General features: G+C 34.8%; 6 protein-coding genes and 2 long non-coding RNA genes across 11 annotated transcripts in view; 4 read left to right on the top strand and 4 right to left on the bottom strand.

The window, feature by feature from the left end:
- The first annotated feature begins 9,303 nt into the window (after positions 1-9,303).
- Urod (uroporphyrinogen decarboxylase) lies at positions 9,304-10,706 on the top strand. The gene has a single exon (XM_069847223.1). The coding sequence runs from the start codon at positions 9,519-9,521 to the stop codon at positions 10,575-10,577; it is 1,059 nt and encodes a 352-aa protein (XP_069703324.1). The 5' UTR covers positions 9,304-9,518; the 3' UTR covers positions 10,578-10,706.
- Positions 10,707-13,930: 3,224 nt separating this feature from the next.
- LOC138714931 (ribosome biogenesis protein BRX1 homolog) lies at positions 13,931-23,305 on the bottom strand. Its single transcript, XM_069847220.1, has 7 exons — positions 23,169-23,305; positions 22,827-23,008; positions 21,935-22,090; positions 20,590-20,710; positions 19,628-19,752; positions 17,782-18,012; positions 13,931-14,345 (listed from the first exon to the last, which is right to left on the bottom strand). Exons 2-7 carry the CDS (start codon positions 22,944-22,946, stop codon positions 13,971-13,973), a joined length of 1,128 nt encoding a protein of 375 aa, XP_069703321.1. The 5' UTR covers positions 22,947-23,008; positions 23,169-23,305; the 3' UTR covers positions 13,931-13,970.
- A 20-nt stretch (positions 23,306-23,325) lies between these two features.
- Positions 23,326-37,097, top strand: LOC138714930 (E3 ubiquitin-protein ligase Hakai-like). 4 transcript variants are annotated; one of them, XM_069847217.1, is made up of 6 exons: positions 23,326-23,568; positions 24,069-24,080; positions 26,054-26,141; positions 26,620-26,807; positions 28,184-28,372; positions 34,456-37,097. In XM_069847217.1, exons 1-6 carry the CDS (start codon positions 23,488-23,490, stop codon positions 35,239-35,241), a joined length of 1,344 nt encoding a protein of 447 aa, XP_069703318.1. In that variant the 5' UTR covers positions 23,326-23,487; the 3' UTR covers positions 35,242-37,097. The 4 variants fall into 4 exon arrangements, with proteins under 4 accessions (XP_069703318.1, XP_069703317.1, XP_069703320.1 ...); XM_069847216.1 differs by having other exon boundaries at positions 26,054-26,147; XM_069847219.1 differs by lacking the exon at positions 24,069-24,080.
- Positions 37,098-41,696: 4,599 nt separating this feature from the next.
- Positions 41,697-49,359, bottom strand: LOC138714932 (transmembrane protein 115). The gene is made up of 3 exons (XM_069847221.1): positions 48,505-49,359; positions 46,047-46,223; positions 41,697-43,111 (listed from the first exon to the last, which is right to left on the bottom strand). The coding sequence occupies exons 1-3, from the start codon at positions 49,209-49,211 to the stop codon at positions 42,880-42,882; spliced, it is 1,116 nt and encodes a 371-aa protein (XP_069703322.1). The 5' UTR covers positions 49,212-49,359; the 3' UTR covers positions 41,697-42,879.
- A 16-nt stretch (positions 49,360-49,375) lies between these two features.
- Positions 49,376-124,871, top strand: ca (claret). The gene is made up of 30 exons (XM_069848769.1): positions 49,376-49,526; positions 49,951-50,164; positions 55,757-55,899; positions 57,713-58,065; positions 59,986-60,130; positions 61,586-61,753; positions 64,770-64,990; positions 67,511-67,678; positions 69,564-69,892; positions 71,315-71,492; positions 72,657-72,862; positions 74,556-74,776; positions 75,110-75,237; positions 75,581-75,730; positions 78,376-78,525; positions 88,720-88,846; positions 89,221-89,345; positions 91,728-91,882; positions 94,104-94,200; positions 95,712-95,900; positions 96,864-97,703; positions 100,491-100,601; positions 107,138-107,254; positions 108,518-108,679; positions 109,728-109,904; positions 112,941-113,117; positions 115,610-115,762; positions 117,598-119,691; positions 124,261-124,492; positions 124,801-124,871. The coding sequence occupies exons 2-30, from the start codon at positions 50,028-50,030 to the stop codon at positions 124,869-124,871; spliced, it is 7,524 nt and encodes a 2,507-aa protein (XP_069704870.1). The 5' UTR covers positions 49,376-49,526; positions 49,951-50,027.
- Positions 124,872-154,025: 29,154 nt separating this feature from the next.
- LOC138714929 (uncharacterized) lies at positions 154,026-171,813 on the top strand. The gene is made up of 5 exons (XR_011336121.1): positions 154,026-154,239; positions 156,025-156,325; positions 159,768-159,954; positions 166,739-166,834; positions 171,625-171,813. It is a non-coding gene; the product is annotated as an uncharacterized lncRNA (long non-coding RNA).
- A 1,085-nt stretch (positions 171,814-172,898) lies between these two features.
- LOC138714928 (uncharacterized) lies at positions 172,899-190,979 on the bottom strand. The gene is made up of 8 exons (XR_011336120.1): positions 190,607-190,979; positions 187,771-187,872; positions 187,452-187,614; positions 185,980-186,087; positions 184,715-184,875; positions 184,391-184,496; positions 180,928-181,065; positions 172,899-174,963 (listed from the first exon to the last, which is right to left on the bottom strand). It is a non-coding gene; the product is annotated as an uncharacterized lncRNA (long non-coding RNA).
- Positions 190,980-206,741: 15,762 nt separating this feature from the next.
- Positions 206,742-248,833, bottom strand: part of LOC138714927 (uncharacterized) — a 285,934-nt gene continuing 243,842 nt past the window's right edge. The window contains exons 2-5 of the mRNA XM_069847214.1: positions 235,718-235,825; positions 233,274-233,438; positions 216,370-216,467; positions 206,742-208,807 (exon numbers count right to left, since the gene is read on the bottom strand). Coding sequence (XP_069703315.1) covers positions 208,349-208,807; positions 216,370-216,467; positions 233,274-233,438; positions 235,718-235,825 — 830 coding nt within the window. The 3' untranslated portion in view covers positions 206,742-208,348. The remainder of the gene's footprint in view (positions 208,808-216,369; positions 216,468-233,273; positions 233,439-235,717; positions 235,826-248,833) is intronic.

The raw sequence follows: 248,833 nt of genomic DNA, 5'->3' as shown, positions 1-248,833 counted from the left end.
AAATATTAATTGTTTAATCATAAATATTAAAATATTATAGGATCACATCCATGAGTCGTCATTATTATTATTATTATTATTATTATTATTATTATTATTATTATTATTATTATTATAGTTTATTTTTGTATTTTGCTTTGTTTCTTTATGATTTTTAAAATAACATATTTTACTTTTAATTGAGGGGCTTACAGGTAAACTAGGCTAAGTGACATTTGGATGATTCTGGGATATTCAAGTTTGAAGTTTAAAATGTACTGGTATACTGTATTATAAACTCCAAACATTCTTTAAAAATAATCTCTTCTAACCATGTAATAGGACATGGTGCATGCTTCTCAACATACCTTGAATGAGTAATTACATTATTGTTTTACAGTACATTTTGTACTGTTATTTTACATAGACTTAATATTTACAATTGGCTTTTAAGGAACCCAGAGGTTTGTTGCCGCCCTCACATAAGCCCACCATCGGTCCCTATCCTGAGCAAGATTAATCCAGTCTCTACTATCATATCCCACCTCCCTCAAATCCATTTTTATATTATCCTCCCATCTACGTCTCGGCTTCCCCAAAGGTCTTTTTCCCTCTGGCCTTCCAACTAACATCTATATGCATTTCTGAATTCGCCCATACGTGCTACATGCCCTGCTCATCTCAAACATCTGAATTTAATATTCCTAAATGTCAGGTGAAGAATATAATGCATGCAGTATTTTACTTAGACTACTTTGAAATAAATTTTTATATTAAGAAAACTAGTCTAAGTTATAGATCATATTTTATTCCATAGAAAATCAGTTTTCTGTAAGAAATTTCATAGTACAGATGATAATAATAATAATAATAATAATAATAATAATAATAATAATAATAATAATAATAAAGAAACTTACTCTATTATTTTTAATACGACATTAATACTTAACAATTTTTTAATTATCAGGGGATCATTAATCATTATTTTATTTTTTAAATATTTTTAATAATAATCAGTATTTTTGCTTAACAATGTACTAATCATCAGGGAAACATTGTCATTATATTTAATTATAACAGTATACTAGCTTTTTACTTTACAATATCCTGATCATCAGGACAACATTAATGATTATTTTATTACAAGAACATATTTAACAATATTCAGTATTTTTCTTTCTTAACCATATCCTAATTAAATATCTAACACATCAGGTCGTTTTACTTTCGCCTTGATATTGGTGATACTGATTTTTTCTTACTTCTGGTTAATTAGGCTTCATGGGGCATTGAACTGTAAACAAAATTTCTGTTGCACAAGAACATTAATCATGAAGATCATCATCATTATCAGTTTGTAACAATATGAAATAATCATCTTTTTCATTGTCTACAGCCTTTCTTTTGGTGGTGTTTATGTTCTTCCTGCTTTTGGTTGGTTCGGCTTCATGAGGCATTGTTCTGTAAAAGTCATTGTAGTTCGTGGAACATGAGGAAGAAGCTCTTGAAGATTATTTCATTTTTCATACTTTAATTTTAGTGGTTCACTGTAAAAGGGCTTCAATTTTACATTCATTATGGGTCTCCCTATTCATGATTTCCTTAGCCAAACATAATAAAAATCTATGTCTTCATCGAGAGTGTACTTGAAGTACAGAGTAAGTGGATTTTTCGCTCTGATCCATTTAATGTTTCTCCATTTTATTAAAATAGTCTGGTCATCCTTCTTTAGCTTATTGAAGTCTTTCATTACAGTGTCCATATCTGTGACTGAAATAAAATCCTCCTTTCTCATATTATTTGACTCACAAGGGAAGGGTTTTGTCTCGAACAGGAATTTTTGGTTAAAAATTTGTACAGACGCTTACCTCACAATGGTGATGAAGACCGTAAAAGCATTCATTTGTGTAACTCTCCGTTTCGTTGGTATTGGTCAATACACTTCTTTAAAAATGTACATGAGGATTCTCTATAAAATGCATGAAACAGCATGGAGCAGAGCAATAAGCACAACACGCAGAAGCAACACCTGAACGATCTTCTGAACCACACTCCAGTGCTGAAAAATCAAATGCCACCTGAATTACATTTTTGAAGTCCGAGACTTGTTCACGATTCATGTAACCAGCCAGGAATACTGAAGCATAGGGCGGTATAATGGAGCAGACAACTGGTTATGAATAACAGAGTGCATTTTCATTATAAACACACGGTTTCCCAAGTTAAGTTCTGGATTCTTAGCAAGAGTCCATATATAATCTGTTATCCTGCGAGCATATATTTTGTATTGTCTAAGGAAATAGATATTCAGAGGCTGGATATATTTAGTTGTTTTAGGTGGAATGATCATACATTCCATGTCCTAGCCTTGGAATGATTCATTTATTAAGGTTGCGTCCTTGTGCGCATTCAATTACTTACGCAACAGTATATACTTTTGATTAGCTGCAATATTTTCAGACAGAAGGTTGGAAAAAAATGTTCTTAAATGAGCTTTAGGTATTTTACCACTCGCACTAGCTTCTAGGCTAGGCTAGGCTTACGGGTAAGGTGTCCCATCCCCTTAACTTGTGCAGTGCTCTCCCCACCCCTCAACTTGTACAGTGCTGTAACAGACAAACCACACATTACACAAACGAATGCTTTTGGGAGCTTTACAGAGATGTAAAGATGGGCCTGTATACAAATTTTGGATACGAAATTCCTGTTCGAGCCGAAATCCTTCCCTTGTCAGTAGTAACCTACTCGTGCTCTTTGTGCTAGTGCTCTCTTCACTGCACATGAGGAGTATGCAAGAGCAGATTGTTTCAGTGCCTCATTCTTTTACTCTCCTTTCCAATTTCATGTCTCAATTCGTTGAGTGTACAAGATCATGATTTTTTTTTTTGTGGGTGCGTGGATGATTTATTTATATTTGTATATATTTATTACAGACTGCAACTTAACCCAGATATGTCTGTTAACCAGTTCTCAAAAAATTCATACAAACAAAGCATGAAATCTACGAAAATATAACACTATAATAATAAAAATACACTTATCAGAATCTAGACTATACTTCTTTTGGTGAATCCATAGTTTTGAAAATCTTTCATCATACAATGTTACCACAGACTCTAGCTTGTATCTGTCTGCAGACAAGCTTGCACCTAGATTGGTTTTCCTCAAACAATAAACTGCTTCTTTGAAAGTGGTTCAAATATTTCTGCTAGATAGATGCACTAAACAATGAAATTATGTCTTGGCTATTTTTGTGTCGATATATTAGGAGATCTAGTTTCAGAATATGCAGCTAACTCAATTTCATTAAAAAAATATCACTTAGCCTAGTTTACCTCTAAGCCCTTCAATTATAACTTTTGGTCACATTGTTAATGATTTACATAATATTAATATAAAGATCTGATTGCAGTATAAATACGCACTTGATTAAGTTTCATCTCAAGAATTTTTATTTGAAAGATTTTGAGTATTTTTTTCTTTATGTGCTTTATCATTCCTATTATTTTACTTACGTGTAAAACACAAGTTTTAGAGTAATTCAGGTCACTAACGTTTTATTTGATTTATGTTTTTAATACAAAAAGTTTGTGTACGGTAATAATATCTTCCTTGGAGAATATGAATCTATGATATATAGAGTGTATATTTTTTTTTTAAATTGTAGCCCCTACATAATCCATGCTTCATAAACACAATACTGGTAACATAAATCTGCTCAAGTTACAATATACAAAAAGCAAAACTGCCTTAAACAGACGAATTGTAAACAACCATTATTCCAATGGTCCTAGTTTTATAATCATTCTATTCACCATAACACAAAATCATATCCATATATCATTGATAAAGGAGTTCATATTGCAAAGTGGTTAAAATATATTAAATTCTTAATTTCTAAATTCGTAGTTCTCTATTAAATATTATTTACATGGAAATATCATCTTACATTCTACACTTATCAGGAAATTGTATGAATTTTTAGACTTTATCATAAATATTCCCTGAGAAACTCGTAATGATATGTATAGTTAATTATGAAAACTGTGCAAATGATAAATTGCATATAAGTTCATTTCATCTTGTATACTGTAGACAATAGTGAGAAGAATTTAATTCTACAGAAATGTCTGACTGATAGATTTGTAAAATGTAATGTTAGGACTTGGAGTTTTATTACATCTTGTAAATTGTGATTTGTCACATCTGAATCTTGAAGTAGTGTACTATAATGGTGGATTGGATTTCACAAGATGAGAATTTGAAAAAAGTTTTTTATATGCAAGAAGTACGAGCTGCTGTTTCCCTTTTTTCAATATATGAAACATTCATTTGACACTACCATGTAATATGAGAACATGTTTTCCCAATATGCATAAAATAGGGTTTTATTTGTAATTGTCAATCTGCAGTCACTAAATACAGATTGAAAGCCATAGTACAAAATATTATTGCAAAAAAAAAAAAAAAAAAAGTATCTTCTTTTTCCAACATTTTGAAGTTATTTCATAATACATAATAAAACAATTTCTTGGTACCTGTATGGAACATAGAATTATGTATATTTGAATGAAAAATTTACATTTTTACCAAAAAAAAAATGTTTCATTTGATAGGTAGGACAAAACATTGTATTAGCACTTCACTTATATATTTGTGGCAGTTCAAATACCTTTCCTATTGCAAATATATTTCAATCGGCCTATATGAAATGACTTGGAAAGAACTTTTCTTATGAAGTATACTGGATTGTGAAATCATCCTAAAAAAGAATGATTTCCAATTATTGTGCGTTAAGTGTTCTAGGCAATCTTATTATGTTACACCTGTGCACCTGGCACATGATTTTTGTTGTTAGTACTGAACATTGAGTAAATACCAAAAGTGTATTATTAATATTCATCTAACAACCATTGAAATTAGTTTCATGAAACGAATATATTACAAATTTGAAACTTTTAGTTCTATAATTCTTTCGTAATCAGCGTTATAAAAAAGTGCTACTCATTCTCTACGTTATGGAAATATGTTGTTCATTTTGCAGCATAGGACCTCTTATGAGAATGCCTTTCCACGATTTCTCAATGTGATGCTATATGGGCTTTTCAGTTGACGCAGATCTACCCACATACCATCCTTGTTAATTGATTATTATTATTAACGTTCTACCCCTTTTCTTCACTATCATCTTGTCTAATTCTTATCATCTATTTGTACCCCATTGTTTTGTGTTAATATATTCATTTACTAAGTATTTCCCATTTAGCAAATCAAGCTTTCAGGTATAACTCCCTGTAAAGTTGATTTGAATAATTTCGAGGGAAAAATTGTTCCGGGGCCGGGCATCGAACCCGGGACCTTTGGTTTAACGTACCAACGCTCTACCAACTGAGCTACCCGGGAACTCTACCAGACACCGGTCCAATTTTTCCCTCTATATCCACAGACCTCAAAGTTGGCTCACAACCGTCAAGCAACCAACGTTGAGTACACACTAACTCTGTGTGACTTAAATTGTGGTTTTCTGTTAACGAACAGTGACGTGTATTATGCAAATCAAGCTTTCAAGTATAACTCCCTGTAAAGTTGATTTGAATAATTTCGAGGGAAAAATTGTTCCGGAGCCGGGCAGCTCATTTGGTAGAGCGTTGGTACGTTAAACCAAAGGTCCCGGGTTCGATGCCCGGCCCCGGAACAATTTTTCCCTCGAAATTATTCAAATCAACTTTACAGGGAGTTATACCTGAAAGCTTGATTTGCATAATACACGTCACTGTTCGTTAACAGAAAACCACAATTTAAGTCACACAGAGTTAGTGTGTACTCAACGTTGGTTGCTTGACGGTTGTCAGCCCACTTTGAGGTCTGTGGATATAGAGGGAAAAATTGGACCGGTGTCTGGTAGAGTTCCCGGGTAGCTCAGTTGGTAGAGCGTTGGTACGTTAAACCAAAGGTCCCGGATTCGATGCCCGGCCCCGGAACAATTTTTCCCTCGAAATTATTCTATTTCCCATTTAATTCCTAACCTTCCGTTCTAAATGCATTGCTATCTATCCTTCCCCACCTATGGTGTGGGTGGCGCAGTTGGTAGAGTGCTGGCCTTCTGTGCCCGAGGTTGCAGGTTCGATCCCGGCCTAAGTCGATAGCATTTAAGTGTGCTTAAATGTGACAGGCTCATGTCAGCAGATTTACTGGCATATAAAAGTACTCCTGTCGGACAAAATTGAAGGTTATTTTGTGTCTAGATGCTGTACATGGATGCATAAGGTAAATGAGCATCATGTAGCATTTGAAAAATGCGTAAGTCTGTGATTGAATTGAACTTTTGGAGATGAATAAGGTCACATTTCTTTATGTAGTTTTTTTTTTTTCAAAATGTCAGACGCACCATAAACAAAATAAATTGTACACGATGTGATATTATATCATGTAGATAATATTCATTTAATGCTGATAGTAATTCTTTCTAGTTGTTTGGTTTGCATTCAGTTGTTATTGTCGAATGTTAACATAATTTGTAAGACCATATAAATGTGAACCTGTTGTTTGGTTGCTTTCATATTACGTGAATGACCTATAAAAATTACTAAGAGAATAAGCTAATTATATAATCCTAATTAGTTTGTAGTGAAAGATTTACTGACCAATTTGGCTAAGAGGAAAATGCCTTGAGTAATTTTGGAAATGAACTCTATGTTGTTATATTGATGCATATTAATTGAATATTGCATGTACATATCGAAATATTTGTAAGAGAAGTTTTGTTTATTACAATTGCAACATGATAACTTGTATAGAGTTCCTGTATGCTTGTGCTGAATGTAAAGGAATGATTATTTGTAAGAAAGTTATTCTGTTTTTTTATTTGTGCAAGCATTGGATAAGTTTACAGAACTCTTCTCACTTTCTGTTGAATCTTCATCCTGAAAGGCTGTCTTTTTATCAGGCACACATGAGATCATATTTATAAAGTTTCTAGCAGTATCCTTGAATTTGTAAAACTATTCCAAGTATTCCTTTTCTCCTGTCTCCCAAAAATTTCTTCTACCATGGAAATGATATTAAGTAGTGACTTTAAATGTTCTGCGTTAAGAGTTATCACACAGTTATTTACATTAATTGTGCTCTTATCAAAAATTAATTAATTAATTTACAAACAAGAATCAAGCAAATTCTTATCTGCAGAAGAAAACATAACCATCTATTGGCATTTTAACAATTATTTATGTTAGAAAAAAGTACACACACACAGATGGGTAACTTTTTGGTAATAATAATATATTCAAAGTGCCTGAAATACAGTGTGTCCACCATGAACCTCCAGCATTTTAAACACATACAGTTAAAGGAAGAAAATGTATAAAATAATACTATTCATGGAAATGACTGTAAAACTCACAAAGTTTTCAGTTCAGTACACTTGAAGATAGCGTCTCCTGTAGCATGGAGCATATTTACTGTAACAATGTGTATGACATTTCCTATGCACTCTTTCAAATCTTCTATACTATTAACTCTTGTAGCATACACTTTATCTCTGATATTGTATTCCCACAAGAAGAACGTGGAGGCCAAGGAATAGATCATCACTTCTGATCCAGCGATTTGATTCTTGCTTTGGTCGGTTGTCTGGTTTTATTTCCTGAGAAATCTGTACGTTGTAGGCATGAAAATGTAATTGTATGTGAAGAATTTTGTGTACCATTGACCTTTTCATTCCAAGTTCTCTCACTATTGACTTCTTTGAACTTCTATCAAGTGATTTCCGCATACACTATTTTCAATAGTCTCTTCCTGGATAATGGGGCATAAAAAAATCCCAAAAATCGTTAACTAACTCTCCACCCGTAGATACATCAATTAGTCTCACATTTAATGAACACTGGGATTTTTGCGTGATATCTAGTATCGTCAATTTGAATGAGAATTCACTTCGTGTTATTGATTCAACAGTTCTCTCAGTGGACAAGGAATGGCAAAACTGATGTATTGTTAACAGGAAGAGACAACACATCTTTAAATTCCCTCGATTTACAAAAGATGAACTTTCGTCATGCCCAGGTAGTTCTTGTTTTGATAAAAAAAAAAAAAAAACAGCATCAGTTACTATGCATAAAACCAATCTGTTCAACCCAACATTTTCATTATATTGAGCAATATGTGGACATGTGTCCTCTTTAAGGGCGTCATAAATTGTATTCCGACTTAATTTTGGACTGCAGAATATGCTGATATTGTGTATGTGCGATGGAAGTTCCTTACGTGCCATCGCTGAATATGAACAACACTTTCCAAACAGAAGAGTACCATATCGAAGAGTATTTACTGTCAATGGGGTTGGATGAAAGACTTGGTATACCAAAGGGAGGTGAAAACGAGAGAGGCACTAATCGACCGTATTTTGGATGCTGCACGCCGCATAAAGAACAGCCATGTGCAACTCTCTCAAGCGATGAGCGCGATTCACGCCCGAGCGCAACAGTGCATTGAAGCAGAAGGAGGTACCTTTGAAAATGTGCAAAAACATCTAGAATATTAGGTATGTATGCATACGTGAATATTAACTTTAAATTTGCCCTTTATCTGTCTCTAAATGCGAGTTAGTACAATGGAATGCCAGAAGTTTTTGTGAAATCAAAGACCCATAATCTCCGTAACTGAAAAGGACCTATATTCATATGAACTTTTTGACTCAGAATGACTTCAGAATTCACATCCCAAATTTCTTACCTTTCCTCGTGAATCACTCTGTATTATTAAACGGATTTATTCATAATTAAAATCATCTTTAGTGAATAGGTAATAACTCAGTAAACTAAATATCTGTACCGGTACTTAAGTGCCTAACTATGATTTGGCCCATACTTTTCTTTCAATACTTTTGTATTTACAATCTCACATTATAGGGGCTGGAAGTGACAGCGAAGGGTGAGCTAGTAGGGGAAAAGTGGAAGTGGTGATGGGCGTAGCTTCTACGTTCTAGTCATTGCCACAGTATAGAGAACTTACTGTGGTCATTGCGATTTCCCAGGTCCTTGACTATAGGTTTGCCTAGCGCCGCCACTGGTTTTTCTGTTGTGATTTCCATTACTGATTACTTGAAGCATTACGACAGTGAGAATCTATTTCCGTTGTAATTTTTATTATCCAGAACATTACTAACGCCACAGAAAATTAATATCTTTACAATATCTATTTTCTCATATCCATTGTTGGTATATTGAATTTCATTTTTAGATGTTGGCGAATCTTGGTACACAGAACTTAAAAACAAAATATAACGCATTCATCAACTTCGATTGTAACCAACAGGTGGCACAGCTGTCGTTGCTAATTGCAGTCAGCGTGTTGTCTGTAGGTGACAGGATGACATAGGAATTTTTGTTATCCGGAATGTTTCAAATTGAAAACTTTTAAGGATAACCTGATATTTCTATCTGTCATTGAAGTTGACTTAAGTTAAAATAAAACAGTGTGCAGGAGAACGAGTAGGGTTTATAGTATACTATTTATATACAACTATTGAAGAGTACAGAATGAAGTTTCCAGTTTTAAAAAATGATCGACTTTTACGTGCTGCTAGGGGAGAGGACGTTGACAAAGTTCCAATTTGGATAATGCGGCAGGCAGGAAGATATCTTCCAGAATTTCGGGAGTTACGCTCAAAATACGACTTCTTTACAATATGTCAAACTCCAGAACTTGCTGCTGAGGTATCGCTCCAGCCAATTCGACGATTTGACCTCGATGCTTGTATCATATTCTCAGATATTCTTGTAATTCCGCAAGCTCTCGGAATGACTGTAGAAATGCGACCTGGAGTGGGACCTGTATTGCCGGATCCTCTTGTCACACCAGAAGACATCAGTAAGCTTGAAGCATCAGCCAATATTCCGCAAAAGTTAGGTTATGTGGCAGAAGCAATCACATTAACCCGTCACAAACTTGATGGCAAAGTCCCTCTTCTCGGCTTCTCGGGCGCTCCATGGACGTTAATGGGTTACATGATTGAAGGTGGTGGTTCAAAAACATTATCGAAAGCAAAGTTTTGGTTATATCAATATCCTGATGCCTCGAGAAAGTTATTGAAGATACTTACCGATTCAATTGTTAATTATCTTGTGATGCAGGCATGCGCTGGTGCACAGCTGCTGCAAGTATTTGAGTCTAATGCCGAATATTTGGGTCCAGAGTTGTTCAAAGAATTTGCATTGCCTTGTATTCAGGATATTTTATCTCGTGTAAAAGAAGGGGTAAAGTCAAAAGGATTACAAGACATTCCTATGACAATATTTGCAAAAGGTGCTCATTACGCTTTACCAGAGATAGCAAAATGTGGTTATGATGTTATTGGACTTGACTGGACTATTGATCCTGAAGAGGCAAGATTGAAGGTTGGTTCTGATGTGACATTACAAGGAAATCTTGATCCGTGTGCGCTGTATGCATCAGGAGCAGACATTATTGAAAGAGCAAAAACAATGGTGAAAAAGTTCGGTAAGAAGTGCTATATAGCTAATCTTGGTCATGGAATTTATCCAGACATGGACCCTGATCATGTTGCAGTGTTAATAAAAGCAATCCATGAAATGTAAAGTAGTAAATCTTCAGGTATGAATTTGTAGACCTATGTATACACACATCAGGATTTTCAAATTGAAAGTGTAATGGTGTCACAAAAGTTACAATAAATGCATTACAAAATTTTATTTGGAACAGTGATAGTGGTATTTTTTATTACATACTCCTGTTTTGCATTGTGGCAAACATTTTTCAAAATTATATCCTATATTTTTACTTACATATTTGGAATTTGTATTAAATTTTGTGTGAAAAGGAACATTTTACAGGTCTATAGGACCATGTGATTGTGTTAATTTACAGCGTTTTGAATATTTTAGATGCATATTTTTTAAGTATTTACCTGACAATAACTAATCAAACTATAATAAAAATCACTAGTCCATACAAAATATTCTCGAAATGAGAAGGATTCACGACCAAACAGTGTCTCAATCTATCACGAAAAAATACTACTGTTTCTCATAGAGGATTGATGTGTTGCATTGCATTAGTAATGCTTTCCTTCAGGTCTTCAACAATATGGAAGACATCGGCGTAGATCAGTCAGTTAAGGTCGGGTTCGATACCTGGTCGGGTTTTTTTTTAGAGGTTTTCCCCAAATCATAAAGCAAATGTCAGGTAATCTGTGGCGAATCCGCGGCCTCATCTCGTCAAATATGTCTCGCTATCACCTATCCCATCGACGCTAAATAACCTCGTAGTTTATACAGGGTCATTAAATAGACCAACCAAGGAAAAAAAATAATTGATTCATCCCAGTACACTCTGGTCTTCAATATGAAGAAATCCAGTGGGTTCAGGTAGGGTGATTTAGCCGAACTGTAATTTCCTTTGTGCAACCCTCGTAAATATCTATCACACACCTGTGGAGTAACGGTTACCGTGTCTGGCTGCAAAACCAGGTGGCCCGGGTTCGATTCCCAGTCGGGGCAAGTTACCTGTTTGAGGTTTTTTCTGGGGCTTTCCCTCAACCCAATATGAGCAAATGCTGGGTAACTTTCGGTGCTGGACCCCGGACTCATTTCACCGGCATTATCACCATCTCATTCAGGCGCTAGATAACCAAAGATGTTGATAAAGCGTCATAAAATAACCTACTGAAATAAAAAATAAAAATCTATCACTCCTAACTGATGAAGTTTATTTGCCTTGGCCTGTTAGCATATGTTATCGGTTATTCATCTGTGTGAATGTTAACAATCTGTTTGATCCTTCTCATTACTTCACTCTTGTTATTAATTATTTGTACGTAATATTTTGCCGAACCTCTCTCAAACAAAGAAATTAATTTACATAATTGTAATTGGAGAACGCTGTGTTTGCAGTGAAAGAGCTGTCCTTGGGCAGAACACTAAATGAATGAATTATTATCTCCAATTGAAAACTTGTTCAAACAAAAAATTTAATGTTAATATACTGTAATAACTGAAAATAATCCTGGGCGTGATAGCCCATAGAGGACCAAGACCAACCAATTGACTGCTGACCTTACGTCCACAGGCCTTACTAGAGGTGAACGATCATCCAACCAGATGTTATAACCAGATTTTGCTGCTTACCATAGTTTCTCAAATTCATCACAATGCTAGATGGGGCACCAGTTCCATACACTGGCTGAAATTCCACGAGAAAATTTCTTCCTCCATGAGGACCCGATCTACTTATTTAACTACATAATTTCATTATTTATCACTTCACTGTAAAAAAAACCAGAAAAGGGGGGGGGGACAATTTTAAGTAAATCGCAATTTTGTAGGAAAAATTATATTTCATGTTCATCAATGGTCGACAATCTGTGGTCTGTGGAACCAAGGTGCCTTTTCAAACTGTATTTTAACTAGTAAACTTAACTTAATCACGTTTTCTGATTTTTATCAGCTTGCTGGAAAATTTTTCTTTATTTCAGACTTTTACAACACAGAGCTTAACAGAAGTGAGTTCACCTGAGGATTCTCTTGTCTTGCAAATCTTTCATACTATTCGGATAGTTTTAGTTTTTAAAATTCTAATCTTCAGGATTCAATTTTAACTGTAACTGAAGCAACGATAAAAAATTTAAACTTGTAGTCTTGTTATCAACTGATTCATCTCCCAACTTAAGTGACTTTCTAGCAACACATGATGAACTCTCATCAAATAACTTTAGAAGTACAAAAAAAAAAATAAATCAAATAATAATCTTAATTGATTCTCATTAAAATTAGGGTAATAATATTCTTTCTGCAATGGAAAAGTCTCTTCTTCGTGACAAATGGTAGTCTCCCCATCAAAAAGAATGGAGGCTGTTAGAACTATCAGAATTATCTTCTGATTCGAGCATGAAAATCGTGTTTCCTACAAAATCTCTGTTGCACCACCTACACAAGGTGGAAGTAATATAACTGTGCAGATTTTAACAACTTTTTCCTTGGATAGAGTAGTACATCAAAACATTCTAATTCTGAAACGTCAACTATATTATTAATATGTGCAATATCGTGGTCAGTTTTCCTTTTTCTAATTACAAATCTCTCTAATGCATTCATTTTTGCAGTTAGATTTTAACTACTTAATGTCGTGTTTCTTTAAAATCTGGCATCCAGAATTTACAATAATGAAAAGGGGATATTAATTTTTATACATCTTGATTACACAACTTTTAACACTACATCACTTCGGAATATGTAGTTTACTGCTTTCGTGTGTTCAATACTATAATTAATTTTTAGATGATATACATTCCTACAAGGGTAAAGTCGCACTGCTGAGGCACACAACTTTCTTACTTAACGACTTTCTATCTCAGCAATCCTCAAGCAACAATGGAAACTACAGTCTGTCAAAAAAGTTGTGTGAATTATGTACTGGGTAAATAAAGTAATTTAAGCTGGAAACGAGAGCTCAGCTGCAGCATGACATGCCGGTATTATTACTTTAATGGGTTATTTTTAAATAGAATACCAGTATGAAATTTCGTAAAGAAAAGTGCCAGTATGAAATTTGCTGGTGCAGAGAAGTGCCGGTATGGTATACCGGCCCATTTTGGGTAACACAGGTTCGAATACTAGCAGGTCCAACTGGAATTTGTGGTGGACAAAGACAGAATTTGATGATAGGTTTTTGCAGGGTACTCCTGTTTGCCCTACCAGCATTCCACAATTGCTCCATTAATCATCCTAAGGTATTACCTAGTTCACCTCCTATGATGCAGCAGTGGCAATGTCTTTCTGGCGGCCGAAAGAACTACAAGCTTCAACGTGTTGCCCAGTAAATGGAGACACTTGGGTGAATGACAGAAGTCAAGTGCCTGCCATTAGTTAAAAAAAATCATTATTAATATCTATCAGTATGCTTAAGAAGTTACGGAATGGTTTAAAATTGTAACTTTTAGTGTACTATATTTTTTTTTATTTACTTTTGCAACTTTATACTGCAAGTGATACATTTTTCTTGTTAAACACTTTCTTTTTTAAATCATTTTTCTTCTTGAACTTTTTGTTCTTTTTGCTTACACCCTTCAAATTTTCTTTCTGTTCCTTCTTCTTTTTCTCGTTCTGGAGTACTTGTTTCTTCAGCTTTGTTTTCTTTGATCTTTTAGGACTTTGTACAGTTGGTTCCAATGTGGAGCCCAGCATCTGAGTTTCTATCTCATTTGCCTTTTCCAGAGGGTCACCCGAGAAAATTTCATCAAGAGCATTTAACTGATAAGATTTTTTTGGTTTTGAAGCTTCATAAGCCATCTTTTTCTCCAAACGATTTTCATACTTGTTAGCAGCTGCTTTCTTGATCTGGCGACGATACTGTAAAAAAATAAGATCATTAATAATTTTTTATCATGTTCATTCTTTACATAACTGTTTTTTATGATGTTGCACAAATAAGAAAAAAGGAACCGACATATTTTTTCTTCTAATTTTAGACTTTTACAACAATTCAACGAGTTTTTCTAATTAATTTTTTTTATTCAAGCCTTACTATCAAGGATCTTCCAACATTTTAGGGCACCTTACTCAACTAAAAAAGTTACTCCTCCCAAAACCATTGAGCAGTGATTCCAATGACTTTACGCACTTTAGTTACCATATCTCTATTTCTCTGAAGATGAGCACCAGCAAGCAGCTCCAAGTTAAGGAAACAGCTCAACACATATTATACAACTGCAGCTTAGCTTGCTTATTTGGGTATATAAGTGTAAAACCCTCTCAGACTCATTACTGGTGGAATCAAAACAACTCCAATAGATTCTATGAGATTCCTCACTAATATTAACAGCATCAAAATGACAATAGAAGAAAAAGCACTGATTCAATATGAAAAACTTATTAGATTACCAGGAAACAATTGGCATTCATACAGTCCTCTCTGTAGATTGAAAACTCAAAAAAGTTTCGTATCCATTGTTCAAGAATTAAAAAAAAAATCAATATCCCGAATTTAAAAGAAAACCTACAAATTAAACCAAACCCTTTAACTCTATTAAATATAGAATATAATCTAAATTTAACAGAAGAAATACTAAAATCAGAAGTAAACACAAATACTAAAACAATTGTCTTTAGAGACAATTAATATTAGGTACCCTCCACAAAACTGGCTTCATTTATACACCGACGGATCCTTGATCTCCAGAGAACAAGGTGCAGGTGTTACGTGCTGTCTCTTCTCACTTTATAGATGTCTTGGGTATGGAACAACAAGCTTTGATAGAGAAATCATTGCAATAAGTGAAAGTCTCAGGAATCTTCTATGCCACATCAATAAATTTAAAAATGCAGTTATATTGTCAGACTCCAAAGCAGCTATTCTATCAATTGTCTCTAAACACACACTTTCATCTCAAACAGCAGAAATAACTAAAATGCTCTCTCAATTAATATCACTCAATAAAAGAATTGTATTCCAATGGATACTATCCCACTGTGGAATCCTGGGAAATGAGAATGCGGATGTTTTAGCAAAGAAGGGCAGCACTGCTACTTACAGACCTGTTACTAAATCTACGTATTACTCTGTGAAAAGATTTATTAAATCTACATACTTAGACTTCAACAAACAAAATTTGATAACACAATCTCAAGGGAAAAAATGGAACTCTCTGCATCAAAATCCACAGTTAATTCCCGATTTACCACGAAAATCGTCTGTAGCTGCATTTAGATTGGCAACAGGCCATGATTGTTTGGCCAAACACCCGCATAGAATTGGAATATATCAGTCCCCTAACTGCCCATTGTACAACTCAAACCAAGAAACGGATTCGGAACACCTCAAAATCTGTGCTTCAGTGGCTGGTCATGATAATATCTTTGAAAAATATTGGAGTGCAAGAGGTCAAATGACTTTATTGTCAAACGCCTGGCATTAGAAAACAACAACATAAGTGTAAAACCGAATTCTGTTATCTAGCATTTATTCCATGATATGTCTACTTGTTAAGGATACAGAGAATAATGGGATGATGCTTGACTGAAAATAGAGTATATACACAAAAGTGAATAGCCTGCAGTGCATCTATTGCTGTAAAATATATGTTTCCAAGGAGGGAAGAAAATGTGTATCATAATCGTGATAAATATTTTTTTCATCGTATGTCACATAAGAATTCAATTATTTATCCTATCACCAATACTATTCCTGTCTATTTACTTGAACCACCATAAAGACATATACATAGCATATCATTTACCGTGCACCCAAATAAGATGATAAATACTTTATTCTTCTAATGCATACAAAAGGCATTTTTATATTTTCAAAAGTAAGGTATCTGACTTCATTGATAAACTGTATGGTTTAAGTAGATGTAATCAGTTTTGCACACACTCACGCATTATATGATTATTTGCATATTGTAATCACTTGTAATATTTTTCCATTTATAATTAGATTATAAGTATAAAGTAATACTTGCGAAGTCACCAACAGGGAAAGTTGTAAACAGTGTAGTATGGATGGGCATTCATTCATATGTACAAAAGTCTTAACAGTCTTCTTATCTTAGTAAGTGGCATGTGAAGAGAAACTTTTAGAAAAAGCCAATTACAAATGCTCCTCTATAGCTTTTAAACTATTTATGGCAAGATGTGAATATGGATTAAAACAGTACATTTATAATGTTGTCTACAGAAACATAACATTTTTTAAAGGAAAATAGAATTTTACTTTGCTCTATTTCTGTTATGGTTGGTGTTTTACTAATTTGAAGTAATTTGTATAGCTATTTTTCAATTCTAAAGTGTCTGTCTAAAGTTTTAAAATGAGGAATAATTATGTAAGTAGTAATTTCTGTGAAGCAATAGGTTTTAGAGACATACAATATGGCCTATTCTATACTGTTTCATTTGTCACTTCATCTTATAATATATAAGAAAATATTTGAGAAAAAAAATTAATGAAGTTAATTTTGAATAATTCGCTTTGGTGTTATTTATTTCAAATAGAAATTTGTTAATTATTTAATTAACAATGATTATATAAAGTGGTCCAAAAGTTACTACCCGCTTCAACAATTGAGAACTTGAAAGCAGCCACTGAAAAGGCTTCTGAAGAAATTGATTCAGATCAGATACTACTGTGCAGAAAAATACGTTCAAGTGTCTTAGATCATCTTTAGCTATCAAAACAGAAGAAAAACAACTACAAATAATGAGTAATGATTTCTGGCCCACCTGTATTTCATGAGCATCACTCCTAGATAAATTTACTCGTAAATATGAGCCCATCCAATATTTTACATGAAATTGCTGTACACAGATAGAATACCAATAGTCACTTTCGATATTAGGGATGATGTAAATGTGAATTTCAGTGAAAATCTCAAAATCGATTCAAATATCAAACTCTATATCTCAAGTGCAAAAAAAAATCTCTCTCTCTCTCTCTCATATTTATCTCAAGTAACTGGTCACCTAAGATGTTATTAGTATAAGACAGTGATCATACTTTTGAGCTGGTTGGCAAAGCCAGATATTTCTTAACAGAAATATTTGATTTGAAAGACAGCAAGATGAAACCTATCCAAATTCGCACTGAACTCAAATTATATATATTAGCCATTAATGGTGCAGCTCTTCAAACATTAGAGATCTAAAATATTGCAACTGAGTGGAAGTATAAACAAACAGGCTTTACAATCGCATAACAGGTAATATACTAAGGAATGTGTACAGAATTCAGTTCAAATACTATGGCTGACAAAATGTGCTTATAAAGTAATAATAAGATTGGAAATATTACCAGTGCTGGTGATATATAATGGGAATTTTCCCATAGTGTCTCTCCTTGGAAACTGCCATCAAATATTTTGATTGGATTCAATACAAATCTTGGTCCAATTTCTGCCAATGCACCATCCTCTGAGAGAATCTGATAGTTCCTAAACCAGATGCGATTGTCTACCACTGAGAAGGTCATCACATGATCTATGAATGGCTGGCTTTTGGGATGATGATATGGTGTCCCAAAAATCTGAAAATACATCATAAAATAAATAATGTTTTGTTTTTTCTTGTTATTTGCTAAACATATCTCAGAAACAATGATTTTTCATACCTACAGAACCCACTATTGGCTCATCAAATATGGGATTAATAATAATAATAATAATAATAATAATAATAATAATAATAATAATAATAATAACACGGCTGTTTATGTAACAAAAAAAAACGTATGCAGTAAATCTTTTTCAGCATGTTTGCAAATGAAATCATAAAAAAACAGACTGTTGCATTTAATGTGCCATCCTTTCCACTGCAGAAGACACTCACAAGTGGCTGAAATTGTTTTAATAAGATTCTGTTTGCAGTTGGCAGATACAGGAGCTGCCTCTGACTTTGTTCTTTTCTTTGAACTACATCATCTTTTAATATTGCCATGCACATGTTTCTTTCTTAATTGATTATTTAAGAACAAAGTATCAACTTCGCAGCTATTTAGCATTAGTGGAATTCGTGATAACGAGATAGTATTTAATTAGATATTCTGAGGATTTGCCATTAAGCTTGATTACCTAATGTTCATTGTAGATTTTGAGAAATCCCGAAAAAAAAAAACCAACCATGTAATCAACCGCAGCAGGATTCGAACCCATATTCAAGTACAGCCTCAGAGCACAAGTCTAGCTTGCTAACCCCCTGAGCTATGGTGGTCTACATGCACGTAGTGCAGAGATAAAAACCAATTACTGTATTTTAAAAAATTTCTGAAATACACTGAAGTATAAAAAAATTCTTCTTCCTTATTTTAATTAAGTTGAAATTTACTAATTTAAATAAAAGATTTTAACCTAACAATTCACAATTCATTTATTTCAGAATGATTATAGAGTACAACGTAAATGGTAACCTACATTTTGGCAGCCTAAGTAGTTCATGCACATTCTCAAAATCCAAGCTCTATTCAACAGCAAAAAAGTGGAGATGTGTGGACATGTTGGAAAGAAGAGATTAAATTTGGCAGTCAGGTAGGGAAGCTACGCAAACACAGAGTTATTTTACGATGCTTTATCAACCGCTATGGTTATCTAGTGATAATGCCAGCAAAATGAGTCCAGGATCCAGTGACGAAAGTTACCCAGCATTTGCTCTCAGTGGATTGAGGAAAAACCCAGGGGGGAAAAAAAAAACCTCAACCAGGTAACTTGTCCCAACCAGAATTTTAACTCAGGTCCACTCATTTTGCAGTCAGACATTCTGTTATTCCACAGCAATGGACTGAATGGCTGTTTATTACTTGTATACTCGTATATTATGTCTTACAACATACTGAGCATCATCAGAAAAAGAGTCGTCACAAACAAGAAATGCGAAACCTATACCAAACTATAATGTTTGAAGAATAGGTTCAATATACATCTAGATTATAGATGTAGGCTGCCAGTTTCTTCTTCTTTTTTTTTTTTTTTTTCTGAGAGGGAAAGTGGAGGAATGATTTTAAAATGGCCCTCCTGCAGCAAACATATTTCAATATGAACAGTGGTATAAACTTATAGTAACATAATATGTTCAACATATTATCCACTTCACCTAATTATAAATATTTAAAAGTTTTTATGTCTACTATAAAATTGTATAAAAGTTACCTGCACAAAGAGTTCCTTGAGGAGACTGTAATGAGGACTGGAGTTGAAGTGCTCATCAAAGGACAGCAATGGTCTTGAACCTTTCAAACAATTACCTGTCAGTTTAAGCTCGGCCATTGTGTAAACTGAAACAAAAAAAAAAAAAAAAAAGCACATAATTCATTACATTCAAGATCTAATTCTTACTCCCCAGCACTACACAACGTCAGTGGCTCCTATTTACTGTCCTTAGCCCAATGGAATTGTATTTAAATTTCCTATGTTCTTTTTTAAATGTCCAGATTGAGGATGAATGTGCAATGTGCTGTAAAAAATTGATAAAAATAATAACTACGCAAGATCTTAATGCAGAATTTGTCAGAGGCTATGCCAAAAAATATATATTTATTCATTAAGATGTCAGATGTTCTGATGTGATAAATCTCGCGCGACCATAGCAGTTTGTCAAGTGAGATAATTGGGTTAAAATTACATGTTAAAATTACATTTCTATCGATTTCAATGAATGTTTGTCGATTTAGTTGAGTTTTCAAATTCCAGTAACAAAGAAAAAAGTTCCAATGTCCAATAATTTGTATTTTACATTCACCTGGAGTACATTTGGATCTCATGTCATTTATAAATCATAAAATTTGTAATTTCTATTTTATTTTTAAATGAAAAACTGCAGCCTAAATACAGAAATATGTTTACTGGCTTCACAAATGTAATGTTCATTATAATAATTTTACTTCTTACATGATTCTGCCCTAAAATTCCAATACTTAGAATTAGATCTATGATGTGAACTTTTCATGCAAACTATTTTTACTATTTCAGCCTCAATGTGATCAGTGGCTAGAGCACTTGACTTATAATCCTGTGGACCTGGGTTCTTCATGGTACATTAACAACAGTAGAAGATGATGATTATTATTATGATGATGATGATGATGATAATAATAATAATAATAATAAATTACCACTTTCCACTAGAAATTTAGCTGACGGACCATTGGGAACATTGGCAACCCACATATATAAGTCTCGCTTAAGTCTTCCTTCAAAGAGAACACACTTGTTACAATTCTTCATTTCACACATCTGCAATAGAGCAGAACAGCATTAATAACGAAATAAAATTCTACTTAAATATGGAAGGATGAAAAATGTAGGCCTAATACTATCTAACTACAAAAATATTACTAGAACTCTGTAATATTTTAGAAATTTATAATATTAGCAAGACTTTTTTATTTGTGTAAAAATGAAGCAAAGATGACATGTAGAATTCAACCACACACAGTTCGTCATTTCATCTAACAATTATGTAGGCCTAAACCTTTATTATATAATGAGATCATTTATAAGTCTTAATTTTGTAATACTATTCATCAAATCAGAAATTTAAATCATTTCATAGAGCATCATTCTGTCAAACGGTACTTGGTTAAACGAGCGTTGAGCGGATTCCGCCGATTTTGGAATAGACACCGACGCACTTAGGTTAGGTTAGGTTAGGTTAGGTTAGTTTAGGCTTTTATTATCCCGTCAAGATGAAGGTGAAAGCGATTGAGTGTGATTTTTTGTTTTCTATGTTGGCAGTTCAAGTACGTCGGTGTCTATTCCAAAATCGGTGGAATCCGCTCAACGCTCGTTTCACCCGGTACTTTTCTATGTTATAACTATAAGCGATTTTATTTTCTTAAAAGTACTCCGTGGCGCTACAGCCCGTGGATGGCCTAGACCGACCAACTTAAAAGTACTTAATGTATTACAGAAGAATATAAAATAAATTCAAAAAAGCTTACAGGTACTTTTAAACAAAATAGTTAAATGAAAAAGCAAAGAAAAAAAAACGATAGGCTAAATAGGAAAATTCAGAGAAAAATAGGGATGATAGTTCCAAAATAGAATTAAATTATGAACACTGAGTTTCCTACATTTTGTTATTTTTAATGTCAAAATATTTTCCCAAAACAAGTGGACAACTGCAACTATTTTTATTAAAAAATGTATCCACTTACTTGTTCTACTATTTATGTTATAAAAGATATGGATGAAACTTTAATGTTAGAATGTGATTTTATGTCGATCTGGGTGGCGCAATCGGTATAGTGCTGGCCTTCTGTGCCCAAGTTGCGGGTTCGATCCCGGCCCAGGTCGATGGCATTTAAGTGTGCGTCAGTAGATTTACTGGCATGTAAAAGAATTCCTGGGGAACAAAATTCTGGCACAACGGCGACTCTGATGTAGGCCTAACCTCGGCATTTGCGAGCGTCGTTAAATAAAATATAATTTACAATATGATTTTATCAAATCTCTTACTTCATTGATGACAAATAAGCTATCTTTACGTTCCATCTTGCTCTCTGGCTTGGAATGTGGCATTAAAGATCGTAAGTCTTGCATTAAATGACGATCCCTGTGCGAAATTCCTCTTGAAGCGAATATGAGAACTCTTTGCTTATTTATCCATTTTTCCTGTAATGTATAAACACACCTATAAAGTAAATTATTAACACTGTTTCATATCTAGAAAAATACTCATCTAAGAAATAGATTATAATATATTGAGGTCATTAATTTAAAAGAGAATTGCATCTGCTGTTCTAGTAATGAAAACATAAAACTTAGTAGTGTCGACGAAAACTGTTACTAAACCAACTTGGAGTTTCGTCTACGTCTTTTCAAATTAAAACTTTTCTAACTTGTTACACTCGGTAATATTTATCCCATAGGCCTACATTAAATCAATATAATCATCATTATACATTTTTTCCATATTACAATACATGGTTAATACAAAACTGAAAATGAATAATAAGCACAGGAACGCCATTTTTTGTAATACTTTATAGTCGCTCGGATAACCTAAAAAATGAAAGAGAACAGTTGCAGTGAGCCACTGTAATGTGTACTTAATCTGTTTACACACAAATGTGGTTCACGTAAAATATTAATTCTTATTCCATTTGTACTGCATGTTCCCTGGACAATAAATACAATACTAATGCAATAAAAATTAGTATTTTACCAGGAAGATCTATATGAGTTATCCGAGTAATTTTACAAAGTGTTACGAAATGGCTTTTTGTGTTATCACTTACCAAACTGAAAAAAAGTCACCAAGTATTTCTTTAGAATTACAATATTAGGCATGCATTACATGACACGCCACATGTAGGTTATACACGACAATAATTTTATTAGCCTATACCTTTTTCGGAACAGGTTCATCGGAGAAACGAATCTTAGGTGGCACTTCAGAGTCAGAATCTGGATCATCTGTATTTGTTACTTCTTTCAATTTACGTTTCATTCCTTTAGACTTCCCCATTTCTATTAATATTCTTCGTATCTTCGCTAGCACACGTGTTCATTCACCACCATCATCAACAACTGAAACAAGAAACATCGCGTACACAAGATAGCCAACGAAATTTACGTTATATCCCTAGAATCAATTAAAAATATATCCACAGATACGAGAAAATCCCCGTTGAAATGAAATACAAATAATCATTCAACGCCGTTAATCATTACACAATACAGAAATTACCTCTCATCGTAACTCCACAATTTATTATACGTATCTTCTTATCGTGCTAACCGGCTGACAGCATCATAACCAAATAATCCACATATATATTCTGTCCTGATTCTGTTCGTGCGTACTGACATTACAGAAAAATGTCTCGCATACATTTGGCGACACTGGTCGATTCGTGAATGCTTTGAAGTGATGGCTATAATATGGTATTACTAGTTCTACCTTTATTGTTGATTATTGAAGCAATTAAATTGAGAGGATTTAAGTGTGCTTGAATTGTGTGTTCTGTATTCGTGCATCTTGAACGTTTTATGACATTGGCTCAGAAATGAGAGGCCGAGGTCGAGGTCGTGCACGCAGCCGTGGGAGAGGAAGAGGATCCCGGGGTCGAGGAAAGAAAGCAGTGAAGGTACTAAGAACTGCTTTCCTCTGGGACTTCATTTATTAGAATTTGATAAGTATCTTGATTACGTAGTTACATATGGCCAACCACTTACAGAATAAATCTTAAGAGTTTCGCTCGATGCTCTCTTAACTATATAGAATAACATTAAACCTAACTTTACCAAGTTACCGCAGTATTAAACAATTCTATGCATTGTAGATAGGGTATTTCATGATATCACTATCTATTAGGCAGCTGTATTGAGCTACGTAATATAGATAATAACCCAGAATTTTAGTAGCTTACAATACCTAGGTACTTAGGATTTTTCACTGTCATACTTTTTGATATTATCAATCCTGCTACGTTTGTTTGGAGACTTGAATGTAGGCTATGTAGGATTTCTGTACGATAGATAGATAGTCAGTGATAGGGCTGCTACCTTAAAACCCTTCTGAACAGGCCTGTATGGCATTTCTTCCATATGAGATGAAATGGTTATACCGCCATAACTCTGTCCCCAGAACCACGGGAAGGTGAGGATGAGCGGCGGAGATGAAGTTCATGAGGAGAACCGCAGGTTGTTCTCTTCTCGAACATCGAAGGAATGTTGACATCATGAAAGACCTCACCATGAATCCAATTGTCAAGTACATTCAACAATACTGTGCAAATGGAAATCAGACTAGAACGGATGTCTCCAAGCAGGATATCTAAACAGATCCTGTTCTATGCACCACGAGGTTACAGGAATTTGGGACATCCTATGAAGCTTTGGCAGGAGACCGTAATGGATTCACTAGAGTCTAATACTTGATCTGCAAATGATGACACTTTTTATAGTCCTTGATTGTTATTATTATTATTATTATTATTATTATTATTATTATTATTATTATTATTATTATTAAGGGCTAAAGTGCAGAATCCATGGTGTTACATAATATCATTTTTGGTGTAAAATAACTAGAGAAACAAATTATAGAAGCAAAAACAAAACTAAAAATTCGGCGAATAAAGATGAATAGGCTAGCCTAAATTATTTTCCCAGGACCAAAAAATTGTACATTCTCCTGGGAAAAAAAAGACAGCGAATGGAAGGCGAGAAGTTTACCTGTGTATCGCCTCTGCCCTGCACTTTTGCGAAAAATATCGATTTGTGCACATATCTAAAATTTATAATTTATTTCATGAGCTACCTGTAATCAAGATTTATGGGAAAATTGGGTAGATTCACATTGTAAGATTTTGAAGAGCTGTTGTTACTGAATTCTTATGGTCAAATCTTAAACAACAATTTCTTTAGGCTACTTGTTAGATATTTTAGCTATATTATATATTTTGTCTTAGTCCTGCACCATAGCCTCATGGTCTAAGCTCTAAGGTGTCATGTCTTGGACTATTATTACAGAATGATTGGCAGTTCGAGTTCAAATCTCGGCCAGTGTTTGGCACCAGTGTCCACTCAGTGTCATGATGAATTTGATTGTCTATAGTAAGTAGCAATATACGGCTCTACAAACCAGCTATGGCTGGGGAGGAAGGGGGGGAGGAATCGTCGTCCTAACTACGTGTTACCCCGTACTGGTTGAATGATCGCTCACCTCTGCTGAGGCAAGTGAATATGAGGGCAGCAATTAGCTGGTCGTCCTTGATCCTCCATGGGCTGTCACTCCCAGAATTAATTATATATTTCTATTTATTTATTTTGTTTCAAGATCCCTCATATTAGAGGCCTATCTAATATTTGCCATTGTTTAATTCCACTTTTATTTCAAACATGAAAACGTCATTTTATGATGACCTAATGTTGAATTAAAGCATAATGGGATAGTCCTCCTTTATTTCTGCAATGGTATGTTTCACAGTTTTTTTTTTTTTTTTACTTTCCATTTTAGGGTGATATTATACACTATAAAATAAATTAGGTACCGGTAACAGTTACAGTAGAATAATGATAATCAGTATTTAACTACAGATTAATACTAAATGTAGTGCTTAACTTGAAAGACAAACTGTCAATTATCGTAAGTTATGGTTCAGGGAGAAAGTGAGATACTTTGGTCAAGTAGTGCCTACGATTTTATGCATTTATCACTTATGAGAAAATCAACATGCCTTTAGTGTCTGTGATGTCGCAAAAATATTCTGAAGTGGAAGTTATGGTTCAGGGAGAAAGTGAGATACTTTGGTCAAGTAGTGCCTACGATTTTATGCATTTATCACTTATGGGAAAATCAACATGCCTTTAGTGTCTGTGATGTCGCAAAAATATTCTGAAGTGGAAGCATTTTTCCCCACAGCAAAGAAAATATTACAATTCAGGCAGAATAAGAAAAGACAAAAGTTTTCATTTATGTTCTGGTTGTCTTAATTCTTTGGCCAGACGACTTAAATTATGACATGCAAATATAAATTGGACAGTTTTTTTCTTTTCTTTATTACCATCAATTTATATGTTTATCTAATGTAATTTAATATAATATATATTTTCTTTTACTCATTTTAGGTTATCGAGAGTGATGAGGAAGAGGTTCCATTACAGACTGGAGAAGAAGTTCCAGAAACTAATGATGAGAACCAACAACCTCCAAAAAGTAATTGTTAGTTCGAATGGATTTTATTTTCACATTTATTTAGTTTAATAATTTTTAATAACTTTCTGTGAGCAGTTACCTTCTCATTATACGAACCATAACAAATATATTTCGAATTTTCAAACACTCTAAAGTGTATTTGGAGATTGTGATAGAAATGCACTTTTCAAGGACATCTGATACTTAAAAAATGGTGTCATGAAAGATCATCTTACTTTATTTGTATGGACTTAAAGTAGAAAAAGGTTTGTTAGCCTTATATTATTGCATTCAGAAAGCATATTTAGGCAAATGGTCTGAAGATAGCTCAGTGCAGCTGAAAATGTTAATCATCAACATGTAAAATAACACTATTGTGTAATCTAATATACTGTAAATGATAAACTCAGATGGCCATCAATAAATTATTATACATAATCGTAATGGCTTATCGAAACATTCAATATGTCAATAAAAATAATTTGTTATATTTTTATAGTTGATTTGGAGGCAGATATATCTCAGTTGGAAGCCCCGACCTTCACAACAATTAACCGTGGTCCCCCTGAACCTATGCTTCGCCTCCGTTGGGATCATCGAGTGAATCTTATAGGAGAAAAAGTTCTGAATCCTATGATACATTGTTGTGATAAATGCATGAAGCCAATATTGATTTATGGAAGAATGGTATGTGTCTTTTCATAATCTATTCGAACTAATATTAGTGTTGGACAAGATATATTAAAATTTTTTCTTCTCAGACTGCAAGATAATTGTGTATTGTTGCCATTTAAGAACAGATGTACGAAGGGGGTCCAGGAAATAACGACCGTTCGCACATACCCGCTGCGCAGCTGACTCCCCTTCCTTGTTTGAAGGTCAACTGGCTTCCTTAACATGTGTTCTCATAATGTTGTGAGTACTGGTTGCAACAAGTCGCCGTTGTGCATTTTGTGTACTTCAATGTAAGGTGAGGCTGCACCTGAAGACTAAAGTGAACGACAGAATCTTGCAAGACAGGCGCACATCACTCGACGAATTGCATATTGCCTTTCCTGACATTTCTCGTTCTTTCCTTGGTGAAATTGTGTCGCAACATCTTGGCTACCACAAAATCTGTGCACGATGGGTTCCACGGCAACTGAGTGACCAACACAAAACTCAGAGAATGGCCTCAGCATTGACATTCTTGATGCGATATCACACAGATGGAGACGCCTTTCTTGATCAAATTGTGACTGGTGATGAGACCTGGGTGTCTCACAACACCCCAGAGACCAAGCGCCAATCACGTCAGTGGCATCATCCCTCATCACCCAAGAAACCGAGAAAATTCAAACAGACTCTCTCAACACAAAAAGTCATGGCTACTGTCTTTTGGGATTGCAAAGGTGTTCTTTTGCTGGATTTCATGCCAAAAGGCACTACGATCAATGCAAATCGTTATTGTGAGACTTTACGAAAACTATGGCGAGCCATCCAAAACAAGAGGCGAGGAATGCTTTCGAGAGGAGTTGTGCTTCTTCACGACAACGCCCGCCCGCACACTGCTGGATCAATTCGGTTGGGAAATCTTTTATTATCCGCCCTATAGTCCAGACCTTGCTCCTAGCGATTTTCACCTTTTCACTAAGCTGAAAGACTTTCTGGGTGGTACGCGTTTTGGAAGTGATGAAGAGTTGAAGAAGACAGTGAACACTTGGCTTAATGAACTGGCGGCAGAGGAGTATAACACGGGAATTCTAAAGCTAGTGAAAAGATACGACAAATGTTTAAATATAGGTGTTGATTATGTAGAGAAGTAAAGAAAGCTTCAGTTATCTAACAGACTTTGTTTTTTTCAAATAAATATATATATTTTTTTTAATTATTACAACAAAACGGTCGTTATTTCCTGGATCCCCCTCGTATGTTGTTATTTTGTTTAGTAAACTGGAATATTTATCTTTTGGCAATGTGCAATTCCTTAATTAACAAATTTAAAAAATGAGTAAATTCAGTTACTGAAAGAATTCAAGAGATTTAGTCAATCAGCTTTCACGGGCTTTGCATTTGTGTTGCAGATTCCTTGTAAGCATGTTTTCTGTTTATCTTGTGCAAAAAGAGAAGACAAAGTGTGCCCCCGTTGCTTGGAGAAAGTAACGAGAGTGGAACAGACTGGACTAGGCACTGTGTTTATGTGTACACATGGTGGGACGAGGTATGGCAATGCTGGGTGCAGGAGGACATACTTATCACAGAGAGACCTGCAGGTGATTAAGATATAGTTAGCATGTATTGTGCCTAAAATTAGATTAGATTGAAGTAGACTAAATTAGAGTACACTAAACTGTACTAAGACTATACATTTTACTCTTGAGAATATCACTCTCTGGAAGAACATGTCTTGCAGTCTCTTCTTTCTACTTGCAAATTCAACAGCTTGATAACTGTATATATCTTTTTAACAATGCTGTAATTACAAATGTTCTCTGGCAATGTCCAGATTTTTATGTGGCTTCTCTTCGTTTGGATAAGAGCTCTGTACAGAAGTGGTGGTGGGTGACAGTTCTACACTGCTCAAAACAATTAGAGAAACACTTTTTACATCACATAGACTATGATGTCTATTGAAAATTACATTTGTTTCATGCTGCCTCTGTAGTCTTCAAAATGCAATTTACAGTCAGGAAATCGTGTACAAAAGTTGTCAGTTTGTGGTTGTATTGAACTGAACACACCCAGTGAGACATCTCAATGAAAGACAAGCAGTGCAGGCTGTCACCGTGATCTAGGAGATCTAGAAATCTCGAGTTGCCATTGATCTACATGTCTCCCTTTCAGTCTTTCAGAGACAGGAGGTAAGTACACAAAGCAGGTAGGTGCATAATAACCCCGAATCAAGACCAATATGCACTTCTCTCCACCTTGCATAAGTGTACTGCCAACAGGACCTCAGAAGGGCAGTGGCAGTCATAGTATCTGATCAGGTCATGAGGAACAGGTTTAGAGAATGGGATGTAAGACTCTGATACTAGAAATAGGTGTCTGTAGAGTAATGGCAAAATCAAAGGCCGTGGTGTAATTGAACCCAGGTTCGAACCTGAGATCAGCTAATTTTTAATCCCATAATATTTTATTTTGTACATTATTTTAGATGCGTTATTTTATTTTAACGTGAAATAAAGGGGATTTTATTACGTAAATAATATATCCATAATGCGCACTAGCACAGTTATTTAGTAGTCTATGGTTATATTATTATTATTATCATCGTCATTCTATATTCTATTGTGACATATTTTTATAATTAAGCCTATACACTGTCCGTGACGGTGTAGGGAATTGGTGGCCCAACAGTCGTCCTTAGCAATGTTACTGATGCGCATATGAAGTGCTGCTAACTTGCGTTTGCAGCGCCACTAATGCACCACTAAAAGTGACCTCGTCTGAAGTGACACTTAGGCTGGTATTCATAGTCGACACTTTATATCACCACTTTGCAAAGTGACACTTTTGACGAAAGTGGCTCTTTCATATTAGTGATATTCATAGGCGATTGAAGAAGTGCACTTCACAAAGTGTCACTTTACGCCAGCAAAGTGTAGAGTTACAATTTGGTTGGTAATAGAAGTCCCACAATGCCTTTCAAAACAAGTGAACAAACAATAACAAATTAATGATGTATAACCTACAAATTACAATGTTTGTGATTTGAATTGGGAGCCTATTGATTGCGCGAGGAAGAAAATATATATTTAAAGTTGTTTTATTTCAGTTTCTAGTTTTTGTTGCCGATAGTTTAGATTATTTCAGTCAGTTCAGATGTATAACATTTTATTAAATAGTTAGTGATACTGCTGGTGAAATTAGGTTAGGTTTTGTACAGTACATAACTGATCCATTAATTTATATAGTTAGATTAGGTTCTGTACATATCTTTTTCATTGATTTATGTCGCTAAGTTAGATTTTGTATGTATCCGTTCCACTGATTTATACAGTTCGGTTAGATTTTGTAGCCTACATATCTTTTATTAGTTTATATAGTTAGGTTAAGTTGGACTGAGTAGGTTAAGTTTTGTGTGTGTGTGTGTCTATATATATATATATATATATATATAAAATCAAATTTATATCGTTAGGTATCTGCTTCATTGATATATCGTGTTATTTCCGTTATTTTCATTTTTGTCTATTTTGTGAATAGAAGTAAAAAAAGAATGAGATAAACACATTACTACTGCTGTTATTATTATTATTATTATTACTACTACTATTTTCTCTCTCTCGTTTCCATTATTGCCTGCTCTTCAGGAATATTTTGAATGCCAAATGTTTCTACAATGCAAAACAAAATAGGCCTAATAGTATGAGATCTCTTTTCATGGCGAGGTTATGACTGCATATGAACTAGAGACAGTAGATGTATTGCTTACCGGCGTGAAAATATATATTACCGGTATCAAAACAGTAATGATTATATCAACATCAAGATAAATCTTATCTCAAAATACAGGTAGTCAACAAAAATCAAAATCATTTTAAACCCAATATAATTATGGAATCTGCTTAGAAGGCAGGCACGTGAGGTCTCTCAATGCTAATTTAAGATAATTATGCCTACATTAGATTGAAGTTAGTTTAATATTATTTAAGTTAAAAAATTCGTTTCAGTAATAAAAAATAGGTTATATAGGCATAGGCCTATCTACCTACATATCACTTCATCGAATTGAGGTTATAAATATACGAATGTTACTACAGAAATACCTGAACTATAATATTATATATATTAATGTATGGTACATATCTGTAGCATAGAATTTTAATGCAGTCAATAACTGTATTATTGGAGGCACTGGCAAACGTCTATTATTCGTTTTTGTCAACCAGTCATCGAAAATATAAGCAATCTCAATCAGTTTCTTTATCAAATCGGAACCTTTTTTTTTTAATTCTATATCATTATAAAATTCCACGGGATTGTCTTTAGGCCTATCTCTAATTTGTACATTGTCCACTAATTGTGCCATCTCTTCCGCACGTTCTAATAATTCGACAACTTCCAAGACGTCTGCCATTTTTATACAAAGTGCCACATTCGGCTCAAAGTGTGGTCGGAACTACACTTTCATCCAAAGTGTTCCTTTGCACCAAAGTGTCGACTGTGCAACGGAAAAGTGATACTTTGCGTCTTCCAAAGGACACTTTAATCGAAAGTGTCGACTATGAATACCAGCCTTAGAGTTTCTAAATACTGTAGCATTGAATTGATTTAGTTTCTTATTTTTTTTATTTTAATTTCTCTCCTCTCCTATCCCCTCCCCTCCTCTCTTCTTCTCTCGTCTGCTCTCTTTTGGTGTGTTCGAATTATCTGAAATTTCGGATTAGCAGGGTTCTGCTGTACTTTTATATTATACTGTGAGCATTTCAAACGAAATCAGGCTATTTTCAAGTACACAATCTATTACATTGTTAGTGTTGTCTCCTTTCTCATTTCACCAAAGCTCTATGTAATCCTTTTACTGAAAGGAGCAGTCCGCGATAAAATTAAGTTGGCTTTAATCAAACACATTTTTCAATCTAAGTAGAATGTAATTTACCGCATGTCAATGCGAGGCATGGTTCTTGAGTTACTGACTCCGCACAAATACTTATGACGTCACAGCCACTGAACTGGTGTGATAGCGTAGTAGGCCGAGAACATCCCGAGTGCAGCACTTTGTATTAAATAATCTTCTCGCGCCGTAATACATGCGAACAGAATTTCGGACTTAGTTGTGATTGAGTGAAGTTATATTTTGCTTTTCATTTAATCATAAAACAGCACATACCAACGTTGTGGTTTTATGTAGGGCTATTTTCTTTTATATGAACGACTTTGAACTACAGTAGACTAAACAGAAAAAATTGTATCGTAATACAGTGGTGTTGTGATTTTTCGTGTTCAGAGGGAAGAACAAAAGCAGAACGTGGAGAAGGGGTATCATTTCATGTATTTCCAAGCAAAGAAAAGTCACCGCAAATATTTAAAACATGGGCGAAGAAAATCAACAGAAAAGATTTTATACCATCGAAAACTGCTGTTGTGTGTTTTAATCATTTCCGTGAAATTAATTTTGAAGAATCGTGTCTATTAAAAAGACGTTTAATGAAAGACAATAGAACTTCTATGAAAATGAAGAAAACTGCTGTCCCTTATTTTTGAAAGGAGAATCTCCCCAAGACAGTTCTAATACTAAGAGCTCCTCTGCTTATAAATGAAAAAAGATCATCGAAGAAGTAATAGCAAGTTGCAGTGATGCACCTATTGACGTATGTGTAGTTCTCGATGAGGCTGAAAATTCACAGAAACTTAATATAAATAAAGCTGTGCAGTGTGAGATAGGGTGCGAGACGCTAAGAAATATGTGTGATGAATCAGATGTGAGTGAGCCATAAACTGACTTAGGCAGATCTTTTCAAATAGAAGAAGAAACTTCAAATTCTAATTCATCAGGTATAAGATACAAATTGTTTGAAAATTTTTAAAAAACTTTACAACTATATTTCATCGGCAAGACAACATTTTATAAAATAATTTCAATATTCGTAGAACCAACAGTAGGTGTAGTTATTTTCACATTCATGAAAAACTTATCAATTCCCTAAAGGATAAAAACGTGCGAATCGCGGTGATGACCAATTTGACTCACCTGGTTATAGTGCAAAATATGTGACTTACAGTGTAATGGACCTCGATTCAGATAATCTTACAGACTTCATAGTTCTGCAAAAAGGCCTAATTGAGGCAATCTTGAAAAAGCAGCATGCGAAAAAAGCTCTAGATCGCCTAAAAGAAAAAATGAACATTACCCTCTCTCTGTCAGACTGCAATAGAGGAATTAGGAAATTCATGAGGACCAAATATGAATGGTGGACCATCAATTTGACATTTGGCACATTGCAAAAAGCTTATCTAAAAACCTTAAAGCCACTGCGAAAAGCATATGAGAAAATACAAATGTGGAAAGACAGCATCATAAATCACTCATGGTGGTTATGTGCTACATGTGAAGGTGATCCTGACGACTTAGAAGACAGATTCATTTCTGTATTAAATCATGTTTGTAATATACACGAACAGAGACATATAACAAATGTGCACACATTCACCCATTCAATAGCGAGAGGGAATGGATCGAACCTGGACCCAACGATTACAATGCTCTGAAAAATGTTGTATGCAACCATGCCCTTTAAAAGACTTAAAGCAGACTAATCAGTTTTGTCACACCAGCAAACTTGAATCATATCATAACGAGAGATTGGTTTACATTCCTAAGAGAAAACATTTTCCATATGATGGAATAGTAACAAGAACTAAGATTGTGATAGTGGGCCATAATTACAACGTGAAAAGAGATGTAACTGGTTCCAGACTCCAGTACCCTAAAGTCACTAAACGATGGGTAGAAAAGAAAACATACAGCAGGAAGGAAAACGCTTGGAGAGAAGATATACAGAGAAATGTGTTGGAAGTAGCTCGTGGTTATCAACTACTGCAATTCGATGATGCACATGTTTTAGAGTTCTCTCAAACATAGCCCCGGTGCCTAAACTGTGTGACTCAACAACTATGGTGCAATATAATAATATAAACAATGTAATAATTTATTGCTGATGTGAGATAAATATGTATCTGTAGTCCCTTCATAACGAATATTTCACGTCTCACATACATTCACTCACTCAGTGAAGACGTTGACTTAGGTTATAATTGATCAAAATATTAAACCTTTTTAGTTCGAACCCTTATCAGACCCAAGTCGTTCTAATCACAGAATGGAACAGAATGCATTGTACACGGGATTTAGAGTGGGATAGAGTTTGGGTAAATTATTATTATTATTATTATTATTATTATTATTATTATTATTATTATTATTATTATTATTACTACTATTACAGTATATGCATGTGATAGGTCCTAAGTGAGTTAATAATAACTGACTGTAACATATTAATATATATTTACTCGTTCTACATCACTGTATGTCAAACGGAACTACAATGCAGTCTTATGAAGCGATCAGTGGTTATGACGTCAGAGCTTGCAGTAAGACCTTTAATATTTCACAAACTAAAAGGCGTAGAGAGATGAGACAAATGCCGTTAATCTAAGGATTACTTAGGTAAACATCCTATAATATAATCAAAATTTCTAATTTTATCGCGGACTGCTCCTTGAATGAATAACCTCTTTGGTTTAAGGGAATTGTTAAGTGAGTACTTCATCACTACTTTTTACAGGATATATGTTACATTTTGTAGAGTTTAGCTAACTGCTTTATGTGATGATGAATAAATTGCAGGCTCATATTAATCACCGCCATACAGCTGTGCCAGTGCAGTCCATAGGGGACAATGCTCAGTTCCCTCTCGTTGTAACTGGAGGAAACACAAAGCCACCAACTCAGCAGGATGCCATGATGGTAGAAACATCGACGACGAACAAAATGGTCGCACCAAATCCTCAGAGGATGAAGCAGCCTCACATGGTCCCACAGCCATCAGTGGGCGATCCAAGACTCCAACACACAGCTCTGGTTCCAGTCTCGAACTCTGGTGCTGTCATGGATCACCATCGTCGTGGTCCTCCACAGCCATCCCCCCCTCCGCCACCACCTCCCCCATTTGCTCCTCATCCACATCGTCCTCCGATGATTGTTTCAGGATACCCAACCCCTCAGCAGACTCCTCAATCGAATCCGCCCCCAAATATGAGAACAAATTTAATTACTGTTCCAATTCAGGATAACAGTACTAGTGTCTTGGTGGACCATGCTCCCCCACACCCTTCTGCTGGCTATCACCACTACACACAAGCTCCTCCTCCTCCTCAATATACCCCATATGGCGTGCCTCCCCCGGTTGTGGGTCCACCACAGCCACAGACTGGATACTACCAAGCACCTCCAGGTGCAGTAGTGGCATATCAGGGTGCACAAGTGCCGCAGTATGGGGCGCAAGGAGTGCCCCCAAATCCCACCCCTCCAGGGAGGGCTCCACAGTATCAGGATCCTGTCGGACAGCAATATGGAGCTCCACCCCCACAACAGTGGCAACATGGACCTAATAATCCACCATTTTACAGATAGGGTGGTATATGTTGTTTGAAAGCTACTGCAATCTCCAGACATGTTTAATATATTGAATACATTCGAAGTTGCAACAGAATATTTAATGAGACTAAGATTTACGCTAAACTTGGTAGTACAATACTAGATACATTTTAATTTTATACGAAAGGTAGAAAAGATACCTGCATTGCTTTTTATGAAAAGTGAAGGAGATACTGTAATGCTTAAATATTTTCTCCCATTATTTTAACATCTGGTTTTGCATTTCGATAAAGCAAACATGCTTCTTGACATTGTAATTGTTTATTATATGCAGATATTACTGTTACAATTCTGGTTATTTCCTGATTTTCTTTTAGACACAAATCTTTTGTGTTTACTAACAATATGGGAAAACAAGGATACAAAATACTGATTGCAATAAAAACAAAAGCAGTTTAGAATATCAAATAGTCATTTTATTCTGTTTTCTAGCATAATACCGAGAAATTTTTCACAAATATGACTTGCTGTCTCTACTGTAGTCCCGTCGCTCTAATTTCCGGCAGCCAATCATGTTGCAGGTTGGCTATATTTAAACGTATGCATCTTGTGATTCGATGATGAAGATGTTATGCATTTCCTAAGGCTCGATAAATACTTAATATAATCGCCCACCATTTTGGCTCTTTCGTTGGTGTTTGCAGAAAGCACATGAGGACATTATTTGCCACAATAATTTTTGCTGAATTACAGTGCGTTTGATTTATTATCATAGGAGCTACGACATGATAATGTTTAACGGTGTGGCAAATAGATTCCTTGTCTGGTAGCTCAGCAACGTAAGAGCGAAAATGGCGAATGATACTACATACCTAGACTTTATGGAGCCTTCACTTCCTAAGACGTAAGCAAAGAGGAAGAGTCACGCCGGGAATAACAGTGTTTCCCCTTTAAAGGAGTATTATGGCTCAGAGCACTGAATTTTTCAACACTTTGATTTCTTAAAATGGTGAAGCAGCTTTCAAAGGCTAACGTCTAATTCAGTATTAATTTCCTCTAAGTTTTCTTTAGTTCAGACACGCCATTTTCATTTTCTAATACAAGACTGGTCACAAAATTTTTCTGATAACTGCATCCTGCCAGAAACTGGAGAATTTTCTGTGTTACTTCCTCAGCAGAAATGGCCCGTTGAATGTCTCGAAAAAAAACTCGTTCTATATTGTATGTATGTATATATTTAATGCTCAATCATTCGGTTTCTGGCAGACCAGTACAAAGTCTCCATAGAGGGGACTAATTGAATTAGTTCAGTCTTGTTGGTATCAATATTGTCATACTTTGTTAAAGCTGACAAATGAGAAATGCTGAGAGAAATACCTTCATCACAAACACATTTCTGAAATCCCAGTGCGTTCCTGAAGAACTTTCGTGTATTTATTCATCTGTTTCAGTATTTCAGAATTTTACAATTTCAGTTATGTAAGAGCATTTTTATATTTTTATGAAGTTATGAAACACAAAAGAGAAATTTTATGAGAATTGTATGCCTAATTTCAGTAAAAATGAGTACAAGAATTAATTTAATGAAAACTATATTTTCAACATATTAATGATACTTGACCTACAAAGTGTTACTGGTAATGAAGCTTCAGGCATATCTCTGGATCATCATTAATGTTTTACTTCTGGCAGGAAATTTTGGCGGATTCTGGAGATAGTGCAGTAGCATTTTCTGCTTTTATTGTTTATTTTATTACATTCAGGTTGTATATTATTAATATAAAAGAGAACATTGTATTTGTAAAGACTTGAAGTCTGATATATATTACAAAGTGTACAACACGATCTTGAAAAGAAATGAAATCAAATAAATGTAAATTATTTGAAATGCATTTCCTATTTTGTTATTGTATCAATGGTCTTCTTGCTGACATACAATAAAATATGTGTCCATTTTTCAGAAGTGTATTTTTATTTGTTACATCTGCGAAAAAAAAAATAGGAATTGTTTTATATCTTGTGCAGTTGTTTATTTCACTATATCAAGAGTTCTCCATAATCTATGGAACTTATGTTCCCATTTCCAGTATGTAATTTGACTTGTGCATTGCCCTGCATCCCGAAAATTTTCTGAATTAAATAGGTCATGGGACCAATTAGTTTGGCTTAGTGGGGTTCTGTATTATATGTAAAAATCAGTGTTCTCTAATAGTTCGATATGTGACAACCAGGTTTATGTAAAATTAACTACTGTTGTAAATTGTAAATTTTCATCAGGCAAAGGGTCATTACAGTTAATGATGGGTGTTCTCACTCATTGCAATATTAATGTGAAAAAGTGCATTATTAGTACAACTGATGTGCCAGGAAATATGCAAGGATAGTACAAAGATTTTTATGCTTGGTTTACAAGAGAATCCCCATGTCAGATTCATGTTCAGAGTTATGCACGTCTTAAAGCTTGTCTACATGCTGATAATAGCAGTGCTTCACTCTTTGCATTGTTCAATGCCATTGCCATGTTTCTCCAGGATTCAATTCTTTAATCCATAAAAGAAGTCTGTATTTGGACATTATGATCCTTCATGCTGTTGAAATAATGCAAAATCAAAACCAGATGCTCGAGTAAAGACAAAATCATACATCTGGCTCTTTTGAAATATGAAATGATTCTTACAGTTCAACTTTTCCTGCGCATTTTCTAATTAGCAATTTCACTATCTTAACATATTTACTAGTTACAAAATTTTAAAAGGCTGTGTAAACCACTACACTTGTAACAAAGCTGCACTATATTGTGAGTTCGGTAACGTATGAGGAAGTTTTCAGTGAAAGTAGCTGTGGACTGGGAAAACGGTATCAATGCCAGCATTGCATAAGGTTGGAAAATCAGCTACTAAGATTTTTCGTATTTCCAAAAAGCTTAATATAAGATGTTCATCTACTGAACTGTCAAGTGCTGCCTCGGCTTGAAACCTTATGGGTGGAAGATGGGTAATTTTCTAACTGCATAGATGAAACAGCAGCAAAGAGAGAAAATGAAAACAGCTTTTTCAATTGTTATGTTTTATTTAACGACGTTCGCAACTGCCGAGGTTATATCAGCATCGCAGGTGTGCTGGAATTTTGTCCCGCAGGAGTTCTTTTACGTGCCAGTAAATCTACAGACATGAGCCTGTCGCATTTAAGCACACTTAAATGCCATCGACCTGGCCCGGGATCGAACCCGCAACCTCGGGCATAGAAGGCCAGCGCTATAGCAACTGAGCCAACCAGGCCGACAGCTTCTTCAATGAAGTACAATTGAGCACAGAAAAATCCTGTTCAGTGACGAGAAAATGATCACCACTGAAGAGATTTCAACTGTCAGAATGACCGAGTGCATGCTTCCAGTAGCAAAGGAGCAAACGAAATGGTTCCCAAGATCTAGAGGAACCATCATCCAACTTCGTTCATGGTTTAGTGGGGGATGAGCTATGATGATTTCACTAAACTTTATTTATCCGAGAAAGGAGTCAAACATACGCCATTGTACCAGGAGATGGTATGGAGTCAACGGTGAAGGACTTAGAGTACATATTGTTTAGGAACGAATAACGGAGCTTACAGCAGGACTCTGTATCAATCTATAAGGCAAAGTCTGTATAGGAATGGCTTCAGACACTTCATATATTCTGCTGATTGATCATGTAGCAGCTCTGACCTCAATCCCTTGGACTGTAACCTGCGATCTGTGCTTGAGTACATGGTTCACAAAGAGAACACACCTCAATATCAACAGACTGAAGCTTCTTGGAGGCAATTTTCATATGAATACTCAGCTTACTGCCACAGATGAGTGACCAATAAGACTTGGCATGTGAAGGCCAAAGTTGGTTATTCTGAAACGGATTAGTACAGTGTGTGTAAAAATAGTCTATTTACCACATATTTCAAAAAGAATAAAACTACCTAAACACATTTTCTTTCATTTCACTAAAGCTTTGTAACAATATTTGAGGCCAGACTATGTAATAATGCTTTAAGTGCTTTTACTGCTGATCCTCTCGGTATAATACTGTGATTGCATAATTCTGTGGTATATTGAAACCACAGCTACTTCCTGTGGAATTATCACAAACGTGGATCATATTTATAGAATAGCTTTTGAAGTAATATAGAGCACCATGTTGTAACAAAATATCTATTCCTAAATGTATGATGAAAATTCAGTCTATTTCATTTTGCATGCAACTTTCAAATTTCTGAGTTGTAATAAATATATAGAATTATTTCAATGCAATCTGTTTGCAAAAGTAACTAAGGTACTTGTTAAGTTTCTCAGTTAATTTTGATTTTGAGGTAAATGCAACACTATTTTTTCTTTTCTTCTCAATTTTTCCAATCAACATTACAATTTTATTTTACTCTGCTGTGTTTGATGTTCTTATGGCACGTCTTGTGCATGAAGATGATAATGAAATGGAATGACAGAAGAAAACGGAATACCTCACAAAATCTTGCCAAAAATCTGCCTTTCCACCAATAATTTCACTTAGGCTCACTGGTATTTGAATCTTGACCTGACATGGAAAGCTGACATTCTAGCTGTACAACAATGGTGGCCTTATAGAACTATACATAGAAAATATGAGCACTTTATACGTTATTTTTATTGCTTAATATGTGAGCCCAGTAGCAATGTTGCCACCAATTTCACACTGTCTCATATAAGTCTTCTTAACTATGTTCCAATAGAAAGAATTGGTTATTATTTTTGGGTTGTCATTTGTCAGAAAAGTCTGTTCCACTTCATTCCAAAAGAATGTACTGTAGTGTTTCTGTTTTCTATGAATTACAGACCTTGTATGTTGAGTTGTTTATGTTGAAGTTACAATGTGTCCAATCCTAGCTCTTGCTCCTAAAGTCTGGGTTCTCCAGTTGAAGAGGTGGATTCCGAACTAGCCTAAGTCCAAATGACAAATTATGAGAAAGATGACAAAATAAAACTGACGCCCTTGATCCGTTTGAAAAAACATATGCAGACACTAAGTCAAGACTTATGAGAATCTGTTAAATAAACTTACAGCGTTTTATATATATATATATATATATATATATATATAGGCTTGAAAAGGATAAATTACGACGTGAATAAGAATAAAGAAAGTTGAAATCTTAAAAATTTGACTTAGGACATTTTGGAATCCATCTCTTCAATTCTGTTTACTAAATAACAAAGTTACTTTGGAATATAGTTATAATAACCACCTTCATGTGTTAAAATGAAAACTAAGTTTATAAATTACCTAATTGACTAGTTTCGGCTTTGTGTCAGACATCTTCAGAACTAGTGAGGTCCTTGTTTCTGCGGTTTCTTTAGTTTTTTTGTTGGGGGTGCGTTTGTGTTCGGTAATGTGTAGAGTGTGTATCCTGAAATTTAATTGTGTATTGAGAAAATGTGTGTGTGTTTTTTTTCGTACTGTTCTAGTGTGTTTAATTTCTCGTTTTTCGGTTGGATGTGTAGAATTTCCATGTGTTTCTTGAAGAAAGGACTTCACTCGTTCTGAGGATGACTTACATGAAGCCGAAACTAGTCAACTAGGTAATTCACAACTTCGTTTTCATTTTAACACATAACTATATTCCTAAGTGATATAAAGTGTGTAATCAAGATGTATAGCTTTATGTTGCTCGGTTAAATAGTGCTGATCCTTTTTTTAGATTTTTGCTACACATCTATCCAAAGTTGGACAAGGCTGTCTTTGATCTACTTAGAGAACAGCTTAATGACACATGCAATGCACGAATGAGTCAAGAGTGGAAATTTCCTTAGTTATGCTGACTACAGTCTCATTACTATTATTATTTATATCTAATTTTTATTGTTTATAGCTATGAAAAACATTTTCATTTTCTAAAATGTTTTATTAAAACATCTTTCCTTTCAACCATACAAATTCCCTTCCAAAATTTTCAATCCTGAAGCTATTAAAGCGTTAATCTTCAGTTCTGTATAAACGTAAGTGGTATGAACTTGTTTAAAACATACTAATTATTCTAAGAAAACAAAGTCTTATATTAAAATTTTATTAGAACCTGATATTTTTACAAGCAAGATAGCCTATTGCAATTTCATATTTTTTAAATATATCTGGATCAAATTTCTTGTATTTATAAAACTGATATTTATGCCTTAATATCGGTTCAATTTTTATATTTATGTCTGTACGTTAAAATAGACTTATAAAATGAGAATATACGTAATAATATTTACTGTCACCCATCTGAATAAAAAATTTACAACTATAATTTCTCTCTCCCCTCTCTCTTTCACACTCATACACACAATGTGAGTTCTATCATTCATATCGTTTATTTCCACTTCCATAAAATAATAAACATATTTGGTATTCATGACTATGTTCATATATATATCTCTATGTGCAAACTGGACTATTAATAGTTAGTTCAGCTAGTGAATTGGGAGACAATAAATTACCAATACAAAAAAGATTTTATATTATTTTAATCTTCAACCATTAGTTTACGCACATGGTCATAAGATCAACAGAAAGAGCAGATGTGCACCTGACCCTACCATATCAACAATTAGTTAATTTGCTTATACAGTACTCTGATAAAACACATATCACACCATAAACCTTTCCTATATAACAATAGCCATTCTAAATGCACGTCATTTTCCATCAAATTTTTCCACAATAAAAAGTTCTGCCATAAAAGTTTGTGCTCGATTGATGCATGTATTTCTATACAGCATTTGTATATCAACATAGATAACTATACATACAGATCAATAGTTTGGAATCTTCGGTGAATAAGCTTCTCCAAAATTCCTCATCCTCAAATGTGAGGTTGTTAAACTTAAAAAAATAAATAACAAATATCTTTTTAATACAGCTTCAAGCAATATTAACAAGCCAACGGTCACTCTTATAATTAATATGAATAAATCAGAGCACGTGCACCTTGCAAAGTAACACCACATAACAATGTGAAGTTCGAATTTTACCGACTTGTTTAAGATCACTTCTGCAGAATAAACGGGAAGAAAACTTTTGACATTGAATTCACGGTACAATAGTTTAACATTGCAGTTATATAACTTAACATTACTTTCTTTTTAAAAGTACTTTGTAAAAAGAAAAATTACAAGACAGCTTTACACCTATAACATACGAAACTCTGTATATTTGTGAACAAAAATTACATATTTTGTACGTATATGTACAAAATCTATACATCACGGTTTTATTTTTTATGAATAAAGAAGTACAATTATTAAGTCATAATGACATGCGTGGTGAATAAATGCCACTTTTAAATGCTGCTATTATTAAGATACATAATGAGGTTGCAGTACCAGTAATATTAAAAGCAGCATAAAGAATTGTGACCTTTTACTGATAGAAAAATTACGTTTTCCTATGTGAATTTTAAGATACAGTCTGCACCAGAAGCATTTGTTTGTTCGCTTAATTTAAACACCATAAAGTAAATAAATATGTAATCATATAATACTTCGAGAAACAGTTAATGTCTTCACCAATTTGTGGAACAATTTGATGGGTGAATGACTTAATAAGATATTACATAATACAATACATAATTCATTCTCTCTTTCTCTCACTGACAAGGAGGTTCAACAATCTGTGTCCCACTTTTTCATCATCACGTTTTTGCCAACTCAGTCTCCACAGTCACCTTCTTTTCTGCCGGAGGTGGTGAGGTAACTGTAGGTTTTGCTGGTGTTTCTTCTGAGGGCATTGTGATCGCCACTGCTTGGCTCGCTGATTGTCCCCCTGTAACTTTGCTTCGATCTTGCTCCCATGCAACTGTGGGGGTTGTGGACTGGGGTTCCACTTTACTGAGTCGTTCACTCAGAGCCTTCAGCGCAATTTGTCTGTAAAAATATGAACAAACAAGCTTCATACAGGTACGGTCACACGTCGCTACTTTTGCAGCGATGCAGTACAAAAAACTGCGCAACTCTCGTACTGCGACGTGTGAACAACAGTGCAACCCGATAAGTAGCGGCTGCAGAACCTGCTGCTTGCTACTTTTTTATGCTGCGTGCAGCTCAAAAGTAGCGACGTGTGAACAGGGTTCTCAGGATTGCAGCCGCAGCATTTTTGATATCGGTTTTGTTGAAACTTTTGCTGTGGTTGCGACCAGTGTTGCCACCCATATGTGCCAATGATACTTTTATTGTTTGGATGTATTTTAATGTTAGATGTGATGAAAATAAATTATTTGTAACAGTTATTAAATGCACAACACAGTCTGAGCATATTTGCCGACGATATAATTCATTTTTTTTATTTTCTGTAGCGTAGTTTCAAACAGGAGGGTTGCCAACATTAATTATGTGAATATGTTGTTGGTTATCATTTAAGTATATAGGCGTTTTAAAAGGCTTTATAGTAAAAATAATGCCAATTTCTGAATTCTAGTTAGGGCAGAAAAGCAAATAATAGGTAAGTAAGCTTTCGCATGAGTTTCTTAATAATGCGAACATAACCACAAAATGTATATTGAGAAGTCAACACGGAGATGGAAACCTGCACCATGACTGTGGCTGCAAAAGTAGTGCTTTGTGTGTGAACAGACTCGCAACCTCCAGTTGCAACTTTTGTTGCACTCGGGTTGCGCAGCACGAAAAGTAGCATGCAGCGCGCTACTTTTGGCTTACGTGTGAACACGACACGCAACTTTTGCAGCTGCAGTACAAAAGTTGTGCAGCAAAAGTGGCGACGTGTGACCATACCTTAATGCTGTAAAAGTAACATGTTCCACAGGTACCACAGAATTATCTCTCAATGACGGAGAAATAATCAGAGGGAAAGTTCTTAACTAAAGACACCAGACTTCAGAAAATGTAATTCCAGGCGAGGTTTGTCTCTCTTTTGGCATGTCTTGTATTAGTTTTAGCATCAACAAATGTTGGACAGAGGACAGTATTGTCTGGATGATTAAAAAGTTGTCATATTATCAGTGTATTATATAGTCATGTGAAAATGAGATAAATATTCAACAATGAGTTCTTGTAAAAAATTAATAAAATTAAAGAATTTTCATGAAGAATTTGTTACAGAAAATTCATAGTAGTTCATGAATGAAACCCTGGAAGGTTCTCTACGAATTTTAAATACCAGGATAAGGTATGCAATCATGCTTACAAGATTATTTCATCCAAATTTTTTAATACATAATAAATTAAGAAAGATACATTACGTTAGAATTCATTTTTTTTTTTACCGTAGTGATGAAAGGTAATTTATTATGCAAGATAATGCCTATTCTCATATCACCAACTGTTCAATGAGAGCAACTCAAGCTTTAATTAAGTTAAGGATGAGAATCTTCATTACATAAAGAACAGGGATGATACTCTTATCACTTCATGGGAAAAACTCCTAAATGTTTACTGTAAACAACATGTATAACGAAAAACGTGCGTTATAATTTATTGACACTGCTAGGGAACAGCCATGAGAGGCAGCGGTCAGTGGCATTTGTAAAGAATTTGGTGTTTATCATAAATTGTGTGGTTACAGTAGCAGATTTTCGAGCTGAAATTCTCGATTTAAACTCTGGTGAGTCAAACTGAAATTTGTAGGGAGAAACTCGGTTTCGAGCCAGGTCTTTTCAGTAATTAATTATTCCACTATTTCTCCATTAAGTCGCAATCATCACTGATCCAAGAAGCAAAGGGAAACTACTGCAGCAAATTATCTTCGTACCAAGAAAATTTGATGGAATTTTTATAATGAACGTTTCATAAAACAAGTTCCTGTAAGAAACTCTATAGAGTTGATACCAATACCCAAGTCTTCAGAAACAGTGTAATGAGGTAAGTGAAGAAATAACACAAATGTAACACTTTATAATTTCAATTTTTGAATTGTTCAGCAAGAAATTGAGCTAACTAGGCCTAATACAAGAAATTAAGCTAAGTTTAACTTGTACAGTCAATTTTTAAGATTTTATTCATCTGCAAGACAATAAAGATATCTTTTTCGAGTAGTGCGAAACTTAATACTAGTGGTATACAGAAGGAGTCTCACTTTTTAAATAGGTCAATCGCTCAACTTAATAACTAAACAGTAACACAACTATGTGTAAATGAGAGGTCAATAATGGGAGAACTATTTACAATCACATTAAGTGCTGACTGTGTCCCTCCTCTTTGTTACACATATGTGCACATTTCACCATGTTATCTGATATACGCCTCAACTACCTGTGTTGATACTGTTTATTTCGGTCATGCTGATCTTTCAGCTGTACTGAATGGTTTGTGGTCTGGTTATTGTAGACTCATTCAAATATGTGTAAATTTCATTACCCACGACCATTCGAGTCTTTTAAATTCGTTACTAATTGCTTAAATTACAATAGTTACTTTAATTACTGGCAGACAACCTGAGTGAAGGCTGGTTCACAATAAACCGGGAATGGAAATGACAATGGTTTATTGTGAACTAGCCTTTAACGTTAATTATTCAGTAATCACTCTTTCATAATGCAGCTTCATATAATACATTTATTTTTCTCTCTATGTCATTGTATATCTTAGAACTCCTGGGCGGAGGGGGGGGGGGAGAATTTCATTAAGACATGTTCAGATTCTCATCTGATTTTACTTCTAATTTTCAAATATGAATCTTATATGTTTGTTAATGAAGTGTAATTAAAGGTGCAAGACTAATTCAAGTGTGGGCGATCCTAGTCAAAGTATTTTTTATAGATATGCCATGTTCTGGAAACTCAGAAACCACAGTCAATCAAACAACAAAATACAGTGTAGATTTTTCAACATAAAAGTAATATTGCACCTTCTCCTTTCCATATCGTGTGGATCAATGCCTGGTAAGCTGATGGTAATTCCTGATGGCGCTGCTGCCATATCAAACTTGCGCACTGTACGACGACAAATACCAACTCGAACCAGAAAGCCATGGACTGTATTGCCCAGAACTGCAATGGGAGGCTGAAGAACATTAGGGAAGAAACTGAAACAAGAGTTAACGCATTTAATTCTCAGTCTATATGTTACAAGACTGATCTGCACTAAATTTATCCTTCCATACAGTCTAAGGTTATCTAAATTTGTAAGTATAGCTTAGTCAGAGTGCAAATTAAGACTTCTGATGAGAGGGGGATAGAATCCTAGATCGAGAATACCATACATAAAATTATTATTATCCTCATTCGATATGGCTCAATGCTTGGTCGCACTGAGTTGCTTGTCTTGCATCTTGATCATAATAATAATTATAACAATGAGGAGGCTTGAGATAAGATGTGTAATTCCTAAGTTATTGATTGTCAGCTTGCCGGTGATGATAATACATCAATATTATTTTCTTTGCTTACTTTATACTTTATAAAGTATACTCATATTAAAACAATAAAATTATATTTTGTGAGGGGGATAATTTTCCAACGGGGGGGGATCCCCTCATCCCCCCCATTAATTTGCACCCTGAATTGCTTAGTTGCTTCATGAGTGATGCCTTATTGGTGTCACTTATGAGGTAAAAACCTGTTTTTGGACAGTTGACTGAACAACAGTATATTCGTGGGTAGTTTCTATGTTGCATTCTTAAAATGTAGGCTATGTATATCAATATCTTTTCAGTTTTTGGTAATTAGCAAGGGACTGCTGGTCCTTTGCAAGGAATGTGACAACGTTAGTGGGTTAGTTAAGGGGATATCTAAGTGATGTGAGGCCGAGGAATACGTGAAAAGATTGCAATGATTTGAGATCCTCACCCTCATGTCATTAGATATCCCCTCAACTAACCTTGTCACATACTTTGTAAAAGACCAGCGGTCCCTTGCTAATTACCCAGTTTTTCTCTTCTTTCTTATAGACTACTACGTATAACCTACATATTGTTCTGCTCGAATATTTGAACTTGTTTATCTTCAAGTTTGTATCCTACCAACAAATGCAAGAACTCCATACTTAATGACTTCCTTTTCCTTTTAATCGAATTTTATATGAAGATAAAAATTGCAATTAGACCTACATAACTTTCTACCCTTTAAAACTCTATGAAAAGAAGTTGACGTTGAGGTCTATTTAGCAATTCGAAGTCAGCTGTAGGGTCTATACGTACTCTGTCTGAATTATATGATGATATTTCTTAGTGTGAACAAGCAAAAAATTGCATGAATCAATTTGTGATAAATCGCCAAGTTATTTTATTAATGGTGAAATTTCGATATCTCTCCACACTACATATAGGAGAGGAAGCTTCCTTAAATAACCTTTCACATTCCTCGGCCTCACGTCACTTAAATATCCTCTCAGCTAACCCACTAACCTTGTCATACCTTACACCTCATGTCACTTAGCTATCCCCTCATTTAACCCATCTAATCCATAACAAAACGCAAATCCGACGTCAGTCCCATATGTGATGTGGGGGGGGGGGGGGAAATATCGAAGATTGGTTCTTACTAATGATCTTAGGCCTAAGTTACTTTTCGAGTAAAAATTCTAATAATTTAGGCCTAAGTCTATTTTTCCTGGATAAACCAGCTTGATTTATAGGCTACGCTAACACAATCCACTGAAAAGTTGTTAAAAGGAAGCAGGGATACCAATTTCTTCCTTCGGTACAAGCGATGTGTGTGGATTTTTTTAGCCTAATTAGGTTGATTTATCAACTGCGATGGTTATCTAGCATCTCAATGGTTGAAGATGGTAATGTCAGCAAAATGAGTCCAGGGTCCAGCACCAGAAGTTACCCAGCACTTGCTCATACTAGGTTGAGGGAAAACACAGGAAAAAACCTCAACCGGTAATTTGTCTCAACCAGGATTTGAACCCGGGCCCGTTCGTTTCACGGTCAGACACTCTAACCGTTACTCCACAGAAATACAGTATTCACTGTTTTAAAATGAGACTTTGGTACGATACTAAGGAAACGAACTACAAATAAAGGAATTACGAAGACACATTACCCTCGACCAATAATCAAAAACATGTTATTATTTATTATCAGTTTTCATGTTTTGTAACTCTGTGGTAAATGCAATGAAAATAATTTGGTAGAAAATGTTGGTCAATATGACGAACATCAATGACATCATCGAGGATCAGTGACATGTTAGGTTTGGTTTGTTGAGGTTTTTGGTTTACCTTGCATATTAAGCTATACGTTCTTTGGTAGGCATACTAAAAACTACCTGAACAAACCAAACCTAACCTGTCACTGATCCTCGATGATGCCGGCATATTGATTAACGTTTTATCAAACTGTAATAAGCATAGCACAATACCTGGCAAATGTGAAGTTGTCTGCCATATCACCCCTTGTTCCATTACTATGGTACTGATAGAACCTCAAGTACGTCCAGCTGATCAGTAATCCAGACAGAAACATAGTTGGGTAAGTGCCTTCTAGTAGTCCAACCAACCAAAATATAAGTGACATGAAGAACACACTTAATGGAATATTTCTGTTCGTGAGTTTCCCAAGGGGAGTTTTCACTAGCATATGATCTGGCATAATTTGTTTCACTGCTACGGAGACACCAGCAATATAACCAGCTAAACCATGTATATGTACAGTAAATAATAAGTCTGTGTTGAAAGTACACATGTACAAAATTAGATAGAAAAATGCACTGAGAACTGCTACGCCCATGTTGACTATTGCAAAAAATGTCATCATTTCTAATGCCCCCCACAAGGGTTCAATTAGTTTCCCACACAGACCAACTGTTATCACATCCACACATACTTCCCAAAAATGGATTTCAAGAAAACAATATGTAAATGCAGTCCAAATCCAAAATACAGGTGGCAATAGATAACCTGGTGTTACACTTAATACTCGAACTGCCTCCTCGGAGAAAGACAGAAAATAACTACATAGAACAACAATACAAATAAATTTCACTGATGCACTAGTGTTTCCTAATAGAGCAAGGAATTGTTGTCTAATGAAAGGAATATTCTTACTAAATCCTCTGACAGAAGCCATTTTTAACCAACATGGCAACCCAGACGGCTGTCATGAGAAATTTGTTAACACTCAGAAAAGTATGAAAAATATACTGCTCCGAATACACACATTTGCGCGTTGGTATCTATTTTCGTCCACCCTACTTGCAAATTTTGAATACTTTGGAATGGCACTTCTCTGTCGTTGAAGATCTTTGTAAGAGAACCCGAGACACCCAGCTGAGCTGCGTATTTTTTCTTATGTATATTTTCTCCGCAGATTTTATTTAATTTTGTAATATAACTTCGTGAAATGAGCGAATTGGTGTCACTGTCATTTTGATCAGCTTATGTGGTATGTATGCTACTTTTATTCAAGACATATTGTATTTCTAACATTCCTTGAAATCTGTTTACCTTCACCCCACCCTCCCTTCTGGTCAGTGTTTTAAGGGCTGTGATATTTATTTGCATTTGTACCTACTAACTGTGATGTCACAAGATGCTCTTTGCTCTTTGACTCTTAAGTTATCTTAGGATGTGTCACACTTGTCACATTTCCAATGTAATGTTATTGTTTCGTGGTCTTTATTGACTTACAGAATCTCGTCGTTCGAGAAGGGTTGATTCAACCAAAATGGGTGCTTATTTTAATAAGTCGCTATTGTTGAGCGCATTAATGGCGTATATATTTAAATATTAAACATGTAGATGAAAGAGAGTTATGGGTTATGTTGTAATCATTATGCTGACCTATAAAATTATTTTTTGTTCCATAGTTGCTATTGTGATGTAATGAGAAGAGGAGCAAGCCAGTGGCTAGATTAACACTAGCTCTTCTGGCTTAAAATCTATCATGTTGTCGGGAACAGAACCAGGTATGTCACTGGATAAACATTTATTCCAGCTGACATGCCTCGTCTCAGCCAGTGACATCAAGCTGTCAGCTAGGAGTGAAGTTGGCGGGAGACAATTACTCGCACTAGTCATGGGGTAAGTGAAAGTATCTTATATGCTTTTGGGTAGGTTATGTTAGAGTATACTGTGAATTTTATTAGACATATCCGATAACTTAAAAAAATGGGGCCGACACAGTAATTCCTTGATAGCCATTGAAACCGAAGTTTGCGGGATCAAATCCGGCCGACGGCAATGGATTTTTAAAGACAATAAAATCCTTAACTTAGCTTCCCCGTGAGAGACGTAAAGATTTGGGTACCTTGTTGTAGCTTTATGGCATGTAAAAGAACCCTGCTCCTGATGGAGGACTCGAGGCAAAATTTGCCCACCACTACTATTACAACTGTCATCCATCATTATGAACTTTAGTCTGGCTTAGGTTTCCTAAGACCTGTTCCATTGTAGCTTATGGAGGTGTTCTTGATCTTGTTATCTTTGGTATGGTGGGTTCAAGCCAAGTCCAAGCCTTTCTTGCCTATAGATTTGTATTCTAGAGCTATTTTTGATATGTGTTTTGGGTTCATTCTTTGTGTGTGTCTGAAGCATTTTCTCTGATATAATTGTGGGTGAATTTTTGATCCCATTACACATATAAGGAGAGAAAAAAAGTACCTAAATCATTGAAAATTAACTCAAGATTGTGGCACATGACTCTAAAGAAAAGATGCCACTGCGAAAACTATAAACCCACCCAACCCGCCATAAATACCTTTGTTTCTTATATATCCAACCAATGATTTTCTCAGATATTTTCACACGGAACAATCTACGCTGACTATTACTGGTAACCTATTATTATGGTGGGAGAGATTGGAAAGGTATAGTTTCCTTGTCCTTAACAGAGTCTGAAGGAAGCTATTAACTGCTCTGCGGGTGTACTTAGCACAGTAACACCTGATGCACTGTGAAGCAACTAAAAGATAAGTGTACTACTGCTACTACTAATACTACATTTGTCCTATTACCACTACCACCACCACCACCATTACTACCACCATCACCATCATCACTACCACCACCACCGCCACTGCTACTACTACTACTACTACTACTACTACTACTACTACTACTACTACTACTACTTCATCATGAAATAATATGAACAATGTGTAATAATTATGGGTGGAAATTAATATGAATCGGAAATTGAGGAATAACTTATGTATCTACTATTATGTTTATGTTCTTTTGGTAGCTATATGTTACCATCTGTATATGTCTTTATAATTAATTCTTTGTTTTTAGTTTCCTAACTTGACGTGCCCAATATAAATTTTATTATTCTTAGGACGAAATACAATACAATAGGCTATGATAATTCCTGTTGAGGATAATACTGAATGCAGAATACTTGTCATCTTGTTTACTTTAAGACTTTCAAAATATAGGCCTATGTTTAATACAGGTATAATGCTTACTCCACGTTTGTTAAAAACGAGTGTTGTCGTTCTCTTTGGTTTAATTGTAGTCTGCCTAAAGCATCCTTAGAAAAATCGCACTTCACTAAACGAGAAACTGTATTTTCTCTCACTAATTGGGAAACGAATGTTTAAATCCGCGGTTACATTTCATGTAAAAGAAATTGCGTATTTATAGTGCAAACAAATCTTCATATATCACTAGTGTCAGGGCTATTTATTTCTTTTCCTGAAATGTAAGCTAACTTATATATTTTTTTTAACTTTGAGCCATGTTATTGTCGAGCTGACAGAATAGTAAGTTAGTAATAAGAAGAATAAAACACAATGTGCATAGAAATTAATATTCTTTATTTGCAGACTGTCAATCAGTTGAACGATGTTTATTACATGTTTTGCTAAAACAATTATTGTTTAGTTTGTGGAATTTAATCTTACAAAATATTTTGTGATATAAAGAATAAAATAGCAATGATTATTAGTTATTACTATGTATTTAAGTAAGCGGGGAAGTAAACGCCAAGTCTACATTTCAAATAAATTTGTATTAACTAGGACGATATTTCATAATGAAGTCAGTGGCGGCTTGTAACCAAATAGCCGTTTTTAATTCTCCATCTAATTTGGCTCAAATTTCACTCGTGGCTTACTTTAACAACAAGGAATACAATACTACTTCAGCACGTTATATTATGTTAATTTATTGTACACTCAGTGTTGTAAACAAGAACACATCACGGACCACTTCTTGTGCGCAACAAGTAAAGCATATGATGTTTACAACGAATGAAGTCAATGGCGGCTTGTAACCAAATATTCGCAATTATCTTGGAAACAGCTTGTTTGCGGACCCATGTTTACCGGAAATTTTTTTTGTTTTTATTATCGTATACTTTCAATCATTTCAGTACGGTTTTCGCTATTAATTTTGATACACCCTGTATGTAGTTAGGCACAACATTTACTTGAAATAAACACTGTGTATATAATTTGGCCACTGATGGAATCCCCGGTAACAAGCAGCATTCGTTTCCTGAGGTTGTAGCCTCCAGATATAGGTTGAATTCTGTTTGAATTTTTTTCCGACATTCCCTTCAACTGTAAGGCAAGTGTCAAGTAATCCTGTGGCAAATAGTTGGCTTTATCTGGTCAAATACGATTTCGTTATCAGTGCTATCACCAATTTCATGAATATTAAGTAACTCAACAGTTTATACAGCGTTGTTAAATAACCAGTTAAAATATGTGGAATTATAAATAACATATTTACAGGTATAACAGGGCGGCTGGGTAGCTCAGTTGGTAGAGCAGCTTGCTACGGACTGGAAGGTCCAGGATTCGATCCCAGGTGGTGACAGGATTTTTTCTTGTTGCCAAACTTTCAGAATGGCCCCAAGGTTCACTCAGCCTTCTATAAAACTGAATACCGGTACTGGGTCTTTCCCGGAGGTAAAAGGTAGTCAGAGCGTGGTGCCGACCACACCACCTCATTCTAGTACCGAGGTCATGGAAAGCATGGGGCTCTACCTCCATATCCCCCCCCCCAAGTGCCTTCATGGCATGTTATAGGGATACCTTTACCTTTTTTTTTTTTTTTTTTTTACAGGTGTAACAGCATCATCGACATGGTGTCAATGAATGATTCTGTGTTGTTGAAGGATGTAATGAATGTTTCTTTCTGCGGCTAGTAGCCTACCAATGAAATACAAAATCTCTTTCTTGATAAATCTTTAGAAAGACAGACTATCATAGTTACCATTTTCTTGTAAAATTGGGGAAAATATGCATTGTTATGCATAATCAAATGCTTATAAAATCGTGGAGCAAGCCATCATTGTTAAACAATGCTAAGTATATAGCATGCATTTTACATATTATAAGTCCGGGATCTTCTTATGAAGCTGCCTGGCTTATTTTTTGGTGAACATATGATCAGTTCAAGGGACTAGTTATGGAAGGACTTCCACACCTGTGGAGTAACGGCCAGCGCGTCTGGCCGCGAAACCAGGTGGCCCGGTTTCGAATCCCAGTTGGGGCAAGTTACCCGGTTGAGGTTTTTTCCGGGGTTTTCCCTCAACCCAATACGAGCAAATGCTGGGTAACTTTCGGTGCTGGACCCCGGACTCATTTCACCGGCATTATCACCTTCATTTCATCCAGATGCTAAATAACCTAGATGTTGATACAGCGTCGTAAAATAACCCAATAAAAAAATGGAAGGACTTGAAGTTTGTATGAAGGATAATTATAGTACTAGTGCACCGCATTCCTAATTCTTCAGGTTCAGAATGGAGAGTGGGATAACATTATCCAGATCTGCTTAGAAATTGGTACACTCAGGTAAAATCTAAGAAGTAGGCCTACTTCACAGAAATTCTTGGATACAGTTTGATAATGTAGATGCTAATGCACCATTTCTGTATTTGTGAGTTAAAGTAACACTATTCAGACATGTTCATATTTCAGTAGACTTACTTGTAAGTTCAGTTCTAGGACATCTTTATGTAAGCATGATGACATAACTGGTTTATATTTAGAAAACCTTGCAACATAATATGTAGGTGGTAAGCTGGTCGTGGAAACGACAGTAGGGTTGCAAATTGCAATGTGTGAGCTAAACAATATTTCTAAAATATCCAGAATCATATATCCACTTCCAAGGTATGGAATTCAATGGAAAAAATGTGAAAAATTCTTTGTCCATAATTCTGTACTTCTAGACAGTGACATATCTTTCTGAAAACTGAAAATACAGTACCAGTATAACGAAAGTTTCGTGTTGTTCCAGGGGATAATAATAGATTATGATGTTTTATCAAGTATTCAAATACCATAATTAGTTATGGGAATAAATATCAGTAGTAATTTTCAACTGTACTGTTTTACATTGTCAACTCAGCAGCTACAATACAAAATATGTTAAAGCAATGTGAATTTCACGTATTTGAATTACACTTTAATGTAAATAATAAATACTGTAATCACTGACAGAAGAATAATTACAAACAAACCGGAAGTCATCAAAAACAAAATGTCAAAATATTTGAAAATATCTATTTACTTGTGCCTGAAAAAAAAAATGTGACTACTAAAAGGTTAAAACGTACTGAAGCATAAGGATCTGAGTAGAAGATTCTAATAATATGAAACCTGAAAGTTACACTCAACAAATCAATACTGTGAAAACCAATTCAAAGAATTCTACAAATATTCAGATCAGGTAGTCTGGTACATACCAGGTCAACAACAAAGATCTGTTCTTGTGAAAGTAGTACGCAACAGATGAGGACATATGAACATTCACAAGATCATACAGTTAGGGTAATTGTTCATGTACAAAGCGTGACAAACAAGATTTGACTCTGGTAATGTGCTTTTTAGCTCACTCACCCTCACCAAAAATTTATAAACAAAGAGACATAGTGAGGCCAGTTGGCAGGTATATTCAGATTGTACCAAATAAGCCCTAGTGGTCAATTTCGTTGTTGTTCTCACAACAAGAGGCCATAGTATTAAAAATGACCATGATTAGTTATACTACTGAGCAATAAATATTCATTGTGAAGTTCTCTTAGCAAAAAAAGTCACATGTGAAATGTTTGTACAAATTTCGGCTATGTTTTCCAGAAGCTACCCGACCATCTGAGCAGTATGTCCATGACTTGTTTAAGAAGTGGCATGAAATAGGCCTCCATTTAAAACATTAAAGATTGTCAATATTCAATTTTAATGATATATCAACAAAATGATGCCAAATCCGAAATTATATCTTCCATGACAGTTAGTGCAGGAATTATGTTGTAACGATCTGTTTTGTGAGAACTGAAAATGCTTAAGTTTTATTTGTATAAATTGTCAGTATGTCAACTGCTAGAGAACAGAGTAACTGGCAGCGAGTGGCGAGCAAGTACATTACCAGGGTCAAGTCTTATTTGCTGCGCTCTGTAGGTATAAAGCTAGTATTTTTCATAGTCTTATCAGAGTTTTATTGTTAGCGTATTTTTTAGTTTACTCTTCAGATACTCAGTTGGAATAACCAGTTACAACCATCTCATCAAGTATGTACTTGGAGACGAAAGTGTATGCAATGTTTGGAAGATGTTTTCATATATGATTCCTAACAGTTAACCCCCATTGATTCCTTCATGAAACATGATCTTTATAGCTTTAAGCATGTAATCTCTGATGTTCATTGTTTGTATTGCAGCTGTGGTGATTTAACGTTACATTATATGTCAGAAGATACTGGCCAGCTTCCTGTAATGAGACGGGTTCCATGGTTTGCAGACAGCAACAAGAAAATAGCAGCGATTTGTTTCGATCCCTCAGGGTCTTGGCTTCTCATTGCTGGTGAGTTTCAGTTCAGTGCTTTCTAAATGTTTTTATTTCTTTCCTATGTTATAGACTTTGTTTATCCTGGAATTGGCAGCATATTATCTGCATTGCTAGGATAAGAAGCAAGGGGAAGAATAGAGCTTTGTATAATATGGTAAAAAGTGGTGATAAATAATGGTTGTCTTCTTTGTAATTATTAAATCAAGATGCGGAGGAACTAGGAATTCGATGACTGTATGTTATTCAGAATTTCTTTGAATAACTATAGATGCCACACATTTCAGAAATAAAGGTAAGTAAACCATTAAAAACCAATGAATGTAAAAAAGTTCATTGCTGGTAAAAAACGTCTACCTGTCTATTTCACTTTTCTACATAGTCACGATTTTTTTTAAATATCTTGCACTAAGACACCATATTTTTTATGTTGTTTGTATAGCAATCCTCTATATAGAACTTCAGCAAGGTCAGTACTGCTGCTTCCAATTCCTCATTCTCATTGAACCACTAAGAACCAAACCACTTCTTAAGATGAAGATAAAAAGTGAAATCAGATTTTGTGAGATCCAGGCTGCATAGAGGACGATCAAAATGCTACCACTTGATATGCCATTAGCTAATGTTAGGAGTGGAAGAGAAGGAGGAGGGGAGTGTAAGAGAGCACTTGTATGAAGTGCATTCAAGTTCTAAGATCTCCGATTTTTTTTTTTCTGACGAACTACTTGCCCTAAAATTTTGAAACTTCTGTCACTTCTCAACGTAATTTCTCTGGAGACGTAGGTATTTTTCACAACCTCGACTCCATATGCCATGGCCACTGTGAACGCTGCTTTATGGATCTGTTTTGACCACTGGAAAATCGCTGATGTAATAGCGGAGTGTGTCCTTCATTGTTGGAAAAGGCAAAAAAAGAAATTGCTAGGATCCAGGTCAGGTGAGTAGGGAGCATGAGCAATCACTTCAAAGTTATTTCCATGAAGAAACACTTGCATTATGTTTTCAGGTCTTCATTCAGGATTGTGAGCACAGATCCCACGGAAATGCCAACTTTTAGAGGCGATATCTTCTACAGTGAACCGGCAATCCTCCAGAACAAGTTTCTCCACTCGCGCAATCATGTTGTCAGACCAGCTGGTGCAAGGCTGAGGTTCTGTTGGCTCATTGTCACACGACAGTCAACCTGCTTTGAACTGCCGCACCCATGAACGCACATTTTTCACATCATAACCCATCACCACATGTCTCACTCAACTGATGATGAATTTCAATGGGTGTCCCACCACGCAAATGGAGAAAACGAATGATTAGATAATGTTCCTGTAACGAGAATGTCGCCATTTTAAGTATCAGAATTGCTTCTCACTCTGGTTGCTGCCACTAGGTTTCTGTGTGCTGTACACCACTGCCATCTCTGTCACACATACACAAAGAGTGCCCGCGTCTTTTAAGGCAAACCGCATGTTTATCTGCTCCAAGTCCTGAGAAAAAAATTGGAGATCTTAGAACTTGAATACACCTCGTATGTAATCTCACAGAGGCTTCGAACAATGAAGGATGCAAAAGTTAACACAGTAAAGATACATAAAGTTATTCAGTGCTCACAGAGTCTTTTGTGGTACACTTGTATTGTATAGCTGTATTACTTTTAATTATTTGCTGTGTAGTAGACAAGGTTCCTGAATTTCTGATTGCCAGTCAGATCAGCAGGAGAATGGTTGTGGATTTTGTGTAGAGTTTGGAAGTACTCTTAATTGTTTTTACATATGCTTAAATAGAAACAGAGAAACCAGAAATAGGAAGTCTGCAACTGCAACCTTTTATTTTTCAGCCAAGGATGGATCAATCTTCATAGTGCCAGCTCTCTCTCTGGTTGATCCCAATGCTGTGTTGGATCATCGATGGTCAACTTCTGATCTTACAACTTTTCCTTCCCCTCTGTTACAATCTAATTCCTCATCTAATTCCTCTGTTCCACTCATTCCACGCTCACGTCCCACATCAATAGTGTGGTGGCAGAGCCTGCTGGAGTGCCATCATGTGGCCATTATGGGAACTGAAAGTGGAGATTTAATTTTTATAAGTTTAACAACTGGACTTCAAGTTGGTATTACGTTTGTTCGAGCCACAGTATCAATGTTACATATCTGCCAGGATAACAGCCTGGATTCAATTTTTCTGTTGGTAAGTAGTTCAGTTCTGTTTCTTGAATAGTAGTAGTTTGAACCAAATTTTTTTTCTCGTTGTGAGATTATATCCCCTAAATTATTAATTGTGCTTTCATTGTAAGAAGTGTGTGAAAAGTACTGTTATGCTGCAAAAATCAATTTCGAGATTTTCACAGAAGTCCATGTTTACATTATTCTTGTTAATTTCAAAGGCATGTTGGGTCTGATAACTATAGTTAATATAATGTAAATAAATTTGGATTTATTTGTTACATTATTCTTGATGTCAAAGCCATGTTTGGCATGCCGTCATTTATCTGTCCATAAAAGTATATATGTGAAATGGCATTTTCACCCCATGAATAATAACCTTAGATAATTTAAAACTTTTGTATCAAAATTCCACAAAGTAGTGATTTATTTTAAATTTGTTCTGATGATTTTTTCTTTAATGTTTTTTCTTATTATATGGATAGTTCCAATTGAAATAGTGTAGCTGTTATATGTCTTAAACATATCTGATTTAGAATAATACATGTTACAGAATTATGCTTCTCCAGATAACAATTTGAGACTTGAAATAAATATCAATTTCTTAGCCAATTTACATAAATTTAGCCATGTGAGAGACAGTGGAAGAAATTTCGAAATGCCAGTATATCAGGAAGTAAGATTAATTACCACAGATTATCCCAAGTATTTGCTGAAACATTAAATTCTCTCTTACTACACTTGACCCTCGGCAATCTTCAACCATCACAGTCACAATCACATTTGGTCAAAAATCCTCTTAGCCCCTCTTTATAAATTAATTACGGAAAATAACTGATTTCTTGTTGAAATTTGTGTAGTTTATAAGGAAGAGAATGTAGCTTCTGAGTTTACAGCAAGGAGAAACAAAATATAGAAGAATTAAGTGTTGACAGTTACACAATTTACGTCCAGTAGTGGCTGTCTTACTGCATTAAATGTATAATAAAAAGTATGTGGCATTTGCAGTGTCACTGTTTATTAAACTGTCGTATTAATGTTCAATATTTTCCTTTCCAATGAAGATTTAGGAAGGATATAATTTTAGAAATCTCTTCAACATTTTTCTCTATGGTCTATTGACTTAAATAGCTGTGACACTCCAGATAAATAGAAATTTGAAAAATCATTGTTCTTGCTTGTTCATCAACTGTAAATTGAGTAATAGATCATTTTTTTTATTTACTTTTTGGATTTGTTTAGTTTTTTTTTTATTTTGTTGTAAATGAACAGATAAAGAGCCCAATCCTGGAATGGGACATGATGATGATCTAACTTTTGTCGAAATTGCTCTTTTTCACTCTCTTCATGCAAAGACTGACAGTAACACATTCCTAAGAGTATATTTTAGTATTTAAGTACTAAGAGAAATCTTGTAAAGAAAGGAACAATGTTTTGCGAAGAATAAGACAAAAAATCTCCACAATAATAACTAACACGTTAGATTCAAGTAACATGCGTGTTTTACCTCAAGCTATCTATGTTTAGATGGCAGTACATAATAAATCAACCTATTGTGCAACATATAGTGACAAAATGTTGCAATATTATATTTCCCCTGTTATTATTAAAGCTAGTGCTCTTATCCAGGCCTTAAATATATCGTTGCTGTACCTCCAAAATCCGTTATGTGTTTTTAAAAAGATTTTGCAGGACAAAGAAAAAAGTATTGTCACTTTTATTTCCCTTCATATTTAAAGTTACTTTCGGTATAATTTCATAATTTGTATTGTCATGATTGAAATTGTACTGGAAATAGCTTTGAAAATCAAGGAATTAAAAGTGACAGTACTTTTTTCTTTCTCCTGTAAAATCTTTTTAAAACACACAACGAATTTTAGAGGCACAGTGACGATATACTAGACAGTGGTGTAAGTGGTGTAACAAGTTTCACTTCTTTGTTTAGATTACAAGTGACAAGCGGATGCAATGGAAACTGTTGCTAGAGCAACGGGCTACAGGTTATGGCTGGCCAATTGATAGTTCAGGTTCTGCAGTTAAAGTTGTCACATCCAACAATGAGTTAAGTTCCAGTAGCCACAACAGTTTAGGTGAGTTGCTTCTGTTATTGTTTCAAGTTGCTGAATGCAAAATATTTATTATATTTCAATATGGAAATGTTTATTACATCGTAAATTAATTTTCGTAGCCTTTAATATGAAGATAAAGTTTACTTCTGACTTCTAATGTATGTGTTGTTGTTAAACAGATTTATCGCACATACTACTCCGCTCTTTCCTCCTCTTCCTCCTTAGACGAGATCCACTCCATTGCCTCTTGCTGTTGCTCGCAAGCAAAGCAAGTTACTTACAAATCGTGCTGCTCGTATTGCAAGACATAGTTCGTTTATCAAACAGAAATGTTTCCTCACTGTTTACTCATTTTGCAAAACATTCACAAACCAATTTACTCGTAATCTAAGGTTTTATTGTACAAGTAAGAAAAAATTGAGGCTTTTTATTTTATTTTATAGCTTTTTTTTAAATACATATAGAATCTTCCTCACTCCAGACATGTAACATATTAATGATACAATTATGCGGTCATACAATTTCATTTGTTGTCATCTCATTATATTTCTTCACTGATTTTTATTTTCTGATTCATCATTTCTGTTCTCATCACGTGTTTTTAGCTTTGACACACTTATAGATAGCATTAAGCACTATATATTGTTGTACCTAATTATTTACTTTTCTATTTCCTACTTTATTATTTATTTTTCTGGCCTGTATGTTAAAATCATTGCTTGTACACATTACTTGCACTGATAGTCCTTGAACGGTATTTAGTGTTGAAATATTATTTATCCATCAAAATCACTCATTGAATTATTCACTGGATAGTCAATTCATTCCTTTTCAGTCGTTCATTGATTTTATTTATTTATTGTTCTTTTATCGATTTCGTCAATCAGTCATTTATTCACCCTGTGATATGATAATTTCTTTTTTCGTTTCTTCACTCTTTTTTTATCATTTGTTCGTTTGTTTTCAGTCATTCAGTAATTTCTTCATTCAGTCAATAATTCAGTTTTCACTTTATAAAAATTTTCTTCATTTTATTTTAATTTATTCTGTGTCATTCACTAATTTCTTCAGTTAGTTATTAACTCTCGATTATTCAGTAATATCTCAGTTAATTAGTTAATTATTGTGTTAATTAATTTATTCATTTATTCACTCTTTCTCAGTCGTTGAATAATTTACACTCATTCATTATCATCACTTAAATTATTTTAATCCAATAATTTATTTATTCATTTTTTTCATCATTAATTTATTTTTAGCCATTGAATAATATCTTCATTCAGTAATTACTCCATTAGTATTCTCTAATTCTGCCAGTCATCCAAAAATATTTTCACTCAGTAAATAGTTCAGTCATTCATATTAATATTAACATATTCATTTGCTCATCTATTCTATCAGTCATTTGTTTACTGTACTGTCATTTAAACATTGTTACAATGTACAGTTAACTGTACAGATTTTTCTGCCCCCTAGATTTGGAGTTTGGAAATAGAAATACTTCTCACTTACCCACAACAAGATCCAGACTGCAAGGCTTGAAGCAGCTATCCGTGGAGAAGTTAACAAGCTTGCGACAGAGGTTGGCAGAGACTAGATCAAAGGGAGCAGCAGCAATGGCAGTTAACATACATTTTCGAAGAGGTAAATATCTTAAAAACTTAGCAACCAGCCACTTTATTGATAACTTCTAATACAATTTTTTAACCTTTTAGATTGATATTTGACGTTAGTATCAGACCTAAATGTTTTGTTATAAAGAATAAACACATTCTTATCAATGAGAATATTCTTGTTTTGGCCTTCAAAGTTTTGTTACTTGTAGTAATGACTTTCTTTCCATATGCATTACTTCTAGCAAGTCGTCCTTGGTGTTCCAATGGTTGCCATGCTTACTATTAGATACGAGGTTCACGAACTCAAACCTGACAGCCCGATGGATTTTTAAGGATGATGAAAACCCTTAGCATGACTAACTTTGAAAAGGAACTAAATCTGCCAGGCTCACCTTGCAGATTTACGTACATAAAGTAGTTGTGTTCCTGAATGAGATGTCTGGGGCAAAATATATTTGTTGTTTTTTCGATTTTAAACTCTTTTTGCATCCTTCTTGTTTATTATCCTATCATTGTTCTGTCAACATCAATGCTAATCGTGCCTCCATCTCAGAACTGAAATTCTTCACATTGTCAAATCAGTTCAGCAAGATCTCACCGACCATACTAGAGGTGGCAGAGTAATTTAACCAATATTTTAGAAGCTCTTCATTGATCCTGTCTAGAAGTGACAGCAACCAACCAATTTATTAGAAGCTCTTCATTTGGCCATATTTAGGGATCACAATAACAATGAACGCATTACTTTAAAGATATTGTCATTTGGGCTGGTTACACTGAGACCAGGTGGCACTTATAAGGGAGAATTCTTTAATAATAATAATAATAATAATAATAATAATAATAATAATAATAATAATAATAATAATAATATTATTATTATTATTATTATTATTATTATTATTATTATTATTATTATTATTATTATTCACGCACACGAGCGCGCCCCTCCCCCCCCCACACACACACACACAGAGAGAAGGGAGGGAGGGGGAAGGGGAGGGAGATGGAGGGGAGAGAGTGTGAGTGTGAGAGAGAGAGAGTAAGTGAGTGAGAGTGTGTGTGTGTGGGGGTATGGGAGGATATGTGTGTGTGTGTGTGTGTTTTATGGGAGGATGAGTGTGTGGGAATGTGGGAGGCATGGGTGTGTGTAGGAGGGGGTGGGTGTGTGTGAGGGTGTGGGAGGGGGTGGGTTTGAGTGTGTGTGGGTGTGTGTGTGTGGTGGTGTGGGAGGATGTGCGTGTGGGGTGTGGGAGTGAGAGAGGGGGTGGATGTGAATGTGTGTTGTGTGGGAGGGGCTGAATGTGTGTGTGTGTGTGTGTGTGTGTGTGTGTGCGCGCGTGGGAGAGTGTGTGCGTGCGTGCGTGTGTTTTTTTGACAATTATACAAGAACATTTACAATTACAGTAACAAAAAAAAAAGGCAATGCAAAAATATAAAAAATTTTAAATTTGTATACTATTAAACAAAGCTTAAGATCTTGTTAATCTGAATAAATAAACGAGAAAGGGCAACTAATAATGCAAACAAGGTTTACAATTATAAATGACTAGACAAAGGCTATAATCGACACTTCTAGTAACTTATTAATAATAAATTTCATTAGACAAAAGATAACACGTACATTACTACGAAGTGAAGAGAAGGGAATAGAAACATTTAAAATGTGAATATGGAGAAGAATGGAACGTGTGAAGTAGACAAATAAAATAAAAAATGAAGCTGTGTTGGAAAGAGTGGGTGAAGAAAACATGATGCTGAAACTGATCAGGAAGAGGAAAAGGAATTGGTTGGTTTACTGACTGAGAAGAAACTGTCTACTGAAGGATGGTGAATGGTGAATGAGAGAAGATTCGGGGCAGAAGAAAATATCAGTTGATAGACGACATAAGATATATGGATCATATATGGAGACAAAGAGGAAGGCAGAAATTAGGAAAGATTGGAGAAAGCTGGGTTTGCAGTGAAATACCTACCGCTGGGCAGAACACTGTAAATAAATGCGACAAAAAATGCATTTCTAATTTAATTTTTAATTTCAATAGCGTCCAGCAATCCTTGATGTCACTAGGTAGAGAAATCCAAAGACGAAATAATGATACTGTATAGGAGGATGAATATAATGACGTTCTGTGATGAGGAATAGAAGAAAGTGCTTGATTCTGATTCCATACTGTTGTGAGAAAATGAAAACATGCTCCTAGGTAAGTAGGAATAGAGGCATGCAAGAGTTTAAATAGCAGTGTCAATGAATGCATGATTCTTCGTTCCTTCAGGCTAACCCATGATAGAATCTCGAGGAATGGTGTTATATGATCAAATTTGCACGTATTGCAGATGAATCTTATACTCATATTATGAGCATGCTGTAATCTCTCAGCTAAGTTACAGGTTACATGTGCCAGTAGGAATCACAATAATTAAAATGGAGCATCACAAGCATCTGAATAAGAATCTTTTTAGGGCAAATGGTAAAAATTTCCTCTGTGGTTTAAAGATAGGAGCAACGAGAATATTTTCTTCCGTATGTATGTTACCTGACTATTCCAGTTTAGGTCATTGTCCATAAAGAAACCAAGAGTATTAACTCCTATGATAGAATGAGGTTGACAACTACAAAGGTATTTTCACATCATTCCTACTTAAAGATACCAGAAGATGCCATTTATGGTTAGCAAACAGAACCTTCTGCACCTAAGCATAAAAATTGTAGATATACTATACAGAGGTTAATGTGAATTTTACTTTACATGAATCAGTACATTAGCTGTTACTACAAACTTTGTGTGATGTAGGATCCTTCACTTTACTTTCCACTCAGTGTTCAGATTATCTTGTCCGAAAAAAACCATTGACGTTGGTTACATTATGATACTTTGAATCAGAGATAAGCATGGTTACCACTGTACCATCATTAACTTTTAACTTTTCAGTTCTCAAAATGTAACATTAGCAATTCTTGAAGTAGTTTACCAACCCCCTTTTTTTATTGTTCGAAATTGCGAGAGTGATTCAATCAGTATTATGGTTCTTGTGGCCACCAGAGAGCAGTGGAAGTAGTAGTGACGATACAGCAGGTTCATCAAGTGTGGCTGTCAAGTCTTCAGCTGCGGAGAGCTCAGATCTGCCTGCTACTCACCATGTCACTACTGGCCCGCAACCTGAGAAGTTAAGTTCTGAAGTTGGTGACACTTTCCTGCAACCCCAGTATGCTAGAGGACGACATCTTCTGTCTGGCTATTATGCCCCAACGAGTATTCTTACGGTAAGTCTTCCTCATCATAGCCTGACTTACACATTCCCAGAACTGTCACTGGGAAAGATATTTAATTCTAATGAATGTAGGTACTGTGAATGTATGTATTTATTCACACTGCAAATGGGTAATACCCGGTGGCAGTGGTAACTAATTACACTCAATAATGTGTGGGAGTTCGTATGATTGCTTTCTAAATTGAACCATTATGATATCAATTACATTTACAAAAGCGGTGTTATAAGCAGGGATATTTTCAAAATAAAACAGTACTGCTATATCATAATGTTCATTTTTTTCTCATTTCCGTCCTGTTTTTTTCTTCTTATTCCATTTCTCATCTTTCTCCAGCTTATTTTTTTCTCATTACCGTATACGAAGTATGATTAAAAGTACTGTGATGCTGCAAAAAATTTATATCGAGATTCCCGCAAATATAAAAGTTTTGAGCAACATTGATACCAAAGAAAATGACTTTGTGCATGCCGTCTGCCTGCCTGTTTTCTGTCTACCGTGATTTCTCTTAAACTATTGGACAGATTTTGTTCACAATTAATATCTATCAATTAACTTCACTGAAAATAACGCACATGACATAACAATTTTCAGTAAATATGGTAATTAATAGATTTTTTTTTTAAATCAAAGTAATAAAATGGCTATGAATGCGAAATTTGTCCAAGCGATTTTTCTTTAAATTGTGTTTCTTGCAGATAAATGAAACAAGCAACCCAGCATGTCTCCTGATTCTTAATATTTTGGAGAAATTATTTATTATGTGCGGAAGTATTACTACAGTAAACTCTATTTATATGTTTTCATGGGACTCTGAAGAATAAAATGCACAAGTGAGAAAAACGTGTAACTGAAATGGCATTTAGTAACATCTGAAATAGCATTTCAAAAGTGTATAGGAGAATGAGTTAAATTCATTTATACAATTTTAAATATGTATGGATTTATTACCGTCAGAATTACTTATCAATAATCAACTATTCAAATCATTAGATTATGACATAAGGTGATACATAATGATCAGTCATTATGTACCACCTTATGTCATAATCTAATGATTTGAATAGTTGATTATTATTGATAAGTAATTCTGACGGTAATAAATCCATACATATTTAAAATTTTATTAATTACACTTATCGGACCCAACATGCCTTTGAAATAAGTTAATTTAATAAAATTTTCACAAGGGAAATGTAAACCTTCACAGTTACACAATCTCTGTGTCTATAATAGAGTTATCAAATTTATAACACATATTCTTGAGGAATGTAAGATTGTTTGTAGGAAATCTTAGCTGCTTAGAGCCAAAGCCGGCTGATATATTAGATTTTCAACTCCATTTGAGAAAATTGTATTAAATTGACTTACCTTGTTCTTCCCGTGTGATTTAATTTAATAAAATTTGATCATTTTACAAAAAAGTCAATTATTTTGAACTGTTTGCTCCTGAGGAATAAATAATACCTTCAAATTTGGATAACTGACCCATAATGATTGTTCAATTTCATCGTGATGTTTTACGAAATGTTTGACTGTTTCTAAAGCAGTAACAAGTCATTTAAAGGAAATAAGATTGTTAAAGGCAAGCATGTGCAACTTCGAATTTCCACAAATTACAAAGTGGACCACATCTTAACAATAAACACTTACTGTATTATCTCGTTCTTACATTTTCAAGCCAAACCTAATTTCTAGCATAATTGATTTAGAATGTGTAAATGACATTTCATATTTCCTGCGGTTTAAATATGATCATATAAGTATGAAAAACCAATAAACGAAAAACAAATGAAATTAACATGGAAAGTATAGGAATTTTATCGAGACCACAGAAAAAAAAAACTGTTGTATGAAACTCATATGTGCGAAATATATAAAAGGAGTTTTACTGTTTAGTATAATATTTGTTACGTTGTTTGAAATAACAGATAAAAATTACACATTGAAAGTTGTTGGTACTAGGTACAATATATGTTTTGTTGAAATAAATATAAATTTCAGTCACATTCTACCAGCATTCTTAATAGTTAATAAATATCTCTGTGCAAATTAATTTTATTTCTCCCATATTTTTTCCTGTTACAGAAACAATAGAACAAATTAATTTACTTGAATCTATCTATATATCTTAGACGTAATTTGATGAAATTTTCAGATACTGAAACTGATCTCGACAGCTTATCATAAATTGCAGACAGTGATGTATCAATTGACTAAAACATTGTATGAGAGCCATAATCGTAGGTTTGCATACTGTCTAAGACATGGCTATATGCTTGTAATGAATGTGATATCCTTCATTATCGTAAGTAGAGATCAAACTGATTTCACATCACTTGAGTTCTGCTCAGACCCTACAGAAAAGTATCAAGTCTTGACTTAGGGAACAATTCTTTGAGGACTTTAATCATCATAGCAAAAAAAAATTTAGTTACTATTTAATTGCATAAGATTCCAGTTGTCTTTCAGACAGTTTCACATTTTTTAAAATGTTACTTTTTTATTTCACAGATCCATGGAATGAGCTTGGATGTTGTGCCCCTGTTTGTACACAAACTGGCACCAAACTGCCGGGATGTGTTGGTAACTGACAAGTTCCTGTATGTCACTCATACAGGTGGAACACAGTTGTCAGTTGTGTCATGCCAGCTTTCTGAAAGCCGACTTGATGGGGACTGTGTAAGTAATACCTATTTATTGTGTTATTAGTACATTTTTTTTTTAATTATTGGCGTAAAATACCGGTACTGCTATCTTAAAAGTATACTAAAATAGATTATAGAATTATATATGTGTGTGTATCTGATGCTCTCAATTTAACAACAAAGTTATTCTCTTTCTTGCTTCCCAATATTTTGATATCAGATCATGATGTGTCTTAAGAACTTCACAGATTTCTATGTGATACATACCCATCTCTACTTCCTGGTGGCATAGGAGACAGTTATTATAAAATTATTACCCTTTTATCTTTTGTTTTACTCTTCATAATCTCAAGTATGTGGTTGAAGATATGAACCGTGCTATGCATCAAAATAGTTACAATGCTGACTATTAGAGGTGATCACTTCCTAATGGTATATTGATAACAAAATGATGATGGGAAACACAAATGAAGATATAGTCACAGAATCTTTTAAAATAGAACGAGGACGTTTTTGTGCCTGTTTAAGTTAGTTTTAGAGTATGCTGTCAGAAAATTATCTATTAATAAAACGCAATTTAGAATATCATTCACAGATTAATGGCTTTGCATACAATGTCTGTGTATAGAGTAGAAATAACAGAGCAATTTTAAAAGCTTATCAGGAACTAAAACTGCATCACAGGACATAGGACTTGGAATCAACATTAATAAAACTCAAGTTATGATCCAAATGCCTTCCAGATCAAAACTAGAACAACAACTGACCATCCAGCAGCAAGCAATTAACATTGTAAAAAGTTTCAAATATGTGGGCATATATATTGCAAGAATACAATATTTCCTTTAATGTTTAAAAGCTGTCATATAGTACAGAGTATATTAAACATAAGACTTAAAAAAAAAAAAAAAAAAAAAAAAAAAAAAAAAAAAAACAGGAATGGTAAGGAACAAAAAATGAAAACAGAGAATGTTAACAATAACATTTTTTTACATAAAATTCAAAACTTATATTGTATGATAGTTGACAGTAGCCGAGATACAAATACGACTAAATTTAATAGTAATGCCTATTACTCACTACAAAAAATAATGAGTAACTTTATTTGAAATGAAAAATATCCTGAGATGATTTATCCTAAAACAAATAATACTATTTCCTTCGTGATTTTTTGTATTATATAGAATAAACTGACAAATGATAGTGAAATTAGTCAGTGAGAAAACGTTTTGCTAAGAGAAATTAACAAATTATTACATAAAGAATTATTTTGTTGTTGTTGTGAAATTTTCGAAGTCACCAAACCAGGTAGTCTGAGCACCCTGTTGCTATAGTAAATGCATTAAATTTGTTATGAGTGAGTGAAACACTGAATAAGGTGTAACATACTTTTTAACAGTCATATCAGTTAAAATGCTGGTTTTGTAAACAAAAAAAAAAAAAAAGAAAAGAAAAAAAAAACAGTATTGAAATTCATGACAATATATGCATAGCTATTTTATGTAAATTGTACAATATTAATATTATTACATACCGATACATCATCTTAAACTGTATAGTGACTAATATAACGAAGTTCAAAGATCTTACTTGTGGGATTATAATGAATTCTTTTTGTGCAAAATCTTCTTATTTGGTTGCATATTAAATGATTTCGTTTATATATTTCTTTTGAATAACAGTTTAATAAAATTAACTATAAGCAATAATGCCATTCACAACAAGATAATGAAACTAAATCATTGTGAAATGCTGAAGATATAATTATAATGAAAGACCATGTGTCATCTCCGCGATACTAATTTTTATATACAATGTATAATTAATCATATTACTGTCCCTTTCAGAATAACTCTGTGCATAAGTGATTTATTTATTGACTAATATCTGTTATTGTGATTTACATTGTTTGTTTGCAGGATTATAATCCAGAATCAGTAATTGAAACATACGAAATGAAGAGTTCAGAAGAGAGGATTATTTGTGTTTATAAGCGAACTGATGACCATCACAGAAGATCGTCTGGGTCGTCGGCCAGGAAGCAGTCAGTAATAGGAGCAGACAAGGACTCTGTTCCTCAAGTGTCATTTGACTTGAAGAGCAGAGGCAGTAGCCGGGAGAAGGAGAGAAAGTCAGCTTCCACTCCCTTCTCTTTGCCAAAAAGTGTCCAGGAGTTGAAATTGGACACTCCTTCTATTGACACCTGTGTCATTGTAACCACTACAGGTGTCTATGAGATCTCACTCAGGTGAATTTTTTTACTAATACCATTACTTTACTATTCTTCATGTTTCAGATCTGTTCTCTATTACTTTGGTTATTTACTAATGCTCAACGTTTGAACCAAGTACAACTAATACAATCACAAATGATGTGACGAAATGAAAAACAGATCAGAACTAATTTTATGAGCAGATAGCAGAGAGGATATTACCTATATTTTTGTTAATGGATAGTGGAGAAGATATATTGTTATTAGATAGTGAAGAGGATATTATTTTTCTTAGTCTTTGTTGTAAGAGGAAATGGACATGTCTGTTGAAACATTAACAACTTAAATTTTATATATTTTATCAGGCAGTGGAAGGAGAGAGAAGTAAAATTGTTTGATTTTTGTGGAGAAGGGGAAAAAAAAAACACATTTTTTTTCATATGAACTTGGAACAGTTACTCTATTGTTAGATTTCATTAGTTATCCTGAGATGCACTCAGGCTTGACTTTAACACTGTTCTCTCTTATTATTAAACTGTATGTACAAGTACATGGCTGGTTCACATATATTGTAGAATTTATTTTTTTCATGGATTGGAACAGTGTTTACTCGTAAAATTTCTAGGTAGGCTTAGTTTATTACACAATATTTTGTTTTCCCATTACCTATATTTTGTGTCTGTCAACATGGAAGATATCTTTGTTTCATTAAATAATCTTTGAGTGGTGCAATTCCTTTAAAGATGGGCACCCTATAGTTCCTAATATGCCATGTGCCACATGCTGCACTTTCTGCATTGTATGTCAATTGTCAGAAGTTCAGTGCATTGAAGAAATTATTCAGGAAAACCAATGAATAAATGTTTGTGAATTGGCTAAGGATGTAAATATCAGCATTGGCAGCACCAAGCAAATTATTCACCAACGTGTACAGTTTTGAAAAGTTTTCTTATTTTAAACGAATAAATCGACATCATACTAGGACAAAATAATTATATTTAAACATTTTGTTCTTTTGACTATGGTGGATGCTTCTTGCACTCCTGGCTGTGGAAAAGAGAAAGGCGTTGAAATTTTTCTTGTGCCTCACAGGATACCAAACTAAAAGCATTGTCACTCTAAAAATTTAATTGTTCTTAGCCAGATGTGAACCATATAACCCTTGAATGCTAACCATGATACCACAAAGGATGAATGAAGAACTATTGGTGATGTCAAATTACTGTAAGCGTAGAATACTATCATGCTCATAAAATGTACTTGAATAAGAGTTATTTGTGTATTGGCTAATACTGATTAAGTCCTCCATAAAACCTTTTTCTTGGTTCACTTTTCTGTTAATGAAGAAATAAAGCAAAATAAGACAGTGTTGAGAAGCTCGCATGTTTTATTTCAAGATATTTGCTGACGTGACTTGACATTCTAGAAGAAAATGGAAAATCAATGTTTATGTTACAGTGTCTCTCCTGCCGAGGTATTCATGGACCTTGTCATGAAGCATCAAGCGCTGGAGAGAGCAGAACGTTTGGCCCATATGTTCGGCCTGAATCTCCAGCAACTATTAGAAGCTGCCGGTGATCTCAAACTTAGTGCCAAAGAATTCTCACAAGCTATTGCTCTCTACAAGCTCTCACGGGTAAGTAGCTTTTCTCTGTTCACAACACTTTTTGTTTTTGTGTTTGTTTGCTTTTTTTTTATTGATGTCGGAGGATTTGTCAGTAGGAATGGCAATGTCATTTCCAGCAAGTAGGTTCCTTCTTTCCAGATGATGATAAATGTAGATTCAGCTTTCAAAACAGTAAATTTTAACTGAAAAAGTATCAAATGGTGTTAGTACTTACTGATACACATGTAGTGTAGAAGTTATTTCTTTGTTGGTTAGTGTGAAATTTCAAAATCAGTGTTCCTCTGCAAAGAATTACTTTCATTGTATTAAGTGGTTGAAATGATTCCAGTTGTCATGGCTTTAATTAGCATTGCAGTGTGTGATTAATATCATGAAGGCATGAGTAAGTTATAATTTGCCTTTTTTGTGGTAGATGTTAATGAGAATCATGGCTGGCAGAGATTTAATTTTGACACAAGTGTGAAATGACTGGTATTTTAGGCTTATCAGTTTCCTTAAATTTACCATAAATCTATGAAAACGAAATCTAAGGTATGAAATGACTTATTTTTGGCTGGCCACTTTCCTTTAATATACCATAAATGTATGAAAACTAAGGCTAAGGTAAATATTTTTGTTGATTCCTCTGGATCTAAATATTAATGGTTCAAACACGGGTGCAATTGACTTTCTGAACGAAGAAACAAATGTGTGGTTTTGTGCAGGAGGAAAATAAAGTTAGGGGTCCTCCATGACTTCAGAGTTCCCCCCTCCCAGCTAAATAACCTCATGTTCTTTAATTTTTGTATTGTTCACTTGAAGTTTCTATTTTCAAGTGCAGATGGCTCTGGTAGCTACTCTCTGTAATGGTATCTGATATCCGAAAAGTGGGGATAGTGTGAAAACTCTTGTCCATCAATGTCCTTTCCTGTCATAAGGGGTTAATGAACTCTGCCTTACATGTGTCACTATCACAGAAATGAAATTCCACACTCTCAGACTGGCAGTCTCCATATCTGAAGACACTGAAAACTACACAACCACATTGTTATCTATCTTAAAATCACTATTTTCAGTACGATTTAAATTGATGTACCTTGCTTGGATTTATTAATTACTATTTGAAGATGACTGTCCAATAAGATCATATTTTTTATTATGAATAATAATACTGGTCCTTAACACTTGTTTCAGTGTCGTCACCTGAAGAGTGTGCTGAAATTTGCTGCTGGTGGTCATGCAGCTGAACTTCTCAGTTACATAACACTGCTCTTCTCAACGTCAGGTCTTGATCTGACGACATCTGAGAGAATTCATTTATCCAACCTGGCTGTGATGAGTCATACCGAACAAGTGCTGAGGGCGACAATAGGCAAAGTTATGCTCTTCAAGCAGTTCCTGTAAGTTATATTCTGTTACTCTTGCCTTTGTTATGGGAGGAGACCAGGAAGTGTGCTTTGGAATAGAAGTGGCTAAGCTTATTGCAATTTTACTTTTGATTAATTAATGAATTCTGGAAAAGAAAACCAAATTATAAGAAAAACTCTTCAAGAGCAGCAATCTGATGTATTTAATATACATCACATGATTCGTAAAACTAGATGATGGAAGGTACAGATATGGAGTACATTTAGGATGAGAAGTAAGCGTTTATGTAAGTGATCGTGTTGATGTTTTGTATGCCTCTGTACACTTAACTGTTAACCTAGTTCTATGCTTCCTGCAAGTTTTAACAACTTTGTTGGAAGTTTTTAGAACCTTAGAAAGAATGCTAGAGTCTGGTTTTTATTTTCCTGATTCGAATGTCAGAGATTGCTACAGTCTCAAAAGGTCTGTAGAGACATCTATCTATGAGAAGCAGAAAACTGAGCGAGAAACTACCACTGGTGGTTTTGGTGGATTTCTCGATATTCATGAAAAGAGTTCTTCTCTTTTGAGTTATTTTTCAGACTGCGAGAAGGGACTGTTGGGTTTTCTTTCCTTGCGAAGGCCTGTGTGCTTGAGAGTCGTATGTGTCATAGTTAACCAGCAAATCTTGGATCTAGTGACAAGCATAGCAATTATTAGACCCATGAGAATGAGTAAGCTAGATAATTGATATCAACCCCATCCCCACCACCTCCATCACCTGTTCCTTAGATGTCCGTTCTGGCTTCAGGGTGAAGAGAGTGTTTCGTATTTTCTTCACATAGTTACGAAATAAATTGTTCAACCCATGACCTACATGGTCATCCTCGATTTCTTTTACCTTTAAGTCTTTGTGATTTAAAATTATTTTTAATATCTGTTGTCTTACGTTCTTTCCATGCTTTTTAACCACTGTAATTGATAAATTTTAAAATTTAAATTCTTGAAATGATGTGTAAGTTATGTAAAATTCTAATTAGAATCTTCACATGAAAGAGAACAGAAAAGGTAAAAAAAAAAAATTATATTTTTTAAGCTGGATGATGCTTTTTAATCTTGCTCAGGATAGGGATCAATGGCAGGTTTATGTGAGGGCGGCAATGAACTTCCGGATTCTCTAAAAGCCATTTGGATGGATTGATGGATGATACTTTTAGTTTGTAATTTTTTTCTCGTATCTTCATTTCTTTTGTGGTTCACTGTGTATTGCACTCTGAAACCAATTTCAAAACATATTTATATGATCTCCTTCTGTTTTTCATCTTCTTTTACATACTTTCCCTATCTTTTATTTCTCTTTCTCTTCTCTTACCTCCTCATACCATCATGTTAATGTGCATTGCATCATTCGGGCCTGCAGAAAAGAGTTAATATTGCCATGTTTTTCTGTCTTATCATTGTCTTTTTAATGGTTCCATACATTTGATAAAATTTTTATAATTTGACAGTCATATCCATTTATTTATTAAGATTTACAGTAAAATTAACCAATTACATTTTAATTTTTATTCGTGTATTTTGTATGTACATCCAAAGCCAAATCTTTGGTCCTAGTCATTGTTATGATTATATTATAATATACTTTATTTATTATATTCTCTAAGCCTGTTCCTTGACAGACAATGATGATGATGATGATGATGATGATGATGATGATGATTCATTATATTCTCTTATCTCTTGTAGGAAATTTCTGAGAGAGAATTTGTTCTACGATGAAGTGTTGGCTGTTAATGTGGCTGGACAGACAGGTTTGTGGGAGGTGCTGCAGTTTTTGGCAAGTTACCGTGGCCTCCATCCTGAAGTCCTGGACATACTCACCAAGATCGTGAGATCTCTGGGTGAAGGTCTTGCAAAGGCAGTGGAGAACAAAACCAACAACATCAAATACTTGCCAGCCTTGGACTGTGAGTGTACATTTGCTCTGGTGCTTTGAATTATTTGCAATATTTTTAATGTTCATTGATCAGATTGAAAAATTCACGAATGGATTTTGTTGAATTAAACCACCAAAAAAATTGTTTCCGTCCATATTCTTTTCCTCTCCCCCAAAAAACACTACCACTGTCACTATGAGCAACATCATCCTTCTCAGTAACTCCTCACTATCATATCATTATATCATTTCCAACATTTTGTCATGGTCTTCATCATCATCATCGCCCTTCTCATTACAGTCATCATAAATATCATCATTGAAGTTTGTAGTTTTCTCATGTTAATTTTGTATTTTTTTACAGCTGGATTGTGGTTGTGTGTGAGTGACCCGTCATTACTTCAGTCATTGCTGTGCAAACCTCAACAAGCTAGAATACATCTGCAATTTGTTCGTACTTGTCTGCCTTATTTAGAACAGTTTGCCTTGCAGGTAAATATAAATATTATTGACAAAATCTGAAGCTCGTGTGAAGTAATAGCAATCTCTGTACTTGATATTTGAAATTCGGAAAATATAGATTATTTTGTTTCTATTATGAATGGCACCATATTGTACACCAAGTTTTGCACTGATTTTTAAAATTAGATTTGTTTACAACATAATTAATAAAATTAAATGAGATAATACACTAGAACATTTGGAATGGTATTATGAATGTACCAAAACCCAGTTGTCAGAACTGAACAGATATGAAATATTGAATCTTTATTTATTTTTCTTGGGGTTTATGTAGTGTTTTGATGTTAAAAGAAACATCGCCTTCTTGTTTCAGAGGCTGGCTGCTCTGTATGATCCTTCATCACCTCAATTGCGTCCGACTTTGAAGAAAATGTTCAAAATAGGTCACAAACGAGAACACTCTAGTGGATCCTATAGTTCGTATACTACACAGATGGACTCCATAGAACTCATGGATACAGTGGTATGTTGTTGCCTATTAAAACTATAGTAAATTTTTTTGTGGTAGAACGTATCTTGGTTTCTTTTATTGTTTCATTTTTCTTTCCCAGTTTTTCATCATACTTATAAAATGTTTGTCATTTTTGTTGTTGTTGTTGTTGTTATTATTATTATTATTATTATTATTATTATTATTATTATTATTATTATTATTAATAATAATAATCACTATCACTACTAATAGTATCACTCCTGTTTATAACGTTCTACTACTATTTATGATTTCAATTTAGTTTCGTTAATCCAGCTCTTCTCTATAAACATTGTTCCAAATGGAAACTTTAAAAGTTTTGAAATCATACTAAAGTACTAAAAGTTTTCAAATATTTTTCAAAAGTTTTTTTTTATGTTCTAAGACAATTTCTGTAGTTATTTCTTTCTCTCTGGAGATCTCATAAAATGGACGCATTATTTAAATACACTAAATTTAGTTTTGATTAAATTTCTGCATTTTCCCCTTGTGGGGGGAGGGGGAGGGGGAGAAAGAGATTTTTTTTTCAAATACAGAATGATATACAGTGGTAAGGTGGAAGAATAATGTCAATTAAGACTTAAAACGTGGTCAAATAACATACTTTTATTAAAAGAGTCATCATATTTTTCATAAGGACTAATGAGTTTAGAGTTATTTTATAAAACTATTCTAAGTATGATATTTTCACGGATATAAGACTCCACCATTTGTAAGATAAAAATCTGTCTTAATTTTCAAGAGCAAAAAATAACAGTTTCATATCACATCACATATTTGGACTTGTGGTTGCTGTTCAAGAACAGTTTTCCTTATACCTAAATCGCAAACCAGTCTCTCCTTAATCATCTGACATTATGTATACGTGAGATAGCAATAGGTAGAACTTGCTTAAAGAGAGTGACCGTCAAGTTGGTAGGAGCAAAGTGGTTTTACTGTTTCTCAATATAATAATAAACATTCGAAATCCAAGCAAATTTTTGCAATTACCTATTTTCTGTGCTGCTTACTTAATTATTATCAAAATGTTAATTATTATCCTCCATTTAGTACTTTGCTTCCTATCATATTTTTGTAAGTATGTATACATTGGTTATTTACTGCCGTTCATATATTTAATTTTCTAAATTGTGCAATAAAAATCAGATTAAAACTGGACCTTATATTCGTAGAATAATAATAATAGTAAACTGCCCCCCATTGAGGGTAGCCCTTACGGACTCAGTATATCCTCAAAAAAAAATTATTATACATATGTAAACATAGATATTAAATTTTAAAGAAGGGAAACGAAGAAAAGGGTGTGAAAAATTACAATTGCTATTAATGTGGCACCATGTAATTAATTAGGATTTGGCAGGATTTTTTTGACACAATTATCACAATGTCATCCCTCAGAGATGTTGGCAGAGCAAACTGCCGTCGAAATTCTTCGTAAAAAGCTGGTATAGTCCCTCGAGCACCTATGAGCAAGCCGAATACCTCAACGTGAATTAAAGCATATTTCAGCTTGAAATAGTTGACTGTAGGCTCATAGATCGACTTCTTCTCAAGGTGGACCTCGGCTGACTGATGACATTCTACTTCAAAACGTATCGTGGGGTCCACAATGATGCCCTGTTTAGTGTCAGCATTGTATGCTAAAATATCTACTCATCTCGTTGACCCATTTTCAGCTAGACAGGAGATTTCTTCTTCTACTATCCAGCCCTTATTTCTTAATGCGGCAGCAATTTTGGATCTTACAAGATGATGTCTAGAGTTCCTCAAGAGCAATCCCTGTTCACAGAATCCCAAGACGTGTGCTAAAGTTTCAATCTCCGGGCAGCCATGTCTGCACCGGGTACTGTCAAGAGATCTGCCAGGAACGAAACGAACAGCTGCTAAATTTGCTGTCATTTTCAGGCTAGATATCCATTCACTAGTCGAAAGTCCTTTCTTGTTTGCAATCCAGCTGTTGGCTGCTGTTACTTCGCTATAAGTGGGGTCCACACCTGTGGAGTAACGGTCAGCGCGTCTGGCTGCGAAACCAGGTGGCCCGGGTTCGAATCCCGGTCGCGGCAAGTTACCTGGTTGAGGTTTTCTCCGGGGTTTTCCCTCAACCCAATACGAACAAATGCTGGATAACTTTTGGTGCTGGACCCTGGACTCATTTCACCGGCATTATCACCTTCATTTCATCCAGATGCTAAATAACGTAGATGTTGATACAGCGTCGTAAAATAACCCAATAAAAAGAAAAAAAAAACTTCGCTATACATCTCAACACCTTTTCCCCGTCCTGAAAAGGTCTTCCATGATTCATATTCACGACCTCTCAATTCTTCTCGAAAATTTCGAATTGTAGCTTTAGTAAAGTCTTCGGGAAAAGAAAGGCAGAAGGAATCACACGGCGATTTGAGTTCGACATCTGTCTCATCATGTTAACATGCGGATTATCTGCTCTGATTAATGATAGACAGATGTTACAATGTTGAAGAAAAGCTTCCCACGAAGCGCGTATTAACTGAAGTCCTTTTAACTTTCCTTTACTAACATTAGCTTTATGCATCACAGATTACATTTTTAGTTGCCTTTTGATACAATATTTATTTTACAAATTTAATTGTTAATGAAGTGACCCTTTGTTGTCCCAGGATGAGATCTTTGTTCATGGTGAGGATATTGTGCAGACATACCTGCTAGTCCTCCTCTATTTGGGAAAAAAGCGCCAGGTGTCTTCATATGTATACATCCCAGAACTCATGGAAAAGATCCAGTTCTCCAAGGATGATGATGACGATGAGGTAATGTAAGAATTAATTGCAACATTTTGTATTGTAGCAAACTTTTTTTTGTGTATTTCTCTGATTTAGGAATGCTTTCCCTTGTAGTAAGCAAACATTTTAATCTCCTCCTCCTCCTCCTCCTCCTCCTCCTAATATTTGCTATGACAACCTTTACTATTTTGCTACTTACAGACCTGTTATTAAATCTACGTATTACTCTGTGAAAAGATTTATTAAATCTACATACTTAAGATTTCAACAAACAAAATTTGATAACACAATCTCAAGGGAAGAAATGGAACTCTCTGCATTATAATCCACAGTTAATTCCCGATTTACCACGCAAATCGTCTGTAGCTACATTTAGATTGGCAACAGGCCATGACTGTTTGGCCAAACACCTGCATAGAATTGGAATATATCTGTCCCCTAACTGCCCATTGTGCAATTCAAATCAAGAAATGGATTCGGAACACCTCAAAATCTGTGCTTCAATGGCTGACCATGACACTATCTTTGAAAAATATTGGAGTGCAAGAGGCCAAATGACTTTATTGTCAAACGCCTGGCAGAAGAAAACAACAACAACCTTTATTATTTTCATTTTCTCATGGCACCCCAGCAGGTACTGTGCCACAGCACATTGGTTGAAAATGACTGCTCTACATCATTACGGAAAAGGATAGACATATGTCCTTTATACAATCTGAAGAAATACATTTTTTGTATTCACATTGAGATCATAATTCAGAATCCTCGATTTCTGGCTTATGCCCCTTTTACCTCGCATCACAGAATTATTGAGAAGGAGAGGTTGCTGATTGAGTGCTTGATCATCTCTTTGTGGGGTGTAAAACCTGGTTCAGATGGTGCTAGTTTCTGTGATGGATTCCAAGGTGGCTGCGCTGATGGCTGCCCTGTGTGCTCACTTGCTGGCTCCCGTGTTGCCTATGGTGATGGTAGTTGTTCACATGGGGCTGGCTCTTTTCACAGTTCAAATTGGAAAATCATCTGCTGTTTCATCTAATTGCCAACACTCATGGTCAAAAAGAAACTAAACCGTGAGTGGAAAACAACTAAAGTCCTATATTAACAGTAGTAAATGTCGCAATAAAGTAAATAAGCCATAAGTGCAAAACACTAAATTCCGAGATTTAATTGTTGTTTCTTAGAAACTAAAGAAAACTATAGAAAAAAAAACAGGTTTAGTTGGAAAACAACGAACATGGCGACATGGTTTCAGTGGTGATATTATATGATCATCTTTGGATCCAGCCTGCGAACCATCACGAAAAATAGCATGGAATCTACCCTCGAAATCCAGCAAGCTAGCTATCCAAGGACCCACCAGAGCACCAGGATGCATCTCCTATGGGACACTTACTTTTCATCTGTTGCCAGCACTGCAGTTTCCGTTATGCTGGTTGGGTCAAAATAAACCGAACTCAAACCAAGTAATGAGCATAAGAACTGCAAGGCTATTTTATTTATATTTTTATACAAGTAGATCAAAGACAGAAACTCTCATGCATTTCTCCATTCAAGATCAAGGTCAATGTGCATTACCGGTATTATTATTGCGTGCTGCTATATCGAATATCTTCTCCCATATTGAATAAGACCTTTGGGGAGGCCGAGACGTAGATGGGAGAATAATATTAAAATGGATTTGAAGGAGATGGGATATGATGATAGAGACTGAATTAATCTTGAACAGGATATGGACCGATGGCAGGCTTATTGTGAGCGTGCAATGAACCTCCGGGTTCCTTAAAAGCCATTAAGTAAGACCTGTTTTATAAAACTAACACTAAGAGAAAACTGTGAACTTAAAATGTAGGCCTAACTATAAAATCTAAATATGTTTAGGACGAAACATATGCATACAAATATACATGTATAATTTTCTGAATTTTCTACTATGAACTCATAAATATATACCGGTACTGTCATGAAACTAAAAGTAAATAAAGATGACTAAGAATTTTTCAAAAGTCCACTGCAGTGAAGTAACAGTTTGCATGTCAGAATGTGAAACAAGCGGGTTCGGGTTCAAAGCCTGGTTAGAACAAGTTAGGACAAGACTGGTTGGGGTTTTTTTCGAAGTTTTCCTTCAACCAATTAAGGCAGAATTGCGGATAACTTTTAGCATTGAATCTCGGACTCATTTTACCATCATTAATTCACATATCATCATCATCATCATCATCATCATCATCATCATCATCATCGTCCATACCATAGCCCGAGTTAAGTTCATGGTGCGGCATGCTGTACTTGTACAAGAGTGTGGCCGTTCGGCTACAAGTATCATTCACAGAACAGGAGTGGTAAGGATATTAAGCCTGAGGTTGCAGTGTAAGCCTTCGGGTCCCTCCTCAAAAAAAATTCCAAATACTATTGTGCAAAATCTTTTTTCTGATCATAAAGAACATGTACATACTACGTTTCCATTTCATTTATACCTTAAATATTATCACGATTGGAGGCCTTGTAATCGATATACTTGCCATGACGCTCTTTATTTCGATCTTGAACCGTACGGAAATCCATGTAGAATTCTTTGGCCAGAATTCTGGATGGAATCCGGTCATGCAGACAGAGACAATACTGCCAAGTGAGTGATGATTCATTTAAAATAATGCAAAGAATGAAAATTCGAATACCGATCGAATCTGTTCCGGTAAGTGAGTGCCCACCTTTATGTAACATTCATTGCTATTCCTATTAAAATTAAGAAAATGGTGACTGTATCCGTGGTGATAATTCTCTTTTTTTTTACCAGGTTTGCAGGTTTGATAAGAACAATAGTAATCTATTGAATTAGATACTGACATAATCGTGGCTAACGAGAAAGACAGGCTACAGTGCGACTTCACATTCTTAGTCATAACATGGCCAACATTGAACAAGTTTATATGAAGGGTGGCAGGATGAACGATGAGGATCCATAAAATGAAATTTTTTAGCTAGAGACAGGGCTGGGCAAAATACTGACATCCAAGTATTTGAAATACAAATACAAAATACTTCAAATAATTGTATTTGAAATACAAATACAAAATACTTCTAAAAAATTAACCAAAATACATTTGTATTTCAAATACTCAAAATACATTTGTATTTCAAATACTCGATAAAATACATAAGCCTAAAGAAATAAGAATATTACTGAAAATCTAAAATATTATATTAATATTAAAAGTATTTTTACCTCGAAGTTTTATATAAACACTGTAACTGAACTTCTTCCTTTTCCCAGTCAGCAATGAAATTATGCTACATATGAATAATTATTGCTCCCTTTGAAAACAACCAGTTCCTCAAATGTTCATAAGATAAGGATCCCCTTGCTTGTGAATGAATAAATCCTGCAAAACAGGCTTTCTACAGGCGTAGAGGAACACAAACTTGTATTATATTTATAAAAGTTTGTTTCACTGTTGGTAATTCTCTAGAGTGCATAGGGTTGTCCCTTTGCCATAGAAGAATTGTATGAGCTCATACTCCACAGCAGACAAGTTCTTTTCTTTTTGCTTTTCAAAGTCTGTTTTACTTGAGTTGAAAACATAAAAATTGTTTTCATCGTCTTCATCATCCAAACTGACCAAAGATGTAGCAGACAACTGCTCAGCTGATTTCACAACACTTATTCTGTGTTCTCTTCTTATCACTTAGTGAGGAAATGTCAGGTAGCCATCTCATCTTCAATGACAGGTGGAGGAAGCTGCCAAAATAGCTCAATTTTCTTCTGGGATCAGATCAAACATCACTTTAAATCTTGATGAAAGTGAACCTATTAGGATTGGAGTTACTTGGAATAGATGGCGTAGATTACTAGGTAACAGAATATGTAATCTGTTTTTAAGGGAAATTAATGTGGACAAAAGTTGGCCGTAATAGCACGTCTTCTCATTTGCATTAAATTAAGGGCTATGGCAAGGTACTGAAACTCAACATCTTTGAAGGTTGGCAATCCCAGTTTTTCACACACTGTTTATATCATGTTTGAATTGCAATATTTGAGAGATTGAGTCATAAAGAGAATTCCATCGAGTTGGGCGAGGAAACTTTAATAAATATTTCAAGACATCTGATATAATTTCTGAGTATTTGAGTCTCCTAGACGCATTCTATAATGCTAAACATGTAGCAAGTGTTGGATGATGGATCCTTGATGCTGTTGGAGATTTCTTCATGGCATTAAGAAAATCAGTTGTGGCAAGAAAACTAAGTGTATGGCTAGCACAACTGAAATGGGTAGGCAAATAAAACAAAAATTCATTCTTCAAATCGAAATCGAAAACTTTGAAGAACAAGAAGAAGAAAAAAGTATTTTGAGTATTTGAAATACAAAATACATCAATTTTTTGTATTTAAATACAAAATACTTTCGAAAATCCTTACAAATTACAAAATACAAATGTATTTCAAATACTGCCCAGCCCTGGCTAGAGATGCCATCTATTGGATTATGTTGAGAACTAATAGAAGCTTACATGGTTATTACTTATTACAAAATCTCCAGATGGAATAAAAAAATTAAAAGTAAATGATATTACGCATACGAATTAAAGTAGAATGTTTTAGAGTTTAAAATTCATTTTTCACTAAAGTTTGTTATTTGGACTCTCATTGTTCTTCCTGTCAACCCTTAATATGTAAATGCACATTTAACATGAGTTTAATATAGAAATTCCTTTGTTTTTTGAAACTTTGAACGTTTTATTTTAGGCGATTGTCAAGATGGCCATGACTAGACCATGATAACCACGTGACTCTGATTCGTGCTGAAGCCTGTCTTTCTCCTTAGCCATGTGACATCATTGACTGAAATCACTCAGTAGCTTTGTGACATTCATATTTTTCCCATGTACTCTTCATTTCTTTTATTTTAGTAAATCGTTTATAAGTTTATAACATGTTTCATTCATTTCATGTGAAGATAAAATTAATTATTTAAATACTTCAAATAATTAAACAATCGAAAGTCGCGTTTCATTTGTTATTGTCATTATTGTGTTATTTTATTTATTTATCGGAGCTTCCTCAAATTAGAGGCTGCCATTAGACAAAGCATACAAAACAAAATAAGAACAAATAGATGAGAGCTAAAAGAGTAAGAAAAAAGGCAAACAAATACACAAACAAACAATGGCAGTTTACAGAAGAAAAAAAAATTTCAAGTAAAGAATCAGTGAAAGCTAAGAAGAAAAAGAAAAATGATAATGGTGCGTCAATTTTTTCCATACACTGAATTAGAGTCCATATAGGTGGTTCCGTAAAAGTTTGACTGACTCTCTAATTATGAGGAGGGCCAGTTCATTCAGAAAAGATTTATGCAGTCCTAGGGTCTTATAGAATTTAGAAGAGAAGTTGGGTATCGTTCCTCTTGCTCCAAACATCAATTCCGTAACACTGATATCGTGAAGTTGGTATTTATCTTTATAATACGGGATGGTTGGAACGTAGATTGCTCATTTCTCCTCATGTATGTCTTCGGGCTGTCCTTTGTACATTTCAAACCTGATGGTGGGGTCGATTATCATACCCTGAGACAGGGATTCGCTAATGGCGATTATGTCAGTTCGTCTGTTACTGCCATTGTCGGCGGTTTCGTGGACTTCTTCATAGACAGTGTATTTTAGTTTTCTAAGGGCATCGGCCAATTTAGTTCTAATTGCATGGTGCCTATGTATACGCAATGTTTCGCCATAAGGGCAGGCTCCCAGGACATGTCCAAGGGTTTCTATCTCACTGAGGCATTGCCTGCAGTGGTTGTCCTGAGACCTACCGGGTATGGCTCTTACAGCGCTTACGTTGGCAGTCATCTTGATAGCCTCCTTCCATTCACCGCTAGTCATTCCATCGGGCTTAGTTATCCATTTGTTAGAGGGAGTGAATTCACTACAGAATAACATCTTTTCCCTTTTGAGGTAAGTTGCACCATGCGTTGTACTCTCGCTGGCGTAATTCGGTCCTAATTTTTCTGGTGTTTATTACTCCACTCGTAGAAGTTAGGTGTTCAGTTACATCGATTTGAAGGTTGTTCAAACAATGTTTAGCTTCCTCCATTAGACATCTAGTGTTGTTTATGTACATATTATTACACATACCGGTATTCAACTTCATGCAAGAGTTGACGTGTTGCAAGTAGGCTTCCCAACGTGCGCAGAAAATACCTAAGCCTTTAAATTTTTTGTCGAAATACAACATATTGTCTGGAATATCTCCAGGAAGTTGTAGGATGTCCTTAATTGAGCTTTTAATAAGAATATCTACATCTTTGAGGAACTTGACAGGTAATTTATCGGGAGGGATTGTTTGAAAAGGGTATACAAGCTTCGGACAAATGAAGGAAGAAACCACGTTGTATTTGTGGTAAGACTGGAGTAAGGGTGAGGTGGTTAGATGTTCTAACTGAGATCGGAGGGCTTCCATAGTTCTCGCGGAGTCGAAAACAGTTTCGTCATTGTAAGTTACTCCAAGATATTTGACGGTTTCATTGATGTCTAATGCGGGCACTTCTGTAGTGGAATCAAGGTTAATAGAAGACATATTAAGTTTGCCGTTTACAATAGAGATGTATTTAGATTTTTTCGCGTTAATCTGCAATCCAATTTCATGAAATCTTCTAGTTGCTATTTCGGTAATATGTTTGGCAGCTTCAGAGTCTTTCCCAACAATTACCATATCATCAGCAAATCTCAGAACGGTTACATTGGGAAGACCTGATACGAGTTTAAAACCATATTCTTCGGCAAGTTCTTCGGAAGTAATCTCATGAAGGATGTGATCCATCGCGATGTTGTATAATGAAGGCGATAAGGGTGAACCTTGCATCACACCTCTTGATATTACTATAGGTTCCGTTTTTCTGTTGTTAACCTCGATCTGAGTGGTATTAACTTCCTGTAATTTAGCGATAAGTTCGGCTAAGGGAGATGGCACATTGAGAGAGGATAAAGTGTTTCTCAGATGGAGGTGGCGAATATTGTCAAACGCCTTACGAATGTCCAAGAATACCAAGGTGGTGTTCGTTTTTCTGGATTTGGCCTCTTTTAAAATAGAATTAAGTAAGGAAGTGTTTATTAAAGTACCGGGGCTGTTTGTGAATCCACGTTGGAACTCGTGAAATGTAACAATTTTCCTAAGACGTTTGTTGAGTACATGCTTGATGATTCTTCTTAATATGGAACAAATGGTAATTGGTCGCTAGTTGCCTAAGTCAGTAACATCGCCTCCTTTGTAGATTAATATAGTCCGTGCTTTTGTGAGGCAAGGAGGTATTTCACACAACGACAGCATACGTGTTGCAATTAAAGAAATTATTTCATAGCAAACTACATTACGAATTGCTCTCATTAGCACGTGGTCGGGTCCAGGTGATGTATCAACAGCTATTTTGTTAGCAGCCGCTACAATTTCTTCTTTGGTTATGGTAGTGCTAAACGTTTCAGTCGGGGTTAAATCATCTGTATCGGAGACATGTTCGTAAGAAGGACGAATGCAATTATTAGGGACGGAAAAATTCTTCGAGAAGGAGTTGTGTACTTTGTTGACGTTAATAGTACAGTGCTGATTATTTTGTCTCAGTACCGAATGAACAGCTTTTCTTCTTTGATTAAAATATTGGAATTGTGTAAGTTGGTACATGTATTTCAATCGACGTTTTTCCCTATCTCTCAGTGTTGCGCGTTCGGGATTGCTAGACTGCTCGTAAGAGCGTTGATTGTTGATTAAACGTTTATCCTGTCTTGCTTCGTAATATTTACGAGCTGGGTGTTTCGGGCCAGGGAGTAATGTAATGGCGTTAGCAAGAAATTGAGAAAAATTGTCAACTTTACTATAGAAATCCTCTTCAGTAGTAATATTTTCAAATTCAGCTTTCCAGCGAGACATTTCTTGATGATATTGATTTAACTGCCTAGAAGAGGAGTTATGTGGAGTTTGTCTGACAGGAGACTTCTCTTTGGTAATGGGATCCAAAATAACGTCAGGACTAACTAACAATATTAAAGTTGTATCATTGTGTTCATTGGTACTATGTTTTTTATTTTGCCAGTTGGGCTGTCTTTCGACTATAGCAATCCTATGTTTTTCTGGATGGGCACGTGCTATATGAATTTTAATGCCATGTTGTCCATGATAAAATTTTCCACAGTGGGGGCAAGGTGTAGTAGAGGAAGGCATGCTCGTACATTGTGAATTGCATTGAGTATTATCCTGTATGGAAGAATTTTGAGTGCAGTTAGGTTCGTTATATAATGTTAAAACAGGAGATGTCTCAGAGTTTAATTTGCAACTCATTGTATATGATCATATATAAACGACTTTGTAGAAGCTAAGAAGAAATCATAAAGTTGTTCCATGTTTTCTAATTATTATTTCACACTAGATCATAGCTCTTTCCTGTTATATTTAATATGCATGTACACAGAAAGAGTTACATAATTTCCGCTCACTTTGTATAGCTGTTCACATTCATTTACTCGTTTCATCAACTGAATTATATGCAGCCCATTATTAGCTGGAGGAGGAATAATCATGGCAATGAGATTTCTTCGAAAATTCACAAGAATATCTTCAAGATAGGGCAGTTATAACTGAATTTAAGTTTTTTTTTAAAGAAATAGCTTGATTCTTGAAAAGTGAATGAATATACAGTAAATAAAATGAAAACGTAAAATATTTCAGAGTTGTCCTTGGTTACAAACGTAAACAGATTGTAGCAATGTCTTCTCTTAATATTTAAAACACTATAACACAATGAAAAACACTCCTAATATTTTCAGGAAGCACTGACGCACTATTTCACCAATACACAAAATATCCACCAAAATCTTCGAAGAAGAAAGCGTTAAAATTGGACTAATTATTGTATGCAATAGGAATCTTGCAATAACAAGTCATGGCCTACTGTATACTAATTGTATGTGTCAGGTTTTATTGTGCATAAATGAATTCTTTTACTATATCGAAGTTACATTAATAATTACAAATATTATTTTGCAGATATGTTACAAAATAAAAGTAGAAACACAAAAAAAAAATAAAATAAAAATGAAGTTACAATAACATTGTCATTTAGTTTAATTCAGAATTACTCATACGAGAAATTTTCTCCACTTCATTTTTTTTTTTTTTTTTTTTTTTTTTTTGGAATTCTCGAAAAACTAAATAAATTTCTCCTCAAATTTTTAAGAAACTCCATTGTATTAGTGATAGACGATGTTAAAAAAAACAAACGCTTTTTTGATGTCAGGATTATTGAAAACATGTTCCTTAAAAATCTCTAAATCAGTTATTTTCAGCATACAGTTCTTTCGCTTACTCTTAGTTTGTTGACAGGGTAAGAAGTTTCTTAGTAAATTTTACGAAATGTGATATTACTGAAAATAGTTAAGGTAAGTATAAAAATTGAGATTTGCACTTTTTACTTTCCTAATTTTAAATTTGCTATCTATCACATTAGATATTCAAATAAAAAAAAAATTCATTCAGAGAAGTGGCTTCTGGAAAGGTTCCCAAAATGCTGGCTACATTTCCACGTTGGATGGCTAAACATTTTATAGAAGAATATTTTGTCACTGAACAACAGAAAATAGCGTGGATATTATTATAATTATGCATGTGGTAATAATAATTTTCACACTGAAAGTGAGTTTGTAATTAGGTTTCAAAGTTATAATCTCAGATTATTAAATTTGTATTTGAATTCAAAATGTAATTAAATAATTTCATAATATTGAGGTTCAGTATTGATATACCATCATTAATGACTTCAACAATAGGTACAACAATCACCATATGGAGATTCATGTTCATTTAACACGTACAATTTGAGGTCTATATTATATCGTCTAATTCCGAATTTCTGATTTTGAATCATGTTGAATACAGTGAATGTGTTGTGGCAATTTAATTAATACAGTGAAGAATTTTCCTGTTTAGAAACAGTGAACTCACATGGAGGAATCAGATAGTTCAACCAGTATATTTGAGGTGGTTGTAATTTTTATTTGTTTTGGTATTTTGGTAACTGTGTACAAGCTGTTGTAATCATTCATGGAAATGAATAGTAGTAGTAATATCGGAATATCTTCAGAATGCATTGCATGTCATTGCATTATTGAATTATTTGTTTTTAGTATAAATGGAAAAGAAAATTTCTTTTGCTTTGTTTTGGAGATCATTACATTTTTGTTTCAGGACTGTGAAGACTTGTGTCCATCTCTGCCAGTCCTTAGCAACACCCTCTGTGCAGGCTTCTCACACGTGGCTCTTGTCCGTAATGGTGCCATCTATACATGGGGCAATGCAGTGCAGGGTTGCCTGGGTATGTTGATTGCAGAGCATTGACTATATAGTATAATATAATATAATGATATTAAATAACTGTTCATGTCTACTACACAGCCTTCAACGTAACTTGTTATGCTTTTTGTTTAGAATTGAAATGCATTCGAATGGGTGCAATTTGTGTATGTTGTCAGTTTTTATCCAAAATGTATATCCACGATTTTTAATCATTTTCGTGGTAACAATTAATTCTTACGTTTGCCAAAGTTCAAGTCTGTATTCCTCATGGATGTACTGAGACGATAGGTTCAACACTTAATCATTCTTGAAAACTTAATACAGTAGATTGATAGTCCACAATAAAATCACATTGTATTCTGTTGTAAATTTGTCGACTCTTCTCTTTAACAGGCACTGGACCCACTATGTCGAGGTACAGTTGCCCACAACAGATTGGCTTGTTTTCAAGCCTGAAGCTGGAAGTGATCAGTGTGCAGTGTGGTCGCCAGCATACATTAGCCCTCACTGACAATGGGGTAAGTGCCATATCATAGCTCTTCCTGAAACTTTGCTATACATTTACACCAGATACTAGACATAACTATATTAACACCTCTTCATTTCTTTGTAAGATGTTTTCGTCGTAATGATTGTTATGTTCCTTACTTGGCACACTATTAGCAGTTTACGAGGTAGAGTCAAATAATTTTGTGGCTATAAGTGGGGTCGTATTTTGTGGTGAAATAAAATGGGTGATTTCGGTGTTAAACCTCCTACTATTTCTGTGGGTATTTCGTGAAATAAGTCATAAATTGGGTGGGTATTTTTTAAAATAAGTTGTCAATTAAATGTATTATATTATATTGAATATAAAACTTTTCGTTATTTATTTATTTATTTATTTATTTATTTATTTATTTATTTATTTATTTATTTGCACACACACATCACATATTTATCAGCATTGCCAAAATATAAACTAAGTATGGTTTCTACATTGTCTGCCCGAAGATTGTGCAACAGCCAGTGATTATTTTCGTGCACTCAGAAAAGTTCCTCTCACTGTCCACATTAGACCGATATAGAGAACCACACTTCCTGCAAACAATTCACATCAAATTCATTGTGTGGACCTTTACTAGTCCACTTAAAACTGTCCAAATCAAAATCCAGGGTATTAAAGAAAGTGTCTAATGCTTTGAGGGGTAATAGTATGCATCACAACAAGAAAAAAAAGTCCATTGATCATGAGTCGTAAAATTAATAGTTTTTAGGAAAAATGTACTTTAAAATTCGTGTGTGGTGACAGGTTAATAGCGCCACACATACTACCCCGTAGATTAACTGGTTCTCAGTATTCTCAGGCAGAATATTGAAAATGTGGCAACAATGTGATATTTTGTCACTGTTTAGCTTAACTATTGGCAAAATTTGATATTTGTATGCCGTTCAAGTGCTAACATGATAAGCTTAGCCACTATCACTGTAACATACTTCATGTAAGCAAACATTGTTCACACAATCACGCATGTAGACTAATATTGCTTGTTACTGGTAAACGTTTACTTAGGTGGCATACTTGTACATATAATATTTTATAGTATATGATGTGCAGCAGTGTTCAGTAGAGAAACTATTTTGAAGCAGCAAAAAATTTATTTTGAGATATTGATCAAAATAGGCGTTTTCAGTATTTTCTGAAACGAAAAGGTGACTTTGGACTGTCAAAGATCTGTCTATCCGAATGAAAAAATCATACGGTATCTGTGAAGTTTCATTTGTCTTGAGAATTAACTAGCAATAATTATAGCTATTCTAAATGTTCATCTAAATCATGGAACGAATTGAATTTGTGTTTATTATTTACATATGGATATAATAGGAATAATTGATTAGTTGGTTGCTTACTCCTCCACATATGATTAGTTCAATTCATATGCTGAATTCACTCCATAAGTAGAGAAATATAAATATACCTGCAGTACTAATTATATTTTATAAATTAAAGTTCATGATATCATATTTAAACTGCCATATGAACCCAAGTTTCTAACCACTTGACTATAAAAAATATTAGGGAGTGAAATTCAAACTTCATTCTTAGCTTTTGTCTGGGCAGGTCTTCAGTATCTATATATCAGTTTTACATGAGGATTTTTTTAGATCAATCTGTAAATGCTCATTATTTCTTTAAGGTAACTGCTGTACTGCTGAGCTATGCTGATAATTGGTGAAAAACTGACAAGTGTTGCCTTTAGCTTGTGTTTTGGACAAATTCTCAAGTTTGAATTTTCTGTAAAATAATTTTTATCTTGTTTGAGAACTTCTAACAGAAATAGGTTTGGACTTTGTCGGCATAGTATTTTTTGCTAAGAACAAGCAATTAGATCTATGGGGAAAAACAACTTTACATTAATCAACTTATTAAATTCTATCATTATGATTAGTTGGGCGATATGAATATTGATTTCAAAACAAAGGTTAAACAGACACTGGGCAGTAATTGATTTCTGTAAACTATCAGTTTCATTAATTCGTAAAATTTATACAGAAAAGATATACTCAATTTACTGTTCTAGCCAGTAACTTAATTGTCAAGTGCTCTGTATTGGAAGTCAACCTATAATTGAGGGGCTGGGTGCAAGAAGGGCATTTTAGAGGATGTGCCCTTTTTGAGTAAAACGCTCTATTGTGTTCTCTGATCTGTTATGCATATGATCACAAAGTTGTAGTTCAATACTGTGATCATAGAGGTCAAGAGTACCCAAAATGTAAAGGCATGCATAGATCACATTTATTACAGTTTGAATTTACGACATCAGTTTTCTCAAAACTTGCATTTGAGAGAAGTGCCTTTCTTGCACCCAGCCCCTAATTGATGAATTTCTTGTGTCTCATGTTTGTGATTTCTTGGACAGGTGTATGCATGGGGTTCATCTCAATATGGACAGCTGGGTATTGGGAAGACAGGACAGTGCCCATATCCTCGCCTAGTCGAACATCTATCAAGGGAGAGAATAATTGGTATTTCAGCTGGACAGTACCACTCAATAGCCTTGGCAGATGATGGCAGGTTAGCAGTTAAATCCCTAATATTACTAACAACATGCATGTTTGAGCCTCCAAATCTTCCTCTTGCTTATATACTTTCTTATTATACGAGATATAAAGAGAAAATTTGGAGATGTTCCACATATGGTTTTCTATATTTTTAGGGAAGTATTGCAATGCTTTCAGCATGAAAAAATGTTTTTTGGTATGCCATGTAGACATCTATTTGTGTATAGCAATTTGTTATAACTATTGGGTGAATACAACTTATACTTAACACCATATTTAATACTTCAAGTCAATTCATCCAAGAATATGTCTCATGAAATATAAACATTTAAAAAAAATATATATGAGGTTGATTTAAAATGTTAAAATTCTTTCGGTTATTTAATGACTTATCAACTATGTGGCTATTTAGCATGGTAGAATTAGTGATAGTGAAATGGTATTTGGCGAAATGAGTCTGAGGATTCTTCATGGAATTACCTGACATTCAATTTACAGTTGGAAAAAATCTCAGAAAAAACCCAAACAAGTAATTGGCCCAAGGAGGCAGATAAACTCTGATTGTAATCATTTATCAGATGTAATCTGTCTTGATGATGGGACTCTACATAGTATTTGGAAAAATCAGTATCAAGCACCTAAGAATTATCAACATTCGACCTTTTCATAACTTGTGAAAACTTCAATTCTTGAGTAACTGACCATAAAATTATCCACACACACCGACGAATGTATAAGTCAAACAAACGATTGAGCCACGTCTTCAACTATTTCAAAATCCTGGAAGAGTGATGCAAAGTGGTTCTTTTTACACAATCCAGATAAAGAAAACAATTGGTAACCCACATCCACTAAGCACAACCTGTCTGTGATTTGACAAAAACTGGCCAAATTAGATCATGTATACAATGTTTAGCATTGCCTTCCGTATTTACTGTAGTCAACAAAAGAAAAGTTCTTTACCAGCATGACAGTGTTCTAGCCCATTGATCACTTTCGACACAAGCCAAGATTCAAGAACTAGATGGCATTAAGCTTTTACCACATTCAGCTATAGCCCAGACATAGCATCCTATTATTACAATTCATTCTGCTTCATGGCTCATTTTCTGGATAGACAACACTTCAGTAATTTTCATAAGTCCATATGGCATTTGCATTGTAAGAGTTTCAGTGCCTCCAAGTCTGAAGAATGATATCAGCGCAAAATTTTATTACAAGCAGAATGAAGGCAGAGTGTTATCGAAAATAGTGGGCTCTGATTCGAAGAATGACCTTTGTTTTTTATTTAATTCGTTGTTAAATAAATGTTATGTTTCATGTTTAATAATATTTTATTTAACCTAGCAATGAGTGTTATAAAAAACTTTCAGAAGATGGCAATTTACTAAAATCGATAGTTCATTCATTCATAGTTTTCTGCTCAAGAACAGGTCTTTCACTGCAAACTCGACATTTTCCAATTTTTTCTATTTTCTGCCTTCATCTTAGTTTCCGCATACAATCCATATATGTTAATGTCGTCTATCATGTAATATCTTCTTCTGCCCCTGATATTTTTTTTAAATCTTGTTCTTGTATAAGATAAATTGACATATGAAGAGGTATTGGCCATATAATTTTATGTAACATTTTAGGGCTTAGAGGCAGAGCTATCTTTCTCAACTTCACTAAACTATTTAATTTTGTCTAAACTGTAATGTAATCAAATCAAAGCTAATCTAAACTATTTGAATCCAATCTGTCCAATCATATATCGTATCTAATTTGTCCTATCTAAACTAATGTAATCATTTATCAGATGTAATCTGTCTTGTCTGTCAATGTGTTTATATCGAGACAGATCTCCTTAACCTAACCATCCACCAACCTACTCTACCTACCTCTCTGCTCACATACTGTTCTACTGATTTCCCCTACCCAATACTGCTGGCCTCTCTGTAAAGGCTAGTGGCTACGGTGTTAGGCTCTTTTCTGATTATATTTGCTGCTCGGAATTGGAAGTCTATGTAATATTATACAACTGTTTAAAATAATTTTAAAAAGGCTACACAAAGTAAATAACTGTCATGTGGCTTCCCCTGTTCGCCAACCCTGCAACATAACCAGTTGGTCGGACAGTACTTGTCTTGGTATTTATTTGTTTATCTGGTCATTCCATTTATTTTTTTATTTCTAATTGGTATAAAGATTAAGTTGTGAAATCTTGTGTAGCTTTATGTAATTCCTTCCAGAGTATTCACTTGGGGTTGGGGCGTACATGGACAACTTGGACACAACTCAGTGGAAGACTGCCACATACCAACTCTAGTTGAGAGGCTGATAGGCAAGGTGAGTGTTTATCTATGTAGCTACTCATGGAAAGATTCCAGTGCCTTGTTTACGTTACTTACAACTTGATGAAAAGCTGTCTCTGTAAGACTTTCCTGGTTGATATGAAAATTGGAATTTGTGTAAAGGAAGATCAATACGTACAGAATTGATTGAGGAATGCTGTCATATCGATGGGCCAGTTCAAAAGGGAAACAACTTAAAATTTAAAGTTTTGTTCAACCTGCATTTTAAAGCTTCATGTTGTTGTGAAAAATCCAAGGATAATTGAAATTTATTACTTTAAATTCTGTTAATGATGCTTCAAATATACTATAACTTTCAAATTAGAGTGTGTTAACTGGATTTCTCACAGCAACATGAAGCATTAAAATGCAGTTTTCTCAAAACATTAAATTTTGAGTTGTTTCCCTTTTGAACTGGCCTGTCGCTATATATTTTTTCAGAATTTTATATTAGCAGTATACTCGTAGGGAGGAGACGTTTGAGATGGGCAGGGCATGTAGCACGTATGGGCGAATCCAGAAATGCATATAGAGTGTTAGTTGGGAGACCAGAGGGAAAAAGACCTTTGGGGAGACCGAGACGTAAATGGGAGGATAATATTAAAATGGATTTGAGGGAGGTGGGATATGATGATAGAGACTGGATTAATCTTGCACAGGATAGGGACCAATGGCGGGCTTATGTGAGGGCGGCAGTGAACCTTCGGGTTCCTTAAAAGCGATTTGTAAGTAAGTAAGTATACTCGTCACTTCTTTAGTTCCTAGAATGTGTACATAAATTTTAGAAAAATTGGAAACATTAAGTTCATATTTACTTAAAATCGTTTGTACTGATATACAGTTACCAGTATATGTGCACTTGTTGAATCAGATATACTGGTAACCTGAGAAGTCGATATAATAATAATAATAATAATAATAATAATAATAATAATAATAATAATAATAATAATAATAATAATAATAATATCTGAAGTCTGATTAGTGTACATATAGCTAATGCTAATCGGTGATGTATGCAATGGAAGGAGAAATGGACTGGCCAGCCTACCCCATTATCTTCTGGCGTGGTTGCCTCATAAGTGATGTCTTGTTGGTATCATTTGTGAGGTTAAGACCTGTCTTTGGACAGTTGACTAAGCAACAACAATAATAATCATCATCTTCCTAACAGGTAATATGATATTGGTGATTGAGGTAGTGATGAATCATGGTATGTAAATTTTCAATTCGGATTTGCCATTATGACTGAGGGAAACCATGAAAAACCCCTGTCAGATTGGCTGGCCATAGAGTTTGAACCCAAGATCTTCCGAATGCATCAAATGCTAGCATCTGAGTCAACTCGCTCTGTTGTTGTTGTTGTTGTTGTTGTTATTATTACTGTTGTTATTATTATTATTATTATTATTATTATTATTATTATTATTATTATTATTATTATTATTATTATTATTATTATCGTTATTATTATGTGTTGAAGCATCATGAGGTTGCTTTTGTCAGGTGGTGACGCAGATATGTGGCGGACATGGCCACACTGTGGTTCTGACAGCTGAAGGCCAGGTGTATACATTTGGGTCCTCCGTGTTTGGACAACTTGGGAACGGCAGTAATCTCAAGAGCTCAGTTCCAGTTCATGTGGCTGTCCTCACAGAGAGAATCACGCTCATCGCAACAAATTACTTCCACAATGTGAGTGTTCGTTAGTATTTGTAGGGTAGAGTGTGGTAAGAAATATGTCCACTTCCTTTATTTTTCTTTTACATTTTACTTCAAAGTTTCTCCATATGTTGTTGTTAACATACTACTTCATTCATGTATTAAACACTAAATTCCAGTGTATTCTTAATGAGCATTTCAGAAGATAAATGTATGATGTTTATTCATTCAAATAATATTTTAATCCACTTCAATATTGTTTCATTATTGTATTTCTAAATATACTTTTGAGTTTTCATCTTCAACTTGCTGCATTCATATATCACATAGGACAAGTGTGGTTCTTAATTGCTGAAAAAATGTGCACATTATTTTCGTCATTGTGAGAGTATAGTTTCCTGAGTTCTGAGAATATAGTATACTCTACCATACTTCATACATGATTATGATATAAGATGTATGTTCAGAGATCCGAAATATAGTATAATATACCTGCATTTTTGCCCTAACTGTAACCTGCAGAATTTTAAAGCATTTCTTCTCATGTCAGTGACTTTTTTTTTGTGAAGTGTAGAATTATATTGAACTTTAAAAATAAAACAACAAATGTCTCAGGACTCAGAAGGATAAAAGATAAAATCAAACGGGAGTAATACCCATTCTAAGGGGATATTGTAGAAAGCACAATCCAACATTGAAAGAGATAAGTACTTCAACAGTTAGCATGTGTGTATTAACAGATTAATTATCATTACTCATACAGTGACATTTTGAAACATGTCTACATTCTTTTCTACTTCAAGATAGGAATTACACTTAAAATTACTTTCACCTAAAATTCTATTGTCATCAATTGGGAATGAACACACTTACTCTGAATACAGAGATAAGAATGTGAAATTATAAAATATGTTTCTGTCAAGTGCATTTCTGTACATTCTATCGTGTTCTAGTACCTTTCATGCTATTATTTTAACTGGTGTTAATGATTTTCAGCTTGCTGTGAGTAGCAGCAATAAATTGTACGTCTGGGGATCTTCACCCCAAGTCCTGCGACTTCAAGCACAAGCTCAGAAGAAAGCTAGACTCCTACAACAGCAGTCTTCTACACCTCTTCCGACCATCTCATCCCCAGTTCACCTCCCTCATTCATCTCCATCGAGAACCACTAAACCCATCACTGCCCAGGTTCACTCTGCAATGGACAATAACGTGGAGATCTCTGGTACCCAACTTGAGTCTAACACTGATTCAGAAGAACCCACTTCCACGTATCACAATCCCACATTTTCCGACCCTGGTGATGGGGAGGTGTCAAATCCGAATCTCAACTCCCTCTTAGGTTCCTGCGGAGCTGAGATGCTCACAGTCAATGGATCTCATTTTTCGAGTGCCAATTCCTCCAGGAGTCACGATCTCTCGTCAGACGCCAGGCCTAGTCATTCTCCCTCAGTGACTAACATTGTAGACTCTTCCAAACTCGACCCCAATACAAAGTCACCCGAGTGCCATAGGTTGTCGCCGGAATCTGGTGGTAACATGAATAATGACAAACAGTCTAGTCAAGACAGGCCAGTGTCAAATGGTGAAAGTGTTCATGGACCAGAAGACTTGCTGCAAGGTTCAGGTTTAGAGAACTCTGCAGATTCACAGTCCAGTCATGCAAATTCGAATGAAGGACAGTTTCAGTCGCGGACTAAGAATCAAGACTTCCATACAAAGAGTAAACAATTACCAACTTCAGTGTTTTCAGACTTTGAAAATGCCAATACAGAAAATTCTTCAGGCAACTTGCATCTCCAGTCAAAAAGAACTGATCAAACGCTCAATCTGAAGGTAAGGCATAGAGATAATAATTACTTACCATTGTTCTGTTTTCTTTTTCACTAATTTAGAAAACTTTGATAAGTGAAATATTGTCATGCATTAAACTAATGGTTCTGAGTTTGTTTGTGTGTCGTAACATATTCATTGTCATGTTTTAACAAATGAAAGAAAATGTATAAATATAATTAGATCATAAATATTACTTATCCAGTATACACACATACGCTGTGATTATAGTATAGTATAGTATAGAATTTGTCCTCTGTTTTTTAATGAATGCCTGTGTTAAGAACCCTGCAAGTATGAAGAAATCAATTTTAGTCATAAATGTTTCGTCTTGTATAATGCTATACCTGGATTCTCAACAGTTATTCCCATGGTAATATGTTCTCTAGAAAGTTTATCATGGGAATCGCATGGAGTTGGTCTTCTGGAGAAGGTGGTATAATGCAGTAGTTTCCCTGTTGTTTTTGCATTGTTCATGCACATTGTGAATTTTGGAGAAACAGTGAAATGTTGCTAAGGGAAATTGGAGTTCTTCAGAAAGGCTTGACTCAGTACAATCTTTGTCCACCACAAATTCTACTTGGAATTACCAGGATTTGAACTCTGATTTCCAGTATGGAAAGTTGGCACTTTAGTTATTTGGCTCATAGTGCGCCTGACATTAGATAATTATTTCGATATATTTGGTAAGAAGTTTTTATATAATGCTTTATAAGTATTCTCTAAGTAAGTTTAGCCAGTCGTTTTAAAAGAAGTAATTGGGTGCTGTTTGTTACTTAAATACAAAGTCAGGGAGCTCTACAAAGTTCTAATACCGCTTCAGTAACTTCCAGAACAGCATAACTGAATATTAGACAACATTAAAACTGCAGAAACCAAAATAATACAATTCAGATCGTGTCTCAAATTTCAGTACAGAATTAGAGGCGTGTATAGTGCTCTTAAAGCAATAAATGTGGAGGATTTTATTTAATTTTAACAGACAGTGAGAACTCAATAGAATATTTATTTAAATTGCAATATGTAACTGACAAAAGAAGGCTAAATGAATCGAATTAAAAATGTCAGAAGTTATGAATACTTTCGATATATTTTTTTTTTCTGTACGTACTATTACATATCAGAATCTCTGGAAAAGAAATAGCAGATAATCTAGTGAATGAAATATGCAATTAAACAAAAAAAAAAGATTTAACTTATTTAGAAACTAATAAGTAGTAAAAATACTCACTCTAACAAGTTCAGATTCGCATCCAAAGTGGTAGGCCTACATATTAAAGAAACTCACCAGAAAAAACATCAATACTACTAACTTAAATATAAAACAAACAATTTCTAGATTTAGAATATAATATCTGTAGTCAGAGGCAACAAATTTTTTAATCTAAATTACACACAAGTTGAAGTAAATTCAATGAAACATACTTTTATGGACTTGATCAAAAGACAACTGAGATAATCAGCAGCAACAATAACAACAAAATAAAGATTTAATTAAAGAGGAACATGGACACATGTTCGATCAGTAACACTTCATAACAGCAAAGAAAAATCTAATGCATGTTATAAAATGTTTCAGAACCATAAAGTATCATAGTAGAAGTATATTTATATTATATTGTTGCATGATTTGCTATAAACTTTTATGCTGTCTTTTAAACTCGGAAATTGAGAATTATTTATTTAGGAAGATACATTTTTAAAGATATTCTGTATCAGAAAATTAAACTAAGAATTATTGCTCTGCAAGATTGTCATCATTCAAAATCACCATGATTTTATTATAAGCAAGATAAAATGAGAACATAAGGTCAAAATGTTGAGAAATGAGTATGAAGTATAGAAATCTAACCCTATAAAACATTATTTTCTGAGGAGTATTAATTTGTGGTATAATGTAATACATTTACAAGCCTTGTCTCTATTACAAATAGAGATTAGCTTCCTTTCTCACATTTTATGTTAGTGGACATAAATGGTGGATGAATAGGAAGAATTGCCTTCATGCATTTTCTGTCAATTCCTTCGCCAGTCCCCATTGAAATATATTTCTCCCTTTACCAATTATTTTCCCACATGCTGTCGTAATATTTTTCGCATGACAGATACATGAACAGGATCAGTTGCAAAATTTTGCTTAGGTTGGAACTTATCACGCAACCTGGTAACATCTGAAATGTGTTCATGGTCCATTGCCTATAGCCACTCGAGAAGTGGGAAGAGTAACTTCGATTGTGTGTGAAGAAAGGTGACGAAGACACAAAAGTAGTTTGAATACTGTTCCATCCAGCCGTCACTTCTAGCTAGCCCTACTACAGTACATCCATGATGTATGGTACTACCATTCTTCGTGTACTGTGTTGAGGTTAGCTATATACACGTTCACATACGCCTCTTATTTAAATCTAGTAGACATAATGTATTTGTTTTATTTTATTTTATTTTTTTTTCCGTTTTATAGAATTATATATGATTTTCAAAATGCTTCAGTAATTCCATATACTTAGTGGAATCATTTTGCAATAAACAAATATTGGGTTAGGCAACAATCACTTACATGTCCATGTAATAAAAATTCAGTGTGAAGGCTTTCTTCAATCATGAAACAATATATGAAAGTTTCTTCCAGTTGAAATCTGAAAGCTCATGCATTGCTTTGCATTTAGACTTAGTATTAATTAGGATAGAAGTGTTTTAAGTGACTTAGTATTAAATTAGGATAGAAGTGTTTTAAGTAGATTAATCTGGTACACCATTAACAAAGTTTTGTATAAACTTTTTACTATGAAGACGAAGCCAACATATCCACCCACAGCCGATGGGTACTCTGCTCTAATTGTTAGTCCCACATTGGAGTTCAAAGGCCTAACAGCTGGGCGATCTCCTGTTGATACCAACTTAGTAAGTCAGTAACAGGAAATAAAATTCTTACTGTTTAAAATCGTGGGTGCATCATGAGTACTTGGGCTGTTGGTAGAATGAGTTGAATGGCTATGGTGATGTTTGAATGTGCAGTTCATGATGATAAGTTTTGTGTAAAGTATACAGAACAAGCACCTTAAACCCCTGAACTCCTTATCCATAAGTTGTCTTTGAGGGTAAATGGTTACAATAATTACTATTATATTTGAAATTCGTGGGTTGAAGCTCAACCAACGACAGTAGATTTTAAGAACAGTAAACAATAAACATCCTTAGCACGGTTTTCCTTGGAAGCCTGGGGTCCCATATGATAGGTTAACGGCATGTGAAAGAATCTTATTCTTGATTCGGAGGTCTCTGTGTAAAATTTACTTGCAGCTAATCTTTGTCGCACTATACATAGAAAAATGCCTCTTTGAGCAAGCGTATTGGGTGAAATTATAAATGTCTTTGCTGGATAATATCTTGAGAGATCACAAAAGTTTGTAGAGGACAAAGAAGGTAACAAAATAGAAAATAAAGAAGTGCTCTCAATAAATAAGCTAGATATTCGATGGATCTTTGAGATGGTGATGACAACAACGATGATGATGATGATGATGATGATGATGACAAAGACAAACACGATGATGATCAGATGACTGTAGTGTTGTCAGAGTAGGCATTAAAATTTGTTTGAAAGATGAAGATTATTTTATACATGTTGTCAGAGAAAAGGAGTACCAAGGCATACATGAACAGTTAAAGCGAAGTTTCATCAGTTTATTCTATCCTCTTAAAGCAGGTAAAAGTGCATATAATGTTTTAATGTAAACTTTCCTCCTCTCTCAGAAAATGCTTAGGTTGCACTGATGTGTTAATTAGACTTCCCCCAGTGACGAAATTGGAAGTTGAGGAACAATCAGACTAGAATTGGTTCAACACTTGTTAGTTTGGGGGGATGGGAGGGAATTAAATGTTTTTATTCCAATTGTTAGTGATTGCACTTGAATGTTTTTTCACGGTAGAATTTCCCAGTTCTTTTATATTGGAAAAGTACAATAATATTTAGTTATTCAAATTTTATTACCTGTGATTTTTTTCTATTTTTTCTTAAAGCAGTGCAAAATTGCAGGTTTTTCTCCAATAAACCATTATACCATTACATGAATTTAATATGCTTTGTCATTTGTTATCTAATTATCTTCATTTGTTTTATTTCGCGTTGAGTTTTCATTTAAGGAATAATGGATATCTTAACAAACCAAGATAAGATTTTCCATCTTGATTACACAACTTTTAACACTATATCACTTCGGAAAATGTATTATTTCTCTTTCTTGTGTTAAATTTTAAATTTAACACAAAAAAGACAAATAATACATTTTTCAATAAGATTTTCATTAAGCATTAACATGAATATGACAATTTATCTGGCCATCAAATTATGAAGAAATACACTTAGGAACAAAAACTAGGCAAAAACTACAAGCTAGGGCTTGAGACTCCTGAATATATATTAACAAGTAGAGCAGAAATCCAAAAAGGTATGGTTCACAGATGAAAAAGAAGACTATTGAAGCTTCTGTAAACATTTAGAACGACAGAGATTTTTGTACTTTGGCTAAGAAGAGATTACACCTGAGGGATTATTCTGTCCGCGAAAGATTACATTTCTCAGATTCTGTGCTGGTTTCTGCACGAGTTCCAAATGAAGGAAAGACTAATTACTCTTAATTGAAAAGGGAATCAAGCATCCTGCCTCAGATGCTTCCAGAAATACGAGTAGAAGATACATGCCAAATTATTGTTTTATGCAAGATGGGGCGCCATCTAATCGAGCAAAATACACAGTAGAATACCTGCAGATGAACTGTGCTGATTCCATAGCACCAGATTTATGGCCATTTTATAGTCCATATCTTAATTCTAGGGACTGTTCTGTTGCAAAGGCACTTTAAACAAGATAATAATTCGTGATAGTGAACATTTAAAACGACTTCTTATTGAATGTTGGGATTAGCTTCACCAAAGACAAATATCTGCTGCTATCAGGCAATTGAGAAGATGGCTACAAATGGTTGTTCAGGCAAGTGGTGGTCACAGAGAGCATAATGTTTTTTTATAAATTCTTGTATTTTGAAAAATAAGTTATTTCTAAAAAAATATATATATATTTTTGCATCATGTTGTATTAGCCTCCGTGAAATTTTAAGTGAGTCTAAAATTCAGATCAGCGTAAAAAATAAGTCCTATTAACCTAGAAAGTCTGCTCTTTTCAACGGTGTATTAATTATAATTTATGAAGAAATATTATGTATATCAATTGATAAGATTCTTCAAATTGTATGCCCCCCCCCCCCCACTGTTGTGTTTGTGTGCGTACGTGTGCTTGTGCGTGTGTTCTATATATGTGTATATAGTTTTCTCCTTTTTTGATAGACAAAATTGAGGATTTATTGGATTTTCTCAGAATTCCACGAGTTTCTCTTATCACAAAATCATAAACACATTTCATTAAAATTGGATGTGGTTAGGCTTGCTTGTTGTGTATATTAAAAAGACAGATCATGAATTGCATATAACAAGTTGTCACTTTTTTTATATATATGGTTATAATTATTTTGTTTCCTTACTGCAGACCCATGATCACAACTATAGAATGTGAAAATGAGTATCCAATTATATTCATGTTTAATTGTTTTCAATTGTAGTGATGGTGGTTGTAGTCTCATAGATTCTGTATAAGAGCGTCTGTTTTGTAACCTTTACACTGAAAGATACTTTACTATTCACAGTTCTGTTATGAGTTTCCCTTTACACCCTCACACTTGTTGATGTCAAAGTCAGAAATAACATTAAGATAACACAAGACAATTTAACTCGCCCAGTTCTTATAGAAGAGAGAGAGGACTTTCTTTTATAGTGATCACGTGATTGGAATGAATGTTTCTTAGTTTACTTATTGATCGTCTAGTTCAAAAGTGCGACAACTCAAAAAAACAAGTTTTGAGATATCTTCTGTTGAAAGTTTCAAATAAATCACTTAGAAAGAACATAGTTCTGGTTCATAACCACGACAATTAGAAATGAGTCAGTATTCAGGACGAGTTTATCACAATCTTCCAGTTCATTATTAATACATTTCGAAATGTACTAATAATGAATTAGTAAAGACCATAGTTATAACTATTTCTAAAGCAGTTTATTTAGTTTTTTTCTTTATGGTTGTAAATATGACTTACCTCAATACTGAATCGGAAAGAGCTCCGAAAGGGGCTTTCAATAGTATAAATAACTAAAAAATGGCAATTTTTAGTTGTCGCACTTTTGAACTGGATGATCGTTATATACAACAGCAAGGGTTTATGTATGATTCTTACATATTCACTAACTCTGTCCGACAAGTGCAAAGAAGGTTTGCAGATAATTTTCCAGGTGTAGTCGTCTTACAGTGCATGATATAGTTAGAAAATTTGGAAAGATGGAAAGAATGAGAGACAAAAAACGTAAAGGTAGCGACCTGTTTTGATCCAGGAAACCCTAGACGATATGACAGTGTGTAGCATGGTTTTAAATCCATGTATTTTATTTTTATTTAACAATAATAATAATATTATTATTATTATTATTATTATTATTATTATTATTTAATAATAATAATAATAATTGGTGGCAATGATTAGTAGCTGTCTAGAAATACTTCTGAAATTACCTTGTGGGCCACATGATGGAAGTCAGTATTGCAGCCCCTAAACGTGTCATTTAAATCTGACACATGCTGATATTTTCCAACATTGACAAATGTGGCAATATCATAGTCGTTAATAGACTGATTACATTCATTGTTATGATTAGTATCGGCACCATGATCATCACCATCACCACTTCTGTTATTGACATACTGTTTATGCCAGTGTCATAATTCTAACAAGTTATGACTACATTTCATCATCACCAACAACATAATATCTAGTTTCTTGTTAAATACAGTGAACAAGTGATAATATTTAATTTACCATTACAGCCGAAATTCGTGAATTAAACCTAACTTTAAGTGTTAAAGGATAATAGAAATCTGAGACATGCCGTCCTTTGGAAAGGAAATAAAGTTTAGTATCCCACATAGTAGATTTAGGGTACATAAAATAATCCTGTTTATGATTCATAGAACTGTAGGCAAGATTACCAGCCAGTTGTTTCTCGGAACATCTGCTCTTGTAAACAGATATGTCCGGAGACCAACGTTTCGAGTGAAACAGCAGGTGTCTTTGTGGAACAATTCTTGTGAATCCGCTGTGGCCTCTTTCGGTAAAAGGAAGAGAGATTCTGAAAATGGTTGTATTAACAAGTGAATATAATTTCTTTGTTCTCCACATCACAAAATTTTTTTTTTAATATCAGCTGCTTTTCTTACACTTCAGATCTGTGATATTAGACAGATCTCTTGAATAGGATTGTTGTTTGCTTATATACATGTGACAATTGAGAAGAGGGGAAAGTATATACATGCAGTCGTATATTATGAAAACGATGATGGTGATTATTGATTTTAAAAATGCAAATATTTGGTATATGTTCTAGACCAGCAGTTCTCAACCTTTTTAATGGCGTACCACTGTTTTTAACTTAGGGAATTTGCTACCACTAACCAAATTTATTATGGGAAAACATTATATGTCACTCCCAGGGTCTGTTTAATTAAGAAACAGTTACTCTTCGAATTTTTTCAGTGGAGTGTTCCATAAAATATACAGAAAACAGCTTATATAGATTTTTATATTTTATGAAAATTTATATTTTTATTTCAATCTTTAAATACCACCCAGCATTGGCTCATGTACCACCTGGTAGTATGTGTACCACAGATTGAGAACCGCTGTTCTAGACTATTAGAAATGTTTGGTGGTACTAACTGTTAATGGCAATAAGATAACAAAATGCTGCCTTCTCATCCATATTTTCAATCCTGTATTCCTTAAAGGTCATATTTTCATTTCATCCAGCCTCTCCAATGCCTTTAAAATCGTGGACAAAATGGCAGTTGTGATTGTGGACCTGTATGTTACTAAAGTTCCTTTTATTGAAGTTTTCATTCAAAAAACCGCATGCATTGCCTAGCTTTAATGATTTTAGTAACAATTTACATATATTTTCTTTCAGAATTATTCTGCTATGCTTTTAGCATTCATATTCACAATAAACTTAAGATAATGATATTTTAGAAAATGTTGAATAGAGGCATGTGACATTAGCATGATAATTTAGCACGTGTATTAGACGTATTGGAGTCAAGTGAAAAGAAAGGATTTAATTTTTCTTATTCAAATATATCAAAGGGACATGAAATAACCTAAGCTTAAAATGCATGCTGTTATGATCTGTATTCTTGCACATCTGTTTTTAGCAAGCATGATTAGTGGCCAGTAGGTAGTTCTTGAAAGATAAGGCATATGATTTAGGTAGCAGGTGAAATATATTCTTCCTTTATTTAGTTATTTAGTATAAATTGATGACAAATAATGTAATTTTGAAAGCAAATTCTGTTTCAGAATTTATTTTACAGTATTTATTTCACTTGTGTATTATGTTCTTTCTTATGCATTGAAGTTTACAAATTTCTTTTTACGTGTAAAAACCACATAGCTGTTGTAAGTTATTTTAGAATGAAATATTTTGAAGAGTTATCATTATGAAAAGCTGAATTACACTTCTATGTATAATTTTCATTTTTATTTCTATGTTGAATTAAAATTTAATATGGATGTACGATGAAAAATGAGATTAGCATAATTCTCGGAGTGTTTCATAATCTTGCTTAACATTTTAACAAAAAACTATTCATTACTTCTTGCTGATATACTGTACCATATTTACTGGAATATAAGACCTGATTTATCAGATTTTTGTTGCTGAAAATGTGAGAAGACTGTTAGGGATCATACAAAAATAAGTAGACCACAGATTGACCACTTTTTATCTCAGCCTTTAATTTGTACTTATGGTTCCTCCTGAAGCGTATCTATTGATTTGAAATAATAATTTGTGGTCTGCTGCTATATATAATTTCTCATAAAGAGAAAACACAGAAAAACTCGTATGTTTATAACCACAAAACCACGATGCTTCAATCCTTTCGACAGTTTCTCTGAAGTTGGTTTCTAACTGCTGGTAGTCTGCGCACATAATGTCAGAAGATAAGGATAGAAGGTTGCAGTTCATCTGTTAAGAAAATTATCCTTCAGACTAATGTAAGTTCCAGTATGTGGGGCAATATAAAATGTTTGTTTTTAGTTCTTGAAAATGACGAGTGATTTTATATGTAATAAAGGCCTGTATTTAAGTAAATATGGTAATATTGTCAGCTTTTATAAATACATCTTCTTAAAAATATCTGTAACTGTGAATTTTGAACAACTTATACATTTTTTATTTATACACTTTCATATTTTAATTGTAGTGATAACAAATTTGAACATGACATTTTTGTCTTATATTTTGTGTTAGATTTGATATGTTTTACATTTTCTCTTTAGGATGATTCCAAGTCAAACAACCCAATGGCTAGATTGGTAGAGTCCAGTGATGATGGACAAGCACATCTTGTACCACAAATTGTGGATACTTCTCTGGTAGTTGGCCCCATTACACAGGTAAGGTTACTGTTTATTAAAATTATAGAAGCTCGTATGGTAATCAGTAAAAGCTCGTATTCAGTTTCAGCCAGTGCTATAACAGACCCTTAAGGAGGTAGAAGTAACTCCATACCTTACTAGTTTCTTGAACTGAAAACAGATTAAGAGAAATTGAAAATAAAAATAATAAGATATGGTATATTATTAGTGACTTATTTCAAATACATGTATGTTGTGGAGGCAGTTGTAAATGGTATTACGTCTTGAGATTTCGGGCACATCTCACTTGATAAAGGTGCTTCAAATCTTTAAAAAATTTCTTGTACAGACCCAGACCACCTGAATTTTCCAAGTTCCAGTTATAACCTACCGTACCGCACATGCTCATTTTACTGAGCATGCGCAGTATGTTATAACTGGAACTTGGAAAATTCAGGTGGCCCAAATTTTGTTTCTGGGTCTGTGCAGAAACACATGTACAACATATCAACACGCAACTAAATTTCAGAATGCATACCCTTTTTGACACAACACTTCCCATCATAAACACATTCCCACTAAAGCACTGACGAGAAGAAACCAGAAACAAGCGCAGGACCTCACTATAAATCTGAAGATGGCGGAAATGAAGCCGAAACTAATCATTAACTAAGGTAAAATACCACAATAGTTTCAATTAACACAGGAAAGTTTTAAAAATTTTTACATAACAAATTTAACAAATCTCTACGTGTATAGAAGTTTACTTCTAGTTAGCACAGTGAGCTAGGCTAGCAGGAGCAACTGACTACCTGTGCTAATCTCCACTTTTCATGCCACAGTGTGCTTGGCTTTTGAGCCAGCAGTAACATATTTAGCCAACCAAGTAGAGTGCATACAGCAGAACCATAGAGCACAGTAATTCAGCAAGTAAATAAAACTATTGCAACATAAAGATAAAGAGACAGAGCCACAATATTCTAATACTTTATGCAGCTTCTGTATTTAGGTTTCATAAGAATTGTAAAATAAAATTCTTATTTTTAACATTAACACTCCACATCGATCTGACTTACCTCCTATATTTGCATACATTAAAATACAGTGTACATGAACTAGCGATTCCGAACTTTATTGTCAGCAGAAGGCATAAATACTGCAGACTAGTACTAAAGGTAACCGAAACCTCAGAAATAATTATTGTAACTTAAACATTTGTGAAAAGAAAAATGGCTTTTGTTGTATTTCTCTTCAGTGTTTTCTCTTCTTAAGTAAGACATCATTGTTCATTTGTTATGTTAGATTTCTTGTGGTTGTCACCATTCTGCACTGTTGACAAGAGATGGTGTTCTGTACATGTGGGGACGGAACCTAGATGGCCAGTTAGGCAACGGCACACGGAAAGAGGTTCCAATACCAACTCCACTGACAAATGCAAGTGCGTCTGCTGCTCAAAATGCTAAGGTGAGTCGAATTTGGACAGATAACTAAATGACTGACCCTCATTGTTTCTCTACTTTAAATTATTGTAGTGTTCTACCAACAGATGCATTTTTTAAAATAAAGCAAAGTCATGATTATCTGGCCTAAAAGTAATCAACAAGAAATGAGGTAATTAAAATTGCTGTATAATTAAGAACCAAATTTTATATTATCACTGTTTTTCTTGCTGGTTTCCCACCATCCAGTTATTTTACATCTTAAACTTTTTCTTCTATTGAAAGCACTTCCCTTCCTCTTGCGTTTTTGTTCAATAGCCATATTAGTGTGTGTATGTCTCACAACTGCTGATGGTGGTGGTGGTGGTGGTGGTGGCCTTAAATCCACATGCCTCGGCAGAGGTGAATGATCATCCAACAGTACAGTAATACCATGTGGTTAGCACGGTGATCCTCCCAGCCTTTAGTTTACAGCTGGTTTGCAAAACCAGATTTTGCTACTTATTATAACAGTCCAAATTCATCACGATGCTGGATAAGTGCTGGTTCCATACATAGATTTTTCACGAGAAAATTTTTTCCCTCTTGAGGATTCGAACTGCACTCATCCCATAATGCGAGTCCAGGTATGGTGCCTAGACCACTACACTATGGTGTGAGACAATGATGTACCACAAATTTACGACACTGGACCTTTAGCCTTACTTTCCTTGAAAGAATTCATGTTAAGGACTTTTATTGCCTCTTAAAAATCAGAAGGTTTGAACCCACGACAAGCAAGTATGACAACCACTGGTCATTGGGATGATGCAGGAAAGTCTTATATGAACATATTAGAGACACTGAAATCCATTCATGTAATTTGTGTATGCATGTGTGTGTGCGTTTTTGCGTGCATATATATGCATTACACAGAACTATGTGAAGTTGTGATCTCAATAAAGTGTAAGAGGTACAAGATATTATTTTATGTCATATCCAATCAAAATTAGTGAACCTTCATTATTTTATAAGTAGTCTTAGAATATTGCATCCAGAAATATATAATAAGAAAATTGTTATTTTTCCCACAGAGTTCATCATCATCCCAGTCTTCACCAATGCCGAGATCTCCATCCTTGTCTGGTATTATTGGCAGTGGAGATAAGTTAAAGATAAAACAAGTTTCTTGTGGATGTGAGTTCACAGTTGTGCAAGAAAACAGCAGTACAGGAAAAGTCTGGGCATGGGGCAACAATTCTCAGGCTCAGGTACTTGAATTTTAATATTGGAATTTGGTTTTAATTCTTGTGTGGCATTATAGTTGTTGTACATTGTCTTGAATGAGTTAAGAAATTATTACAAACAAATTGAAACTAGTGTTTCTTGATGTAACCATTTTTTAAAGTGAAAATTAATCCGTTATAACAAGTGATGTCTGAAATTTCGAGATCAAATGGTGACAATTTTTGTGATTTAAACACCATAGTGACTTCCTGATCATTGATGAGATGGTAAAGATTTGTCAGATTAGTATCTGGCATTGAGTACACCAGAATCCATTAATCTTCAGTTTCCACATGAAGTTACGTTTTTATTCAACTAATTACCTAGTTATTTTTTTTATGTAATTTCATTCATAATCATTTTTGTGCCTGTAGTTTAAATATTATGTTTTGCTTAAAATTCTCTGTTTCAATGTGTTACCTAATTAGCCTCAACATTCTAATGCAGTTCTCAGCTCTCTTGGGCATCATGATTCTGTTCTTGCTATGCAGTTAGCCATTAATGCCATTTTGAGCATAGGCAGGAGCAGTGAGAGAGTTTGAAAATACAAAACAGTGACATACTATTACCAAATAGTGAGCATATGTGAAGGAAAATTCCATTAAGAAGTGCAGTAAATTGTCAAAGAAATTTTCAGAAATTATTGTGCCAGTGAAGTCTAAAATAAAGAAACTTGTTAAAAAATGCGAGAAATAGAACCTTCTTACACAAAAGTGAATATCAATAAAAACTGTACTGACTAAGGATAAACTTAGAAAGATTGGAGTACGATTAGAACAGTTCCTCTCAAACCTTCACATAAATTAGCTCAGCAAGCTGGAGTTTCTAAGTAACTGAAGCTGCACAAAGTGACAGTCTTCTGAGAATTAGCTAAGCAGATTACAGTGCAGTGTTAAAGTTTTTACCTGGCTTATTCAATCTCTATGCAATGAAGATGTCAATCCTCAGGTGACATTTTTATAGACGAGGCTTGGTTATGTCTTAGTCATTACATGAAATTTCAAAATTGTAGGCTCTGGAATTCGCAGAGTTCACACGAAACTTCTGAAGTGTTTCTTTCTGATCAGAAAGTGGATGTGATGTGCAGTGAATGCATCTCGAATTACAAGATCAATATTTCTTTATGACACAATACGTCAATCAGGTAAGTAAGGAATAATTTGACGCCATTTTTTTTTTTACAATCTCACCAAAGCGGCGACAAGGCACCACAAGAGTCTGTACACCTGGGAATTTATTGCGTGCCTTATGAAATGCATTTGGAGACCACATAACAAGCCATAGTTTATGATCTCCAAGGTTTCCAGATCTGAAGCCCTGATGACTTAAACTGGGAGAACATTTGATGGATAAAGTTCATGAAAACAATCCCTACATTCTGAAAGAACTAAAAATAAATAAAATTATTGGAATCACTGACAACTGATTACAGCGTGTGTTGCAGAATTTATTAAACCATTGTGAGACAAGATGGTAGGCATTTTTAGCAGCTTCTGTAGTGATGGCATTTTATAATTTTAACATGGGAAGTACTGGTAGTGTTACTAATAGTACTGCTTTGTTGCCATAGTTGTGCACATGAAATTGGCTACAGACACACGTCTTCTGCCATTCTGCCAACAGCACCAACAGAAAGTTAGTATTGGAGCTGGGGTTTCCTGATGCAGACACACTTCATTTATTTTATGTAGTTACTGCTTGTATTTTTGATAATTAAAATACGCATGGGAAAAAAATAATAAGTCTCTGCAGGCATATGGCATAGAATTTATTTCATACTTTCAATGGAAAATCGGTCCTTTTCGAACTGATGCACAATTCGCTAATGTTGACAAAAAAAATTGCAGGAAGAGGAGAGTTCGACATTACAGCCCCTGTGTCCTTGAAGAAGTGAGTTTTACTCTTGTCCTCATAATGAACGTTTCGAAGTGACTAATATTATTATTATTATGACCTTGTATAAATTGCATGAGTGAAATCCCATGGACAGATTGGGTGAATTTCATATTGAATTCAAAATCAAGTTTATTTGGGGAATGCAACTTAAGTGATTACATACAATAAAGTGCATCAATATAAACACTAAAGTTGAAGAATGTTTGTGTTAGCTGTTTCTACAAAAATTAAATGATAATGAGGAAAAAAGATAGTGTAAATTCGCATTAACATAACGCGAAATTCTTTTCAACGTTATAAAAGCTCAGGAAGATGGCATTAATTTAATAGTTTATAACCATTAGTCCGAAAAATTAAAAATGGATTTGAGGGAGGTAGGATATGATGGTAGAGACTGGATTAATGTTGCTCAGGATAGGGACCGATGGCAAGCTTATGTGAGGGCAGCATTGAACCTCTGGGTTCTTTAAAAGCCATTTGTAAGTTCTGAGTCCGAAAAATACAGTAAATATGCATTTACCTCTCTATATAGTTAAAAACTTTAAATCTGTTTTCATAGGTTATATTTACTTTTTCAACATCATCATAGACAACCTAAGTAGTTAACGAGAGATGATATCTATATGAAAATACCAATCTTGTTAACTGTCTTGTTAAGCCCTCATTACGAACAGTTAAAAACAATAGTGAAAGTGTTTGGAAATGTACTCCTGACAACAGATTGTCACCACATTGATTGTTTAAAACTTCTGGTAGCAAAGACTGGAAATAATCACTTGAAATTTCAGAAGCCTTTCTGTGTTTACATATATTAAATATACGAAAAAGGAGTTTTTATGAAGAGATCAGCTGTGAAGAGCCAATGACATAATCAAGTGCCAGGCGTTGAAAACCATTCAACCAAAATAGACTATATATATTTTTAATTTCTACATGCAGTTATGTTTTAAAATATTTGCTGATTAATGTTCTAGGAGGCTGAAACAATAATAATTTGACTATGTACGTACTAATATTATGTAACCTAGTATTTAATTACATAGTATGTTAAAGTTCTTTGTATATCTCATTATCACTGTGTGTAATGATTATCATGCTGACATGCTGTTGTATTTTCTTTTCAGCTTGGACGGGCACCTGTTGAAGACTCGAAGGCCTTGGAAGGGAAGTTGGTCATGTTGAAGACGACCAAACGCGTCATCAAGCTTCCACATGGTAGTCAGAATTCGAGTGACATCCCCAGAGAAGTGCCTGGTCTCCCAAATGCCACCATTACTTTCAAGTACGATAATTTGTCAGGGGTGAGTAACTATATTCTATTAGCATGTTCAGTAGGCTGTATCAGAAATGGTCCTTAAAATTTTTTTTCTGAATTTCGAAGTGGGTCACTCCTAAAAAGTTGCAATTTAGTCTTAAAAACAATGTGTCAAAATCTGGCTGTTAAAAAAAAATTGACCAAGAAGCAGGGACCATGAAGTTTATTCTATTTATGCTTTTATTAGAGAGTAACTTTTCGCTTGGTGTAGATTGTAACTCTGGAAATTTTTGCCAGTTTATGAGTACTTGTAGATGAAATTTCTAAATTCTACATTTTTTTAGGCTACTGACTCGAAATTTTACACACATACCACTAACAACTGTTTAGGCATATGTGCAGAGTTTCATTCGAATATATGTAATGATTATCACTTTTTTTTCGCAGCAATATTAGAAATTTCACTCTTCACTTGCTCTTTACTTCCTTCTACTTTCAAATTTAGACATGTATAAAAATAATATCTCATCATGTCTCCTTATGTTACAGAACAGTCAAACTCAGGTCATCTGCCGAACAGAATACTGCTTCAATTTTGATACTTGTTTTCTTTCTCGTTGTAACATCCTACTTTGCCATTTTATATTTTACTTAGTCATAACAACACTGAGAACAAAGTCTTCTCTCGGTCAGCGCGTCTGGCTGTGAAACCAGATGGCCCGGGTTCGAATCCCGGTCAGGGCAAATTACCTGGTTGAGGTTTTTTTCGGAGTTTTCCCTCAACCCAATACGAGCAAATGCTGGATAACTTTCGGTGCTGGACCCCAGACTCATTTCACCGGCATTATCACCTTCATATCATTCAGACGCTAAATAACCTAGATGTTGATACAGCGTCGTAAAATAACCCAATAAAATAAAAAAAAAAAAATAAAAAACAAAGTCTTCTCTAATCTGAGACTGTCTTTCGAGTGGACTGTGCATCATTCGGCACGGTGACATTCCATCGTGTTCCACATAACTCTTACCCTTGTCAAAGAACCATTTTTACTGAAAGAATTCCACAACTGTAGAATATCAAATTGCACAAATAGAACTGCGGAATACCGAATTGCAGAGAGTTATATGGTACAATTCCTGAAATTTTACATTTTTGCAGTGTTTTTTAATATTTGAAGGGATTGCTCCTCGGTGAAAAGTTATCAGATTTGTTTAAAAATTTGTGTGCAATCATTTGAGGCCAGTATACAACTTTTCAGATATGACACATTCGGAAGATTTATTTTATGATACAGCCTAATGTTCAGTCTGATGGAAGACTTGGACAAAAGTTAAGTTCCTTGTTAGAAATACTTGCGATCATGTTTTGTTTAACTCTTTATTGGTGGAGGACATTTCAGTTTGTATTATGTGATGCAAGAGAACATTTAAATTCAGAGAATGAAAAATACGCCTTTAATCTTTAATTAAAGCGAAAGTAAAACTGAAAGATCCTATTCATATATTAATCCAAAGCTTACAGTTTCATCTTTCATTATCATTTAATCACTGTATGAAGTATTGTTAGTATTCGCTTACAAGTTTTAATCGCCAATAAAGATATATAATACACTAGCTGTTCTCAGTCTGGTATATGGCAGTAAAGTTTCGACTCTCACACAAAAAAGACAGGAATGAACTGAAAGGAGTTCGAATGAGATTCTTCATAAAAAAAATAAGGGATACACACTTTTAAGTTAGAAGAGAAATGAATGGATTTTAGAAGCACTGAAGTACGTGATTGATTAAATCAAAAAATAAAAATGTAATTTTATTCGACATGTTTGTTTTTTTAATGAACATAACAAGAATACATAGAATAACAACAGGATAGAGACTGAAAGGAAGGTCTTTGAAAAGGTTAACTGGATGAGGTCGAACCACGCCTACTAAGGCGTAATTTATTATTGATAATGATGATTATATTATCGTATACATTCTTCCAAATAGAGCAGTGAGAAACATATGTTAATAGATTTCTGCATTTGTGGAGAAAGAATTACTGCTCACATAAGTATTAGAACTCAGCCTGAAAACAAAAATCATGGTATTACTTGAAAAGGAACCATAAAATAGAAGAAATTAACTGCTACATTAACAAAATGATATTCTTCAGGAACAAAGTTCTTTCCTGAAATACAATTGCTTAGAGAACAATGAAAATATATATACAACATCGAAAGCAGATTATAGTCATAGAATAATAAAATCTAAATATAAAAAGCGATGGGGACAGATTAGTTGAGGAAATGCTTTCAGCTGTGCAGTCCAGGTTCTCCCGCATCTTACAACAGAAAGTTGTGCCTATGGACCACACCAACATTAGTGACAAGTAGTTAAGAAGGATAAAATAAAATTTGGCATTATATGTACATAGTTTTGAAACCATGTGAATATGAATGCATTGATTTGATTGTGAAAAGATGTTTATTGTGAGATTGCCTAGAACTTAGCACTCAGGTCCAGGTGTACACAGTACACTGAATGATGATGTTGCAGATGAGTGGCTGGTGTGGTTCCTTGGTGGGGACCCCCACTGAGCTTTGTCCACCACTCTGCAGCATCGAAGAGCCTTGTTATGGCTTGCGCACCCTGCACTTCACTTTTCAACACTTCCATGATCACTATGATTCTACATACATCATGAACAAGGTAAGTGAGCCAATGTAATTAATGTACTTGAGGATATTTTACCTCTCACTTTACTGAAAAAGTGGTTTTTGGCATTCTCTTTAACTATTTAAGGAATCATATTCAATGTTTGTGAATTAATTCATGTATAAATGATGCATATGAAACAATAGACCTAATTACTTTTGCTGAAACTAAATAATGGGTAATATAAGACAAGTGCCAGATGAAACAGTATAGATTGTATGTCCCCAAAATTTTGTGTTACAGAAATTATTACATGCATACTGCTAATCAAAAACCCTTGCAAAAAAAAAAGTTGTAGGGAATTTTAAAAATTAATGTAATTCTAGTCATTTAGATAAACAAAGTAAGAAATAAATAGTATTAGTACTTGCAGAACTTATTGTTATTTTCTTTGCCAGTGGATAGTAGGTTACGAGATAGCTCAGGTGGTGGTATGCTTGGCCATTGATCTGACCTGCTCTCTGTTGTGTGTTCGAATCCTGCTTCAGTTGGTAACCTAGATGGGTTTTTTTCCCGAGGTTTTCCCCATTTGTAGAGCGAATGTAAAGTAATTCCATGAGGAATCCTCGGACTCATCTTGCCAAGTAGCTTCTCGCTATCACCAATTTCATCAATGCTAGATAACTTCGCAGTTGATACAGTATCGTTAAATAACCAATTAAAAAAATAAACAGGATTTTCGATGTCCTGTTTGCCCAAGTTGGAGATTGGAGTGGAATTTGATTGGAACTTAACACTTTGTTCAATGTTATATGTTGCAGTCATAGATTTCTGAAATACTTGTCGAGGTAGAGCAGGTAGAGAAATCTGGTAGTGATTTTTTTTTTTTTTACTTTAAAAAGAAGATGAATTTGTTTGAATGTAACTGTAGGTAATTTCGTGAATCTTTAGTTAATATAGTAGGTATATTAATTGTTGCAAATAATGTATAAGGAGAAAATAATATGTCATGTACATTTTTATGAACGGAAGAAAAGTTGTTAGTTCAAATTAAAATGTGTGCTATGCTTCAGTAAGGAAGTAGCATGATATGATGTGGAAGGCAACTTGAACCGATCATTTCATTTCGAGTGTGTCTTATTTTCAAGACTTCCTCCAATATTGCTAGTACATGGTTAGAAATATTAAACATACTGACATTTCATTATATAATACATAACCTGAAATTCACCTCCTTGTCAATATATAAAATAAGCATCTCTTGTTTGTTGGATGACTAGTTAGTAAAATTTCAAGAAATGTTCAGTGAAGACCATCTTGTACGAATTTCACTTCTGTTCTGAGGATTTCTGTAAGATGGAATTTATTTCTCACGTGACAGGATAATAGGAAAGGATAGCCAGCATAGTTAAATTTGTACATGGCCAGTAAATTTTGCCTGGAGTACTCTCATTGAGGATTCTTTTACATTCCATAAATCTAGGATATGGAACTTCTGAATACACTTTTCTATTGATGGAAGCCATACTAAAGGTTTTTATTACGATACCCATAGAAATCTATCATCCTCATGAACCTTATATCTAATAGAAAGCATGGTAATTACTCAACTGCTGGGGAATGACGTTTCTCGTTACTTTATAATATCAGAAATATAGAAAAATTGTATGAAATCGGTTGAAAAGAAATTATTGCATTTTAAACATTGTACAGACAGAAATGGCTCTAGTTGTTAAGTAATTTTAATGCATGCTCAAAACTCATTTGACATGAATATTTTTTTACCATTTTTTTTTTTAAGTTTTATGCAAGAAGTGCATATCTTGTATGTGTTATTTTATTCACTGTTTTACTATCTGAATTATTAATGGTTTATATTTTATTTTTAGTGCCTTGAATTGGAAAACTACCAAGCAGCTGCAAAATTGGCAGCACTGGACAGGCATTACCATCTGGCTCTGGCCTACCAGCTGAAAGCTCTTGCTTTGTCCTCCATGGAACGTGGTTTCAGCATGGAGAAAAATAATGAAAATCAGTCCAAGAATTCAAACAAAGAGGCTAATGAACAGAACTCCAATTGCAACAGAATCTTAACAAACAACATAGTCAAATCTCGTGATACTACAAATGTAGGCAATTCTTCAAGCTCTTCGAGTATTGATAAGCTAAAATACACAAAACTTCCTCCCACCTCAAATATTTGTACAGATAAAAATTCAAATCCATTGATTTTAAACTACAAAGAAGAGGTTCATCAGTGTGCTAAATCAACACAGAAAACAGACATAGTTAATAATGTTGGATCTGAAAATAAATTAACAAGTACTAATTCAGTAAAACAGAACAAGGACGAACTCACTAACAACACAGATGCAGTCAAGAAATGTGAAACTACTAACAAAACACAAGTTGATTCCTCAAAATGCAAATCTGCTGATAGTGAGGGGAATGTCATAAATAATGAAAATTCATTAGACTTGGTAAATATATCTGAAAATAGTGATAATAAAAACAAAATACATGCTGAGCCAGAAACTGAAAAAGATTCGGTTTCAAATGCTGAAGTCGAAAATAGGAATCAAAGAAATTCCAAAATTAAATTAGGAGAAGAACTTAAAGCAGAATCGAAAGGAAACCAAATCGCTAAAGATAAATCCAAAGTGGAGTTTTCAGGTGACATTTGTACTCATCTAGATGCAGATTCAAAGCAGACTTTAGTGCAGTCCAACATAGGAAAGAATAATTCTTATCTTGAAAAAGAAGAGGTATTAGGGCTCGAAAAGGGTAGTGAAGAATCACAACATGGAACAAACTCAAAAAATAAAAACCAAGAAGAAAGTCTGGAAGAAATAGAATCAAGCAGTTCAATTTCCACTCCTGAAAGTCTGACATCAGCAAACGCTCCAGACAGTGAAATGCATGCATTTGCTGTCCAAGGAGGCACGGAACAGATGTCTGAGGGCCACCGCTATCTGACCAGCCCAGACTCCAGTACATCTCCACTTGTCAGTGAGGAACAAGGCCTTCTGAGTCCAGAACCTTTCCTGCCACCAACAACTCAAGCTCCAGGCGTGAGCTTGGTTCCTGTAATTGTGAATGGAGATTCTAATATTTCTAACAATGAAGTTAAACCTGACATCCAAAAGGAATTACCCACAACACAAATCAATTCAATTTCTGAATTAGAATCAGACAAAAAGATTAACAAGGAAGATGTATGCAAGAATTCAGATTTAAACACAGCGCATCTCAATAGTAGGTCTTCACAAGGTATCCCTGATTCAAATGCCTCTGAAAATGTTACAATACAAGACTCTGGCAGAAATGAAACTTGTTTGAAAACAGAAATCACTGATGTCAGTAATATATCAAATTCATTGCAGGAAGATCTAGTAAGCAATGTAACCACATGTGATAAAACTACAGCTGACAATAAAATTGATGGCAGCTACCATATTATTCCTGAGAAGGTTTATCATAGTGAAAAGTTACAGGGTGCAAAAGATTCTAGTACATTACCTAAAAGTGATTCACGCGAAGAAAATATTTCAATGATTTCCAATATTCCTGTTGATGTGAATTCGGTGTCAAAGCTTTCTATAAAAACAGTAGAGGCAGAGAGACAGGTCACAACGAAGCAGTCTTGTTCTGATAGAACGGACTTGGAAAATTACGAAAATGAACTGAAGGTTTCTTCTGGTGATAACTCTTCTTCTGTAAAATTGTTAGAAATGTCAAGGGAAGGAGTACCTAGCAGTTTGGAGATGAGAAAGAGTGGAATAACCTCTATTGAGACTGATAAGACTAAGAAGGTGCCATCCACAACAATGTATGGTACAAGTAGCTGTCAGAAAACTGAAGATGGCAGTACTGAGCCCACTGCTTGCAAAGACCTGGTAGCACAGGCAGCAGCAATAGTGGAGTACTATGTTTCTGTGATGGAAGAAGATAGCCACACCATGATGAGCAGGCTTCTGCAGCAGGTAAAAATTATGATATTTTTAGTGTTCAAACACATGGAAATAGTTTAGGCCTACTTAATTCCTGTTACTTGTACAAAAATGCAAGAAAAAAAAAAAACATTAGATTTCGAAATTACAAGTGATGGAATATAATAATTTGTGATGAATATATGGAAATCTGCAAGCACGGACTGGAATTTAATTTCTTCAATTCAAAACTAGATTCGCGTTTCTTTTTCAGGATTCTCACTTGAGATTTGGAAGGTTCATTTAATCTGTTGAGTCCATTTTCTTTGACTACCCCAAATATTTAGACAAAAGGGAAATTGCATGAAGGTGCTCTTTTTTATAGATATAACCAACATAATATAATAAAACATGTTTTGATATAAAATATTCAGGAATCTTTATTATTGTCATCTAAAGCTATTGTTCTATCAATCATCATTTACTATTAGATATCATTAAATTCTATTTTCGAAATTCTACTAATCATCGTTTTTACCAGATCATGTACTAGTACGTTTCTAGTATCGTAAATAGAATGACATCTGGGGTCTGTTGCATAAAGCTAAAATTACTACTTTACTGGCGACAAATTAATAAAAAAAAACAGTGTGACAAGCACTAGTAATTACTGACAGTTTCATTTGTTTTACCAATGAATTGTTGCATAAAAATTTGTAATTTGTGAAATAGTTAGAATGGCGATCATGTTTTCTACCAATCCCTTGAGCCTTTTGAACTTTCTTGAAAGTATAGAGAGGGGTGAAGGGGGAATAGCAGAGAAGGAGAGAGTGAGAGAGTGTGAGTACACATACAACTCATTTCAACTCTATATTATATATACTCACTCATTTGCATACACTCTCCCACGCACAACACAATACTTTAGGCACCAATTTCTTTATTCATTTATTTGGATGTATAACTGACATAATAATATAAGAATACCTTCTTGGTCTCGAGCCATACGACCCAACTGTGAGTATGGAACCTGTAGGTAGTTCCCAAATGTTGGAGAAATTAAATCTCAACATTCAGTTGCAAGATCCAAATCTTCACTACAAATCAGCATCATATTGTTTTCTTTCATATTTTTTTTCTTAATTTCTTTTCAACTGTAATGACTGATAACAGTATGCATGCTTGTCTTTATTCATTTTTATATTTATTTTTTATGTATGTCTCACGAGTGGTATTAGATCCACTTGTTAGGAGACAGATATTTGCAATAGAAAGTACTATGGTATGTATTCTGAAAGTCTTCGCAATGTAAATTTTAATTGAATTGAATATTTTTATGAAGGGTTTGGGCTTGTCCATCGTCATTGGTGGGACATTTTTAATAATGTTGGACAAAATAATTGTTTAAATGAAGCTTTGTTTTTTATTATGAATTATACTGTAGTAATCTTTATACTATATTGTACGTACTTATAATGTTTTGCACAATCAGTATGCATAAAATAAGAGTTTGTAAAGGGCGCAAATAGCCATAGCAGCTTATGCACCCTTTTTAAACCACACTATTGCCGATATCACCTCTATGCCGACGACCTACAACTTTACATACATTCCAGACCCAATACGATCAATGAATCGATTGACAAGTTAAATTGTGACCTAGCCACTGTCTCCACTTGGGCGGCCAATTTCGGACTCGCACTTAATCCAAGTAAGACTCAAGCCATAATTATTGGACATAAGCGTTTAGTTAACTCCCTTAATAACAGTAATCTTTCAGTTGTTACCCTTAACAACACGCTAATCCCTTATTCATCTGTCGTAAAAAATCTTGGCTTCTTTTTTGATAATAATCTAAGTTGGAATTTTCAAGTTAAAGAAACAATAAAAAAAATCTGTTCCTCCATTCACTGTTTGAGTCGCTTGAGAAACTTCTTGCCCCAGCAACTAAAACTTACCCTAGTGCAAACCCTAGTAACGCCGCACTTCGATTATTGTGACGTTTTGTTAAGTGACCTAAGTTCTGAATTGTCAGTCAAGTTACAGCGAGCTCAGAATATGTGCGTCAGATACGTGTGCAACATCCGACGGTATGATCACATATCACCATCCTTCGCAAGTCTCTCGTGGGCTCCGAACTTAAAGAACGTTAGAACTTTACACTCTTTGTCTTTACTCTTTCGAATTCTGCACACTTCAACACCAAATTACCTTTCGTCTCGTTTCTCTTATCTATACTCTAACCACGACGTAAATACCAGATCACTTATCTGTGGCACGCTAAGTATACCTCTTCATAGAACATCTTGTTATTCATCATCTTTTACAATATCCACCTCGCGTCAATGGAATTCCTTGTCACAAAGTATTAGGGGCTGCAAGACAATAAACACCTTTAAGAACAGCTTAAAAGATAACCTTATTAGCATTTCACTCCAATCATACTGATTTAAACTATCACTGACTACATTGTTACTTTTTTCTTTAGACATCATCCTGATTGTGCTGTATTTTAATTGTCTCGTAATAATCTCTTTCTATTACCTAATATTATTTGAAATATATTAACATTCTATGTATTTTAGTTTAATTCTGCTACACAGTTTATTTCAGTGTTTAATTAATAGTTCATAGTATTTTGTTGTTTAATTTGTAAATAACTTTTGTATACATGTAACTCTCATCTAAATCAAATTGTTGGATTCTTTGTAAGTTCATGCATATGTATATACACTTTTTGCTGGTTGAGTGGAAGAGAAGGCCTTACGGCCTTAACTCTGCCAGCTAAAATAAATCATTATTATTATTATTATATAACTGTTTCTGTATATTTCATTGGTTTGACAAACATGCATCATGCTTGTATTTTTATTGTTCTCTTAAACTAATCGATTATAGTAAACTAAATTAAAATGAAACTCAGTAATGCGTATCTTCTTGACACTAAATTAATATGGAAACTCATTAATGCGTATCTTCTTGACAAATTCTGAGGGAAGGAGGAAAGTGGAACGACTGAAGACCAGATTGGTTGGACTGTGTTGAGAGGAATTTGAAAATCATGGGTGTCAGGAATTGGAAAGAACAAGGCAGTCGATAGGAACCAAAGGCAAGACATTCTTAAGCAGGCCAAGATTCGACCAGGGTTGTAGTGCCAGGGAAGAAGAGAAGAAGAAGAAGAAGAAGAAGAAGAAGAAGAAGAAGAAGAAAGAAGAAGAAGAAGAAGAAGAAGAAGAAGAGAAGAAGAAGAAGATAGAAGAAGAGATGAAGAGAGAAGAAGAAGAAGTAAGAAGAAGAGAAGAAGAAGAAGAGAGAAGAAGAAGAAGAAAGAAGAGAAGAAGAAGAAGAAGAAGAAGAAGAAGAAAGAAGAAGAAGAAGAAGAAGAAGAAGAAGAAGAAGAAGGAAGAAAGAAGAAGAAGAAGAAGAAGAAGAAGAAGAGAGAAGAAGAAAGAAGAAGAATGAAGAAGAGAAGAAGAGAAGAAGAAGAAGAAGAAGAAGAAGAAGAAGGAAGAAGAAGAAGAGAAGAAGAAGAAGAAGAAGAAGAAGAAGAAGAAGAAGAAGAAGAAGAAGAAGAAGAAGAAGAAGAAGGAAGAAGAAGAAGAAGAAGAAGAAGAAGAAGAAGAAGAAGAAGAAGAAGAAGAAGAAGAGAAGAGAAAGAAGAAGAAGAAGAAGAAGAAGAAGAAGAAGAGAAGAAGAGAATATGTTTCTTCTTGACTAAATAATTACTTTTTGAAATATGCAAGAATTCGAACAGAATTACTATCAAAAGTGTCAGTGTCGTGATGTTAGTTGTGTAACTTTGCTTCACCTCCCCCCTCACATTATAGTTACAAACGTTACAAATAGATTTAAAATTCTTGAAAATTATTTTGTATTTAATGAATACATCTCACCACAAATATTAGTCTGTATACTTAAAGTTAAATTAAGTTTGATTAGAGAAACATTTTTAGGTTATGAGTAAATATTTTGGACACTATCTCATGGACAAGCCCTTATTTTAATTTAGTCGAGTTCAGCTCAGCTTGGTTGAGTTACTCGCATCCAGTACTTTGGTCTGAGGCAATTGAGTCATTTGTTGCTTTGCATTCCAGCATTTCTTTATGGTATTCTTATTGATTGTTACAGCTTCACAAATGCTCTTGTCTACAAATTTTCCTCTGATTTATACATGATATGATTTTAAGACGCTAAAATTCCCAGTCTATGTTAAATGTTTCACTAGTCAATTGTATTTAGTGAAAAGTCTAAATTTTGCAACAGTCGATCTTGCGAGGTAATCAGAAATGAAATTTTAATTGTATATATTATTACATTTTTCTGTGTGATTTGGCGACTGTCATTATGTTGTTGTGATTTGTTCACCATTTGAAAGCATGATATATGGCATGAAGGTGACAGTGGAATAGCAGCAGAAGGAATGTATTTTTATACTTGCCTCTTGCTGTAAAGATTATAAAAATAAATACAGCAATAATTAATAATACAGTTGAACACTACATTCAGTTACGAAAAAAAGTTTAGAATGAAAACATCTCATAAGAAATATAATGACGCGAATATTTTTTATATACTCTGTAAGAATGACATTAATTGCTAATGTAATTCCATATTTGTGGGCAGGGCATCGAGTTCTGGCTAAGCCATTCATTGCCAGTGGACCATCTTGAGAACCTTTTGCTGAAGCATATGTCCAAGTTTTTCTATCCTCTGGGACTGCTGTTGTTCTGCAAGGGTGGCAGCACTGGGGAGGAAGAGGTTGAGACACAGCAGCAAGCCATGTCCATGTTGAATCACCTTTCTACAAGGTTCTGCCTCCAACTCTGCTCTAGCCTGCTAAGTCATATTGATCAGAGTGAGTCTCAACTTAGTACTGTGAGCAAAACTTGTGAATGGTTTGCTCGTATTTGTTTATTATTTAATTAGTTATTAACTTATTTAGTGTAGCCTATTTATTTATATGCAGTTATACATGATCACATTAATTTGTGTTAGTAGGTACTGAAATGAAGAGTACAGAATTGTAAGATATTAGTCTAGAATTTACTTGAAGTAACTGAAAAAAAATTACGAAAAACAGGCTAGCTTGTTTCAGAGATATTATTCAGTACTTCGCCATTTGTTTTTAATGTGACCACATGTACGCTATTTGATTGTCATCAGGAAAGGCCTATCCAGAATACATCGAACTCCTAGCACAAGTCACGGCTTGTCACAGTCACCAGAACAGCTAATGGAAACCATATTGGAGGGACTTGGAGCAACAAAGGGACTTGGAGGACCCTTAGGACCTGCATACATCAGTCTTCAGGAAGAGGTAGCTACAGTACAAATAATTGACCTGCTTTTCATCACTTCTTGTGTTTCTTAATTGCTACAGCTTGAAACACTCATTTGTTGCTATGCATGTACAGTTCGTGAGTTTCAAATGGGTTGGCTGTATGCATAAATATACTCATTTAAGGAAGAGTAAAAGAATTATAGAAATGAGGGCAATAATATTGAAAGAAACAAAAGAATATTCTATACATTCCACTTCGTCATTACATCTAGTACAAAGAAAAAGTTTACTGTTGCTACTGTAGATGTTCACGGAAATATTTGAATTTTGCACCCATCACACCAAGAAGTACTGTAGTTTTAGCATGCTGCTTTCTACCAGATGTCTATCTGGCTAGTTGATTTCTCTTAAACTATTCAACGCATTTTATTCATATTCATTGTCTAAAAGTAAATTCATCTGGTCCACTGCTATGGAGTAATGATTGGCATGTCTGACTCTGAAACAAGTGGGTTCAAATCCTACTTGGGAAAAGTTAACTGGTTGAGGTTTTTTTCGGGGTTTTCCCTCAACCTATTGAGATCAAATGCTGGGTAACTTTCGGCTCTGGACCCTAGGTTCATTTCACTGACATTATCATTGTTCACCTGTTGCACTCTTTATTCTCTGTGCACGTATTCATTCATTTTCTGTTCCCATGTATACAACTACACATGAATTTCATTCTAAATGTTGTTATTCTATAACTATCTTATTTTCTTAGAGCCCACCCTTATTTCCATGGCTTGTGCATATGCAAATGTATACATTTTTATACCGGTTATGGCTTCATTGATTTATTATTTCTACTATCTTTGAATATTTGATAATTTTGATGGGATATATGATTTAAGATAGTTTGTAACAGAGACAATCGAACTCATTAATTCTTAATCTTTTTAATGTGTATTATTCAAACACATCCTGCTTGATATAATAATGCCTGTTTGTAATGTTTATATACGGTACTTTAGCAAATCTTTATTTTCATAGAAAGAATATGTGCAAAAATTAATTCTTGTTCATAGAATTTTTAGTTGCATAATGTATAAATAGGAGAAACAGTAAAACTGTAAATTGTAATCTCTGTGGCCGATTTACTGTAGGTATCTGAGAGCTGCAAAGATCCCACATCTGACACAGCAAAGCTGGAACAGCTGCTGGCATTCTCATGTGGGCATCACTATGGATGGTCGGTGTTCCACCAGTCAGTGCTTCCAGAGTTGGAGCTGGGACTGCTACAGTTGCACCACCCCCTGCCCAATACTGCGAGGGTGCTGAAGGGTTTGTTCGGTTCCAATTCCCCCAATCTGCACCTTGCCTGCCCCCGGTGTGTCCTGAGCTATCTGCAATCCCAGACCTCTCCTCCCTTGTAAGTATTACACAATACCCTGCATTGCTGAGCCTTTGTCTCGCAGTGATATGAAAAATTGAGCAATTGAAAGACTGCACAGAAAAGGAAATTATTGTTTCTTTATGTACTGAAAGGTATTTTTGTGATTTGTTCAATCTATTGGCTTATGATTTTTTCCCTAAAACATGCACAGGTGTTATTCATATACTCCTATATTGCTTATTATTTTATCTACATACTTACATTACAATGTTTTGTCATCTCTTGAAAACAAAGGAAAACAACTAACAATTGACTTCCATTGATTATTTGAATAGCTACCATCATCTGTATGTAAATTTAATATAAATGCTATTACAGAGCCAACATAAGGCAATAGAGTTATAATTTTATAACCCATATAATGCCATTCATGTACTACTGCATATGTTCAGTGTTTGCTTTTGAATATGACCAGAAAAGTCAATAAGAACACGAAATATGGAATGAAAATGTGAAAGATGGTGATTTTTTGGAAAATTAATACAAACAGTTGATTATAGTTGGCATAAAATGCAAATGTTTAAAGGGAATAAGTGGTCACTGGATGCAGGCTTTTGAAAATGTCCGATTGAAGACTCTCACAACTAAAATAAAATAACTTGCAATATGAGAAAAAATTACTTATAATTATTCATTGCCCTTCTCATTGAAATACCTGAAGTAAAATTATTTCGTTCTGTTTGGAGAGTGAATAAATATTATTAATTGATGAAACATCTTGGTGAAGGAATTATATTGAGACTTAATTCTTATTTTAGATTCATTGGAGCAAACAAGGTTTTCAGTACTTATGGGTTTATTTCTTGAAATAGTGCCCTAAATTTATACAAATGTTTTCTAAATTTTCTTATTCATAAAAAAATAAAATAAGGTATATTCTACATAATTTTGAGTATGAATTACAGACCAAAGACATATGTTTCATTCATGCATCATATCTAAATGCACTCCGTTCTATTTATTTTTATTTGGCATAAGGGAAAAAATATTGTGTCTGTTATATATATTACTATTGTATCAGTTGTGTGTGAAGCGTTAGGCTTGGTGTGTTAATATGTAACTATTGATTGTTGGTATTGCGTGAGAGAATTAGGTTTTATGGTATGCCGGTAATTAAATACCTAGTTTATAGAAAACTGAAGTTCAAATAAACAGTAAGAAATACGGTGTGAATTGAATTTTACGTCATTTGTAGATCAGATGATAGTAATTAAAAAAAAAAAAAGAATTTTCTTATTCATTTTCAAAACTGTTTAATAATTACTATAAACCTTCTAGAGTTTAAGTGTTAAAGTGAATAATAATTCATTACACGACAAATAATATATATTTTTTATGGAAATGTACCTCACACAAATAGATCATCACCATAGGATTATTCAAATTCAGCATTATTTGATTTACCAGGTCTTTTTATGAGTCTAGGTGCACAAAATTCTTTTCTTCTTTTCATGAAGTTACAGTACATTGTAATCAATGTAATATTCTAAAGGATGCCTGTAGATATCGTCAACAAAATTATCCACTGGTAAAGTTTGTTAATATAATAATAGAATATCGGTATTAATTCATGCACCATTTGTGTAGATAATTTATATGTACTATGTATCTGAATTACTCATTCACACTGTACACGTGATGAACATAAAAGTTGTCAGGATGTTATCATACTGACTCAATGGCTTTTGTAGATTTACAAATATTGTAAATATAATTCCTCCTAATATCAAGAACTTCCAATCTTTAAGTTTTCATGTCTATTTTTATTTCATGATCCAGTCAATTGCATGATTGCCTGTCTATAACTGGGCAGCCTAAAATGAATAAAAAGAGAATAAAAATAACATTGAGTTATTAAGCAACACAGTGTTTTCTGATGAAAAACAGATTACACTTTTTTCTAAACAGCTCATGTTTGCATGCAAGATAAAATCATTCGCAATAAAGAAGTGTGGAGAATAATAAGATCAATTTTGATGTTGCCTTGCGAAGTGCTGAGTGTTCATTTTCAATTTCGTATGCTTGTGTTTCTTACAAGAGTTTCAGCTGCAATTACGCTAAGTTTCTGTAATCAAAGTGATTCCTTGGTAAGTTGTTAAATGAATGTAATAAAGCATGAATTTTGTTCTGCATATCTTGAATAAAAGTTTTCTCAAGTTATTTTCGATCTACAATAGCAAGTGACATCTTTGCTATTCTGGAATGTATCATTGATCATTTATTAAGAAATTTGAAGAAATATGTTTAAAATAACTATCATGTGACCATGTTTCACATATATATCTATTTCAGTATCATGTTTGTCATCAGCATTCTCATCATGGATTTGTCCTGTTTCCCCCCCCCCCCCCCCACGTAGTACCTGTTCCTTCTGAACAAAATGCTGTTTTGAAATTACGCATGTTTCTATAAGGTGTTGAAAACCCGTGCTCAAATTTTTCGTATGTGTTGGAAACACTTATTTCTTACTGCTTATTTGCAGCTGTACTTAAAGCGTGTTGAAATGATGAGAAGCCTTATGCTTCATTTGATACCAATGATGAGTTTATTACATAACATACTCCACATCATAAAAATTCGTCTGTTAATCCTGCTCCTGTTCATCATAACTATATTTCACATGTCGTATTTACTTGAATGTAAAACCACTTTTAATTAAAGTTTTATTGCTGAGAAAGTGAAGAGGGTCTTATGAGTGATCTAAAAATGAGTATGGAAGCAAGACATTAAATGTGTGATATCATAAATAACTTGAAAATACTTAAGAAGGTTAGATATTTTATTATGCAATATAATAAATATGATAAAATGATTGTAATTGAAGATATAAATCTAGCACATAAGGGAGAACACCCATCTCGAAAGATATATAAAAAAAAAACTTGTTACTTGTAGCGCAAAATCACAAGATTTCAATGCTTGAAGCAAAATCTTTTCTACAATTTCACACTATTTTATTTCTAGCTATATCTCATGCTTATATTCATACAAATTAAGGAGAAGGGATTGAGTTGTCAAACAGTTTCTAATACAAAGAAAGTTGTCTCGAAAGCTTTAATTTATAAGAAAAATAAAATAGTTAATTTTGGGTCTTAAAAATGTAGACAGGTGTTATAATACGCACAAGAGTGTGATATTCAAGTAAATGCGATAATTTTGTTGCGCCCATGTCATTGCTCTTGTGAGTGTGGTTCAGTGGGCCTTCGATATTTTGTTCGTAAGATGTTTAATGTAACTGTAATTCTGTTTTGAGATGACGTATGTACGAAGTTTATAGAATTTATTCTTAATGTACTCAGAATTTATTTTATAAGTACCTGTAATTCAACTATTTTACATGAATTTCACAGTTATATATATATAAAACTTGTATTCTTTATTAGAGCAATCATTATTATTTTATTGGTGTCATATAGAAGAAAATGGTACTAGCAAATATTTTAACGAAGACCACAATAGAAATAAAGCGCAAATATTAATTTGATTCATTTCTATATCAAGACTAGTATGAGGCATTACAGTTTACTTGAAATTTGATACCGGTATGATCATTTTAAACATTATGGTAGAAATCTTTGCATCTCCCAAAGATTGTGGATATTTTTAGAAATATAAATAAACTTGCATGTCTTGCTGTCACCTTAGCAGAATCAGTATACTGTGATGTCTCTTTTTATGACATTTGTGACTTATAATATTTATATTAAAAAGTTTCAGCTAAATGTCTTCCCTGTGCTATGAATCACAGTTGTCTAACAATAATTTTTTCGCCATATTATATACGGCCCCTGAACCACAAACATTTGTCATGATTAAGTTACTGGATAATAAATTTCTCATTGTGATGCAGCATTAGTATAGGTAATAATTGATATGATTAGCTCTCCTGTAGTAGTCTGTTTATAGAGATTCACTCTATTTTATTTGTATTATTTTTTATCCATTTTTCTTTGATATGATGATGTAACAAGATTAAGAAATGCTGTATGAGTGGAAATACCCCTAATATTCTTCTCAGGAGAGGTTACCTCGTGATGAGATATGTCTCGAAGTATTGAGAAGGGAGTCTTTATTACAGGGTGGCCAGATATTGAAGAACATCTCACATTATTGAATACTGTTTTTCATACTTTCAGTTCTGAAAAATTTAACATTAGGCATCGTCATATTTCTGGATATATATGCATGGTGTCATATAAGTATCCATTCTATTGTTGTGGTAAGCTAAAGAGTGAATAATATTGTATAGAATAATCTCATGTTGCAACAGAACGTGATTCCGTTGTAGTTTCTTCATGCTGAATGCATCACAACAGACTTCTGTTTCACTAATAAAAAAAATCTGGTCACCCTAAATCATATTTATGTAGCACAAATCTAAGTTAGTGAGATTACATATTTGGATCTTGTAGTTGTAATCTAGATTAAATGATTTAGTTTATATACTCTTCTGGTGTTTACAAAGGCCTACAAATTTAAGGAATTGGGCCTGTTAAAATATTTCTAGCCAATATTTGTACAAATCGTGATATTACATTTTTTAAACCTAGTCACTCTGAAGATCTCTCAGTCTTTGACTGTTGCCAATTTTAATAGAAAGTGTAAATAGAATTTCTTGGCAGATATTGTGATATGTGTAAAGGTAATGTAGAAAGTGGAAATACGAATCTCATCTCCTGTCAAATTCTTGTATACGTTGCAGTATATTAAGATGGAAATATTTTGTGGAATTATAAAAAAATAAAATTTTTTAAGGTTGGAAGAAAAGTTAGTAGTGTCTAAAAGGAACTGATAGGACATTATGAAAATTTATGTATTTCGTCATAGCAGCTCATTCTTATTTCTTGAAAGCTGGAGGTAAAGCAGGAGTGCTGGTATGTCAGTAAAATGTTTCACACGTCTACCATCCTTCGGCTCCTTCTCATGTGATGGATTTGATGAAGAGTAGTATATATCTATAATTGTTACAGTTGTTACTTACTATTCTAAATCTGTGATGTATTACTAGATACATGGCTAATATTTTAGCTGTCCTTGTCAAAATACATGTTAAAATTTATAATGGATAAAAACAGTAGTGCAGAAAATTTTCTTGGAATACTTCCGTTTATCTACCATTTCACCATTTCTCCATTCACTGTCTACATCCGTTAAAGCAGCAGATGATGAGACGCGCTGCCAGTCTGATGTTCTCGTGCATACAATGATTGGCATCATATGTAACAGCTACCCATATTTTAGAAATGTGGCCGTGGTTCCAGATTCTGGGGATAAGTAACAGTACAACTGCTATGTAAAATCCAAGCATAAAAAAATAGCTTAGTTTAATGGAATTGTGTCTAAAAAGTGCTTGGTTGTTAAAAAGAAGAAGGAAGTTAGTGGAAGATGTATACCTTAGTTGGGAGCAGTTTTTTGGGATGACATCAGTAGGCCTAAACTCTTGACAAATGCTGCCCAAAGGGTAATATTATTAGTTTAATGTTAGGTGTTCTAGTGAAAATGTATAGAAATAATTCTAGAAAATTATTGAATATAATTACAGCAAGTTGTAACCACATACTGGGAAACATAGAATTTAACCTTTTTCGTACCCATCCCCTAAAAAAATTAAAATCACACCAGAACTTTACAGATATGACAATGGGGAAAACGATATTCAGAAGTTACATGGATGGAGGAAATTAGTAAAGAAATGCAAAAGAAAGGTTTATAAAGAAGGAGACTGCAAAAGTAGAGAAGAGTGAAGAAGGAAAATGTAGGCAGAGGAAGATGCTTGAGCATTGCATACCTATTTATAATATCTCTGAAACAAATTATGTTAGAAAGTTGAAATTTTGTCCAGACTCTCAGAACTCAAATACATTAAAAGCAGAATATCATTATGATAGTAGCATAAGGATTTCAAGTATTTTGACAGAAAGAATGAATTTTAATTAGAATAATTCTTTATTATAAAATTATTTTTTAAATAACTAATCATAGAAACACTATTATAACTGTTTATATTAAAGATTTATCTTATCAAGAACCACTAGTAAATAAATCAAGCTCCTTACATAATTTCTTTTTGGATGTGTGCACTCATACTCACATATGCAAATTTCAAATTATTTTAATATAGTATGTGATGGTGAGTAAAGAAAAACTATGTACTTAAATATTATCTCTCACACCTTAAAATATTTCTAAATGGTCAATTATAATACTAAAAAAAAATTACATTTAATTTTGCTGCAACATTTTGTGCATTTGCAGTTCAAATATTCGTATTTACAATTTTTTTTCTGTATGTGTTTACGTCCAAGTCCCCTTGTGAAGGGTAGAATCGTTACATCTATCGTTCCCTGGTCTACCACAGTTAAATATCTAATATCATGAAAGTGTGTAGAAAATATGTTATTTGTGTAAGATTACTGATAATAATGTAAAGTATATGCTTTTAAAAGTCAGTCATGTTAGAAGTAAAATAACCATTTAAAATAAAATCATAAAACAAGTATCAGACTTTAACTATCTTAGAGTCGACGTGACATATAGTAAATATATAGAAATGTAGAGAATAAAATTTAAAAATGTCAGTTATGTATGAAGAACCATTCACAGAAACTTAACCAAAAAAAAAAAAAAAAAAAAAAAAAAAACAGATAAATGTCATGAAATTTTATAAAACTGTAGTCCTGACCCTGACAATTGATGTGAATGTAAGTGATGACACTAACTGAAGAACATGAAACAAAAATACAAAGTGCATTGACTGGATTCTTCAAATCTCTAGAAAGTGCACAAAATTTAATAAGATTGAAAATGGAGGTATTGGAACAGATTTGGACAGTTTTGATTAAGTTCAAAATTAAAAGACTATAGATGCAAATGGAGTAAACATTTAGATAAAATACCAGCTGAAAGTAGCAAGGAATTTTCATTTATATCAGAAAAGAAACATTGGAAGGCCAAAACAGAAATGGATACCTGAACTGACCATGTCTAACCCACAAATGAAGAAGAGTCTGACAACTACCCGCAACTTCTATATATGCCTCCTGACACTCGACAGTGAACTGTACTGTAGAATCTGCATTCAACATTCATGAAGTGTGTGAATAGGGAAAGACCAAGGTGAGAACTTGAACGTTGGCAGATGGAAGATAGATATTGTATTTTAGTAATTTAATGTCCGCCTACACATTACTTAAATTTTACATTTGACTAATTAAAGTTCAATATTATTATTAGCCCCTAAATATATAGAAATAAGGAAAATGTATCACTGCTGTGTGTTTTTACTGACACTTGCTATTGTTGGCAAGTTCTATGACACAGGAGGTACTGATTAGAATAAACGTTTTATAATAACGTGTATACCCTACATATTCTGCGTGCCTACTCTGGTTTAAAAATGGATGACATCTGAAAGGAAGAAATATGTAATTTATATATGTATATACACATATTCACTTGAAAATTTTTAATATGTAACAAATATATGAAGAATGTGTAGTATTAAATGTTGATACATCAAAAGGCAATCAAATATAATTAAATAAGTACTGTTATTTGGGTTCTAGTGATCAGTATCAAACTGCAATTGATTTTTTTTTTCATTTTATATTTATTTCATTTAAAAAGCTCTTTCATCTTCTTACTTGACTGCAAATATTCATGATCTTAATTATTTGTAACTCATTTAATAGCTATAATATAAATTTTATTTTATGTAAACCATTTTCTTATGAGGCATTTAAATGCTACTATTTAACTTTCTTTGTCTTTGGCAACCTCACCTAATTTAGGAATATTAATTATATTATTATTATTATTATTATTATTATTATTATTATTATTATTATTATTATATAATAAATAATTATCGGAACAGGCATATGCCTACTTCTTGAAATGAAGAAGAGAAGATTAATATTATTATTATTATTATTATTATTATTATTATTATTATTATTATTATTATTAATAACAACCACTATTGGAAAATCTAACTTCGATTTCGTAGAACCTGGAGATTTGCGATTTGTTTTATTTAGACTTCTTTGGAAGTAAAAATACAATAAGTTTGAGGCTTTCATTGTCAAATTCCGTGTAATATTAGGTTTCAGTTTCAGCATCATTCTTTCTTCACCCACTCTTTCCAACACAGCTTCATTTCTTATTTTGTCTGTCCATTTCACACTCTTCGTCAGGATAAAAATATATCTGCAGACACACTGATATTGTAAGCTTTTGATTTTCCTTTGTTTGAATGACAGAATTACGTGATCTTCCACTTTCGTACATTGTCTTTTGCATAATTGCAGTGGTATAGTGGCGTTGCAGCTGGTTTTACTGATAACATTGTTGAAATATTATGTATGTCCTCCTATGCTGCAGAGAGAGATGAGATGTTATTTGTTGACGTGTCATTTTTGTAAGATAATCACTTTTCTTTTCTTCATCATGTTTATGTCTTTATTGATAAGATAAAAATTACTGGTACCAGTACTGTATATGAATTTGTTTGTGTGCAAGCAACAAAATATATAGTATAGCATGCTATGTTCATAATGGAATGCAATTTCAGTTAATTATGATAGTTAATAAAGTTTATAGAAAATAATTTGTTTGGGTTTTTGTTCTAACTGTAGGAGGACAGATATACCAGAAAGCTAATTCTTTTCAGCTCTACACCACTAATACCAATACATATAAATTAAACTGAAAAATAATTTTCATAATTCAGTATATGAAAATGAATTAGTGTTAAAATCATTTTTTAATTATTTATATTGTGAATACTTACTACGTTTTGCCAGTTCTTCCCCTGTTGAACATTAATTTATATATACATTTTCAGAAGTGGATGACAAAAATATTGTATTGCTCATGTATTTTGTCAAAAATTTGATGCAGAAGGCCTAAAATGTTGTTTTTCTTCTGGATTGTTAGTATAAGTTGAATTTGCAGGGATTGTTACTGTTTAATTGCTATTTTGTGCTTTAGGGCTTATTTAACATATGCCAAGGAACATTTCAATTTTTTTATAAAAATAATTCCTTTGGCTTTTTAAATGAAGAATGATTTAATATAATTAGTTCACGATGCTTATATAGCTTGTCTTCATTGTATGAATGCGCGATGCTTTGATATATTTATTTATACACCTCTGTCACAGTGTAACCAACTTATAACAACAGTATGACACATGCACTAGTTACGAAGCCCTCTTTGAGACTGAATCGAAACACAATGGATTGTTGAAACATGTATAGTCATTTGTTATGCATAGGTTACACAGTGTTAAATCGTGTTAAAATATATAAGCTACTACAATATATTTACTGTTTAGGAGAGAATGTTCAGCTTGAGAATATGTATGTATATTTATGTGATTATGAATTTCCTGTCTTTAATTCATCAGGAATTTCCACCAAGCCACAGACATCCACTTACAGAAAGTTTTTACGAATATGAACAATATTACAGTGATCAGGTCTCCATTTCGTAAGAAATAAAACGAGCAAAAATAAATTTTGATTCATTATCACGTGCATTAAACTCTTTTATTCTTCAGTAAAATTCTAAGCATGATCTGTTTCTAATTTACAACTTTACAGCATTATGTTAAGCATGACTGTTGCCATTATAACTACCAAACAAATGATTATCTTATGTGTTACTGTAATAGTTTCTTTAAAATGTTAAATTTCAGCAGTTAGTTTTAATATATTTTTAAAACTAATGGCGGGCACTTGATTTGCGTAATTCACCCAATTGTCCCAATCTAATAGTTGCCACGCCAAAGTTTGTAGGTCTTTCAACCGCCATAAAGGTGCTGGTGGGGAAAATGGGAATACCCTGTGAAAACCTACCAAACACTGTCTTTGTCCACCACAAATTCCACATGAACCTATTGGGATTTGAATCTGGGTTACCAGCATTGAAACTCGACCCTCTAGCTGTTTGGCTAATAGTGCATCCAGTTTTAGTAGTAGAATATTTCATTTCGGTTGATTTTAAATACAAAACAAAGTTTTTATTATATGCGCGTAATGTAATCTCAGGGTTTCATATCTCCATTCTTTTGCTCATTTCATGACGTAATATAGTTCGTGTTTGTGTAATACAGATCTTCGGAAAACAGCGCAACACACTGTAATATGAGAATATATCCTCAATACCTGAAATAACTAAAAATTGTTTTTTCCCCTGATGTTTTCCTGCAAGCATATCAAAAGTCCTGGTAATAAATTTTGTTAACTGTTTGGTTTTGTGGAACGAATTCCCGATGGAAAATAAAACAATAAGCATGCTTTTCATATTGTTCCTGACGTGACATCCTTTTTTTCGTCTTGGAGATTGCAGACTTTTCCATTAAGTGAGTTGTTGTCATGATCATAAATCAAATTTCGTCTCCCACAATCAGAAACTTAGGGTCATTTTGGAAACTCTCCTTTAGGTCGTGGCGAACAATGGGATAATTTTATTCTCCTCCTCCTTTCTTCTTCTTCTTCTTCTTCTTCTTCTTCTTCTTCTTCTTCTTCTTCTTCTTCTTCTTCTTCTCCGCCTCCTCCTCCTCCATGTTTCAAGAGTCAGGGAACGAAATTTGCCACAATGCACGTCAAGTTGAAAATGCCGGAAAGAATATGGTAATAGAACTGTGAAGATTCCTGGTGTGGCAGCAACATCGTCAATAGTTTGCCGTTAGTTTTGGTAAATTTTTTTCTAAATTTCTCCAAATTTTCATCATTGGCCCCCGAAGTTCTACCAAATGTTCGTCATCTTCACATGAGATCTGTTTTTAAAAACATATACAGTATACCATTCAAAACATTGAATTCTATTCATGAGTTTGAAACAAAATTTAACGAACACGAGATGTTCTCTCAGAGTTTATTTGCATATTGGAAAATCTCAGTTTGATTATGACATGGCAATAAATAAAAGATTACAGATAAAAATCTATTTGCATTACCAGCAAAAATTCTGAAAACCTATTAAACATTGTCTGCTATTCATCACAGCTTGTGCAAGCACATGACAACTGATAGTAGTGCTATTCACTCAAGCCCGTAACTCAGTGGAAAATAGCAAAATCTTGTTTCTCAGATGTTAGTTTATCTGTTGTACATACTTCCAGTTCATTTTAGTTTCAATGATTGGGAAACCTGATCACTGTACCATTGTTTAAAGTTTTACCAAACAGCAGCTATAGTAATGGAAATAAATCCCTACATTAGAAGAGGAATTCTCAAAGTCTACCAATGCAGTACTTATAAACCAGATAACATCCATTATTTTTTATATTCCAAGATGTCTGTTGTAATATGACACACACTGTTATCACAGCCTCAATGGTTACATTACGTTCCTAATTAACACCAGTTGGTAGATTTTGAGAAGACACTCTACCAGTTGTGTGTTTGTAATTTTGATAGTGGTCTATGTTGCGGTCCCAAGACTAAGTTGTAGAATTTTATGTACATAATATGAATGTATATAGGTATTTTGAAAAAAAAAATGTGTTCTTTACTATAAATTATAAAATATTCACTCTTTGTGAAATGTATTAAAGTGAAAATTTGAGACACAAAATGTTCAGTATTGGACATAGTTTAGTAAGTGTAACAGATTCATAGGGATTCACACAAACTGCTTTATAATATTTATCTTGGACATATATATTGATCCCACACCTTCTTTTTTATAATACAGATAAACAATACAACGAAACTTTAGCCGGTTTCCAAATTAAAAACATCCAAAACCGATTATTTGAATTAAACGTACCTCTTTATTAGACTTGACAGTTTTGCTCTTTCAGTAGCAGAGCTGGCATGAACCTGGCAGGACTGATTCTTGTAGCATATCTCGTATGTGTCGACATACACAGACTGTATAGCTTGAAGTCCAGGTTTGTCAAAGGATACATGAAACTCATGTACAACCTTTGTGTTTCAGTGTCTTTTTTCTTTTTAATTGGCCATTGAAATTAAAAGGAACATAAAATTGATTCTAAAATGTAATGTGATCAATAGGGATCTGTATTGTTGTTGAAGATAGATAAATAGAATTTTAGCAGTTTTGTTTTGGATATTGTACAAGTATTGTAATATGTAATAATATTAGATTGAATTTGTCCACTTGAAAAGAAAATCTGAGTAATGAAAAAAATTTTGAATCAGTTTAAAAGTTAAACTGTGTATTAATTGGTGCTGTAAGTTTGGGCATAATATCAATTACCAGAATTACTTTTGATATAGATAATTTTAAAATATGAATTTGACGGTACTGTATGTATTACAATACATTAAAAATTACATAAATACGTAAATATTGTACTGCATAAGATATTAATCACAAACTCTCTTCTTATTACATACTGTACAAACTATATATGAACCCATTGCAAATACTAGATAATTGTATTTTTTAGTGTTTGTAAATATAAAATAATCTCAGCTTTCCATTTTATATATTCATTTTATAATGAGTAAGGTCTCTTTTTTTTTTTTTTTTTTTTAAGATTTGTAAACATCCTTTCTCTTTTTCTTTTATTTAGATTTTAAAATCATTGATTTATTCATATCCATATTCATATTTATTATCATCACATAGCTGTACGGTAGTGATTTTCTCACATTTCTCCCTTCTAAAAAGACTAACAGGAAAGAAATGGTGATGCTCTAGGAATACTTTGAACACCACATACAAAATGTTTATACAGCCAGTGCTGACATACTGCGGAGAAATTTTAATTACTTCACCTTTCATAAACGAAATAGAATATGTTCAAAACCAAGCTCTCACACTCATTACTGATGGAATCAAAACAACTCCAATAGATTCTATGAGATTCCTCACTAATATTAACAGGATCAAAATGACAATAGAAGAAAAAGCACTGATTCAATATGAAAAACTTATCAGATTACCAGGAAACAATTGGCATTCATACAGTCCTCTCTGTAGATTGAAAATTCAAAAAAGTTTCATATCCATTGTTCAAGAATTAAAACAGAAAATCAATATCCCGAATTTAAAAGAAAACTTACAAATTAAACCAAACCCTTTAACTCTATTAAATATAGAATATAATCTAAATTTAACAGAAGAAATACTAAAATCAGAAGTAAACACTGAAATACTGAAACAATTGTCTTTAGAGACAATTAATATTAGATACCCTCCACAAAACTGGCTTCATTTATACACTGACGGATCCTTGATCTCCAGAGAACAAGGTGCCGGTGCAGGTGTTACATGCTGTCTCTTCTCACTTTATAGATCTCTTGGGTATGGAACAACAAGTTTTGATGGAGAAATCATTCCTATAAGTGAAAGTCTCAGGAATCTTCTATGCCACATCAATAAATTTAAGAACGCAGTTATATTGTCAGACTCCAAAGCAATTATTCTATCAATAGTCTCTAAACACACACCTTCATCTCAAACAGCAGAAATAACTAAAATGCTCTCTCAATTAATATCACTCAATAAAATAATTGTATTCCAATGGATACCATCCCACTGTGGAATCCTGGGAAATGAGAATGCGGATGCTTTAGCAAAGAAGGGCAGCACTGCTACTTACAGACTTGTTACTAAATCTACGTATTACTCTGTGAAAAGATTTATTAAATCTACATACTTAGACTTCAACGAACAAAATTTGATAACACAATCTCAAGGGAAAAAATGGAACTCTCTGCATCATAATCCACAGTTAATTCCCGATTTACCACGAAAATCGTCTGTAGCTGCATTTAGATTGGCAACAGGCCATGATTGTTTGGCCAAACACCTGCATAGAATTGGAATATATCAGTCCCCTAACTGCCCATCGTGCAACTCAAACCAAGAAATGGATTCGGAACACCTCAAAATCTGTGCTTCAGTGGCTGGCCATGATAATATCTTTGAAAAATATTGAAGTGCAAGAGGTCAAATGACTTTATTGTCAAATGCCTGGCATTAGAAAACAACAAAATTTCTCTATACAGTCCACCACTACACTTGATTACATTCAATCGCATATCCTAATATATTTCTCCTATCATTTATGTCTCTCCATTGCTCCCATTACAGTTAAACCCTATTTCAGTCTATTTTCTTCCTCTACCCTTTCATAAGTAATTTAAACTCTTCACCTTCTTTATCTTTCCTCAGTTCCATTCCCGAATACTATGCATTACTATTTACCTTACTCTTGTTTACAAACATTCTCTGCTACAATCTACTCATCCATCTCTACTATCATTGCCATCTTTCATTACTATTATCCCTGATTTTCTGTTTATCTTCAACACTTTTTGTCTCGGACTAATATTCACTAATTTTCTACTTTCTCATCTATATTACCCTATTATGTTTGTTCCATGCCAGCATGTTGTGACAGAATTGAAAATGTTCATGATAGAACAACCAATCCTGCGACTACGCGAAGCATATTCATTACTTGAATGGTTGCAGATTCGGCACCATCGTTTTGAAGTTCTGATTAGAACATTTTTACGGATGAAACTTGGTTTCACCTGTCGTGTTATGCTAATTCTCAAAATTACAGAATTTAGTAATCTCAGAGTCCATATGCAGTGAAAGAAACGAAACTGGATCGAGAGAAAATATGCGTGTGATGTGGATCCTGAATACGTTCATTCATTCACAGTTTTCTGCCCAAGGGCAGGTCTTTCACCGCAAACCCAGCATTCTTTAATATTTCCTATTTTCCACCTTTCTCTTATTTTTTGCCTTTTTTTTTTTTTTTTTTTTTTTTTTTTTTTTTTTTTTTTTTTTTTTTTTTGAGAGCCTTTGTTCTGAAGTTTACTGTTCCAATATTCTGTTCAATTTATTGGACAGTTAAGTCTAACGAAGAATAGCTGCTTAAATGATTTTATTTAACAGAATAATACTACGACTCATATATGCCATGCGTCAATGAATTTGTTAGGAGACATTTTCGGAGAGAGAATAATTTCTCAAGGACTGTGGCCTCTGACATCCCCTGATCTTATTCCATCCGATTATTTCTTTTGGGATACTACAAAGTCGGCAATATGCATATATCAAGGAAACTCTAAAGAACTGATGACCTAAAATTTGCAATAGGAAATTACACAAATTCAGGGACAAAATAAACTTTAATTAAATTGTTTCATAATAAAATGAAACATATGGATCTATGCCTTCCACAGAATGAGGGACATTTTCAATATCTTATTTGAAAGGGGAAGGTCACCTATTATTATTATTATTATTATTATTATTATTATTATTATTATTATTATTATTTAGTGTCCATGTAATGTGGGTCACTGTCACCATGGCATGGCGCATCCTCAGGTTGTGGATAGAGGAGATGGCCTCCAGATATGGAGGGTAGCTGCGAATATATTGAATAAGCAGTCACGAACAGCTGATAAGGAGTGGTCTGTCCAGCTTGGGAGTTGGGCGAAAGGCTATCAACCCATCACCGTAAAAACCAGTTTGTTACGAAACCCCAAAATAAGACAACACAGAACTGCACGCATTGTATTCTTCACCTGACATTATTAGAAATATTAAATCCAGACGTATGAGATGGACAAGGCATGTAGCACATATAGGCGAATCCAGAAATCCATATAGAGTGTTAGTTGGGAGGCCGGAGGGAAAAAAAACCTTTGGGGAGGCTGAGACGTAGATGGGGGATAATATTAAAATGGATTTGAGGGAGGTGGGATATGATAGTAGAGACTGGATTAATCTTGCTCAGAGTAAGGACCAATGGCAGGCTTATGTGAGGACGGCAATGAACCTCCAGGTTCCTTAAAAACCATAAGTAAGTATTATTATTTGGTGTTCTCTCTTTTTAGTGATTTCTCTAAATTCACTTCAACCAGTCCACCACTGTCTCAACACCAAAAGTGATTTGCAATCATTCGTGAATGGCTGTTTATGCTAATGCTAACACAGAACCAAGATTACCACTACACTCGTATCTAGTGGGTTCTCGCTTATTCCACTACTGTGGAGCATCTTAAAGACCACACTGTATATCTCCGGTGGGTGGGGAAAAAGGACTTAAGTCATTATTTATGTAATATAAGATTTCCTTCATTAAACCCTTTTCCTAAAAGAGATTCTAAAACCAGAACGCCAAAAAACAAGGAAAATCATGAAATAGCTGATACATGTCACTTTTCAGAGTTGTTTAAATCTGAAAATTCCTCTTGTAAATTTTGCATACAGTGACTTAAGCCCTTTTGCCCACTCACCAGAGGATATTACAATCAATAACATTATGGACTGGTCCCTGTGCATTTTCTCCCAGAATGCATTGTAATGCAAGTAATGTTCCCTGCATATCGCATATTGACAATAAGCAAATTGCATGCATAATTGTATCAACAGCATCAAGAACTTGGATCATGCAGTTATATTTTGTCAAAAAAAAAAGAAAGACTGTAGACCTAGTTATATTCTGAAAGAAACCTTCTCTTTACTCTCCCAGTTTAACACCATGTGCCTTTTTTTTTTAACCTGAAACATTTGTGCTCGAAGGTTGATTTGAAAAAATGTTACGGAAATTTCAGTCATCTCACGTCATTTGCTTAGCAATGGCAGTGAGTTAGGCGACACTATTCTGACGTCACTTGCTCAGCAATGGGTTAGACTCTTGAATTAATATGATGTTTGCTGGAGGAATACCCTTACTCTCTTGCATAAATTATATTTCTTATTTTTCTTATAATAGGCCCATACTAACAGCTCTCCAAGAAACCAATTCAGATCAAACACAATAAGTCACTTCTAAATACTTGTACAGATATACGGTATATTTCATTCATTAAATAAATAAAGGAAAAATAATCAATAATCAACACACAATTTGCATTACATTTATTTCTCTCTCAGTTATATTCACAATCCTTATAAATAGGAACCAATTTCTTAAAAATCTAAGTAATTGTCACAATAACATAAACGTTTCACGGAATTACAGGGTCCACATGAATCCTCTGTCAGCACAGCAGATTATCATACTTGCAGCAAAAGCCATACAGTTGATTCCAAAAATGTTTATGAGGACTATTTACAGCAACTGTACCAACGCTGGCAGAATGCGTCATAGATACTGAAGATGGATGAGCACAAGAAACCACAGTTACGTCATCAGTGTTTACAATAGGTGTGATCCACGAAATTATTGACCCTGGTATATATGACACACAGTAAACAAAATCATTGCACTCTGGAGTGTAGCTAATGGCTTTTCATTAAATGAATTGATATTCATTTTCTATCAGATTCCTTGAAATTTTTGGTGAAAAAAAAGTCAGTTTCCTTTGTCATTTTTATTCTGCAATTGCTGCATTATCATCATAGCATTCAGTGGTATTCATTACTATGGAGGGAATAGGTCTCTATTCCATTTAGGGAATCTTCAAACACAATGAAGTGCAGTTTACAGTGTAACGGTATAGTGATATGGATCATAAGTGCTGACTACATGGGAACAAGAGAGCGTGTGCCCCTGAGGAAGTCATCACAGATATAACTAAGTCAGTGTAGTGTAGCCAAATTAATTCTTTTACAATTCTATCCTAACTGAAACCACATTTATAAAAGCTCTGAAGAAGTACTGTAGGTTACTAGTATTGTAATCAGAATCTAATTACGATATTATTTCAATAATACCTGTATATGATTAAACAGAATAATTATTCTTTTATGTAAAAAAATTTGTATGAATATTTTGTATTTTCATTTTCCTAAAAATTGGGCTGGGCCTCCCCCACTCATAGTGTCCATCCACACCCCTGCCTCCTATTATGGGCAGCTGGCCCTCTACACCCTATGTAGCCTAGCCCTACAATGGTGGTTGCAAGATGGAAGGCGAAGTGCAGATGAAACAGCATGTAGGAAACGACAGCCAGTGAAAGAATTTATATAAGAAGCAATCTGGGATCTTCTGAATTGCTCTGTAAGGTGAGTTCCACTTAAAATTTTGGCTAAACTAGAGCTGAGGTAGTTCTCTTTGTACTCCGTTTATAACTTACATCTTGCATACAGAAATCTGTGACAGGTTAGGTTTGGTTAGTTTAGGCTTTTGTTATATTTTGCATATGTGATCAATTGCGTCTCTCCAAAAAAAAAAAAAAAAAAAAAAAAAAAAACATAAATTCAACGATTTTCACTTCCGAAATCACCGGAACTGCCTCAGTCCTAGTTTCACTGATTTTTTTTTTTTTTTTTCCAATAACAGCACTCAATATAACAACTCGCTGTTACAAATCAAACGAGTGGTCGTACAGGTCTGTTGCTGTTCTCGATGCCGAGATATTATCACAGTCTAATATCATACAGTCATAAAGCTTAAGGTGATTTTTTGCATTTCTCACGATACAGCGCTCCAAGCGGTTAGCAACTGAGTACTAGGAACAATAGACTGTGCATTGTGATGCGATAGTAGCGATCCTAGTGGCTAGGAACTAAAATTCAACTGTCATTGGATGCATATTCCTTACGTATTGAGCTTAGACTGTGATTTTACTTTGAGAGACAACAGTTTGAATTGAATTGAAAGGGAAATGGGAGGAGAAATTTAAAAGGTATGCAAAACGCATCTTTGCAAGGGATTCGGGGCTGAAAGAAACTAAATATGTGAGCTCCAAGCCTGTTGGCCACTTGTCTCACTCTGGGTTATGCTGCTCCACTTAAGGAGCTCTAGAAAATTTTGAAGGGGAAAAACCGAAAATGGACGTAACCTCTTAGGTACCACATATGCAAGGGGACGGAAATGTGATCAAATTGATCACGGGACGGGACGAGGAAAAATGGCTGGTGTAATCTGCACATTGAAAGGAATTGTGTCATTTCTCAGTGCAGGAGGAGTCGAGAAGACTCAGTCGTCTGTTGTTCGACAACAAGGCAGGTGAAGGCCGTCAGAAGAGATGCCATGAATTTTAAATCTGCAAATTGAAAGGTTCCCTGTCCTTTCGCATTGTGACTAGACGAGTGACCTCGCCCATGTAACGGGCACTTCCGTCGTTTGTTAGAAAAAGGGGGAATTATGGGGAAGGGCATATAGGTCCGTGGCCCATTTCTCTTAGGGCTCATCCCGACATTTGTCTTAATGAGTCTTGTTGAATCGCCTCAATTTAGAGACCAACCATTTGGCTCTATGGTGACTCAATTAAGATGAGATAGGCGGGAGGCCCATTTCTTTTAGGGTTCATCCCGACATTTGTCTTAGCGCCTTAGGAAAACCACAGAAAAACCTTAGGCAGGATGAGTTGTCTCAATTTAAGAGACTAGCCACTTGGCTCTTAAGTAGAATGACTCAATGAATCGATGGACATATACTAGCCAATTGGCTCTATGATATTTCCATCGATCAACAAGTGAGGATATTGTTAGGGAGTGATTTGTTTAGCCCAGTTAAGACAAGGTCATTTCAAAGCGGTTCCACTATCCAAGGAGTCTCATAGAGTTGAGACGTCACTACCAAAACCTGGGAGTTACGCCAGCTTCCCTGTCCTCCTGTCTCAAGATTATAGCTAATGGACCTGTCTGGTGTGAATGCCGTAACCTAGGATCATACTGGCCGAGGCCAGATATGAGCGGGTTGGGGTTAGCACGAGCTTCCGCATACAGGTTCCTAGCCAGTCGAGCAATGAACTCGACTATGGTTGGCAAGTCTAGTTCATCATGGAACTTCCTTCTTAAGGCGACTCGGGAGAGATGAGTGATGATTCGAATCACCTGGTTCTGGATAACTTGGAGTTTACGGAGATGGGACACTGCCGCAAACCCCTATCAGGGGCGGTTATTCAGGTGAAGTAGGTGAAGTGTCACTTCACGTATTTACGTGTAAAACACAATTTTATCTCGTATTAATAATTAATTCCAGTTATTACCGATACCGTATTTCTAAAATAAGAAAAGGTTTTCTTTTCTGTCGTTATAAACAGTGTTTAGTTGTATAAATAGTACCTTTAACCGTCCGCTGAAAAGAATAATGCCAACTGTTACGAGCGCCGAGCGGTGACTATTGGAACTTACAATACTGTACAGGTGAAATTATTTGGGCTCCCATTCTCATACAGCACTTGGTTTCCATGGTAACGTGACATCACGCACTAAAGAAAGATTGTATGAGTGAAGTGTGTTTCTGAGTCTTTCAGTTACGGAGAACTGTCAAACTTGTGGAGTAACCAGTTTCCAGATCTAACGGTACTAATAATAGAAAGGGTTGCAGCTGGTCTCCAAGCCCTGGGGCTATTGTTTAAGGGCTGTGAAATTTTACAGTATGTACTACCTGACTCGAGAATAGTATCCTCATTTCTTGTTTCCAAGCATCCATCCCTGCAGTGGTAAATTAGCTGGCTCATGTTATTTTATCAGGAATACACCCCCATACATTCGCAAGGTTTAAAAGCTGTTTTCCGCCGCGTGTATTATTTTTTCTCATGAGCTCATGATCTTACCAGTTTTGTTCCAACTCTTGTATTTTAAAGTTTAACGCGCGCGTAAATATACGCATTTAGTTTCATACTGTGTACGTATATACAGTGAAACCTGGTCAAATCGGAACCTGAATAATCCGGAATCCTGTCTATTTCGGAACAATTTATTGGTCTCGGCGAAATTCGTATGTATTATGTGTAATTTTTCCTGAATAAAACGGAAACTGTCCAACGCGGAAACGGAAACTGCCTGCTACTGTTCAAAATGGAAATAATATTTTGGGCCCACTGCTTTAATGTAAACTATATTTTGAAACAGCGTATAATTTCAAGGAATATACGAAATATGCAGGTCACTAAGAAAAAAAAAAAAAACAAGTTTTCTTTGCAAAATTTTAGAGGGTGCGAGGGTGTGTTGGCCTGTCGGTCATAATTTTATTACCCTGTTGACTAGGCAGACGAGTCCCTTCAAAGATTTTCAATGCTTCACATCTGTATATTGTCGTAGCTAGACAGAGTGCAAGTGTAGTGATTTCCTGGTAAAAAAGTTGCGTAAAATGTGGCATTAACATTAAGTGACGAAGTAAATGTTATCAACTTAAAGGAAAATTAGAAACGAAGTGTATGTAAAATAATATTGAAGTTCAGTTGTGGAAAACTCAGGTGTGATACTTTAAAGATAAAGATCATAATGAGTGAGTGGCTTGCGGCCAATATTGGTGACTTAAAAGAAACCAGAAACCAACTGTTTATATGGAAATAGATGAACTGCTGTGGAAGTGGGTTCTTCATGATCTTTCAAAGAACAAGCCAATTTCTGGATCTATACTGCAATGCAAGCCTTGAACTGAGGTAATTAATAATGTGCAGTGATATACTGAACATTATTATAATATAGTGTTAAATATTAAATTGAATGAGATTAGTAAACTTTAGCAGTGTTTAATGACCGATGAATGAGTTACGATAAAATTTATACAGAAAAAGAGATTTTAATCAAGATGATCCACCAACAGAATAAGCGACAGAAAGCTAATTTAACGTGATTAGTAATAAACGGAATATTTTGTACTTCTTGCAGTTTGCGGCATGTTATGTTGTTTTTATGGATACGAATGATAAAATATTCCATTTTAATGTAATACCTGAATAATACGGAAACTTGTCCACAACGGAAAAAAAATTAGGACCATGTCACTTCCGTCTTGAACAGATTTCACTGTATTAACTTATTATTTAATATATTTAGAATATATTAGTGATAAGTATACAAATAGTGTATTAATCCTACATCATAGTGCTATTATACAAAAACTTAGGTACCAGTACATAGAAAATGTTGATTAATGAGTGCGAAATATGTATCCCGAAAATGACACGGTTTGTAATTTATTAGAAATGTCGTTTTGTAGACTTAAATATGAGGATAAAAAAGATGTTTTGAATTCTGGACGACCTACAGTCCATTTGTTATTTGTTTTAAAAAGTGCTAAGAAAGTACAGAATTTGTATAACATAAATTTTAAAAAATCTTCCGATGAAAGAAGCTTTTCTGTTTGAAAAGATTGCTACATCACAGGAGAGACTTTCATTATTAGCCCCGTAGCTTTGCATAGAGATATGCTGTTTACCCTCAGTTAAACTCAGACATTTTATGAAGATTTCATTGACAGGTTTGCTGCTTTAAAATGTAGGAGGATTGACTTGGTATGCAAGAAATTGGGTGAGTCCTGAAATAAATTAATTTTCCTGTTTGCATGTGTTCTAGAACTATTAAAACTGTACGTAGTTTACGAATAGTAGGCCCACTCATTATATTGGTAAAACTGTTCATGCATTTGCGTATGTGAACACCACTTCACCTATTTTTTTACGGCGAGCCGCTACTGACCCCTATGCGGGTGCAGCATAGGTAATGACAGAGTGAATGAGGGCCTTATACATGGTAAGTCCTATCCCCAGGTTGTCAGGAGTTAAGGCCACCAGAATGGGATAGTGTCTAACTATCAGCCCGTTGGCCTCATGAAGAAGGGATTGGATGTGATCTCGGAAGGTGAGATGTGAGTCCATAATGATCCCTAAATATTTAATTTGGTTCATCCACGGCATTTCTTGTTCGAAAAGTGTGGGTGGTGGTGGTATGTCTTCGAGCCTCGCCCTTAGTGAAAAGAGTATGGCCTGACATTTCTCTACATTGACCTTGATTCTCCAGTCATGGAACCACGGCTGGAGGTGATCTAAGATCGACTGCAATCTACGGGACGCTAATCTATAGGTTTTGCCCATCGCCAAGAGGGCCGTGGATATAGTGAAATGGGAGGTCATTAATGAATATATTGAAAAGTATGGGACCGATAATGGATCCTTGCGGGACTCCTGCGTAAATTTCACGAGGGGTGGAGAAACTAGTGCCTACAAGGGTTTTGAATGTACGGCCTCGGAGGTAATCTGAAATGAGGCGTACCATTCCATCTGAGACTCCCATGCCCAGTAACTTAACGAGGAGTCCCTCATGCCAAACCTTGTCGAATGCTCGCTCGATGTCCAGGTAAGCTAAAGCTACGACACGCTTCGTGCTCATAGCCCTGGTAATGTCCTCTGTCATGCGGAGTGCCTGAAGTGTAGTGGAACGGCCAGGGTGGAAACCAAACTGCTCGTTCCTGATTTGGGGCAACACTACTTCAGTGAGGCGTCTATGTATGACCCGCTCCGCCAGTTTGCTGAGAGAACTGAGGAGAATAATGGGCCTATAGTTGCTTGGATTCGTTTTATCCTTTCCGGGCTTTGGAAAGAGAACTACGTGGGCTTCTTTCCAGGGGAGGGGATAGTGACCGGAAGCCAAGATGTTATTATCTCTGCTATGTGCTTCATAGCTGACCTTGGGAGATGCTGCAATATAATTCCTTGGATACCGTCGGCTCCTGCAGCCTTATGAGGGCCGAGGCGACGAATGAAATGGGCGACCTCGTATCCCATTTTCCGGCTCCCTGCTAAGGAGGTCTCGAACCGATTCCTCAACAGCTCTGTTATGGGGCAAGTTTAAATTTTGTTCCACGGGTTGAAAAGTGGTCTCTAGAACGTCTGCCAGTGCGGTAGCCTTCTCCTCAGGAGTAAAGGCCGTGACATCTGGACCGACTATCGACAGCACAGCATTGCTAATTTTTTTAGGCATCTTCGTCACCATCATGCCCGTGTAGTGAGAGGAGGTGGCGTCATTGGGCGTGGTTACACAAGTTAAATCAGCATTCCACTATGGCTCATATACAGTGAGCATTCGAAATTTTGTCATTTTTTTGTTTCGCCACGAATCCCGGAATGGGTGCCCGCCCATACTCGATGCGGAGAAAGACGTCAAAAAAATCCGCGAATTTTACGCGCAGCAATTTTTCACTGGTCAAAAATGGTTTTAAAAAAATGTGTTAATTACGCGAGCAAATCTGTGCGAAAAATTCAAACTTCCCTGTTGGCAATTTGAATCTTCTAGATTCAAAACCCCCTATAAAGACCATTTTGTTCATTTACATATTCCAGTCAATTTGCTATAGAGAAATTTTGGCAGGCTTGATTGGCAACACTGATTCCGAGAAGTAGGGTGGTAGAGGGCAGAAACACGAATTTTCGCCCTTTTGGCTAACAGCCGTAGGATAGGAAGGTATGTATGCCGGGTATTGTAAAGCTGTTTTACTGAAGTCTATAACATACGAGATATTGAATGGGTACAGTTTTCTTTCTTAAAAACTCTAGAAAACGATCATGGATAAAGTCCGTATTATATACCGTAGTTGTTTTGTTTTATTGGCTTGACTTTTTTTCCTCGATAGAAGGAAGAAGTTACGATAGGTTAATTTGACAGAAGGTGCGGTGAGAAGGATTATAGGATTTGAAAGGAACCAGGTCGTTGCCCATTTAGTTGATACTACCCTAACATTCGCCTGGAGAGACTTAGAAAACTACGAGAAACCTAAGTCAAGATAGCCGGCCCCTGGGGTCGAACCCCGGATTTCCCGAATACAAGGCGGACGTGTTGATCACTATACCTTCTTCCTCACCTTATGTTCAGTTTACCTCCGTGGTATTTCACCAGAAAAGCTATACCAAAGAATGCACAATTTTCTTTTGCTGCATGGGGTTTTGTGAGGTATGTAGCGTTAAACATGTGGTTCTAGTTTTCAGTCACAAATACTTTAAACCTAAAAATCGTTAGTAAACTAGAACCACGTATGTCTCACAAAAGCCAGTGAGGGGGGGGGGAGGTGCCGTCTTTGGTGTAGCTTTTTTTTGAAGAATTACCGTAACCGCAACTATTGCCAGCACGGGTTTCCTAGGTAATGTTTGAATAAGTACATGGCACTTCATCCTTGTTCAGCATTTTTGTTTTTCTACCACAGGGTGCAAGGAGCATGCATCAGAGTCCGAAGGAGCGAATTTTTTTAAATGTAATTTGTCTTGGTATGGTGTCGATTTAAGAGTTAATTAATCGATCGTATTGCGACTTACTGACATGTTTGTACTTTTCAAATTAAAATTTATTTACGGTATTTAATACAGTAGGTCATCACTATGTTAGGCATTGCAGCCTGAAAGAGAAGCAGCACATACTCTGGTGTAGGCCACTAATTTTTACTCCATTTTTATTTTTAATTTTTTTTTCGGTCCATGGAAAATAGTCGTCCTGTTTTCGTAAACAAAAAACTATTTCCCTGGACCAAAAATACAAATTCGCTCATTTGATTGGTAGACATTTCTTGCACTTCTGGCTGAGTAAAAAGATTTCCTTTGCGCACATGAGAATTAAGGAGCAAGCAAACAAATAACTCATATCTGAATGCCATGTTTTACATTGGCTCGTAATCTTGCAAACTATTATTAGTCTTCAGCATAGTGCACTTGTCTGCTGATACACCTCTGCTGCCATGAAACCAAACTACCATTGTCTTGATTTTAAAAACTATTGAGCATATTCTGAATCTCAGCGCTCAGCAATCTGATGTCATCACGGTGTTCCAAATTTTACCGATGGAGTCACTGACGCTCCACCGGTGTCGCACCTGTGCCATCAGCTTGCAGAAGTGGTGGCAGTCTCCATCAGTCGCCATCATTGAATCTGATTGGTTCTTGTATAGGGCGGGAATTAGCAGACGAATGACATCGTGCACTGTTGTGTCATGGCGGTGTGTTCTGTTGTATTGTTTGTAATGAGCACAACGTAAAAACAATATGTTAATGGCTTATGAGCGGACATGTCAACGGACCAGTTACTACTACCGGTTCAAGAAATAAATTGTTTATGCTCTCTTTTCTTTGAACGAGATGGCTGTATGGAAATTTCGCAAAATTTTGCTAGCGTAGCACAGATAACTTGTACAGCCGCCATGATAGCCATTGAATCTTCCAGCAGTTTTGTTCCTATTTCGCTGCAGTGTGACGTCATTGTTGTCCACCGGTCTGGTGAGATTCGCAATACACTGATTGAGATTGATTTTGCATCCAGTGGTGGGATGCATGTTGAACATCTCACTGAACTGGAAATTGTGCCCAGAAAGTACTTCTTTTAGTAGTCCAAAGAGACTATAATCACTGGAACTAGGTCTGGCGAATAAGTTGGGTGTGAAACTATCTCCATGTGGAAATCCATTATTTTCTGAATGTTGCAGCAGCAGTATGGGTCTGGTATTATCATGTTGCAATAATATTCTACTCTTGGCCAATCCTGGATGCTTGCATCAAATTGAAAGCTTCAGAGTCTTCTGTAATAAATTTCAATATGATTCATTGTTGGCAGACTCATATCTATTCATACAGTGTTCAACAGCTATACGTTGCTTGCCCCAAAACACAGTAATCATCATTTTGGTGTCTGACTGCTAACAACAGACTTTCTTAGGTCTTGGTGAACTAGGATGATCCACACTGGCTCGTTTTATTTTTGGGCAATAGTAATGTATCCATGACTTATCCCTTTGATAATTCTGCTGAGATAACCATCTTCATCTTGATAATGTTGCAGGAGTTGGTTGCAGACATTCACACAGCGAGTTTTTATTTCTTTTGTTGGTCTGATGGGGTCCACTTGATGGCAGTTTACCGAAAACCAAGCTAATCGTGGATTATGTGCTGGTCTGAACCAATATTGATACACACATTTGTGTTTCTTTCACGAATTATGATGTGACGATTCTCACATACGACAGATTCAATTGCATTCAAAATTTCCTCCGTCTCACAACAATCATAGGATGGCCCAATCTTTTTGCATCTTCTGTACTTGTCTCTTCATTTTCTAATTTCTCTACCCAGGTATACATCTGTCATAGTGACATCGTTTGCTGTACACCTGTGACATTTGCCTGTAGATTTCCGCTGGTTTGACATTTTCTGCTTATAAAAATTGCACAAACATGGCATTTCCAACATACAATTTCTTAACTAGCCACCATATTATTCAACTAAAGTCTGGCTGAGAGGAAGAGGTTGCTGTAAAAAGCGATCAGTATAACAGTTGCAGTAAAGAAATCTCAAGAAATGTATTTTGGAGAAGTAGTTTAGGAAGTGGAATGAAGATGATTTTATAGAGATATATTGATAACTTCAAGGATTTACTAACAACTTCTTTAACGAAAGTAGAAAAAACTAAAAACCAACAAACAGGCTACATCCCTAATTCGCCCAGTGTTAACTTGTTGTCCCATATGGGGAGGTGTAGCTCGTACTCATATTTCTAAAATACAAATTCTGTTAAACAAGATTCTCCACACACCTGTTAACGCTTCCTGGTACATAAATAATTTTCAACTACATAAAGTTCCACAAATACGATATTTGCTTGTGTATGTGTCTGTTTTAGGTCGTGAATATCAGAATTGTATTTGAAGGATTCAGAGCCATAGTGGGCCAAGCGCCATTTATTAATTGATTATCATAATTTAACGAAACATATAACAAGTAAGATAAAGTGTGCACATTAAAATTAAATGATACCTATGTCAATCTTCATTAAATTATTGTATATACTTAACTTTAACTCTTGCTTTCTCCGTTTTTAATAAATGACGCTTGGCCTGCATTGGCTCTGAATTTTTCATTTATGATATATGGCACACCAGTTTGAAAACTTATGGATTTATGGGACTGTATGCTAACTGTATTCATTTTTATTCAAACTTTTGCAGGACAATGAGAGTGATTTCAGCGTGCACCAAAAGATGCTTCACGACAGCTCTACAAGAACGTCAGGTGTAGCTGTGAAGGAGAGTTCTTCGAAGTTTCCATGGCACATCATATCTGCACAGCGCTCTGCTACTGCTGCCTGAGGAAGCAACTTGACACAGCTGACATGCCCGCCCATGATGCAGCAAGTCTCGAGAGTGCTTGGTGTTGGTGACAAGCACGTAGGTGTGCCTGGGTGACGACCACATGAGGATGCTGCTCACTCTGCCAAGGCTGCACAGGTGAGATTCAGAAGCTCTTCATACATTATACTATTTTGAAGTGAAACATTGGGTACTCTGATATGCATGATGTGGGTACATGCACCGATAGCTAAGTAGCAGAAAGCTGCCTAGGGCTGTGACAAGTTAGAGTTGCGAGTAGATTAGATAAGGGGGTAGATAAGTGAGGACTGTGACAAATTCTGTAAAACAAGATTCTTCACACACCTGTTAATGCTCCCTGGTACATATTATGTAATTTTCAACTACATAAAGTTTCACAAATACAATATTTGCTTACGTACGTGTCTGCTTTAGGTCGTGAACATCAGAACTCTATTTGAAGGGTTCAGGGCTATAGTGGGCCAAGCGCCATTTATTAAAAATGGATAAAACGAGAGTTAAAATTAAGTGATTACCATAATTTAACGAAACATATACACTCCTTCTGGAGTGTCAGAATGGCTTTAGAAAAGGAAGATCATGTGTAGATCCATTATTTACTATCAAACTATTGTTAGAAAAAAGAAGAGAATTTAATTTAGAAACCCATATAGCTTTTATTGACTTTGTGAAAGCTTTTGATAAAGTCCGAAGAGACCTTTTATTCGACATATTACAAGATAAAAATATTCCAAATTTGCTATTACAAAATATAATAGAAATCTATACAGATAGCAAAATAAGTGTCAAAACAAATAACTGTATATCCGAAAGAAAATTAGTTAATAATGGAGTTCGACAAGGTTGTCCACTATCACCAACTTTATTTAATATTTATATAAATGAAATTATTTTAAAATGGAACCAAATCTACACATCAGGAATCAAAATAACCAGTGCTCTAACATTAAATACCTTACTCTATGCCGATGATCAAGTCATAATTTCCAATTCAGAAGATAATTTACAAAGAGGATTATATACATTAAATAAAATATTAAAAGATTTTGGGATGGAAATTTCAGCACAAAAATCAAAAGTAATGGCAGTTTTAGGACAAGACCCAGTCAGAAGTAAGATAATGCACAATAACCAATGCCTCGAACAAGTACAAAATTTCAATTATATGGGTTGTGAAATATCTTATCAAAATGAAAAAGATGTGAACAAGAAAATTACCAAATTTATACAAATTCAAGGAATAATAAACAATACATTAAAAGCTAAATTAGTACAAAAATCTACAAGAATAAAAATATATAATACACTAGCATTGCCCACCCTTTTATACAGAAGCGAGATTTGGATATTAAAGAAAAAAGACATGAACAGAATCAAAGCAACGGAAATGAAATTTTTCAGGAGGATAGCAGGATATACTCTTTTAGACCGAAAAAGGAATGAAGAAATTTTAGAACAATTAGAAGTAGAATCAGTAGAAGAAAAAATCAGCAGATACAAATTCAATTGGCTAGATCATGTAAGAAGAATGGAAAATTCAAGAATCCCAAAAATTATGATGGAGTATAAACCTAGAGGACATCGTCGACTAGGAAGACCTTTTAGAAGACTGCTAGATGGGGCTGAAACAGGTCTACAGAGCCCTAATTTGTGAAGGATGATGATGATATAGCAAGTAAGATAAAATGTGCACATTAAAATTAAATGATACCTATGTCAATCTTCATTAAATTATGGTATTTACCTAACTTTAACCCTTGCTTTCTCCATTTTTAATAAATGGCGCTTGGCCTGCTATGGCTCTGAACCCTTCATTTATGACATATGGCACACCAATTTAAAAACTTATGGATTTATGGGACTGTATGCTAACTGTATTCATTATTGTTCGAACTTTTGCAGGACAATAAGAGCGATTTCAGCATGCACTGAAAGATGCTCCACCACAGCTCTACAAGAATGTCAGGTGTAGCTGTGAAGGAGAGTTCTTCGCAGTTTCCATGGCACATCACGTCTGCACAGCGCGCTGCTACTGCTGCCTGAGGAAGTGACTTGACACAGCTGACATGACAGCACTAGGCATACACCCATGATGCAGCAAGTCTCGAGTGTGCTTGCTGTTGGTGACAAGCACGTAGGTGTGCCTGAGTGACGAACACGTGAGGATGCTGCTGATGCTGCTCACTCTGCCAAGGCTGCACAGGTGAGATTCAGGAGCTCTTCATATATTATATAATTTTGAAGTGAAACATTGGGTATTCTGCATGATGTGGGTACATGCACCAATAGCTAAGTAACAGAAAGCTGCCTAGGGCTGTGACAAGATTAGAGTTAGATTAGATAAGGAGATAGATAAGTGATGGGAGGTGAGGACTGTGACAGGCAAGCTTAGAGTGGGTAGATGAGAGAATAGCGAAGTGACATGTAGTTTACATCGCACTGTCAGTTTTTTTCTATTTTAACCTATTCTTGTAAATAGAACAAAAACCTTTTACTCTGTAAATCTTAATAGTGGCTTTTATTATTTTTTTTTTTCATCCAAAATACCATATGGCCATCTGATATAGAATCCCCAAAACTTATTGTAAAACAAAATTCTGTGACGGACTTTTTAAGAGTTTTGGTTGCTACAGGATTGTGTACATTGCTATGTTATCTTGTAAAATAAAGTTGTTTGCCATTTTCCACAAATTAATGCATAAATTAGTGGGAGTGGGGCTGCTGCCGGACAATGCTTCTCCTGTGCAGTGTTGTGATGTTATACAGTAGAACCAGTGAGTGAAATTACATTTTTGAGAAGCTTTTTGCTAGAAATATGCCACAATCAAGGGCTGAACGAACAAGAGCATGGCGTCAAAGAAATCATGGAAGTGAATCTCTGAAATTTGAGTAAAAAAAAAAAGAAAAAAAAGTAGATTCGAATGTGTGCAAGGTGAGATCGAAGGCTGAAGGAAAAAGGCATTTTCTAACCTTTCTTCTGCAGTGATTTAGAATTAAATCACAGTTCACCCACCATATAGATTTTCAATCAAAAGTTTTCATCAATACTTGAAAAGAAAATATAAAGTTATACCTTGACCGAAATTACTTCCGACTTGACAGCTTACGAGAAGGGGGAGCAGTGTTGTCATGTTGCCCATTTTTCGTGTAAGCAAGCGCGCTGCCGATAGAGTGCAGTAACGAACTGCTGACATGAACGTATACATTACTAACCAATTTGTTGAACATTAGGCATTAAAATTAGTGTACATTATTATTATTATTATTATTATTATTATTATTATTATTATTATTAGTCTATTATTATTATTAGGCCTATAGCATTTTTCTTTTCCAGTACCGATAACAGTGCTCTTATTAATTTAAACAGAAGCAGCAATTCTCATTACGACTTGCGCCAACGGTAAAAGAGGCCCACCATTATTTTCTTCCCTCTCAAAATACTCTCTTACATTGCACACCATCTCTCGCGCTTGACCCTTTAACTGGGCACTTTGTCCAAAATTCTTTGTTCTCCGCCTGCCTTTTCTTCCTTCCGACATTGCATAAGTCACATGTTTAGAAAATCTCGCAGAAACTAGAAAATGCACGCTAGTCGCACACTCCACCAATGACAATGAAGATAATACATGTAATATAATTTAAACACAATAATTATTGATACACTAAAACAATAATACAACTAAATAATATTTTTAATTCACACAAAGCACCGCACTAACCAACCAATTCAAAGTAATTCCGGGCATTGTATTCATCACTAGGCCGTGGTATTCACGTGCAACTTGTAGACATAGACACAGCAATACCATCCCGTTACCATTGTTACGCGTCTCTCGTGATTGGTTGATTTGAACGGTTGTCATGGTAACATGCTAAAGGCGCCATTTTTCAGGTCGGAATTAGTTTTGGGCAGACCATAGTTTGGTTTTGTATCCTTAATTTTTACATATCACTTTAGTTATCATTTTTAAATTCTGAAAAGTATCGAGTATAAAAGTGTTAAATTTAACACCAATTTATCGTCTCATTGCATGAAGATTTAAGAAGATTACTACACATTTATAACTCAGGAAGTTTCACTTTTGCCACACGTAGAATCAACATGCTCATTATTCTTGTTCGTCATTGTACTGTACTGTGTGCATACACAATCTCTCCGCAGTGATGCAAGTGGGATAGTTCGCCTAGCAACAGCAGGTAGTTAGTTAAAAGTTGGTACGACATTCTGTAGTTAGCATGGCCTTCCAAACAGTAGGATAAAATGCGATAGTATGAAAAGATTGAGTTTAGTATCAGATTTAGCTCTGACAAGTGAATGATTCTTGATAGTGACAGTGCTATCGAAGAATTGAAATTTTAGTAACTTTTCATAATTCAACTTGTCCAATTCATGATACTTTGTACAAGACTTGATAGAGAAACTTTGAGAAATTGGTTCATTTGACAATACTGCAAGAAGTGGTATGTCTACGATTTTAGCTGAGGAAAAACTTGACATATTACCAGATATGGTGCTGCATAACCCTACCATAGGGGAACAACTTAGAAAACTTGGTCTGCGCATGTGTCAATCTTAAAGAGTGACACAGTAAACTATTCACGTCCTCCTTTCTAATTGTCAGCCAATAGTAGTGTGCACTGGTAGCAGTGATGCATCAGATGACTTGTCAGTCAGTAGGGACAATGGTTCAGATTAATGTAGGGGAAACTCTGTCTCCAGCACAGCGGTCCTCCTACAACGGAGTTTTGCCAGTTGTTAACCTATAAATGCGTGATAAATTAGCTCAGAAGACAAATATATCTTTGCGGACAACACATAAGACAGTAACAAAAATACTTAACTTACATCCATGCAAATTTAGTGGCTCATGAATTAAGACTATGATTGTGAAGAGAGACTGCTATACTGCAAGTGGTTTCAGAGATTCATCGATCAACGCTGACTTGAAGTTTTGAACATAACTTTTTTCACTGATGAGACATGGTTTCATCTCTCTGGCTATATTAATTATCAAAATTCATGCATTTGGTCAGCATTAAATTTAATCAAGCCATGTAAAGTGTTTGCAAACAAGTTGAACTCTGTCTTGAACAGCAAGGAAAGCAATTCCAGTATCTGTTGGAACTATAGTGAGTAACTTTATTTACCATATTAATTTACCTATTATTTAAAATAATTATTTGCAAATCCGTTAATTTCTAAATTGCAAACATAAAAAATATTGGAAGGAGAGTAGCTTGCACGATTCTTAGACATTCTAAACACGAGAATTCTAAACACTTTATTATTTATTAATTTTAAATATTTGCAGGTCCGATACCAATAATTTCTAAATTGCAATCATTTAGAGAATTTGGCTAAGGATAACGGGAATTTTGTTTGAAAGTGGGAATCTGTGCTATGAACAGAGTTGCAGTTGTGAGAGTCTGTTACTCGCTCCACTTGGTTTCATTGTGGAGAGACTTTGTATATTCAGAGTACAAACTAGAAAAAGTTTTTCTCTTTCTAATGACCTAGGTTATTGATATTTTTATACCTATGTTCCATTAGATCTCTAGCTTGCCAATAGCAATCACTTTCTCAGAGTGGACTTCAAGAATGGACATTGTTATAGATATTCTCTGTCTATTTCTACTTGTAGATCACACAGAGGCAGTATGGTGCAGGTCGAATTCCAGTACAACATAGGTGCTTCTCCATAGTCATGTCTGGTGGTGATTCGGAATGCTGCAACAGACATCTTGACCATCAGGAATCTTCATTATGGTGTGTCTCTGTATCCTCATGACTAGTTCATTCTAGTGGACTTCCTTCAGAGTTCTTTTCAGGTGAATTTTAATGCTATTGTAATATAGTTCTGTCCGGATTATTAGCTGTATACTACTTTATTTGCGTGTGTAATTTGCACGTCTGCGTGTTTTGTGCAGCTTATTATTATTATTTTTTTTCAATTATATTGGATTTTGTTTTTGCTCATATTTTACTTACCAACATCGACAGAGTTTTTCTGTCTGTAGTTATTGATTTTACTATTTTTAATAGATAGTTACGCAGTTGGCATCACTGTATTAAGTTTAATCACAGGTGCATGTATTGTATTGCATTTATTTACATTCCATGATATTTGTACACTGCTTCACAGCTTAAAAAAAAAAAAATAATAATAATATAAAGTCTTAATTATAGTCAGTCTAGTTGAAATATATACAGAAGAGTTTGAGTATAGTTTACTAGTGCAACACAAAGGTTTAGTATCGATACTCAATACAAAACAGAAATATTCATGAAGCGTTGTTGAATGTCGTAAATTCACCTACAGAATAGAAGGCGTGAGGAATTAGGTATTTCTTTAATTTGACCCTAAATCTTATGTTTTGAATTTGATTTTTTATATCAACAGGAAGGCTATTAAAAATTTTTACTGCCATTCAGTTACTATTCGTAGAATTTCCCCATAATATTATTTCAAAACTCATTAGCGAGTGGAAGTATGAATTTAGTTTGGGGGTAATTTCTTTAATATGATTTTTCTAGTTTAACACATTATCGATTTGTAAGCCAAGAAATTTGGTTGTTGTTTCTGTTAGGGACCTGTTGTTAATTATTGGGCTTGAATAACGATCGTATCAATTCATTACTTACTATGATCTCATTTATTACAGACTATTGAATAGATTATGGTATATACAGTACTATATTCATTATGATTATAATCCTTTTTAATTATTGCAAATCAAGAGTATGAAAACTTTACCATCAATATATATTTCACTCAACATATTCAGTCCTGCTGGCCCTTCTCTTTTTTGTATTCAGCCCAGCAGTCCCTTTCTTACTCTATTTACAAACATTATACATTGACATAATAGTGATCGAACACATGCTCTGTATTAGTCTTTCTCTCTTCATTTTCACTTATTACTCTCTAGAATTCACATTCCTTACTATCGTACTATTCCTATCTTATTCTAATTCTCATCTACTTGTAACCACGATTACTATTAGATTTAGTTCCTACTGTTATAACTATGAATTTATGACTATATAGATGACACCGGAAATGGTTACACAGCCTATAAACTTGCAATTATAATAGTACTCTCTCCATGGTAGAATAGTTTGTGCTCTGGTAAGAAGTCTGGATGCATATACAATGGAATCGCCTATTTTTTATATTTTTTTATAAGATGGCTTCTAAACTGTAGTGTGCTGTGTGTCATGTACCTGTTACTAGTATGAAAAGGTGCTTAAAATCAGTGTACAGCTGTCAAAAGAAAAAGTGGCTGCTTTCCTGAAACAATGTTCCCTTCGGGTATCTTCGCTATAATTCGGAGACAGGCGATGTTATATGTTGGACCACGTCACAGTTATAAGTGAAGTATTCTCTCTGTGATTCGATAGCATAATGGTAGCGTTCAGGCCTTTTATTCATGAGGTCCTGCGTTCGACTACAACCTCGTGCTTTTTATGTTCTTTTTTGTTATGTTTTTGAGAGAGACAAACTATACATAATGGCTCCTTTCTCTTTTACGATTATTTTAGTAATTAACATCTGGTTCATTAATATATTATGCCATGACTTTATCATTATGATATTGTGGCTGCAAATGGAAAGAAAAAAGATTTTATTCTCAATAAAAATATCTTTCGTGGCATAAACAAAACAAATTTACTGGCGCGTGCAAATCGTCTTTCAGGTGAAGCTCCCTGTAAAGCAGATTTGAATAATTTCAAGGGAAAAAATTGTTCCGGGGCTGGGTATCGATCCCGGGACCTCTACACAATTCCAAGTCACACAGAGATTGTGTGCACTCGTTGTGGGTCTCTGGCGTTTCGTCAGCCCACGCGAGTTGTGTGGATATAAAGGGAAAAGTTGAGACGGTGTCGGGTGGAGTTCCCAGGTAGCTCAGTGGTAGAGCGCTGGTACGTTCAACCAGAGGTCCCGGGATCGATACCCGGCCCCGGAACAATTTTTCCCTTGAAATTATTCAAATTTACTGGCGTCGGCCTTAAAACATTCAAACAATTAAGCGTTCAAAAAACAAAACAAAAAGCCACAATTCAATATTTAGTCTATCTTCCTCTTATCTCGATCATCTTGCAGTCGAGTGGGCATGGAATCGACTAGTCTTTGCAAATAGCAACTGTTCTTAGACACGATATTCCAGGCATTCTGAACATACCCATATACATAAGTGTTCTGTCCATGGGCAGGTCTTTCATTGCAAACCCAGCAATCTCCAATCTTTCCTATTTTCTGCCTTCCTCTTAGTCTCCGCATATGATCCACATATCCTAATGTCGTCTATTATTCTTTTCAGCCAGAGATCCAACCAATTCCTTTTTCTCTTTCTAATCAGTTTCAGCATCATTCTTTCTTCACTCACTTTTTCAAACACAATTTTATTTCTTATTCTGTCTGTCCACTTCACACGCACCGTTCTTCACTACATCCACATTTCAAATGCTTCAATTCGTTTCTCTTCATTTCGTCGTAATGTCCATGTTCCTTCCCCATACAATGCCACACTCCACACAAAGCACTTCACTAGTCTCTTCCTTAGTTCTTTTTTCCAGAGGTCCGCAGAATATCCTCCTTCTTCTATTAAAAGCTTCCTTTGTTCATGTTTGCAGTTTTTCTTGGGAAGGATAGGCCTAAATGCGGTAACATCCCGTTGCTTTCCGCATATCACTATCTCTTTCGCATCTTATTAAATTCCAGGGGACCCAAGCATGGAGATAAGGAGAGTGGATTTGACTAATTGGGCCCTCCGGACTTCACCGAAAGTCACGGCAAGGGTTAAATATTAATTCTATCAGGATGTTTGACCCGATCAGAGACCGGGAAATCTCAATTAGCCTTTGCCCCCCCGCATCCTGGACTAGCTTCTACGAATCATCAGGAAATCTTAGAGTGTGATTGGGTCAATTTTTCCGAAAATGTTTCCACACTTTTGCCCTCATAGCTCAGCGGACGAACGTCGAAATTTAGATGTCAACGTCTCAGGTTCAATTCCTCGTTACTCCTTTTCATTTTATTGTGGTTCAAGATAGTATAATGTAAAAATACAAAAAGAAGAACTAATACCAGTATTATGCAACTGGATTTTTCCAAACCTAATATTAAATTTATGTTATTTATATCGCTAAAGAACGATTACAATATAAATAACTTGAATATTATATATACAGTATCACTAAAGAACGATAACAGAATATAAATGATAAATATCGGTTTGTTTAATTAATATAAGATATTATATAATACTTATTTAATTATCTAAATAAAATAACCTATTTTACAAAGAAAGATGGTTATTTGTGTTATAATAATTACTTACATAAAATACAGATTATTTATATTGCGAAAGAACAATAACAATATAAATAACTTGAATATTATTTTATAATGCTAATGAAGGAAAACAGAATATAAATGATAACTTGAATATTATCTATATCGCTAAAGAACGATAACAATATAAAAAACGTGAATATTATTCATATCGGAATTTCACTGATTTATTACAAATGTATTTAAGAAATTGTAGAAGAATAATAATTAGTAACAGTGTCCTATTTATTCTTCTTGGAGCCAAATTTGTAACTTTTAAAAGTGTGGTTACTATGTTGAAGTGTATGTGTTGTAACGGATGCTTGATTTGTTATGTATGTGAGTCAGTTATGTGATGCTTGATGTCGTCGCAATTTTGTAATTATAGTTTGATTGTGTTTGTGTGACTATTGTGTATTAATTTATGATGTATGGTACGGAAAGCTGCATATTTGTGTTATAGAAATGTTACGTATGTGTGTTAATGTTTTTGTATGTTTCAAATTGATACCTGATATTTATTTTGCAATCGCAATGCCTAATTTACGGTTTGTTTATGTTTTGTTTACATCGCGTAAGCTAATTTAATTTTCTTTTCTATTTCTCTTTATGCTTATCTTTTTTGTGTATGAAACTATAGCCCTAACATACATATGTAAAATAGGGCTAACCACCATTGGAGATACAATAATAATAATTATTATTCATATCGTTATAAAACGATAACAGAATACAAATGATGACTTGAATTTTATTCATATCTCTAAAGAACGATAACAAAATATAAATAACGTGATATCCATAAAGAACGATAACTGAATATAAATGATAATTTGAATAGCATTTACATCGCTAAAGAACGATTAAAAAATAAAATGAAAACTTGAAGAAGGCCCGAACCCACAACCTTTGAATCATTAAACAAGCACTCTACCGCTGGCCTACGAGGCGCAGACATGGAACACTTTCATAGTTCGGGAACTGCTTGTACAAGGACATGCATCGTGTAACATCGCCGCGACCCGAAGTGGACTTTGAAAATATTCGCTGTTCACGAGTGCGGCCACTTTTTTTTTTTGACAGCTGTACATTAGAATAGTCTTGTTGCAAAGAGGTTGGCAATAGTTGTCCATAGATGCACAGATATGATCACATTAAAAACTACAAGTAAAACTTTGTGAATCTTCATGAGCCGAGTTGGCCTGAGTAGTGTAGTTGATATAGTGCTGGCCTTCTGTGCTCGAGGTTGCGTGTTTGATCCTGGCCCAGGTCGATGGAATTTAAGTGTGCTTAAATGCGACAGGCTCGTCAGTAGATTTGCTAGCATGTAAAAGAACTCCTGCAGGACAAAATTCTGGCACACTGATGACGTTGATATAATCTCGGCACTTGCGAGCATCTTTAAATAAAACATAATTTAATCATTTTTCATGAGTCCAAGCTATAAGGTCATAAGATTGGGACAAGTCTGAACACGAGGATTCGCGATAATAAAGCAACTCTACATTTTTTAGGCAACCAGCATACTCTTGTGCTGCTATTCATAACAGAAACTTGAGTGTTAATAAAATTCTGTTTGTGAAATGATCTTTATCTTTAAATAATCCTTTTTGAAAACTTCAGATAATATTCTGAATGTTTCTGGAATAATAATGTATCCCAGTAGTTGTGCAGTTATGCCAGTACTAAATTTTAAATCTTCGTAAGTACAGTCAGTTTTAGTTTAGCTAATGCACTATTTCTTCTGGGGAAATACTTGAGACACATCGGAGTCTTGTTTCTTTATGTATGCTCCCAAAAATGTAACAATTCATTGAAGTTGTTAGATTCCATTTATAGGTGATTTTGCTTCAGCTCTATTAGTAATATCAAGTAACCATACTTCTCTCTAAGTTAGCCATTTCTTCTGCCACAAATGAACATTTTCGCCGGGTAATTCTAAATACTACAAACCACTAACAATGCCAAGGTTTTGTTTTGAACTTAGAAACTTCATTATTTTATAGTCGTACATAACATATTGGATATGGCTTTCGAATATTTAGAAGTTACACCTATCCATGAACCATTCCATTGTAATGAGGAAATCTGCATTCACAGTCCATGATACATTTTCATTGGATGAGTAAATCTGTAAGTAAAAGTGTCGATTTAGAACATGGGTTTATAAATGATGAGTAAGAAAATTGCAATGATTTTACTTGTGAGTACTATTGTTACGATCATTTCTGCCTACATATATCTGTGTCTATGGCCAGCTAATGTCTTGCATAATTTGTTGGGGTTCATTCCATCTGAGTGTGTTATCTTTCTTTGTAAGATCAGCTAAAGGTTAAGGTAGGAAATTCAGCAGTGTATCAGTGATACAAACTAAGAAGGGATTGAACCTGCTGGAGTCCTGTCTTATATTTACAATGTCCGTAAGGATCTAGTGACCAAAATTATCGGTAATTTCTCACTAGGGTTGCCAACTTTTTCGAAGAAAATATGGGAGACTAAGGAATCGACAAAATTTCACATAGAGAATAGACAAATTATTCGGTTCAGTTACTAAAAACAACTTTATTCTACTCTTCGGCAGCTAGGCTTAAATTAGGAGTATTTTGATGCAGATTTTGTCTCGCGTAATAGTTGAAGTCGACTACAGTTTGCAGCTCTGATTTGGTTAAATGTGTTGTGCTCCTGTTTCGAACATGTGTCCAATTGTTCATGAGATGAAACACCCTCTTTGTATGGGCATTACTGCTTGGTATGCATAGAACAAAACTGGTCAATTTCTTCAAATTTATAACATTAACATGGTTTGATTTTAAACCTGAGAGCACTAAAACTCATTTCTGGCAAGCATTACTTTCTATAAACACTGCACATTTTAATGAATCTCTTGAACAACAAAATTCATCATATAAATCATCATTCACGGCAAAATCAAATGTTTAGAATAAAAAAAATTTTACATTATGTAAAAATAAGGGAGAAAAATGCTAGAAGAGAAGAATACTATGGGAGCCCGGAGACTGTTAAAACTTAGGGGCAAATACGGGAGAGTTGGCAACCCTATTTCTCACCTAGGTAGGAGAATGAGTCATTCCATGTCAATGGGCCGAAGTGCACGTAATCCTGTTCTATACTCCACTTTCAGACCATATTATAATACCTCCTCTACTATCGTATCAGTTCCTCTCTTCTTATATGTCTGATGTTTAGTATAGAGTACAGTGCTGTAATAATATTTACATTGTTCTGACTGGTGTAATCAGAAACTTTTATTTTTGCAGCAAGAAGAAAAATGATCATTGTTCCTGCCCAGGAGAGAAGGGATGTCAACTGGTCGAGATTTGGAATGGAGGTCTTCACAAATTACAGCAACAGAGGCAAGTGTTTTTGTTCGAAATATTAAGATACTGTGATATCCATGATTGTCATTTAACAGTGAGCTACTTTCTATTTTCCATTATACAAAGAGCGAAAGTATTGTGGTGCTGCAGAAAGTTTGTTTCGAGATTTTCATAGAAAAACACTTCTAAGCATACCTGATGTCACCCACTTGAGTGCAACTGTTACTCCTAATCTGTTCGGATTTTGGTATTTCAGTATCGACGAGCCAATTATGCATATGAGATAGTTATAAAATATTGATGGGTGTCATATTTAAAATTGTAATCATACCAGACTTGGGTGGGGTTTATTTTATTTATTTATTAGACAACAAACTTTTCAGAATTCCAATTTTTATGTTATAGTGTCAGATGTGTGTTGAGTAAATCTAGAACTGTGCCCCGTTCCTTGGTTGTGCCATTGTATCCTGCGATTTGTGATTTAAATGTTTTTAGCCTATTCATTTCTGGTATTCTCAAAAATTTTAATCCCACATAGTCTCCTGGAAGAAACGGGGTAGCTTAATTTCTCTCAGTTCCTTTGTTCCCATTTTCGAAAAGAAGACTCCTGTGAACAGACGATTTTGACTTTTTTTTTTTAAATTTACCAGGTTCTATTATTCATATGGTTGAAGTTACAGGGTTGCAATTCAGTTATGGCTCTCTACCTTACACGCACAAACTTTCTTTCTGTTGCACATTTGATGGGGTGGTGTTATGGCTGCGAGAAAGTTTCAATTTTGACACTACTGCTTCCAATGTGGGTCATGGGTGAATGTAGGATGCATGCCGTTCCTTGATTGTCTCATATCCCACTGATTTGTGACTAAAATATTCCTATTCAGTTTTGATAGGTTTAAAAATTTTAATCTCTCATAAAGTCGCTTAGAGGAAACAGAGGAGATGGATTTCTGTGCTGGTTACTTGTAGTCTAGTCTAGCAGGGCTCTGTTTCTTCGTTCCCATTTTTGAACAGCTGATTTAGACTGTTCTTTTTTAAACTTTACCAGACCCTACCATCCATATGCTTGGAGGCACAGAGTTGTTACTTGCACTACAGTTAGGATAGTGGGGTTTAAAAAGGGTGCGTCAGCTACTATGGCTTTTTGCGCCCTTATCTAAAATTTTTCATAAAACAAAGACAAATAATACAATAATCAATGCTAGAAGAACTAAAAAGCGTTGTCATGATAAAACGAGGCACACTACAGTTAGGGCTGTCTGCCTTACATACATCAGCTTTTTTCCAGCTGCACATTCAGTGATATTATGGCTGAGAGGTTTCTCCTCCTCTGGAAATAAACTTCTGTTTTGGTATCCCTATTTTGATGCTACACTGTTCAATTTGGGTCATGAGTGAATGGAAATTTGTGGGCCTGTTGGTCGATCACGGCATTATATCTCATTGATTTGTGAATAAAATATTCTCATTCATTTTTGATGGACTCAAAAATTTTAATTACACGTAAAGCCTCTGAGTCAAGGGTGGAGCTAGATTTTTTGCTTATTACTAGTACAGTAAAACCTCATTTTAACAAATGTCTAATGGGACCAATAATTTTTTCTCTCAAATGAGTGTTTTAAGGGGATTTTGACTTTAGGGAGGGCCGAGTTTATTCTTAATACTCATTAAATTTATTATTAGCAGGACAACATTTCCACAAGCTTACTTTCAATTGAGCTAATGATGTATGTAGACATAACCATGTAGGAAGATATCTGGCTATAGAAGTGTATTTTCATCTAACTCCCACTCCACAGTACACACCAGTGCAAAATATTATCAAGTCCATTTCTGATATAGACCTATGTTAAGTGCATGCTCTTTTATGAAAGTGTAGATGGTATAGTGACACACAAGTTACTTGTCAAAGGTGGAAAACATAATTTTGAAGTGACAAATGTAGGACAAGGACTGCAATAAAGAACATGACATGGACCAGACAAGCACAATGATGAAAATCACAGCAATGACCATAACTAAGAAAGGATCACGATTAGGACCATGACAAGCACAATGGTGAGAATCACAGCAATGACCTTAACTAAGAAAGGATCATGATTAGGACCATGACAAGCACAATGATGAGAATCACAGTAATGACCATAACTAAGAAAGGATCACGATTAGGACCATGACAAACACAATGATGAGAATCACAGCAATGACCTTAACTAAGAAAGGATCACGATTAGGACCATGACAAAGACAAGGATGACGAGGAACATGACATGGACCATGACAAGCACAGTGATGAGAATCACAACAACGACCATAACTAAGAAAGGATCACGATTAGGACCATGACAAAGACAAGGATGACGAGGAACATGACATGGACCTTGACAAGCACAATGATGAGAATCACAACAACGATCATAACTAAGAAAGGATCACGATTAGGACCATAACAAACTAGGTAGGATGACAGAGAACATGACATGGACCTTGACAAGCACAATGATGAGAATCACAGCAACGACCATAACATCACGATTAGAACCATGACAAAGACAAGGATGACGAGGAACATGACATGGACCATGAAAAGTACAATGATGAGAATTACAGCAAAGACCATAACTAAGAAAGGATCATGATTAGGACCATGACATGGACCTTGACAAGCACAATGATGAGACTCACAACGACCATAACTAAGAAAGGACCATGATTAGGACCATGACAAAGATGAGGAACATGACATGAACCATGACGAGCACAATGATGAGAATCACGACCATAACTAAGAAAGGATTCACGTTTAGGACCATGACAAGCACAATGATGAGACTCACAACGACCATAATTAAGAAAGGATCACAATTAGGACCATGACAAAGACGAGGAACATGACATGGACCATGACAAAGATGAGGACAAGGATCATGGCATGGGCCAATACCATAAGAAAAACAAGGACCATTGTAAGGACTGCGACAAAGACAAAGACCACAATGAGGATCATGATGTGGGCAATGACTAGCACTACAGTAAAGATTGTGACATGGACTATGGCAGACAGGAAGAACCAATACAAAGGGAATAACGACCTCAGTAGCAACCAAGACGCGTATAAAAGCAAGGGTGACTAGGACCATGATAAAGATGACATGCACTATGATAAGGATCACAAGGACCACGACCATGATATGGATCGTAACCAACAAGGAGCCTGATAAGGATATGACTCATAATTAGGTTCATGATAAGGACCAAGACATGGACCACAAGAAGCACCATGATCTTTGTTGTAATGTCATTCTTGTCATGGTCGTATATTTATCATTCCAAAATAGTAGTGCTTTCCTCATTTGGCAAGTGACTTGTACTACATTAGTAAATCTAATTTTCATTTCAAAATCTTTAAAAGTAGTAAGGCTGTCTGATTGACCAGTTACTCATTATCTCTTTAAATCAAGTGCCATGAAAACAGTATTTCTATATGTTCCAAAACCTTCCCAAAATGTATTGCTCTCACTTGCACATTTCCCTTCTTGGGATGTCTTTCTAGATGACCTGGGCTATGCTGTTCATTAAAATTAAGCTACACTGGTGTGATCACAAATGTTTGAAATAGGCTCGAAATTCTATAACTAGTTATTTATTCGCAAATTCATTCAGATATACTCCTTAGGAGTGAGGTTTTCCTCAAAGTGGGAATCAATTACATTGTTCCTCTGGGATGTTTTAAATCATTCCTTAATAAATGGGAATGTCAAAATGAGGTTTTATTATGTGTATCGTATTCAGTGAGACACTTGAGTTGTTGCTATGAATTCTGCATGAGCTTTGTGTGCTATTAGGTATTATAATTATCTTTTATGATAGTGCTGGCCTTCTGTGCTCAAGGTTGCGGGTTCAATCCTGGCCCAGGTTGATGGCATTTAAGTGTGCTTAAATGCAAGAGGCTCATGTCAGTAGATTTACTGGGATGTAAAAGAACTCATGTGGGACAAAATTCTGGCACATTGGTGATGCTGATATAACCTTGGCAGCTGTGAGTGTCGTTAAATAAACCATAATTTAAATTTCTTTTATAATAATCATAGGCAAACCAAATCAATTTGTAATGGTCTACAGCCTTGGGATCAGAATTTAAGGATGCTTTCTTCTTCCCCAAATGGCCCCTGAATATTACTCTTCGTGTTTCCTTTCCCTGCCTTGAATCTGGCACATTAATATCTAAAACTTGGCTATTATGACCCATGCATTATTCACGTTTTTTTTTTTAATCTCTATGCTCTTTGTGTTTTGGATCCCACAGAACATTCCAAAACTTCGATAATGGTATTGTTTGACTACTCATTGTAGTATTTGTACTAGCCAAATTAAAAAAGTACATGTGTGTTTCTACTGTGAGATCAAATAAAAGCATAGTTCAGGTGATAGATATGGCTGCTGATTTGAAACTTTAAGGTGAAGCCTCATCTTGCCAAACTCCATTTCACTATCACCATTTTCATTGATGCTAAATAACCTAGTAGATGTACAGCATTGTTTATAAGTAACTAGAAAAACCACTACTGCTGATACAAAGAATGTATTTGCCAGTTTTTTTTATTTGGGTACCAAATTTCTAAGCTGAGTAGAGCTAGGTTTAGGAAATAAAGTGCTGTATTGAATGTATGTAATTGTTAAAGAAAAAATCTGCAGTTTTCCTCCTTAGTGGAATGCTTTGTATAGCTTACAGTCCCAATTAATAACTTTGAATGCATGTGCTAATTTCAGAGAGCAGAAGTGAAATTTTCATTCTAGGTTGACAGTTCTGTACTCGTTCTTTCCAGATTTTCGTCTGCTGGGTGTTTGCAGTGTACATGGTGCAACTACAAGCCTTCAGAATGTCATCAGTACTGTGATGTAAGCAGGCTTTTGCAATTTAATGTAATTAATAGTGGAATAAGATGAAAATATTTGTGAGCAGCTGACTGATTTGTATGTACTTCATGAATAATAAATTGTGATGAAGGATTGTATTTGTGGACTACAATATATATATCCTACACCCTCCCTCTAAAAATTTTTTAATTTTCCCGCCAAAAAAGATAGAATATATACGCTATATGGCCCTTTTATACTGGTCTGTGAGGGAATGGCTGCTCCCTCCCTGTGCATCTTGGTTTTTATATGCGACACTAGTGACCTCAAGTGTACAAACTATGCAATATAGCTGGGACTTTAACTTCAAGTGTTGAAGTTATTCACCATCTACAATGGATAAGTCTAGGCTACATTGGAGAACTCTACTGTACAAGCTATACAGTAGAGTTCTCCAGTGTAGCCTAGACTTATCCATTGTAGATGGTGAATAACTTCAACATTTGAAGTTAAAGTCCCAGCTATATTGCATAGTTTGTACACTTGAGGTCACTAGTGTCGCATATAAAAACCAAGATGCACAGGGAGGGAGCAGCCATTCCCTCACAGACCAGTATAAAAGGCCGATATAGTGTATATATTCTATCTTTTTTGGCGGGAAAATTTTTTCAAACGAAAAGGGGTCCCTCTAGGAAAGTGGTAGTTTTAGGCCAAGCAAAGAACATACACATATTCCCTCTCAAAATTTTTACTTACAATAACACAATTCATATCACAAAGCCATACATCAAATGTAATTTCATTGTTCACTAAAATGCATAACATTCTCACAAATTATATTTCACTCTTCATAACTTTCTACACTGTTGGAACCTTTAAGTATAGTCATTTTAAATAATAGTATGTCACCATAAAACTCTTAATATAGTAACCAATGCTAGAAAATAAATGCAGCATTCACTACTCAAGCAAATTATTTTTTCCGAGTTACTAAAGAGCAAGATGCATGTATACTATAAATCACCCAAGAAAAACCTATTGTCAACAAACATGGCAGTGCAAATTAGCATTCATGCCGTGTAGTCTGGTTCAGGGCATGTTAAGAACAGAGTGCATGGCATCAATTGAAATAGTACATTATGCAACAAGCCTATGATTGTAATTAAGAAGCGAGTTTCATACGACTTTTTATGCTCGACCATATTTCTAACTTGAAATTATTCAGATGTATACATTTTATTTGTATCTGACAAGATCGGAAGTGACCTTGTTCTAGGTCGTGAATTGTGAGATGTGCAGACACAAAAGTATTGATTTTTTTCCGAGGAACAATGTCATTGATCTTGATGTAATCCCATTAAACTTGATTATTGAATTCGACATTGAAAAACGAGATGACAAATTGAATTTATTTGAATATTATTTACAATTAACACTAATTATTATAGTAACAGAACATAACCTTCTGCAACAGTATTGGATTTCCAGCCTCCGTGACTTTTCACTAATTCTCTTTCAATTGCATATCCGAGAATAATCGATACTTGCAGTTTTATAACGGTACAAAGCTGACTTGTCATTGGCTGAACACCTGTACTTTAATGACATGCATTAAAGGACTGCTACCAGGTGTATAATTACTACATTTCGGCATGGTCGAGCATAAAAGTACTATTAATATTAAAATCATATAATCCAGGAAGCCATATAGGTTATGATTATGCATTTTTCGTGTTACAGAAAGCAATTTCGGATGTACAAATTCATAATTTATGTTGAAATGTTATGTTTTATTTAACGACGCTCGCAACTGCAGAGGTTATATCAGCATCACCAGATGTGCCAGAATTTTGTTCAGCAGGAGTTCTTTTACATGCCAGTAAATCTGCAGACATGACCTGTCGCATTTAAGCATACAAATGCCATCGAACTGGCCCGGGATCGAACCCGGAACCTTGGGCCATAATTTATGAAAATAATCAAAGGCATTTTCTATTCTGAATTAAACACAATCTCTCATTACAAAACAGCCATAGTTGGAAAGAGCGCAAATTATATATTGAACAGTTTAATACTGCTTTACTTGCTGGAATTGGGCTACCAGGAAATTTACGTCTAAATGCTTTCTTATTGGGTTGAAGGAAACCTCAGAAAAAACCTCAACCAGGTAACTTGCCCCAACCGGGATTCGAACCCCAGCCACCTGGTTTCACGGCCAGACACACTGACCATTACTCCACAGGTGTGGACTGTTACATCAATTTTTAATTTGTTTGTATAAAGCAAAGTAAAATTACTCGACAGTTTAATGCAACAAATACTATTCAATGGAAGCCCACTTACTATTGCAGTTACTAAATCTGGTGATTTTATTAGTCAAGACATATTTCTAGACATTAGAACTTCTATAAAAATAGTTCTCAATATATAAACCTTTGAAATTCCACAATGTTCAGTAGATCAACTTGCGCATCTTTTTGTTCTACATCATTAACCAATTGTAACAATATAAATATAGCCTACACACTGTCTCATGTTCTGCCTTTTTGTTTATATCAGGTTTTTTCTTGAGTGGTTTACAGTACAACAGAGTACTACATTTAATGTAAAGGACATTTTTCCCAGATAAGTGCTCACTTAAAGGCTCCACATTAAAACTTGTCAAAGACTACTATAAACTCATGGGCAGTTTCATAAATCTGTTAAATTTACCAAATAGCTATTACATCTCTCGTTAATTTAACATTCCAGTTTTATGCTGTTAAGTGTAACTTGTCAAAAGCTTAAGATTGCGGCAAGATAACTTTTATAAGATAAAAAGAACTCATATTAGACTTTTTAAAAAGTGTTTTGTTTAATTTTTAATACGTTAATTTGAACTTTACGTTTTAACAAAAAGGGAGGAGAGAACTTGTAATATAATGCTATCTTTAAAGCAATGTTTTGCATATTTAAATCAAGCATGCAACACTATAAAAATAACAGAACTCTGATACTTATTACAGCATTTAAAGAGCTTTCACGTGACACATGAATCATCAGGCTAATTTTTAGACTTGCACTGTTATAATAGATATTTTAATGTAAATCTAATAGTTATTGCCCCCTTCAATCTGCAAAGTTATATCACTTCTATCCTTTATACATTTTGATCACATAATCTGATTCAAACTATTCTAACACATTTTCCACTCCAACTTATTACATTCTAATGCATTCCAACCTCATGCTCATGACATTCACTTTTTCATACCAGTTCTGCTCGTGAGTCTCAGGAGAATTTATCTTCCCCTGGTCCATGAGAAAATCTGCAAGAGAATTAAAAAAATATAAGTTTTCAACAACTTTGAAATTAAGATCATGATTTATCTATACACAGCATTATTGGACAGTTCTATTTTTTTTTTTTTCATATTTAATTTCTGAGTCAACTTTTTTCTGTTGGGTGTTTTTGCTCTTAACAGTTGCATCTATACCCAGGCCATTGTAACCTTGCTCTTGGCAGTTATTTGATTGACAACCCTTCCTATGATAAATTTATGAAAGATTGTACAATTGGGAAGTGGGTTGTGACTTTTGCTAGATTTAACAGATAAGTTCCTCTTTATTCAAAGATTTGGGGCCACTAATTATTGCAAACAATCTTGTAATGTGTGAGAGTGAGTTTCGACAAACGCAATGAATATGCTTACAATCATATTCTGAACCTTTCACATGCTTTTAATATTCATATCTCTTTTAAATGTCCTAATTACTTATACATCCAATCGAATCAATCGTAGAATTTGAAACTCAAATATTCTTTTGAATGAACAGTATATTATGTACATATACCTATTAAATAACAGCAACTAATTTTTATAGCACTTGTAATGGTGGTGGTGGTAGTATAGACATAGCCATGCAGGAAGACATCTGACTGTGCATATGTTATTTTCTCTCAACACCCACTCTTGTCACAACCTTACTCAAAAGTACTACAGTGCAAAATGTTATCAGTTTTGTATTACTAGTACAGTAGAACCTCGATGCACCGTTCCCATTACCGTCGTTTTCTCGCCTTTTTCATCCACTTTTTTGGGTCCTGAATATAGTCTCATATACAGTAAATAACATTCTTTCCCAGTTCCATCGTTCCTCAAACTATCATTTTATCGCATCAATCGTTGAGAAATGATGGTCCTGACACCATATTTCCCCACATGGATAGTTGTCTTTTACTTTGAAAGGCAAACTTTTTGTTCCGGAGACTATGTCTAACTTCGCAGAGAAACGTAATATGTGTTAAGCGGCCATGATACGTGACGTGATTCATCACCTTAGTGCAGCGCAAACTCTCCACGTGCATTTACTATAGTCTGTTAATGCGAAAATTAGTTACTATGTGTGTGATTATACTATGAAGACAGGTATTAGATTTTGAAAAGAAATGCAATTTTATAGTAACTTATTACTTAATCATATTTTTCCACACAAGAATGATGTGGAGGTGTATAAACACTTGATACTTGCCGAAGAATATGGTTTTAAACTCGTATCAGGTCTTCCTAATGTAACCGTTCTGCGCTTCGCTGATGATATGAATTGTTGGGAAAGACTCTGAAGCTGCCAAACATATTGCCGAAATAGCAACTAGAAGACTTCATGAAATTGGATTGGAGATTAACGCGAAAAAATCTAAATGCATCTCTATTGTAAACAGCAAACTTAATACATCTTCTATTTACCTCGATTCCACTACAGAAGTGCCAGCATTAGACATCAATGAAACCGTCAAATATCTTGCAGTAACTTACAATGACAAAACCGTTTTCGACTCCGCGAGAACTATGGAAGCCCTCCGATCTCAGTTAGAATGTCTAACCACCTCACCCTTGCTCCAGCCTTGCCAAAAATACAACGTGGTTTCTTCCTTCATTTGTCTGAAGCTTGTATACCCTTTTCAAACAACTCCTCCCAATAAATTACCTGTCAAGTTCCTCAAAGATGTAGATCTTCATACTAAAACCTCAATTAAGGACAACCTACAACTTCCTGGAGATATTCCAGACAATATGTTGTATTCCGACAAAAAATTTAACGGCTTAGGTATTTTCTGCGCACATTGGGAAGCCTACTTGCAACACGTCAACTCTTGCATGAAGTTGAATATGTGTAATAATATGTACATAAACAACACTAGATGTCTAATGGAGGAAGCTAAACATTGTTTGAACAACCTTCAAATTGATGAAACTGAACACCTAACTTCTACTAGTGGAGTAATAAACACCAGAAAAATTAGGACCAAATTACACCAGCAAGAGTACAACGCATGGTGCAACTTACCTCAAAAGGGAAAAGGCGTTATTCTGTACAGTGAATTCACTCCCTCTAACAAATGGATAACTAAGCCCGATGGAATGACTAGCAGTGAATGGAAGGAGGCTATCAAGATGACTGCCAACGTAAGCGCTGTAAGAGCCATACCCGGTAGGTCTCAGGACCACCACTGCAGGCGATGCCTGAGTGAGATAGAAACCCTTGGACATGTCCTGGGAGCCTGCCCTTATGGCGAAACATTGCGTATACAAAGGCACCATGCAATTAGAACTAAATTGGCCAATGCCCTTAGAAAACTAAAATACACAGTCTATGAAGAAGTCCACAGAACCGCCGACAATGGCAGTAACAGACAAATTGACATAATCGCCATTAGCGAATCCCTGTCTCAGGGTATGATAATCGACCCCACCATCAGGTTTGAAACGTACAAAGGACAGCCCGAAGACGTACATGAGGAGAAAAGAGCAATCTACGTTCCAACCATCCCGTATTATAAAGATAAATACCAACTTCACGATATCAGTGTTACGGGATTGATGTTTGGAGCAAGAGGAACGATACCCAAATTCTCTTCTAAATTCTGTAAGACCCTAGGACTGCACAAATCTTTTCTGAATGAACTGGCCCTCCTCATAATTAGAGTGTCAGTCAAACTTTTACGGAACCACCTATATGGGCTCTAATTCAGTGTATGGAAAAAATTGACGCACCATTATCATTTTTCTTTTTCCTTTTTAGCTTTCATTGATTCTTTACTTGAATTTTTTTTTCTTCTGTAAACTGTCATTGTTTGTTTGTGTATTTGTTTGCCTTTTTTCTTACTCTTTTAGCTCTCATCATCTATTTGTTCTTGTATTGTTTTGTATGCTTTGTCTATGGCAGCCTCTAATTTGAGGAAGCTCCGATAAATAAATAAAATATGGAATATATTACGCAGTCTTACCTAACACGATTTGTCGTCGTAATGCTGACTTGTTTAGAGTCGGCTGTGGTACAACACAGACGCCAATCTCCACAGTGTCAAGTGTTTCTGTGTTCAGTACATGTTTATATGCTTGAACATGTACAGGGGAAGTATCTTTGTTGGGTTACTGAAGAGCTAGGCAAGTTTCAGCATTATTTTCATGTGATATGATATAGGCCTAATTTGTGATGCAGGTTCTATGTAGTTGCATGTAATGCAACAGTATGGGCTAACGGAAGCCCACTTACTTTAAACAGTAGTATTAATTTTATGGGAATGGATTTGTGGTAACACATATCTGGATTCTAAACATATCACGAATCTAGGTTTATGATTTTTATATATTTAATTTGTCTAAATTATTAGTAACGACCAACATCTCTTAAGGCATAGCAAACTAATTTCTAGTGTCATTCTCATCACACGCATGGCTTGATACAATGGTGTGGGAGGTGGTAAAACTCTATCTTTCTGTTTACTGCAGTATTGTTCTTATCAGAAATTCACTATAGAATTCAGGTGTGAAATGTGTACGAAAACGAAAGTTAATTGCAGATTTTTTCTGCAATAAATAGTGTACATAATGTTCTAATAAAGGTGCATTCAGTGTAATCACTAACCATTCGGTTCTTCACTTTATACCCTATTTAAGCAAACAATGGACTTTTTATCGCAAGTTTACAAACAAGACTAAAATATTACGAGACACGTCCATTATGTTATATTATTTATGATTATTGTTAAAAATAAAACATCGATTATGTGGATATTCCCCCTTAAATCGTCTAGGGAACAGTGGGACACGTTCATAACTCTGTTGCGTCTATTATACTTCTAAATACGGTAATTTTTATGGTTTCCCAGTATTATCGTTATTATTCCCTGTTCCCCAAAAAACCGATGGATCGAGGTTTCACTGTATACTTTAGGTATAAAAATAATCTATATAATACATCAGGTTATACCGAATTGCACGATAAAATTATTCTAATTTATATAGTTTAAGAATATTAAAACACTACATTTCAAGCTTATACAGCTTGCTATGTGACAAAAAAAGCCGATTGCCAAATGGGGAAAACAAACTTTTCGAATGATAAATGTTGCACCATGACACATGAAAGGATCACAAGGACCACCAGACAGACAAGTATCACAAGAGCAACAAACACGGTAAGGACGACATGAACCACAACAAAGCACACAGACAGACAAGTATCACAAGAACAAACACCACGACAAACACGGTGAGGATGACATGAACCACAACAAAGCACTATGGTCCATGCTCTGTTCCATGACCTTTATTGTCTGTCGCAGTCTTTATCATGGTACATGTTGTCTTTGCCACTAACTGTGGTCTTTGTCATGTTTCATATCATGGTCTTTGTTCATTGTCATGATTCCAACAGTCGTCCTTGTTGTCTTTCTGATGGCCCTTATCATGGTATCATGGTCACTGTCATTGCTGTCGTCTTTGCCATGATCCTTGTGTCTTTGTCATGGTCCTATCACAGTTATCACGATCCATATAATGGTATATATATTATTTTATTTTAATATACCGAAGTACATATGATATTTCCATGCAGATATTCTGCGTCATCATACGATGAAAGAGTAATGGAACGGAGAAAAATTCTCTCCGGCGCCGGGACGTGAACCCGGGTTCCTAGCTCCACGTGCTGACGCCCTATCCACTAAGCCACACTGGATACAACCCTGGCGTCGGACAGAATCGTCTCAGATTACGCTCCAACTCTTGGGCTCCCTCCAGTGGCCGCCCTCTGCACTACGTCATAGATGTCTATGAACGTAGAACCGAAGTCCACACATGTGCTGAGGTGCACTCGTTATGAGTGACCAGTTGGCCGGGATCCGACGGAATAAGCACCGTCTTAAATCACGAAGTGATTTACGCATATCATATATATTATTTTATTTTAATGTACCGAAGTATATATGATATTTCCATGCAGATATTCTGCGTCATCATACGGCGCTTATTCCGTCGGATCCTGGCCAACTGGTCACTCATAACAAGTGCACCTCAGCACATGTGTGGACTTCGGTCCTACGTTCATAGACATCTATGACGTAGTGCAGAGGGCGGCCACTGGAGGGAGCCCAAGAGTTGGAGCTTAATCTGAGACGATTCTGTCCGATGTCGGGGTGGTATCCGGTGTGGCTTAGTGGATAGGGCGTCAGCACGTGGAGCTGGGGACCCGGGTTCAGGTTCCGGCGCCGGAGAGAATTTTTCTCCGTTCCATTACTCTTTCACCATATAATGGTGTTTGTCATGATCCCAATCTTGGTTCTTGTGATCCTTATCATGGTCCTTGTCATTGACCTTGTCATGTTCCTTATCATGGTGCTCGTGATTCCTATCTTGAACCTTGTTGCTGTCCTTATTATGGTCCATGCTGTCTTTGTCATGGTCCTTATTGTGGTCACCGTGGTCCTTATTACAGTAGTTGTTGATCTTCTTGCCTTTTGTTATGGTTTTTACCATGGTCTTGGTACTTATGTTTCATAGTCCTTATTGTGATCCCTCTCATGGTCCTGCATTTGTCATTTCAAAAGAATACTATTTTACCCATTTGGCAATTGACTTTTGTGTCACATGGCAGTAAATCTAGAGTCTTCTTCGCAATGTCATAAAAAGCAGTATGGCAGTCTGACTGATCACAGAGTTATTCAGGTTCTTGTGCATCGAGCACATGAAAATACTTTGAGATGAACTGTAATGTTCCAGAGTCTTTCTGAGGAGAAGTCAGTGCTATCACACCACAATCTCTGAACTTTTACAGTAGTAATCATGGTGGTGGTGGTAGTGGTAGTAGTAGTCAAAACAATTCTGTCTGTTCTGTTATGTTCTGTCCACTTCACAATAATTACAAATGAATGTCCCTAGACAGAAAGGTATCAAAGGACGATTTGGTCAGTTTCCGGTAAAAGTAGTCACCTTGGTCTCTCTACTTACCAGTCAGTTCATGCATGTTTCCTGTCAGGGGCTGCAGTCCAGACATTCACTGTCAATCCCATTTCACTATGCAGGTTGGTTGTGTGCCATTCTTATCTTCCATGCAAGTCACACCAGACATTTCATGTCTCCAGATGCCTGAAACAACAGAGGACACTTTTCAGCAAAGAAGGGCAGCACTGCTACTTACAGACCTGTTACTAAACCTACGTATTACTCTGTGAAAAGATTTACTAAATCTATATACTTAGACTTCAACAAACAAAATTCATAACACAATTTCAAGGGAAAAAATGGAACTCTCTGCATCATAATCCACAGTTAATTCCCGATTTACCACGAAAATCGTCTGTAGCTGCATTTAGATTGGCAACAGGCCATGATTGTTTGACCAAACACCTGCATAGAATTGGAATATATCAGTCCCCTAACTGCCCACTATACAACTCGAACCAAGAAATGGATTTGGAACACCTCAAAATCTGTGCTTCAGTGGCTGACCATGATAATATCTTTGAAAAATATTGTAGTGCAAAAGGTCAAATGACTTTGTCAAACGCCTGGCATTAGAAAACAACAACAGATGACACTGACATATTCTTTACAAGCTATGTAAGATACGGAAACTACATTGGTAGTAGCAAATGCATTACAACTTCAGAAATATAAATCAGTATTATTTTACTTCTTTTTCTAGAGTATTATTTTAAATTGTATTACTGTTACTGCCTTGCTATTCCTACTTTACTGTGATTAACAGTCGACATTACTTAATACAAGTGAGCTGTAATACTGTCAAATTGGAGTAATAGTTAAATGAACAAAAGTAGTTGGAAAACTGGGTATCATGCACATTTTTAAATACAGATTCCAATAAATCTATCTACTTAAGTATATATTATAGCTATAATCTTTTCGCTGTTACAATAATCCTGATGTAAACATAAGCACGTGGCTGTCATAGCCATGAACGGCTCCTACAGTCTATACAAAACTAGAAAGGTATTGACAGTTCTCTTTCTCACATGCAGGAATGGAGTGACGTAAAGTTGTGCGGTTGATTGTGTCGCCTGCCTGCCATGTAGAAACTGAGTAGCAGACGCGAAATCGTAAATTTGTATCATATTATTATTATTATTATTATTATTACTTACAAATGACTTTTAAGGAACCCACTAGTTCATTGCTGCCCTCACATAAGCTCGCCATCGGTCCTTAATTATTATAATAAAAGTAATAGAAGGGTCAGTGAATGTGTACGCAAACGATATGTAGTATAAACCATAATCAAGATTTCATGCTATAAATTTGGAGTTGTACAGGAAAGTTACCATTTTTAGCTCCATGAACCACCTTACATCAGCTAATGTCTTGTGGAAAAGTGTCAGGCCTACATAAGTCTGAGTATCATAATATGACTAACAGTATACAAAATAGTAGGGTGTGTGGTTCATCTCACCCAGATGTTTCAGATATTAGGGTCAGTAATAATCATGCAGAATCAATTAAGCATATTTCATTTTATCCCGATGACTAGGGCGAAACATGATAATGATCCTCTTTCACACAATCCTACAAGACGGATAAAAAATTAATTCCTTCGCAATCACATCGCTGAATGACGTTGTTACTAAAATATGGACAGTGATTAAAAAAATTCACGCATGCAATATTCCGAGGTATACTTAAGCAAAAGTTTGTTTTACAGAACCATGAGGAATGATGAGAAACAACAAATATTAGTGTAAGTTCTCTCCATTAACATCTTGCGGGCATCAACTTTTTTATATTTAAAATTTAAGTTCTTTATAATAGCGTCCAGAGAAAAAACACTGCTGTGGAAGATTCCGCATGTCATAGCAAAATTTGCATCTTTTTTACTGTAGACGATAATTTAAATATACATGCTGCCGGAATAACTACGAAAAGAATAGCCATGACAGAACACCAATATTTTCTGTGACACAGTAACGAAGATTAAACTCTTCTGAACGAAACAGCCGACTACTACGTGCTCGCTGTGAAACAGTTGCCGACTTGTGACAATGGACTTTAGTTGGCCGGTTTGAGTGGTTACCATGGTGACACCTTGAAGTCGCTGAACCTTTCTAGTTTGTATAGGCTGAACACTAACATGACGTAGCAAAATATAGTTCCACATTTGAAAACCGTAACTTTGTAGTTATTTAAAAAAAAAAAAAAAATTAATTTTAGTTGGTAAATACGATGAAACATATAACTTGACTCATATGTACCTTGTGTAAAAATAATGATACTATTAGATTTATTTACTATGAAAGCAGATGAATACAAAGAGTAATACCAAGGTAGTCTGTTCTTTTAACAAATGGACGTCACTCGACCTTGATCTTGTTGTCCTCGTAAGCAAGTGGTATTATGGCTTCTGCATATTCAGTGTGTGGTTAAACATAAGAGTAACACCTTTGTCCGACAGTGGGTAGTCTTATACGTAATTTTAAAAAAGTTTAATTAATTGGAAAGTAAGTTTTCTAAACAAACAAATGCACAGAGTGGCGTTAGGCCTACTTTGATGAGTAACACGAAGTATTGAACATGGAACAAAATGTACAAAGTGGGAGCGATCATGTACTGAGAATTGGTGGTGCGACATTGTGACCAATCAGGCCTTATTTGAATCACGTGCTATTGTTTACTGTAGGATTTTTCTAACAGCAAAAAGATTATATACATGTGTGTCCCAAATTAATCGAACTTACCATGATTATTTTGTCCAACCAAATGCATTTAGCCTCCAGTAACCAAATTCACCTAATCTATCTCATCAAGTGTAGTTAATCTCAATTCATCACCTGAATGCAAGAACTAGATGACTCAATTTTTCCTATTTTGAGATATTGCCTATTTACTTATTTATTCCACTAAGGAATATGTCTCGTTTTCTTTTACCTATTTGTTACATTGAAAAATAGATGTCGCTGGTATCGTTCGGTCAGTTACCTAGTTCTTGCGTTATATTCTGTGCGATTTTTGCTATGCTATAACAGAGATAACTAAAAAACGCAAATTTCGAGTTACCTAGTTCTTGCATTCACATGACGAATTGTTCTAACTTGTTTAATCAAAGCTACTTAATCTAATCAAACCTACGCCCTCAACAAATCTGATATACCTGTATCTACTTCAATGTTGTTGTTTTCTAATGCCAGGCATTAGACAATAAAGTCATTTGACCTCTTGCACTCCAATATTTTTCAAAGATATTATGGTTAGCCACTGACGCATAGATTTTGAGATGTTCTGAATCCATTTCTTGATTTGAGTTGCACAATGGACAGTTAGGAGACATATATTCCAATTCTATGCAGATGCTTGGCCAAACAGTCATGGATCTACTTCAATGTATTCTGTTGTATCCTAATCAAATACCATTTAATTTCAATTGTATTCTATTTTGATCTATTACATAATAATATATACCAACCTTATGCTGTTGACGTTCCTGTCCAAAAGTCCTTCACTTCTTTATAGTCATGCTCCTCAGTTTCAGGAAAAACCAATCATCCTCCCCTGGTCCATGAAGGAACAATCTGGAGCAGAAGTTGAAACAGATTATAAATTGACTGCCAAGTCAAATGTATAGTTTCTATTTTACAATTTAATAAGGAGTACGTGAAGAAAACCTGGTCCACAAAGTCTTTGCTACAATTCCACAGACTTGCCCCCCAATACACTAATGTTTCATCCCATTCTAGGGTCTTGTTCTGTTGTTTCAGATCAAAGTAGCCATCTTGGTCTCTGTACTTACCGGGTTATGCCTGTTTGCTGCCTCATGCTGTAGTCCGGAGTAGTATGTTCCCTGTCAGTGCCATTTCACCATGCAGGTTGGTGTGTACATCAAAGATCTGCCATTTTATCTTTTGTGAGTCATGTCAGAATTTGATGCCCATTTCATAACTCTCCAGATGCCTGAAACAAAACAGATGACACTGATATCTCTCTTTACAAGCTATGTAAGATACAGAAACTACGTTGGTAGTAGCAGCATCCTATTCCAGTTTGTTAAATGAACTGTATTTGTGTTTGTTTTTAATTTGCCGAAAATTTTTTTGCCTTTAAGAAGTGGGCTGTGTGGCTTATTTGAGGGCACAGAGTACTCGATAATATATGGTATTCAGTACCAGTGAGACATAACATGACCGAATTAGAGTTTTATTCATTTGATTGGGTTATTTTACGACGCTGTATCAACATCTCAGGTTATTTAGCGTCTGAATGATATGAAGGTGATAATGCCGGTGAAATGAGTCCGGGGTCCAGCACCAAAAGTTACCCAGCATTTGCTCGTATTGGGTTGAGGAAAAACCCCGGAAAAAACCTCAACCAGGTAACTTTCCCCGATCGGGATTCGAACCTGGGCCACCTGTTTCGCGGCCAGACGTGCTGACCATTACTCCACAGGTGTGGATTCGAATTAGAGTAACAGATAAATGGACAGAGAGACAGTCAAGGAAAAACTGCTTATCATGCACTCTGTTTAAAAAAAATTACAATAATCTTCATAATAGCTCCAAGATATTATTATAACTATAACTAAATCTGTCTTGATATTTCAGAATCACTTATATCACAAGAGTATATAAAACAAGTTCTTTAAGTTTATACCAAACTTATTGTAATTTCTTTTTCAGTGTTACTTGTAAAATTCATTGTGAACTATTCTGTGTCAATTGGCAAACCCTATATAAGGAATAGGAGTTGGAATAAATAAACCTATAATTTTATATAGATATATATATTCCTAATTAATCTAACTTATTGTGATCTATTTTCTCCAACCAATTATATCTAACCTCCTATAATCTAATTCACCTCACCTACCCCATCTCATTAAGTGCAATTAATCTAAATTGTACTAATCTGTTTAATCGAAGCCACTTGATCTAATCAAATCTATGCACTCAACAAATTTGATATATTAACTGTATTGACTTCAATGTACTCTGTTGTATCCACATCAAACAATTTAATTCCATATTCATTTCATTTTAATCCATTATAATATATACCAACCTTATGCTGCTGACGTTCTTTTCCAAAAGTCCCTCACTTCTTCATACTCGTCCTGCACCGCAGTTTCAGGAAAACCTATCGTCGTCCTCTGGTCCATGAAGAAACAGTCTGAAGCAGAAATTACGACAGATTATAAGTTCAGCATCAAGTCAAATGTATGTTTTCTATTTTAGAATTAAGAAATCTGGACCACAAAGTCTGTCCTCCACAATTCCACAGATTTATCTCTAACACTAATATTTCATCCTACTCTAGTCTCATACTAGTAACTATGACTGTGTGGTCTGATAACTTTTTCAAGTTCTTTTATCATATTATATCGTAAGTATAAAATATTCCATTCCTCTTCGACAATTATCAATGAAGTCAACATAAGTTAACTTGTACACTCAATTTCTTTACAATGTAAGTCCAATGTAAAATGTTTTAATAACCACGTTAAAAATCACTGTTCTCAAGTCAACATGTACACTATTCTTCTACTCTTGTTCTTCCAAGTTCCTTAATTTGGAAAAATTCTTAGATAGCAAAAATTACAGGACACGTTATAATGTGGTGGACTATATAGAAATATTTTCTAGTACCGTATTCTCGGCAGATAATTCGAGACTCTTAGATTTAACAGCAAACATGGGGCTCAATAGACCAATACTCCATGATGGCATGATATTTACTTAAATTCGAAAATATACGCTTTCCACAACAGTTTTCAGTAATTTTCACTGCACATAGACACACTAAATTTAAACTTAGTGTATGCAAGGTATACTATAAATTCAATTATATAAGTGCTTTTTCTCTGCCTGTATAGTGTGGGGTTGTTGAAATTTCATCTATGGGATTGTGCTGATACCCTATTTTGAGTAAGAGCAGATCGGTTCTATTCCAGAATGGGATGTTGTGAAATTGTTTTGCTGATATCCTATTTTGAATAAGAGTGGATGGATTCTGTTCCAGAATGGGATATCGTGAAATTATGTGTGATTATTGCTTTTTAGATATTTTCATTTACTCGTGTTGGTTTACATCAGCCATGTTGTGACATCACTGCTGTCATGTTGCGACGTCATTGTTTATCAAACTTCACGAAAATTAAACGATAACCTACAATAAAATAATTCCAAATCCCTAACCTAATCTGTCAGACTCAGGTAAGGTACCCAAGTCTGACAAGTTAGGTTTAGTGTAAAACTGACCTATGTGCAGCGATACATTCTGGGAAATTACCCAGTTTTCTCAAGAAATTATCAATATTTGAAAAAAAGTTGAAAAGTGCTTGCACATTATACTTTTTTTTTCAGTTCAATGATCAATTTAATAATATGAACTGCATGTAATCTAAACAATTCCAGTCACACATATTCAAATAGCTGTTATATTGACTAGAGATTATGAATAACTGTCAATAGAATGCAAAGTGTGTAAAAGTTTTGAAAGAGAATAGCCACCTCGGTCGCCATACCAGTACTTACCAGTTTACACATGTTTGTTGTCAGGGTCTGTGGATCGGAAGTGATTCGCGCTCTCCATTTGAAAATCACTTAACCATGCAGGTGATTGTGCACATCAAGAATGGGTATCCCATCTTCTAAGTAGCTCCAAATTTCTTCTGTCCAACATCCTGTTATGCAATGTCTGCAATTCACAAGAGGAAACTCTTAAACATACACTGTTGTACCGGAAGTATACAGAATTGGACAGAAAAATGAAAAATCTTACAATGAAGTTAGGATCTGATGTAACATATCAATAATACCTATAGTAAAATTTGGTCACTGGCATAATAAATACCTATATCGCAGATGGTGTAATCAGCACTTCACGAAGCTGGAAGCACGTATCCAAGAGCAGCATTAGAGAATCACTTTCTACTCCAGAATCGTCCGTGAACACCTGAAAGACAAATAACGGAACTGGATAATACACACGGTAGACCAATGTCGGTAGTCAACATTGTTCGCTGGCCACTAGTCACCAGACCATACCGAGGCATGTCAAACAAAAGACAATTGAAATGGTTGTAGTAAAATTCGCGACTATATTCTTAAATAATTCACTCCATTAGTCAAGTGCAAGGTTTATGCAGTACAACGGCGTGTTTTGAATGCACCAAAAGAAAATGCAGATGTAGTAAGATCTTAAAGTAGGTTATCACAACGAAATAAGGGGAGGGGGGGGGGGTAAGGTGTGTTTCAGGGAATATCATTCAAATGAAGAAAAGTAAATTTCTGGTTAATGTTCACCAAAGCGTTAAGTACGTAATTATGTTAGCGTTGCCGTTTTATTGGTGGTCTAGAGAAAATACCTCGTCTTTTACGAAGAAAACTTCTAGCGGCCATGAAATTATTCACTGCTTTCATCATATTGTTGATCAATATTACGAAACAAAAACTATCACAAGGGCCATGATCAACAGATCTTGACTGTCTGCACATGCGAGGTCTTGGTTAATAAAAACCTAAACTAACCAAACCTAACCTTCGTATAATATGCAAGATGTGTAACCAGATTTTATCTGGAATGTACACACGAAAATAAATTCAAGTAAGGATCACACTGCCACTGCATGAGAGGTTTGCACATGCGCCACAACAAAACTGTTCCTGTTGCGAGCCCTCATCTAAGCCACGTAATATACTTGTAATATTTACGCAAATACATCTTGTCGCTAACAGTGGTGCTATCTCTCAGTAATGTTCATAACGAAGAAAGTAGAGATAAAAAAACAAATTTCTCCTCCTAACGATGCCACAGGCCAACTTCATTTCCTTATGTTGACGGCATTGTCTCTTTAGTTCAATTTGGTTGTAACCATAACGGCACGGTTCAAAGCTACCATAGCAAATTCTCAAATTTAGCGCAAATATAACAATACTGGTATGTTTCTTTACAAATCGTTTAAATTCTCTGTAAACTTTTCAACAGCAACATATGGAAACTGCACTGGTACAAAGGTTTATGTTCAAAATTACCATATACACCCCATTATCAAATCAAGGACAGATGCATAACATCTTTCCAAGAGTATAAATGCAAATATTTTTTTCTAGTGGTTGCTATAAGACAAGGTAGGGTTTGTTGAGGAGATATATTAGTGACATATAGCCTGACTGTCATTAATAAGGTTAGCGGTACTGTTAGTGGTAAGTGTAGGTAGAGTTCGATGAGGAGATACTATAGTAATAAGTAACCTCACTGTCAGTGATAAGGTTAGGTAGGGTTTGAAAAGGAGATATAGATTAGTGACAAGTGGTCTCACAATCGGTAATAAGGTTAGGTATTCTATTAATAATTGGTACCTACTCAGTTAACTTGGCAAGCTTTTATTGAAAGAGCCCCTCCATGATCAAAAAAATAATTTTCTAACAGAACCTCATATTAACAGAAATGTATTAAACACACGAAAGCATAAACTTTAGAACATGATTTAGGCTACCTTTCTTGCTTCAAAAAGTAGTTTCCTAGTACCCGGTACTCGTCAAAGTCTTTTTTGTGTTTGCACAGTGGTTCCTTTCTGAAAAGAATTTTAATAGTTTGTTACTAGATCTGATTTTAGTCTGTTTGTAATATATTTTTGGTCCAGGGAAAATACAAATCTCTTACGAATATACATCAATGGTTGATGTAACGAGTACCGGGTACTAGGAAACTTCCCCTCAAAAATTCCAACCTTGTGTACACAAAATAAATTGTTGGCAATGAAAATCGCCTCTTCGTAAACGTGATGATGCGCATTCGACGGTAATTATTTTCTTCTGTGCCAAATTGAACTTTGGTCAACAAGGCGGACATCGAGGATCACAGACAGGTTAGATTTGGTTTGGGGAATCGTTGGTTTGTTCAGGTTTTTTGTATGCCTGTCAAAAAACGTATAATATGCAAGACGAACCAAAACCTTGAACGAACTAGTCCTAACATGTCACTGATCCTCTATGTTGTCAGTCATACTGACCAACGTTCAATTTGTCACAGAAGAAAATAATTACCCATTCGATGAAAGGACAAATCTGTTCTTTTTACATATTTTAAAATAAATTGCTGGCAGTGGGGAAACCGTTAAACTAACGTTTTCCCAGACATGTATTACCAACGGGACACATTGACGGAGTCGATCGGGTAGACCCAAAAATTACGTTAAGTAGCGGGATAGAACCAAATGAAATCCAATTTAGGGCAAAATTATGTGGACTCGAAATCACAAATTAAATGCAGCCTGACCTTTAATCCAAAACTGATGAGTGTGCCAAAAAGGCTGTTACAATTCCGTTTTGATAATGAAATATGGGCCTTAGTATATTGCATTTCTGACATTTGAAGAGCATCAAAATAAATTGGAAAGAGTTTTAACATATTTGCAGTAGGCTAACTTATCAAGTATTTTTGAAAGCCATAGACTTTGAGTAAAGTAAAATCAAATCCCATGTGAGAAAAAAGATCAGACATCGTCGAAGAGATTCTAGAATTTCTTTTAATTCCAGGAAATTATATTGATTTCCACAAAACTTACTTAACTTATAAACCACCCACCCGATTACTTATTGCCATTGAAAAATATTACTAGCTGTAAGCAAAACCAGAAAATTAAAAAAAAAAAAAAAAAAATTATAAGACCACACAACATGCGTACCTTCTATCAGCTCGCCATTCAAACAAGAGAATTTCAAAATGGCGCAGTTTCTACAGGTTATCCAATACCTAGCGTTTTTTTAAAGCGCTTCATGCCTTCGCTGCAGCAAAATGAGGGTTAAAAAAACCCAATTAGGTCAGCTGACTGCAAAATAGTGGACAATTAATATTGGCTTCTATTACTGCAGTAATAAATTTAACCTTAAAACAACCGAACATGTTAAATAGTTTCGAATTCCATGATAATGATGTGGAATTATTATTACTAGACGATTTTAACAATAATAAACGTTGCAAAAGACCAAAACACGCATTCCGCATGATGGATCGTGCAGCAAATTCGCAAAGCGGTTTTGATTTGCTGCACGGTTGCTGCAGCGTCGGTGAAGCGAGTGTAATAAAAAAATGTCTTCATGCAGCGCTTTACGTCTTGCTTAAAAAAAAACGTACGGATAGCCAACTATCGAACACAAATTTTCCTGTCAATTTACCATTCCAAGCAAGACAATAATTAATACATAGATGGAAAAGGGCGGGGGTTTAATTGCGATATTTATGAAGGCACGTCTTTGGAAGTAGTAAAATAATACGATTTCGGTTTTTGCGGCCCTTCATATACGACTAAGATGTCTTTTCTTATAGTTGTGACGACTATAATCGTGGGAATAGCTATGGGGTATGGGATTTAGTTGGGGGGACCTCCCTCCGAAAATATTGAACAGCTCTAGCATTCCTGCCTCGGATATATGCGCGTACTACAAAATTATGTATACATTGCGGTATCAGAAATGGTAAATAATAAAGTATTAAGTGACTTACTGTAAAAAAAAAGGTAAAGATATCCCCGTAACATGCCATGAAGGCACTTGGGGGGGCATGGAGGTAGAGCCTCATGCTTTCCATGACCTCGGCACTAGAATGAGGTGGTGTGGTCGGCACCACGCTCTAACCGCCTTTTACCCCCGGGAAAGACCCGGTACTCAATTTTATAGGAGGCTGAGTGAACTTTGGGGCCGTTCTGAAAGTTTGGCAACGAGAAAAAATCCTGTCACCACCTGGGATCGAACCCCGGGTAACTTACTGTACCGGTATTAATAATTTCTGGAACACAGAGTTCAACAATATTGAACTGATAGGTTTGCGAAGCATCGGAAATAATTTTTTGCCAGAAAATATTTTTTCTTGCTCTCTTTTACGGGGAAGGACCCAAAGGCTTACAGCTCAACCTGAGGCTTATTGTGCTTACCACAACTGTTCTACTTGTAGCCGAACACCCACACTCTTGTACAAGTACAGCACACCAACATTGCATGAATTTAACTCAGGCAATGGTATGGATGATGATGATATGTGGTTTAATGATGGCAAAATGAGTCAGAGATACATCGAAATTTACCCCGCAATTCTGCTTCGGTTGGTTGAGGAAAAATCTTGGAAAAACAAGTCCTGAAAATTGTACACTTATACAAATAAATCATTGTGCTTAGGTGCTGAGCCCCCTTAGACGCAGGATCCAATTAGGATAAATTGGTTCAATCGACTTAAAGCCGGTCCTGATTGGAGTGTATAATAAAATAATTAAACAATTAAATAGCAGATAAAGTAGACTGAATGAAGCAAAAAATATAAGTACCAGTTCAATAAATAGATAAAATTAATTTAAAACTTTTACATTACTATAAAATATTTCTAATATTATATATATATATATATATATATATATATATATATATATATATATATATATATATATAAAGGAATTATCAACAAGCCATCTGTACAAGAATTTCTTAAATATACTAAATTTAAAGTATACACTTTTTGAGGCACTTTGTTAAATAATAAAATGATCATAGAATTTAGACAACTCTTCGACTTCGTTGATTTAATGTAAGGTTCAACTAAATGATAATAAAATTTTGCCTAGTAGATTTAGTGTTGAAGTCGTTTAGCTCTTATTTAATATTAAGAACATTATTATAAACCTAATGATACAGTTAATATTTTTTTCAATTTTATATAATGTCTTGGGAGGAAATTAAACACAGAATAAATATGGAAAATGCTTGTTATTATTCGACTGAGAAGCTTTTGTCATTCAATCTGGTCTCAAAAAGCCTGAAAGTTAGAATTTATAAAGCAGTTGTATTACCGATTGTTCTATATGGTTGTGAAACTTGGACTCTCACTTTTAGAGAGGAACAGAGCTTAAGAGTGTTCGAGAATAAGGTGCTTAGGAAAGTATTTGGGGCTAAGAGGGATGAAGTTACAGGAGAATGGAGAAAGTTGCACAACGTAGAACTGCACACATTGTATTTCTCACCTGACATAATTAGGAACATTAAATCCAGACGTTTGAGATGGGCAGGTCATGTAGCACGTATGGGCGAATCCAGGAATCATATAGAGTGTTAGTTGGAAGGCCAGAGGAGGAAAAACCTTTGGGAAGGCCGAGACGTAGATGGAAAGATAATATAAAAATAGATTTGAGAGAGGTGGGATATGATTGTAGAGAATGGATTAATCTTGCTCAGGATAGGAACTGTTGGCGGTCTTATGTGAGGGCGGCAATGAACCACCGGGTTCCTTAAAAACCACTTGTAAGTAATTAAGAATATAATGTCTTACAATGAGCATCTTCAATTTAAATTTAAATTTCAGACATTAGAACAGTTGAGTCTGGCCAGTTGTTGAGGCAACCTGCGTCAATTAATGTTGTGTTTAATTTAATGCGATATTGCCTCTGTGATGTGCATTATGGTAAATTAATCCACTTTTGTCTTTTTGATCGCTGTGAGCATTAAATATAAAATGTAATAAATACCGGTAGTTAATATGTAGCAAATTAATATTATGCAAAGCTTAGTTTTTCTTTACTGGCAAAGTTTCTGTAGGCCCATTTTACAATTGTCTTTTAAACAATTGGTAATAGTTTGGTATTTCAATTTTAAAACCATTTTTATAAGATGAAACGTATCACAAACTTTGTTTAAAGGGTTTGAAAACCACAATCTAAGGACAAAAAAGTGACATTACTTCTATTACAACTGTAAGTACCTAACAGTGAGTTGGAAACTTGCAGGTGAATTGAATTCTGCCCCTTGCCACTTTCATACCAGGCATACTATTTCAGCAGAAGTAATAAACACAAATGATAATCATGATCAGTTTGAAATAAACTTGGGTGATATAAATTCCGGACCAGTAAGACCAATGCTAAGTTTTTATCCTCTGTCACAATTTGGTAAACAGTACCGTTCATTTTCTAAAACTTATTTGGAACAATATCACTATCTAGAATATAGCAAAAGAAAGGATGCAGTATTCTGCTATGCTTGCAGAATATTCTACAAATCTTTTTCTTCCAAAGATATATTTTGTTAAACTGGAAGGAAACTTAAAGAGAAACTTGATAAACAAGAAAACGAAATCGAGGTAGGCTGTATCAGAGACATGGCCGCAAGTTTTATACGTGAATACATCACTGATAGATTTACAGTTACGGTAAATGTCAGCAGTGACATAAACATCTCTTCTTTTCAGATACCCTAAAAACCCGTTACCAGTACCACATACTGTATCTTCGCTGTGCTGAGACTCCTGAGTGTAGTCATCTTGTATGAATTGAGAGCGTTGGTTGCTATATAGTTTGTTTCTGAAACGAGTTTGTGATGATTTGACAACTATTTGAAACTGTTCCAACCTCAACTATTGCGCATGATTGGTTCGAAACTAATTTCAAACAATCTCTGCAAGAACACTCATGCACTGTAAAAATGTTCTAATCTAGTTATATTGAAGATGTGCGTAAATAAATTTCACAGTGTAGGCCTACTTTGTGTAGCCTTACTTTTACTCCCTTCTGATATAATCTTCTGGAATAATTCACCTAATGCAATCCATTTATTTAAACTCGAAAAGGGAGCTAGTAGGTTCATAGGTCAACTGTCAAACTACTAGCTGCAGGCTATTCTTAAAAAATTACATGTCCTACTCTTACCTTGTGTTTATATTTAAGAAACCTTACATTTTATCAAATATAACTTGAATAGCTATCCTACAAATTCAGACAAACACCATAACAATGCAAGAAATTAAGATAATATTTTAATTGAACCTTTTAACACAACTTTATATAAAAATAGTTTCATTCATGTTGGTTTTCATATGTATAAAATAGCCTGCAAAATTATATTAAAGAAATACTTGCACATGAAAAATTTTAAAATATTCTTTACAAGGTTTTAATTAAAAACTGTTTTTACACTGTGAATGAATTTATTAAAAACTGCCATGGCTGGCTAAAAAAAGAGCGCCTTACTTAAAAAAAAAATACTGGATATCATATTACTAAATTAAGATGATCACATAACTTATGACAAGTCAATAAATCAATTGTACATATTACTCTTGTGGTCACATACTGGGAAGCAAGAGATCTGACCTGAGTCTCTCATTTGTTTGTCTGTTAATTTGTTTGTGTGGTTGATTGTTAACCTTTGTGTAACTTTGTTAATTCTTTCACATCAATGTGTCATTTTCAGACTAATGATAACTATCAACAGTCTCTGTATTTAATAAATAAATAAATGAATGAAATACATATTAACGGATGATAATTATTTTATAAGTAATTAGTCCACCGCTGTGGAATAAGGTTAGCACGTCTGGCCATAAAACGAGCAGGTCCGGGTTCAAATCCTGGTTGGGACAAGTTACCTGGTTGGGGTTTTTCTGGGGTTTTCCCTCGGTTTCTCCCACCCGTTTCTGCTGGCCCCTCTGCTGGGCTGTCTTAGCTCTTTTCTGAATACATTTTCTGCTAGGAATCGGACGTCTATGTAATATTATATAACTGTTTAAAATAACGTAAATAAAAGGACCTCGTTAAGTAATTAACTGTCACGTGATTTTTCCCCTTTCTACGACCCTGCGACATAACTACTTGGATGGACAGTAGATAGCATGTCTGAGTAAATTTATCTGTGCAGAAGTGAAGATTGAATTTAAGTACGTAAGGTACTCTGTTATAGAGTAGGTATAGAATTATTTCAACATGAATTACTGTGCTGTTTTCAGGTACGAAGGACGAAACCGTAAATTGGAATTAGGTAAAATATAATGCGATAATATACATAAAAGAACTCAAGCCTTTATCGAAATGAACGACCACCATTTTCAACAATATTTGTTTCAATATCCAGATTACAATTATTTCTCAATTTAAATACACTCTCTAATGTGCTGTAGACAGTATACTATAAGTTACACTGCATTATGAACATCTGCCTGGATAGCTCAGTTAGTGAGAAAAACACTTATGTTAATAATGTGCACTGTATTTTGATTAAATATAAACCAAACGAAAATGATCAAACTCAAAATCGTGATATTTCCTAGTTTACCGTAAAGGGGTGCACTACTTTTCTTCCCTACTATACCTAGTAAAGTGATTTGTTTGTATTTTACTCTCGTTGTGGAAAGAGGTAACAAATAGTGTTTCCGGTTTTCAACCGTTAATCCAAAGGTATAGCCAGGTTAATATTAGAAATGTTAGTAAAAACAAAATGATGTCCCAGTACAATGGTTCTCCTTTAACTCACACCAATCTGCTGTCGCTAAATGTTCCTGTCCAGAGCATCATCATTACTTAGTCCTCTTCTCTGCATATTCCGTTGAACCCCATCCAACCAACATTCTCGTGGTCTACCTCTTCCTCTTGTCCCTTCCGCAGTCAAATTCAGTATCTTGCATGGAATTCTGTTCTCAGTCATCCATTTGAAATATCCATATCAACTCAAACGTTTTCCTTCTATTGTTTCTAAAATATTTCTGTCCATTTGCATAATTTCTCTGATTCTATTATTTTATTAGTAAAATCCGAAATAATAATAATAATAATAATAATAATAATAATAATAATAATAATAATAATAATAATAATCATCATCATAATAATGATAATAATAATAATATGGACAGGGATCACTTAATGCGCTGCCTGGCTCTTCACAGAACATCGGAGACCGGAAAATATTGGGAAGCCATGATTAAGATAATGAATCAGATGGACAATTGATGACTATTTGTTAATGTTCCATGCCATTAGAGAAATAAATAATAAGAATAATATCCTTGTTTTGATAGCCACTAAACTTATTGCCTTTATCATTTCTGGCTGATTAGTTTTGAAACCATTCGCTGTAGACCTAATTTGATATCAATATTTGAAATTCGGGGGATGTAATAAAATATTTGTATTCATTCTGAAAACACAAATTTAGCCGTGGTGTGGTCAGCACTTAGGACAGTTGTTGCCAAACTTTCAGAACAATCCCGTAGTCCCTAGCCTCCTGTCAAACTGAGTAAGCATGGGTATAGGCCATTCGGTATCTCGTGAAACCTACTTAAGGAGAAAGAAGAAGTGGACTGGAAAGCTTCCCTCCCACGCTATGCTTCGACTAGCAGCTAGATAATTAGCTCGTTTACCCCCACCATAATGTTCTTACTATGACCTATGGCACAGACAAGCATTTGGTTCCACGACATAACAAATGACCTATAACTGATAGATAGAGATCATTCTAAAATTAGTGGAAACACTGTTAGTATCCAGAGGTGTGGCAATGGTTACATGATGCTGGGATAGATTGGTTTTAAGAACTGTAAGGTGTCAATTGTGAGTAAATATTTGTTCTTAATTTAAGTGTTGCCACTAATTTTAGAATGATCCATGTAATTCTCGAAATTCAAATTTGTCGTATTCCTAACTTTGTAGAATGTCTAAATCTGTTTATGGTTCAGAAATGAATGACTGACAATTTTTCTCATATATACCATTCTCTGCTGTTGTCAATTTTTGCCAACCAGAATTTCCAATGGTCCATGCTTCACTCTCATCAACTAACACTGGCCTCACTAATGTTTTAGCCAATGTATAACCAGTTGCCTTTTTTTTTTTTTTTTAACTAAAGACGATTTAAATGTAGAATTTATGATTTACATACTTCATCTTTATAAACTCTGCTATGCATGCACATATTCTGTTGAAGAAAGCTATTTCACAACGTAAACAATTGAAATAAAGTTTAATCTTCTATTGCACAATTCTTATATAAGATATGTTACATTATCTTTCCCTAGATCTGAATAAATCAAAGGAGGAAACGGGATGAAAGAAACACGTTCTGTAACAACATATAATCATTTTAATTCATGAAGAAAATCAATTGTTCAGTTAGCCAGGAATAGTGATTCAATTAATATTGATTACCTAAGTACTCTGGCCCTGTATGTAATTAACAAAAAGAAAAAGGGCACCTGTAACAAAAACTATCATAATTAACTGTGGTCCCATGTAACTGAACTTGGAAACAAATGCACAGTGTTATGAAGGAAATAAAGCTCATTTACAAGAGAATAAACTTCATGTTTGATTCTTGTACTCAAATTGCTATTCAGTACGCTGAAAATAAATCACCGTACTACTTAAATACACAGATCCACATACATACATACAAACACTTCACACGACTTCTTCATATGCACAAAATGTAAAGTTACTAATGTAACTGTAGCAAAAGTAAATTGCACCATAGTAAAATAAGGAATTCATAGTCTGACTTATGGCGTACCTTCAAATGTATTAAGCAAATGGCAGAGTGCTTAATTTCTGAGATCAGAGTTTAGTGATCAGTGCTCAGAATCTCACCAACTGAATAAATATCTGTTAATACAGATCGTTTGTTGAGAAGCAGATAGCACAGAAAATAACGACAAGAGATAGATGTATAAGAAAATGTTGTTACCACTTTTAAACTACCGGAAATTTTTTTCTGCTGAAAAATCAATAAAAAGTTCTCCCCTGCTACTGGTGATTGAACTAAGGACCTTCCGACCTGTAGCCAGTTGCTATATCAACTGAGCTATCCGGCCATCGCCCACATTATAGGTTTATTGCATTAAAATACATATATTACATTCATCTCAATGCCTTCTCAGGAAATCAAACATAGCAGCATCATAAAGCTAGTCATCCACTGCGATATCCTGCGATGATTTATAGTATTATAGAGCATACAGTGGGCCATTCGTGGCCAAATGAGTTAGCAGATGTCTGCCCTCTTTGTTAGAAGAAGAAGAAGAAGAAGAAGAAGAAGAAGAAGAAGAAGAAGAAGAAGAAGAAGAAGAAGAAGAAGAAGAAGAAGAAGAAGAAGAAGAAGAAGAAGAAGAATGTCTTTTCTCAACATACATACAAACACTACATTCTTATGTAAGGAGTCACTCAGGTTCGTAACACTTTTCTTTGGAAAACATCTGCTATTATTTCTTCACTAGACTTTTTTCTGTCTCTTCAACACTAGTGGGGAAGTAAGTTGTGACATTAGTGATGATTACTGCTTCCAATATGTAAACTCACATAAGGTATTCGTAACATTTGTTTTTTTATGGTGCCATATTGCCCAATGCTACCCACATTGCAAATCGCGTCCAGTATGTGCATACTCTTAGAGTGCAAAAGAAGGATCCTAGGTATCCAAACTGTTAACATGTAATTCTAAAGCTTTTTAAAATTACATTTATACTAATTCTGTATGTCTTTTCTTTATGTTATGAAATAATTAGCAGTGTTTGTATTAGAATGGTACTGGTACCCTATTTTATATGCTAAATGTTTACTGTCTTCCCTCTTCTTTTGCTAAAGCAAAATGTATTGTTTATACTCTTGAACATAGGCCTATTTATAAGCTTTTATAAAAAAGTATAAACAATAACTTCCCTGCAGATCTCTGCAGATAGCCTATCACGTAAACCATTAACAATAATTGGGCACAAGTTAGAAGTAATAAAATTTTGACAGTAACATTATAAAAAAATAAATTTTGTGTAGTGATAATTCCAAATAATTAAACCAGGAACATAGTAATTAAGAATTCCCTTTCATTTAACACTTTTGACATTGAGCTCATATCTTCAGAAATTAAGCACTGCTGCAATGTTACAATTCAATCCACATGAATATTACTTTCAGTAGGCAGGACATGATTTATTCAAGTCCGATGATGTCGCCAGTTTTTTCTACAATACACTACCAGTATTTGTTCAGACAGTCCATTATGACATTTAAATGAAAGAGGCACTATTTGCGATTAGAAAAAGACTCACTGTGGTGTTTCCATCAGATTTCTTATTGTTTGTTTATTTCTTTACAATAATTGTACAGATAGGCCTAACAGTTCTGAAGAACTTAACAACTTTACACAATTCGTGTGCACCTAGTTTCTGCGTCTAATTTTCTTGCTACAATCTAGTGGAGGGGCATAGTCTTCATAACTTATTAATTCTGCACTACAGAACATTTTTCACATTTACGAAGTTATAATTCTATGATTATTACAGTAGTTACTTTTCCAGCTTTCCATAGAATATTCCATTCACATCATATTACATGAAGTCATATGGAAGCGTTTATCTCCTTAGACTTACAGATGTGTAGGTACTGGTATATATTTAATTATAATTTATATTATAATTACCAAATAAAGATAAATACAAGCAGAAAATTGTAATGTCATCCTCAACCGATTTCATGAGTTAAACCTTTTGATCTATTCTGTCTACACAATATATTTTTTAAGATGTTGTAAATACAGTTTATACAATTTATTTGTAATTTCCCTTAAATTATTTTGATGTTACACATTCCTTACATCATGTTTTTCTGTCCATTTTTCTGAACTCACGTGCTTGTGGTAGAGATTTCCTTTTACTTTATTATTGTTTCTTTTTGTTTATTTTACATGGTTGTATATAGGCCTACTGAATGAAGAAGTTATTTAAAATAAATTACTTTGTTTTCCTTCCTAACAATAGACTTAATAGTCACTATTCCACAGAAGTTAATGAAAAATGGTAAGGAATGAAGGGCCAAAATGAAAATGTAATATATTGTGTATCATACCCAGACTCCTTTATAATAATATATTAATTTGTAATAAAAACATGATTACTAGTTTGAGTATAACAATGACATGTCAGAATACTTTAGAATTGCTTGTCCTTTATTGCTATACATATTTTCATATTTTCACATTTTCACATTACTACAATGCATAGTACATATTTAAATGCATTCGTTAATTGATGAAACATCTTTCGAAAACTCATCTAACATTTTGAACTCTTTCAGTAATATTTATATTACTTTATCAATGTCTGCTAGAATAGGGCTCTCTATACAACTTTTCGGAATTCTTACAATTATAAAATTTCGTTACATACAAAACTGTGAACTGTGCCTGACTGGGAAATGAATACACTCAGGACCTGCCTGAACCAGTTCCAAAATAAAGATCTTAAATGTTTACACATCTCCATAAACTTTTTTAAAAATAAAATTTAAAATAATCTCAACAATAAAAACTGTGCACTGTACACCTGAAACTGAATATATGGGAAAATACTGGTTAAATAATAGTATACATCTACATATTGCATTCCAAAATATATATACACATGAAATATCAACAAACTTAAGTAATATGAATAAATGATTTCTATGCATTACATAACATAAAAAAGAATATCTAATTGCTTATATGTACCAATGTTTCAGAAAATATCTATTGACATAAAATAAAATAGAAATAATACTACCTATAAAATTACTGACGAACTATTAAGTTATTGATTCAGAAGATGATGGATATAACATCGAAACTAGTCAATCAGGTAAAATAACACCATCATTTAAATATTAACACAGTGTAGTTGTTATTTATTCAATGTGAGTAACTTAATAGTTCATCAGTGATTGAAAGTGTTAAAAGTGTGTATTCAAGAATGAAGTACGGTACTAAATTGCATTAAACTAAAAGAAGACTGTGGAATATCCTGCATTTAATTTGTTTAATTTATTTTGTGATTTATACAATACATTCTTTCAACTGTTCTAATAATACAATTATGGAAAACATTAGGCCTACAGTTAAATAATACTAGTAATGTCAGATAAAGTGAACTTATGTCACGCTGTTTCATAGACCATTTATTTGATATTTCAAATTTGTGAACAGTTTTTCAATTATTTTTTTTTTTTTTAATTTTACCAGTGCTATAAGCTTTGTTCTTAGGCTGACTTCTTTTATGGACAGCAAGTTTGAGTAACATAATAACTATTTAACCGTTATCCTATTAAACTATTTGTTACCGGTACTCATTTTCATATTACGAAATTACTTTAATTTGCATTTATGGGTATTTATATGATAATTTGTAGAACAGAACAAAAGTTCAGAATATGTACCAAACCATAGCCAATCTGAAAATCTTTGTAATGTTAGTAATATGTAATTTCCAGCCATTTTATTGAGCAGTTAAAAGTAAGATTGTAATAAGCATGTCTTTTATCTACACATATAAAAATTTACTGTGTAGTTTTTACAGAACTGCAGCTATGATATTAGAAAACACCGGTTTCCTTGTAATCGTGTAAGTTTCTACTTCCCCAATGCTGTTTTTATAAAACTGCAATATTTAAAATACAAATACCATAATCTTATCCTACAAGGAGTTAATTCTTCAATAGTAACTGAATATATCATTATAACACATAAATTTACTCGGAAAAATGCAGAATGTTAGAATTTTGAATAAATAAGTGGATTTTTTTTTTTTTTAATTTTGAACATATTCAATACATGATCAATAGATAATTCATTATAAACCGCAACATAAATTGTAATCACATGTCAAAATCACCTTTAAATAGTTTCTGAGCATATAAGAGTGGGGAATTTATGTTTATTTCACTTTATTAGTTGGTTTCCAGGACTGCAAAATCTTAGTTCACAAGAGCTAAAAATAGGCAGAATTACCTTATCAAAAAATTGACACGTTATAATGCTCCTTAATGTCAGAAATAAACTTGATTTTAAAACATTGATTTTATTTTTGCATATAAAGATCTTAAGAGGAGGAACCAGAAACATTTGTTCTCTATTGTTCACTATGACGTCCAGAAAATATAGCAGTAATGAAGAGAAAACCATTTGCAATAGATCAGAATTGTATGTACTGGTAATAATGAAATTAGCTGAAATTGTGAAATGGACACACAGGCTTACCTTTAAAGTAGAAAACTTGTACCGGTAGGCCCATAATTATGATATCTTGTTCAAGGTATTCGAAAACTTTCAGTGATGTTAATAACATTTACCAATACCAGTAATATGAAACAGAAAACAATTTTTTGAAAGCTGATTACGAGATTTCAGACATCTCCTGTGGTACATACAAAATATTTAAATAGGCAATGACAATACGAAAATTTCAGAATGTCATACGTAAGAGTAAATTCGAAAGGTGGGAATTTTGATTAAATAAGTTTTAAGTTATTATGTTAACAGACGTGTCATTAAACACACATCACTGTCAGGTAAGGTCTTAATAACTTAGGGAGAAGAAATCAAGTAAGTTCCAGAAACACGTGCAAGTATAAAAGAAATGCCATTAACATATTTCAATACTGTTACAGAAACAAGAAAGAAGAATTGCAGGGAAGATAACAGAACAGAAGTAACTTAAATAATGTATGAAGAGCCAGCTCAGTGGACGGAATTAAAATATATCATCCTCCAATAATTGTACCTAATAGGTACCTATATCACATTAGTCATATACTGTATATCTTATGCTTTATAAGCAATCATTTAAAAACATGACACCTAGGAAGACCACTTCATAAACATCCCACGATTAAATTGTAACTGATTTCTAATTACAAAATAAAGTAACTTCTATACATTCCTCCAAGCTGTGCATATAAAGAGTAATACTGTACTCAATTATTGCAAGCCACATAATTTGATATTTCCATATTACTGACTATCATACAAGTCTGTTACAACTTTTCACAGAAACACATTCTAAAAATTATAGATAGTGATATGATCGATTTTATTTTTCAAGATAAATTAATCTTTTACATAGGCAATGCAAACAATTTTTTCATCAGTGAGCCAAAAAAATCTGTCGAAATATGTAAATTGCTATATAGGTAAAGTACCATACAGTACTTCTAGAAACAGAATTTTTCAATACCAGATTTATCAGATTTTAGGTTGTGACGATGGCGAAGTTATTGTGTAGTACACATTTATAACCTGTGTGGGTACAATATTTTATACTTTAACTTTAAATACCTTATACCATAAAACCTTTTCAACTCAACTTATTGGTAGGTAGGTAGGTAACTGTTTATAAAGCATTCATGTCAGATATATCAATTACACTTTAGATCAGATCACAGCAGGAGTGAATGTTTTATTTATTTATTGTGATAAGTAAATTGTTATAGCACAGAAAAATAAGTGGGATTCTTTAGATTTGGTTATGTTAGATCTTAAGTCACTGTTTTGGTTTGTCTGATTTATTATAGTGGGTAAATTTTTGGAGCATAAGAAAATAACTGTGCACTTCCTTGTGAAGTGCAACATTTAACTTATGGAAATATTACACTAGATAAGTCATTATTATTATTATTTTTTTTTAAATGTCACGAGATAGAAACTTATATGAAAATTATCAACTTTCTGTATACATGTCAGCCTGTCTGGCACAAATTCATAAACATTTTTCATTTGTATGTAAGTATGTTACTACACTTAACCATTGTGCAGATGCCTGGTAGAGGCAAGGATAAGGGAACATGGCTTTTCGTCATGTTTAATACAATCCCGAATGCTTGAAATGTTGAAATAAATGTTCATAAAAAAGGAAAGAAAGCACGACCACAAGTCAGAAGGGCAAGATTTGATAGGAAACTTAACCATATGACAGTATACAAATTTATACATATCTCTTGTGTAATAAGTTTGCTGATATTTAGCTCTTCTGATGTTACTGTTTATGATCTTGAAACCTCAATCGCAATAAACGTAAGGGCAGCAGCTCTATCAAGCAAGCAGTTTGTTGATATTTCAAAGTTGTTTTAGAAATAAACTGTTTCATCACAAGCATCTATTTTGACTTACAGTATGTCAATTTATTTCGACAACTTTTCACACTTCCTTTTAACTTAATTCCTACATTTTTTACTCTATCTTCTTAACAACGAATTGTACTAGTTCCTTTCCTTCAGTCCAATCAAAAATTCAAATGAGTTTTTTCCACTAACAAATAATACTTGTCTTCCACTGACAGTTCAAGCATTTAACCTCCTTGCACTTTGATTCTATTTGTGTTTTTCTTCAGTAACTTAGTTCCCACTATAATGCACTAACACAACAACAATGGAATGCTGAATGCACATCACATATACTTTCTTAAAAAAAATTTGTACAGTTTGTTCTTATAGGCGCTTTGCAGTTTCAAGTGACTTTGTTTTGCAGATATAGATAGCTCAGTGTTTCAATCAGATCTTATAAATAACTGAAATATTATGTCTTGCGTAACACTATAAATAAATTATAATGTTGGCAATATTTCAGTTCAAAATTATATCATGATTAAGATCTTACTTCCAAATAAAGTAAACACATATAGAGAGATTCTTGTTTACCAGGTCGATAACACATCCTTTGAGACAAAACAGTTATTTTAGTCATCATCATCATCATCATCATCATCATCATCATCATCATCATCATCATCATCATCATCATCATCATCATCATCATCATCACCAGTAAAGGTCTGTGACTATTTCATTCTCCTCATATATATTTCATATATATGTATACAGAGTGACAAGTAATTAGACCGACAAACTCCAGAAGGTTGTATGGGACAACAATACAAACACTTTTCTCTAATGTTATATTGTGGTGTGAGGCACTATTTCGTGAGGACTCCAGACAGATCTTAATGTAACACAAACCATTGCCATGCTTTATTGCTTGAGTCTCTTATAAAACATTTACATACCAAAATCACTGGAAAAGATGTTCAAAAACATTTACATACCAAAATCACTGCAAAAGATGTTCAAAAATACCTCGAGTGACCTGTACACAAAGGTTACATCGGTGGGACATAGGTTGTTTAAAGCGGTGAAAGACTTCAGGATTAACGTTTATCTCCCCTGCTGCAGGAAATATCTGAGCCACCAGACCGGTTTAAGACGTACAAAAAATGTGAATTTGTAGAGTCATTATGAACTGAAGAACGCATACACCTTCTGCCGGTTTAGCAAAGTCTCTGAGGAAAATATGACATTAGAGAAAACCGTTTGTTTTGGTGTCCCGGAGTTTGTTACTTTTCATTCTGTATATATCTCCTCCTGGGTCTTTCCTGTTTTCTCGTCTGATAGGCGTTTATTTAGGGTAATCAATTATTGTTCATCCTGTCAGTATATTGGAGCCAATGGTACTAATCATTATTTCTGTATGTCACTGTTCATCTGTTTTGAATGTGAAATATTTATGCACTTAACATTCGAGAAATCTAGTCACACTTTCTGTTAATATGGTGACATCACCGTCTGCACTGGCACGGACCACAGAGACTTTCATCTCACGTCACTTGTTCTCATTGCTTACAGCGTATTCCGAATCTCACTGGACCGATGGACACCAATGACGTCACACTGCAGTGAAATAGGAACAAAACTGCTGGAAGGTTGGATGGCTATCATGGCGGCTGTACAAGTTGTCATCTGTGCTATGCTAACAAGATTTTGCGAAATTTCCATACTCTCATCTCGTTCAAAGGAAAGAGAGCATAAACAATTTATTTCTTGAACCAGTAGTAATAACTGATCCGTTGACATGTTCGTTCATAAGCCATTAACATGTTTTTTTTTACGGTATGCTAATTATAAACAATGCAGCAGAATACACTGCCATGACACAACAGTGCACGATGTCATTTGTCTGCTAATTCCCGCCCTATACAAGAACCAGTCAGATTCACTGATGGCGGCTGATGGAGACTGCCACCATCTCTGCAAGCTGATGGCACCGGTGCAACACTGGTGGAGCATCAATGACGTCATCGGTGGAATTCGGAACACCGTGATGCCATCGGATTGCTCAGCGCTGAGATTCGGAATACGCTGTTAGGAACGGCGAGTGAGGAGTGACGTCACACTATATCTATAACGTGGCTAATGAGAAAGACGGGCTAGGGCACGACGTCACATTCTTAGTCATAATATGGCCAACTGTTTTTTAGAACTTAGAACATGTATTTATATTAGGCGATTGTTAATATGGCCATGACTGGACCATGATAATCACGTGACTCCAATTTGTGCCAAAGCCTGTCTTTCTCGTTAGCCACGATCTATAACAGTTATTGTATGGATCTAGGCAAGGGGAATATGGGAGTAAAGGGAACAATCCTTTTATGCCTTAATGAAGTAAACTAACCTCTAAAATGAACGAACTCGTCATGCATGCAAATGTAACAGTATGCTACAGAATAAAATTCTGGCACGAATTTAAGCATTTTGTTATCAAAATAACTGAGTCAGAGTTTGTAGTAAAGGTTATCACATTACAAGAAATAATAAATAAAAGAATCTCCAAATATTCAATGTTGAGAAGGTACCTACGGATTATAAAGTGTCAAAAGAAATAGTACAAACCTTTTGAGTGTTTTGGTTGGATTGTCTATTTATAGAAACACTTTACATGTAAATAGCACATAATTTGAACTTCTGTACACTCTCGAAATCCTGAGAGTCGAAATATCGATATAGTTAACAAGACAAAACTTTTTTAAACTTCTTTCTTAACATTTAAAATGTTCCTCAGGTATGGGAATATTTTCTTGTGTACCGGTACCGGTAATTGTTTTGTATCTTATGCATGTGCCCTAGATTGATGTTAAGAAATAAACATACTTCAGACCCATTTTTATATTATATATCATCATAATTATATTTGGAGCCCATATTTCACGAATGAATCCTGAAAGATTGCCAAGAATGGTATGGGACAACAAACCAAAAGAAATGAGGACCCTTGGGAGACCAAGAAGAAGATGGAACAATATTCTGGAAGACACAGACTAAACAAACAATCCAAAGAGAAGAAGAAGAAGAAGAAGAAGAAGAAGAAGAAGAAGAAGAAGAAGAAGAAGAAGAAGAAGAAGCAGAAGAAGGGGAGGAGGAGGAGGTAGAAGAAGAAATTAATAATAATTTTAGATATTATTAAAATCATAGTCTTTTGTCTAGATTTCAAAAACCATTTCTAATAAATGGAAACATTTTCCTTGTGTAGTTAGCTTTACAAATACCGTACCAGTATGTAGGCTATGTATGCATTAGTCTTACACAAGCATTAACAAAATTCAGCTTTTTTTAGTGAATATAGCTAGATCTTGCAGAGTTACAGAATAAATTCTAATTACATTTACTAGAATGAGCATGTATCTTTGTATGTGCTGGAAATAATATAAAATTAATCATCCTCTACACTTCAAAGATTGTTTAAAAAAAATTAATGTGTGAGTCAAATTCGCTTTGATATGTTATTATTCTTAGGTATTATATAAAGTCAACCAGACATTAATATGGTTCGAACTTCACAGAAATCATAAGGTGGTCTTGTAGATGTTAAGAACAGTAAAAGTACTGGAGTGAGCAAGTTTCTTTGCATCACAGTGCAAAATCACATAATTCTGCATAACTGCCTAAAGTTAATAGTAAGAAAGTATATGTGAATTATGACTTCCTCATGGAGTGTACTGAAAATCAGACATACTGAGTGGCTGCGAACATAATTTGAAGTCCACGACAGCTTCAAACAGCCGTACTGTGCGTCTGAATCCTAACCTTCTTGACGCTGCCATTCCTGGACAAGGTTGGTGAGTGTCCACTGAACCCTGGGTTCTGGATGCCCATACCCTCCTGCTTTGGCCTCGGTTTCTTGAGGCTAGACCTCAGAGGACTTCTAGTCACTGACCCTGCTGTCGATCCATTCGACGAGGTAGTGGTGGTCATCGACATAATGCTACCATTTGCTGCAGCTGGTGGCTGGCTGCGGAGATAAGGCTTGCCACTCGCATCTGTCATGGAGACACCTCCTGAATTATTGTTGATGCGTCGGTCTCGGAAGCCTGGATTGTTGAATGTGGTGGCATCTTCGCCTGTTGGATCATGACCATCTGGCATTGTTGGGTCTCCACCATGCCGCCGAGAGAAGATGACGTCATACAATGCCATGATGAACAGAAAGAAGTTGAGAACAATCGATACAACCTGTACAACAAAACATAAGATTAATTTCGTGTTTCTAAATAAGTATTATTTTCCATGAAATAAATGTTGGCGAAAACATTAAATCTTTATCTTTGTTTCACACAGTTTCATTGAATATAACCATTTAAATATAAATTTACATTTTTTTCTGAAACAAAACCATAAAGTTTCTTGTTTTGCACATCTACACTGCTTTTGTATTTTCTTTTTTCCTTTGTCAGTAAAGCTGACAAATAATGTGTGTTTTTCACTAACATACTAGCTAACTATAATTTTTTTTGAAAATTATGGATGCTCTGAAGCTGAGTTCTATTGTTCTTTTGCATTTGTTTCCACTCGAAAGCTGTGCTGGAATTTATTTCCAATTCCTCTTGTACAGGACTAGATGAACTATCATGTGGCCATTGGTTTAGAACTACACTATTGTTTCCGCTTAATTCAAAACAATATTTTACATAAATACAATTAATTGTAATATGGCAAAAAAAAACCGGACTGACTCTTGTAGCTGATTTTAGAGCCTTGTTCACTCCAGAGCACGATAGACTGGTAACTACCGGTAACACTTTCGTGGTTCGAATCCTGCCTGGGAAGGAAACTTTATTTTGTTCCTTATTCAAATTTATTCCCAATACTTTTCGATTGCTGGTAAAATTCATGTTCTGGGAATAATAAGTTAATTAAGTAGTAAAATATCGCTGCACAAGTAAGTAAATACATGATAATTTGAAATTAGTTTATAATTCTCATTCTCAATAATACTCAATAATACCAGTACGAGTATAATAATTTAGCATTTGCTTCAGGAAGGAAGTGGTAGACATTTTTTCGAAATCCATCCATCCTGTAGGGAAGTGGTTACACAATGCCACCGACATCATTCCAAGACAATTCCAATGAATATGTCAAGCATCATGGTCACAGCTCCAGCGAATCGTATCCAATTGTAAGTCAATGTGGTAATTTTTACCAGCCAAGTAAGCTTGCCATCATCATCATCATCATCATCATCATAATCATCATCATCATCATTTTTGTAATTTCTCATTAATTTCTAATGGCTCGTTACATATACGACATGGATATAACTTTACCCAGAATTTAATTTAAAATTGTAACAGATTTATAAATCGCAAGTAGCAGCTTTTTCTTTTAAAACATCAAATTATTGAGAAAGAAGTAAATTTTTCGTATACTTCAACCCTTAAGGACAAAAATTCACATTTTTATTTTTACTTAATGTCTTTCAAACTTTGGTAATATAATTTTGGGGGGTAAACTAGACAATTTATATCACTGAAACGTGAAAGTAAAATATCGGGGCCCAAATGAATTCTTAAAATAAATATAATTTTGTGCAGACCTAATTTTGTTCGAAATTGACCTAGAGTGAAATTTCTTTCAAGCCATCAGCAGAGCTCAGGTGGTAGCACATATGTCTGCTGATCTGGTGTTGCGATCAGACGTGGGTTCGATTATCGTTTGGGGCTGATTACCTTGTTGTGTACTTCAAAGGTTTTCCCCAACTGTAAAATGAATATCAGGTAATCTATGGCGAATTCTCGGCCTCATCTCGCCAAATACCATGTCGCTATCACCAATTCCATCGACGCTAAATAACCTAATATTTGATACAGCGTCGTTATATAATAAGGTTCCCAGACATATTGAAAAAAAAATACGGGACACTTACCAGTTATCACTGAGTAAGTTTAGAATGCGCATCCATCCTATATGCCACTCTTTCAAAGTGTGTGTGTAGTAAAGTTTACTACACAAACACTTTACTAACTAAGGGTAAGTAAACAAATAGTAAAAAAATTCTTAGGGAGCATATTTGCATTAAGTTTAAGCTTCTTTATGTAAGTTGCCTTCAAATTGCTTTTACTAAGTTATTACAGAAATAGCTACAAAATACTCTACTCACGTGACAATATTCTTATAAATCAATCCACCTTGGCCTTGCAATATTTATCTGCAGAATGAATTTCACTTAACAATTGTCTATTTTGAAGAATCATGTATGAAAAGCAACACAATCCTCACTGAAGAATGATTTTAAAACGAGCATTGATTTTACTGTTTTTACAGACTTATTTATTTTTATCATCAGTCCACAGAGCGTTCATGCGAGAAAATAATTAATCTTTCGACACACGCTTTTGTTCCAGGGATACACATAATGAACTCCACTACCCTCTTCAAATTTGAAAGTTCTCCTTTAGTGTGCTTTTAAAAAGATCCACTCAGGCTTCATATCTAAACGTTTGGTGTTGCCATCACTCGTCTTAAGAAATTAATAACTCACAATAATATTGTTTCATAATAGTCCATCTACAGTCACCTGCAATGATGAAGTGCGATGTTTGTGATTTGTAATATAGAATAGACATTGTAACTTTTCAGTTTTTTCTCAATTTAGAATTCTAAAATACGGGACAGAAAGCTGTTTAGAATTTAGTTCGAGATATTTACACTATATAACGCATTAGTTTTAATGACGTCATGTCGTTTAGCAAACGAAGGTATTTTCTTACCTTAAACTGATGTTACGTGAAGTTTAACAGAAAAAAAAAAAAAACATGTCGGAGGTTTTCAGGAAGTGATGAAAAAAAAATTATGGTTTATTTAACGACGCTCGCAACTGCAGAGTTATATCAGCGTCGCTGGTCTGCCGGAATTTTGTCCCGCAGGATTTCTTTTACATGCCAGTAAATCTATTGATATGAGCCTGTCGCATTTAAATGCCATCGACCTCGGCCGGGATCGAACCCGCAACCTCGAGCATAGAATGCCAGCGCTATACCAACTATGCTACCGAGGGCGACGGAAGTGATGAAGAAGAGAATGAAATTGAAGAGGAGATAATGAGATGTCCAAAACCGCACGTTTAACAAAAACGGTTTCTTGTGCGAGTTCATTTCTTATATACTCGTATATGGCGAAGGTACTAGTAGGTACAGTATTATAAAATTTGCTCAACAAATAACAGAAAGGAGGAAAGAAACTGGTTACCTTACCCCATTATCTCCTGGATTAGTTGCCTCATAAGTAGTGTCTTCTTGGTATCACGGGTGCCCGGTATCATTTGTGAGGTTCAGACCTGTCTTCGGGCAGTAGACTAAACAACGACGACGACAATAACAACAAATAACAGAAATATACGCTGAAGAAATTATCATACCGCACCTAATACCATTGGACTCGAAGGGTGCTATTCATAGACATTTCGCTAGCCCGCTCTACGAGCGTGCTAAACAGGATTCATATCATATCATATCGCTAACACTGATTTATGAATACGAAAAACGTTAGTTCGCTGATCATCCACCGGAAGCCCGCGCTAAGAATGTCTATGAATACGGCCCTAAACGTTTAACATGCTCTCCTGTGAAGTTTTATCTTTGTGGCTTAGAACTATATCATTCTCACCCCTTCACCCTTCAATTGAACGCGCAAGTTCAAGTTTGTCGTATACGAACAACACGCTAACTGCGACGTCACGTTTGGCAATGCTTCTCTAGTAACATCACAGCTGCCACATTAGCACTTGGAGCACAATGGAAACAACCAATACTGCGAGGATTTACAAAATTTTTCCATGAGTACGATAAGCAAAAGAGATTTATGTATGGTACATTATTCAAATTCTTTTTCATTATACATTTTGTGCAGAATTGTTAAGTAGTTTGCGGAAATTTACCTCGAACCAACTATGTGGAGGATTTGTGGAATGAACGACTGACGAATTAATCTTTTTTTTTAATAGCCAGGATGTGGGAAAAAGCAAATTCTGAAATATGCGTGAAAATACCCACAGAATTTACTAAAAAGCATACCTAATATCAAATGCAATTACAATACATGTAACTTTAGATTGATGCGTGTATTAAAGTCATTTGCAAGGGTGGCAGGCTACTCATTAAGAGATTATAAAGAAAGAAACAGAAATAAGAAGCCAGTTGAATATAATATGTATTGCAGCATAAACAGCTCGGTCATATAATGAGAATTCCTGCAGATACGAGAAGTCCAACGAAATTAATGAACTACAGACTGAGAGATCGAAGAGCTGTTGGTCGTCCTATGATTAGGGAGAAGGATCGGCTATAGCAGCGGTCATCAGAACACTGCACTCTCGGGATAGCTTCTCTTACCCGCGGACAAGACACTGCGCTAGTGTGCATTCGTGGCTGCTAGTGATTATGCTGTCTCTCTCTATTCCTTGTGCACTACGGAGCATATTTCCTTATCCTCCATGCACTCTACCCATTTCAGCGAGTGCTGACGACCACTGGGCTATAGTATGAAGAAGGAACAGATCTATTTCCTAATCCATTTTTTTTGCTAATGATGATGAGGATGACAATGATGATGATAATAATTTTATTATGACCATGATTCAGAAAAAATTGGAATGAAATTTTACCATTGATAAATAAATAGATAAATAAACAAACAGATAAATAGACAGACGGACAGACAGACAGACAGACAGACAAACAAACAAACAAACAAAGAACAAACAAATAAATAAATAAATAAATAAATAAATAAATAAATAAATAAATAAATAAATAAATAAATAAAATGAAATAATATCTCACAACATTTCCAATGTTAAATCTGTCTTCCTCTGTAGGCGGAAGGAAAAACTGAGAGGCGTAAAATGCTTCTTACTCTTGTCATATGTCTAGCAGCTCGCTACCGACCACAACGAGTAGGCCTACGATACTATTTTCTCTCATTCTGAAGATGAAGGTGGGGGCAAACCTTCGAAACATTGTGAAATATTTTATATTAAATATAAAAAAATCCAATTCAAACCTCTTCTAAATAATCTAGTATTGTGTTCTCCCTAATTTATAATTACGATGGTGATGATGATGATGATGATGATAATGATACGATGACAGAGTAAGACACCATACCATCGTTTATCTTCTTCTCTAACTTTGCGATCTATAATGAATCATTGTGAGAGTATTCTTGGCGAAACTTCTACGTCTGACCTGAAGAATGTTGTTACACAGTGAAAATTAATGTTCTTTCTACGTCACACGTTACTGGTACACGCACATTCCAGAAGTAAAAAAAGGATAGGGTTTTCAGATTTACGCAAGTATCGTGTATAAAATGGCTAGAATTTCTTTTTCAGCATATATTTTTTTAAATCACGAATATTTTATGTATAAACCCCGAGATCTGGTTATTGTAAACAAACTGTTACCCACGCGGATATGCGTGCAAATAAAATGAATGCAGTGAAGGTATCCTTCCGAAATAACTCTTTTTTCCATTTTCAGTTGACCATGTTAAAATGTCCGTTAGATACACTACTTACAGAAAAATATGAAATTTTGAACAAAGCAACTTTGTTCAATTCTACGGAAAAATTCTTGCTGCTCATGTTGTCGATTCCCATTACATAGCGAAATTCCGTAGCCTAGTCCATGGAAAAGACTTTTTCTACTTCACATGCACTTTAACCATTAGCGAAGCGGCCGGAGCGATGCTTTCTGAACTTTCTAGAAACGCGATCTAATTTTTTAGGAGGACAAACTTTCGCGACCAACCTGGCTTTAATGGACATGGAGGAGTGTTTCTTAATTTAATTATTTTCATACTGTTTTTAAATTTATTATCGAATATAACATTTTGTGTCCCGATCCGTAGCAGTATAGGGTAAAGCGTCATGCCTTAGACTAGCAATAGGAGATGAGCGCTGGTTCGAGTCCTCAAGGGGAACACATTTTCATGAAATTTCGACTAGTGTACGAGACCGGTGCCCACCCAGCATCGCGATTAATTTGGACAACTACAGTGAGTAGAAAAATCTGGTTTCTAAAACCAGGCACAACAACTGGATGGAGGGAAATCTCTATGTTAACTACATGTTACCCCCATAGTCTTCTGATTGGATGATCGTTCACCGCTGCTGAGACATGTGGACGTGAGACCAGCAGTGTGCTGGTCGACCTTGGCCCACTTTATGCTGCCGCGCCGCAGATAGGTCTATAATTTTGTTACGGACTTATCTGTTTTACGTAATAATTATGTGTAGGATGGAGGGTGGACTTTTGATTTCTGTTGATAATGTTTACCATTGATGTCTATGTCAATACATATGTCTTTTTCCAATAAAAAACTCAGCAAAAATAAAACAGAACACTAATACATACTTTTTACTCTTGACACATTGTAAAGATATTTCTATCTTGCCCAGAAATGTAAATCTGTATATGTGTATAAAATTTGGTGGTGAAGTTTGTTTATAAATTGCATTTTCAGATGCAATTCGAGGAGAAATCAATATAGTAATAATAATAATAATAATAATAATAATAATAATAATAATAATAATAATAATAATAACCTGTAATTCTTTTCCTTTTTCGGATCCACATTTTTTGCAATTTGTTTTTAAGCACAGTATTCGTCTTAGCCTTCTTTTTTCCATCCATTCTTCATTCCTGATGTTGTCAATATTATAATTACATATTTTAAAACCAACAGCTTTTTCTATTTTAACTTTGAATGATTATGTACAATTCACTATCACACAGAACCAAATTGTTTCATTGTTTGCATCATGTATTTTAATATTTTAAAATTCTTCTACAAGAGATTTTTCCGCCCCAGAAGTTTTCTTAAAAAAGAAGCAGTGAAAAACGCAGTGTGTGCCAGTACACAGCTGCATATTTGGAAAAATTTCTTTTGACTACTTTCATTACTGTAGTGTTTAAAAAAGATCCTTCTATAGTTTTATCCATCAGCTCCTTTTGACAAGTCGACCTGGTTGGCGAGTTGGTATAGCGCTGGCCTTCTATGCCCAAGGTTGAGGGTTCGATCCCGGGCCAGATCGATGGAATTTAAGTGTGCTTAAATGCGACAGGCTCATGTCAGTAGATTTACTGGTATGTAAAAGAACTCCTGCGGGACAAAATTCCGGCACATCCGGCGACGCTGATATAACCTCTGCAGTTGCGAGCGTCGTTAAATAAAACATAACATTAATATCCTTTTGACGAAGGCTAACTTATGCATTATTGGGTGGCTTACGTGATGTTGCCCAAACAATTTCTTATGAGGTTAGATTGGCTTTAATTTTGTTATCGGCTACATACTACATAGTTGGACTAGCCAATTGGGCTAGACGTAATTATAGTGATCCTAAAAAAAATCCTTTTGACTATTTTATTTTGAAAAATGTATGACAGCATGCATTTTTCGGTAGTTCTATCTACCTTCTTCACGAAGTGAATCAAAGGGTACATAATCATGGGAACTAGTAAATTGAAATAATTGTTTGTAATGAATATGTTATAATTTGGTAATTTTTATTAGTGTGAATGTGACTACAACACTGTTTTTCGGTACGTATCTTTTTCACCAGACGGGGAACCAGTAACTGGGATAGTAACTTACAACGATTTTAACAAATGGGCTGCCTCTTTCTCTCTTCCCGAAGAAAGTAACTTTCAGACATATATACGGAATTGTAAACAGTCCAAAGAAAGCTTTTTACCACAATTTATGCTAGCCTAGTTTCGCCTTCTTACCTGTATGTAGAAAGCCTCGCCTCGTGAGACTTCGTAACTGTTTTCTCTGTCGTCCGTCTGAAGCGCGAACAGACTGGCTGCCACGATAGCAAGCAAGGCTGCAACAAAGAACGTCAAATAGAGCAAGGTGGAGGCAGGCACGCGGCTTATCAGCAATCAGAAGCAGTTATCACAGCCTCAAGGACGGTAACACACGTCAAGGGAAGACCACGCTGTGTTTGTTGATAAATATGGCCTTTCTGGGTCTGATGGATAATGGTGGCAGAAACTAACAACAACGATGATGATGATGATGATGATGATGATAATAATAATAGGCCTAATAATAATAATAATAATAATAATAATAATAATAATAATAATAATAATAATAAACATTATCGGTCTGATCATATACAGGGACATCATTTTATTTTTACTTCAATTTTTATTGTACCTGAGTTTTTTGAATGTACTTCACTCCCACCCCTTCTACTACTGAAGTTCCAACTGTCCTCCACACAGGACCAAGGCCGCATATAGTAAATAATACTGAGTTAGTGAGTATAGTAAGTTCCAGAAATACGTGTATGTTCGCGTTTTCCAGTGACGAAAGAGCTTTCAATATTGGATCATATTTTCGCACAGGTACTGTCGTCCATTTGCCTACGTCGCATCCCGATTTCCCCCACCTGCTTCTGCTTGCCCCTCTGTAAAGGCTAGTGGCTGGGCTGTCTTAGTTCTTTTCTGAAAACATTAATTTCTGTTAGGAATTGAACGTCCACGTAATATTATACAACTGTTTAAAATAACTTAAATAAAAGGGCCTCGTTAAGTAATTAACTGTTACGTCACTTCCCCCCTTTCTATGATCCTGCGACATAACCACTTGGACGGACAGTAGATAGCATGTCTGAGTAATTTTATCTGTGCGGGTCGGGCAGAAGTGAAGATTGAATTTACAGTACGTAAGGTACTCTTTCATAGAGTAGGCCTAGGTACAGAATTATTTCAACATGAGTTACTAGTACGAAGGACGAAACTGGTAATTGGAATTAGATGCAATAGTCTATAGTGCGATAATATGCACAAAAGAACTGAAGCCTGTATCGAAATGAACGGCCACCATTTTAAAAAATGTGTTTAAATATCCATATTATGATTATTTTTCAATTTAACTTCATTCTCTATATTGTACGCTAATGTGCTGTAAACAGCTTAATATACACTACATAATGAATATGCCCGAATGGATAACTCAGTTCGTGAGTAAAAACACTTATTGTTAATACTGTACTGTATTTTGATTAAATATAAACCCAGTGAAAATTATCAAACTCAAAATTGCGATATTTCCTACTTTACGTAAATGGATGAACTACTTTTTTTTTTCCTCCTATACCTAGTAAAGTGATTTGTTTGTATTTTACGCCAGTATCATCGAACTCCAGTCGTGGAAGGGGGTAGCAAACGATGTTTCCGGTTCTCAACCGTTAATCCAAAGATATAGCCAGGTTAATATTAGAAATGTTAGTAAAAATAAAATGATGTCCCTGTACAACACAATTCATAGTTTATCATCAAAGGGACAGAGTTTCCAGCCCTGGAGGTCTTTTGAGGAGTACTGAGAAGGAATATTTTCCGAGTGTTTCGCTGTCAACTTCCATCAACGTTGCATTATTACCGTTATCACTATTTTACGGACTGTGACGAAATGAAGAGCGGAAAATGGCCTGACGAAAGCAGTGGAAAGAAAGTGATCTCTGAGATTAAATTACTTCTTCTCGTGTAGGATTTAAAACTAAATAAGAGAGACTCGCGGAATGCAGTCTTAAATCTTTACGTACTGATTTATTTGCGCGCAAACATTAATCTTCGTTACGTTTTATGCGCTTAAACCTTTTCGCAACCGTCAGAGACTATGTTGCCAGTAAATTAAGGTGACAGGCCTAATGATAACTGATAGTGACTGTACCTGGAAAACCAATACTACAATAGAGGTCTGCCAGCATTATGCACAGCATTCTAAATATTATATCTACATATTAATAGCACTGAAAGAAAGGTGAATAATTTCAGCAAATTCAAGACGAATATATTCACACTTATTGCATAGTAATGGAGCAAAATTGGAACGCTGATTTTCGTCTATTGTTTACAGTTACCTCTGGTAACGATACCAATTGTTTGCCGCTAAACCGACGCTGAATCAGCAAAGATAATAACCATTGTCTATGTTATTAGAAAAAATATTGTCATAGTAGAATCGCAATTTAGTAGATATATAATACATTTCGAAGTGTATGAATCCATGCATATAATGGCCGACATTGTTTTATTATTATTATTATTATTATTATTATTATTATTATTATTATTATTATTATTATTATTATTATTATATCAAACACTGGAACATGGATTAACTGAACATACACATGTGTAGATATTACATTTACATGGAGAAAGAAAAAAGAAAGAAAAAGAAATAATATTTTCGTTAATTTTTAGAAGTGAAGACGTTCCTAATCTTTAACATGAAATGTTTATGCTCGAGTGTCAATTATTAATAAATAAAATATTACGAAAATTTAAACATCTGACATCAGTCGCATCGCTTAGCAAAGGACGAAACTCTTACCATGATAATATTGATATTATGGTGTTTGAATCTCAAAGAATCTATAAGCACAAAGTTTCTTGGTTTAGAATTGGATAATCACTTGAACTGGAAAACGCATATAGAATGTATTACTCGTAAATTGAGCTCTGCCTGTTATGCATTAAGATCCTTATCCACTATTGGTGATATAAACTTACTTAAAATGTCATACTTTGCATATTTTCACTCTGTAATGAAATATGGATTAATATTCTGGGGTAACTCGTCTGAAGCTAAACACGTTTTTGTTTTACAAAAGAAAGCTATAAGAATAATGGCCGGTGTGCATAAAAGGACCTCATGTAAAAATATCTTCCGAAACTTAGAAATCTTGACTTTACCTTGTGAATACATTCTTTCCCTAATGATGCTGTATATTAAGAACCAAGATAAATTCAGTACTAATCAAGACATTCATCATTTTAATACAAGACATAAATCAGATCTTCATCTACCCTCTGTTAGTCTAAGCTGTTTTAAAAAAGGAGTTCGCTATTCATGTATAACAGTCTTCAATGCACTGCCTAATAATCTTAAAGATTTGAAGAACAACGAGAAAAGGTTCAGAAAAGAATTAACCAAATTTCTACATACTCATACCTTCTACACAATTGATGAATTGTTTATGCTTGTGAATTGAATTATTCTACTTAAATGACATGTACAATTTTATATAGCTGAACTAAAATATGTTTTTATATTGACTTAATCTGTTTACTATGTATTGTATTTTTTGTTTAGCATAACTGATGAATTGTATGTACTGTATATGTCAACTGATGAATTGTTTAAGCTTATAAATTGAATTAATCTACTTCATATGAATTGTATAGCTTAACGAAAATAAGTTTGTAAATTGAACTAATTTGATTGTATATGTTTGTATAGTTTGGCTGATGAATTGTATATGTTCTTAAAATGATTACTAGTCTGTGTAGCTCTACTGATGAATTGTATATAGACCTACTGTAAATTGAATGGTAATATGTATAGCTCAACTGATGAATTGTTTATGATTATAAATTGAATTAATCTACTTGATATTAATTGCACAAATTTGTATAGCTTAATGAAAGTATGCTACTTTGTATTGTATATATTTGTATAGTTTTGGCCGATGAATTGTATATGCTTTAAATTGAATAGTAATCTATATAGCTCTACTGATAAATTGTTTGTGTTTGTAACTTGAAGTAGTTTGCATGATATGTATTATCAATTTCTGTATATCACAACTGGTTGAATTGTTTATACCTTAAATTTAATTAAATTGTTTTGTATTATAATATAGCTCAACTTATGAATGATCGTTTGCGTTTGTAAATTTAATAATCTGATTGGCTATGTATTGTATACTTTTAGTAGAGCCATCGATGTAGCTCAGTCGGCAGACTCGCTGGGCTGCTGTTCCGGAGCTGCGTTCGGGCTTGGGTTGGATCCCCCTTTGGACTTTGGTTTCTTCCGAGGTTTTCCACAGCCGTGGGACTGAAGCCGGATGGTCTATGGCGAGTCCTTGGCATCAACACCTTTGATTTGATTACCCCTTTTGATTTGATTACCTGGTTGGGTTTTTCCGAGGTTTCCCCCACCGAAAAGGCAAATGCCGGGTAATATTTTGGCGAATCCTCGGACCTCATTTCATCTCACTACATCTCGCCAAAATGTAAAAAAAATGTAAAAAAATGTAAAAAAAAATGTAAAAAAAAATTGTACAACATTGTAAAAATTGTAGAAAATTACTAAATTGTAAAACTATAAAAATTTGTAAAAATTGTAATTGTAATATTGTAAAATGTTGACATGTTCCACATCTTAAAGCTTCATTGCTCATGTAAGATCTATGGAATAAAATAAATGAATGAATGAATGAATGAATGAATGAATGAATGAATGAATGAATGAATGAATGAAAGGGACATGTGCTATATTTATTTTTCTTATCACAGACCCATACTAACGGCTCTCCAAGAAATTAATTCATATGAAACACAGTAATTCAATTGTAAATATTAGTACTGATGATTATCAGACAATCGGTCTATGTACAGAGTTTAAATAATAACCTGGACATGGACAAAATAAGTCTGGACGAAATGTATCATTGGACGAAAAACGTAGGACGAAATGTCCGCTAACCAAATAGGCCTATTCCTTTCCTGCCCATTTCCTGGTTTGTAGCTTGGAACTGCGGAGGAAATACGCAAATAAAGGAATTCCCTGGTTATGGTACTAGACTACTAATCAAGACAACGCTGGAAAAACACACATCCAATCACTATAGAAGGAAGATAAATCTCTGCTTACTTGCTTATTCTGATATACATGTTTTAATTCTGTCTTAGCTAACAAGGAAACATTCTGATGGAGGCAGATAAAAAAGTTATTTTTTTTCTTTCACCGTATTATTAATGCCAAAAGATGTGCTTACACAAATTTTGGCCACTCGACCGCAATTACGAGGGCCGTAAAAAATAAATTCATCAGAGGTCGTTAACATAAAGGAAACACAATTTCATTGGAAAAATTTATTGGAACAGATACAGCAATGAGCTATTTTTCAACATATTCCCACCGCAATTGAGACTTTTTCATATCATGAGATCGACAGAGAGGTGCAGACGGCTGTCAAACGCTGGTTCCGATCCCAGGACTTCTACAACACAAGGATACAAGCATACAAAAATTGATCCCATGGTATGACAAATGTCTCAATTCCAGTGGGAGATATGTTGACAAATAGCGCGACAATTGCTATATCTGTTTCAATAAATCTTTCCAAGCAATTGTGTTTTTTTTCTGTAAACGGCCACAAGGAAAATCACTTTCTGAACGGCCTCGTAATTGCAATCGAGTGGCCAAAATTTGTTTAAGCACTTCTTTTGACATTGTTAACATGGTGGAAGAAAAAAATTTAACCTTTTTATCTGCCCCCCTCAGAATCTTTGCTTGTAAGTTGTATGCACACACTTAATAAAAACACAAAGCACGTTGCACGGCCATGTTTTCCCTTTTAAAAATTTCACACCAATGTAATACCCAAAGCGAAAGAGTAAAATCTCCGTCATCGGAGAGAAGTCAAGTATTCCAAATGGGTGCCCTCGCGTCTAATCGACCTCTCGAGAGGAATCTAATTCCGGCTGCAGAATGACTGGGGGCCAAAAGTGAAGACCAACACAAAGCATACGCCTACCTGCCGGACACAAATCGGCACAAGAACTTTAACTCCGAGTTCTACAACTAAATTAAATTTTCCAGTATTTCAACAAATTGCACATTAAAACGTCTGTGTGTAGGAGTGACTCAGCTCAGGGGCATAACAACTGTGGTCCGCGAACCTTGTGTACGTTCATGTTTGCTTTTAATTAAGCGCCAAGGAAATAATAGGTTAAGTAAAGGTAATAAATGGAGTTATCAAATAGCATTCCGGGAAGCAGATGCCAATAGAGATAGAATTTTTGTTACAGATCATCACATCAAAGAGGATTTCAACTGTGGGAGTGTATATTTAATATAGAAAACATAAACAACAGTTTTAGAAACAGTATAAGTAGAGATCTGACATCATTATTGCAATGAACCAGAATTCATTGGAAAATAAATATTGAAATATTAATCTTTAAATATACATTTCAAATCTACCTAAATCGTTGACTATCTCGGAACCTTTTGGTACTGAAGCCGTGAACATCATCACATGCTTGACTCAAATAATTGCGTGTGGTATATGTTTTTTTTTTTTTTTACAATTATACCACAGTCTGGTATATAGGCTGCAGTACGAAGCTCAATACGTAGGGAATTTGTATCCATAGATAGTTTCTAACCACTAGGATCGCTACTATCGCCTCATTACAGACAATGCGAAATAGTACCGGCACAGTCTATTGTTCCTAGTACCCTCAACAACTCAAGCTTCGTGAGTGTATGTAGGCTACTAGACTGTGCTTATACATGCATCGGCGAGAATAGTGTTTTAAATGTGATGCTGAAAAATCTCAATAATATTTCTTGCGATGATGTAAGGCTGTGTATTATTTACTCAAGTTCAATGCCAAGTGCAAGCTGTTAACAGCCACCTTGATTCTGAGAGAAAGACAGGAAACAACACATTTAGGAAATAGAAAGTATATGACTATGAGAATATTAAAGCAGGACAATGGGGCTATAGACTGACATCTCATGAGACAGTGACTATACGGGGGTTTTGATAGTCCCATATTCGGACATTATGCCTGTAACCTTTCCCAGACAAATGGAAAGTTGTCTCATCAGAAAACATAACTTGACTAATAAAATCTTGATGCTAGTTAATGCGGTCTAGGAACTAAAATGAAAATTCTTGTCGCTGAGGTTCGTCAGTTGGTTCGATTTACTGAGAAATTTGTACATAGACGCCGACTTCTAATTTTTTCGATGGGTGCTCACACTGTGGCACTGATATAAATCAATAAAAGTACATTCTTGCCACCTGCATTTCCTTTACTAAGGTAAAGGATATGGAAGCTGCAATATTAACTCCTTTTTCAGCAAAGAAACACACCATAACACATGACCTAAGCAAAGAGCTCCTTTAGTGCACTTTAAGTCGTTTACTAGCTTTACAGCAGGAAGAAATTCCTTCCATAACAAACGCGTTTATTGCTCTTTGGTCCGCAACAGAAAGAGTTGCAAGTTTTGTATTAGTTTCTAGAGAAATTTGTAAGATAATAATACAAGTCGATATCGATTTCGATTGAGAATATTAATGAATGCTACTTACACCACTTCTGCTCTGAACGGCTCATTTAATATAATAAACCTCAAACAGGTAACTTGCCCCGAACGGGAATCGATCCCGGGCCACCTGGTTTCGCGGCCAGACTCTCTAACTGTTACTCCACAGGTGTGAAATGTATGTGTCGATATTGGATGCATGGCAATAAACGTTTTTTTCACATCGTTTCCATTATTAATTGAAGTATTCCGTGCGTAACATTTCTAAATTTTTATTTCCCCCGAACTTAACCATATCAGAGAGTTGGGGAAACACTAATCATCACGGCGTTTAATTAAGTGATAAAGCCAGCTTTTGATTTTGTAGCAGTAATGAAAGCTGTTACATACGTTGCGTAGCAACTCAGAGAAAAAGAAGTATCGTTCAGATTTCTATGTTACCAATTACGAGGAGAGAACTACAATGTGCACTGTACTGTTTGTAATTAATACACAGAGTATTATAAAGGCAGGAGATACAGAAATACAGTACTGGCCTATATAGGCAGGGATAGCTCGCATGAGAGGAAAAAAAAAAAGAACCTGATGCCTATGCGGAGTCAATAATCCCTTCGTCGGGCATAGAGGACAGCACGGTACAACCGTTCTGGACTTTATTACAATCCAAAAAAACATCAAAGCAATTTTTACATTGAAAACTTAATTTAATGAAATGACGATCACAAAGGGTACGGACGCAACTCCCTCTGTACATGGCCTCGGCAATAACTGTGGAGTTGCCCACTTTTTGAGATGGGCTTTACTCTGCGAAGCCAAGAAACAAAATACATCCCGCCGCTCTTGAAGGACTAGTGCGGAGGGCTATTAAAACTTCTCCCAGCTCTCAAAGCAAATTTATTGAACCAGAGAGCAAGAGGCAAAAGCTTTTAGGAGACTATTTGTCAGTAAGCGAATATTACTCTCTTTCAATCTCTTCTCAATCTACGAGTATATTATACGCACTAGCTGGTCAGATATGACGTCCATATTGCGCTGGCTGGTCAGGTATGAAGATTAATGCGGACAAAAAATAATTAGAGCTGGCTGTTTCCATGTTTACTGTTTTAACATGTAGTTTTGGGTAAGTTAAGTCTAACCTAACATTCATAAGCGAGAAGTCGATTTTTTAGTTTCAACATTAGATGTGAAAAAACGTTTCGATGTTTCGCACAGCAGACATGGATGCAATAAGCTGAAACGGTAGATAAGTTAATATTCGTATATTCGTAATGAGTTATGTAATGCCTTCATATATTATCTCTTAATAATCTCAGGTCAATTAGGTTATCAATCTGGTAAATAACTTAAGTTTATGGCACAGTGATTTTAGCGTAATGAATTTCTCCAAATTCTCTAGGAGTAAAAAATTAAATATTTAAAAAAAATTGGATATTTCTACGAAGCATTTTAAGATAATAAAAATAAATTTAAAAGAGCAGGATCCTGATCAGCTGTAACGGGACCTAATTCTTAAAGGAAAATAAAAGGTATGAGAAAAAAAGCAGGAGAAGAAGAAAAACAAGAGAAAACGAAGCAGAAGGGAAAGTAAATTTTATAAAAATTAATGCGCTGAAAATTTTCAAATTCAATATTTGAAGTAAAATAATGTCATTCGTGTTCGTTCATATTTTAATAAAAAGGTAAAAGAAGCATACCTCATAAATCTAAAGTTTGTGCATACGGTAATTACGGTCTTGCATTCCTGGATTTCGTCTCTGGGACGAAGTATATCAACTAGCGGCAGGGCGTATGAGGGAGGCAACGCCCCCATTCGCAATGCAGCCATTATAGTGGCAGGAAATTGAAATCCGCTATGGTGACAATTGCACATAACTGAAAATAGAACGGCTGCATTCTTAACTTGGGTGAGGATTCTGCGCCTCTGTGGGAGGCCTGTAGTGGCCTAATTAACATAAGCAATCACAATTAAAGATCTTGCTACTATTACCACATTATTTTCAAATCAGAAACCTCAACTGGGGTGAAAAGAGGAGAGAAAATAGAGAATGAGTGCGAGGAGACAGGGAGCAAGAAAGTATAATCAATGAAAATGAGAAAAATGAAAGAAAAGGAAGAAGAGTAGAAATAAGAATGAGAAGTGGCAAAGAGATATAAAAGATATGAGATGAGAAGGGAAAGAAAACAAAGAATGAAGATAATATTGCCTAAAAGGATAGAAGATTAACGAACAAAAAGAACGGAAGCCTAAAAAAGAGGAGGAGGAATAGTAGAGGAGAGTAGAACAAGAAGATGAAGATGGGAGAGTGCTGGATATGAAAGTAGAAGAATAAAGAACAAAAAGAAGAGAATTGTGGAAAAAACAAAGCTGAGAAAGAATAGCAATAGAGTTGTGAGAAAGGCAAAGAGGAGAAAGAATAGCAATGAAGTTGTGGAGAAGGCAAAGCGGAGAAAGAATAGCAATAGAGCTGTGGAAAAGGTAAAGAGGAGAAAGAATAGCAATTGAGCTGTGAAGAAAGCAAAGCGGAAAAAGAATAGCAATAGAGTTGTGAGAAAGGCAAAGAGAAGAAAGAGTAGTAATGAAATTGTGGAGAAGTCAAAGCGGAGAAAGAATAGCAATTGAGCTGTGAAGAAAGCAAAGCGGAAAAGAATAGCAATAGAGTTGTGAGAAAGGAAAGAGAAGAAAGAGTAGTAATGAAATTGTGGAGAAGTCAAAGCGGAGAAAGAATAGCAATTGAGCTGTGAAGAAAGCAAAGCGGAAAAGAATAGCAATAGAGTTGTGAGAAAGGAAAGAGGAGAAAGAGTAGTAATGAAATTGTGGAGAAGACAAAGCGGAGAAAGAATAGCAATTGAGCTGTGAAGAAAGCAAAGCGGAAAAGAATAGCAATAGAGTTGTGAGAAAGGCAAAGAGGAGAAAGAGTAGTAATAAAATTGTGGAGAAGACAAAGCGGAGAAAGAATAGCAATAGAACTTTGGAAAAGTTAAAGAGGAGAAAGAATAGCAATTGAGCTGTAGAAAAGATAAAAAGGAGAAAGAATAGCAATAGTGCTGTGGAAAAGTTAAAGAGGAGAAAGAATAGCAATTGAGCTGTAGAAAAGATAAAAAGGAGAAAGAATAGCAATTGCGCTGTGAAGAAATCAAAGCGGAAAAAGAATAGCAATAGAGTTGTGAGAAAGGCAAAGGGGTGAAAGAATAGCAATGAAGTTGTGGAGAAGGCAAAGCGGAGAAAGAATAGCAATAGAGCTGTGGAAAAGGTAAAGAGGAGAAAGAATAGCAATTGAGCTGTGAAGAAAGCAAAGCGGATAAAGAATGGCAATAGAGTTGTGAGAAAGGCAAAGAGAAGAAAGAATAGCAATGAAGTTGTGGAGAAGGCAAAGCGGAGAAAGAATAGCAATAGAGCTGTGGAAAAGGTAAAGAGGAGAAAGAATAGCAATTGAGCTGTGAAGAAAGCAAAGCGGATAAAGAATGGCAATAGAGTTGTGAGAAAGGCAAAGAGAAGAAAGAATAGCAATGAAGTTGTGGAGAAGGCAAAGCGGAGAAATATTAGCAATAGAGCTGTGGGAAAGGTAAAGAGGAGAAAAAATAGCAATTGAGCTGTAGAAAAGATAAAGAGGAGAAAAAATAGCAATTGAGCTGTGAAGAAAGCAAAGCGGAAAAGAATAGCAATAGAGTTGTGAGAAAGGCAAAGAGGAGAAAGAATAGCAATTGAGCTGTGAAGAAAGCAAAGCGGATAAAGAATAGCAATAGAGTTCTGGAAAAGACAAAGAGGAGAAAGAATACCATTGCAGATGTGGAGATGGCAAAGCGGATAAAGAATAGCAATAGAGCTTTGGAAAAGACGAAGAGGAGAAAGAATAGCAATCGAGTTTTGGAGAAGGCAAACCGGAAAAAAGAATAGCAATGGAGTTTTGGAAATGACAAAGCGGAAATGAATTAACAAAAACTGAGTGCAAAAAAAAAAAACAAAAAAAAAAAAAACAAATGGTAGGCACTTATTTAACAACTATAATCATTATACCACTGCTCTAGTTCACCGCTATGGAGTAACGGTTAGCATGTTGGCTGTGAAATAAGTGGGTTCGGGTTCAAATACTTGGTTGAGGTTTTTCCGGGAGTTTCCGTCAACCCATTAAGAGCAAATGCTAGGTAGCTTATGGCAATGCACCCTAGCTTAATTTAGCTGGTATTACCACCTTTATTTCACTCAGAAACTAGATAACCATTACAGTTGATAAAACGTCATAAAATAATCAATTAAAACACTGCTATATATATTATCCTCTGATCAACTTCCTTGGCTTAAGAAAGACCGTTAATTGAACAGTTCTCTTACTTTATCAAAATGCGGCACCGGAGAACCAACGAGCAATGAAGTGAAATTATTCATGAGTATGTGACACATCCTGACATTTAAATATGAGATCACAGCTTGTGACAGTTGGCGCGTGGCCCAATCAACAGACTGGGAGAAGCGTCGGACATACTGTTGAACAAACTACATCATTGAACTTTAGTGTTGTTGAAATCCTTCCAACTCAGAGTCATCATATCTTGTCATGCGTTTTGTATAATGAATAATTAAAAATAACGATTTCAAGTTTCCAAGGCTTGAGATAATCTGTGCGTATTTAAAAATAAGTTAACTCCACTAAATAAAACTACAGATCTCTGGCTTATTCCAAACAGCATGCAAGTGAAATACAACTAGAAGGAATCAGAAGAGAAGACAAATGAACTGAAGAGGAGGACAAGGGCAAAGAAGGAGAGGAGAACGAGGAAGAAATATGAGGAAAACGTTGAGAGGAACAAAGAGAGAAGAAGAGAAATGAGAGTAAGAAGAAAGGCCGGAAGGAAAATTGAGAGGAGGTTTAAGGGGTTAGGTACAGCTTACAGCAGTAAAATTTTGGAAATATTCAATATTTTTTCCTCCATCACTGTATCTTGTAGAATAATGAAAATTAGTATGTGTAGAACACTGCCCTTCTGCTATATGAAAAAAAAAATATATTTTTATGATTTAAAAACAATTATCAAATTTTTTTTTTCTCAAACTTCAGTTCACTGTGCAGTGATGAAGTTTTTCCCACATAACTCAAAAACTATCCAACATTCTGTGATGAAATTTTTTGTGTGTATTTATTCATGTCATACCTACAATATGATATATATTATTTTAATTTACCGAAGTACATACGATATTTCCATGCAGATTTTCTGCGTCATCATACGATGAAAGAGTAATGGAACGGAGAAAAATTCTCTCCGGCGCCGGGATTTGAACCCGGGTTTTCAGCTCTACGTGCTGACGATTTATCCACTAAGCCACACCGGATACCACCCCGGCGTCGGACAGAATCGTCTCAGATTAAGCTCCAACTCTTGGGTTCCCTCTAGTGGCCGCCCTCTGCACTACGTCATAGATGTCTATGAACGCAGGACCGAAGACCACACATGTGCTGAGGTGCACTCGTTATGAGTGACTAGTTGGCCGGGATCCGACGGAATAAGCTCCGTCTTAAATCATGAAGTGATTTACGCATATCATATATATTATTTTAATGTACCGAAGTACATGTGATATTTCCATGCAGATATTCTGCGTCATCATACGATGAAAGAGTAATGGTATCCGGTGTGGCTTAGTGGATAAAGCATCAGCACGTAGAGCTGAAAACCCGGGTTCAAATCCCGGCGCCGGAGAGAATTTTTCTCCGTTCCATTACTCTTTCATCGTATGATGACGCAGAATATCTGCATGGAAATATCATATGTACTTCGGTACATTAAAATAATATATATGATATGCGTAAATCACTTCGTGATTTAAGACGGAGCTTATTCCGTCGGATCCCGGCCAACTAGTCACTCATAACGAGTGCACCTCAGCACATGTGTGGACTTCGGTCCTGCGTTCATAGACATCTATGACGTAGTGCAGAGGGCGGCCACTAGAGGGAACCCAAGAGTTGGAGCTTAATCTGAGATGATTCTGTCCGACGCCGGGGTGGTATCCGGTGTGGCTTAGTGGATAAAGCATCAGCACGTAGAGCTGAAAACCCGGGTTCAAATCCCGGCGCCGGAGAGAATTTCTCTCCGTTCCATTACTCTTTCATCGTACTACAATATGATGCAAGATCACTTCTCTACCTTTGATGGATTGTCTGATAAAAACAAATTCTTAAAAAATGGTCACATATCAGTATTTTCTTCTAACACAAAATAAAAAAAAAATATTATTTATTAAGGAATGTAGTTGAAAGTATATTGTAAACATGAATTTCAGCAATAAAATAAAATAATAAAATAGAGAGAACATGGAAAAGTTAACAAGTTTATGAGTTATGAGGGAAACGCTTCATCACTGCACAGTGAACTGAATTTTGAAAAAAAAATCATATAGCAGAAGGACAGCCTTTTACACATACCAATTTTCATTACTGTACAAGATACTGTAATGGAGGAAAAAATGTTGCATATTTCCAAAAATTTTACTGCTGTAAGGAAATCTCGACTGCGTGAAACGTGGGCATTCGCGTCAGTCCTCGGACTAACCTCGCTATCACCGACTCCGATATACGAGTAAAACAACCAGCGACACAACTGGTTCACGTTTCAATAGATACCTGTACTGTGCGCTATGAATAATGCATTTAGCGTCGTGACGACAAAAGGTAATTTCACCACTGAGGTGACTTTCTTATACATTGATATCTCGAAAAAACCGGTAAAACCTAATTCTGGAGTCAGTGTGTATGTACAGAGTTTTCAAAATATATATAAACCACTTCAGGGACGAATTTAGGACCTAAAACAATAAGGAAAATTTATGTAAACTTCTACTCGCAATCTCTTCGGTTCCGAATTGCAATTTTTTTTCTATTCCTGCAAGTCTTCCTACGGAATGAGCTAGCATTTGGATCGTGAATTGCAGAAACACCGCAAGTCACATTTTTTCTAAAATTCAGTTTTCCATATGGTTGTAATATTCATACATAGGCCTTTCAAGAATAGTGCAGAAATCTCACACGTCCAGTGCTCAGTGGAAATTTCACAGTGGCAATAAGTTACAGTGAATTGCAGGAAATTGTAGGAACACCACAAACACAGGACATGTGGAATATTTTTTTTTAAACTAAAAAAAATCAGTTTGCTTTTCGGAATATATATGATAAGAACTTTCTTGTGTTAAATTTTAACGTACCAACATGTTTCGACCTATTTTGGATCATCTTCACAACTGGTCGTTGTTGGTCTTGGCGCCTCTTGTTTCCTGTGAGGGTGCGTTCGTAGTGTAGAGTCAAAGAGTGTATGTGTTTTGAAATTGACGTTAAAATTTAACACAAGAAAGTTCTTATCATACATATTCCGAAGTGATACAGTGTTAAAAGTTGTGTAATCAAGATGTATAATCAAGACAATACAAGTTTGCTTTTCTTTGTTTTTTTTTTTATAGAATTGGAGGCATTTTGAAGAATTAAATATGATATTCACAAAATTTTGTATTTTTGTATGTTTGTGTGCTTTTTCAATTTTTTTAGCTTAAATATACATGTGAAGTTCTTTATACCACAAAGAAAATTGTCCTTCTTCGTCTTTTTTTACCTAAAACTTGTTTTAAAGAAACAAAAAGATTGTTACTAGTCATGAATTGCAGAAACACATGTTCAGGCAATTCAGAATTTTTTCCAGAAAATACTAAAGAAAAAATTAAAGTTCATGTATGTAAAACTCTAGAACTAATTATTATGCTTTGATAAAAAAAAAGCCACTTCAAATACCAAACACTTTTGAAGATAATCGATTTTTTTTGTGTCTCCTGAAAAATTTACACAAGTGGACATGTGAGGTTCCTGCAGTTAATGATTTATTTATGGCTCTAATCACCTGTTGACAAACAACAGCGCTCGATAATAATGACATGCGAGCTGAGTCATACAGATTGACACACTCACGTTGCAACATATGAGTCATTTCACTTATGACAAGGTCAATATGCAATTATTGCTAAACTTTGTGATATGGAAGTGTATTTAAATCGAGAAATGGGACATACATCCCACGCAATGCAGTGCACCTGAAACAGATACCTGGACGCGAAACATTATTGCCCTTTAATTTGTGCCTTGCAATTTTTACAATCCTGTTTCTATACGTTCTATTTTTTTTATTTATTTTTTTTTTTATTTTCCACATAAAAACCCTATTTTACACGAGTATATTAGGGTTAAAGTTTTCAATCAACTTGAGATAATATAATATAAATACATTTTTAACATTTTTTTTTCTGTCGATGTTATGAATAAGAGAAATGTAAACTTAATTTTACGACAGTTACAACTAGCAACACAAACACATGAGAAGTCTACATCAATCATAAAAGGAAGCGCTTAATTATACAAAATACATTGAAAAAAAATTCTATTGATGTGCTATTTTCGTTACCACTTATTTCCATATACTTTTACTATATTGCGTTATTAATAAAGTTCAAATAAATCCAAAATAAGCCACGATTCTTTGCTTTTTATGTTCAAATATTTAAAAAAACAAAAGTTTGCGTCAAAGTAGGCCATTGAGAGGGCAAACTTTGAACTACCAACGAAAGCAAATGGCATGTCAAAGTAACATCAAAACACGGGGCTACATTGACATCAAAAGAAGGGATATTTTTTAAATATTCAGTGTTAATATAGTCTGCGGAAATCACACCATTATAGGATTATAGCCTAAGGATAATTTGGTATGATAAAACATTTTGCATTGTATAGTCCTGTCGCTCTTATTTCCGGCAGCCAATCACGTTGCAGATCGGTTACATTTAAACGTGTACGTCTTGTCATTCGCTGCTGATGACGTTATGCACTTCGTAAGACTCGATAAATAATATAATCGCCCGCCATTTTGGTTCTTTCGTTGGCGTTCGCAGAAAGCACACGAGGACGTTATTTGCCACTCAATTATTTGCTCAATTACAGTGCGTTTGATTTATTATAATAGGAGCTACGACATGATAATGCTTAACGATGTGGCAAATAGATTCCTCGTCTGGTAGCTCGGCAACGAAAGAACAAAAATGGCGAACGATACTACCTACCTAGACTTTATAGAGCCTTCACTTCCTAAGACGTAAGCAAAGAGGAGGAGTCACGCCGGAAATAACAGCGACGCGACAACAATGAAAGTTACAAAAGCTCTATTTATTAAACTCTTAAAACATGTCAAAGTTTACGGTAACAGTTATGTCTAAATACAGGTACATTTTTTTCAGTAACTGATATGATATGAATGATTATTATTGTTAACGTATTAATAACAATAATTCAATAATTCTACTATTCTGGCGGAAGTTAAACATATTAACAGGCAGAGTGATGGAACACGGCCTGCTTTCCAGCTATAGCACAGATAAAAATGTATGCATATATTACATAGAACTGTATATTCATTAAACGGTTCAAATACGACACAAAGGGAGGTTTGACACTGTTAAAGGGCATAATACTGTATACCATAGTTCGAAAACCTGTCTATTCAGATCAAGACTGTTACTTACTGGCCAGAAGAACAAGGGCTAGTTTGGCGATGACAGCGACACTGTAGGACATCACTACACGTTCTCGAGACACCACCATGGCTAACTGAAAGATGCTGAATATACAGAACACACCCAAGATGGCGACTCCTAACGACGCCACAAGTCCCGCTATCCATACCGCCACTGAAACATAAATCAGACATGATAGCAGCAATACAGAAACATAATTGATGATACACTATTTTTTAATCAGTGTCTCCAAATAAGCTTAATGTTACTTAAGCTGGGAAAAAGTTAAGGGAAGAAAACATCGTATCGAGAAGTGGGTTTTTGACACGCCGTTTGTCTGATTAAGCCAATTTAAAGGATTTTGTAGAAAAAAGTCATGTTTTCTTTTGTATTAACATTATATTACCATGTATTTCCTTTTTATTCTCTGGCTGAGTGGAAGAGAAGGCCTCTTGCCAGATTGCAACGTTGTAACCAGAGACGAAAGCGCGAGGTACAGTCGGTGACTCAGGAGAAGACGAGAGCGGACTGAAGAGGAAGGGATGTGAACAGATACCGTACGACAACACGTCAATATTTGTAATGTAGTAAGCGGAAACATTAGGGCTCCTTCTGTTCAACTTAGCTTTAATTTCCATACGCATTGTTACTCATGTTTTCTGCACGAGTAATAACCTGGCTACTGGGATGCTAATCTGAGCGATGTTTATAATAATCAACAGCGATAGTCAAGAAGGTCACATTCTTTCCGCTCGTCTTCTCCTGAGTAACGGACAGTAGTTCAGCTACGGAAACAGACCTGAGTTCGTTGACCTCTATTACATGTGTATTACGAGGAGAAAGAGGACTGTGTTAGCGGCGATGTTGCCAGACTGCTGGAACTTCAAACTTAATTTTCTAATTAATCATGCATTAAATATCAAAACGTGATATAAGTTTTCTATTCATTTAAGTGTACCCCAGCGTATAGATAATTATACAGTATGGACACTTTGCGTCGGTGCCTTTGATGTAGCAGGACTGATTTCAATGACCTTCAAACCAGTTTGAGCGTGAGCTTCTGCTTTCTTCCTAGAGTTGGCGCTGACATCACATCAGCTAGCAGTTGACACAGCGGAAATATAACACATACAATTAATATATCTAGGTACATTATGTACTTAAATAAAATAAATTGGACCGATGAAATAATAAAACCGTCATTAACTGTAATGTGCAGACTCTAGAGTTCCTTTATAATGAGAGTTGAGATGTTGACCCCAACAACAATTAAAATATGTAATAATTTGATAGCGCTGAAAATGGAAAAACAAAACTCCAATGAGAAGTAAAACCATATACCTATATTATATTGTATACAAATATTAAACGAATTTGATACATAATTTTATAATGTATTATATTATTTTATAATATAATTTATTATATATAAAATATAAAAAAATATGATTACAACTAGTTTGTCACTTAAAATAAGGAATAGCTGTTAACTTGAATTTATTTGAAGCAAAGCGTTATTGGATTATGCAATAAGGTAGGCGATGTTTGGACCCTGTGTCTCAACTCTATACTCAATTATTATCTTAGCGTGTGCTCGATTACACTAACCTCTAGCGCTTGAAAGTGGAACCAAATGCCGGCGCACAGAGAAACAAAACACAGGAAAATTCGCTCAGTGTCCGTTCTTTATAATCCCTATAATCTGTAGGATTATTTCACTTCCATTCTGTATATAGCCTAAGGTCATTGTCCAAGTCCGACAGGTGGCCTGGATGGAATTCGTGAATAGTATGCTGACAGACGGGCCATCCTGCCTAAGATCTCATTTCTAGACGAGTACCTGATAAGCCCCGCAGCCCGGAATCACAAGCCGGTCGTTATCAGCCTCGGAAACCCGTACTACCCACAAGACTTTGTCATAGTGAACTCTTAACTATTGCAGATGGTAGATGAAATGAGGGGAAGACGGATCGTGTTGGTGAAATGATAGAGGTAAACGGGAGTATTCGGAAAAAAATCCCTGCAACATCTCCTTTGTCTATCACAAATTTTATCATGACCTGACCGGGATTCGAACCTGGCACGACTTGATTGAAAGACCAGCGCTCTAACGCTTGAGCCACAAACGCGGCTAAAAGGAATGTCACGACCCATCCTTTAACTGGCGGAAGAAGACAATCTTATCATAAGGAGTATTTAAACTTTAAATCCCAACAAGAGTTTGTATTCTGAAATAGTAAAATAGGGCAGTAGTTTCTCATCTCAGAGGTAAAAGAAGTAGCTCATACAGTGTTGGAATCATCATGATTTATTGCCATATCTTCAATGGATTAGCCAGTTTATTACAATCCCGCCCTGATAATCATATTATTGAAATGATTTATTACCAAGTTACACCTATAAATACGAGTAGGCCTACTGTCGCTTCCTGAGATGTTGGGGCTAATACTCACGGACTGGTTTGAACCTGGACACGGAGGGACCGCATCTCTCCCTGCCGTACAGGAGATTCTTGCAGAGCTGCCAGGGCCCGAAGTAACCCGTGTCTCCCTGCACGCCAGCTGGAAAAAAAGACCACGGCATTAGGAAGCCTGAAAGTGCGCCAAACCTCGCTAAAATACAACCTGGTGGAATTTTAATTCATACTCGGGGAATGTAAATTACTCTATTTTCAGATTTCATAAACACAGGCAACCGTATGCCTGTATTATTTTTAACAATGACAAACTGTAGATTCGAGTATTATGTCGTAACGCTGTGCAGGATCGTTGCATGCTATATATTCAACTGGATAATTGTTCTAGTTCTGGTATAAAATGAATCACGAACAATATAATAATAATAATAATAATAATAATAATAATAATAATAATAATAATAATAATAATAATAATTATAATAATAATAAATTTATTTATTTATTCTGGTGTAGTTAAGGCCATCAGGCATTCTCTTCCACATCACCAGAAATACAAATACAATAATAGAAATAAAAATAAAAATCATACTATAAACAAAGTAAAGCCTCACAAACCTTAGATGAATGATTAAGTATCATAATTAATTATATCCTAACTAATTAACAAACATAACCAAGAAACTTGCAATTTTAATCTAGAGTAAACAACACAAATCAAAATTTCTAGCAATACCTAAAAAATGAAATAAGACAAAATTTTGCAATTTCATTTTGAATTGTGATAAAGTCCGGCAGTCCCTGACGTCATTAGATAATGAATTCCAGAGGCTATATTAAGTGAAGACGAGGGAATGGTGTAATTTTAATATCTTTTCTAATTGATGCATATTTTAAATTTTTTTTTTGTATGTAGAAATATCATTGGTACTACAACTTAAATTTGATATTATTTTTATTTTATTTATTTATTTAACCTGGTAGAGATAAGGCCACTAGGCCTTCTCCTCCCCTCTACCAGGGGATTACAACTACAATATTAAGAATACAACTATAATATTAAGATTACAATTACAATAAATAATTACAATTAATATTACATTTACAAATACAATAAAAATCAAAGTACTAAAAGATTAACTGATTAATAAAGGCTAGACACAGTATTGTAAAAGTTAAGAAGAGAGAACATTTTTATTAATTAAGTAAAAATTAAACCTACTCTACGCAGTAAGAAAATGCCTAATAAGTTTGTTTTTGAACGCTACTAAATTCCGACAGTCTGTGATGTCACTGGGTAAGGTAGTTTCTGAAAGAGAAATTGGGGTCCAAATTTAAAAAAAGTACAAGGATACAGTAATTAACTATAATGGATATAAAAATAAATTATGTTTTATTTAACGACGCTCGCAACTGCAGAGGTTATATCAGCGTCGCCGGTGTGCCGGAATTTTGTCCCGCAGGAGTTATTTTACATGCCAGTAAATCTACTGACGTGAGCCTATCGCATTTAAACACACTTAAATGCCATCGACTTAGGCCGGGATCGAACCCGCAACCTCGAGCACAGAAGGCCAACGCTATACCGACTACGCTACCTACCTATATCTCAGTCATTTTTAAAGATAAATTCAAAACCTCTGGTATTTTACTCATAAAAGCGTATTCTTTAAAAAATGTCTGGAGCATAATTTCGATATGGCCTTTCTAAATTTTTAAGATAAACGATTACATTTTAGAGGCACTTTTATAGAAAAATGAAGGGATATTTTTCAAATGCAACAAAATAACAAATTTCTATTCAGAGAAAAGTTCCCTATTAGGCTAAGAGGTATGAAACTAACTTTTAGCGCTATGTCTATTCTTGAACTAGGCCTTTTACTCATTCGACGGAAGTCACATTTAGGAATTTTCCGCCCGACTGGGACGAGTCTCAAGCCGCGATACTTGGATCTAGATGGAAGCACGGTAACCACTATACCACTGATCCTGATATTATTATAACACTTAGATATGAACAGTATATTTCTTGGTGGATCAAGCGGTAGTTGTTCTAGGGTTCGAATTGATTTTTATTTCCTCTATTGTCTTATTGTGTGCTCTTCAGTGTTCGAAATGAGTATATAAATTATAGTTAGGTAGTACCGTCGAAAAAAAAATAGAATTATACATACAAAACACAAATACATATAATGATATTTTATACACGTAGAACTGCCTTACAATTCCAAATAATTAGGCGCAATGCTTCCTTTATTATCTAAAATCACGCGCGTTTTATTAGCATGAATTCACACTTGAACAATGCATCGTAATTTACGTAGCAGGCGCTGAGTATATATTTTCCCTGCTGCTTGTTTTCTTCAACTCGAGCATTGCAAGAATAATGTTGGACGTAGCACTATTACAAATGTTCAGTGCAATTATGGAAGTGCAGTGTCTGACTTCCGCTACAACTTCTAATTGCAACTGAACTTAAGCTGAACCTTTAATTTTACTAAAATAGTATTTATAAATATATAGACTTACTGGTAAACATTTTCGTGAATAAAAGTATCAGCACGAAATTTAAAAAAATTGTCTCTTTCATATACCGGATTATTTCTTATATTGATTCTATGCTGTTTTAAGCTGTGGTATTACGTCATTTGTGACCAGACAGTCTCGCTACTTGTGTTAATGTCTAATGTGGTTCATAATTCTTACACGAGTTGGGACGGAACTGAATTTTGATGATGATGATGATAACTTTAAAATGTCAGGAAAAATATACTTAACCAGACCCATTAAAAAGGCAGAATCAGCAATAAATTGCGAGTTTCCTTTTTGCAAATGAATATCTCTAAGTACATATTCGTATTTACAGGAACCACGAACTTTTGCGGCAGTTACTCTGAAAGAAATAAATTTTACTGTTATACTTATTTTTCATCGTAAGTTGCATCTCCACGAGAATTTTTATAGCCGTCCTTCACTTTTGACTATGAATTTGAACTAGATCCTTTTTCAAAACTTACAACGCAGTTTTTCGAAGTATCGAGTTTCGGAAAGGAAGTTCATAGGCCTAATTTGTGTGGACGGAAAGCCAAATGGAAATACCTGAATGTAAGAAAATACACAATATACAGCAGCAGTTCATACTCTTTGAGTTTGCGACCCAAGCTTTCAGAATGGATCGCCATAGCTTCTAACAGTATCATAATTTAAAAAAAAAAGTTAATTTAAATACCGGTACTTCATTTAAAATAGCAGAACTTCTCAGAAGTCCGTTTAAACGAACAATAAGGAAAATACGATGTCTTCTCTATAATAATAATAATAATAATAATAATAATAATAATAATAATAATAATAATAAATTAAAGAACCCGAAGGTTCATTACCGTCCTCTCATAAGCCCGCCATCGGTCCCTATCCTGAGCAAGACTAATCCAGTCTCTACAATCATATCCCACACCCTCAAATCCATTTTAATATTACCATCCCATCTTAATAATAATCATAATGATGATGATAATAATAATAATAATAATAATAATAATAATAATAATAATAATAATAATAATAATAATAATAATAATAATAATAATGATTGCCCACTTGACTTCGGGTTTTGGCAAAAAAAGTTAACAACTCCTGGTCTAGAAAGTGATTCTTAAGAACCGATCCCGTTAAATTAGTTACAAAAAGAAACCTATAACACGGATTCGTTCCAAACCATTGATGTGATGTGCATTTGTGAATTGTAGGTAAGACATTGTCTTCGCTTCGGTTCTATAAGAACCGCTCTTTAAGTATGAGAGAGCGGGTGAATTTGGGGTCTGTAATATTCTATCATTGTAACTTCCATATTATGACATTTAAACCCATGAAACATTTCTAGTGGTTTTATCTTCAATGAGTTACATTTAAAATACAAGAACATATACGTAGTCATTCTGCCCGATATTGCATGCGAAATGACGCACCACATTCAATTAATTCGTGAGTTTCATTTATTTTATTTCAATATTTACATAACATTATTATTAAATTGCAATCCCTTTATTACAAACTCAAAATCACGAGAAAATATAGTGAAATTAAATACAATACAAATTAACATGAAGTCGATGTTACATGTCTGAACAATATTATGAGAAGTTCTCTCCTCTCCCCGCATGTATCACACAAGTAATTTTCGAAACTGTACCTGTATCATTCAATGCATTCTAAATGGTTACAAAATAATAATAGATGCACATGAGTAGCAGATCTCTCCATTCTTTCCAAAAAAAAAGTTTTCTATGAGCCATTCTTCATATCGCTATCACAAAAGAGGACAAGTGCGTGTGAATGGGATTCAGTCTAGGATGAAATTCAATCTTCTTTCATGTCTCTTATCATTAGCATCTTTGACTTCTGCCATTTTTACATTAGTCTATTCTCAGTATTAGACTTTTCTTTAACCTCCCATGTTTTCTTTGTTTAACCTGTAAAACATCTGTGTAAGGTTGGCCGTCAAGGCAGATGGATGTTGTTTCTGGAGCTAAGTGTTCAATTCGTGACACAAATTTGTAAGTTTTAAAATCTAATTTTCCAACTCTAAATCTTATTCTTTAGAGAATATGGTCGGTCATCCTAGATTAATTTCTCCGACTTCAGCAATTGATTTACATGCGACTTATAAATTTCTGGTTCAGCGCCGCGGTTTAAGGCATTCTGCCTAGAACTCACGTTACGGAATACGTTCTGGTTCGAATCCTCATGGGGGAAGACATTTTCTCGTGAAATTTCGGCCAGTGTATGGGACCAGTACCCACCCAGAATTTATGCACTTGGGGAGCTGCGATAGGTAGCGAATCCGGTTACGAAAGCCAGCTATAACGGCTGAAGGGATCATCGTGCTTACCACACGATACTTCCATTCTGGTTGGACAATCGTTCACCTCTGCTTCGGCATGTGGACGTAAGGCCAGCAGCCGGTTGGTCGGCCTGGGCCCTTAAATGGCTGTAAAGCCAAGGAATTTATTATTATTATTGTTATTATTATTATTATTATTATTATTATTATTATTATTATTATTATTAATGTTGGCAGCTTCCCACTAAATGTTCTGCGGACCCCTAGTGGACAGTGGCCCCTCTGTTGAGAATCTCTGATCTAGAGCACATAAAATCTAGCTTTTTAAAATACAATATAATACAATACTTTACGAGTAGCAAAACACGATCTTCTTCCACCACGAACTCAACTGCAATTTATGGTGCCTTTTTGTTGCCATGTATTTTAGACCTATGAATAGAAGATTCTAGTAAGTACGTAGCAAGAATTTTTTGGTTGCCAGAAATCCTAGAAACAGAAATGCGCCATTTTCCTTGCTGCGACAAATCCCCCAACACTCCTATACTCTCGACAATAATATTTTGCTTTGTCCGCCATATAAATCTGTAGCGTATTCTTCTTGCCCAAGCTTTCAAATTCAGAGTGCAACTGTTCACAAATGACACGCTATTTGGGTTTTGTTTGCTTTTACAATGTTAATAAAATCGAAAATTTTTGTCCGAGGACATGTGGATGGCAGCAAAGCAGATTATAATACTCGCTACAGGAGCGTAAATAATGACCGAGCAGATATGCTCAGATGTGGAGGGGCGAGGCATGAAGGAGGCCCGCGTTTGAAAAGGATTTGAATAGAGAGGAAAATAAATGTAGAGGATCCTTCAACTGCCTCTGTGATGAGAGGGATGTCCAATAGCCCATGTTAGTTATGTGAGTGGTTAACCATATTCATTGCATAAATAAAGAAGGTTTTTTTTTTGACATGAATACATTAGTAAGTTTGGACTAGGTTGCCATCGCAGGAAGTCGATCAACACATTTTCAGAGCCTTTTTATCACGCCTATAATTTCCAAATTACACGACTTTTCAATGGAAGTATTCGGCGAGCGACAAAAAAAAAAGATCAATGTAACGAATGTGTTCTTGAGTTGGAGCGGGTGACGTCATCTAGCGAAACGCGGGAGGGGGGAAGTTGAGGCACAAACTGACAGATCGCGCGGCAGCCGAGGCAGTGTAACTTGAGAATATGAAGCGATAGAACGTTCGCAGTAATATCAAACTATTCGTAATGACTAAGACTATGATATCAATTGACAACAATCAGCAGTCGGCAAGTTAAACTAGAAAAAATTCGCGAGTGAAGTTGAGTGAAGAGAGAAATTTCACAATGTCGAGAATCCTTTTACTTTTCCGTGTAGGGATCATCGCGGTCCTACCAGCTACCATGAGCCCGGGGGGAGCTCACATCGGAGGAACAAGCCCGGAAAAAAACGGAGATGATGATGATGATGATGGTGATGATGATGATGATGATGATGATGATGATGACAGAAGGGAAGTGTAATTATGAAGGCGAAATGAGTTCAAGGTCCAACGCCGAAAGTTACGCAGCAATTCTGCTTCAATATGTTGAGGGAAAACCTCGGAAGAAACCTCAACCAGGTAACTTGTCCCAACTAGGATTTGAATCCGGCCCCACTCGAGTCACTGTCAGACCATGGTAATCGTTACTCCACAGCAGTTGACCCTTTTGAGGGGTAAAAAGACGATCGAAGCTTGGTGCTGACCATACCTCTCCTCCACGTAGGCCTACTTTCATATCCCATACGCCGTTCTTGGCGTCAAGACATTCGATTTTACTTTACTATAACACACTTGATGCACACTTTGTCAAAGTATCTTGCCTTTTTGTTGAATGCCCGCTTTAACAATTGAATTCCGATCAGAAGGCCTTCATTTCACACATGATTGATGTCTTAACCTATTGGTCGCAGTGACGTAACTGCTTCTACTGAAATATTAATCGATTTATATAACAACTCGACATTTATTGGAAACGTTGCGTTCTGACACGCAGAGAATTTGGGATCGATTCTACTCAAGGTTTCCTTTCCATGGCAAACCTCCAGAAAGTCAGAACACCAAACTGACTAGCAGTTCAGTGTTTTCGATAGAACTTCTTTCTTTCTTCCTTTCTTCGTCATGCTTTTCCTCTTCGTTTCGTACCGACTTCAATCCAATTCAATGCAGTGCAGGAGAGAGTATATTTTTTGACCAACACTAGACAGGCACACATTCCAGGTCGTGTGGTTAGCACGGCGTATAGTCATTGCCGAGACAGCAAGGAACAACATATAGCAAGGAAAGAAACCCCTGTCTTCTATAGGAATAGAACCACGGACCTCTTGGATGGAAAATTCATATCCTTTCCACAAAGGGAAAGTGATATTTATAATCAAGATTCGTTTTCAGAATATATGGCGTCTGGAGTCTTTTAGAAAGATTCGCCTACTCAGGATTTTAATTCTAGTAACCATTGAAGAAACTCTGTTCCTCATTCTCGTACGTAACAGTTACTCGTTTTATAGCGGGCTGTATTTATTACCATCGGACCTGCATGAAGGTTATACGCAGTTCGTCCAGAGAAATGGCGGAATTAGCATTATTGCAGAACCCATACGGAAAATAAATGCGCCAAACATTTATATTTGTATTATTGAAAAGGAAAATAATGTCGCTAATAATAATAATAATAATAATAATAATAATAATAATAATAATAATATAATAAATTAATAATAATTTATACGCTAGGTCCAATTAAAAGAATATGTAATTGAGAAGTGACACATTCTTAAGTGCTACAAAATTATGACTGTCTGTATTACTTACTCTTATTGTACGTACAAGACACTTGGACTGTAACGAGTCAAAAGACTGAAAGAATAGAAGCGTGGAGGTAAAATACTATATTGAGGACGCTTGTTGGATATACACTGTTTAATAACAAACGCAGTGAAAAAATACAGCGTGAACCAAAATATAAGAAACATCCTTAATACAGTAGCGAAATGCAGACAGAAATAGTATACTCAAGTACCTCCTAACGATGAACTGGTGTGAGTTAATATTATAGTCTTTCAGGTATACGAAATGAGGTAAGTTAATATTATAATCTCTATGGGATAAGAACTGAGGTAAGTTAATACTATAGTCCTTCAGGGAAAAGAACTGATTAAGTTAAAATTATAGTCCTTCAGGGATAAGAACTGAATTAAGTTAATATTATAATCCTTCAAGGATAACAACTAAGGTAATTTAATATTAAAATCATTCAGGGATGAGAACTGAGGTAAGTTAATATTACAATCCTTCAGGGATGAGAACTGAGGTAAGTTAATATTATAGTCCTTCAGGGATGAGAACTGAGGTAAGTTAATATTATAGTCCTTCAGGGATAAGAACTGAGGTAATTTAATATTATAATCCTTCAGGGATGAAAACTGAGGTAAGTTAATATTATAGTCCTTCAGGGATGAAAATTGAGGTAAGTTAATATTATAGTCCTTCAGGGATAAGAACTGAGGTAATTTAATATTACAATCCTTCAGGAATGAGAACTGAGGTAAGTTAATATTAGAGTCCTTCAGGGATGAGAACTGAGGTAAGTTAATATTATAGTCCTTCAGGGATGAGAACTGAGGTAATTTAATATTATAATCCTTCAGGGATAAGAACTGAGGTAATTTAATATTATAATCCTTCAGGGATGAGAACTGAGGTAAGTTAATATTATAATCCTTCAGGGATAAGAACTGAGGTAATTTAATATTATAATCCTTCAGGGATGAGAACTGAGGTAAGTTAATATTATAGTCCTTCAGGGATGAGAACTGAGGTAAGTTAATATTATAGTCCTTCAGGGATAAGAACTTAGGTAATTTAATATTACAATCCTTCAGGGATGAGAACTGAGGGAAGTTAATATTATAATCCTTCAGGGATACGAACTGAGGTAATTTAATATTACAATCCTTCAGGGATGAGAACTGAGGTAAGTTAATATTACAGTACTTCAGGGATAAGAACTGAGGTAATTTAATATTATAATCCTTCAGGGATGAGAACTGAGGTAAGTTAATATTATGGTCCTTCAGGGATGAGAACTGAAGTAAGTTAATATTATAATCCTTCAGAAATGAGAACTGAGGTAAGTTAATATTATAGTCCTTCAGGGATAAGAACTGAGCTAAGTTAATATTATAGTCCTTCAGGGATGAGAACTGAGATAAGTTAATATTATAATCCTTCAGGGATGAGAACTGAAGTAAGTTAATATTATAATCCTTCAGGGATGAGAACTGAAGTAAGTTAATATTATAATCCTTCAGGGATGAGAACTGAAGTAAGTTAATATTATAATCCTTCAGGGATGAGAACTGAAGTAAGTTAATATTATAATCCTACAGGGATGAGAACTGAGGTAAGTTAATATTATAGTCCTTCAGGGATAAGAACTGAAGTAAGTTAATATTATAATCCTTCAGGGATGAGAAATGAGGTAAGTTAATATTATAGTCCTTCAGGGATGAGAACTGAAGTAATTTAATATTATAATCCTTCAGGGATGAGTACTGAGGTAAGTTAATATTATAATCCTTCAGGGATGAGAACTGAGATAAATTAATATTATAGTCCTTCAGGGATAAGAACTGAGGTAATTTAATATTATAATCATTCAGGGATGAGGACTGAGGTAAGTTAATATTATAGTCCTTCAGGGATGAGAACTGAGGTATGTTAATATTATAATCCTTCAGGGATGAGAACTGAGGTAAATTAATATTATAATCCTTCAGGGATGAGAACTGAGGTAAGTTAATATTATAGTCCTTTAGGGATGAGAACTGAGGTAAGTTAATATTATAATCCTTCAGGGATGAGAACTGAGGTAAGAATATTATAATCCTTCAGGGATAAGAAGTGAAGTAAGTTGATATTATAATCCTTCAGGGATGAGAACTGAGGTAAGTTAATATTACAGTACTTCAGGGATAAGAACTGAGATAGGTTAATATTATAGTCCTTCGAGGGTAAGAATTGAGGTAAGTTAATATTATAGTCCTTCAGGAATAAGAATGTTAATATTATAATCCTTCAGGGATGAGAACTGATGTAATTTAATATTATAATCCTTCAGGGATAATAATAATAATAATAATAATAATAATAATAATAATAATAATAATAATAATTTCAGATTTTCGCGAAAATACAAGTTTTAGCGTCGCTCATGTCAATAATGTCACGGAAACGTTGGGAGATAAATTATTCTGAGATCATGGTGTCGCTCAGTCAAATTGTGCAATCAATGAGTGATAAATGGTAATGAATACCAATGATCATCATCATTCCGATATGTGACTGAAGCGAAACATGAAGAGTCATTGGACAGCGGCTTTGAGTCGCTCTCTCATTATTACGTACTGTGTTGTAGGGTACGTACATAGCAGAAAGTACGGATGCACATGTCTTAAGAAAGCTGCCAGCACAGAAATAGATCACAGAGCTGTCACTCACAGCGCTGTTCTGGTTATCCTTGTTACTGTCCTATATGTTTATTTACTCGCACATAAAATTTTCACTTATTCAAACGTGTACCGTACTTACATTTTTGTTTAAAATTTTGTTACTTAAAACTAACTATAACGGCTGAGGGGATCATCGTGCTGACCACACGATGCCCTGTACTGGTTGGATAATCTTTCACCTATGTAGAGGCACATGGACGTGAGGTTAACAGTCGGATATAATTACTTATATTTACTTTCTCATTATATTATAAAGAGAAAGTATTGCGATAATACAAAAAATAATAATTTCAGATTTTCGCGAAAATACAAGTTTTAGAGTCGCTCATGTCAATAATGTCATTCTGGGTATGCCGCCCGTTCCTCCGACTGATTATGTTCATACTCAGTGTATCTACGAGCCAATTTATCCTGGCAAGATGTACATGAAATAAAGATATGTAGTAATTAATGTATCTTTGTTTGAAACTGCGACCGAACACGAGCGCTGCTCATTCGGTCTCAAATTTTGTTAATACTACTGTATCTCCTGTTTTGTTTTGTATTATTTTATTTCTATTTCCCTTGTTTGTTTGTGTCTTCTTTATTCTGTATATTTAAATAAATAAATAAATAAATAAATAAATAAATAAATCAATCAATCAATCAATCAATGAATCAATCAATCAATCAATCAATCAATCAATCAATCAATCAATCAATCAATCAATCAATCAAAAACACTCAATGGTATTAATCAACAGACGATTTCTTCGTGATTATTTTTATTACGTAGAATACCATTGGCACATGAGAGGGTCAAATTAGTTTCGATGGGAATAATTTTCTTAAGATAATAATTATTGTCTTTCTCCTCACTAGGTAATGGGATAACTTAGAAATCTACAGTCACATAAAAAATAATACGACTTACTCTCTTGTTCTCCTTATATTCCTCTTGTTCTCATTTATTCTCCTTGTTTTTCTCGTCTTTCCCTTTTCTCCTTGTCTTCCCCTGGTTATCCTTGTATTCTCCTTGTTTTCCCCTTTTTCTCACGTATTCTCTTTGTCATCCGTGTCTTCTCCTTGTGTTCCCCTTGTTATCCTATCTTCACCTTGTTTTCCTTGTCTTCGTTTCGTTCGCCTTGTCTTTCCCTTGTTATCCTTGTCTTCCCCTTGTTCTTCTTATATTCCCTTTTTCTCTTTGTCTTCGTTTTGTTTTTCCTTATATTACCCTTCTTTCTCTTGCATTCTCCTTGTTTTCCATGAATTCCCTTTGTTATTATTGCGTTCCCCTTATTCTACTTGTTTTCCCCTTGTTCTCCTTATACGAGTATTTCTCTTTTTATCCTTGTCTTCGTTTTGTTTCTTCTTATATTTTCCTTATTCTTCTTGCATTCCCTTGTTTCTTCTTTAATTCCCCTTATTCTCCTCTGTGGATATTCATTTTCTAAGCAATTAATACGTGAAGAAAGTGCGAAGTGCAAATCAACATCAAACCTTTGGTGATGGGATTTCATTTCGTTTTGCTGACAGCAAGAAGACGCTTGCAATAAATTGTTACTGACGATAAAACTGACGCTGCAGTGATAAGTTCTCTCTGTTCCTTTTTTCCTGGCGGAAAACACGGATAACTTTTTGTAGCTGACAGACGCTACACAGGTTTGTAGAAGTCACGCTAGAGCGCTCCACAAGCGGCCATATGAAGCAATGTCGTAATTTTATTATTGCAAATGTCTATACCACAGAGTTAATTGCTTTCAGACCATTCAAAGCGAATGTGCTGTACAGGCTGTACTACAACTGAAATCCAGAATATCAGTTTGCAAATCAAGGAGAGGCGTGCACAAAGCCTTTGAACTAACAAAACAGTAATGGAGTCGCTGAAACAAAAGTGGACTAAAATATAACTCGCAAATGGCAAAGATCATCAGTGGAAATTTGAGTTTTATTGTACTCACAAAATTTAATAAGTGCAGCGCTTTAGATGGCCCTGGAAAATACAAACGCTACACTATTTCTCAAGTGATATTACTTGACAAAGGATCTATAGACTGGTGTGAGAAAACAAGTCTAGAACCTAGTAAAGGTGACTATCACCAGCGACAGTGTCAAAGGTATAGTCGCCGCGTTCATTTATTAGAAAAGCGGCTTTCTTTGTGCTTTCATAAGTTTTTTTGCACTGCAATTTGTCCACGTGGAGGTAATAAATACATACCATTTAGAAATGTTGAACGGTTATTGCCAGAGAACTGACGCCGTTTTTTTTTTATTGGAGCGGTAAAGGAATTAGCAACACAAGTTATCCTCGTGGAGGTGACAAATACATGTCATTTGGAAATTCTGAAAGATTATTGGCAGAGAACTGGTGCCATTTTCTTTTGATTGGAGAGGGAAAAAAGTAGACAGGGCAGTATTATCTAACACTGTCCAGTGTTGTGGAGTAATGGTTAGCACGTCTGACCGTGAAAGAAGCGGACCCGGGTTCAAATCCTGGTTGAGTTTTATCCGGGGGTTTCCCTCAACTAATTGAAGCAGAAATGCTGGGTAACTTTCGGTATTGGACCTCAGACTCATTTCGCCATAATTAATTCACATATAATTATCATCATCATCATCATCATCATCATCATCATCCATACCATAGCCCATGTTACATGGGACTTACCATTTTTCTCAGGAATTGAGCCAGAGACATATATATATATATATATATATATATATATATATATATATACACACACACACATTTAGAATTTA

The sequence above is a fragment of the Periplaneta americana genome, chromosome 15 (genome assembly GCF_040183065.1).
Source record: "Periplaneta americana isolate PAMFEO1 chromosome 15, P.americana_PAMFEO1_priV1, whole genome shotgun sequence".
NCBI lineage: Eukaryota > Metazoa > Arthropoda > Insecta > Blattodea > Blattidae > Periplaneta > Periplaneta americana.
This window is presented reverse-complemented; position numbering and strand designations above follow the sequence as displayed.

Coding starts and splice junctions, on each gene's coding strand:
- Urod (XM_069847223.1), top strand. CDS start 9,519: ATGAAGTTTCCAGTTTTAAAAAATGATCGACTTTTACGTGCTGCTAGG.
- LOC138714931 (XM_069847220.1), bottom strand. CDS start 22,946: ATGGGGAAGTCTAAAGGAATGAAACGTAAATTGAAAGAAGTAACAAAT. Junction 20,711..21,934: donor GCTTATTTGTCATCAATGAA/GTAAGAGATTTG, acceptor GCTCTATTGCAG/ATGTGTGAAATGAAGAATTG. Junction 19,753..20,589: donor TAAATTTCTAGTGGAAAGTG/GTAATTTATTAT, acceptor TTTTTGTTTCAG/TTTACACAATGGCCGAGCTT.
- LOC138714930 (XM_069847216.1), top strand. CDS start 23,488: ATGAGAGGCCGAGGTCGAGGTCGTGCACGCAGCCGTGGGAGAGGAAGA. Junction 26,148..26,619: donor ACAACCTCCAAAAAGTAATT/GTTAGTTCGAAT, acceptor ATATTTTTATAG/TTGATTTGGAGGCAGATATA. Junction 26,808..28,183: donor TATTGATTTATGGAAGAATG/GTATGTGTCTTT, acceptor TTTGTGTTGCAG/ATTCCTTGTAAGCATGTTTT.
- LOC138714932 (XM_069847221.1), bottom strand. CDS start 49,211: ATGGCTTCTGTCAGAGGATTTAGTAAGAATATTCCTTTCATTAGACAA. Junction 46,224..48,504: donor GACAACTTCACATTTGCCAG/GTATTGTGCTAT, acceptor CTCTTGTTTCAG/TTTCTTCCCTAATGTTCTTC. Junction 43,112..46,046: donor CACGATATGGAAAGGAGAAG/GTGCAATATTAC, acceptor ATATTTTTACAG/ACAAATTGCGCTGAAGGCTC.
- ca (XM_069848769.1), top strand. CDS start 50,028: ATGTTGTCGGGAACAGAACCAGGTATGTCACTGGATAAACATTTATTC. Junction 69,893..71,314: donor GTCTATGAGATCTCACTCAG/GTGAATTTTTTT, acceptor TTTATGTTACAG/TGTCTCTCCTGCCGAGGTAT. Junction 91,883..94,103: donor GCCTTGGCAGATGATGGCAG/GTTAGCAGTTAA, acceptor AATTCCTTCCAG/AGTATTCACTTGGGGTTGGG.